The 220024-nt window shown below is 45.3% G+C and overlaps 3 protein-coding genes across 11 annotated transcripts; 2 read left to right on the plus strand and 1 right to left on the minus strand.

The window, feature by feature from the left end:
• The first annotated feature begins 16215 nt into the window (after positions 1 to 16215).
• NUDT3 (nudix hydrolase 3) lies at positions 16216 to 125482 on the plus strand. Of its 2 annotated transcripts, XM_079933576.1 has the most exons (6): positions 16216 to 16602; positions 51683 to 51763; positions 72370 to 72480; positions 112893 to 112937; positions 114060 to 114144; positions 117274 to 125482. In XM_079933576.1, the coding sequence occupies exons 1-6, from the start codon at positions 16504 to 16506 to the stop codon at positions 117450 to 117452; spliced, it is 600 nt and encodes a 199-aa protein (XP_079789702.1). In that variant the 5' UTR covers positions 16216 to 16503; the 3' UTR covers positions 117453 to 125482. The 2 variants fall into 2 exon arrangements, with proteins under 2 accessions (XP_079789702.1, XP_079789701.1); XM_079933575.1 differs by lacking the exon at positions 51683 to 51763.
• Positions 125483 to 146491: 21009 nt separating this feature from the next.
• Positions 146492 to 156212, plus strand: SMIM29 (small integral membrane protein 29). Of its 3 annotated transcripts, XR_013830221.1 has the most exons (6): positions 146492 to 146553; positions 147636 to 147822; positions 148017 to 148042; positions 148313 to 148418; positions 153968 to 154070; positions 155984 to 156212. XR_013830221.1 is itself a non-coding variant. In XM_079934628.1 (5 exons), the coding sequence occupies exons 2-5, from the start codon at positions 147712 to 147714 to the stop codon at positions 148658 to 148660; spliced, it is 309 nt and encodes a 102-aa protein (XP_079790754.1). In that variant the 5' UTR covers positions 146492 to 146553; positions 147636 to 147711; the 3' UTR covers positions 148661 to 149062. The 3 variants fall into 3 exon arrangements, 2 of the variants coding, with proteins under 2 accessions (XP_079790754.1, XP_079790755.1); XM_079934628.1 differs by lacking the exons at positions 153968 to 154070; positions 155984 to 156212 and adding an exon at positions 148595 to 149062; XM_079934629.1 differs by lacking the exons at positions 153968 to 154070; positions 155984 to 156212 and adding an exon at positions 148595 to 149062 and having other exon boundaries at positions 148352 to 148418.
• On the minus strand, positions 149225 to 157877 carry HMGA1 (high mobility group AT-hook 1). Of its 6 annotated transcripts, none has more exons than XM_079934623.1 (5): positions 156853 to 157876; positions 154560 to 154705; positions 152590 to 152673; positions 151887 to 151941; positions 149225 to 150569 (listed from the first exon to the last, which is right to left on the minus strand). In XM_079934623.1, the coding sequence occupies exons 1-5, from the start codon at positions 157349 to 157351 to the stop codon at positions 150316 to 150318; spliced, it is 1038 nt and encodes a 345-aa protein (XP_079790749.1). In that variant the 5' UTR covers positions 157352 to 157876; the 3' UTR covers positions 149225 to 150315. The 6 variants fall into 6 exon arrangements, with proteins under 6 accessions (XP_079790749.1, XP_079790748.1, XP_079790751.1 ...); XM_079934622.1 differs by having other exon boundaries at positions 154527 to 154705; positions 156853 to 157875; XM_079934625.1 differs by having other exon boundaries at positions 150370 to 150572; positions 151891 to 151941; positions 156853 to 157707.
• Positions 157878 to 220024: the final 62147 nt, after the last annotated feature.

Here is a 220024-nt window from a genome sequence, read left to right on the forward strand (position 1 = left end):
ATGGCCTTTTGAAAGGTTGGGCTTTCAGGACAAAGTCTCAGCATGTTATGGAGGGAAGTGGGGGTCTGCTGGCAGGTAGGTGACTAGGCTGGGTGTCGGGGCAGGAGTGTAAGACATCCTCCTGACCTGGTCCTCTGTCCTCCACCTTGCCTCGTGCCACCATGAACTTCCCCATAGCCAGTCCAGTGCCCTCCTAAGAGGTCCCCTGCCTCTAGCTTTGCCTTGATTTCAACTACTGTCCCCACCTCAGCCACAGTTATTTTTCAGAAACAGATGTGAACAAGCTACTCCTCATCTTAAAATCCTTCCAAAGTTCCATGTTGCCTTCTAGAGTCTTCTAGAATCTAGACAAATGCCAGGCTCCATGCATGGCCTAACAGTTTCATCTGCCTACCAAAATAAGGCTCCAAGTTCCAGAATCCAGCTACACTGACGCCCTTTCTCAACTTCAGGTTTTTTTGCATGTGGTGTTACACATGTGGGGAAACTCTCCCACCCCCACCGACTCGGGGCTCTTGTTCATTCTTCAGATTAAATATCTCCTCTGAGAAGCCTTTCCTGACGGAACCCACCTGACTGCAAAGCCTGGCTAGGGGTTCCTCCCGTGCGTGCCCGTGGCGTCTCAGCTCTCGCAGGCTGGGTGGGAACTGTTTGGACACTGGTCCATTTTCTCTCTAACACTGAGCCTCGCTCCAGTGGCCTAGCTCAGAGTCTCATAGGTAGTAGCTCCTTTTTTTTTTTTTTAATATTTATTTATTTATTTATTTTGGCTGTACAGGTCTTAGTTGCGGCACAGGGGATCTTTAGTTGCGGCATGCGAACTCTTAGTTGCACCATGCATGTGGGATCTATTTCCCTGACCAGGGATTGAACCCAGGCCCCCTGCATTGGGAGCGTGGAGTCTTACCCACTGGACCACCAGGGAAGTCCCTAGTCTTCTTTTTTTTAACTTTTTATTATTTTATATTGGAGTATAGTCGATTAACAATGTTGTGACAGTTTCAGGTGTACAACAAAGTGATCCAGTTATACAATTTCCCATTTAGGTTGTTACATAATATTGAGCAGAGTTCCCTGTGCTATACAGTAGGTCCTTGTTGGTTATCCAGTAGCTCCTTTGTAATTGTTCACTGCATGAATGATGTCCTGGAGGGAGTTATCTCTGAGAAGCCTCCCCCTTCTGTAGAAAGAACATTGGTGGGGAAAACAAAAATCTCTGCAGGAGCCTGAATTGGGAATGCAAAACTGACTGTGACACATCCTGACCGTGGAGGTTCTGCCAGAGTTGGGGAGACATACCTAGAAACATACACCAAGTGGTAAGTGGTCCAGTGCCTATGGTTGGAATTTAACTGGTGACTTCTGGGGATGAGGGAAGCAAACATTATCAGGAGGAAGTCCTCCCATAGTGGCCACTATGACCTTCTGAGCTGAATCTTACAGTTTGGACTAAAGTAGCATGAGGCAGGCCCAGGTGATGTCTCACAGAGTAACTGGAGAAGCAACCTGGGGCTCCCTTCCCCAAGTCTAGGAGTTTGTATTATTTTTATTCTTTTACTTACTTTCTTTCAGCTCTGTTGAGGTATAATTGACATGTAATAAAATACATATACAGACATACTTCAGAGATATTGCAGATTCAGTTCCAGACCACTGCAATAAAGTAAATATTGCAATAAAATGAGTCACACGAATTTTTTGGTTTTGCAGTGTATATGAAAGTTATGATATGCTATTAAGTGTGCAATAGCATTGTGTCTAAAAAACAATATACATATCTTAATTTAAAAATGCTTGGGACTTCCCTCGTGGAGCAGTGTTTAAGAATCCTCCTGCCAATGCAGGGCACACAGGTTTGAGCCCTGGTCCGGGAAGATCCCACATGCCGCGGAGCAACTAAGCCCGTGCACCACAACTACTGAGCCTGTGCTCTAGAGCCCGCGAGCCACAACTACCGAGCCCGTGTGCCACAACTCCTGAAGCCCGCATGCCTACAGCCCGTGCTTCATGACAAGAGAAGCCACTGCAATGAGAAGCCCGTGCACCACAACGCAGAGTAGACCCTGCTCGCTGCAACTAGAGAAAGCCCATGCGCAGCAACGAAGACCCAACGCAGCCAAAAAAATTTTTTTTTTAATTTACAAAATTTAAAAAAGCTTTATTGCTAAGAAATGCTAACCATCATCTGAGCCTTTAGTGAGTCATAGTAGTAATATCAAAGATCACTGATCACAGAGCACCATAATAAATAATAATAAGAAAGTTTGAAATGTTGCAAGAATTGACAAAATGTGACAAAGACATGAAGTGAGCAAATGCTGTTTGGAAAAATGGCGCTGATAGATTTGCTTGACGCAGTGTTGCCACAAACCTTCAATTTGTAAAAAACGCAGTATCTGTGAAACGCTGTAAAACGAGATATGCCTGTATTTAGAGTGTACAGTCTGATAAATTTTGACATGTATAAGCCCATGAAATCAAGACAATGATTGGTAATCCCTCACCCCATCCCCAGGCTTTCTGCCTGATCTGCTTTCTGTCAGTATAGGTTAGTTTGCGTTTTCTAGAGTTTTATAAAAATGGAATTATACAGTATGCACCCTTTTATAGACTGGCTTCTTAGCAACATCGTTTTAAGATTCATCAGAGTCATTGCGTGTATCAGGTTCCTTTTTGTTGCTAAGTAGTATTCCATTGTATGGATATAGCACAATTTTCAATCCATTTACCTCTTAGTGAGCATTTGGGTTGCTTCCTGTTTTGGGCTATTGTGACTAATGCTACTATGAACATTCACGTTCATTTGTGTGGACATGTATTTTCACTTCTCTTGGGTATATACTTAGGAATGGAGTTCCTAAGTATATATTACTATATGGGTCATATAGTAATTCTGTAACATTTTGAGGAATGGCCAAACTTTTCCAAAGTGGAAAGTTTTCCAAAGTGATCTTCCTTGCGGCATGCAGACGCTTAGTTGCGGCATGCAGACGTCTCAGTTGTGGCATGTGGACTTCTCAGTTACAGCACACATGTGAGATCTAGTTCCCTGACCAGGTATCGAACCTGGGCCTCCTGCATCGGGAGTACAGAGTCTTACATTTTACATTTTCTGCCAATAGCATGAGTTTCAATTGCTTTCATCTTCATGGGTACTTGGTCTGTTAAGTCTTATTATTTTAGCCAGTCTAATAGGTGTGAGAGTTGGGATTTTATCCTGTAGATTGGTAGTAAGCCAATTAACAATATAAAGGTGAGGACTGATGTAGCCAGGAGTGCTGGATGCTTGGCAAACACTTGAATCCCCACTGCAGGAAATTGTAGACTGAATCTGGGTCTGTGCAGTGACCACACTGGGGCACTGAGTGGTCATGGGTAAACCACTCAGTCAATAGTGACCACAATACACATTCAGCCTGCTAACGGGAATAGGGAGGGGGGGAAGTCCATCATTTGATTGCTCAGTTTTAGAAAGGGAAACTAGGACAGAATGAGGGCATTAAGGGGAGAGAAATGAAAGGAATTGTTTAAAAAGTTACAGCCCATAGAAAGCCTGGAGCCCATTTCTATTAAAAGTGCTTTATTGGAAGCCCGTGATAAATGCATGGCACAAATCCAAAAGAACAGCCACTTGAAAAATAAGCCCTGCATGGTTTACTGACATATCAAAGAGGCCATTGTGAGGAGAAAGGCATCTTTAAAAATAAATATTAAATGGGAGAGGATACCCAAGCTGAGGGAATAAAGAGACCTCAAAATGGGGCAAAACTTGTAAAAGCCACAAATCAAATGACATTTAAAAATTCTGAAAAGTACCAGCAAGAAATGTCAAAGTAAATTGTTCTAGTTTATTTAAGTGCATGAGAAGCAGGAGGTCAGTTTGAGAATATAGGGTCATCAGTTCATTAATGTGCAAAGAGTGTACGAGGGAGGGGAGGGAGGGATGAACAGTCAAATGACTCTGACATCTTGGCCTCCATCGCAGAGATTTTCCCTTCTGTTAAAAAAATATATATTATGGAAAATTTCAAGAATATATAAGGTAAACATAAGAGTGTAATAAACCACCATATATCCACCACCGGGCTTCAACAGTCATCAACATTCTGCCACTCTTGTTACATCAATCCCTATACCCACTGCCCTCTTACCCCTAACTTGATTGTTTTTTTGTTTTTTTTGTTTTTTGCGGTACGCGGGCCTGTCACCGTTGTGGCCTCTCCCGTTGTGGAGCACAGGCCCTGGACGCACAGACTCAGCGGCCATGGCTCACGGGCCCAGCCGCTCCGCGGCATGTGGGATCTTCCCGGACTGGGACACGAACCCGTGTCCCCTGTATCGGCAGGCGGACTCTCAACCACTGTGCCACCAGCAAAGCCCAGTTCTCAGTTTTGATAAACATATAGGCGTGTAACCACTGCCACAGCAAAGCTATGGGACTTTTCCATCACCCTAAAAAAGGTCCCCTATGTTGCCCCTGTGTGGTCAGCACTCTGACAATCAGTGTTCTTAGTCTCCATAATTTTGCCTTTTCCAGAATATCAGAAAACTGGAACCATACAGTATGTCCTTTTTCCCCCCCATTTCTTTACTTATTTATTTTGGCTGTGCCAGGTCTTAGTTGCGACAGGCAATATCTTCCTGCGGCATGCGGGCTCTTAGTTGTGGCATGCGAACTCTTAGTTGCAGCATGCATGCGGGATCTAGTTCCCTGACCAGGGATCGAACCCAGGCCTCCTGCACTGGAAGTGTGGAGTCTTACCCACTGGACCACCAGGGAAGTTCCAGTATGTCCGCTTTTGTGTCTGACTTCTTTTGCTCAGCATATGGTTTTTTGTTTTTAATTAATTAATTAATTAATTTATTATTATTGTTTAGCTGCGTTGGGTCTTCATTGCTGTGCGCAGACTTTCCCTAGTTGCAGCGAGTGGGGGCTCTTCGTTGTAGTGCATGCTTCTTACTGCAGAGGCTGCTCTTGTTGCGGAGCACGGGCTCTAGTTGTGCAGGCTTCAGTAGTTGTAGCTAGCGGGCTCTAAGCACAGGCTCAGTAGTTGTGGCTCACGGACTTAGTTGCTCCGCGGCATGTGGGATCTTCCTGGACCAGGGATCGAACCCGTGTCCCCTGCATTGGCAGGTGGATTCTTAACCACTGCACCACCAGGGAAGTCCCAGCATATGGTTTTGAGATTGATCCATGATGCTGCCTGACTAGTTTTTTCCTTTCTGTTGCTGAGTAGTATTCCACTATGTGGATGTACTACAGTTTGTCTACCCACCTCATTACGAATTACTCAATTTCATTTCTTTTTATGGCTGAGTAATATTCCACTGTATATATGTGGCACATCTTCTTTATCCATTCATCTGTCGATGGACACTTAGGTTGCTTCCATGTCCTGGCTATTGTAAATAGTGCTTCAATGAACATTGTGGTACATGACTCTTTTTGAATTATGGTTTTCTCAGGGTATATGCCCAGTAGTGGGATTGCTGTGTTGTATGGTAGTTCTATTTTTAGTTTTTTAAGGAACCTCCATAGTGGCTGTATCAATTTACATTCCCACCAACAGTGCAAGAGGGTTCCCGTATCTCCACACCCTCTTCAGCATTTATTCCTTGTAGATTTTTTGATGATGGCCATTGTGACCGTTGTGAAATGATACTTCATTGTAGTTTTGATTTGCATTTCTCTAATGATTAGTGATGTTGAGCATCCCTTCATGTGTTTGTTCGCAATCTGTATATCTTCTTTGGAGAAATGTCTATTTAGGTCTTCTGCCCATTTTTGGATTGGGTTTTTTGTTCTTTTGATATTGAGCTGCATGAGCTGCTTGTATATTTTGGAGATTAACCCTTTGTCGGTTGCTTCATTTTCAAATATTTTCTTCCATTCTGAGGGTTGTCTTTTCACCTTGCTTATGGTTTCCTTTGCTGTGCAAAAGCTTTTAAGTTTCATTAGGTCCCATTTGTTTATTTTTGTTTTCATTTCCATTACTCTAGGAGGTGGATCAAAAAGGATCTTGCTGTCAAAGAGTGTTCTGCCTATGTTTTCCTCTAAGAGTTTTATAGTGTCTGGCCTTACATTTAGGTCTTTAATCCATTTTGAGTTTATTTTTGTGTATGGTGTTAGGGAGTGTTCTAATTTCATTCTTTTACATGTAGCTGTCCACTTATTGTAGCACCACTTATTGAAGAGGCTGTCTTTTCTCCATTGTATATCCTTGCCTCCTTTGTCATAGATTAGTTGACCATATGTGCGTGGGTTTATCTCTGGGCTTTCTATCCTGTTCCATTGATCTATATTTCTGTTTTTGTGCCAGTACCATACTGTCTTGATTACTGTAGCTTTGTAGTATAGTCTGAAGTCAGGGAGCCTGATTCCTCCAGCTGCATTTTTTTTTCTCAAGATTGCTTTGGCTATTCGGGGTCTTTTGCATTTCCTTACAAATTGTGTAATTTTTTGTTCTAGTTCTGTGAAAAATGCCATTGGTAGTTTGATAGGGATTGCATTGAATCTGTAGATTGTTTTGGGTAGTATAGTCATTTTCACAATGTTGGTTCTTCCAATCCAAGAACATGGTATATCTCTCCATCTGTTTGTATCGTCTTTCATTTCTTTTATCAGTGTCTTATAATTTTCTGCATACAGTTCTTTTGTCTCCTTAGGTAGGTTTATTCCTAGGTATTTTATTCTTTTTGTTGCAGTGGTAAATGGGAGTGTTTCTTTAATTTCTCTTTCAGATTTTTCATCATTAGTGTATAGGAATGCAAGAGATTTCTGTGCGTTAATTTTGTATCCTGCTACTTTGCCAAATTCATTGATTAGCTCTAGTAGTTTTCTGGTAGCATCTTTAGGTTTCTCTATGTATAGTATCATGTCATCTGCAAACAATGACAGTTTTACTTCTTTTCTGATTTGGATTCCTTTTATTTCTTTTTCTTCTCTGATTCCTGTGGCTAAAACTTCCAAAACTATGTTGAATAATAATGGTGAGAGTGGGCAACCTTGTCTTGTTCCTGATCTTAGTGGAAATGGTTTCAGTTTTTCACCATTGAGAACGATGTTGACTGTGGGTTTGTCATATATGGCCTTTATTATGTTGAGGTTAGTTCCCTCTCTGCCTACTTTCTGGAGGGTTTTTATCATAAATGGGTGTTGGAGTTTGTCAAAAGCTTTTTCTGCATCTATTGAGATTATCATATGGTTTTTATCCTTCAGTTTGTTAATATGGTGTATCACATTGATTGTTTTGCGTATATTGAAGAGTCTGATTTTCTTTATGCAGGCATTCGGGGTTCAACTCACCTTGTAATATACAAATCCTAACTCCACCCTTTTGACAAATGGATACAACCATGTAACTCACTTTTCTGAGAAGGAGAAAAGCAGTCCCTGACATCCAGGAACTGGCCTGACCCTTGCAGCTAGGCCTTGGCATGTTAGAAGTTGGCCTGGCACTCACAGTTGAGGCCATGTCACTCTCCTGTTGGATATAAACAATGTCATCAAACATCAGCATCAGACAAGGTGACTTTGTGACTCAGAGTTAAAAAACTTTATAATCCTGTCTAAGCACAGACCAAAACAAGTTAACTGTACAAAGCACTAAAATATAAAGCATGCCCCTGTCTCAGATGATATGAGGGACTGCTTCTCTACCAGTTATGTCTTTAGTCATGTTCTCCCTTCTTCTAGGAAAGATTTTTTAAGATACCCAATCATAGAGTTACTCTGCTTCCTAACAGCATCCAATCCAGAACAAAGCCCTGTTTCCTTAAAACCTCCCCCAAATCACCTCAGGCATTTTAAAAATCACCTTTCTGAGATGCTCTATGCTTCTCCATGGTATGTGTTTTCCATCATTGTAAGGAGCAAAAATCCCAACTTGTTCAACTACAGGTATATGCTTGGTTTTGACCTGGAGGGCACTGACACCCCTATCCGGATGCAGAATATTTCACTTTCCCATAAAATTCTCTTACGTCTCTTCCCAGTTAATGCACCCCCTATCACAGATGGACTTCTATGTTGTTTGGCTGTTACGAATAAAGCAGCTGTGTACATTTTGTACAGGTCCTTTTGTGGACATGTTTTCATTTTTGCTACGTGTGTTAGTTTCCTATTGCTGCTGTAATAAAGTCACACACATTTAGTGGCCTAAAACAACACAAATTTATTATCTTACTGTTCTAGGGGTCAGAAGTCCCAAATGGGTCCACAGGGCTGTGTTCCTCTTGCTGCTTTGGGGAGAATCTGTTTTCTTGCCTTCTCCAGCTTCTGGAACCTAGCAGCATTCCATGACCCCTTCCATCATCTTTTTTTCTTTTTTAATTTATTTTTGTCTGTGTTGGGTCTTCATTGCTGCACACAGGCTTTCTCTAGTTGTGGTAAGCAGGGCCTACTCTTCGTTGTGGTGCACAGGCTTCTTATTGCGGTGGCTTCTCTTGTTGCAGAGCATGGGCTCTAGGCACATGGGCTTCAGTAGTTGCAGCACATGGGCTCAGTAGTTGTGGCACGCAGGCCCTAGAGTGCTCGGGCTTCAGTAGTTGTGGTGCGCAAGCTCAGTAGCTCCACGGCGTTTGGGATCTTCCCTGACCAGGGATCGAACCCGTGTCCCCTGCATTGGCAGGCAGATTGTTAACCACTGTGCCCCCAGGGAAGTCCCCTTCCAACATCTTAAAGCCAGCATCTTTAAATCTCTCTCCCTCTGACCTCTACTTCTGTCATCACATCTTTTTGTCTGTCTCTGACTCTCCTGTCTCCCTCTTTCCCTTATAAGGACCCGTATGATTACATTGGGCCCACCCAGGTAATGCAGATTAATATCCCCATCTCAAGATCCTTAACTTAATCACATCTGCAAAGTCCCCTTTTCTGTGAAAGGTGATGTATTCATAGATTCTAAGGATTACAACGTGGGCATGACTTTGATTGGGATTGCTTTGAATATACAGATCAATTTGGGGAGAATTAACTTCTTAACGTGCTCAAGTCTTTCAATCCATTAACATGGTATATCTCTCCATTCATTTAGATTTTCTTCAATCTGTCTCAACAGTGTTTTGTAATTTTTAGTGCAAAATCTTTTGTTAAATTTATTCCAGAGTATTCTAATGGTATTTTAAATGGAATTGTTTTTTTTTTAAATTTTATTTTCTAATTGTTTTCTTCTAGGATATTAAAAATCACTGATTTTTAGCCCTTTAAATTAAAATGTAATGAATATACAATAAAAATGCACAGATTTTAGATATTCAGTTCATTGAGTTTTGACAGTTGCATACTCCTATATAATCACTGCCTAAAACAGGAGATAAAACATTTTTATCCCCCTGGGATGTTTTTTCCTGCCCTTTTCCAGCCAATTCCTTCCCCAGCATTCCTACAACCACTGTCAGATTACTATCACCACAGATTTGTTTGGTCTGTATTTAGATTTTATAGAACTGGATTTCTATAGTATACACTTTTCAAAATGACTAGCTTCTTTCACTTATAATGTTTTTGGAATTTATCCATATTGTTGCACATATCAGTAATTTATTTTTTTGTTGAGTAGTATTCCATTGCACAAATATACCATTATTTATCTATTTTCCTTTTGACATTTGGGCAACTTCCAGCTTGGGGTTATTATGAATAAGGCTGTCATAAACATTCTTTTGTTAAGTTTTTGTGAACATTTGTCTTAACTTCTGTTGGGTAAATGCCTAGGAGTGGAATTGCTGGGTCATAGGCTAGATCTGCCTAACTTAATAAGAATTTTCCAAAAGGTTCTTTGGAGTGGTGTTTCATTGTACAACCAGCACACAACCATTGTATCAGAGTTTCATTTGCTCCACAGCATAGTCAACATTTGCTGTTGTAAGTCTTTTTCATTTTATTCATTCTAATGAGTATCTCATTGTAGTTTTAATTTATAGTTACCTAATAATGATCTTAAACATTTTTCTATGTGCTTGTTGGGCATTTTTGTCTTATTTTGTGAAGCATCGTTCAATTATATTTTCCATTTTTTAAAATTGGGGTGTTTTTTGTTTTATTGTTGATTTCTGTAAATATAAAAATACATCTTGGATAACAGTCATTTGTTTTTTATATATGATGTCTTGTTTATTATTTTCTTAATGATGTCCTTTGACAAGCAGAAGTTTTAAATTTTGATGATGTCTATTTTTGGGGGTTTTTTTTTGATGCTAATTTTTAAAAAATATTTATTTATTTATTTACTTTTGGCTGCATCGAGTCTTAGTTGCGGCATGCAGGATCTTCTGTTGCAGCATGTGGGCTCCTCTCCAGTTGTGGTGCAAGGGCTCTGTAGTTGTGGTGTGCAGGCTTAGTTGCCCTGCGGCATGAGGGATCTTACTTCCCTGACCAGGGATTGAACCCTTGCCCCCTGCAGTGGAAGGGCAGAGTCTTAACCACTGGACCACCAGGAAAGTCCCAATTGTTAGGTTTTCTTGAAATGTCTCTACCTCTGATGTTATTGCATTTCTGAAGCAGACAGGAAAAAAATCCTCGTCAGGTGAGAAGGGCTAGAACCACATAGAGGTAAATGTAGTGATGTCAAAGTAGGTGGAGGCATGGGCCAGAACTTGTGACTAGCCCCATGGAAGGGATGAGTAAGCATGTTTGATTCCCTAGCTCTATTAAAAAATTTACCCTCAGGCCTAATGTGGAGCTTGAAATATATTTATTAGAGCTTTACCCTACAGGACTTTTAGAAAATTGAACATTTTTAGTAGAATGACATATTTGTTAGGATTAATTTATTTGATTTAAATCTATTAGCACCCATCATCACCTAAGGAAGGGTAGCCACTTCTCAAGAATTATCTCCTTTCCCGCTGTTAAGTATACTGTCTGGGACATATGGGCAATGAATGAATGAATTACAGGTCAGACAACTTTTTTTGTTGTTGTTGCGGTACTTGAGCCTCTCACTGTTGTGGCCTCTCCCGTTGTGCAGCACAGGCTCCGGACGCGCAGGCTCAGTGGCCATGGCTCATGGGCCCAGCCACTCCGCGGCATGTGGGATCTTCCCAGACCGGGGCACGAACCCATGTCCCCTGCATCGGCAGGCGGACTCTCAACCACTGCACCACCAGGGAAGCCCAGGCAACTTTTATTAAAGTTGTGGTAGGTAGCTTCTCATATGGCCCCCAACGATCCTTGCATCCTGCTATTCGTGTCTTTGTGTAACCCCCTCCCACATTGAGTCAGGCTGACTTAACGTGATCAGTAGAAAACTATGGAACCGATAAAGTGTGACTTTCAAGGCTAGGTCATAGAAGGCATTGCAGTTCAGTCTTGGGATATTGTACTGTTCTTTTTGGGAGGAATCCAGCCACCATGGCATGAGGATGCTCAAGCAGCCCGATGGAGAAGTCCACATAGAAAGGTGGACTTCCAACCAGAAGTAGATCCTCCTACTCCAGTCACGCCTTCAGATGACTGCAGCCCCAGCCAACATCTGACTGCAACCTTATGAGAGACACCACACCAGAACCACTCAGCCAAGCCACTCCAGGATTCTTACCCCATAGAAACCATGAGAAATTAGAAATGATTCATGTTTTAAGCTACTACGTTTTGGGGAGCAAAAGGTAACAAATACAAAAGCAAAGATCAGAAACAGAAGGTGCTCCTGGGGGACTTAATGGGATGGACAAGGTAGTCCTGGGAGGCGGGAGGAGTGAGAGGCATGTTAAGGGAGCAGGGTGGAGTAAGGAATCTGTGAAAACCAGTTTTCTGTTTTATTTGCCATTTCATCCAGGATTGGCTCTAAAAAGTTGCTACAGATGATCTCCAAAATGTGTAATCAGGAGAATGCTGTGTGATCTTCATTCAGAAGACTGATTTTAGGTGTGTCATAGGGGATATTCCTATAGACAGGTGAGTGTCATTCCATACTGGGCAAGTGACTGAGCTCTCTACTAAAGGTCAGGTTCTAGAAGGGCAACAGCTGTTCTTCCATTAACAATTTTGTTTTTTTTTTGAGATGTGTCTGTGTCAGGTCCTGGGATAACTGCTGAGCAAGATAAGCAATGATAGGTGAGACACAGACCCTGCCTTCAAGAAATCTGAAATATGAGATTGGCAAGAAAACAATGACAACAGTATGTGACAAATAATGTAACAAAGCGGGACAAACCTAGACCAGTAGGAAGCATAAAGGCAGTTAGGAGGGCTTTTAACCTGCGTTCTGAAGAATATAAATAAATATAATTTGGTCTCTGGGTGGGAGTAGAGGGACAATGGAATGTGTGAGGGTTTTGGAAGACGAGTCCTCCAGACAGCAAGGAAGCATGTTCAAAAACTTGCAAGGCTGTCTGGAGGTTCAAGAAACCATAGTTAGTTCAAAAAAAAAAAAAAAAAAAGAAACCACAGGTAGTTCAGAATGACTATAGAGTAAGGTCGGCAGGGGCCAGCTCTTGCAGGGTCTTGTATTTCCTGGTAGAATTTGGATTTTATCTTCTTCAGATCACTGAGGAGCAACTGTAGGTGTTTCTTTTTTTGTTTGGTTGGTTTTTTTTGGCCTTGCCACATGGCTTGAGGGATCTTATTTCCCTGAACAGGGATAGAACCCATGTCCCCTGCAGTGGAAGCGTGGAATCCAAACCACTGGACCACCAAGGAATTCCCCAAAATAGACTTTTTTTTCCTTATTTTATTTGTTTATTTTTTGGCCGCACTGCGCGGCTTGCAAATGTAGGTGTTTAATCAAGGCCATGACTTACTCAGATCTTCATTTGGGAAGGATTCCTCTTGCTGCAGTGGGTGAATGGGGCTGAACAGGGCTGGATGGGAGCCACGAAGAACACTGTTTAAGCAAGAGGGAGAGTCCTAATGAAGTAATGGCAGAGGGCAAAGAGGGAAGGGGTTGAGGATGTCCAGAAGGCAGAAGCATTGGAGTTTATTATCAATGGGATGGAAGGTAGGAGTTATATTGACTCCCAGCTTTCTGGCTTAGGCACCTGAAGAGTTACCTTACTCTTTACTATGGTCATAGTGAAACAAGCAACATTTTACATATTAATTTTTTCTTATAGGACTTTCAGAGAAGAATTTAACTGGAATAATGTTAATAAGTACAATTATTTTATGAATTTAAATCTAGTATTTACCCATTATCTTCCAGGAAAGGGTGCAATTCTTTGGTTAATGTTTCCTTTTTTTTTTTAAATTAATTAATTTTATTTTTGGCTGCACTGGGTCTTCGTTGTGGTGCGCGAGCTTCTCATTGCAATGGCTTCTCTTGTTGCAGAGGACGGACTCTAGGTGCACAGGCTTCAGTAGTTGTGGCGTGAGGGCTCAGTAGTTGTGGCACACAGGCTTAGTTGCTCCACGGCATGTGGAACCTTCCTGGACCAGGGCTCGAACCTGTGTCCCCTGCATTGGCAGGAGGATTCTTAACCACTGTGCCACCAGGGAAGTCCTGGTTAATGTTTCCTGAATGAAGAAAAATTAATTATTACTATTAAGGATCTGGGAGCAATCTAGTGAGTTCTTGCAACTAAAGAGGCCCACAAAAGGTGGAGAAGGAATTAGAAACCAACAGAAAACCTCCATCCATCTAGTCAATCAACATTTACTGAGCTCTTATTGTGGACAAAGCCCTGTGCTAGGAGGTGGAGATATCCAGGTAAATGAGACACAGTGCCTGCCTTCAAAGATGTGACAATTTAACTTGCTTATTATCTTTACTCTGGTGTGCTGAAACCTGGAATGCCATTTGCAATTCTGCTCTCTACCTTATGAAAGTGGCAGACGGTATGGTGTAGCTCTCTAGCCACTGGTGTAATTGTACTCATACAACTTTTCTGGGAAGCCTTTGATGAAAAGCAGCAAGAGCCATAAGTGTGTTCCTACCCCCTTATCCGCCTCTGGGAAATTATCTTGAGGAACTATCTGAGTCAGAGACAAGAATTTATGTGCAGGGATGTTTGTTGCTGTTCTAATGAAACAGAGGATACAACCTAAGCTTCTAACAGGAGGGAAATGGTAAAATTGATGGTTCATCCCTATGATGGACTATTGGATAGTAATTAGAAATGGTATTTAAAAAAAAACCCTTAATGACATGGAAAAGACCAGAAAAAAAGCAGGATACAAATCTCTACAGAATGTGCTCAAAGATGTCCATAATTTAGGTTTTTTTTTTAAGTCAAGTGTCATTCCCCTCACATCCCCCCCCATAAGTTAGTTTTTTTTAATTAAAAAAATACTATGGGGACTTCCCTGGTGGTGCAGTGATTAAGAATCTGCCTGCCAATTCAGGGGACATGGGTTTGATCCCTGATCTGGGAAGATCCCACATGCCACGGAGCAACTAAGCCTGTGCGCCACAACTACTGAGCCTGCGCTCTAGATCCCGTGAGCCACAACTACTGAAGCCTGCCCGCCTAGACCCCGTGCTCTGCAACAAGAGAAGCCACCACAATGAGAAGCCTGCACACTGCAACGAAGAGTAGCTCCTGCTTGCCTCAACGAGAGAAAGCCCACGCGCAGTAACAGAAACCCAGTGCAGCCAAAAATAAATAAAATAAAATAAAAATACTATGTTTTTTTCAAATTTTTGACAGTGGGCATGTTACAGTATTTCTACAATCAGAACTTTGGGCTTTATCTTTCTTTTTTTTAAATTAGAGACATATGGCAGAGAAGGCTAGAAAGACAAGCAAAATGACCAAGATTTTTGGAATTCTGTCGCATGAAGATTGACTAAAACTAACTGAAATTCCATATCTTATGTGTCAAGGGCTTAGTGAAATGTCAATAACATTACAGGCATACCTTGAAGATATTGCTGGTTCAGTTCCAGACCATGCAATAAAGCAAATATTGCAATAAAGCAGGTCACAGGAATTTTTGGTTTCCTATGGCATGTGTTTATACTATACTGTAATCTATTAAGTGTGCGATAGCATTATGTCTAAAAAAAATGTATATATCAATTTTAAAATACTTCATTACTAAAAAATGCTAACCATCTTCTGAGCCTTCAGCAAGTTGTGGTAGTAACTTCAAAGATCACTGCTCATAGGATAATGAAAAAGTTTGAAATATTTCAAGAATTACCAAAATGTGACACAGAGACAAGAAGTGAGCAAATACTGTTGGAAAAATTGCAATTGGATAAAAGTTGCTCAGTGCAGGGTTGCCACAGACCTTCAATTTGTAAAAAACAAAGCAAAGCACAATAAATTGAGGTATGCCTTTAGTTACAATGTATCGAGTGAGTACTATGTGCCAGGTGCAAAGTGAGTTTATTATCTCTATTTTACAGGGGTAAATAAATTATGTAAATGAGATTCCAACCTAGGTTTGTTTGGTTTCAAATCCTGATCTTTTCTGACTATGCTAAATATAAGCAAATTCAAAAAAGGATAATAAGCAATTCACAGACAAATCCTGCACTTGATTTTCAGCATGTCCAGGACATCGGCATGGTACTAGGTTTGGTCTGGGCTGCTGAGAACTTTCACAAGTCATACTCCCTTTTCCTTGCTGGAGGGCATCTGGCTGTATATCCTTCCCTGGAGAATCTGTTTGACACCACAATATATCCTCCTCCTTTACTGCCCAAAATGATGATGCCTTATGATTTGCATTGTGTGTACACACACATACTCTCTCACTCTTTTCTGGCCCTCCTGTATACCTAAAGAGGAAGCATTTGCTTTTTTGCACCAATAAAGGAATGCAGGATAAACATCTGTTCTTTCAATGTACTACATGCCCCAGCCCATAAGACGTCCAGAGCTTCTGGATGTCAATGCACACACACACACACACACCCCCGCCCCGTTTCCCTGCAGTGCTTAATCCAGGCATCTCAGGTTGCGCTCTCCGTTGCGTTTAACTGCATCCCACCTTTACCTCTAGACCTTCCCCCTCACCCGCTCCCAAATGGATGGGCAAAGCCAAGGCCCGGGCGCCGTGACCCTGGGCAAATCCTCGCTTCCCCCTCCTCAGCGGAGCTGGGCGGCCCTGTACCCGCATCCCTTTTCCCCCGGCTGTCTTCAAGCGCGCCTCACCGTCCCCACCTCTACGCTATTGGCGTAAAAGCCACCTCCAATCGCGCGGCCCCCTCATTCCATACGCTCGTTTACGCTGCGCGGAATGGGAGGGCGCGATTCCCGAACGCGGCCTGCGCTGCGAGCGCGCGGCCGTCCGGCAGGCCGGCGCGGCTTTACGCCCCTGACGTAGCGCGCCCAAGATGGCGACGCAGTCGTCGTCCGGGGTGGCGGCGGCAGAGGGGGCGGCGGCCGTGGCGGCAACGGCGACGGCAGCCGTGACAGCGGCGACGGCGCGGGGCCTGGGCTGGGGGAAATGAGGCGGCCGCGGCGGGCCAGCGGCGGAGCCGTGTAGCTGAGAAGCGGCACCCCTTCCCTGCTTCCCTTGGCCGAGCCGGGGGCGCGCGCGCGCGCGGCCGTCTGGAGCGGACTCCCCACCCTCGACTCCAGCGACCCGCACCTCACCCCCACCGGGCCCGGAGGATGATGAAGCTCAAGTCGAACCAGACCCGCACCTATGACGGCGACGGCTACAAGAAGCGGGCCGCGTGCCTATGTTTCCGTAGCGAGAGTGAGGAGGAGGTGAGGCGCCGGGCCGGGCGGGCCTGGGGTCCCCGGGGTCGGTGGCCGCCCCGGGCCGAGGCGCGGGGGGCGCGGCCGCTGGAGAGGGTTTGCCCGGGCCCCGGGTTGGGCCGCTCCTCTCGGCCCCAATGAAGTTCCGACGGAATTTCCTGAGGCGAGGAAGAGGAAGAAGGAAAGAGGACGGTGGGCGGAGGGGAAGTGTGTCTGATCGTGGCCATGCGGCACGGGCCGGGCGGGCGGGCGGCTGGGGCACTTCGGAGCGGGCCGCCTGTCACTGGGGAGAGTGGCGGCGGGTAGAAGGCAGTGGGTGGGAAGAGCGTGTGGCTTTCGGTCCAGGCCTGCAGCTTTGGATCCAGAAAGGGCAGCTCCGCACTTGTCAGACCAGCACATGTGTGTAGAGGCCTCCGTGCACGAGGCGCGGGCCGGCCCTTTGTGACAGAGAAAGAGTCCACTTCATTGGCAGGTTGGGGGTTTGCCGAGGGATTATGTGCGTCTGTGAGCCGGAGTGGGGGTGTCTTAGGATTTAGGGCGTTGTGCAAAAGCCAAAGCCAGTTGTTTATTTTACACTGCTCTGGGTAGCCCTTAGGGTGTAGCCTGAGAAGAAAGGACATTTGATTAGATAATCTTTGTGTGTTGAAAATTTTTCATTTTAATTGGGAAGGCCAAAAGCGGTATTTAAGATCTTTGCCCTGACATTCCTCCACTGCCCTATAGGAAGGCCTTTAGGATTAAATTTGCTTGCAGAAGAGAAATGCTTAAAATCAGTTTCTTTTTGCATAGGGTACTTAAAAAAATCTCAGCTCCTCACAGCCGTTTCTGTGGTGATAAAGGGAATTCAGAGAAGGCAAATGTTTTGTAAATCCTCACAGAATAGCTACTTCGGAAATTCATAAGATGCCTGTGGGAACGCGTTTCTCTCGTGTGTATGGTGGTAAAATGGCAGTTAAACTGGAAACAATAAAGGACAGTGAAATTCAATATGCTGTATTCCGGCATTCAGCAGTGGGCTATCGTGGCAGGGCTGCAAGTACAGTACATCGTGTTGAAATGGGGAGAAAACAACTTGACCCGTTAGTTATGAAAAGAAGTTGTGATGAAAGACACAGATGGGTTGCCAGAAGTTGCTGTCCAAAGATATTTAGGAGGAAGTGGGAATTTATTGCCTGAAAAAAAAAAACTTAAAAGCACTGTAATTGTGCTGTTGAGAGATTTTGTGTGTTCCCTTTCAGCAAAACAGTAGGAAACTGCATTTGGAAATGTATACTTGTGTCCTAGAATATATTGTAAAAGTCCTCAAAACAGATGCATTGTAATAGCCTGTTAAGCAGGGCCTTGCTGTAAATTATGTACTTGTTTTGGAATATATGCTTGAGTTAAGTAGAATTATTGGCGATGTTTACTGCTCCAGAGGCTTTGTTCTCTTCATTGTCATATCATATTATGGGAAATCAGATGAGATGACAGGCTGTTAACTAGAGGGAAAACTAATTAGCATAATAGCATGTCTTACTATAACACTATGGTTAAATCTGTGAGCACCCCAATTATAAGTAGAAGGGTGTATAATTTACTTGTATGAATGATGCAAGACTTTGTTAAAAAATCATACTAGAAATTGAGAACACATGAGTATTTTGGGTAAGTTGGAAACCCTTTATAGATCATAAGCAAAGTAATGAAGACTTGATTTTCCATTTTCTGTTAAAGTTTTATGTACTGGTACAAGCAGCATCATTGTTAAAACACTTGACTGATCATGGAGTTTGCTGAATTTCTTTTTGAACATTGGTTAATGAGCAGAAGATTGATGCAGATCTTTCATTCAAATTCAGTAGATGTTACAGCTAAAGCCTAGGAAGAATAAGAAAATAATGAAATGGAACCTATTTTAGATTTGTTCAGTTAAGCAAATATGTATTAAGAGCCTACTGTATAGGCTCTTTTGTGTGTTCCTATACAGAATGCTGTATAGGTGCAGCATTCTGTAATGTGGGATTTAAAGATTTACATCCCTCCCTGCCCCCAAAAGTTGAGTAGTTATCGATTGGAACCCTTAATTGGGAGGGATTTTGGACCACAAAATAATCTCTAGGGTGCCATTCAACTCTCAGATTATATAATTGTGTTGGAAGGGAAGTAATTTGTTAGTTCCCGGAGAACTTTTATGTTCTCAATAGTAGTGCTAGAAACTGGAAGTATTAGCTGCCACACATTGTGGGAATGTGAAATTCAAACTCAATAGGACATTCAACCCAATTTTATTTTTTAATGAGCACTAATGGCTTTAATCAAGATAGAATAGGTTACAGAATACTATTAGCATTAATACAACAATAATGTAAGTATGAATAGGACCCTGATTTATAAATTTAGTTAACCAATGTCAGGAAACGTACTTACAATGTAAAGAAAAAGAGATGGAAAGTATTAGCAGATAACAGACCATGAGTCAAACCTTCTAACATTCCATTTTTCCAGCCCCAGAAAATTTTATTTATAGGCCAGCAGTGATAGCAGCTATAATACTGATCCAGGTTAGGGTGTGTGAACATATCCAGCAAGTTTACTGAGCAAGTTTATTGAGCACTCACCAAGTGTCAGGTTCTGTGATACAGTTAAAAGGAGACAGACAGTGAGGGAGCTTAGAGGCTAGTGGGACAGACTAAACAACATGATGAAAATGAGTTCCCTTTCCTTCAAACCTCTGGCTGCTTTTCCTGTTGATAAGCAAGCATCAACTGCAGGAAAATCCCCCTCCTTAGATGTTTTACTAATTATGGTGACACATTTTGATAAATTAATATCTTTAGGTTGGGGCAATCCTGATAACATTTCTTTTTTTTTGTTGTTAAATAAGTTTATTTATTTATTTATGGCTGTGTTGGGTCTTTGTTGCACGGGCTTTCTCTAGTTGTGGCGAGTGGGGGCTACTCTTCGTTGTGGTACATGGGCTTCTCATTGCGGTGGCTTCTCTTGTTGCGGAGCACGGGCTCTAGGCGCGCACGCTTCAGTAGTTGTGGCTCGCGGGCTCTAGAGCGCAGGCTCAGTAGTTGTGGTGCACGGGCTTAGTTGCTCCGCAGCATGTGGGATCTTCCCGGGCCAGGGCTCGAACCCGTGTCCCCTGCATTGGCAGGTGGGTTCTTAACCACTACGCCACCAGGGAAGTCCAACTAACATTTCTTACAGTGCTTTGAACCTGATGTACTGTGGACAGTCTCTTGCCCAGCCTCTGTTTTAACCACTTGGTGCCCTGAACACTTGCTTTTACTCTGTAAGCTGCTGGGCCTGACAGGCCCCGGAGCATGTGGCCTGCCAGCCAATCATGTGCTTACAAAGACTCAGTTATATTTATCCCTATATCTGTTTATGTTCGTTGTACTTGTTATTGTAGTTATGCAGTGTAATTAAATATGACGTCAGCTGGTGAAATTTGAGTTCAAAAAGAATGGTTTTGTGAGAAGTGTTTCAAATGCTTTGGAATGGTTTTGTGAAAAGTATTTCAAATGTTTTGGAATAATTTCAAGTCACTAAAAAAATTGCTGCTCAATTAATATGGATTAGTATACTGAAAAAGATGGAGAGGGAAGGAGTCTTAAAAGTCTAGAAGGGCTCTGCACATAGATAACTTCATGAATGTTTTCAGGTTTTTCTTTTTTAAAAAATATTTATTTATTTATTTGGTTGCGTTGGGTCTTAGTTGCGGCACGTGGGCTCCTTAGTTGTGGCATGTGAATTCTTAGTCGTGGCATGCATGTGGGATGCAGTTCCTGGACCAGGGATTGAACCTGGGTCCCTTGCATTGGGAGCGCGGAGTCTTAACCACTGTACCACGAGGGAAGTCCCAGGTTTTTTTTTTTCTTCATAGAAACTAAGTTGGGTGATACGACATTCATCTTTGTCATGTTATTCACCTTGGGCCTTCCTAAAGCACTTCCAGTGAAATTTTCCCTCTTCCTCCATTCCTTTCCTTTGGAGCCTCCGTGCTTACAGAAAGTGAGAGATACTAGGGGTGGGATTGCTTGTACTCTGTGTGCCCTCCCTGGACTGGGGGTAGGGGAGGTAACACAGGCATTTTTGACAGTTGGAGTATCTAGCAATGTGCAGTACTCTTAGAAAGTCTGGTGGTACTGACTGTACATTGGATGGCATCACAGTGCCTGGGAAAGTTGAAGTTGCTCCTAAGGGGTCTGTGTTTACTGAGGGAGAAAAGTGAGTACTGATAGGATCATCTCAGTTAGATTTCCCTGTGCATTACAACTGTTTCTAAAAGGAGAGGACAAGTGTCCTTAAAGGTCTTAGTTTTGCTTGTTGAGCTTTTCCATCAGGAGCCCTGCATCTCTTGGCATGGGGCTCCTGGTTCTCATTTTCTCAGATCCTTGAGCTCACTAGGTTGGATGAGAAGATGATTGACATTGAAGATCCTCAGTGAGTGGAGTCTCTAGTGGCCTGAGTGTCAGTAAAAATGCCCAGAGGAGCAGGTGGAAGGACGTCTCTGCTGAGTATACCTTCCCCCGGGCTCTAGAGTGGGGAGTAAGGCTCAGGTGGCAATCCCAGGGGCGAAAACCATGACGAAGGGCTTCTAGTGGATCCCAGGCTGGTTGGGGAGTCATTTTTCAGCATATCTTGGTCGTGTACAGTATTACATTGTTCTAGGATCACCATGTGTGCATGGATCCAGTCATCTGACTGGACACTTCTGATCCTCATTTCTTTAAATCTTTTCTGAGGCTTTGTGTGCGTGCGTGCACACGCGTGCACACACACACACGCCCTTTCCCTTGTGTCTGCCTAATAAATATGGGTTAGTCAGATGTTTTTCCCATTACCTCCTTTTCTACCTACTTCCCAAGATGTGAATTCTGGTCTGAAATTGTACTGCAGTCTTCATTCTTCTTTTCCACTCCTTGCCCCAATCTTTTGCTTTTGGGTGATTCTCATTTCTCAATAAACAGAGTGTTATGTATATACTGGGTGTGAAGCAGTCTATATTCTTTTTCATAAAATAGTACAAAAAGGAAGGGCTCTTGTTCAAGAATGCATTTGTTTATTCATTCCTTCAGCACACTTTTTTTTCTTTTTTGGCTGCACAGCTTCCGGGGTCTTAGTTCCCCAACCAGCGATGGAACTCGTGCTGCCTGCAGTGGAAGCGTGGCGTCCTAACCACTGGACTGCCAGGGAAGTCCCTCCACTGTACTATTTTAGCCTAACCCATTATTGCCTCTTTCCTGGATTATTGCTTTATCTTCCTAACTTGTCTCCCTGCTTCTGCCCTTACCCCTCTAGTCTTCACTACTACAGCTGGTGGAGTGATTCTTCTGACACAGAAGTCAGGTCATGTCACTCCTCTGCTCCAGTGGTGTTCTGTCTCAGTAAATCCAAAGTCTTAACCATGATCTTCAGCACTCTGGATGGTCTGGTCCCCTGCCATAGCTCTGACCTCATCTCTCACCACTCTCCCTCTTACTCATCCCTCTCTTCCAGCCCACTGGCTTCTGTGCTGTTTCTCCCCCATATTATCTGCATGGCTTGCTCCTTCACTTTAGGTCTTTGTTTAATTTTCATCTTATCAGACAGGTCTTTAATGATCACCACATATAAGATAACACCAGTCCACTGTGCATCTCTTATGCTTTTTTTCTTGGCATCACATGTCACCATCAAGACATGCTATGTATTCAGCTATATATTGTCTGTTTCCTTTCAAGTGAATGCAAGCTAGTCCCTGAGGATAGGAATTTTTGTCTCTTTTGTCTGTTTTATTCACTTCCGTGTCCTCAGTGGTTAGAACAGTAGTAGATGCTCAATATTATTTGTTGACTGTGTGAATGAATGAATGAACACATAGTCCCTACTTTGAAGAAGCTTGCAGTCTAGTGGAGGAACTGAAAATAACCAAAATATACCGAATGCTAGTGTCTACCAATAATGTGTTGGTATGTAGGTTTCAGAGAAGTCTCCCAGTTCTTTTCTTATTTCCAGTCTTAGTGACAGGGTGTCTGATAATCTTGAGTATCAGCGCATCGAACGTATGTGTGTATTTGGTTGTAAATACTTTCAGAATCTTATTGGATCATCCCATCATAGGGCATTTAGGATTTCTTTCAGATGCTGAACTTGAGAGTCTGTGCCATCTCACAGGATTTGTGTTGGCTAACTGATATAATGTGCTGATCCCCAGCCCTAGTGGTGCAGTACCCGAGGGAAAAGGATTTTCATTTTGCTCATAGCCTGGAACCCTTTATTAATAAGTAAATAAATGCACCAACAGACTACAATCAAGTAGTGGATACTGTTTTAATGACTTGTTGGTAGTGGTTCATAGTCAACAATGTATGTCAAATCGGTATTCTAAAGTTTAGTTAATATTAACGTAATTAATTTGAAGATGAAGGTTGATAGGGATGCCCATTAAATTTTCCTGTCATTATTGCTTTGTTCTTTATGTAGGTCAGAGTAAGAGAAACACAATGTAAAGTTTATGGGTGCTGAGTCTAAAGCATTTGATTGATGGTGGTTAACGTGAAACAGAACAAAGAAACCATCATAGGCAAAAAAGATAATAAGATGTTATGCGGTTAAAAGAAGAATAAAGAATTGAATTTGGAAATAAGGTTCAAACTTAAAATTTAGTAATAAAACATATGCACCTGAGTTTCTGAGTAAAATCCTCGTAACACCCAAGAAAACTTCTTGAATCCAGTTTGAGAATTTCTGCCTTAAAGTAACATGGGTGCTCGAGTGTTCACAATGTTTTTCCAAGCCTTCTTGAAGCCTTTGCTTCCTCACCCTTTGAATAGGGAAAAGTGTTTATTCTTATATTCATTCATTCATTTACTCATTTGTTCTACAGACTTTTACTGAGTGCCTACTTCCAGGTTTGACACTGTTCTGGGGACACAGTGATGAACAAGGTGGAATGGAAGTCATTGCTTTTGTGAAGCATCTGATATAAATGCCAGGAGACAGTAAATGAGCAAAAATATCAGTGAACTTGATGATTTTAGGCAGTGGCGGGTGCTGAGCAGAAAGTAAGTGTAGGATGTGGCTGAGATTGGTGTGTGTGTGGGGTAATTGGCAAATTTTGATAGGGTGGTCCCTGAAAGGCAAGGTAGATGGAAGAGCAATTACAGAGGCCCCAAGTGGAGAATGAGCTTGGGAAGGAGGAAGAACTGGAAGCCAGCCAGTATAGCTGGAGATGTTAGAGAGGTGGGAGGGAACCAGATCCTGTGGGGCCTTTGTCACCTTTCCAGTTTTCCTGGCTCTCCTTTACCCCGTTCTGCAAAGCCAGCCAGCAAACAAACCAGTAACATCCCGTGAAACCACCTTCCTTCCTTTGAATATGAGGTGTAAAGTGAATAGCATGGTAAAAGAGTTTATGAGAAAAAGCTGTATTTAAGTAATATCCAGGTGGAGATAAAATAAAGTACTGTAATCTTTTCAAGAGATAAGTCTGAAAGGACACGAAGTAGAGACCCTAAAGTTTCTTTACACTCTTTTCAGGGTAGTTTACTCAGAAAGACTATCTTGAATAGGTAATATATATGCACACACTACAAAATTCAGAAGGTACAAAGGATATGGAGTGAAAGGTAAATCTTCCCACTCGTCTTCTGTAGCCACACCGTTTCTCACCCTCAGTTCTTCTTTCAGAGGTTGTGTGTGTGTGTGTGTGTAGTAGGCAGTTGCACACAAGTCAGGTAGTTAGCTTATAAAAGTTAGTACTGCAATGCATTGCTAATAAAAGGTTGGAGGACATTTTTTGTTTAATAGAACAAAGGCTTGCCAGTTTTTCCTAGAAATGTATTTGAACCCAGGCCACTCGAGTATGTATGACTTTTCAACACTTACCTAGTCTTATTGAGGGTTTGGTTACCTTAAGTGCCAGGGATTCTTCTAGAGTGGGGAACTGCTGGGAATGGAGTGGTGTGTGTGTGTGTGTGTGTGTGTGTGTGTGTGTGTGTGTGTGTGTGTGTGTGTGTGTGTGTGTGTGTGTGTGTGTGTGTGTAGGTTCAGTTCTTGCGAGGCTGGGGATGTGTTGGCAGTGGGCTGTGTGTGTTAGGAGAGTGCTGTCACGGGGAAGCTACTTGCCTTCAAGCTCCTGAAAAGCAGCTGAGCAGTCGTCCGAGTCAGACTGGGTTTACTGATTTCTGAACTCTCATCGTTTAGACTACTCAGAGTTGATTAAGCCATAGTACCTTCCTTCTCAAGGTAATGTATGAGCCTAAATATAGGGTGCTGTTCGCTTTAGCCATGTGCCTTTGTCCCCAACTGTGGAATGGGGAGCAAGTAGAATTCTGAATGGAATTGTGGCTTTTCAGCTCTTCTTGAGACAGGCTGTGAGATAACAGAAAATATATATTGATCTCTGTCCCCGGTTCCTGGCATAGAGCTCCTTAAACCCTTGTAATTTCCTAAGTGACAAGAACAGTTAGGAGTGTCTCTTAATCTAATATTAGTCTTTGACCTCTGTTCCTGACACAGGGCTCCTGAAACTCTTGTAATTTCCTGGGTGATAGGAGTGTCTTTTGTTCTGACGAGGCAACTCTGGGTGGGCACCTGGATGGCTCCTGGATGAGGACTGGTCACTGGAAAGACCAAGCCATGATTAGAAGCTTGGAATTTTCAGCCCTACCCCCCATTCTCTTGAGAAGGGAGATAAGCTGAAAATGGAGTTAATGATTGATCATGCCTATGTAATGAAGCCTCTGTGGGGTTCGGTGAACTTCCAGTGGGCAAACACATCCACACTGGGAGGGTGGTGTACCCAAACTCCATGGGAACAGAAGCTCCTGCACTTCAGGGTCCTTCCTGACCTCACCCTATGTATCTCTTCATCTAGCTGTTCATCTGTATCCTTTAATAAACTGGTAAATGTAAGCAAGTGTTCCCTGAGTTCTGTGAGCCGCTCTGGCAAATTAATGGAACCCAAGGAGTGGGGGTGATTGGAACTTTCGAGCTATAGCTGGTTGGTCAGAAGCACCTGGGCTTGTGACTGGCGTCTGAAGGGGGAGAGGGACAGTCCTGTAGGACTGAGCCCTTAATCTGTGGGATCTTCAGGTAGACACTTCCTCTGGGTAGATAGTGACAAAATTGAGTTAAATTTTGGACACCCAGCTGGTGTTGCAGAGACTTGCTTGGTGTGGAAAACCCCACACGTATTTGGTAATCAGAAGTCTTAGAAGTCAAGCATTCTTTTTTTTTTTTTTTTGGCTGTGTTGGGTCTTTGTTGCTGCACGCGGGCTTTCTTTAGTTGCCGCGAGCAGGGGCTACTCTTCACTGTGGTGCACAGGCTTCTCATTGCAGTGGCTTCTCTTGTTGTGGAGCGCGGGCTGAGCAGTTCTGGCTCGTGGGCTCTAGAGCACAGGCTCAGTAGTTGTGGCTCATGGGCTTAATTGCTCCGCGGCATGTGGGATCTTCCTGGACCAGGGCTTGAACCCATGTCCCCTGCATTGGCAGGCGGATTCTTAACCTCTGTGCCACCAAGGAAGTCCCAGAAGTGAAGCATTCTGTGTGAGTAGTAAAGGAGACTCACAGGGAAGAAATACACAGCAGGGAAGAACTAGGTTCTTCCCTACTCAAGAAGGAAGAAAACTGGATTTTTTTCCTTCTCATAGACCATGCCTTAAACTTCTTTTCTCTCTCTTCCTAACACTCCCCACAAAGTGCCAACCCAGAGCTGGGTATGGGAGGACTTGACAGGAAAAGGTCATCACAGTGCAACCTCCTGATTTAATTGGAAGTAAAAACAAATTACTGAATGATACACCTATATTCAAATGTAAGCACCAAAAGTATTTCAGAGCAAACATGAGTGGGTTTTTTCCTTTTTTTTTTGGACATCTTATCGTTTATTTATTTTATTATTTTTTAAAATTTATATTTTTGTTTATTTTTTTTTTTTGGCTGTGTTGGGTCTTCGTGTTGCACGCAGGCTTTCTCTAGTTGCAGAGAGCGGGGACCACTCTTTGTTGCAGTGCACAGGCTGCTCATAGCGGTGGCTTCTCTTGTTGCGGAGCACGGGCTGTAGGCGTGCAGGCTTCAGTAGTTGTGGCTTACTGGCTCTAGAGCGCAGGCTCAGTAGTTGTGGCGCATGGGCTTAGCTGCTCTGCGGCATGTGGGATCTTCCCGGACCAGGGCTCATACCGGTGTCCCCTGCATTGGCAGGCGGATTCTTAACCACTGCGCCACCAGGGAAGCCCTGACATCTTATTTTTAAATTGTGTTCTGCTGCTGCTTTCTTAGTGTAACCAGATTCGTAGAAACAGTCCACTTTTGGTTAGGTATCCGAGGCAGGGTAAGAGCATGGTTTTTGTGTGCTTTGTCCAAATATACTTTAAAAAATTGGTAAGCAGTGTAGGATGCTTTTTAACTCCTTTTAAAGTGGAAAATTAGTAACTCAAGTGTCATAAAGCATTATCTTATGGGGAGGGTGGGAGGAAGGGTGATGCAGGAGGGAGGAGATGTGGGGACATATGTATAACTGATTCACTTTGTTATAAAGCAGAAACTGACACACCATTGTAAAGCAATTATACTCTAATAAAGATGTTAAAAAAAGCATTATCTTATGTTGTGGTAAGTATTTTGTGAGCACTTCCAAAAGGAGATAAAGACAGTGAATTTCTACTCCATATTAAAAAATTATTACAAAAAGAATAAAAATTTAAAGCAAGTAGAAACAAAATGTTATAAAGAGAAGAAGAGTAACATAAACAAAAAAGAAATGATCCCTTAGGTAGACTTTCTTTGTATACAGTTAGTTGATGTCTTTGTTCATAAAAGGGTAAAGTCCTTTTAAAGAACTGCCTGGAGGGCTTCCCTGGTGGTGCAGTGGTTGAGAGTCCGCCTGCCAGTGCAGGGGACACGGGTTCGTGCCCTGGTCCAGGAAGATCCTACATGCCGCGGAGCGGCTGGGCCCGTGAGCCATGGCCGCTGAGCCTGCGCATCCGGAGCCTGTGCTCCGCAACGGGAGAGGCCACAACAGTGAGAGGCCCGTGTACCGCAAAAAAAAAAACAAAAAAAAGAACTGCCTGGAAAATCTTTTTTGAGTCTGTTATTTAACACTTCTCTCATTTGCTTTATGAGAGCAGCTTAGCAATGATGAACAGAAATGGATGTGAACTTAGACATACAGTGCTTCTACTTCTATAAGAAGGAGGAAGGATGGTGATGTTTCTTTGAATATTTAAGAATCCTAGTAAAATATGCTAAAAGAAAAGTTATATGCTTTTATAAAACACTTTTTATAGTGAGTAGTATGAACTAATATATTTTAAGTAATGGGAACTTTTGATTATTTAATTTTTCATTTTCTTCTTTGCAGAAATGACTCATTTACTAGACTTATATTCAGTCATCATTTACTGAGTGTGTGGAGCCCTGACTCAGGGTTTTTATACCTATCACTGCAATGCTTATTTCTTCCCAGTAGGTTTTGTAGTTTGAGTAGACTGCCTTTAATAATTATAAGACGAGGGACTTCCCTGGTGGTCCAGTGGCTAAGACTCCACGCTCCCAATGCAGGGGGCACGGGTTTGATCCTTGGTCAGGAAGTTAGATCCCGAATGCCACAACGAAGATCCCGAGTGCTGCAATTAAGAGCCGGCGCAGCCAATCAATCAATCAATAAATAAAATTAAATAAATAAATAAAATAATAAGACGGAACCTTTATATATATATATTTTTTATTTTTATTTTTTTTGCGGTATGCAGGCCTCTCACTGTTGTGGCCTCTCCCGTTGCGGAGCAACAGGCTCCGGATGCGCAGGCTCAGCGGCCATGGCTCACAGGCCCAGCCGCTCCGCGGCATGTGGGATCTTCCCTGACCACGGCGCAAACCTGTGTCCCCTGCATCGGCAGGCGGACTCTCAACCACTGTGCCACCAGGGAAGCCCAAGACGGAACCTTTAGATTTCATTGGTAAAATGAGTTAGGAGGTCTCTGTATGTAATAACTATATTTCTGTGGTATTGTCATGGTGTTGACACTGTTTAATAAGGAGCAAGCTTAGTATCATCCTTCAGCCAGGCACTCTGAGTGACTTTTTCTTTCAAAAAGGAATTTTTTTGTTTAGTACAAAAGTAATTGTATCTATAAAGAATACTTCAAACTGAGGGGTTTAAGATGTGTAGAATACAGAATCCGAGCTCTTGAGGAGCTTTAAACTTTTGCAAGATGCAGTTTAGATTATAAAATGTAAAATACAAAAGTGATGGAGAGGAATTTGAAGGAGTCTGTGAAGATGAGATGGAATATTAGGGACAATTTTATGGGGTGTGTGGCACCACACCTAAATGTCTTGGTTGGATTTGAGTAGCTGACAAAGAATATTGCAGGTGGGAGACATGGGGCCAGGTAGGCCATGGAAAGTCAGAGGCCTGGATATATAGCCCTTGAAAGCCTGTTTGTCCTAAAGTGTTGTGAGGACCACAGATTGTTGGCTTGTGGCTGTGTTTGGGCTGCAAGATGATTAAAGAATTTTTTTTTTTTTTTTTTTTTTTTTTTGGCAGTACACGGGCCTCTCACTGTTGTGGCCTCTCCCGTTGCGGAGCACAGGCTCCGGACGCGCAGCCTCGGCGGCCATGGCTCACGGGCCCAGCCGCTCCGCGGCATGTGGGATCCTCCTGGACCGGGGCACGAACCCGTGTCCCCTGCATCGGCAGGCATACTCTCAACCACTGCGCCACCAGGGAAGCCCAAGAATTTTAATAAATTAGTAGCCAACATACTAATATTGAAAAATTTCAAATAAGAAATCTGGTCTTTAGGGTTTTCTTGAAAAATCAGAAGATCCAGCAGCACTGGGCTAGCATTCCTATGTGAGGACTATGGCCAGAGCTGAGTGGTGGCTGCTCTTTGGACTCTCCGCCCCCTTCAGTTGGCCAACAGCCCTTATCCCATTCCCTGTGGTCTCTGTGATACCAGGGCCCAGGGTCAGCTGCCATTTATTGTGGTGGCTGAGATGTTCTTGCCTTCTGAAGGTAGAGTTCAGAGGAAGGTCAAATATTTCTCGTACCCTTGTAAATTTCTCTCAAAAGTGGGAAGATGGAAGATAAAAAAGGCTACGTGTTTCAAGAAAAATGGGAGAGTGCTGATTTCTTTGTGGAGGTGAAAATATTCTTCTTACCTCTTTACTTTGGAAACATGATGTGTCTCTGTGAGAATAATCTGATGGACTTCACACACTTATACCCTGCCCAGGCCCCATATGGTGGCATTTGAGTTTTGGTGTCTGTGGTGGTGAAGAGCTTGGGCCCTGGAGTCAGTCAGGGAGGGAGCCCTGGCTCTTACACTCACTAGTCTGTGATCTTGAGCCAATTACTTTACATCTCTACATGTCATTTCCTCCCGTGTAATAATAGTACCTTCCTATTTCATTGTAGTGTGGGAAAATGAAGTGAAATTATTTATTATATAGAACACTTAGTCCAGGGGCTGGCACAAGTTAATATTCAGTGTTAGCTATGTAAATATAAAACCAAGAAAAAGGCAATTTCTACTTCTAACTTGGGGTTGTAGTAAATTGTGATAAGAAAATGGTTTGGGGAGTTTCTGAACCTCAGTTGTTTGTATTTGTTTGTTAATTTAGCTAGTGCTTCTTGAGCTGTAGGCACTGTTCTGTGTTCAGTGAACAAGGCCCCGACCTTCACATTGTTTACAATCTGACAGTGGAGATAGATAAGCCAGCAATCGCAATATAGTGCGGTATTTGGAGTAGAAGATCTTACAGTAAGTTCAGTGATCCTCTGGTTTCATCTTTTGTGGCAATTTTAGTGTTAGAAAAGGTACCAGACAGGGCAGACAGAGTACTTGGTGATGGTGAGCCCTGTTCATAGGAGCATGGCACTGCAAGTGGTCCACCATCTTTCCTTCTTCACTTAGATCATCATTTATGGAGCAGCTACCATTGATAAGGCAGAAAAAAGGGAAAGAGAAGCCTTTCTCTGGATAAAGAAAGCTCTTATCCTCTGCCTGCCTCCCTGCTCTGCCCCCAGTCTGTGCTGGGAGAGAGAGAAGTTAAGAGGGACCAACCCAACCAATATCTGGGGTGGGGGGAAAGATACTTTTCCTCCTCATCCCCACGGACTTGAAAACAAAAAGCTCAGCAGAGAACCCTACCAGTTTTGAACTTTGGAGCCGCTGCTGGAACCAGGAAAATCTTTCAAAATTTAACTTATTTTTATTTCATGATGTTAATACGATGTACCATTAAAAATTAGTACTTTGTTGCATGTCTAAGAAATAATTTTAAATGCATGAAAGAAAACCAATGTGACAACTTATATTTATTTAAAATAATTCCTGTGGATTGCTTTGCTTTTATAATTAAACTTTTTTTTTTTTTTTAAGTAGAAATACAGTGCTGTGGGAGAAAGAAGAAGGGAGATGAATTCTTCTTGGGTTTGAGAAGGTGTGTGGCTTGGAAGGACTTGGCAGAGAACTTGATCAGGAGACTTGGGGGAGAGTATGCTGTGGTCAGACTGAGCAGAAGAGGCCAAGGGCAGTTGAGGCAATGGCATACACTGGAGAGCCTCTGGAGAAGAGTTTGGGGCTATGGTGCAGGGATTTGGAGTGTACTGAATGATTGATTTTTCTGGCAGAAAATCAGAGAGCATAGAATAATGTTTCTGGAGTCGTTCTGTGAATAACTTTGGAAGTGGGTGCGTCTCTGGAGAGAGGGGTAAGTGTTTATTATTTCTAGGGTCTCTGGCCCACTCTTCCTTCCTCAGAGCATTCTCTGCTTTTTGGAGAAAGCCCCTCTTGGAGAAGAAGAAGAGCCCACTTACCACCCCAGAAACCAAATGGGCCGGTGTGCTAGCTCCCTTCTCTGATGGGCCTGTGTGGGTATAGGATTCAGGCTCCACTAGTTGGCTGCTCAGTGCTTGGAGGCTGGGTTCTGAGGAGGCTACTGGAGGGCGAGTGGAGGGCAATGGCTGTATGCTGACCAGATGTCTGTGTTGTAGACCCAGGCTGTGCCTCTTGCTGCCAGCCCTGGAGTGCCCGTGGTATGGGCCCATCTTCCAAACCTGGCCCTATAGTCCCTGCCACTCCAGTTTTCTGAGCCTTTGATGTTTCTTCCACTACATTCCTTTTGGCTACAGACAGCCAGACTTGGTTTCTGTTCTAGCAACCCAAGAACCCTGTCTAATATACCCCCTGGGTCGTTTTTTAAGGTAACCTCCTTACTAATCCAGTGTACCAGACAGATGTCTGTGTCTTGAGTCAGAATTTTCATTTATTTATTTTTCTGGGAGAGCTTTTCCGTTTTATTTATGGAGCAGACTTTAACATCCCCCCTCCCTTTTTTGTGGTAAAAATTTTTTCATGCTAAAGTTTGTAAAATTTAAATGGCCAAAAAATAATCCAGTCAAATTAGAGCAAATGTAACTAACACTGACCTGAACTGATATTTTTATGAAACGCTTACCAGCATCATACCCTCCTACCCTTGATGCTTATGGTTTCTCTTTTTAGAGTTGACCTATAGAATATTTGGGAATGTGTGATTTTTTTTTTTTTTTTTTGCGGTACGCGGGCCTCTCACTGTTGTGGCCTCTCCCGCTGCAGAGCACAGGCTCCAGACACGCAGACTCAGTGGCCATGGCTCATGGGCCCAGCCGCTCCGCGGCATGTGGGATCTTCCCGGACCGGGGCACAAACCCGTGTCCAGTCGGCAGGCAGACTCTCAACCACTGCGCCACCAGGGAAGCCCCATGAGAATGTGTGAATTTTTAATATTTTAAAACTTATGGGTGTCAAGGTTCAGATAAAAAATGAATTTTAAAAATGCAAGCTTATGAAAACTGTAGGATGCTTCTTTTTTATTTTTTAATAAATTTATTTATTTGCAGCTGCGTTGGGTCTTCATTGCTGCGCACGGGCTTTCTCTAGCTGCAGTGAGCTGGGGCTATTCTTTGTTGTGGTATGCGGGCTTCTCATTGCCATGGCTTCTCTTGTGGAGCACGGGCTCTAGGGCGCGTGGGCTTCAGTAGTTGTGGGTCGTGGGCTCTAGAGTGCAGGCTCAGTAGTTGTGGCACACGGGTCCAGTTGCTTTGCAGCATGTGGGATCTTCCCAGACCAGGGCTCAAACCTGTGTCCCCTGCATTGGCAGGAGGATTCTTAACCACTGCGCCACCAGGGAAGCCCTGTAGGATGCTTCTTAAAATGCACATCGTAACCAAGTTCTATATTGGTTAACAAGAATTTATTGAGTCCTTACTTTATACAAAGCACTATTCTAGGTGCAGTGATGATTTTTAAAACTGTGGACATGTTCCCTAGTCTCCAGGAAGATACTTTTCTAAACTGATGAATTAAATTTCCTTTAGCCATTTCAGTACAGTTGAACATGTGGCTACTGTGGGTCTTGTGTGGGGTCAGATAGAAAAATTGAAAAGGCAAGACTTAACAGTACTTGGAGCAAATAGAAAAATATGTAGGAAATTCCCTGGTGGTCTAGTGGTTAGGACTTGGCGCTTTCACTGCTGGGGCCCAGGTTCAATCCCTGGTTGGGGAACTAAGATCCCACAAGCTGCGAGGTACCTCCAAAAAAAAAAAAGAGCTGTGTTTTGGAGGTACATCAGGTTGGAGGCAAAATACTGAAAGAGTCAATCTTGGGCTTTAAGAAATGGATGGAATTTAGATAGATAGGAAGGAGGGGAAAGGGTATGTTAGGAGAAGGGGGCTCACTATGATTGGGGTTGGGAATGAGCTTGTTGCATGCTCGAGACTGAGCTCCTGAGCCTGGGGTGGGGCTAGTGGTGTGGCAGGGTGAAGGGGGAGGTTTATGGTGTAGAACCTTGATTTCAGAGGATGAGGACTTTGGTTTGATCCCACAGTGGGGAACCATAATTGTCCTTCAAAGGGTTGTTGTGGAAAGGCTTGAGATTGGAATGTAGGATAAACGCTGGGCTTTTCACCACAAGGAACTGTTGGGAGAATGCTACTTTGTGCTAGAATTGAGAGCCATAGCAGCAGGGGAATGAAGTGAAGGACTGAAGTAGGAGGAGTTGCAATCAAAGGAATGGACAGATTTAGTGAAGGATGGTATGTTAAAGATGAAGGGGGGTTTGTTTTTGTTTTTAATATTTATTTATTATTGGCTGTGTCAGGTCCTAGCTGCGGCATGCGGGATCCTTCGCTGTGGTGTGCGGGCTCCAGAGCGTACAGGCTCTCTGGTTGTGGCGCACGGTCTTAGTAGTTGAGGCAAGTGGGCTTAGTTGCCCCGTGGCATGTGGGATCCTAGTTCCCCGATCAGGGATCGAACCTGTGTGCCCTGCATTGGAAGGCAGATTCTCAACCACTGGGCCACCAGGGAAATCCCTGAAGGGGGTTTTGGTTAAAGATGACTTTAAAATTTTGATCCTGGGTGACAGGAAAAATGGAAATTTAGAAGAGAGGTTGGTTTTGGAGAGAAGATGAGACTTTGGTTTTTGTCATGTCAAATTGGAAGTAATGCAGTGAACTGATGTTGTGGGATTAGAGGAGTGAGAAGTCAAGACTATGGGTAGAGAGTTGAGTGTCAGGGACTTAGATGGGGAGAATAGAGAGTTAACATAAGAGAAAATGCACAAGGAGAAAAGCTGAGGGCAGGGCCTGAGCTTGGGGCCCCATAGCAGCCAGAGAGGGAGGAGAACATTTCAGAAGGGAATGGTGGACGATAGTGTCAGACCTAGAGCAGTCAAATAGTGTGAACGTGAGATGGAGTAATGGAATGAACGATGGCTCTCGAAAGCTGTTCCAGTAAAATGGTAAGATGGACTCATAGATTTGGGTTGATTAGGACAGGTTTTAGGAAAGAAATGCACTTTCTACTGAGACTGGAGGGTGGATAAAAGAAAAAAACCTAGGGACCTCCCTGGTGGTCCAGTGGCTAAGACTCTGGACTCCCAATGCAGGGGGCCTGGGCTTGATCCCTGGTCAGGGAACTAGATCCCGCGTGCTGCAATTAAGAGTTTGCATGCTGCAAGTAAAGATCCCGCATGCCGCAGCTAAAGATCCTCCACTCAGCAACAAAGATCCCATGTGCCTCAACTAAAAAGACCCAGTGCGGCCAAATAAATAAAGGAAAAGAAAAAGAAAAGAAAAAAGGAAACAAACCTAGAGCCTGAATTATACTGATGCGAATTTGAGAAAACTCCTTCCAGATGACCCCATCCTTCTGAGAAAGAGAAGTGAAGTATATTTACTGGAAGTGGTCTGGTGATAGGAATTTGAGAGGCAAGAAGTCTGGCAGAGTTGCAGTGGTTTGGTTGGGATTGAAATGATAGTTTCTAAGGTTGGGGGTTGAATGGTATGTATCCTTAGAAACAGTTGTGGGCCTACTGTGTATAGAGCACCATGGAGGATAAACTATGAGCAGGAGAGACACTTGTAGAACTCTGGTAACTTATAATCTATTGGGCTCAAAAGAGGATAGAGTTGATGGTGTTTAACTTTTGTATGTTTCCTTATCCCTTTTCACATAGGAGCTGGAGAGGGGAAGGGGAACAGTGGAGATGTTCCAAGGTCTGGGACTGATTTGGGAGTATCGTGTAAGATCAGAAGAGTGGGAGGCTTAGAGTCAGTTTTTTCATCTGTGAAATGGGAATAAGTCGTGCCTAATTCCTATAGTTGCTATGAAACCTGAGTGAAGAAAGATAGATAAAGTGCCTCCCGGTCCATCTTGAGCACTCAGGAATTGTTAGCCATTGTTACTAAGGCCTGAATCACAATGGTCAACAGATAGTTGTAAGTATTGTAAGAAAACCCTTTCCCGAAGGCTTTAGGCTACAGAGGAGTGACTAGTGCTGAATTGGGAAGTTGGAAACAGCGGGAAAGAAGTAAATCTGGGTATTGAAGGGTGAGTAGAATTTTGTTGTCATTACATTAATGCAAATTGTGCAGGCATAAAAAAAGTCAGATCCTGATCATGACAGCCTAACACAGCTGCACAAAGATAGACTTCGGTGTGGACTGTGATCCAAAAATATAGGAACTGGGAAAGAAAGGACTTAATGCATAAATGGAGCTGTGTGGGTTTACTTTGAAAGGGCTTTATATGGAAGGAGGTAGGACCTAAGTTTATAGAATCTTTAAATTTGTAGAAGTAAACTAAGACATGGTCTTTCTAGTCACTTCAGGGAGATAAGGGACCTGAAACCAGAAGGGTGTTCATACCCGTCTACTGTGATATTTCTGGTAAAATAATGTACAGAGGTAGAAAGAATATAAATTTCTTTTGACAGATCCACAAAAGGAGTTAAATGAGTGGAATGGAGAAATTTGAATAAAGATATGTTTCTAAAACTGACTCCCCACACTAGCATTCAAAACAAAACACAACAAAGCAGGTGGAATGAGAGGCTGTGATACAATTATAGGAGCATAATCTGTACCAACTTCAGCAGCATCTGTTGCTCATTGTCACCCTTAGCTGCAGCTGATCATGCATCCAGAGGTAGCATGTGTGTATTGTGGGAAGAAGTTGAATTTATCAGAAACATGGATTTTTTGGGCATATTTTGAATACCAAAGCAAAATATTTTTGAAGGCAGTTTTATTAGTTTTCTTCCATTATAAAGATATTTCACACTCACTGTAGCAAATGTGGGAAAAACACCCCCTCTTTTGAGCCCACTAGATTATAAATTACCAGAGTTCTAATGTGTCTCTCATAGTTTATTCTCCATGGTGCTCTTCACATAGTAGGCCCACAGTTGTTGTGCGGATAAATACCATTCAACCTCCAAATAATTTCTTCTAAAACATAAGGAGGAAATTCTTTTCTTTAATCATTATGGTTTTTTAGTTTTTATAACTTTGTGATTTATTTAAATACAATTTTATAATCTGTTTTTTCCTGTATAATAAACATTTTTTATAATCTGAACTCTGCATACACATTTTAATGTTTATGTACCCATTGAGTGGATGAAAAACTTACTTAAATGTTCCACTCTTGTTGTAAATGACATTGTTAAATCACAAAAGAAGATAATATTTGGCAACTTTAATAATTATTGGCTTATCTTTCTCCAGTCTCATGAAGTACACATTTTTTTGGAATATGGCAACCAACCATCTTAAAGAATTACCACCCTCCGTTTACCACCCTCTTCCCCTAGTGCTCATTAATAAGAAGCAAATGTGAGATTAGTGAAAAGAGTGGTGGTATTTTACAGGTTTTACAAATCTCTTTAATGTCTGAATTAATTGAAGATAGCTGGGTTTTCATTACTGCATTCAGAATCTTTCAATATAAGTATCTGAAGAAAATTGAGTCTCACACAGAGTATGTAGTGAGTTATTTTGCAGAATGTTCCTTAACTTGTGTCTAATGGTGGTTTCTCATGATTAGATTGAGGTCATGCATTTTTGGCAATAATATCACAGAAGTGATGTGCCCTTGTCATTGCATCATATCAAAGGGTACATGATGGGGACTTCCCTGATGGCACAGTGGTTAAGAATCCACCTGCCAATGCGGGGGACATGGGTTCGATCCCTGGTCTGGGAAGATCCCACATGCTGCAGAGCAACTAAGCCAGTGTGCCACAACTACTGAGCCCACAGGCCACAACTACTGAAGCCCGCGCGCCTAGAGCCCATGCTCTGCAACAAGAGAGGCCACTGCAAGGAAAAGCCCGTGCACCGCAGCGAAGAGTAGCCCCCGCTCGCTGCAACTAGAGAAAGTCTGTGCGCAGCAATGAAGACCCAACACAGCCAAAAATAAATAAATAAATAAAAATAAATCAATAAAAGACAAAACCACCATAAAAAAAAAGGGTACATGATGTCAGTGTGTCTTATTACTGGTGATATTAACCTTGATTGCTTGGTTAAGGTGAGGTCTTTCTGGTTTCTGCACTGTAACATGTTTTTTCTTGTGATGAGCACTTTTAAGATTTACTCTCTTAGAAACTTTCAAATATATAATACAATATTGTTAACTGTAGTCACCATCCTGTACATTACATCCCTAGAACTTATTGATATTTCTCTTAAAACTGAAAGTTTGGGGAGTTCCCTGTTGCCTAGTGGTTAGCCACGTAGTTCCCTGGTAGCTTTCACTGCTGTGGTCTGGGTTCAATCCCTGGTCGGTGAACCGAGATCCCACAAGCCATGCAGCGTGGCAAAAAACCCCCCCAAAATCCGAAAGTTTGTACCTTTTGACCATGGGCACACCACCCCACCCCCACCTTTGTCAGCCACCAATCTGTTCTCTGTTTTTATGAGTTCAGTTTTTTTAGATTTCACCTATAATCGAGATCATACAGTATTTGTCTCTCTCTGTCTTATTTCACAAAGCATAATTCCCTGAGGTTCCATCAGTGTTACAAAGAGCAGGGTTTCCTTTTAATGGCTGAATAATATTGCATTGTGTGTGGGGGTGTGTATCACATTTTTTTTTCTCGTTCATCCATTCATGGACTCTTAGTTTGTTTCTATGTCTTGGCCATTGTAAATAATGCTGCATTGAACACGGGTGTGCAGGTATCTCTCAAGATAGTGATTTTGTTTGCGTGGGATATATACCCAGAAATGGGATTGTTGGGTCATATGGTAGTTCTATCTTTAATTTTTTGAGGAACCTCCATACTGTTTTCCATAGTGGTTAAACCAATTTACATTCCCACCAGCAGTGCACAAAGTTCCCTTTTCTCCATATCCAGTACTTGTTATCTCTTGTCTTTTTAATGACAGCCATTCTGACAGGTCTGAACTGATATCTCATTGTGGTTTTGACTTGCATTTCCCTGATAATTAGTGATTAGTGATGTTTTCTTGATGATTAGCACCTTTTCACGTACCTGTTGGCCATTTGGATGTCACCTTGAAAAAAATGTTTATTTAGTTCCTCTTCCTGTTTTTAAAATCAGATCTTTTATTGCTGTTGAGTTGTATGACTTCTTTATATATTTTGGATATTACCCCTTATCAGATATATGATTTTTTAAAAATATTTATTTGGCTGCACTGGGTCTTAGTTGTTGCATGGGGGACCTAGTTCCCTGACCAGGGATTGAACCTGGGCCCGCTGCATTGGGAGCGTGGAGTCTTAACCATTGGACCACCAGGGAAGTCCCCAGATACATGATTTACAAGTATTTTCTCCCATTGAATAGATCACCTTTTCATTTTGTTGATGATTTCTTTTGCTGTGCAGAAGCTTTTTAGTTTGATATAGTCCCATTTGTTTATTTTTGCATTTGTTGCCTTTATTTTTGGTATCTAATCTAAAAAATCATCACTAAGATTGATGCGAAGGAGCTACCCCCTATGTTTTCTTCTAGGAGTTTTATGGTTTCAGATCTTATGTTCAAATCTTTAATCCATTTTGAGTTGATTTTTGTGTATGGGGTAAGATGGTAGCCCAGTTTTATTCTTTTGCATGTGGCTGTCCAGTTTTCTCAACACCATTTATTGAAGAGACTATCCTTACCCCATTGTATATTCTTGGCTCCTTTGTCATTAATTGGCCATAAATGCAGGGGTTTATTTCTGTACTTTGTATTCTTTCCTGTTGATCTGTGTCTGTTTTGATGCCAGTACCATATTCTTTTGATTACTATAGCTTTGTAATATAGTTTGAAATTGGAAGCATGATGCCTCCAGCTTTGTTCTTCTTTCTCAAGATTGCTTTGGCTATTTGGAGTCTTTTGTGGTTTCATACACATTTTAGGATTGTTGTTTTCTATTGCTGTGAAAAGTGCCATTGGAATTTTAATAGGCATTGCATTGAATCTGTAGATTGCTTTGGGTAATATGGACATTTTAACAATATTCTTCTAATCCTTGAGCATGGAATAACTGTCCATTTATTTGGGTCTTCTTCAGTTTCTTTCTTTTTTTTTTTTTTTGGCTGCATTGGTTCTTCATTGCTGCACTCAGGCTTTCTCTAGTTGTGGTGAATGGGGGCTAGTCTTTATTGTGGTGTACAGCCTTCTCATTGCAGTGGCTTCTCTTGTTGCAGAGCATGGGTTCTAGGTGTGTGGGCTTCAGTAGTTGTGGCACACAGACTCAGTAGTTGTGGCTCACAGGCTCTAGAGCGCAGGTTCAGTAGTTGTGCACAGGCTTAGTTGCTCCGTGGCATGTGGGATCTTCCTGGACTAGGGCTTGAACCCATATTCCCTGCATCAGCAGGCGGATTCTTAACCACTGTGCCACCAGAGAAGCCCTTCTTCAGTTTCTTATAGTTTTTATCTCCTTAGTTAAATTATTCCTAGGTATTTTATTCTTTTTGATGCAATCATAAATGGGATTTTTTTCTTAATTTCTCTTTCTGATAGTTCATTGTTAGTGTATAGAAATGCAACTGATTTTTATATATTGATTTTGGACCCTACAACTTTACTGAATTTGTTTAACTTTGGTGGATAGAGTGTTCTGTAAGGTCATGTCATCTGCAAATAGTGACAGTTTTTCTTCTTCCTTTCCGACTTGGATGCTTTTTATTTCTTTTTCTTGCCTAATTGCTCTGGCTAGGATTCCCAGTACTATGTTGAAAATAAGTGGTGAGAGTAGGCATCCTTGTCTTGTTTCTGATCTTAAAATAAAAGCTTTCAGTTTTTTGGCCTTCAGTATGATGTTACCTGTGAGTTTGTCATATGTGTCCTTTATTATGTTGAGGTATGTTTCCTCTATACCCACTAAGTTGAGCTTTTTTTTTTTTTTTTTTTTTGCGGTATGCGGGCCTCTCACTGTTGTGGCCTCTCACGTTGCAGAGCACAGGCTCCGGATGCACAGGCTCAGCAGCCATGGCTCACGGGCCCAGCTGCTCCACGGCACGTGGAATCTTCCCGGACCGGGGCACGAAGCTGTGTCCCCTGCCTCAGCAGGTGGACTCTCAACCACTGCGCCACCAGGGAAGCCCCTCATTGAGCGTTTTTATCATAAATGATGTTGAATTTTGTCAGAAGCTTTTTCTGCATCTATTGAGATGATTATATAAATTTTTATCCTTCATTTTGTTAATGTGATGTATCGCATTCATCGATATGCAGACGTTGAACTATCCTTGCATCCTTGGAATAAATTCTGCTTAATCACTGTGTATAAAATATTATTTTTTAAAAAACTTTGAGGGACTTCCCTGGCAGTCCAGTGGTTAAGACTCTGCCTTCCAGTGTAGGGGGTGCAGGTTCAATCCCTGGTCAGAGAGCTAAGGTCCCACATGCCTTGGGGCCAAAAAACCAAAAAACATAAAACAGTAGCAATATTGTAACAAATTCAATAAAGACTTTTAAAGTGGTCCACATCAAAAAATCTAAAATAAATAAATAGCAGTAAAACAAACAAACAAAACAAAAAAAACTTTGAAATGATTAGCCTCAGAATGGTACCTCAGTAATAATATTAGAAAATGTCATTGCGTAAGACACAATAAGGTAAATAATTAACATCATCAAGCCATCATATTTTTGTTTCTTATTTCAGTTTCATCCAGTTTTCTTGGCATAGACTCCTCTTTCATGAATCAGACAACTCCCTGCTATGGTCAGTTTCATCTTTTTCATCATCTTTTGACGTGGATGGTACAGCTGTGGTTTGAGAAATCATGTCTTCTAACCTTCCTTTTTTAAGGAAACAATTCATTTTTAAATCTAAAAAAGTTATTATAGACACATTTTCTTTTATTTGGGAATAAAATGTTGTTACAGGCATAAAATGTTAAAATAGCAGTTTTAGATAAAATTTTAAAATTTAGAAAAGTTTAAAAAATTTAAAAACATTGCAAAATAAAACAAAATGTACTGCTTGTGTTTTTGTGTAGGCATAAGCAAAGCTTCAGAATTGAAGTTATCGATATGTATATTAGACAATATTCAGTTTATAGGAATAGCATGTGTAAGTGATGATAGCTGGTAAGAGTGCAGAACTGAGATGAAACTGAGTTAATCTCTGAAAAACGTATTTGTACCCTAAACCTGTTATCTTAGAAAATTCCAGATAACACAAGACTATACAAGCACACATTCCATTAGTTGTCAGAGTGATGGCATGTAGCCTCTGGAAAACTCCACTGTATACACCTGAGAGAATAAGAGTGGAAAAGGCAGATAACATCTTAGTATTAATATGAAAATAGTACCGGCCCCTCAGAGGCCTGTGGCCCTTCAGGAGTCTTTGAGAACTGCTGCACTAAGTGACTGTAACTGCAGCCGGATGTGAAACTCTGATGGGAGGAAGGGCATTGTTATTAGTCAAGTGCTTTTTTGCCTGGTACTGTGTTAGGAGCTTTACAAGATATAATCTCATTTAATCAGAGTCTTTGTAAGGACTTTGGCAGTGAAATATGAGGATGTGGATCTGGAGTGAGATGGGGAGTCATTAGAGGGTTTTGAGCAGAAGAAGGATATGATCTGAGTTTTTTTTTTTTTTTTTTTTTTTGTGGTACACGGGCCTCTCACTGTTGTGGCCTCTCCCGTCGCGGAGCACAGGCTTCGGACACGCAGGCTCAGCGGCCATGGCTCACGGGCCCAGCCGCTCCGCGGCATGTGGGATCTTCCCGGACCGGGGCACGAACCCGTGTCCCCTGCATCGGCAGGCGGACTCTCAACCACTGCGCCACCAGGGAAGCCCATGATCTGAGTTTAAAAGGGGTTTCCCTTCTTTCTGTGTTGAGAATAGCCTATGTCAGCAAAGGGGCAATGATGGGAGCAGAGAGACCAGTTAGGGAGCTGCTACTTTAATCAAAGTAAGAGCTAAGGATTGCTTAGATCAGGATGCTGGCAGAGGAGGTGGTATGAGGTCACAATTGGATTATATTTGAAGGTGAGATTTTGTTAATTGGTTGAGTGTGAAATGGGAGTTGGGTCAAGGATGGCCCTAAGGTTTTTGACCAAAGTAACTGGAAGGGTGGAGCTGCCATTTCCTGGGATGGAGAAGACTACTGAAGGAGCAGGTTTGGGATGGGGAGAAATAGCTGTACATAGAAATTGGTGTTCAGGGGAGAAGTATGGGTTAGAGATATAAATTTGGAAGTTGTCAGCCTGTCAGTGGTATTTTAAGTCACAAGCCTGGACAAGATCACAAAGAGAGTGTAGGTATAGAAGAGAAGACAACTTGAGGACCAAGTCCCTCAGCATTGCATGATTTAGAGGCAAGGAGTTAAAGAAAGAGTAGCACGCAAGGGGGCAACAAAACCAGAAGAGTATGTGTCTTGGAAGCCAAGGAAAGATTGATTCAACGCAGAGTGAATGTCACCATGACAAGGCTACTGATGCGTCAAGTGGGATGAAGATTGAGAGTTGACCATTGGAGGTCATTAATTGGTGACCTTGATAAGGGAATGAAATTCTGTTTGTGGTGGGTTCAGGAGAGAATGGGTAAAGGAGAATATACATCGGTTATTGTAGACAATTTTATTGAATAACTTTGCTATAAAGAGGAGCAGTAGATAGACGGGGGATGTAGAGTCGAGAGGGTTTTGTTTTTTCTTAAGGGAGAAATTAAAGCATGTTTTATGATGATGGAAATGATTTGATCTGGGAGAAAGGTAAAATGTTATGGTGCAGAAGAGGGGGGGAGAATTGTTGGAGCAATGTCCTTAAGTAGGGCAGAGAGAAGATCTAATGCACAGGTGGAGGGTTTGATTTTCACCTGGAGCACAGATAGTGCCTCTGTAGTACCAGAAGGAGAGGCAGGGTATGTGGGCGTGGATGTAGGTGGGTAGGTGAATGTAGAGATGGAAACATGTGGGTGTTCTATATTCTCAGCAAAACAAAAACCAAGAGATTGAGGGTGGGGCAATTAAGGGTAATACACAATGTCAAATACAGCTGTGAAAATGGCAAAGAAGCTGCAAAAGGACAGTCTGGGGTAATGTAATATAGCAACAAATTAGCCTACTTGTGAGTTTCACATCTGGTTATCTCAAGTGAATTCTAGGATTAACCATTACAGAACTTCCCATTTTGGTTCAAGGTTCTCACTAAATGAGGTATACTTAAATTTATTTTTTTTTAATTTATTTTATTTTTGGCTGCGTTGGGTCTTCATCGTGGTGCGCAGGCTTCTCATTGCAGTGGCTTCTCTTGTTGCGGAGCACGGGCTCTAGGCGCACAGGCTTCAGTAGTTGTGGCTCGCGGGCTCTAGATTGCAGGCTCAATAGTTGTGGCTCTCAGGCTCTAGAGTGCAGGCTCAGTAGTTGTGGTGCACGGGGCTTAGTTGCTCCGCAGCATGTGGGATCTTTCCGGACCAGGGCTTGAACCCATGTCCCCTGCATTGGCAGGCGGATTCTTATCCACTGTGCTACATGGGAAGCCCTTAAATTTCTTTAAGTTTATTTAAATTTATAACATCTTATCCTCCATGTCAAGGAATATTTTTAAGTGTACTGTCTGATTAGGGTGCAATGTTTTATATGTGCTCCAATGATTAGCTTTCACAAACAGGTTTTACCCTAGAATTATCCTTGTTTTAATGGTCATATTATAACTTACAGGTTTTTTTATAGGTAATGTATAAAAATGTTAGAAAAATTTATTAATAGGAAATCAAAAGGGTAAAAACAGTTGATTAATCAGGTCTGTTTTATATGCTAATAACACTAATGAACACAACCATCAGTTATATAAAATATGTTTATTAACTTTTTAAAAAATATTTAAATATGTATTTGGCTGCGCTGGGTCTTAGTTGCTGCTTGCAGGATCTTCGTTGCTGTGTGCAAGATCTTCGTTGGTGGCACGCGGGATCTTTAGTTGCAGGATGCGGGATCTAGTTCCCTGACCAGGGATGGAACCCGGGCTCCCGGTGCACGGAGTCTTAATCACTGGACCACCAGGGAAGTCCATAAATGTGTTTATTAACTTTGATATAAAACGCAGATCTGTAAAACCAGTGGCCAAATGATTTCTTTTTTTTTTTTTTGGCCATGCCCCGCAGTTTGTGGGATCTCAGTTCCTGACCAGGGATCGAACCCAGGACACGGCAGTGAAAGCGCCGAATACTAACCACTAGACCACCGGGAACTCCCCCAAATGATTCCTAATGAAGGAAGAAATGCAAACAGATTCATAACTCACATTTTTGTCAAGTCATCCATTCCTAGAACTGTTTAAGGACTTCGCCTAATCAATGATTTTTTTATGCATTTGAAAGTATGTTGCTTAATATTTACTCTTTTGAATGAAATCCAAATTTAGGTTCATTATTAAAGTGTATAATCAAAGTCAAAGCCTTTAAACAGTTAACTTTAGGAGAAGCAGCAAAATAAACAAAAACCAGTGCTGCCTCTTCCATGCTTTTGCAGTTCTTTCTTTGCTCTTGATCCTCAGCATGTCATATATTATCACGGTTTTTTTGTGTTTAAAAATGATGTTGTAGACTGGTGTTATTTCATATGTAAGTTTGAAAAGACAATACATAGATGATTACCCCTTTTTTCTTTTTTCTTTCTTTTTTTTTTTTTTTTTTTGCGGTACGCGGACCTCTCACTCCTGTGGCCTCTCCCGTTGCAAGCACAGGCTCCGGATGCGCAGGCTCAGCGGCCATGGCTCACGGGCCGAGCCGCTCCGCGGCATGTGGGATCTTCCCGGACCGGGGCACGAACCCGTGTCCCCTGTATCGGCAGGCTGACTCTCAACCACTGCGCCACCAGGGAAGCCCCCTTTTTTCTTATTTGGAGAGAATTTTACTGTCTGGCTGAGACCAGGATTTATGGATCTCGTCTTGGTTGGTGTCACCTCTTAAAGGTAGCACAGTGACCATGCTAGGAAAGAGCTGGCTATCCCTGCTGAAGTGATCAGGCTGATCAGCTTACTGTTGCAGTTGTTTCCCTGCCTGCCCCAGCTGTTACATTGTTGTAGGTTGAGTTCTAGTGTCCTTATTAACCTGTTTCTTTTGCATTCTGCATTGATGATCTAGGAGCTTCTTGATAATGATAATTGTCTTGGTTGTGCTCAGGAAGATCACAGCCCTTTCTGCAGAATTGGCACTATATTTTGGACTGAGTAATTCTGAAGCTGGCTGGGGTTAAAGCTCAGACTTCACAGAAAGAGAAAAACAAATATTGTATATTAACGCATATATGTGGAATCTGAAAAAATTGGTGTAGACGATCTTATTTACAAAGCAGAAATAGAGACACAGACCTAGACGCAGACGTACTAGGTATAAAATAGATAACTAATGAGAACTACTGTATACCACAGGGAAGTCTACTCAGTGCTCTGTAGTGAACTAAATGAGAGGGAAATCCAAAAAAGAGGGGATATAGGGACTTCTCTGGTGGTGCAGTGGTTAAGAATCCACCTGCCAATGCAGGGGTCATGGGTTCGAGCCCTGGTCCAGGAAGATCCCACATGCCGCGGAGCAACTAAGCCCATGCGCCACAACTACTGACCCTGTGCGCTAGAGCCCGTGAGCCACAACTACTGAAGCCCACGTGCCTAGAGCCTGTGCTCTGCAACAAGAGAAGCCACTGCAATGAGAAGCCCGTGTACTGTAACAAAGAGTAGCCCCTGCTCACCGCAACTAGAGAAAGCCCGCATGCAGCAACAAAGACCCAACGCAGCCAAAAATAAATAAAATAATTTAAAAAAACAAGAGGGGATATATGTATACGTATAGCTGATTCACTTTGCTGTACAGTGTAAACTAACACAATATTGTAAAGCAACTATACTCCAATAAAAAAAAAAAAGCTCAAACTTTACCAGAAGAATCATGTGTACAGGCAAAGCTTTTCCCTGGTTCCCTGGGAGTTCAGAACTGGAAGCTGTCATCTAATTCCACCCATAGGCATTATGCTGACAGACAAAGAAATAGAAGACTGATTAAAAAAAAATGTCTATACACATTTTAAGATATGGCAGGCAAATTGTATTGATACAATGAATTTGACACCAAGTTCTCTACCAAAGAAGTTAGCTCTGTGGAGTGATAGACATGAACAGCCTTCTCAAGGGCTCTGATACTTGAGGCTGGTGTAGACACACTGAATGGCTTACTTAAACATTTGGTCAGTGCCACCATGCATACAATTAATTGGCAGTACAGGATACCTAAGTCTTCTAGTAACTACCAGAGGAAGAGCCACAGAAGAGGGATTACTTAATAAGTGGTCTGGTATATGTAAGCAGGTTACTCAACATCCAGTAAACACCAGAATGGGACTAATGATAGCAGGGGGAGTTAGTTAAATACAAGGGCAAACATCTGACACCAGTGACAATCAGCAAATAAACACTGTAATAGGCTATTAAGTCTTTCCTTAAAGATGGGCTCCATCTGTCTAAAATTGAAATGCAGCCTTACCTGCAGGAAGAGAATGATCTAGTTTTCAGAAGGTTTCTCCTCTAGCACAGGTTTTATAATTAGCAAATGATAAAGCAGTCTTAACTCTCCTTTCTAGATAAAAAGATAATTTCTGTTAAACTTTTTTTATTTACTGAACTTGGCAAAAAAGTTTTTAAAAATGCATGAAGGTCTTTAAGTACCCTTATTCAGCTTTTGAGTAGACAGTCTTATTCTTATAATTTTAGTAATTATTTATTTAGCTGTGCCGTGCAGCATGCAGGATCTTAGTCCCCCGACCAGGGATTGAACCCATGCCCCCTGTAGTGGAAGCGCGGAGTCTTAACCACTGGACCTCCAGGGATGTCCTGGTAATTACTTAATTTATGAAGAATGGTTGCCTCAAAGAAATTCCTTAAGAGGAATTCTAAAATTTGCTTACTTTCCTGCTCTGGTGTTAGAAGCCAATTTTGTGTTCAAAAATAAGATTTAAAAGTATAATGGGACCTCTTTTTTTTTTTTTAAAGAACCTTCTTAATTCAGATTTATCTACCAGTAATAATGCCAGTTAGCAGTTTGAACAACATATTGTGGAGCTTTCTTGATTCACAGATACATATTTACATAGCATTTGAGTGTTCCCTGTCAGCGGGATGGGGGGGGGGTCCTCCCTGTTTAGCCTTACCTGACAAGAGTGATTTGTAGTTAACACGGATTATTTTCATATGAACAAGTACTTGAGGATGTTCACATTTTTTTTTTTGACTCTACTGTTGATTTACTTCATAGGTCATAGATAGACTAAAGTTAAATTTTTACTTGGTTCCTCAATTATAAATTTGGATTAATGATGTCTGAATTAATTCATGAAGCCTGTGCCAGATGCTTCATGTGCTTTTTTGTCTAGAAAATATTTTGATAAATTTAGTCTCCTTGCTGGCCATTTATTTCTTAGGGTCTTAATGGCCCTGTAGTTCTAAGAAATATTGAATTAATGTTCAGGATGTCACTCTCTAGTTACATGAATTGTTACACTGAATGTTAACATGATAAAATAAAATCATTTAAATCAGATTTAGTTTCTAGCTTCTGTTTTATGCCTGTCTCCTAGAAGTTTTGATAAAATGAAAAGATAAGCCCTTTTAATGTCAATTTACCACATGATACAAAGTAAATGGCCCTGTGATGATGCCTGGAATATATTGCAGAAGGAGTGTTAGTGGTAATCACAAGGGAAGCAGAACGGAGCGAAGTCCTGGGGCCTCTGCTGAAGCATCCCTAAGGGATATCTGCTTGCCAGCCATCTGGAGCAGGAACTGAAAGGAAGTTTCTGGGGTCTGTTAGGGAATTTATCTGCAAGTGTCTTCTAGTCCTTTGATGTTGATTTGGGTGAGGGAGGAGGAGAAGCAACTATGAAGAAGAGTGAGACAAGACCAGGGTGTGGATTTGTGTGGTTATTTTTGGTTGGTAATCATGATACTTCCATCACAGGAATGTTGAGTACTCCAATATCTCAAAGGAAAGACTCTCCAAAGGGAATAAATAAGAACGATTTCTCTGTAGCAACTTGAGGGAAACTGAGACCAAAATAACAAATAATTTTTTATAAATTTAGAATGTGTTTTGTTATAAAAATTTGAAAGCAATTCCCTTGGTAGTCTTAGATAGTAATCATTCAACAACCACTTTTAAAGTGCTGGCTCTCTTCCAGGTCCTGTGCTAAATGCTTAGTATTCACTGATAAGCAAAAATACAGACTCCGCTCTTATGAAGTTTACAGTTAACCACATTCAGAAATATTTGCTCACAAACTGAGGTGACATTGTCTAGGAAAAAGGAACATCAATTAATAGCACCATTTGACAAAAGACCTTGATATGGACATAGTGGGCAGGGGTGTCTCAGGGAGGCTGCCCTGATCTCTGAGTAGGAGTTAATGAAAGCGTTCCAGATAGAGGGAACAGCATGTGCAAACACTCTGTAGTAAGAAGGAGCTTAGAGCAGTTGAAGAATGAAATTAGGCCAGTGCTGCAGAGGTGCAGAGTACAAGCATGAAGTGAGGTAGGTGGGGCCAGACCATGGAATCCTTGTCAGCCATGGTCTTTCTTTGTTTTTTTGGTGGTTCATTATTTTTAAACTTTTTATTGTGGAAAATTTCAAACATATACAGAAGAGAGACACTCAGCGTACTTATCATCTAGCTTTCATCAGTACTTGGTCAATCTTGTTTCATCTGATTATAGTTGTGATTTTAAAAGTAATGGAAGGCATTTGAAGGGTTTTAATAAGAGCAGGAGTAGGTGGGAAACTTGATTTTTGTTTTGAAAGATAATTTGGACTGCAGAGAGTGAGTAGACTGGAGCGGGGAGAGTACATATATTGGGAGACGAGTTAGGCAGTCGCTATAGTAATTCTGTCCAGGTAAATGCCTTGAATCAGGTTAGTGGCAGAGGAGCTGAGAGAAGTGGACAGATTTCAGAGATGTAGAGAGGAAGATCCCAGAATTGGTAACAGGTCGGATATGAGAGGTCAAGGAGAGGGAGAAGTTGACTCTGGTGACTCCTAGGTTTCTGACTTGAATCTAGGATGGCTGAAGGATCCTGAACTTGAAGGATGGTTGGTGGTATCACAGTGTGAAGACCAAGCACAGGAAGAAGGAAGGCAGCCAGTTTCACCATCTTACCAACTCCTTAAACTTCAAATTCTGTGCCTTTCTCCAGGTTACGTGACAGCATGGTTTCTCACACTGAGGCCAAAGAACTAAGCTGAATTGGAACTGTGCTCTCTTAACCCTCTTCAGAGCAAAGGATATGGTCATGTTTGGGTTCAGAGAACATCCCGAAGATGTCTTGTAGCATGGGGCCAGGAAGGCAGCAAAGCAAAGTCTGTCCTAATGGACAGGTGCAAGTAGTCAGAAACATTTTCTTTGGACTTTGAGTAACACTTGCCATGTTCTTTGAGGAGTCATCAATTCTTTAAAATAAACCAGAAAAAAATGTAACACTTTCTAAATATTGTTTCAGGGTCTTATTCAACAATTTCCTTCCTTTTTAATCTTTCAGGTAATATACTTATAATAAACTGCCTCTAGGAAATCTTGGCTTTGTCTCCAAGATTATGAGTATTACATGTCTTAGCAGAGGCACTTGTGTTAGTCCTTTTAGGGAGAAGTCAGGATTAGTCTCCTGTCTCTGGAGTCTCTACCAGCTAGCTGCTTGTGCTGCTTACGGTTCCTGAGAAGACCCTCTTGGCCCCTGCTCAGCTCATGGCTAGCTGTAATCGTCTGTAGAAATTTTTTAAAAATCTCTTCACCATCCTGGGGTGGCATGTGATAAACAAATGATTTTAAGTAAAAGATGAATCACTTTAGATCAATTTATTGGTTTTTCTCAGAGAGGTCTTCCCTGGCTCTCTTTAACATAGCTCTCCAAGTCACACACTGTCACATCATGCTCTTTCATCTTCTTCCTAGCACCTATCACTGTCTAATATTACCATATTTCCCCTTTACATGGCTCCCTCCCTTAACACTGAGTCCACGACAGCAGCAGTCTCCTCTGTCTTGCTTACCAGTGTAGCCCAGTGCCTAGACAAGACAAATACACATTCCCAAGAGATAGTTTTTGAATGAATCAGTGAATGTCAATATATATTTCTACCTTTCTCATTCACATAGTTTAAAATAATCACATAAGAGAAGTGATTTGTCAACAGGTAAATTGTTTAGTACTTAATGCATATTAAAACGCACAGTGAGATGTAGCTGTGCATTATGGTTTACAAAACAGGCAAAAGTTGCTAACATGAAGTTTGGAATTTTTACCATTAAATTAAACTACTAGTTTATTTCATTATTTTAGAATAATTTTATTTCTAACTGATGAAAAATGAGAGATTTCAGGATGCTTTTTGCAAGTACAGTATCTTTCAGTATATAACATTGAAGGTGTGAGTAACCTTTAATTCCCACTAGTAAAAAGTCAAGATGGAGATATTACTCATCATTATATTTTTTCTTTTGCTATTAGCTTTTGAAGTATGGGGACATATTCATGTCACATACAGATTTTGATCCGTTGAATGCAACTTACAGATCTCGTAGAAATAATTTTGAAAGAAATTTACATAAATATATTTATGTTCCTTGTAAACTTACATTTTTATACTAGTGTTCCTTCTCTATCCTGTATTCAACTATAATAGATTCAATGATCTATTATAGGTTGTGACATGATAATCATTTGTTTTGATAGTATCTCAAAGGATGGGTAGGATTTACATATTGATTTTTTTGTTGTTTAGATTTAGGTGCTGTCATCAATTTCGAAATTGTTGTTAGTAAAAATACATATTTAAAAATATAAGCATTTTTAAAAAAGCTTCTCCAGAAGGGAAACAACAGGTTAAACTCTTGTTGGAAACATTGAAAATGATGCAGGAGTCTTTTCAGTGCTAGAGAACAAAAGGCTTGAGCTTCTATGTGAGAGCAAAACCTTAGTTCATTTAAATTTAGTTATATTTGCAGTGACTGACAATAAGGACAACTTAAGAGCTATTACAATTTCCTATGCCAGTCTTGTTTTCTGACTTTTTACAATCATCTAAACATGTTTCTTGATGTCCAACAGAGGTAGATAAAAACAGTCTTCGTAATATTGTAATTTGACAGCAGTAGAAAATACCAGCAGAGAAATTTGTGACCTGAAACAAAGTGTGGTCAAGTTTGAGAACTTAACTCAATCTGGTTAGTTAGCAAATGGATTCCTTGTGTAGCTTCCCAAGGATGAAGCTGGGAACAGATATTGGGAGACAACCAGGAGTCTCTGCCACATTTCTCTTCTTCCTGCTTTCCCTAGGCTGCCACACCATCACCCCCACCCACAAATCAAGCATGGAGGGTAGAGGAAGTTCCTTTTGACTGGAGGCAGGGGTGCAGGGTGAGTAAAGGTGAATGGTGGGAGTGACAGTTGTAACTGTCAAGATGGGTTACAAGGTTCCATCCAGCGCAGCGGCAGAATCAGTGCTGGGCTTTGACTACATGATTTTTTCCTTTGTGAGGATGCCTGTGGAGTAGGAATCATTTTTCTGGCATTTCAAGAGACTGATAGCTAGACTAATTTTGAACTGGACATGTGAAAGTTATAAATGTGCAATTACTAAAAATATGTGCTGATCGGAACTCTCACCTAGTGGTGTTTAATACGTCTATTTTGGGCCCACTTCCCACTGCCAAGACTCCCTAATCTCCCACAGCTGCTGAGTTTGCTACCTACCCTTAAATGAGAAGCCTGCTTCCCTCCCTCCTTTTAATGGACTAGGATAAAAATTCAGTTATTTATCAATGCTGCAGGTGAATGAGGAGTTAAGTCTGCCCTTTGTGTTTTTATTTCCCTTGTTTGTCACTTCTGCTAATATATTTTGCATAGCTACCTTCCTCTAGTGGAAGTGACTAAAAGCCAGTACTTGTTAACTTGCAAAGGGACCTAAGTAACCCCTTATCCTTCTTGAGGTGAGTGTGTGAATCTGGAGGACTCCCAAGCTCTGCTGGCTTGGAACCGAAGGAACCTTGGCACGCCTGCTAGTGTATAATACAGCCTCACAGATCATAAACCAGTTATAAACATCTGTTGGCTTTTGGTTACCCAGAAAAGTGGAGAGGAAGATGATATTCTTGCTAGCTTTGAGTGTTGTGATTGTTACTGTATATGCTGAGCATGTTTTGCAAATTTAAACCACTTGCTGTAGAACTGAAGCTGCAACAAGTGTTATTTGCCCTTTATTCAGCTGCAGACGCCCAGGACTCTCACGAGTGTTAGCTAATGGATAGTGCTACAGCCGTCAAATGGAGTCGGGTGTGGAGGAAAGAACATGTTTTTTGTTTGTTTTTTTAATTTTTAATTTTTTTTAATTGGAGTAAAATTGCTTTACAATGTTGTGTTAGTTTCTGCTGTACAATGAAGTGAATCAGCTATATGTATACCTATATCCCCTCCCTCTTGGACCTCCCCCGCTCCGCCGCCATCTAGGTCATAACATAGCACTGAGCTGAGCTCCCTGTGCTATACAGCAGGTTCCCACTAGCTATGTATTTTACACATGGCAGTGTATTTATGTCAAACCTAATCTCCCAATTCGGCCCACCCTCCCCTTCCCCCACCGTGTCCACATGTCTGTTCTCTACGTCTGCGTTTCTATTCCTGCCCCACAAATAGGTTCATCTGTACCATTTTTCTAGATTCCACATATATGAGTTAATAGACGATATTTGCTTTTCTCTTTCTGGCTTACTTCACTCTGTATGACAGACTCTGGGTCCATCCACATCTCTACAAATGACCCAATTTCGTTCCTTTTTATGGCTGAGTAATATTCCATTGTATATATGTATCACATCTTCTTTATCCATTCATCTGTCATTGGACATTTAAGTTGTTTCCATGTCCTGACTATTGTGAATAGTGCTGCAATGAACACTGGGGTACGTGTCCTTTTTTTTTTTTTTTTTTTTGGCCGTATGCGGGCCTCTTACTGCTGTGGCCTCTCCCGTTGCGGAGCACAGGCTCCGGACACACAGGCTCAGCGGCCATGGCTCACGGGCCCAGCCGCTCCGCGGCATGTGGGATCTTCCCGGACCGGGGTACAAACCCATGTCCCCTGCATCAGCAGGCGGACTCTCAACCACTGTGCCACCAGGGAAGCCCACATGTGTCCTTTTGAATTATGGTTTTCTCAGGGTACATGCCCAGTTGTGGCATATACTATGGTCATATGGTAGTTCTATTTTTAGTTTATTAAGGAACCCCCATAGTGGCTGTATCAATTTACATTCCCACTAACAGTGCAGAAGGGTTCCCTTTTCTCCACACCCTCTCCAGCACTTATTGTTTGTAGATTTTTTGATGATGGCCATTCTGCCCTGTATGAGGTGATACCTCATTGTAGTTTTGATTTGCATTTCTCTAATAATTAGTGATGTTGAGCATCTTTTCATGTGCCTCTTGACCATCTGTATATCTTCTTTGGTGAAATGTCTATTTAGTTCTTCCGCCCATTTTTTAATTGAATTGTTTGTTTTTTTGATGTTGAGCTCCATGAGCTGTTTGTATATTTTGGAGTTTTATCCTTTGTCAGTTGCTTCATTTGCAAATATTTTCTCCCATTCTGAGGGCTGTCTTTTCATCCTGTTTATGGTTTTCTTTGCTGTGCAAAAGCTTGTAAGTTTCATTAGGTCCCATTTGTTTATTTTTGGTTTTATTTTCATTACTCTAGGAGGTGGGTCAAAAAAGATCTTGCTGTAGTTTGTGTCAAAGAGTGTTTTTCCTCTAAGAGTTCTATAGTATCTGGTCTTACATTTAGGTCTTTAATCCATCTGGAGTTTATTTTTGTGTATGGTGTTAGATAGTGTTCTGATTTCATTCTTTTACATGTAGCTGTCCAGTTTTCCCAGCACCATTTATTGAAGAGGCTTCCTTTTCTCCATTGTATATTCTTGCCTCCTTTGTCAAAGGTAAGGTGACCATATATTCGTGGGTTTATCTCTGGGCTTTCTATCCTGTTACATTGATCTGTATTTCTGTTTTTGTGCCAGTACCACACCGTCTTGATTACTGTAGTCATGTGTGTACTTCAGGTTTGTACCCTCTTGAAACCACAGTTTCTTCAAGTGTAAAATAGAAATATGTCCACTAACATCATCTCATTCCTAGGGTCATTGTGAGAATTAAGTTAGATTATATTTACATGCATAGCACTTGGGACATTCTAAATTGCTATAAAAATGTTAGTTACAACTGTTACTAATAATCCTGTGAGTTCAGATTGAGCCTTTACTAGTCCTTTAAAGGAATCCAGCAATAACTTTTAAAAATATATTCAATACCTTTAAAAAAAATATTTTAATACTTTTTTTTTTTTTTGGCCACACCGCACAGCATGTGGGGTCTTGGTTCCCCAACCAGGGATCACACCCGTGCCCCCTGCAGTGGAAGCACAGAGTCTTAACCACTGGACCACCAGGGAAGTCCCTAATACTTTTTTTTTTAATAGACTTTATTTTCTAGAGCAATTTTAGGTTCACAGCAAAACTGAGTGGAAAGTACAGAGTATTCATATATGTCCTCTGCCCCCACGCACTTATAACCTTCCCCACTATCAACATCACCCACCAGAGTGATGCGTGTGTTACGATCAGTGATTCCATATTGATATGTCATTATCACCCAAAGTTCATAGTTTATATTAGGATTCACTTTTGGTGTTGTATGTACATCCTGTGGATTTTGACAAATGTGTAATGACATGTGTCCGTCATTAGAGTATCATACAGAATAGTTTCACTGCCCTAAAAATGTTCCATGCTCTGCCTATTCATCTCTCCCTTCCTGTAGTCCCTGGTAGCCACTGATCTTTTTTACCGTCTCCATAGTTTTGCCTTTTCTAAAATGTCATAGTTGGAATCATACAGTATGTAGCTTTTTCAGATTGGCTTCTTTCCTTCAGTAGTATGCATTTAAGGTTCCTCCATGTCTTTTCATGGCTTAATAGTTAGCACTGAATAATATTCCGTTGTCTGGATATTTATCCATTAACCTGCTGAAGGACACCTGGTTGCTTCCAAGTTTTGGTAATCATGAATAAAGCTGCTATAAATGTTTGTGTATAGGTTTTTGTATGGACACAAGTTTTCAACTCCTTTGGGTAAACACAAAGGAGCATGATTGCTGAACCCTTTGGTAAGAGTATGTTTAGTTTTGTAAGAAACCACCAAACTGTCTTCCAAAGTAGCTGTACAATTTACATTCCCACCAGCAGTGAATGAGAATTCCTGTTGCTCTGCATTCTTACCAGCCTTTGGTGTTTTCGTGTTCTGGATTTTGGCCATTCTAATAGGTGTGTAACGGTATCGCCTTTTTTTTTTTTTTTTTTTTTAATTTGCAATTCCCTAATGCCAAATGAGGTTGAGCATCTTTTCATATGTTTATTTACCATCTGTATATCTTCTTTGGTGAGGTGACTGTTCAGGTCTTTTACCTGTTGTTTAATTAGGTTGTTCATTTTCTTATTGTGAGGTTTTTTGGTTTTTGGTGTTTTTTTTGCTGTACGTGGGCCTCTCACTGTTGTGACCTCTCCCGTTGCGGAGCACAGGCTCCCGACGCGCAGGCTCAGCGGCCACGGCTCACGGGCCCAGCCGCTCCGCTGCATGTGGGATCTTCCCCGACCAGGGCATTCGCGCATCCCCTGCATCGGCAGGCGGACTCTCAACCACTGCGCCACCAGGGAAGACCTCTTATTGTGAGTTTTAAGAGTTCTTTGTATATTTTGGATAAGTTCTTTATTGGATATGTCTTTTGCAAGTGTTATCTCCCAGTCTGTGCCTTGTCTTCTCATTCTCCTGATATCCGGTAAATTTTTACTTTCTGGGAGAAAGAGTCTAGTTAGTTGAGGTTTTTCTTGGGGTTAAGCGGGGAATAAGAGTTTACTATTTCCCATTCTTACTGGTCAGGCATTCTACCTTCCTTCAGAAGTTAAGTAATTATTAGGACATTCTTTTTTTTTTTTTTTTTTTTTTTTTGCGGTAGGCGGGCCTCTCACTGTTGTGGCCTCTCCCGTTGCGGAGCACAGGCTCCGGACGCACAGGCTCAGCGGCCATGGCTCATGGGCCCAGCCGCTCTGCGGTATGTGGGATCTTCCCGGACCGGGACACGAACCTGTGTCCCCTGCATCAGCAGGCAGACTCTCAACCACTGCGCCACCAGGGAAGCCCTAGGACATTCTTAAAACTAATTTTACCACCTCACACCCACTTTAAGAAAGTGGAAAATAACAAGTCTTAGGATGTGGAGAAATTGGATACCTGTATGCTGTTGATGTGAAAGTAAAACGGTTCAGTCGCTATGGAAATAGTTTGGTGGTTCTTGAAAGTTAAACAGAATTATGTTTGATCCTGCAATTCCACTCCTGGATATATATGGAAAACAATTGAAAACAGGTATTCAAATATTTGTATACAGTGTTCAACACTATTCATGATAGCCAAAGGTAGAAACAACCAAATGTCCATCAATAAATGAATAGATAAAACAATTGTAATATATGCATAAAATGGACTGTTATTAGCCATAAAAAGGAATGAAGTACTGATACATGCTACATTGTGGATGAACCTCAGAAACACGCTGAGTAAATGAAGCCAGACCCTTTGATCACATGTTGTATGATTCCATTTATATGAAATATGCAAAATAGGCAAATCCATAGGTGCAGAAAACAGATTGATGGTTACCAGGGGCTGGAGGTCTGGGGTCTGGAATGAGGAGTAACTAACTGTTTAATGGTTATGAGGTTTTATTTTGGGGTGACAAGAGTGTTTTGGAGCTAGAGGTGGTGGTTTCACAGCATTGTAAATGTACTAAATTCCACCTAATTATTCACTTTAAAATGGTTAATTTTGTTATATGTACTTCACCTCAATTTTTTTAAAAAGCTATTTTTTTAAAAGCAATTTTTTTAAGACTGTAGTAACTTTTTAAAAGTATTCTCTTAAAAATTTTCCTTTTAGAGTGGTCTGTTTTAAATAGCAGTTTATAATTCATTATAATTTCATGGGTAAAAAGGCTTTGTTTTCTGCATACTTCATTGGGTGGGTGTTGTGAGGCCATTTCATTCTCCAAATGCTTTGAAGTATAATTGAGAGACGAATTTAGCATCAAATTGTTAAAGTTTTAGAGGCACTGCAAAAATATGTTCAGAAATGATGCTTTTCCAGAGTAGGGTAGAGTAATTATTGACTTGGCCTTTTGGTGGTTGAAAAAAAGACTGTCAAGGTTAATTTATTTATTTTTTTATTTTTTATTTTTTTGCGGTATGTGGGCCTCTCACTGTTGTGGCCTCTCCCGTTGCGGAGCCCAGGCTCCGGATGTGCAGGCTCAGCAGCCATGGCTCCCGGGCCCAGCCTCTCCGCGGCATGTGGAATCTTCCTGGACCAGGGCACGAACCCGTGTCCCCTGCATCGGCAGGTGGACTCTCAACCACTGCGCCACCAGGGAAGCCCTAATTTATAATTTTGATATTCTTTACTTTAAGAAAAAGATTTGAGAGAGCTTGCATTAAAAATATATGAAACAGGGACTTCCCCGGCAGTCCAGCGGTTAAGACTCCGCGCTTTCACTGCAGAGGGCGTGGGTTTGATCCCTGGTTGGGGAACTAAGATCCTGCATGCCATGTGGTGTGGCCAAAAAAATTAAAAAAATAATAAATAAAAAATATATGAAACAGATCAGCTAAAAATTAAGAAAGATCTGTGGAAGAGATGTTCCAAGAATGAACAGTTGTCTGCTAAATCTAGTTCTCCCATGCATTAGCTAAAAAGAAAGAAGAAAAGATGATAGGAGTAATGGCTTTTTAATGTCTGATAAAAGAACACATACAAGTTAATATAGAAATAGACTTTTCCTGACATTATATTTTAAGATGCATTATAGAGCAAATTATCATATGTAGGGAATTTGAACATATGATAATGCCTTTAAATGTGGTTTGTACCACAATGAGGTATCACCTCACACCAGTCAGAATGGCCATCATCAAAAAATCTACAAACAATAAATGCTGGAGAGGGTGTGGAGGAAAGGGAACCCTCCTGCACTGTTGGTGGGAATGTAAATTGATACAGCCACTATGGAGAACAGTATGGACGTTCCTTAAAAAACTAAAAATAGAGCTACCATATGACCCAGCAATCCCACTACTGGGCGTATACCCTGAGAAAACCATAATTCAAAAAGAATCATGTACCACAGTGTTCACTGCAGCACTATTTACAATAGCCAGGACATGGAAGCAACCCAAATATCTATCAACAGATGAATGGATAAAGAAGATGTGGTACCTATATACAATGGAATATTACTCGGCCATAAAATGGAATGAAATTGAGTTATTTGTAGTGAGGTGGTTGGACCCAGAGTCTGTCATACCGAGTGAAGTAAGTCAGGAAGAGAAAAACAAATACCATATGCTAACGCATATATATGGAATTATAAAAAGCGGTACTGATGAACCTAGTAGCAGGGCAGGAATAAAGACGCAGATGTAGAGAATGGACTTGAGGGCACGGGGTTGGGGGGCGGTGGGGAGAAGAAGCTGGGACGAAGTGAGAGAGAGCACTGACATATATACACTACCAAACGTAAAATGGATGGCTAGTGGGAAGCTGCTGCATAGCACAGGGAGATCAGCTCCGTGTTTTGTGACAACCTAGAGGGATGGGATAGGGAGGGTGGGAGGGAGGGGATATGGGGATATATGTATACATATAGCTGATTCACTTTGTTATACAGCAGAAACTAACACAACGTTGTAAAGCATTTATACTCCAATAAAGATGTGAAAAAAAAAATGTGGTTCGTAGAAGATTCAGAATTGTTCTTCATTTGGTCATTTATAATGTTTAATGAGCTCTTAAGTTAAATTTACTTTTGAATAGGCAGTACATTTACATGGTTCAAAATTTAAAAGGCACAAGTGGGATACAGTGAAAATTCTCCCTTCCATACTATTCCCCCAGTTACCCAGTTTCTTTCCGCATAAGACAACCTGTGTTATCAGTTTCTTGTGACTCTTACAGTAGTTGTTTAATTATATAAGATTTATTTAGGGCTTTCCTGGTGGCGCAGTGGTTGAGCGTCCGCCTGCCGATGCAGGGGACACGGGTTTGTGCCCCGGTCTGGGAAGATCCCACATGCCGAGGAGCGGCTGGGCCCGTGAGCCATGGCCGCTGAGCCTATGCGACCGGAGCCTGTGCTCCGCAACGGGAGAGGCCACAACAGTGAGAGGCCTGCGCACTGCAAAAAAAAAGATTTATTAATACTCATTTTCTATGGATTTGGAGTAATTAAAACATCTTGGGTCTGTAATAAACCCCCTCTTCCTACATTTACTTCTGTCTATTCTGAGTCTTAGAGCACTGGATTGTCTTCAAGTAAAGAACTCTTAGCCAAGAATTCTCAATCTTAATGCAGTTGCTACCTAGTTTTCTTCTGTGATTTCTAGTGATACTCCCCCATCTTCCTTTTTATGTTGTTGTTCTTATTTTATTTACTTAGTTTTTTATAGATCTTTATTGGAGTATAATTGCTTCACAATACCGTGTTAGTTTCTGTTGTACAACAAAGTGAATCAGCCATATGCATACATATATCCCCATGTCCCCTCCCTTTTGAGCCTCCCGCATCTTCCTAAATAGAGTAAATAAAGTGTAATTTGAGGTAAAATGAAAGTTTGACAGTTAAATTTAGTTCAGTTAGGAACACAAAAATTTGTGAAATATAGTACTTGAAATTACATAAAACTGTTTTCCTTTTTAAAACTATCTTTCTATCTTAACTCTTGTATAGTTAAATGTTTGTTTTGTTCCTGGTGCACATGTATATCTGGCCCAGTTTTTGTTCTTATTTTTTGTAAGAACGGTAAGCAGGAGTTCACACACATGTGGTCAGAATTGCAAAAGAACAGTTGTTTATGACCTGCCTGCCCCTGCTTATTGCTCTTCTGGCCCCACCATAAGGCCTGCCTTTCCTGTACATCTGGTTGTGTCTATCTATATCTGATCAATATAGTTTAGCTGGGCAAACTATAGCCATGAAATAAACCGTCATGGTTTAGAATACACTGGTGTAAAGTAAAAATTTCTTTTTTGCTTTTAAAAATAATTTCTCTTAGTCCTGTGATTGTGCTTATGTATGGAATTAAGATTATTTTAATAGTAACCTGTAAAAATTTGTTATGACTTCTTTTAATAATGAGCAATAGGATAGAGTTATATCAGTAACAAAAAACAGTAAACTTAAGAAACGGGCGAGATCTGTGCAAAGGAAACTTTAAAAATGTTATTGAGAGGACTTGAACATAAAGGTAGTTTATGGATGTCAGGAATGCTCTTCCTGTGGCATTGTTTTAATGACCTGAAGAAACTTGAGCATTCTGAATATTTCATTCACTCCGTTTGGCTTTCAGAAATTTCCTAGGGAATAATGCTTGGCATTCTTCTTGCTCAATTATAAAAGTCCGAAATGCTTGTTCTAAAATATTCAAGCTATACACAAGGTTTTAAAGTGAAATGCCTCCTCCTCCTCAGTGCCACCAATTGCACTGTACAGAGGCAACCACTGTTTCTTGGGTGAATGCTTTCAAATGGACGTTTAAATTGAGATTTTAGAAGTTCCCATAATATACGGAAAGTGTAGGAAACTTAAGTTTTCCTGTAGTATCTCAAACTGTTTTTTCCTTTCCCACCTGCTTCTCTCCTGTATTTCTCTCTCTTGAGAAATGGATATCTCTGTCCACCTACTGACCCCAGTTAGAAGCCATAGCCTCTGCATCCCTTTCACGGCGCCCTAATTTCTGTTTAATTACCAGTTCCTATCATTGCTGTCTCCTAAATATGACTTGAATCCACTTGCTGCTCCCCTTCTCCAGGGACGCGGATTACATCCAGCTCCCTTATCCTCTCTAACTGAACTCTGTCCTACCTCCCACCCATCACTCATTCAGCCTCCAGATTCAAGCTTCTGAAACACAGGTGAGATAGCCTTCTTCCTCCTCAGAAACCAAGGAGGATTCCCAGTTGCCTTCAGTTGCCATAACTCTTTGATGTACTTATATGAACTTTTTATACTGGTCTCAGTTAATTTATCAGCTCCTCTGTTGCCCTCTTCTTCCTTCCCATCATGTACCCTTCACCATATCAAACTACTTGAATTTCTCAGCATTCTCTGGATGTAATATACTGTTTCCTGCATCTGTGGCTTTGTGTTTGCAGTGCCTCTTGCCTGAACACCTCTCCTTTCTGGGCTCAGTAAATTTCTCCTCTAGGCCCAACTCAAATGTTCCCTCTTGAGAGGTATTCTGGGACCCTCTCAGAATCTTCTTTCCTTCATAATAGTCCTTATCAACATGATGTTGTGGCTGCTTGGGCCCTTCATTAGATCAAGGGTTGGCAAACTTTTTCCATAAAGGATTAGATAGTAAATATTTTTGATCTCTGTGAGGACTACTCAGCTTTGCCATTGTAGCTTGAAAGTAGCCGTAGACTGTTGGTAAATGAATGAGCATGGATGTGTTTTAATAAACTTTATCTATGGACACTGAAACTTGAATTTCATATCAGGTCACATGTCACAATATTCTTCTTATGATTTTTTTCAACCTTTTGAAAATGTAAAAACCATTCTTAAGTCATGGGCCATACAGAAACAGGTGGTAGGCTAGATTTGACCCAGGGGCCATAGTTTGCATTAGGGGGTGGGCCGTTCAAGGGTAGGCTTTGTATATTTTTGTACATCACCCCCACCCCAACCCCCCATGCCTCAATTCATTTCTAAGCAAGTAATGACTGAATAGCATTTTTTTGTGGAATAAATGCTTAAGTAAAGAATCACTTGAGATATGTAGTTTCTTTTTTTTCCAATATTTTTTAACTTGAAGTATAGTTGATTTACAGTGTTGTGCCAGTCTCTGCTGTGCAGCAAAGTTACTCAGTTATACACATATATATATTCTTTTTTTATGTAGTTTCTAAACAAATGTGAAGATTAATGGAACTTCACATTGAGAATTACTAGTCATTTTTTATATTTATTAATAAACATTTTCAGAAAAGAAAGTGTTAAAAAGTTGCATAATATAGAGGAGCTCGTAGTGCCTCTCTATGTAGAAGACAGCTCTGGCCAGGAAAGATATAATAAGTAAGCAAATAGTCTCTGTTCACAGAAGAGAATAGTGGAAAGTGCTCCAAATTCTTGATTTGAATCAGAGATTAGATTAAAATACCTTCTCCATCCTTTCCTTGTACCTGGCCCGGAGAAAATCATGTCATGGCTTTTACCCAGTGGTGGCTAAGTTTTCAGAAGGTTTTTCATATGCTGCTAGCTACATCATGGATGTAACAGGCTCTCAGTCGTCTGGCTGTCAGTCAGACCTATAGCCTGTGGTTTGAATCCTGGCTCAGTGCTATCCTTTCTATGTCCTTCACCACATCACCAAATCATCTAAGGCTTGGTTTCCTCATCAGTATAATGGCAAGAATTACATAATGCCTGGTTTGTATGATTGTTTGAAAATTAGGGATAGTATATTAAAAACACATGTAAAACGGCAGCACCTAGCACAAAGTAGGCACTGAATAAATACTACCTGCTGTTGTTTTTGTTTGTTTCCCCCAGTATTAGTCTTTTTTTTGTTGTTGTCTTTTTTTTTTGGTCTTTTTTTTCATTATTTACAAGAGTTGTGGGAGGGAGTTAAGGTTTACAGGAACAACTCAATCATTCCAGTAAGTTATGTTCAGACAGTGTGATCCAGCAACTTTAAGTCTTTGTTTTTATTTTTATATAACCTGCAAATACAGCCAAGTTTACTGGGTTTCTTTTCTTTTTCAAGATTTTTTTTTGATATGGACCATTTTTAAAGTCTTTATTGAATTTATTATAATATTGCTTCTGTTTCATGTTTTGGTTTTTTGGCCGTGAGGCATGTGGGATCTTAGCTCCCCGACCAGGGATTGAACCCTCACCCCCTGCACTGGAAGGTGAAGTCCTAACCACTGGACTGCCAGGGAAGTCCCTTTACTGGGTTTCTTTAGTCGTCTTTTTAGAAATTAAAAAAGTCATTGAATACCAGGTAATATAAAGTGCTGTGTGTGGTTATCTTAACATTTGGACGTTCATTTGGAAAGACAGGGCAGGACACTCAATCACATAGACCTCTAGCAGTTTACGCCATACCCTGGGATATCTGTTCTTAAAATACCTTGTTCCTCCCAAAGTGAAAACTGTGCAGAATATCTGGTCATATCACAGTCTGTGTACTAGGCAGAGAATTTCCTCTTTTGTTAAATAAACAACCTGATTAGCTAGATAAAATGAAGGGATTTTGTAAACTGTTTATGTCTACTTGTTCCTCCTTTTTAGCAGTATTCTGAGCTCCTGTGTAGGGAAAAAAAATAGCTAAAGGGTAAAATGGCTTTAAAATTCTAAGAACTGAAACTGCTATTGGTTGGCCCTGTGATAATTTATTGATTTAATTTGAACAAGTTATTTCACCTCATACTCAGCATTATTCATCTTTTAGACATTTTATAGGGTCCTTGTGTCCAAGAACTTGTGGCAGCTGTTCTTTAAAACATTCTGTAAAAAAATGGTAAATTTGGGGAATTCCCTGGCAGTCCAGTGGTTAGGACTCCACGCTTCCACTGCAAGGGACACGGGTTCGATCCCTGGTTGGAGAGCTAAGATCCCACGAGCCAGAGAACGCAGCCAAAAAAAAAGGTAAATTTATCTGGAATCCAAACAAGTGCAGATAATTATTCACTATTATGGATCTGTTTTTTTAAAGTAATTAATTAATTAATTAATTTTTTGGCTGTGTTGGGTCTTCATTGCTGAGCGTGGGCTTTCTCTAGTTGCGGCAAGCGGGGGCTACTCTTCGTTGCAGTGCGTGAGCTTCTCTTGTTGTGGAGCACGGGCTCTAGGCACGCGGGCTCAGTAGTTGTGGTGCACGGGCTTAGTTGCTCCGCAACATGTAGGATCTTCCCGGACCAGGGCTCGAACCCGTGGCCCCTGCATTGGCAGGAGGATTCTTAACCACTGAGCCACCAGGGAAGTCTTCTTGTTTTTAAGAAGGGACACATAAACGGTTAGAATGGGCTTAACTGTAAAAGCAGTTTGCAGAGCATGTCACAGATCTGATAGGGTGCAGCCCTTGTGCCATCTGGGCTACCAGCAGAGCTATCTGGCAGTAATGGCATTGTTAAGGGGCTGTCGAATGCCAGGGGCATTGTGTTGTTGGAAATGAGATTATGTTAGGTGCGTTACTGCCTGCAATTTTCTGGAAATTAGTAATGTGTCTAAGATATATAGCTTGCTAATCAGGATTTTCCATGTTGTAGATTATCACCATAGATAATTGATTTTTTAAGAAAAATATTTCCAGAACTTTAACTTGGAATACCTAGAATATATCTACCCCTACTATACTGTTGGCAGTTGAGATTGGAAACTTGCTGGACACCACGGGGAGTGGAGGGTAAGTAGGGGGAATGGGGATAACTCCTCCAGCTAGAGCTTTGCAAATGCACATTTTCTCCCTTGTGTTTGTCTCTTCCCCTCTTTTTAGTGCCTGTCCAACATTTATATGATTATCTACTAGAAATATCCGTTAGACATCTTATTGAACTCTCAAATTCATATGTTCGGAGGACAGCTTCCCTGTGGCTCCTTCCTCCCCCCACCCTTCCACATTCTTCTTGGAGGGCAGCTTCACCATTGACCTGGCCTACATCCTGTCAGTCACCTGGTCCTGTGGACTTTTCCCTTCTGTATATCTGGAAATCTGTCCCTTCCTTCCAACTCCCACTTTTGTCCTCGTTCTTTCTCTGAATCAACTGCAGAAATGTATTTCTGCAGGTCTGCCCATATCCATCCCAAGTCAGAGTGACCTTTCTAAAACCCAAATTGGGTTATGTCATTTCTTCTGACAACCTCAGTGACTTACCCATTGCCTTCAGGTTTCGATCCAAACTCTTTATAATTGGACCTCTGCCTTTTTGTTCAACTTCCCTCATTAACCTTGTCTATTTGCTCTCTGCATTCCTTTTTTAAAATAGTTTGTTCCCTCAGTCAATGGTCCATTCTTTCATTTGCTCATCAAACATTTATTGGCCACCTATATGGGTCAGGCACTAAGCTTAAGTATGAGGCAATCAACGGAACCAATCCTTAGACCTTTCACTGATCTTTCACACTCTTAATCAGGATCAACTAGGTTATATTGCCGTGACATTTATCCTGAAATCTCACTGTTTTAACACAACAGAGTTTTATTATTTGTGATGATGCTTATCAGTCATGGGTTTTCAGAGGCTCTGCTCCACACAGGAACTCTCTTCCATTCAAGGGGTTCAGGCTTGTAGCTACACCAGCTGGAACTCACAATGTTCTTGGGCACTGTAACAGAGGAGGAAGGAGACTGGATGGGCTTCTCCCTGTCTCAGCCCAAAAGTGACACGTGTCCCTTCTGCTCATATTTCATTATGCAAAACTAGTCAAATGGTCCCACCTAACAGCAAGGGGAGGCTGGGTACCGTAGGCAAGAGCATGCAATATCTAGTGAGCATTGTGGTCTGTAGCACAGTCACTGAAATATAATTGGTCACCTGACTTATTGTCAATCTCATCCATTGAACTTTATTTATTGGCTGAGTTGGGTCTTCATTGCTGCATGCAGGCTTTCTCTAGTTGCAGCGAGCAGGGGCTATTCTTTGTTGTGGTGCGCGGGCTTCTCATTGCAGTGGCTTCTCTTGGGGAGCACGGGCTCTAGGCACGCGGGCTTCAGTAGTTGCAGCATGCGGGCTCAGTAGTTGTGGCTCGCGGGCTCTAGAGCGCAGCCTCAGTAGTTGTGGTGCTTGGGCTTAGTTGCTCCACGGCATGTGGATCTTCCTGGACCAGGGATCGAACCCACGTCCCCTGCATTGGCAGGCAGATTCTTAACCACTGTGCCACCAGGGAAGTCCCTCATCCGTTGAACTTTAAGTTTCTCAAGAGCTGAGGCTGTATCTGCCTTGCTTTGTATCCTAAGCACAGGGTCATACAGTAGGCTTCTGATGATTTTTTTGTTGAATGAGTGTCCTTGAACTTGGATTCAACTCACGTCACTTCCTTTAAGAAACCTTCCCTTACCATCCCCCCTGCCAACCTGGGTTAGGTGTCTCTTCCCATTGTCATTGTGGTATCCTGTGCATACCTCAGCCATAGCACTCCTCACCCTGTATTAGTACTTTTTTTTTTTTTTCTCCTCTGTCCACTAGATAATCAGTTTCTCTAGGTCAGGGACTATGGCTTTCTTTTAGAAATTCATATTTCTAAAAGAAATATGAATTTTATATTCTTTTGAAAATTCGTATTAAACAATTTTAAAGCAATTTTTTAAAACCTAAAAAATAAAACATTGGGCTTCCCTAGTGGTGGGAAGTGGTGGAATCTGGGAAGATTCCACATGCCACAGAGCAGCTAAGCCTGTGCGCCACAACTACTGAGCCTGCGCTCTAGAGCCCGTGAGCCACAACCACTGAGCCCACTGCCACAACTACTGAAGCCCGTGAGCCTAGAGCCTGTGCTCTGCAACAAGAGAAGCCACCGCAACGAGACGCCCACGCACTGCAACGAAGAGTAGCCCCTGCTCGCTGCAACTAGAGAAAAGCCCGTGCACAGCAACAAAGGCCCAACGCAGCCTAATTAATTAATTAATTAATTAATTAAAAAATTACTGAGAATTCCCTGGCGGTCCAGTGGTTATGACTCAGTGCTTTCACTGCAGTGGCCTGGGTTCAATCCCTGGTCGGGGGACTAAGATCTGGCAAGCTGCGTGGTGCAGGCAAAAAAAAGAAAAAGAAAAAAGAAATAAAATATTACTGTTTTAGCTGAAGCCCTTTATGTAAATCTCCCCACATTTCTTTATTTTTTCACTACACCCTTGTCCCTAATCAATATAATGATTTTTCTGTGTCCATGAGGATATTAAGTTGTCCGAGGAGGACCACCTAATGTCATGAATCCAAGAGTTCATATATGAATGGGTGTGTTCTGTGGGTTCGTTTCTCCATCTCTGCAGGGATATCACCTATCTTGATGAAAAGAGCTTCACAAGAGGTCTGATACACTTGGTTGGCTAGTCCCCCAGTTTGATCTGCCTCAAAATTGCAGAGGTTCTAACCTCTGCATCTCCTGTTCCTGGCTCATTGTAATGCCTAATGAATATTTGTTGAATAAATGACAAAATTTTTTTTCTTAGTGTGTCATTTTCAGAATCTCTTAGGAGCTTTGCCATTTATTTCTTTTTAGATAATTTGTATTTAAAAATCAAGCTTCAGAATAAGAATTTACTGACCAGAACACCACTTACTGTTTTGTAAGGTAGGAGGGAGTAAACCCTCTGGCTAAAATAAAGAATATTTTGTTTTGGTTTTTGCAGTAAATTTTCAATGGGTTGTCAAGGAAACTTACTGAGGAGAAGAACTATTTGCTGGTAATAGTGTTTGCTTTGAAGTATGACTACAAAGTAATGCAGCTCTCTTCCTCCAGCTGCAGTGTTATATGTAGTCTTACCTCATATAGTCATGCTTTGAATGTACAAAGCAATAACACTGGCTAGATTTACTCATTAATATTGCACATTTACTGATATTTAGAAATTAAATTATACTCTGTGGTACAAGTTTGCTTTTCTTTGCTTTAGCTTTGAAATGTCCCTTTAAAGGTCTTTCATTTGGACTATAACCTAATTGGATGGCCCTAGTCAGGCTTTGAAGCAAATGCTTAGGTTTAGAATGGCTGGTAAACACTTTGCCAAGAAGTGGGAAATCTCTAGGAAGAAAGACTACATGTGTTATTTATATAACAAATCAGTGAAGGATTAACCCATTTTTCTACTTTTTCTTCTTGAATCTCCCTTACAGATTAGATAGATATGACTTAAATGCCATTGTCTAGAGAGTCTTTGGAGGACTTTTTAAAAACTTTTTGGCTTGAATTAACAAAGATGGTTATATTTGGGTTTATTTTTCTTTTGATAAGGAATTTTTGAAAATGTAAAATTGGCCACAGTTATCGAGGAGAATGGATATGGCAGTGATCCCCTTTTTCCTTTATGGAAATGATTTAATATAGTAAAACTAAGGGTAACCTGAGAGGCCACTCCTCTGGAGTGTAGACTCTGAAGAAGATAGTGATGACACTGACTACTTTAGCTTTTAAAAAATTACTGTGATCTTAAAACTAGTTTTATTTTATTGAGCTGAAGTTCACATAACATTAACCATTTTAAAGTAAGTCTGTGGCATTTAGCAACCACCACTTATGTCTAGTTTCAAAACACTTTTCATCATTCAAAAATAAAACCTGTATCCATTAAGCAGTTATTCCCTATTCTTCCCTTCCTCCAGTCCCTGGCAACCACCAATCTCCTTTCTGTCTCTATGGATTTACCTATTCTGCATATTTTATATAAGTGGAATTATACAACATGTGACTTTTTGAGTCTGGCTTTCACTTACCGTAATGTTCTCAAGCGTAACATTTATGTTCCTTTTTATGGCTGAAAACTAATCCTTGTATGTATATGCCATGTTTTGTTTATCCATTCATCCATTGTTGGACATTTGAATTATTTCTGCTTTTTAGTTATTGTGAATAATACTTCTAGGAGCATTTGTGTCCAAGTGTTAGAGTACCCGTTTTCAATTCTTTGGGGTATGGCGTATACCTGGGAGTGGAATTGCTAGATCATATGGTAATTTTATGTTTAACTTTTTGAGGAACAGCCTAACTTCCACAGTGCCTAAACTATTTTACATTCCTACCAGCAGTGTATGAAGGTTCCTGTTTCTCTACATTCTTGTCAGTACTTATTATTTAAAAAATTGTAACCATTCTAGTGGGTGTTAAGTGGTATCTCGTGGTGGTTTTACTTTATACTTCTCTAGTGACTAATGGTGTTGATCATCTTTTCATGTGCCTGTTGGCTATTTGTATATCTTGTTTGGAGAAATGCTGTTTGTCCTTTTGTCCTTGAGTTGTATGAGTTCTTTATATATTTTGGATACTGGACCCTTATCAGATGATTTGCAAATATTTTCTCCCATTCTGTAGGTTGTCTTTTCACATCCTTGATAATGCCCTTCGATGCACAGAAGATTTTAATTTTGATGAAGTCTAATTTATCAAAAATTTTTTGGTTTTGTTTCTCAGGCTTTTGTTGTCATGTCTAAGAATTTGGCCTATGTTACCAAATCCAGGGTCATTAAGATTTACCCCTGTTTATTGTTTTAGCTCTTACGTTTAGGTTGTTGGTCCACTATGAGTTAATTTTTGTATATGGCATGAAGTAGGAGTCCAACAAAGACTCTTATTTAAAAGCATAATTTCATGAAACCTCCACATTGTACTTTTTAAAAATTAATTATTTGGCCGCACCCTGTGGCTTGCGGGCTCTTAGTTCCTCAGCCAGGGATTGAACCCAGGCCATTGCAGTGAAAGTGCCGAGTCCTAACCACTGGACCGCCAGGGAATTCCCTCACATGGTACTTTTAATATCCCTTGATTAAATATATATACACACCAACCTAAAACTACTGTGGATTTTATATTATTTTAAGCTATTCCATGTTCTATTAATCAAAGCAGAGTTTATATATATTTTTTAAAAATAGTGCTTGTAAGTTTAAGACATTATTTTCTCAGTCCATGGGCTATATATTGGTGACTGTATATGGATTCATGGATTTCCTTCTTATATCTTTTTTTTTTTTTCGGTACGCGGGCCTCTCACTGTTGTGGCCTCTCCTGTTGCGGAGCACAGGCTCCGGACGCGCAGGCTCAGCGGCCATGGCTCACGGGCACAGCCGCTCCGTGGCGTGTGGGATCCTCCCAGACCGGGGCACGAACCCGTGTCCCCTGCATCGGCAGGCGGACTCTCAACCACTGCGCCACCAGGATGGCCCACCTTCTTATATGTTGTGGTCCCCTCTAAGTCTGCAGATCATAGATTTTGTAGAAGAACATCAGGAGAATCTATCATGGCAAGAAGAAAAGGGATTAAAGATGAAGAAAAAGGTAGAATTTCCAAGGGCTCATAGTTGCAGAGACCTTAAGTGGGAGAGAGAATACTGGAAGGTAGGTAACTGGAAGTTAGTGGTGGGATCTGTGAGTGCCAGAGAGGAAGGAGTGATTTCTTTCAGGCAACAAAGATGACTGCAGAGTAGAAGTTAAGTGCTGGGGAGTGGAGGGGTGGGTGGGGAATACGGTTTGGAATAGGGCCTGAAGCCCAAAAGACATCATCAGAAAGTGATTGTTTAGGGAGCAATTGAGGATTCCTTTAGTTTTGGAAATAATGCCAACCCAATGCTACCTCCGAATTAGGAGTAAAGCTAACTTTATTTAACATCTGTCCTAGGGAGGGTTAAGGAAAAGAAACTAAGGAAATTCTAGATTTTATTTCAACCATGACTCCAGTACTGGTTAAGTTTGAATTAGTAACCTATATTCTGTATCAATATTTTGTGTTTGTTTGGTTTCTTTTCATTTCTTTTTTTAAAATTAATTTTATTGCAGTATAGTTGCTTTACAATGTTGTGTTAATTTCTGCTGTACAGCAAAGTGACTCAGTTATATATATATTCTTTTTCATATTCTTTTTCATTATGGTTTATCACATGATATTGAATATGGTTCTCTGTGCTATACAGTAGGACCTTGTTGTTTATCCATCCTATATATACTAGTTTTCATCTGCTAGTCCCAAACTCCCAATCCTTCCCTCTGCCACTGCTCCCCCCCACCCTGCCCTTGGCAACCACAAGTCTGTTCTCTGTGTCTGTGAGTCTGTTTCTGTTTCATAGATATGTTCAGTTGTGTCATATTTTAGATTCCACATATAGGTGATATCATACAGTATTTGTCTTTCTTTCTGACTTACTTCGCTAAGTATGATAATCTCTAGGTCCATCCATATTGCTGCAAATAGCATTATTTCATTCTTTTTTATGGCTGAGTAGTATTCCATTGTATATATATGTACCACCTCTTCTTTATCCATTCATCTGTTGATGGACATTTAGATTGTTTCCTTGTTTTGGCTATTGCAAATAGTGCTGCTGTGAACATAGGGGTGCATGTATCCTTTTGGTTTTGTCTGGGTATTTGTCCAGGAGTGGGATTGCTGGATCATATGGCAACACTATTTTTAGTTTTTTGAAGAACCTCCATACTGTTTTCCATAGTGGCTGCACCAATTTACATTCCCACCAACAGTTTAAGAGGGTTCCCTTCTCTCCACATCCTCTCCAGCATTATTATTTGTAGACATTTTAATCATGGCCATTAAATGTCATTTCTTGATAAAGTTTCCTAGTAAAGGAATTCCAGGTTTATCTCAGCTGAAAGAATGACGAAAAGAAATCTTTCTAGTCCTCATGTCAGTGAGAGAGTTAGGTTCTCAGCACATACTTAGAGCTTAGGGTGATGTGTAGTATTGGCCTATGGCCATCTAATGGAGCAGGAACTGGGGCACACAGGAGTGAGAACCTTGGAGGGAAAGTTGGGACTGTGGTGCCAACTAGGGCCAAGGCCAGCTCTTCATAGCACTCACAGGCTCATCAGTGACAATCTTTGTTTTTTGTGTTTTTTTGAGTGTCTTTGTCAGCTGTGTGTTCAAAGGGCTTTAGAGAAACGAACAAAGGAGAGGATAGATTGGACAACTGAGTGAGAGTCCGAGGGGGGAACACATAATGGCCACTGGTTCAGATGCCCTTCTGCTTTTACTAGGCAGATTGTCTGCTTTTTCATACAGAAATGAAAGCTACTTTTCAAGAAGTGATTTGGAGAGGTATCAACAAAGAATGGATCTTAGGTATTTTTTTGTGGTGTTTAAACTCTGAATTTGTATGAATGTGTCTTTTTGAGTTTTTAACTACCCATGTGACCTCTGTGACTTTCAGGTGCTACTCGTGAGCAGTAGTCGCCATCCAGACCGATGGATTGTCCCTGGAGGAGGCATGGAGCCCGAGGAGGAGCCAAGTGTGGCAGCAGTCCGTGAAGTCTGTGAGGAGGTGTGCACTGCAAACAAAGGGCATGGCTGTACCTTGTCATCATGAACCTGTCATGTCTGTGTAGTTCATTAATTTATCACCACTCACTGAATGAACAGACTCATGATCACAGAAAGAAAGCACTTAACAGTTACCACATGCCTCCTTGATTAAAGGGGCAGTCAGGTTGTGACATGGTGATGTTTATCAGGCACTCTGTGCAAGGGGAGGGCTCATAGTAGTGACCGTATGTGATTATACCAGACAGGCCTTTGTGATTTCCTATGGATCTCTTCCCACACTGTCTCTGTTACCTGTGGCAGAAGATCAAGAATCAAATAGTTCATCAGCCCATAGAAATAAGAGGAGTAAGCAGTATTGGTATTAATGGCTTATTCTCATTAACCTTTGGGTGAGGAGGAGGCAGCCCTTGTTCTCCTGTGCTCCTTGGGTCCTGGCAATAGAGCAGTGGCTAAAGCAATACTTCTGTTAGCCAGAAGTTGTTAATGGTGCACCTTGAGAGACAATAGTATCTTCTTTTTTATTTGGTCACATGATATTCAACATATATATATTGAGTTCTTGGGCCATGCCCAGTATATCTTACTAGATACTCTAGAATAAACAGTCAGAAGTCAAATCTCTTGGTTCCCTTACTTCAAGGGCTTACAATTTCGTTGGGGAAACTGAGAAACAAATTGCAATTCAAAACCAGGAGGAAGGAACTAGTGTTTCTCCATAGCCTCTTGTGGCAATACCACGCTCTGCTCTGCTTATGCTAATCTCCTTTAGGAGTCCTAACTCAGTGGTGTGAGTTTTACCACCTCCATTTACTTGCCTTGACTACATAGTGCTTTTTAGATCCATTTCCTTGTTCCAGAAGGGACTTAAGACTGATTCTAAGGACATAAAGTAGAGTTTAGAAAAAGTCTAAATTCTGCATTTCTTTTGGGTCAAGCCCTTGCTGAAGTCTTCTTCGACTAATTTTACTTTGGAATACCCAAGGAATTCTTTCCTTGCTCTGAAGTCCTGCAAACTTGTGTTGACTTGTGCCACTCTCATTTTATCATATATCTGTGTATCTATAACTAGATTGTAACCTCTAAGGGCAAAGATTATATTGCCCATTTTAAATCCTCCCTTCTTGTGCCTAGTACACAGCTGGGTGAATAGAAAGTAATTAATACATGCTTCTATGACAGATGGAACATAAAAGTCCTGAAGAAATACCCCAATTGGAAATTATCAGAGTTCTATCTGGAGGATCTCAAAGGTTTGACTGTTCAAATAAGTGTGGTAGGGCCAATTGGTGGACCTAAGCTACATAATTTTGATTTCAATCCAGTTGGCTTCTGTGAGTTCTGAGGCACCTAAGGCAAAAGTGATGTTTGACAGTTATTGCGGCTCTGTGGATTCAGACAGGTTGTTGGAAGACCTGAAATAGACTGATGGTTCTAGAATAGAGAGGAAGGAAAAAATTCAGAGATCTTTGGGCAAAACTTGCTGCCTGGTTTAGAAGTTTTGGGTGAAGTGTGACAGCTTTACCTCTGCAGAGCACATTTGGATTTGGCATCTGTCTCAGGAAAACTTATACCCGTTGTTGTTACTATTGTTTCGTTGAGTGCTACAGTCGAATTGTCCTTGGGTTATATAAGTGCAACTAAGATGTAGAAAACTAGATGATTGCAATAGGAAGTACGTGAGGGAGTTGAAAAGGATATAGGGTTACCCTTTTGTTTCCTGGAAATTACATACCATCCTTCAGTAGGTAAAAGGGGGAATAAAGTGGAGAATAAAGTGGAGTTGGGACATGAGAAGGTGAACAATGCAGCACAAATAATTAAAGTATGCTTTTCATATGGTCAGTATCTTACCTACCTCCTGTCTTAAAGGGAATCCCAAGCTTGAAATTAAATGCTGCCTGCCATTCTCAGCCCTGAAGAATCCTGCCTGCCTTTGAGCAGATTTTTTACTCTCCAGTCAAGAGTCATATCATACCCTGTTCTTTATTCCAGCATTATTGAGAGGATAAAGAATAAGGTACCAAATAAACCAAATATTCGTACAAACACTATAAATTAGAGAAATGTGTCATTATAAAGACAGACATTTCCATGGCTTACATCAAAATAAAATGGAGGGGGTGGCTTTTCTAATTCCACGTCTATCAACGGAGAATAAGACTTGAATCAGAGAGGATGTAGGTAGATGTTTTTTATTACCCTTGAAGGGTAGCTTTTGTAAGCAGAAACCACTGTTCAGGGGTTTATTTAGTTTTCAAAATGTTATGACTTTTTAAAAGCACACATTCAAAAACTTTGTTCTTTCCTAATGCTTGCAGATCTGATTGCTATATTTATAAGCATAGGAGATTTTTAAGGGGCCTTTGGATAATGTCATTTTTAAGGGGCCTTTGGATAATGCTTAGGCCAGTTCATTGAAGACTTTTAGATGTTTCAAATTACATTTATAAATTTAATTAATTTGATTGCTTTTTAAAGAACGTCAGTTGTCTGACTTTAAAAAAATGAAAACCTTATGAGGCTCTTCAGCAAAAAGTCCTGTGAATGTCATGTATTAAACTTATAAATCAGATGAATCTTAAATATTCCCATAGTGTATATAAACTTACTGAGATTTTCAACTTAAAATCACAAGTCAGAAATAAGTTATTCAGTTATACTTTCAAAGTTGAGGTTACCGTCTAATAGGCCAAATTCTTTTAAACATTAGAAAATCATAAAATATGTCTGGTCTCCTTCATCTTTCCTGTTAAATGAGGCCAGGACTCAGGGGTGGCCTGTTAGGAAAGGTCGATCCAGTTCACTGCAGCTCAGTCAAGACTATAACTTCACAAGGCTGACTAGCGGTCATGGAATCCACGTGGGTGGTGATGGGTACTGAGTGAGCCATCTGTAGTATCTGGCATACTAGGCTAACTTTGTGCTTCACCCTGAAGGTCTCTTCCTCCATGCAGTCTTCATGATTCCTCCCTGTAGTCTTCATGATTCCTCCCTGCAGACTTGTTCTCCGTATGTGTTTCCATTGCAGTCTGTACTTCTAGCATCGTATTTATCATGTTTTATTCATATCGCTTGTCTAGTTGTCTTCTGTGCTAGACTTTACACTCTGTGTAGCCAGGTACCATTCTTTCTTGCTCACTGTTGAATCCCCAATGCTTAACTCATAACAAGTGCTGAACAAAGTAAGTGCTGCAGTTTTTGGCGTGACCGCTAGAGCGGCCACATAAATGCAATTGAGGTAGGCCCTTTTGGGTTGTCAGGAGTAGACATAACATCTACAGGCCCCTCAGTTAATTGAGGGAGAAGAATATGGCAGTATCACAGCAGCTGTCCAGCCAGGCTGTGCAGAACTGGAAACTTAGGTCACAGAGCACAGGCAGGCCTTGCTCGCAGTGGGTGGATGGATGTGGGAACGCACTGTAGCTCAAGAGCCTGGTCACCATACCAGAGGCCCAGCGCCTCTCTTCCACTGTGGAGCGCTGCCTTTCTAATGTCTTCTTAGCCTCCCAGCTTCTGCTTACCACTTTTTTTTTTTAATTTATATTATTTATTTATTTTTGGCTGCGTTGGGTCTTCATTGCTGCAAGCGGGGTTTCTCTAGTTGCAGTGAGTGGGGGCTACTCTTCGTGGCGGTGCGCGGGCTTCGCATTGCGGTGGCTTCTCTTGTTGCAGAGCACGGGCTCTAGGTGCGAGGGCCCAGTAGTTGTAGCACGTGGGCTCGGTAGTTGTGGCTCGCGGTCTCTAGAGCGCAGGCTCAGTAGTTGTGGCGCACGGACTTAGTTGCTCCGCGGCATGTGGGGTCTTCCCGGCCAGGGCTCAAACCCATGTCCCCTGCATTGGCAGGCGGATTCTCAACCACTGCGCCACCAGGGAAGTCCCAGCTTACTACTTTTTGTTTGGTGTTTTTCATCCCTTGTGCATCACTAACCTGTCTGTTGACTCACTCTGTCTGTGTATCTCACATTCAGCCTTCCTGAGAGAGGACTTGATCGGTTTTGCCTACTTACAACCTTCAGAGCTGCCAGGCCACATCAGTTTCTAGCCATTTTGAAGATGTCTGCTTTACCTTTGCATCAGTTGCTGATTTCTTATTCCTCTAACTGAGCTCAGAGTGGCAAGGTCATGTGCTATAAAACATGACAGCCTGGGGCTTCCCTGGTGGCTCAGTGGTTGAGAGTCTGCCAGCCCACGCAGGGGACACGGGTTCGTGCCCCAGTCCGGGAAGATCCGACATGCCGCGGAGCGGCTGGGCCCGTGAACCATGACCGCTGAGCCTGTGCGTCCGGAGCCTGTGCTCCGCAACGAGAGAGGCCACAACAGTGAGAGGCCCATGTACCGCAAAAAAAAACACAAAAAAAACCATGACAGCCTGTGCTTAAGTACTGCCTGCAGCAGCTGTACCAATGGTATGTAGTAAAAAGATATTTAATAACACAGGGAAATATTTGTAGCACATTCCTAAGTGATCAAAGCAGGTTATGAAACAATATTTATGATAGAAAACCATTTAGTGGGGAAGAAGTATGTGTGTCTATTTGTACAGAAAGAATAGATAACACTACTTGTACACTTACTATGTGCCAAGCTGTGTTTAAGGGTTTTGCATATGTCGCCTCATTTCCTCACCAGATCCAATAAGGTAGGAACTGTTATTATCTACATTTTACAGGTTGAGATTCAATGAGATCAAGTAATTTGTCCTGGCACACCAGGACAAATTGTGCCCAGCTAAATGTGCTCAAGTGCTCAAGGTAAGATTTGAATCCAGAACATCTAGTCTTAGCACCCACACTCCTAATGCCTTGAAAGAATGCCCATCAGATGTTCACAGTGGTTATCTTTGGGTTAGCTCTTAGATTATCAAGTTTTCTACATTGAACATATATTTGTTACTATAAAAATTTTCTGTATAAACGTGAATGGAATGAGGTTATTAAGTAGTTTATCATGGCATTGTCAGTCCTAGATACCATAAAACTCAACCTGTTCTGAAGCTTTGTTCAACCCAGCTTAAAACTTTTAGCATATTGGCTGAATCTCAGAAACAGATAAATCTGTAGCACTTGAAACATTACCAGTCACATTTAAAGGGCTGAACTTCCGTGGCAGTCCAGTGGTTAAGACTTCACCTTCCAATGCAGGGGGTGCAGTTCTTCCCTAGTCAGGGAGCTAAGATCCCACGTGCCTCTCAGCCAAAAAACCAAAACATAAAACAGAAACAATATTGTAACAAATTCAGTAAAGACTTTAAAAAAGGTCCACATTAAAGAAAAAAAAAACCAAAATCTTTAAAGGGCTGAAATATTCCCTTTTGGAAACTAGCTTCCATTTTTTAGCTGCTTCTAGTTAAAGTCCTATTGTAGTGACCCCTCAAAGGGATGAGGCTTTCTCCCAGGACTGACCATGGGCCTTGGTAACAGTGCATCTCTAGCAAAGGCTAGTATGAGCCAGCCATGTGATGCTCTCTCTGTAATAAAAAAGAAAAGCACTTCTTTGTGAGGTTTTCAGAGCTATTCTTTCTTGCTAATTCAATGGGAAAGGTAAAACTGCTGGCTGACAGGGAAGAAGAGACGCTGGATCTGAAACTGTTCTGTCCTCTGTTCAGCTGTTATGTTTCCATTTCTTTCATCCATTCTGACCTCAGCCAAACCAGGAATGTTATCACAAAGATACAGTACATCTGAAAACAGAAACAGGAAAATATTATGTGCAAACTTCAGCTGCATTCTCTTCAAGGGTGACAAAGATGGGTACCTTCTGCCTTTAGAGAAATGTAGCCAGTGATAACTGAGAGTGTGGCCAAATGCCAGTTCCTTTTATCTGCTGCCTCATGTCTGGACAAGGTCCATATCCATATCCATTTCTAGCATATAAATTATAAAGATTTTGTAGGCAGACTGATAATTAACCTGTGACATAGGCCTAGCTTTAAAAAAAAAAAAAAAAGGAACTTGTTCTCTGACTTCCTCACTTGTGTCCTAATATCACACTTCTCTGCTGCTCCTTTGTCTCCTACCACCTGTTGCTTTGCCACATAAATTCACCATCATGGAAATTTTTTCAAGTCAGTGATGTCGCCTTAAACTTCCCTGTACCTTGCTGCCCTCCCTCAAGTTTTTGGGTTTTTTTGTTTTGTTTTGGCCTCACCGCACAGCTCATGGCTTATATTTCCTCGACCAGGGATCGAACCTGCACTGCCTGCAGTGGAAGCATGGTGTCTTAACCATTGGACCGCCAGGGGAGAATTCCGTTAAGTTTTTGATACACTGTCTTATGTAAACATTTCACAGCATGTTTGACTGAATTCACCTTCATTTAAGATAGTTTTTTGAACATCTAGATGCTTTAATATAGTATCAAGGATCTGGTTGCCTTGAGCCCAGAGCTGCTTCCTGATTATCTCTAGCCTTACTAATCTTATTTATGTCAGCCTATCAAGAATTTATTGTAACCCTTCTTGATCTCATTTGTATTTTCAGATAAGACCAGGGAAAATGCCATAGTGAACTTTATTTTTAAAATCTATATCTTCTTATCCCAATTCCTGTACTATGTGTTCCCTGTCCCTGCAAAAAAAAAAGGTTGTACTCTCTTTTTTATGTAACATAGCAACCAGAAGGCTCCCGTTGGTATCTCAGAACTGTCTCTGACAGGGAAGCAGTGTTTCATGTCTCTTGTTATATGCAAGTAGAACATTTGAAAAGCCTGTGACTACTGGGGAATAATTTGAAATACAGTTTTGTCAGCCTTTTTCTTAGCTCATAGTGTTAGACTCTGTTTGGAGTGGAGAAAAAAGTGAAGGCTCTGGGGCTTCCCTGGTGGCGCAGTGGTTAAGAGTCCGCCTGCCGATGCAGGGGACACAGGTTCGTGCCCCGGTCTGGGAAGATCCCACATGCCGCAGAGCGGCTGGGCCCGTGAGCCATGGCCGTTGAGCCTGCGCGTCCGGAGCCTGTGCTCCGCAATGGGAGAGGCCACAACAGTGAGAGGCCCGCGTACTGCAAAAAAAAAAAAAAAAAAAAAAAAAGTGAAGGCTCTGTGTGACTGTGTTGTATTTTCATCTTTACTTTTTGGCCCAGCCTAAACAGTTATGAATGGAAGATGGGGATAGTGTATCACAGAATTTATTAGGGAAATAAGTTAATTTTTTTTTATTTAGAACTTTAACCACAAAATATATATCATAATATATTAAGAATAATTTCAGTCATTTCAACATGATAAATAAAACAGGGGGAAGTAATGTAGACCAGGGGTCTCCAGCTCATAAGCTTGTAGGGAAGCAGTCAGGCAGTTGACGGTGGGTGTAGCTCTGGTAAAGTGGGGAGAGCCTACCCTAGACCAGAGACGGTCCTCTTCAGGCCCAGCCGGTAGTTTTCATGTGGCAGTTAAGACGCAGTGTGACTCTGCTGTTTTAAGAGAAGCATGAAAGCTGGATTTATTTTTTAATATATATATATATTTATAAATTTATTTTATTTTTGGCTGCATTGGGTCTTCGTTGCTACACGCGGGCTTTCTCTACTTGCGGCGAGCGGGGGCCACTCTTTGTTGCAGTGAGCGGGCTTCTCACTGCGGTGGCTTCTCGTTGCGGAGCACAGGGTCTAGGCCCGTGGGCTTCAGTAGCTGTGGCTCGTGGGCTGTAGAGCGCAGACTCAGTAGTTGTGGCACACGGGCTTAGTTGCTCCGCGGCATGTGGGATCTTCCTGGACCAGGGCTCGAACCCGTGTGCCCTGCATTGGCAGGGGGATTCTTAACCACTGCACCACCAGGGAAGCCCCCAAAACTGGATTCTTATGTGAGATCTCCTGATCTTTCAACATAAGCAACTAATTTTTTAAAATTCATTTTTAAAATGTCAATCAAATAATATACACATAGTAGATTAAAACAACAGCAGTAGTAGTACTAAAAGGCTCATAATGGAAAACAACCAAAAGATGTGTTCTTAATTAGGTGGATGATCTGTTTTGCAGATTTTTACTTTATTTTGAACTGTAAACTGAGAAGCTCCAAGCTCTTGGAAGAAGGTAGTTTTATTTTTTAGTCTCCTAAATGATAAATGAAGGCAAATAAAGGTTTTTAACCTTGGGAATACTGCATTGTTTAATAGAAATGTTAATATGAGAAAATATATCCAGATGTAAATTACTGTAAATCAAGAGAGATCACAAACCAACCCCATTTGTTTGTTGAAAAGCAGGCTTTATTTAGGTAGCATTTTCTGAATTTCTGTTATTTAATTTTTAATTTTAAAAACCACATGAAAATGAATTATTAATAATGATGTACATGTATGTTATATGCACCTATAGATTTATCTTTAAAATTGATTTAGGGGAATTCCCTGGTGGTCCAGTGATTTGAATTCTGTGCTTCCACTGCAGGGGACCCAGGTTCGATACCAGCCAGGGAACTAGAACTCCACAAGCCACGTGCCAAAAAATTAATAATAATAAATTTAAAAAATTTTTTTCAAAAGTAGGCAAAGGATTTTTCTATGGTTGAAATTTTTCAAAATAAAAAGTTCGGAAGAAAATAAGCTTAAACACTTATCATTTGCCACCTACACTCAAAGTCTTCAGGTGGAAACCACGAAATACAACAATGATGGATGCTACTTTCCCCAAGAAAAATTGTGTTTTTATAAGTACTACCATGTCTTTATTTTTACTTGGTAAAAAGATAGATATTTTTAGCTTCTTTGGTCAAAGCATTATAAAATGTAAGAGTCATGTCTCTTAATGCATTATATTTAATTATCTTATCCTGGTAATTTATTCTTTTTTAAGAATTTAATGGGAAATGTGCCTCAGTGGTAAAACATTTCAGGAAAACCTTTGTTCACCTAACATGGGGATATATGTTTGTGTGTGGCAACATGTTTATTCCGTGGTCCTAGAAAAGCATATACACAGAAATATAGCAAAAGAAGTTAAGAGCTTTTCCTTAGAAAAAGTCATTTTGAATATATAAAATGATCAGGGAAAACATACCATGTCTTAGGTGGAAAACCGTTGGTGTGAGGCCGTTTTATGTTAGAGTACAGATTGAATCCCGCGGATCTCTGGCAAAGGCCCTTAAGTAAATCCGTATTGAATCTCCTGTTTCTGGCAGCTGAGAACTTAGAAAGGGCCTTTCCTCTCAGTTACAGTTCAGGGATGAAAGGAGACCTTGGCATAGACACTGCCTCCAGTGAAGGGCTTGGCTGAGGCAGCTGTGATAATCCCTGTGCTCAGTTTTTGCTCTGTGCTCACATGACCGAGAATGTAATTCAACTCTGGCCCCAGAGCAAGGGAGGCCTCTTTCTCCTTTCAGAGGAGGACTCCTCTCTGCTCCTAGGCTGCCTCGAAATGGTAAATGGCTACTCCTAGGTTACTTCCACGATGACTTCTGGAGTCAACCTTAAAATGATTGAGAATTTTTAGTGACTGTCATTTTGGCTTTTGTAAAAATACTTAATGGATACTCTTGGCTTTATGAAAAGTGTTATTCAAAATGTTATTACATATTTGTGTTACTGACCTTGTTTAAATACACAGGTGCTTTTTTTTTAAAGTTTATTATTTATTTATTTTATTTTTGGCTGTGTTGGGTCTTCGTTGCTGCGCACGGCGTTTCCTTAGTTGCGGTGAGAGGGGGCTACCCTTCGTTGCAGTACGTGGGCTTCTCATTACAGTGGCCTCTCTTGTTGCGGAGCACAGGCTCTAGGCGCGTGGGCTTCAGTAGTTGTGGCGTGTGGGCTCAGTTGTTGTGGTGCATGGGCTTAGTTGCTCCGCGGCATGTGGGATCTTCCTGGACCAGGGATTGAACCCGTGTCCCCTGCATTGGCGGGTGGCACTGCACCACCAGGGAAGTCCTACACAGCTGTTTTTGACTAGGAATTTCCATTAGAGCTATTTGTAAAAATTTTAATATTAAGAATAGAAACAATATAATCTGAACAGGACTGTTATTCTGAGGGCTTTTAAGTGCTCACTCTAGCATTTAGTGATGCAATTAGTGTAGCCAGTTTGATTACTTAAGTAATTAAGCTGGTGACTACTTCAGCTCACCATTTTTCTGGTTATAAAAGTAATACATGCTCCTAGCAGAATGAAAAGCCAGACAGTGCAAAGATGATGGTATGTTACCATAGTTCCTTGGCTGATTAGTTTTTCTCCAACTGTTTAATTAAGAAATTTTACAAACACGTAAGTAATATTTTAAAAGAGTGAAACAAACACTGTATATCTTCTTCTAGGTATAATATCTGTTGACTTGTTGTATATTTGCTTTATCTCTCTGTGTTTATATCCATACCCTTTTTTTGGCCATTCCGTTTGAAAATAAGTTGTAGCTATCATGGCACATTACCTCTAAGTTCTGTTCTTTATTTAGCATGCATCTCTTTAGAATAAGGCCAGTCCCCTACATAACTATATACCATTGTCACACCTAAGAAAATTCATAATAATTCCATAACATCATCTAATATTTACTCCGTATTCAAATGTCCCCAACTATCATGAAATGTCTATTATATCTGTTTGTTTCCTCACACATTACAATTGGAGGTATGTCGTTTCAGGCTAAATGATATAGATATATTTATACAATAAATAGAACCATAATCTCAGCCTTTTCACACCCTGCTCACTATGATGCTGACTTTTTAAAAGAGTCCAGGATCATTGTCTGATAGAATGTCTCATATTATGGTTTTGTTTGATTGTTTCTACCAGGTGTCTTTTAACTTATTTCCTTATCCTCTGTACTTCCAGCAACTTAGTCTAGAGCAGTGTTGTCCAGTGGAATATTCTGAAATGATGGAAGTGTTCTATATCTGCGGTGTTCAGTGTGGTAGCCACTAGCCATATATGCCTATTTAAATGAATGAAAATTAAATAAAATTTAAAATTCAGTTCCTTAGTCACACTAGGCATATTTTAAGTTCAGTAGCTACATTTTGAATAGCACACGTCTAGAGGCTTGATTAGATTTAGGGTAAGCATTTTTGACAAGTTGCTGCATAGGTGATGTCAAGTACTTCCTAATACTTAATGTCATGAGGCACATAATGTCAGGTTGCCTTGCCATTCGTGATAAAACGTTTGATCAGGTTATAACTGACAGTCTCTCCATTGTAGAAGTACATTTCTCCTTATGTAGCAAAATTGGTAAGTAATCTGTTGAACAGTTCTTCCAGGCTATATGAATCTCTTGTCTCCCAACAACCCAACATTTTTTTTTAATTTATTTATTTTTGGCTGTGTTGAGTCTTTGTTGCTACACGTGCGGGCTCTCTCTAGTTGCAGAGAGCAGGGGCTACTCTTCATGGCGGTGCACCAGCTTCTCATCTCAGAAGCTTCTCTTGTTGCGGAGCACGGGCTCTAGGCACGCGGGCTTCAGTAGTTGTGGCACGCAGGCTCAGTAGTTGTGGCTTGCGGGCTCTAGAGCGCAGGCTTAGTAGTGGCACACGGGCTTATGTGGCACATGTTGCTCCGCGGCATGTGGGATCTTCCCGGACCAGAGCTTGAACCCGTGTCCCCTGCATTGGCAGGCGGATTCTTAACCACTGAACCACCAGGGAAGCCCCCAGCAGTCTTTCAACTAACAGTTTTAGCATCTACTGCTGAACCTTACCAAATCAGATAAAAGAGCAGACTGAAGAACAGTGACTTTCTAATTCTTTTTTTTTTTTAAGCTGAAATTCTTCTTTAAAAGAAAGCCCTCTTCCTCCTCCCTCCCCACCCCCCTTTTTCCTTATTTTAAATAACCCCACTGGAGTAATGGATTGGTTGGTTAGGACTCCACACTTCCACTGCAGGGACACGCGTTCAGTCCCTGGTCGGGGAACTGAAATCCCATGTGCTGTGTGGCACGGCCAAAAATATATAAATAAATAAAGTCATTGGAGAGAGAGTGATCATATAAGTAAATAAATAAGTAAATAAATAGCCTTGGGGGAACGAAGTTGGACTGGAAGGAAGCCCCTGGGAAATTTTATCTAAATTTTTTTTAGTTTTTTACAACCCCAGAGTCTGGGCAGAAACGTGAAGAGATCAAGCAGTTGAAAAAGTCAGTATTTAAAGTGCTTAATGGCATAGCCATAATCCCCCAAGGAATTCTAAGGGGATATATTTGGGTTCGGAAAGATCAAAATTAGCATTGCTGAAATTTTGTTCTGTGTTGTCTTCTTGGGTGCAAGGAAATGAAAGCAAAGCCATCGCTGGGGGCAGATGACAAAGCTTCAGTTACATTTTTTGTTTTTATTTTTGCTTTTTTTTTAGGCTTGAGACTTGATCTTGTTCTTCAAAGAATTTTTTTTTTTAATTTAAGTTAGAATGATTGATGAAGATAATGTTATTGGGGCAAGGGATGGTTCACATGGAGATCATCAAGACAGTTTACTGTTTCCAGATGACTAGATTAATCCTTAAAGGAGTATGAATAGAAGTAATCCATGAAGAATCGTCAAATGTGCTAATCTCCCTGAGAACTAAAGAGTATTGCAGTTGGATAGATTTATGTGAACTCTTTTATTGGTGATGCTGACACAGTTGTGTATTTAGAAACAGTTATTGCTGCCTCACAAAACCTAAAACAAGAATAATCATGTTATCTCATAGTTTCTGTGAGACATGAATTCAGACAGCATGCAGCAGGGATGGCTTGTCCATGATGTCTGGCGCCTCAGCGGGAAGAATCAAAGACTGGGAACAGAATACTGTTGAGAAAAAAGCTTGAATAACTTTTTCTACTAGGCTTCCAGGACTCAACACTTTTCTGATTTTTCCCCTCCATCTGAGTTGTCTGCTGATTCCTCCCTGAAGGCTGAATGTCCTGAAGTTCAGTTCTTTGTCTTTTCTTTCCTTGTCTCTCATCTGCTCCTTGGTGGTCTCATCCAATCTCAAGGATTTAAATATAGTAGGTGGGTAGTTGGGTTAGTGGGTAGGTAGGTTGGTGGATGGGTGGATGGATGACCCATCCATCCCCAACCACAGCTCTCCTTAACCTGCCTATTTGGTATTTCCATTGGGATGTCCAGTAGGCATCTGAAACTTAAGATGTATAAAACTAAACTTGTGATCCCATTATCTTCTCCCAAGACTGCTGCTCCTCCAGCAGTCTTCTCCATCTCAGTAAATGTCACCTCCATCCTTCCAGTTGCTTAACTCAAAAAACTAAGAGTCATCCCTGATTTCTTTCTTTTCTCACACCTAGTATTTAGTTCATCAGCCAATTCTGTTGGGTCTGCCTTCAAAATACATATATGCAGAATCTAACCACTTCTCACTATCTCTGTCCTTACCACCTTGGTCCAAGCCACTATCACCTCTCACCTCAATTCCTCTGCTCCCCCCTGTACTCTTACCCCTTTAGGTTTATTTTCAGCACAGCAGGCAGAATGATCCTATTTTAAAAACCTGGTCAGATGATGTCACTCGAAGGCCTTCTAAGCCTTAGAGTGGCCTGTGATCTGGCTTCCTCTGGCACCTCATCTCTCACTCCTCTCTCTTGATCACTGTGCTTCACCCACCATGGTAGCACCCTTGCTGCTCCTCCAGCAACAGATTTGCTGTTCCTTCTGCCTGTAATCACCGTGGTATATACAGTCTTAGACATTGAATCTAGAGTAGAGAGCCTCCATCCTGCTGGTTTTTCCAAATGGTTTATATAGTAATTGCCCTTTATTGGTGAAGAAATACCATAGTATTGAAGATGGGAAATAAACAGTTTCAAAAAACAGATATAATGTGTTTGTACTATACCCAGCAGGTCTACACATTTACACCTGTGCCAAATGAAATACCTTTTCCACCTATCTACCTGCCATTCTTGCTCATTTAGAGCTCTTCCATACTAAACAATCCAGATGAGGTGGCAGTTGTTCATTTCATTTGGCTTGATTTTTCTTTCTCTTTACTCCCTTTTGGGGTTGAGGAGTGACTTGAGGACATAAATGGGCTGTCTAGGATGCCATCTGAACAGCCAGTTTTATCAGTTTAGAGATTTGGTAGGGTTCCATGTCAGGCCCTAGAACAGATATGGTTTTGGTTTCAAAGTAAGTCATAAAAACACTAAAAAGGGCTGAGCTTTTGAAGTAGATTTTTAGAGTGGAGAGGGAGGCAGTTAAAGAAGGGAAGAGTATCATTTTCAACCAAGAGCTCCTCCATGACATGGTTTCACTGAGATTTATGAGAGCTGAAAGAAAGACGATCAACTATTTATGCCTGTATGACCAGCAAAGTTCTGGGTGCGAAACTGAATGAGGACCTTGCTGAGAAGATCTGTAGACAGCGGGTGTGCCTGTCTATGTAAGAACTATGATGTTAAGTGGAATTTATTTTTATAGGGTTATGGAAGCACGTTGTTGAAAAGGACATCAAGAGGTTATCTGGTTTAAATCTACACTTTTAGTCAAGCATAGCTAACATTCAAGCCTTCATTTTTTTCTTTTGAATATGTATGTTTGAAATATACTAACTCTTGTACATTATCTTAATGAGTTAACCTTTAATGCCATCCAGCAATGAAACAACCACTACACACCTATTAGAATGGCTAAAATTTTTAAATGCATGCCATTCAACAGCAGATGGAGAGTAAGAAATGCAATTGTAGTTTCTTGCTGCTTTCAAATAAACTGTTCATCCCTGTTGAGTGAATTAAATATATGCAGTTTTAAATGTTTCAGAAATAGCAAGATCACCTTTACAGTGATACTTGGCAACATGAAGTTTTTTGTCATTTCAAACTGAAATTGCCAGTTCTGCCTTTAAAATAAAACCTAGATTATTGTTAAGAAAATTGAGGGGCCTATCAGGTAAAGAACACCAGAATCACTTAAAATTGCTAGACCAGCTTCTCTTAAGCCCCTCCTTTTTAAAATTGATCCTCATGCTATTTTTTCAGATTCTCAGGTAGTCTAGAGGGCAGATTTATGTAATACACCCTCAGTTATTGCAAACTCAAAAAATTTAAGATTTCCGTTTATATAACGGAAGATTTAAGATTCCGTTTTTAAGATTTAAAATTCCGTTTAAGATTCCGTTTATATAAGATAACGTTTATATAATCTTGCCTGCCCTCCAGAAGGTGTCCTAATTTATTCTCTCAGCAGCAGAGATGAGGAGGGCATTGGTATGGTTGGTAGGTACACGGACTGTGGAATCAAAAGACCCCTACGTCCAAATCCTGGTGCTGCCGCGTAACTGCGTGGCATTGGCAAATTATTTATCATCTCTAAGCATCGATTTTCTTTTCTGGAACATAGGAATCATGATAATACCTGCTTCATAGGTAGACATTTAGTAAGAACTCAAATACTAGTTGTTATTATTATTGGAAAAGATGAATGATTTGACCTGAATCACACAGCAAAGCATGACTTGACCACTCAGGTGTATTTGATTCCAAAGCCTGTACACATACCAACCATATTAAAGCCCTCATCTCCCCCATTCCCATTCCCGATACCCTCATCAGGAGGATGCTAGTGAGATTATTGAACTATATGAGCATTTTAGGTTGCTTTGAATATATATTTAGGAAAGAAAATTGATTTATATTTTTGGCATTGGGTTTATTTAAATTGTTTTATTGTTGCATTTTTTAAAATGCTCATATGATTGGCAAAAATGCTGCCACCACCACCTTTTAGAGTTTTCTGTAGCATATTTTGTGAAGTGTCAAAAAGATTGAAGTGCAAAGGGGGATACTTTATTTTTCGATTTTAAAATGATTTTTTGTCCTGTAATTTTTCAAGATTGAAAATTTTTCCAGTATTTTATTATAAAAATTTTCAGACATATTGCCACACAGAAAAAATTTTATTGTAAACGTCCATATAACTCACTACCTAGATTCTATCTACCATTAGCACTTTACTGTACTTGCTTTATCACTTAACTTACATCTGTTATTGAAACCTTAAGAAATAACCAATACACAACAACAAAAAGTCATTTATATTTCCATCACCTAAAGACAACCTTTGTTAACATTTTAGTAATTTCATACATGCTTACACATCTAAAAATATGTGTATTTCTTTTTAAAAATAATACGGGAATTTAGCCATTTCATTAGCTCATTATATTGTGGACATCCTTTTGTGGTAATAGGCTTACATGTGAATGATTATTTTGAAAGACTATATAATAGTCCATGTTTAAATATACCATAGTTTGCTTGATCATTTTTTGTTGAGCATTTAGTTTGATTGTAATTTTTCATTATTCTAGACTTTATCCTAGTACTTCCAATAAAATGTTGAAGAGGAATCATGGGAGGGGACATCCTTGCCTTGTTCTTGATCTCAGTGGGAAAGCTTTTTTAGATTCTCACCATTCATTTTGATGTTAACTGTAGATTTTTTTTTTTAGATGTTCTTTACCAAGTTTTATCAAGCTCTAGTCTTTGTTTACTGAGAGGTTTTTTTAATCATAAATAGGTGAACTTTTTCATGTGGTTTTTCTGCAACTATTCATATGATCATGTGATTTTTCTTCCTTAGCCTGTTGATGTGATGGATTACATTAATTGATTTTTATATGGAACCAGCCTTGCATACATGGGATAAATCCCACTTGCTTGTGGTGTATACTTTTTTTAATATCAGTACATTGTTGGATTCAACTTGCTAACATTTAGTTGAGGATTTTTACATCTGTGTTCATGAGAGACATTACCTATAGTTTTCTTTTCTTGTAATGTCTTTGTCTGGTTTTGGTATTAGGGTAATGATGGCTTCATAGAATGAGTTTGGAAGTATTTTCTCTGCTTCTATCTTCTGGAAGAGATTATAGAGAATTGGTATGATTTCTTCCTTAAATGTTTGGTAGAATTCATCAGTGTACCCATCTGGGCCTGATGCTTTCTGTTTTGGAAGATTATTAATTATTGATTCAATTTCTTTAATAGACATAGGCCTATTTAGGTTGTCTTTTGTGTGAGTTTTGGCAGATTGTATCTTTCAAGGGCTTGGTCTGTTTCATCTAGGTTATTGAATTGTGGATATAGTATTCCTTGGTTTATTTTATTCCTTTATTATCCTTTTGATGTCCATGGGATTTGTAGTGATGTCCTCTCTTTAATTTCTGATATTAGTAATTTGTGTCTTCTTTTTTCCTTGGTTTGCCCTGTTAGAAACTTGGTTGTATTGATCTTTCCAAAGAATCAGCTTTTAGTTTTTTTGTTTTTTCTCTGTTGATCTTCTGTTTTGAAATTCATTGATTTCTACCGAATTTTATTGCTTATTTTCTTTTGCTTTCTTTGGATTTAATTTGCTCTTCATTTTCTAAAGTGGAAGCTTAGATTATTGGTTTTAGATTTTTTTTTTTACCTAATATATGCATTCAGTGCTATAAATTTACCTTTAAGCACTGTTACTTGTTGCCTCCCACAAATTTTGGTAAGCTGTGTGTTTATGTTCATTTAATTCAGAGTGTTTTAAAATTTCCCTGCGATTTCTTCTTTGACCTATGTGTTTTTTAGAATTGTGTCGTTTAATTTCCAAGTATTTTGGATTTTCCAGCTACCTTTCCTGTTAAAGATTTCTCACATAATCCCATTGTGACCTGAAAACATATATTGTATGATTTCCATACTTTTTAATTTGTTAAGGTGTCATTTATGGCCCATAATGCTGTCTATCTTGGTGACTGTGCCATGTGAAATTGAGAAGAATGTGTATTCTGCTGTTATTGGATTAAGTAGTCTATAAATATCAATTATATCTGATTGCCTGTCTGCCTGCTGATCTGTCCATTTCTGGTAGAGGAGTGTTGAAGTCACCCAACAGTACTAGTGGATTCATCTGCTTCTCCTTGCAGTTCTGTCAGTTTTTGCCTCACATATTTTGATGCTCTGTTGTTAGATGCATGTACTTTTAAGGATCATTATGCTCTCTTGCTGGAGAATCGACCCCTTATGTAACACTCTTATGAAGCATTATGTAAATACTCTTTATCCTTGATAATTTTCCTTGCTCTGAAATCTGCTCTCTCTGAAATTAATATACTTATGTTTTCCTTAGATTTGTGTTAGCATGGTATATCTTTCTCCATCCCTTTACTTTTAATCTATATGTGTTTTTATATTTAAAGTGGGTTTCTTGGAGACAACAGATTATTTTTTTGTCCCCCCTGACAATCTGTCTTTTAATTGATATATTTAGGTCATTGATGCTTAAAGTGATTATTGATATACTTGAATTAATAGCTACCATGTTTGATACTGTTTTCTATTTGTTACCCTTATTTTTTGTTTCTGTTTTTGTCTTCCACCCTTTTCTGCCTTTTGTGTGTATTATAAAGTTGAGTACTTTAGAATAAATTATTCCATTTTCTCACCTTTCTTAACATAACAGTTATGCTTCTTTTTTAGTGATTGCCCTAGAGCTTGCAATATACATTTACAACTGATCCAAGTCCACTTTCAAATAACACTATACCACTTTACAGGTTATGCAAGTACCTTATAATACAAAATAGTCCTAATGCTTCCCTCCCCTCCCTTCTGTCGTTGCTGTCATTCATTTCACTTATCCTCATGCATATGTCTGTGCATACATAGTTGAATACAGTGTTGCTGTTATTTTTTTTAATTATTTATTTTTTGACTGTGTCAGGTCTTAGTTGCAACACATGGGATCTTTCGTTGCAGCATTGCCGGCTCTTTGTTGCAATGTGCGGGCTTCTCTCTAGTTGTGTCGCCCGTGGGCTCTGTAACTGTGGCACGCTTGCTCTCTAGTTGTGGCATGCTTGCTCTCTAGTTGTGGCACACAGGCTTAGTTGCCCTGCGGCATGTGGGATCTTAGTTCCCCAACCAGAGATCGAACTGGCGTCCCCTGAATTGCAAGATGGATTCTTAACCACTGGACCACCAGGGAAGTCCCGCTGTTATTATTTTTAACAAACGATTGTCTGTTAGCACAATTAAGAGTAAGAAAAATAAAGATTTTATTTTACTTTCTTATTCCATCTCTAATGCTTTTCCTTTCTTTGTGTACATCTGAGTCTCTAATCTCTGTCGTTTTCCTTCTCGCTAAAGAACATTTAACACTTCTTTCAAGACAGGTCTGTTGGCAACAAGTTCTCTCGACTTTGGTTTGTCTGAGAAAGTCTTTATTTTGTCTTCACTTTAAAGAGTACCTAGGTTGATGGTTTTTTCTTCTCAACATGTTAAAATATTTCACTCCATTCTCTTCTTGTTTGGATGGTTTCTGAGGAGAAGTTGGATATAATTATAAGCTTTGTTCCTCTATAGGTAAGCTGTTTCCCACCCTCCTCTGGCTTCTTTTGAGATTTTTTTTCTTTATGTTTGATTTTCTGCAATTTGAATATAGTATGTCCAGCTAGATATAACTTTTTGTGTATTTATCCTGATTGAGTTTTCTAGATCTGTGGTTTTGTGTCTGACATTGATTTGGGGAAATTCTTAGTCGTTATTGCTTCAGATATTGCTTCTGTTCCTTTGTCTTCTTCTGGTATTGCCATTATACAGTGTTATACTTTTTATAGTTGTCCCACAGTGCTTGGACATTCTGTTCTGTGTGCTTTTTTTCCCCAGTATTTTTTCTCTTTGCATTTCAGTTTTGAAAGTTTCTCTTGACATATCCTCAAGTTCAAGGTTTCTTTTCTCAGCCATGTCTAGTCTGCTAATGAGCCTATCAACGATATTCTTCCTTTCTGTTGACAGTGTGTGTTTGATCTGTAGCATTACTTTTTTATTCGTTCTTAGAATTTCTCTCTGCTTGTGTTAGCCATTATTTCTTACTTTTTCCTTTAGAATCCTTAGCATATTAATCATGGTTCTTTTTCATGGCCTGATAATTTTAGCATCCCTGTCATATCTAAGTCTGCTTCTGATGCTTTTCTGTGTCTTCAAAATGTGTTTTTTCCTTTTAGTAAGAGTAATTTTTTGTTGAAAGCTGAACGTGATGACTGGATGTAAGGAGCTGTGGTAATAGGCCTTTAGTAGTATAGTGGTAAGTTGTGCATTCTGTAGTCCTGTGATGATTAGGTCTCCGTCTTTCAGTGAGCCTGTGTCCTTGGGCTATGAACTTCAGAAGTGCTTCGTAGTAGTTCCAGCTCCTCGCCCTCCCACCCCCACTTAAGATGGGACAGGATGGATGGTGGGGCTATAATTGGGTATTTCCCTTCTCCCAAGTTGGCTAGACTCTGATAAAACCCCAATAGATTAGGCTCTGGTAAAATAGTTTCTCTTGAAGTCAGCCTTTGTTAAGAGCAAAATGTTACGGAGTATTTAAAAATGGCTATTTTTCTCCTCTCCAGAAGCAGGAGGGGATTTTTGTCCAGTATTCACTATGAAAACCTGGTTAGAGCTCCTGGAGGTAAAACACACAAAAAGCATGGTGGCCCCCCTTGAAGATTTTAGGCTTGTCCTTGAACCTCCAGTGATTGATCAGTTACAGTTTAGGTTTTCTTCCACCCCGCCCCTCACTCCCTTCCCTTGGTGGTTTCTGCTCTGGTAAATTGAGATTCTCTGATTTGGCTGTCTCTCCAATTTGAGGGCAGTGGTTTGCCCTTTGGCTTCACTTTTCTGATAAATCTAAGAATAGTTGTTATTTTTTCAGTTTGTTCAGCTTTTTATTTGTTGTTGTGACAGTGTGGGACCTTCTAAGCTCCTTACATGCTGGACCAGAAACTAGAAGTCTCCTTTACATTTAAATAACACATTTGAACAGGTATTTATTTTTCCAACCAGATAAAACAGTCTACTCACACACACACATAACTAGTATCCTTTTATTGCCCAGCTCTCATTTGTTTCAGTTTGTAACTTTAGGTATAGATTATCATTATTAATAAGATATTATTCTTGAAAATACAAAAAGTTATTTGTTACATTGATAACAACCATAACAATAATTATTTAAATTTAAGACCAATAATTTTTATTGCTTTCATTAATCACAGCTTTTTCTTGCTTTGCCTCCAATATATTCTTCTTTCTTGTGTGCTTTTTTTCTCATGCATTATTGGTTGACTAATGACTTATTGGCCAATGATAATGCTCCAGAGCATGCTTTGAGACCTGGTTTCTTGTCTACGTTTGCCCTTGCAATAGATCAAGGAAGCAAACTTGGAATTTCAAAAAATAAAAGTATTGGACTTCCCTGGTGATGCAGTGATTAAGAATCCGCCTGCCAATGCAGGGGACACGGGTCCAAGCCCTGGTCCGGGAAGATCCCACATGCCACGGAGCAACTAAGCTCGTGCGCCACAACAACTGAGCCTGTGCTCTAGAGCCCGCGAGCCATAACTACTGAGCCCATGCTCTGCAACAAGAGGAGCCACCGCAATGAGAAGCCCAAGCACCGCAACAAAGAGTAGCCCCTCCTCAACGCAACCAGAGAAAACCCACACACAGCAACGAAGACCCAACGCAGCCAAAAATAAATAAATAAATTTATTTAAAAATAATAATAGATAAAAGTATTATCTGTTACTGTAACACCGACCAGGTGGTTCAGTTCAATTGTTTACCTTTGGTGGTGAGTTATAATGAGGACTATAGTCAACCAGTTGGTAATTCTTTTTTTTAATAAATTTATTTATTTTATTATTTTTGGCTGTGTTGGGTCTTCGTTGCTGCTCACGGGCTTTCTCTAGTTGAGGAGAACGGGGGCTATTCTTTTTTTGGGGGGGTGCTATTCTTCATTGCAGTGTGCGGGCTTCTCATTGCGGTAACTTCTCTTGTTGCAGAGCAGGGGCTCTGTGCACACGGGCTTCAGTAGTTGCAGCACGCGGGCTCAATAGTTGTGGCTCGCAGGCTCTAGAGCATAAGCTCAGTAGTTGTGGCACACGGGCTTATTTGCTCCGTGGCATGTGGGATCTTCCCAGACCAGGGCTCGAACCTGTGTCCCCTGCATTAGCAGGTGGATTCTGAACCACTGTGCCACCAGGGAAGCCCCAGTTGGTAATTATTTATAAGAAAAATATGAGAGTCATTAAATGTTTGATAAAAAATTTTTTTCTTCACACATGAATGGTTTGCCTAATTATTAGACTCCTTGCATAATCTTTTTCCTCAGGACTCTTGACTTCAGGCATTGGGTGTTATAGAGGAAAAGTCTGGTATCAAAAAAATTTTCACCTATGTAAACACATGAAAACTTTTCTTCTTCTTCTTGGCGCAGAGATGTCACTGGAGTATGCCTCCTATTTGGCAAGCCCTTTTGGTATGGAGATTCATATCTTTTCTTCTTCAATTATTACCCCATCTTCATCAGTTTCATTTTTTTCTGCTGAAACTCCTATGACATTATATTCCCTTATCTTTTTTTAAATTTATTTTTTATTTTTATTTATTTATTTTTGGCTGCATTGGGTCTTCATTGCTGAGCACAAGCTTTCTCTAGTTGTGGCGAGCGGGGGCTACCTTTCTTTGCAATGTGCAGGCTTCTCATTGCAGTAGCTTCTCTTGTTGTGGAGCATGGCCTCTGGGTGTGCGGGCTTCAGTAGTTGTGGCATGTGGGCTCGGTAGTTGTGGTGCGCGGCTTAGTTGCTCTGTGGCACGTGGGATCTTCCCAGACCAGGGATCAAACCCATCTCCCCTGCGCTGGCAGGCGGATTCTTAACCACTGCACCACCAGGGAAGTCCCCCTTATCTTTTGTGATAATTTTGATCTCTGCGTTTTTACTCTGTGTGCTGGGAGAATTCTTCAAATTTTGGCCTTCTGTATCTCTAGTTTTCTGCTGTATCCGGTTAACCGTTGATTGCCTTTTTAGGGTTATTAGTTTGTTAATAATAATGGTGATGTTATTTAAGAACTGTTTTCTGATTTCACATTGCTCTGTATTTGTGACAGCTTGCCTTTTTTTTTTTTTTTTCTAATTGTAACATCTTGAATCTTACTGAATAAGAATTAGTTTTTTCTTGGAATAACCTTGTTTCTTAAATCATCAGATTGGTTCCCTTTTTTTGAACTAGTATCTTTCCATACGTTTAACTTTTCTCTGAGTACTCATTTTTAGAGTGAAGTCTGAGTTTGTTTGGTAGTTAATAACTGAAATAAATGCTTCTGATGATTATGAATCTTCTCCTTAGAAACAGTCTCTTCTTCATGACAATAGCTTCTCCAGCTCATCTGCCTCAGGAGTGACCCATGCTAAACCAGCCTGCCAAGCTCGCTCCTTATAAACTGATTCATCTTACAGGACCCCTGTTCCCCATACCCTACAAGGTTAGAGTTCTGCTGAATGTTTAACCTCTGCTTCATGCATGCAGAGTTTAGTAGGACTGTGTATGTGTGTGTCAGGGGCGTTTACAGGGAGTGTGTCGGGGGCCTGGGCAGAGATTCCTTTACTTTCCTCACAGGTTTCACTTCCTCTTGTTGATGCTTTTCCATTCACTCCACTCTTATCTGCCCAGTAGTTTGCTAAGATTCAGTGTTTCCTTATGTGTTGGTTATTACAGAAGGAAATTAAGACTGAGGGAGTCAAGCATAATAAATACACCTATCCATCTATTAATAGAATGTCTTAAAAGATATTTTTCCCCCTTGAGTTCTAAAATTGTATCAAAATAATATTTGTTCATGGTACATGGCTCAAAAATAAAATAGGGCTGGAAGACTTTGAATGAAAAGAAATATTCCTTCAGTAATTCCCTAAGGAAAAACACCCAGTAGGTAATATCTTATTTCTTGCTTCACACTTTCACTGTCTCACTGTAGGTTTTGCTAAATAGAATTTTTTTATTGAAAATCACTGTTGTGGGCTTCCCTGGTGGCGCAGTGGTTGAGAGTCCGCCTGCCGATGCAGGGGACACGGGTTTGTGCCCCGGTCCGGGAAGATCCCACATGCCGTGGAACGGCTGGGCCCGTGAGCCATGGCCGCTGAGCCTGCACGTCCGGAGCCTGTGCTCCGCAACGGGAGAGGCCACAACAGTGAGAGGCCCACGTACCAAAAAAAAAAAAAAAGAAAGAAAGAAAGAAAATCACTGTTGCTTAAAATTAAGAGTATTATTATCAATATTATGGATATAAGTCTGATACCAGTTTGGTTCTTATTCCTCTGGAGATAACCTATTTTTTCTCTCTCTTTACCCCTGAGGTTTTGAAGTATCTCATTGATTTGTCTGTAATTTCTATTAATTAAATATTAGAACCTCTAGACTGAGCCTTTACTCTTATTCTTTTTTGGTCATATTTTTCATCTCCTTGTTTCTTCTATATGTTTTGGGAAGTTTCGTTGACTTATCTTCTAACTCTTCTAATCAGTGTTTTATTTCAGCAGTCATATTTTTAAGGTCTAAGATATCATTTTTATTCTTGTTTGCTTTTACATACATTTTGTGCTTGTTTAGCATGCCATAGCTTCTCTAATTTCTTTAAAGGATAACTAATATTCCCCAAGTTTTCTTCTGTTTCTTGAATTTTTCTTTTGACCAGAGCCAATTTTCATTAACTTATTTTGATCTTTCTTTTGGCAACTTTCCTTGTATGTCTCGTGACCCATGGTTGTCTCATCACAGTTAGGGTTGAGGCAGTAGCAGTGCTGAGTGGGAGCTCTGTGTAAATGGGTGGGCATATAGAGTGACCTGGAGGGAAGTGGAGCAGTTGTGCCAGGACCTTTCTAAAAGAGTGCCACAATAGGAGGGATTTATTCTGGGGATGTGTATAGACATATAAGCTACAGTAGTTCTTTCCAGTTTTTCTGTTTTTCTGCTTCGATTAGAGCCCTCAGAGTTGTCTGGGTGATAGATGCCTGGGTCCAGACCATTCTCCATGTATGGGCATAGTTGTTTGGTATTTAGACCTTTGGCTTTCAGGACCCCTTCTCATTCTCTGTGTTCCTGCCATATCCTATCCTTGAATCTCTCCAGAGTCTGGAAGCTAAGCTGGCTTCTTTTGCTTTTCTTCATCTTTCAACCCTCATTCATCACTTTGCACATTCTTGGAATTTTTTTTGAAATCTCCTTTCTTCCAGTACCTGCTTTCCAGTCGTATTCCTCTACTTCCATTTTAATGAGGTCTTAGGAGAAAGAAGAGATACTATGCTTAGTCAGTATACCACTACAGGCACACCTCGGAGATGTTGTGGATTTGATTCTGGACCATGCAGTAAAGCAAATAGCACAGTAGAGCGAGTCACACAAATTTTTGGTTTCCCAGTGCATGTAAAAGTTATATTTATACTATACTGTAGTCTGTTAAGTGTACAGTGGCATTGTGCCTAAAACAATGTACACGCCTTAAATATTTTATTGCTAAAAGATGCTAACATCTGAGCCTTCAGCGAGTTGCAGAAGTAACATCAAAGATCACAGATCACCATAACAAATATAATAATAATGAAAAAGCTTGTAATATTTTGAGAATTACCAAAATGTGACACAGAGACACAAAGTGAGCAAATGCTCTTGAAAAATGGTACTGATAGTCTTGCTTGACGCAGGGTTGCCAACAAACCTTCAGTTTGTAAAGAAAACACATCTGCAAAGCACAATAAAACAAGGTGTGCCTGCACGTTAACAAGTTTTAAAATTATTTTTAGGGGGCTTCCCTGGTGGCGCGGTGGTTGAGAGTCCGCCTGCCGATGCAGGGGACACAGGTTCGTGCCCCGGTCCGGGAGGATCCCACATGCAGCAGAGCGGCTGGCCCCGTGAGCCATGGCCACTGGGCCTGCACGTCCGGAGCCTGTGCTCCGCGGCAGTGAGAGACCACGGCAGTGAGAGGCCCGTGTATCGAAAAAAAAAAATTTTTTTTAGAATTATATCTCCTCTTTGCCTTTGCCTAAAAATATTTTTTTAGAATTATATCTCCTCTTTGCCTTTGACTCTGAAGTAATGCTATAAATATTTTTATTTGTTTAAGCTAATCATCTAAGATACTAAATAAGAGTATCTTTCTTTCAATAGATATATCCCCCATCAAAAATAACGCAGGTAGGGCTTCCCTGGTGGCGCAGTGGTTGGGAGTCCGCCTGCCGATGCAGGGGACACGGGTTCGTGCCCTGGTCCGGGGGGGATCCCACGTGCCGCGGAGCGGCTGGGCCCGTGAGCCATGGCTGCAGAGCCTGCGCGTCCGGAGCCTGTGCTCCGTGACATGAGAGGCCCGCGTACTGCAAGAAAAAATAAAAAAATAACGCAGGTAGGTCATGTGTTTATAAATTGAATCATTTTTATTTCTGATTTATCTTAAACACTAGCAGCTTTTTAAAAGAATCACTTTTTAAATCAAGGAATTGATATTTTATTTATTTTAAGCTTATTAGGAGAACCGAATTTAAAGGTTAGCTCTCTTACTGCAAGTAACTACTCCTAAATTATCTTTCAGCTGTTGTTTTTAAACATTGGAATTTAAAGAAGATATCTTTTTACTCAATTTATCTGTCTACATTATCACACATAATTGAATGCTACACATTGATGAATAGTTAATTCAGTGGTCTAATGTGGAGATTAGAATCTGCCCAGTTAGAGACTATAGTACTGTATTTGAGCTGGTTTCTATTGGAAACCTGAGTAGAGACTGAATTACTGGGATAGGAGCCAGTTCCCTTCTGCTAAATGAATTGATTCCAGATGACTCTTCCAAAACAGATGTATTTGCTTTCCCATCCAGCTCCACATTCCAGGAAAGGATTTTTAGTCATCAGGAAGTATATTCCGTTGACTCCAATACAATTCACAGTGGCTTCAGCAAATACTAAGTGCAATCCTTGCCTCTAGAGACTCCTCAGTCTTTAAACTACTAACAGCCACAGGACCTGGACAGGTCTAACTTATCTGGCTAAAGTGCCACTTAACAGCTTCCTCTTAATTCAGTGAACTTACAAACGCAAACTGCCTAGTGCAGAGCTTGCTACACAGGAAGTAAATTCAAGGATTCTCATTCTAACTTATCTCCAAGGGACCCCATGTGGCTCAGTATTAAAGCTAAGTTTCCAGGTTAAATCACAATAAATGTAACTTGATTATATTTAGTTACACTGACTAATTAATAGACACGTACTTAGACTTAAAAAAAAATAAAACTTGCCATATGCTGTTTTCAAACACAGTAATACTGAATGACTAAGAATGAACGGCTGGTAAAAGATATATCAGGCAAATACTAACCATAAGAAAACTGAGATAGTAATTATAATATCAGGCAAAACAGAGTTTAGGTGAAAAACATTAAAGGGACAAGAGGAACATTTAATATTGATAAAAGGAACAATCTGCCAGGACAAGATAGCAGTCACGAACTTGTGTGTACCTGGCAAGCTCTTCATCGGCATAAAGCAAAACTGACAGAGTTATGGGGAAAAGCTGACAAATCTCCAGCCATATTGAAGACTAAAACATCTCATTTAGAAACTGATAGGAAAAGCAGCAAAAAAAGAAAGGATTGAGTAACAATTAATAGGGTTGATCAAATAGCTATATTGAGGAATAATCTTGCATCCAAGAAAGAATATGTAAATTTTTAAGCACACGTGAAAGAATTATAAAAAAGTAACCCTATGTTAAGCCATAAAAGAGGTATTAAAAATCCCAGAGGGCTTCCCTGGTGGCGCAGCGGTTGAGAGTCCGCCTGCCGATGCAGGGGACACGGGTTCGTGCCCCGGTCCGGGAGGATCCCGCATGCCGCGGAGCGGCTGGGCCCGTGAGCCATGGCTGCTGAGCCTGCGCGTCCGGAGCCTGTGCTCCGCAACGGAAGAGGCCACGACAGTGAGAGGCCCGCGTACCAAAAAAAAAAAAAAAAAAAAATCCCAGAGCATCCATAATATAGACTATACATACTGTGATATAGTGCAGTAAAATTAGAAATCAATAATAGAGCCAGCTTGATGGAGAAACATACTTGGAAACAGAAGAAAATGTTCTAAATAATCCTTGAGTTAAAGCACAAATCACAAAAACTAGTAAGCAAATAGAGCTGAACAATTATGAAAGTTCATATCATGAAACTTCATATCATGACCTATGGATGCAGCTCATTCACTTTGAGCCCTAGATGATTTTATTAGAAAGCAAAATAGACATTAAATAAACTAAGCAGTCAATTCAAGAAACTAGCATAAAAACAACAGGATACTCTCAAAGGAAGTAAAAGGATGAAAATAACAAGGAAAAGAGCATGAATTAATGGGGGAAAACAGAAATGATCAGCAAAACCAAAAGTGGGTTATTTTTATTTGTCTAATAAAATACACAAACCTCTCACTGAATCCATAAAGGAAACAAGAGAGAAGGCAACAAATAAGCAATAAAAAAGGAAATAACCACAGATATAATAGAGATTTTTAAATTAAGAGAATGCTATGAAAAGCTGCAAACAAAAAAATTTGAAAACTTCGATAAAAATTTTCTAGGAGAAACTACCCAAATTTACTTAAGAAAAATTAGAAAGCCTATATGTAGATCATTAATCCTTACAGAAATTAAGTGGTAATCGCCAATCTCCCCAGCAAAAAGATTCCAAGATCAGACGAGGTGAATTTTACCAAAACTTCCAAAAATATATATTCTTACCTTAAAGAACTATTCCAGAGAAGGATAACTACACACCTCTTGTAAGGCAAGTATGATCTTGATTCAGCAAGCGGCATACTTTTTCTATAAAGGGCCAGATAATAAATACTTGAGATATAGAAGCCATATGGTCTCTGTCACAAATGTTCAACTCTGCTGTTGTAATGCGAACACCCTCATAGACAATACTTAAATGAATTACTGTGGCTATGTTCCAATAAAACTTCATTTACAAAAACCGATGGAAGGGCAGATTTGGCCTGTGGGCCATAGTTTGCTGACCCCTGATCTTGATACTTAAAAGTAGAAAGAACAGTAAATTCTGAACTATGAACATGGATATGAAAATCCTAAGTAAAATAACAGCAAATAGAATCTAATGCTTTGTCAAAATATCATACAACTGGGTTATCCCAAGGGTACAAGGATAGTTCAGTCTTGGAAAATATGTTTATGTAATTTACTTCAGTAAGAGTTTAAAACAGATAAAATTATCATCTCAGTAAATGAAGAAAAATTATTTATTAAAATTCAGTACCCTTTCATCTTAAAAACTGTCAGCAAACATAAAATAAAAGGAAATTCCTTAACTTGATAGAGTAATAAAACCTACAGCAAACATTATATTTTTGAAATTTTCAAAGCATTCCTATGGCAGACAGGAATAAGACAGTTATGATTGCTATCATGCTGCCATTTGTTATTGAACTGGGGTCCTAGCCACTGCAGTAAGACAAAAATAAAGATTCAAAAGGAAGAAGCAAATTGTCATTATTTGCAGATGGTGTGACCATTAATTATAAAAAACCAAAGAAACACAACAGAAACTAGTAGAACTAGTAAAAGCATTTAAAAAGGTTACAAGATAAAGGATCAGTATGCAGAAACCAGCAATGTTTCTTTAAACAAGTGACAATCAACTAGAAAATATGCAACTTTAAAAAATATACATTATTCACAATAGCAACAAAACTATACTAAAACTGAAATACCTTGCTGTAGACTAACAGAATGCAGAATCTTTACAATAAAAATAATAAAACTTCATTAAAGGAATTTAAAAAGACCTGAATAAATGGAGAGAGTCTATTCTTGAATGAAAAAACTATTGTAAAGATGTGAGTTTTTCTCGAATTAACACCAAAATTCAAAAATAAAAGTAAACATCCCCGAAGGATTTTTCAAGAGATCTGAAAAACTGATTTTTGAAATTCGCATAGAAGAATAAAGGTGCAAAAATGGCTTTGAAATTTTTGAAAAAGAACAGAGGCAGAGACTACTCTTCCAGGTATTAAGATAAAGCTATATTAGTACACAAATTAACAACTATATTAGTAAAACAAAGTAATATCCATGGGACTCTTCTGGCTACTTGGGAATAAATTCCCAAATTTATTTTGCTGGATCATAGAAAACATACGGGAGACCAACTTTATGCCATGGGGACGGGGACATGTTTCTTAAAAAGACATTAAGCACACACACAAAGGAAAAAAGAAGTAAAATCAGCAATGTCTGGTAAAAACATGTTTAGCAAAGGACATTCAAAAGTAACGATAAAAGACAAATGCCAGATTGGGAGAAAATATTTACCACAGAGGATAAGATATAAATAATTTCTGAAGATCATTAAGATGGTCAATGAACACATAAGAAAAATGGATAAAGAGTATGAAATCCCAGACGAAGAAATCTGAATGTTCATTAAACATAGGAAAAGTGCACGATTTCAATTTTAAAATTATGCATTATAATTTTACACTCACTATATTGACCCACAATTTAAAAAAAGCTGATAACAAGCACCAGTGTTAAAGAGGAACAAGAGGTACAAGGTACAAGAACTTGTATACTGCCTCTAAACTGGGAGAATATGTCAGTTAGTTGTTGCTGTAAAACAAACTATCCCAAAATTCATTGGCTTAAAAAGTAAGTATTGGCTTCCCTGGTGGCGCAATGGTTAAGAATCCACCTACCAATGCAGGGGACATGGGTTTGAGCCCTGGTCCGGGAAGATGCCACATGCCACGGAACAACTAAGACCATGTGCCACAACTACTGAGACTGTGCTCTAGAGCCCATGAGCCACAACTACTGAGCCCGTGTGCCACAACTACTGAGCCTTGCTCTAGAGCCCGTGCTCCGCCACAAGAGAAGCCACCGCAGTGAGAAACCCATGCACCACAATGAAGAGTAGCCCCCACCCTCCGCAACTAGAGAAAGCCCACGCACAGCAGCGAAGACCCAATACAGCCAAAAATAAATAAAATAAATTAAATTTTTTTTAAAAAAAGCAAGTATTGCTCACAAGCCCATGGGTCAGCTTCTCGTGTCAGCTGGACTACTCAGTTATCTATAGCCAGCTCTGCGTTGAGTTGGCAGCTGTGCTGATCTTGGCTAGGCTATCTCACTTTGGAGGTCAGCTGGCTGTAGGCTGCTTTGTGATATCCTCAGCTGAGACTGGTCTTTCATCCTTTAGGAGACTAGCTCACATGGCAGTGGCAGAGTTCCAAGAGAAAAAGTGGAAACTGTAAGGCCTCTTGAGGCCAAGACTTGGAACTGGTATACCATCCTTCTGCATTTTGTTGGCCAAAGCAAGTCACAAGGCCAGGGGTGGGAAAATAGATTCTATCTCTTGATAGGAAGAACTGCAAAATTACACTTCAAAGGATATGGGTACAGGGAGTTAGTTCCCTAGTGGTCCAGTGGTTAGGACTCTGCACTTTCACTGCTGAGGGCAGTGAAACTAAACTTAGATCCCACAAGCTGCGCGGCACAGCCGGAAAAAAAAAGGACATGGATACAGGGAGAGAATTGCAGCCATTTCTGCAGCTGATCTACTGCAGAGAGCAACGTGATAATAAGTGGGAAAATTGGAGGTACTTTTACCCTGTGATTCAGAAATTTGACATTTAGTTATAGATCTTGGAGAAACTCCCACACATGGTAAGTAACAAGGATATCTGTAAGAGAAGTTCTTTTTTTGGCAATTTTTTTTTTTTCGTGGTACACGGGCCTCTCACTGCTGTGGCCTCTCCCGTTGCGGAGCACAGGCTCCAGACGCGCAGGCTCAGCGGCCGTGGCTCACGGGCCTAGCCGCTTTGCAGCATATGGGATCTTCCCGGACCGGGGCACAAACCCGTGTCCCCTGCATCGGCAGGCAGACTCTCAACCACTGCACCACCAGGGAAGCCCGGCGATGTTTTTTATAATAGCATGACTAAATGTCTACCAACAAGTGAACAGATTAATAAATTGTGATAAATTCTTAAAATTATTGATCAAGAGTTAGAATGAATTAACTAAAACCACATGTATTAATATAGCTAAAAGTCAGAAACATGATATTGAAGAGGAAAACGTTGCAGACTTTATAATCCTTTTTTTTAATCAAGTAGAGAAACATGCAGGAAATACTATATACCATTACTAGTGGATATATACCTAAGTAGTAGAAGTGTAAAAACATACAGTCGAATGATAAAAACCAAATTTAGGTGAGTAGTAGTTAGTTACTTCTGGCAGGAGGTGGGGAATACACAAGAGGCTTCTGTTGTACTAGTAGTTTTATTTCTTAAGAAAAAAAATGACATAGAATGATACACTACTATTTGACAAAGCTGGTTAGTGACTACCTGACTACCTGAATGTTTATTTTATTATTTTCTTTACTTTTTTGATATTTGAAATGTTTCATTTAAAAAGCAAAACAAAAAACCTTGGGATGGGATTTCAGTGGACTTAAACTGTCTTCTCATCTACTTCCATCTGTCTTCACTGTGATTCTTTCCTTCTATAATTGACAAGTTTGGTGGATACCAGAAAGTTATGTGTATTGAAGACCATATATTTTTGTTCATAGGTTTCCTCATATAGACACTTGCATTAGAGTTGTTCCCCTGAGCTCCTTTTGCACCTGGGCTTACTGCTTTAATAGAGGAAGATTTTACACTACAGCTCCCTGAATGTACAGAATTTTTCTTTTGGGATATGCAGTCTTCCTCAGAGAGCTGCCGTTTAAATCAAGGGAAGTAGCAGGAAGCTTTCAGATACAGGTGCCAGCGTATCTGACTAAAAGTGGCTTTAACATCACTAATTATTTTTCTCACATAAGAGGTCCAGGGGTTGGCCATTACCCTGTTGCTTCAGCAGCTCAGCCGTCAGGACTTTGGTTCACTTCTTATTGATTTTCTAGGCCTTACCCTTATGATCACAAGATGACTGTTGCAGTTCCAAGTTTCAGGTCCCCACCTGACAAGCAAGGAGGTATAGGGTTTCTTTTTGTACAGCTCTTTTATCATGATGGGAAATCTTTTTTAGAAGCCTCCAAGAAACGTCCTCTCAGGAACCACTGACCCAGAATTGGGTCATACACAGCACCCCTAAACCTGTCACTGCAGAGGGCAGCAGAACTCCCTATGCGGTTCCAAGTGTGCCATAGCTCTCACCTGAACAGAATCTGAGTCTTACTGGTAGCAAGGAGGAAGGGAGAATTCTTGTGGACTAGACAGCCATCTGTGTCTGCCACCATATCCACCTGAGAGTGAAAAAATTGGTTTCAGAAGGTGATGGTCCACTTTATGCCCATCCAAACTAAGCAGCAAAGCCAGGGATCTTTGTGGTAGGAGATCATTTTAGGGGCAGGTTCAAAGGCCCATCACATCAGTGCCTCTGCCTAGACCTCAACTACACACCCCGGGAGACTGCTAGAGGGAAAGAGGGGGTACTGGAGTGTCCCTGATCAGTCCAGCCCTTTACAGATAAATATAGGTTTGGCCAAAAAGTTCGGTTTTTTCTGTAAGATGACTGTAGTAGCACTTAGTTATCTTTAACTTCATTCAAAACAATTTTGTTGGGATTTCCCTGGTGGTCCAGTGGTAAAGAATCTGCCTTGCAATGCAGGGGATGCAGGTTCAATCCCTGGTCAGGGACTTAAGATCCCACATGTCACGGGGCAACTAAGCTCGCGTGCCACAACTACTGAGCTCACGTGCCTCAACTAGAGCCTGTGTGCTGCAAACTACAGAGCCTACATGCTCTGGAACCCGTGTGCCACAACTATAGAGCCCACACGCCCTGGAGCCTGTACGCCATAACTAGAGAAGAGAAAACCCGCACACCACAACTAGAGAGAAGCCCACGCACCACAATGAAGATCCTGCATGCCTCAACAAAGATGCCATGTGCCGCAACTAAGACCCAGCACAGCCAAAAATAAATAAATAAAAAATAAATTGTTTAAAAAAAAATTTGTTAAATTGTATTCTGACAGCTGTCATATCAGCGTGCATTTAAAAAAAAACATCGAAATTGGTGAATTTTGTGTAGCCATTTTAATATTGAAGATGGAAGAAAAAAAGCAACATTTCTGGCATATTATGCATTATTATTTCAAGAAAGGTAAAAACACAACTGAAACACAAAAAAAGATTTGTGCAGTGTATGGAGAAGGTGCTGTGACTGATTGAACGTGTCAAAAGTGGTTTGCGAAGTTTCATGCTGGAGATTTCTCGCTGGACGATGCTCCGCAGTCGGGTAGACCAGTTGAAGTTGGTAGTGATCAAATCGAGACATTAACTGAGAACAATCAACGTTATACCATGGGGGAGATAGCCGACATACTCAAAATGCCCAAATCAAGCGTTGAAAATCATTTGCACCAGTTTGGTTATGTTAATTGCTTTGATGTTTGGGTTCCACATAAGCTAACCGAAAAAAACCTTCTTGACCATATTTCCACATGCTTCTCTACCTAAACATAACGAAAACACTCTGTTTTTAAACAAACAAATTTTGATGGGCTTTGAAAAGTGGATACTGTACAATAATGTGGAATGGAAGAGATCTTGGGGCAAGTGAAATGAACCACCAGCAACCACACCAAAAGCCAGTCTTCATCCAAAGAAGGTGATGTGTATATGGTGGGATTGGAAGGGAGTCCTCTATTATAAGCTCCTTCCGGAAAACCAAACGATTAATTTCAACAAGTACTGCTCCCAGTTAGACCAACTGAAAGCGGCACTCAATGAAAAGCATCCGGAATTAGTCAACAGAAAACGCATAATCTTCCATCAGGATAACGCAAGACTGCGTGTTTCTTTGACGACCAGGCAAAAACTGTTACAGCTTGGCTGGGAAGTTCTGATTCATCCACCATATTCACCAGACATTGCACGTTCAGGTTTCTGTTTATTTCGGTCTTTACATAATTCTCTTAATGGAAAAAAATTCAATTCCCTGAAAGACTGTAAAAGGCACGTAGAACAGTTCTTTGCTCAAAAAGATAAAAAGTTTTGGGAAACCCCAATAAAGATGTTAAAAAAAAAAAGTTTTGGGAAGATAGAATTACAAAGTTGCCTGAAAAATGGCAGAAGGTAGTGGAACAACATGGTGAGTACATTATTCAATAAAGTTCTTGGTGAGAATGAAAAATGTGTCTTTTATTTTTACTTAAAAACCGAAGGAACTTTTTGGCCAACCCAATACTTCCAATCTCAGTAAAACACCCCGAAAGGAAAAAAGACATTTGTGTTTTTTCCTTTTTAAAAAGTAGCCAGTTACTCAGGTAATTTTTGTCAACTAGACCTCAAGTATTAGAATTGATACTGTATACTTTGAAGTTCAAGAAAGCACTCATCTGCATATGGTTGAATAATGAAGGGTAGTAGATATTTTATTTGGAATTCTTACTACTAGCTAAGATGGGCTTTTAAATAAAGACTTCTCTGGATTAGGGGCTTTTGACAATACAGACAGAAATTGTAACTGCTTTCATATGATTTTTAGAAAAACAGGTCTATACCAGTAACCTGACGGGACCAAACTTACATATACCCTGAATCAAATCTTATCCCCAAATGTCTGAGCCAAATATCTGTCAGATGTGACCCTGACACCTACCCCATCCTGCGTGCAAGAATCATATGAGAGGTAAAAATATCTCTCTCCAGTTGCTTGTGGCAGCATTTGAGAGAGAGCTAGGATATGAAAGTTGGACTGTGGAAGATTGTGAAAAAGTAAAATGGTTACAGTGAACTCTGTCTCAGAGAAACTTTGCCTATGAGGAATCTTCCTCTTATCGGCACTATGGCTTTAAAGAACTGAAATCCATTTTCTTACAAAAGAGGAGCCTCCTCCTAAGAAAACTGCTAAAGCCCAGTTTTAAAAACTGGTAAATATAGGAATATTTCTTTGCTTTTTACCATAGATAATCATTGGTAGAATCACCTTTGATAGAATTCTCCCAAGTAGATCTTTCAAGATAAAACTTGAAAGAAACATTTAAGAAATAAAACTAGTGTTGAGTTCGTGCCCCGGTCTGGGAAGATCCCACATGCCGCGGAGCGGCTGGGCCTGTGAGCCATGGTTGCTGGGCCTGTGAGCCATGGTTGCTGAGCCTGCGCGTCCGGAGCCCGTGCTCCGCAACGGGAGAGGCCACAACAGTGAGAGGCCCGCGTACTGCAAAACAGAAAAAAACAAAAACAAACAAAAAACACTAGTGTTGATTAGAAGTGATTAATTAGATTAATTAGAAGTGAAAAGGCCAGTGTATTTCAGTGTATGGATGACAGCATTATTTGATTTACTCTAGACTATAAAAATGCATCTATTTCATTAAGAAAAATGTTTTTATACTTTGCCCAACTGCCTCTGACACAGAGTAAATCATAGATACATGTTGGTGTTGAATGCAGAAATTACTATAATTAAAAGTTTTAAGTAAATTGTATTGTCATAATATTAAGTTGATTTGTGCCTTTAAAATTTGGAGGTTATTTCCTTTTCTGCATTTCTGTTTTCTTTTAAGAAAAGTAAATAATTGAACAGTAACTGCTGAAGATAACTTTCTCCACTTTGCAGAAGAGAAATGTGAATGATGTCTTCTGTGAACCTCTATGAATCTTTCCTTGTGCCGCCTCCCCTCTGCCAACCCACCGCGGGCCTCCTTCCCCCAAAGCCTGACGGCTCTATTCCCAGGCCCTGTCAGTGGAGGCCTGTGGCAAGAGCACAGGTGACACATCTCAGGAGCTGATCTGAGCATGTTTGGGCTGCCTAGGATCAGAGTACAGCATTGGCTTTCCAGATGAGGACAGCCTGCCAGCTCGTCCCACTTGTTCAGGCAGCTTCATTGGTTAATTCATGAAGTACAGTCTAGCTAGTGTTAGCTGGCTGTGGAGTGCAATTATTTCTAAAAACATAGAAAAGCAATTTAAATAAGGAAAGGTACACACTTCCATTGAAGTAGACCAAAAGCCACATGGGGAAAAGAATAGATGGGAAAAGAATAGGAAAAGAAATAGGCATGTTGGCAAGAGAAAGGAAAGTAATTCCTTGACAGATAATTAGCAAAAATTAATTTCAAAATAGAGCTCATTTAGGAATCTAGGCCTTTAAATTGGCTTCTGTTGTTTCTATTATTGAATATCTCTAAGGAACTTTTGGAGTACTTATTTTAAATTTTTATTCATTCTGTACAAACTTATTGAGCACCTACTGTCTTTAGAAAGTATATATATATATATATATTTTTTTTTTTTTTTTTTTTTTTTTTTTGCAGTACGCGGGCCTCTCACTGTTGTGGCTTCTCCCCTTGCGGAGCACAGGCTCCGGATGCGCAGGCTCAGCGACCATGGCTCACGGGCCCAGCCGCTCTGCGGCATGTGGGATCTTCGTGGACCGGGGCACGAACCCGTGTCCCCTGCATCGGCAGGCGGACTCTCAACCACTGCACCACCAGGGAAGCCCAGAAAGTATATTTGCCTTGATTTTTAATGTATTGTACAAAATAACATGGCAGTTGTAATAGAAAAGAAGTTACTGCATCCCCCAGGCATTTCCAGGGAAATCTTTCCCTCACTTCTCACCCCCTCTACTCCTAGCAGAGACAGATATAAAAGGCAAAAGCTAAAAAGACTGCCTGACTCAAAGCAAAGTGGATACCTCCGTAGATCAGTAACAGAGCAGAATTGCAGAACAGCAGAGGAAAGTTTCAGCCTCCATGGCCTTGCATGGCTGGTGGTTGGAGCCCTTGGAGTAAGGGGGAGGCCAAGTACCCAATGGAAAGGACACCAGGAGCTGAGACTTTTAGAAAGATATGGGCCAACAAGAGGCACATGAAAAGCTGCTCAACATCAATAATTATTAGAGAAATGCAAATCAAAACTACAATGAGGTATCACCTCACACTGGTTAGAATGGGCGTCATCAGAAAATCTGCAAACCACAAATGCTGGAGAGGGTGTGGAGAAAAGGGAACCCTCTTGCACTGTTGGTGGGAATGTAAATTGATACAGTCACTATGGAGAACAGTATGGAGGTTCCTTGAGAAACTAAAAATAGAATTACCATATGACCCAGCAATCCCACTACTGGGCATATACCCTGAGAAAACCATAATTCAAAAAGACACATGTACCCCAGTGTTCATTACACCACTGTTTACAATAGCCAGGACATGGAAGCAACCTAAATGCCCATCGACAGACAAATAGATAAAGATGTGGTACATATATACCAAAGGAAAAGTACTCAGCCATAAAAAGGAACGAAATTGGGTCATTTGCAGAGACCTGGATGGACGTAGAGACTGTCATACAGAGTGAAGTAAGAGAGAGAAATATCATATATTAATGCATATATGTGGAATCTAGAAAAATGGTACAGCTGAACCCGTTTGCAAGGCAGAAATAGAGACGCAGATATAGAGAACAAATGTATGGACACCAAGGGGGGAAAGCGGGGTGGGGGGGTGATGGTGGGATGAACTGGGAGATTGGGATTGACATATATACACTAATATGTATAAAATAGATAACTAATAAGAATCTGCTGTATAAAAAAAAGATATGGGCCTAGGTAGGGAGAGGATGCAGATGCAGTGCACAGTAAAGGATGGGGCTCTATCTACAGTATTCACTATATGACCTTGAAGCAGGACCCCTAAATTTTCACTTTAAGACCTGGCTCTGGAGAGCCTGGTGAAAGCAGCGTCACAAGTAAGCCCTTCACCAGTTGGAACGTGAATTTACTTCAGGTAAAATGAATTTTATAGCATGACCTGACAAAGAAGTTAAATATTTTCAGAATGTTCAAAACGTAAATAAAGGAATAACTTTCATTTTAAAAGAACAACAACAACAAAAATCATGGAAGGGCTTCCCTGGTGGTGCAGTGGTTAAGAATACACCTGCCAATGCAGGGGACACGGGTTCAAGCCCTGGTCCGGGAAGATCCCATATGTCATGGAGCAGCTAAGCCTGTGTGCCACAACTACTGAGCCTGTGCTCTAGAGCCCGCAAGCCACAACTACTGAGCCCACATGCCACAACTACTGAAGCCCGCACACCTAGAGCCCATGCTCTGCAACGAGAGAAGCCACCACAATGAGAAGCCCGCTCGCTGCAACTAGAGAAAGCCTGCGCGCAGCAACAAAGACCCAACACAGAAATGAATGAATGAATGAATAAATAAATAAATAAATATTTTTTAAATCATGGAAACAGAGCTGTATGTAATGGAAGCAGGTAGATATGTAAAGAACAAGTAAAGATGAAAAAATCAAATAAAAAGTGGACCAGAAATGGATAACTCTAACCAGGATATGGCTGAAAAGAAAATTAGTAAGTTGGAATAGAGTGAAAAAGTCACCTATAATGCCTCAGAAAGACACAGATCTAAAAAAAAATACTAAAGGGCTGATGGGATAAACAGAGTATATACTACAAAGTCCTAATCACTGTGTAAAGTTGCCCCTCTCGCCTAATTCTCTGTCCATCACATGCTCTGTGCATTCCTGTCATAAAACCTATCATTTAGCAGAATTACCAGATCTTTTTTTTTTTTTTAAATTTTTGTCTGTGTTGGGTCTTAGTTGCAGCACACAGGATCTTCGTTGTGGCGCGTGGGCTTCTCTCTAGTTGCAATGTGCAGGCTCTAGAGCGCATGGGCTCTCCAGTTGAGGCATGCAGGCTCAGTTGCCCCTCAGCATGTGGGATCTTAGTTCTGTGACCAGGGATCGAACCTGCATCTCCTGCACTGGAAGGCAGACTCCTAACCACTGGACCACCAGGGAAGTCCCACCAGGTCTATGTTTTTATTGACTTATTCTTTATAAAGCTCCTGCCAGGTGCTGAGCTCTTTTCTAGTCATGCTGGGTACAGACAGCCAAGAACGAGTCAGATAGGGGTCTTGCTCTCATGGACTTTGTGTTCTAGCCTATTCATCACTATACCTCTGGCATCTACACCATTGTCTGGCTCAGATTAGGCATTCAGGGTATATTGGTTCAATCAGTGGGTAAATGAAAGAAGTAATTCATACCTCAAAATATCTTTTGTATGGCTATGGCCTTGATTATCTTTCTCTGTTTGGCCAGTTTTGCATTGGTGAGAGAGACAGGGAAGAGATGAGAGGAATTTCTCTCCCTAGAGCATACCCTGCTGTTATCAGTCTGTGACACAGACAACACTCTGGTATGACCCCCACAGACCTGGAGTCCACCTGAGCTGTGTCCTCTCGTTTTTTTACTTCTGTTTTACAAATTGGTCAAGAAGATTCAGAATGAGGGTTTCCCTGGTGGTGCAGTGCTTAAGAATCCTCCTGCCAATGCAGGGGACACGGGTTCGAGCCCTGGTCTGGGAAAATCTCACATGCCGCGGAGCAGCTAAGCCTGTGCGCCACAACTACTGAGCCTGTGCTATAGAGCCCGCAAGCCACAACTACTGAAGCCTGTGCGCCTAGAGCCCACGCACCTCAAGGAAGAGTAGCCCCCGCTCGCTGCAACTAGAGAAAGCCCGCACACAGCAACGAAGACCCAATGCAGCCAAAAATAATAAATAAATTTATTTTAAAAAAAAAGAAAAAGAAGATTCAGAATGAGACCAGCCAGCAATGTAAGCAATGTCAATGTATGAATCTTTCCTTTTTATTTTTCAGGCTGGAGTGAAAGGGACATTGGGAAGATTAGTCGGAATTTTTGAGGTAAGTCTGTTAAAATCTTTGGTGCAATTGGTATCATATTAATAACCACGTATATCTTCACCATGGGCCATTCAGGCTTCCGTAACAAAATACCAGAAATTGAGTGGCTTATAAACAATAGAAATTGATTTCTCATAGTTCTAGAAGCTAGGAAGTCCAAGATCAAGATGCCAGCAGATTCAGTGTCTGGTGAGGACCCACTTCCTGGTTCATAGACAGCGGTTTCTCTCTGTGTTCTCACATGGCAGAAGAGGGAATGTCTCTGGGGTCTCTTTTATAAGAGCACTAATTCTATTCATGAGGGTCTTCTGTCATAACCCAGTCGCCTCCCACTGTCCCCTACCTGCTAATACTATTACCTTGGTGGTTAGGATTTCAACATATGAATTGGGGGGGGCGGGGGAGGACATAAACATTGTCCATTGCAGTCTTAATCTAGGAAAGATGCCATCTTTGTTTCACCAAGTTTTCACAACAGTGCAGCACCAGCAGAGAATAACATGCGTTCTTTTTAAAATCCCATAATCTCCTCCAATTAACTAGAATTATTTGTTAGAATTGTTTTTCCCGTGTCTACCTCTCTTCCTCTCCTCCCAAGATGTGAGGAGGGATAGATAAGTGTAAAGGAGACAGAGGAGAAGTGGAAGATAAGTAGCTATAGCACAAGAGACAAACAAGGACATAGTCTGGACTAGAGATTTGGAGAAAGTAGGAAATCAGGGAATAAAGATGAGCAGGGTTAGTAGGAGGAGGGGAGATGTGTGAGATAATCAGCTTGCTCACATTGATGGGACCCCTGCCCACCACAGTCTCTTCTCTTTCTGGTGTTCTAGCTAGTTAAATTTACCTGGTGCCTTTTTCTCAAGAGGTCCCAAATCCTTTTCTCAGTATTGAGAAGTTGCGCAGAAAAAAGAGGGTAAAGCCTTGGCTTTGGAAGCCCAGGCAAAGAGCTCACCCTCAGATTCAAGTGTGGCATGTTTTAAATAGGCCAGTTGGTGCTATTCCATATCTGATTGTAGGACGATAAAAAGTGAAAGGAATCCTTGGGTCTAAGCTCTCTGGACGTTTACATAATCTCAGCTCTCTAAGGAAAAACTCTCTCTGTCCCTCTTTGCCCTTCAGAACCAGGAGAGGAAGCACAGAACGTATGTCTATGTGCTCATTGTCACAGAAGTGCTGGAAGACTGGGAAGACTCAGTTAACATTGGTAAGTTATCCCCAGATGGCCTCCAAAGAGCTCCCCACAACCGGCCCTGGCCGTGCCGTAGGTCATTACCCACAACCACAAATGAGAGCCTGATAAAGAAAAGAAATAACAGAAGGATGTCCATTTCTGAACTTGTGAAAGGTACTATTTTGAAATGTTTAAGAGGAAGCCAGAGTTGGGTACATAGTCAACATTTAGAAATGCGGCCCATAAAAATAAGACCTGTTGATTCTAAAACCAAATTGGATCCTCCCAAGCAGGTATTGATCAAGGCCTCCGCAATGCTAGGCCCGCTGCTGGCCATGAACCTTAGGCGGGAGCACGGCTGTGGCTGTTCCTTGCAGTGCTTATTCATACTGTTAGAGAAAACTGTCGGTTTGGTTGTGTGAGCCCCTCCCTCCAGAGCTGTATAGTAGGTGTAGAGTGATGGGAGTAGTTTCCAGTTATATTCATGTTACCCTTCAGGTGCACGTGACTTTCTCCTAAGGAGCCATTTTCTTTGATCTCAGATCACTATTGCATGTATATGTCCTTTTTTTTTGTTTTGGCTGTGTTGGGTCTTTGTTGCTGCACATGGGCTTTCTCTAGTTGAGGCAAGTGGAGGCTACTCTTTGTTGCAGTGTGCGGGCTCCTCATTGCTGTGGCTTCTCTTGTTGCGGAGCACAGGCTCTAGGCGTGTGGGCTCAGTAGTTGTGGTGCGTGGACTTAGTTACTCTGTGGCATGTGGGATCTTCCTGGACCAGGGATCGAACCCATCCATGTACCCCGCATTGGCAGGCGGATTCTTAACCACTGCGCCACCAGGGAAGTCTGTATATATGTCTTTTGACCTAAAAATTGAGGTGATTTTAATGGTTGGCTCATGGTTTAATCTTTTAGCTCTGAAAGAAAGTATATTCTAGAAAAGTATAATATTATTATCTTCTGTTGTAAATTGGCAAACAGATATAATTCATTTACCAAAGCCTCTCCCTTTATTGTTAGTATATGCTTTGCCATCATGCCTCTCACATTGTTGATCTGGGCATTTCATAGCTCTTCAGCTTTTAATGGCTTTGTGTTTGGTAAGAATGCAATAAACTTAAGTATAAATAAATTCAGTGTGGGGGGTATTAAAAATAGACTCCTTGACAGCCGGTGCTGGGGCCTGAAAAAGAAACAGAGGTGAGTGGTGTGGCTGGCCCTGTCCTCAGAGTACTCTGTCTGGTGGGAGTCACACACTTGTGATACTAATTTTTAAGGTACCATTGCTCTATTAATATCCAAACAAGCCTTTCACCTGTACTCCCACTGCTGAGAATTGACTCTAATGAAACAATCTGAATATGGGAATAAGCCTATGAGCCTTCCTTCAGATGAGCCTTTTTCAGATGAAAAATTGGGTCTTAAAATGTACAGGTCAGCAAATGTTAAGTGATCTAAGGTCCATTCATCTGATGGAACGTTAGGCAGTTAAACGCATACTTATGAAAGCTCTACACCATGGGAAAGTGCTTATGAGATCGTGTTGGTGACTGAAAACAGGATACAGAATTGTATATACACTCATTAGAACTACATTAAAATATGAATTTGAAGTGAAAACAAAGATGAGGTACTGGTTTTCACCTAAAGAATTGGCAATGCCAAACAAAAGTTAACAGTGCTGGCAGGAGTGTGGTAAGACTGACATTCCAACACACAAAAGCAGGATTGGGGATCAGTACATCCTTCTGGAAAGCTGTTTGACAGTATCACAAGCCCTATAGTGTTCAAATTTTTTTTAAGTGTAGCATTATTTATAATAACTAAAATTGCAGACTGTTGATGTCCAATGATAGGGAAATGGTTAAGTGAATGACATTATATCCATGCTAGGTATTATGATGTAATGCAGCCATTAAATATCATACTTTTACAACAGAGAAGAATGCTTAAGAAACAATGTGAAGTGGAAAAGAAGCAATAACAACAGTAATAGTAAAGCAAACTCTTACAGCATGTACTCTGTCCCAGGTATTGTTCAAATGCTTTACATATTAGCCCTCACAACAGACTTGTGAGATAGGCATTATTTATTATCTCTATTTTATAGATGAAGAAAGTGGGGCCCAGAGAGGTTCAGTAACTTGCCCAAAGCTGTGCAGCTCATTAGAGCCATTGATGTGATTGGAGCCCAGCATATTAGCTTCAGTGTCCATGTTCCTAACAACAGCACTCCATCAGGGCCTCTGAGGATTCCGAGCACCTTAAAGCATGATCCCAATTATAGTTGCTCAAATAACTGTGTCTTTTTCAAATAAGATGAAAGAAAAGCAAATGCACTAAGGTATTAAGAGTAGTTACTTCTGGTTTATAAGATTACAGGTAATTATCTTATTTATGCTTTCTTCTGTTTTCCCAATTTTAACCAATGATCTTTTGTTATTTTTGTAAGAGAAAAAATAATGGAGGATTTTAAAACATGCATTTGAAAAAAATGTAAATACACTGAAAAGTTAATAATGATTGTGTTGAGATTATATTTTCCTCTTTTTGAGAAAATATTTTCTTTTTTGTAGATATATCACTCTTATACAAAAATTTTAAAATAAATAACTGATTACAAGTCAGCCATCCTGGTAATTCTGGAAGCTGATGCTCATGTCTGTTTCTGCAGGAGATGGGGTTGCTGGCGGGCTTCAGGCACTTATGTACAAGCCGAGGAAGCCAGAGGCCCCGGAGCTCAAGAGGAAACCACTAGCAGTGGTTCTCTTTAGAGGGCAGGTTTCACACAATGACTTTCAGCTCTTCAGTTTCCAGATTTCTTACCTGTTTTCTGCATTAGACATTTGTGTAATATTTGAAGCATATAAAGTGCTTGCATCACCCTTGTAGGAAAAGAAAATAAGGAAAAATAAACTTACATGTTTTTTAAATGTTGATAACCATCGTGGTCATTTTGTAATGTATAGAAATATCAAATCACTATGTTGTACGCCTGGAACTAACATAGTGTTGTAGGTCAGTTATACTTCAATGTGAAAAAGAAAAGAAAAACACTGATAACCATTGCTTCCATGTTTTTTTCTACATTTTCTCAAAAGTTTTAGGGTCAGAAACCTGCTGCTTTCCTTTTGTACTGATTTCTTTTTCTCTCTGCCTCGACAGGAAGGAAGCGGGAATGGTTTAAAATAGAAGATGCCATAAAAGTGCTGCAGTATCACAAACCGGTGCAAGCATCGTATTTTGAAACGTTGAGGCAAGGCTACTCAGCCAACAATGGCACCCCGCTCGTGGCCACCACTTACTCAGTTTCTGCTCAGAGCTCGATGCCAGGCATCAGATGACTGAAGATTTCCTGTAAGAGAAATGGAAATTGGAAACTAGACTGAAGTGCAGGTCTTCCCTCTCACCCTTGCTCTTTCACCTCTCCTCACAGGCCTCCTCTTTCAACTAAGGCATGATGGGCAGCAGAGAAAGGGTTTATTGATAATGTTGCTGTTTGGTGTTAAGTGATGGGGCTTTTTCTTCTCTTTTTATTGAGGGGGTGGGGGGTGGGTGTGTAATTTGTCAGTACTTTTGTGCATGATCTGTCTCTCCCTTTTCACACCCCTACAATTCTCTAAAGAGGCAAACAGCCTTCCCTCTGCCTTGGATTCTGAAGTGTTCCTGTCTGTTTCATCCCAGCCCTGGCCAGATTTTTTTTTTAATTTTTTTTTTTTTTTATTAAAAGATACCAATATGAGATGAAATCTTTCAAGAATTTGTCCTGTAATGTGCTGTTAAGTCTGGTAGGCTGGTCACTTTCACTGCAAGATACATTTATCTACACATTATATACTGGGCATATAATATGTAAATAAATGACTTTTAGAAGAGGGATTTAACTGTTTAATTTTTCAAAGTTTTGTTTTTTAAATTCAGGGTGTTTCTGAAGTGGAGAGCCTCACAATTAATTTACTTTTTGTTTCTGATGCTAGTGGCTAGGTAAAGTTCCCTGTCCTCTCTCTTTTCCCAGTCATCGACTGTAGTTATGTAGGGTATGGGAAGAGTTTAGCTACCTTCATAGTGCTCCCAGGACTCATGGCCTTCTCTTCTCAAAGCTGTGTTTCCATGCCAAGAAAGAAACAGGAAGAAACCTATTTTCTTTTTTATTACCAAGCCAGGAGCAAATGGCCTCAGCTCAGATCTGGAGAAACAATGCTAGAAATTGAATTCCTCCCTACATGTTGACAATAGGGATTTGAACTGGATTCTTGGGATTACTATCTAAAAAACTGGAGCGTCGAGCACTGTTTCTATCCTGCTGGTTTGGAGTTTTTTCCATAATGCTACTTATCGCCGACAAAGGCCTCTCTCCCTGTGCATCCATGCCTTACACCGTGCTGAACTGGATATTGTCCTTGTGCTCTGAAGCATCCAACTATACTTGGCAAGTGCAGCTGTACAGTCCTGTCCCTGTTCTGGGTAACCATGTTACGTTCCTGAAAAGTACACAGGAGGAAAATTCAGATGTTTGCTTGTCTTTGTAATGTTATAGCACTTATAATTGCACCATGGAGCATGCTCAGAAATATTAAATATGTCTCCCACTGGGATGTGAAAGGTCCGTCGTCCGCTGAGAAGTGGTATGGGAGAATGCTTAATCAGTTATTAGAACAGCAACATAATGCATTGGCTCCCTGCAAACTGTCTTGTTGGGTTTTGATACAGGTTTGATGCTGGCTTCATTTGCCAATTGTGTTGTTTAGTCGAGAAGTAGGCAGAAAAGGGTCTTGAGACCGGGGCTGGGGGTGGGGGGCACTGATCAATCCCTGGCTTGGGACAGGAGTTTGTTGCTATACTCTTGGTGGCATCTCCTTTGTCAAAACATAGCCAAGATGTGAAATTAAAATCGTAGTTCTCTTTATTTAAAAATTCTAATAAATACTCAAACTTTGAAAAGCTTTTGCTCTTCCCTCCCACTAAAAGAAATATAGTATCTGGTAGGCCTGTGTCATTTAATGTTCAGTGTTTTAGGGGACATCAGTTGATGAACTTAAATTTTTGCTATCTATTCTCGGTTTGCATCTTCTCTCCCAGTCTTAAAACACGGAGCCAAAAAGCAGTGCCGGCAGTTTCCTTAGGAGACCGCTCTACCTCTGGGAAAGGAATCCTGTCCCTAAGTAAGGGTCCCAGTGGATAGAAAGCACCATGGGATTTGAATCTAAATGCCAACTCACTGTTCATGTGTCCTACTTAAAAACGAACACACTGCTGCTTATTACCTGATTTAGAGCATTCTGAGGTTCTGTGCAAATAAATAAAGGGGACAATAAAATAAGTTCAGCTCAGCACTAAATGGAGTCCCCAAAACAATCTTCAAAATAAATTCTACCTTTATGATACAGATTGAAAGAGCTTTGCAGGAAAACGATTAGTACTCTTGAAACAGGAACTGCATTTGTTAATAGTATTTGTGCAGTTTTTAGTGACCTGAAGATGTTTTCACTGGGTTGGTATAATAATACACTACCCTACAAAGTCCTGTTTGGATGGTTGTTGGCGTCTTTGGGTCAGGAAAGTGAACTGTGCCAAGAAGTATTTGTCAGTGACATGAATGGATCCCATTAATGCAGTTAACTGGCGAGGTTGTGCTGATGCTTCCTTAACTGACAAAAGGAGGCTTTGTCCAACACCAGAATTGTTGAAATTGATGCGGTTATCTGTTGCACTGGGATTCTGGTGAGCAGGGGTCGGTGTTTTTCCCTCCCTGGCATCATAAACACCATGGCTATCTCCTGACGTGTAGTCACAGCCCTTTTGTGATACATTACTTAGACACATGGTTGCAGTAACCTTTCTATCTCCCCCAAAGAAAGCAAGGAAAAACAGAGGAAAGCTCAAAGTTTACCCTGCTTGCAGAATATTTAGACAACACTGATTTGCCATTAATTCTGCAAGTACTCGCCTTATTCAGGCTTGGCAGAAACAGGTTCCTGTGTTCAGGGCAGATATCGAGTCTCTCTCACAGTGAACGGGCACATCTTAGATTCTGATTATTACCAGAGTGCCCATCAGAGTCCACCATACTCAGGATGGAGAAAGATAGCAATGGCTTTTTTTAAATTAAAATTTGTTTTTGGTTTATAAATTGCAGCCCTTGGGGAAACAACAGTGAGATCATGCCGTTTTTTTGGACCAGGACTGTGTGTGAGTGAGTGAGTGAGTGTGTGTGTGTGTGTTTGTGTGTGTGTGTGTGTGTGAGAGAGAGAGAGAGAGAGAAAGAGGACTACCAGGAGTCGGCCACGTTAGGTTTTCTGGTCGCCTCTCAGAACAGTGCAGCCCATGAAAGAGGAGTCTTGATTTTTCTCATGGTAAACAAAACAGGAACTGACCGTTTTATTTTTACAAGTGTCTGCTGCCCCATCTGCCCTGTGAGGAGAGGGTTTCCTCACTGCTGAGTCTGAGCTGAGGCCATCTGGAGGGATCAGAGAGTGTGGGAGTATCACCCTGCTAAGGCTGAGCGAGGCCTAGAAGGTGGCTTCGCCACAGGATTTCCGCCCTCTGCATTGCGTTGCCAGTGCTGTGGAAAGTGAGGCACTGGAGGCCTTGCTTCCCGCAGCCTCTGGGGAGCAGAGTGGGTCACTGCCCTCTGAGAGCGTTTGCAGTTTTTTGTACGCTGTTGCTACATAGTCAAGTTCCTTCATGGCAGAGAAATATTTTCTGTTTCAGTGTTAGGAGTCAGCCCATGTAAAGTCTCTTAGACTTGCTTAGAAGAAAAAAAAAGTCACCTTTTGTTTTGAGAATTCTAGGAGGAAGAAGTTCCCCATAGAACCATGCTTCCTCCTTCTCCTTCCCCTTTCTCTTCTCCACGTACAGTGCTTATTGGGGGCTTCTTCTAAACCTCTTCAACAGAGGGGAGTGATCGGTCTTCTGATGGACATGGATGTGCGTTTCATACCTTGTACTTAACATATTTGTCATTTCCATCTAGTGCTGTGTTAATATCTTTGTTGATCTCCCCACCTGATCTTTTTTTTTAAACAGCTTAGCCTGAGCCATATTTTTGTTCATTTACAAAAAGGATTTAATAACCACAATGTGATTTTTGCCACAACTGTATAATTTTTAGTATTTCTGAAGTGTTCTCTAAGCCCATCCTAGTTGAGAGTGGATTTAGCATTAGAAGAAATACCTGGAGAAATCTCCACAGTGGGATGAATTTTTGCTTAAAGAGAAATGAGGGTTGATAATATAACTCTATATCCTGGTCCCACCTGCATTTCACATCTACATCTTTACAAAAAATAGGAGACATGCAGGATAGTCAACTCAAGCATTTCTAGGGAGAGGAGATTGTTTAATGGTGATTAAATAATGCAGATGGCTCTTTGAGTTCTTATTCTTGAAGACTCTAAAAGAAGTCAGACCTGAGGCTGTGCAGTTTATACTGCCCAGTTGGGGTGGCAGTCGTTTCTTCTGAGCACTGCTGGGATGGAACCTATTTCCCCAAGGCTCTGCAGCTGTCAACCTTAGTGGCGTCAGCCTTGCTCCATCAGGGCACCCCCCCCCCTCACTTGGGGTAGGTGGGAAAGCACCCGAGTCAGCCTCTGCACTCTGGGCTGAGCTTGCAACAGAGACCACACCATCCAGAAGAGCTGTGTATTCCACGTCACCTGACATGTCACCTAAAGCAGTAAGACATTTGAGATTTTCAAGTAAATTGTGAATTGCTAAATACTGCAATCTATAGAATATACTACATCAGGTTGACTTGAGGTCATCACAGGCCCTGGGAACCTCCTTTTAGGCAGACTCTCCTTTGGAAGCCAGGAGCCTTCCACTCCTGTCTCTGAAAAGGCGGCTTCACACTTCGACAATGTTTTTGCATTAGCTTGATAACCTTTCAGGGATGGGTGAAGCCTAATCAGGACATTTAAAAAATGATATCTCTCACCTTCAGAGTAATCCAATAGTTTGTCCTCCTAATCCCCTTAAAAATTAATAAATAAAAAGAGAAATAAAGAATCCCATTTGGTGTTGATTATAACAGACTCCTTGAGCTGAGGCTGGCAGTCACGTGATTTGATTTTGTGTGTCTGCTACGTGAAGCTTTTGAAGTGAAAAGGGCATGTCTCTCCCCTAAATCTTTGTTGATAGTAATGATCTGTGAGCCTGAGCTTGTCCTAGAAAATGAGACTGTCCACCTGGCAAGGGGAGCGCAAAGAAAAGCCTCCTTAACTCAGAATTGAGCACAGCAGGAGGGCCTCTGCGGAAGAAGGAAGTGCTTTTGGCTGAAAAAGCAAGATTAATATCTAGAAGGTGGCGAGTCATTGCTTCTGTTCCTCCAGCAATTAGGTTGTTGAATTAAATAGGTTTCCTTCAGTTTACATTCTGAGTTCTTAACCCCAAACAGGGGCCACTAGAACAGCAAAAAAAGGCATTTAACCCCCTGGAGATAGGCTTTAAAAGATACAAAAGCAGCAGCCTTGTCATTTTCCAGGTTCATCACCATTTTGATGTGCTACCCGCCCTTCCACCCCCACTGCAGCCAGGCCAGATGTGAAGATTCTATAAATATTTGAGTTGGGGAACATAAATTCTGGTTCTGGAACAATTACCTACTAAATTGCTCACCATCTGTGGACGTTATCCATGGGATGCGCCTTTCAGGGAACCTTTCACCAATACAGTAAAATCACTCTTCTGGGCTTGAGGCCCTAATCAGGCATTAAGATCAAAATCTTAAGTCTTTGGAACTTCTCAGGAAGAAAGCAAGATACCCATTCCCGATGCTGGGCCTTGAGACTGGACTCCCTGTCTGTACAGTGGGGTGGAGTGGCTCACCTTCAGGAAGTCATTTCTCCAGTAATACTGGAAGTAATACTGATACGAGCCTGGCTTTCTGAACACTTTTGTGCTGAATTGAAAATGTTAACCTAAAGCAATAGATCCATGTAGCCTCTTCTACCTCATTACTGTCCCATTGGAAAAAAACAGCATTTCAGTGTTAAGGCTTGGTCTTAACATAATAGATATGACTTATGCCAGGGAAGGTAGAGGCTGATTATGGAGACACCCACAACCGGAATAGATAGGCCTGCTCCACGTAAGGCCTCCACGGGGGCAGGTTGAAGTTAGGTCTTGGAGAGCTTCCAAAGCACTGGGGGGAGGGGAGGACTTCAAGGGCCTTCGCCCAGCCAGCAACTGGCCTGTGCTCCTCCTGAGGACATGAAGGATTCCAGGGAGCTGCAGGCACCTAAGCCACGGTGCGCAGACACAAACCTGCCCTTTTGCCTCCTCCCACGTGACTGAGAGCATTTTTTGCTCAGAATCCAAAGGGATTCTGTCCTCCAAAATCCAGTTTGCTTCAGGTGTTTTGTTCTGCCTCTGAGAACCTCACCCTTGCACTCACCCATTCATGGCCATAGAAGTGCTGCTCAGGGCACAGATTCACGAGGGAGTCCAGGGCCCAGCAGTTGCACAGTGTTGCATTTTGTAGTTAGAAAAACAGTTGGTCCACTCTATTATAAAAGAGACACAGTGTGGGGTGCAGTTTTATAAATGTCAGGTCCGTTTTTATTGTCTCATGGTCTGAAAACATTCAAACTGATTTATAATTGAAGAAAAAGTTGGTGGTTAAAATGAATAAAATGTCAGTTAGTGCATCTATCTTAAAGATAACTACCAGTGTACACCACGTGTTTAAGGAAGTAGGAGCATTTGAGGATGTCGTAAAAGTAAAGCAGGTATCTCTGGCCTACCCAAGTGTTTCAGAGGGAGGATGTGGAAGCCTGTTAGTAGCATCTTTATATTTGATTTTGTATAAAGAGGCCAGTCTTTATTTCAAGGACCTTTTTCCCACCTACTCAATCACCTTGGTAGGGGATGGGCTCTAAGGAAGAAGCAGTGAGACCCCAGCTCTATTTGCTGAGCTACAGGGTATGATCTCCAAACAGCATGAGGCGTATTTGAGGGGTTTCCCAACTCTGCTCACCTCCACTCCACTCATCTACCATCAGCACCAGAAGGGTTAAACTCCCTGGGACCATTCCAGTTCTGAAACAGATGAACTAGAGGTGCTTCTGAACCCTGTCTTCTCAAGTGTATCGCACAGGTGCAGTCTCCCTTTGGCCAAGTTCAACAGGTGTTTCCAGGGAACCCTTTGGATGGAGATAAAGTAGCCAAGATGTATTGAGTTTAACTTTTTCTGAAGGACAAAGTCTTTGTCCCTTTCCCTTCATGTTTTAGCTGAGGCCTAAATGACAAAGTCTCCAGAACTGAGACAGAGCCAGGGGCCCATGTACCCAGGGACCAGTCCCCTGGGGATCACACAGACTCAAACCAGACTATTCAGATTCCACCAGAACTCCACTGCTGTCCCCTTCCATCAGGACCACCCAGAAAAGCAAACAACTTAGCCTTTCCACCCCTAGGTCACCTGGTTCCTTGGTGACCATTCTGCAGAGTGAGAATGGATCACCTGTTTAGGCAGTGTGCTGTATATTTCTAGAAAGGGTAAAAAGTGGAGTGGCCAATGGGCTGAGTACTCATCCTTGGAGAGGGTAGCAGAATAACCCCAGATGAGCTCAACAAAACCCCAGGGAATCCAAGGAAAGGCGCTTGTGTGGGAGGAGGGGTTGGTTATGGTCCCTTAGCCTCTTGCGACCTTTCACAACTGGGGTTTGGAATAACGTCGCCCTTACCCCTATCCAAATGTGCTCCAGGACGCAGGAGCTCCTGACCCAGGGGTGCATGGTCTTGTTTTCCATTTTTTCGTTTGCAAAACAACCTTGCTTGGTATTGTATGGAAAAGCGAGTTTTCCTCCCTGCCCACTTGGAGCCGCCTGCCCAGGCCTGGCTTCTTCCCCAGTCTCTCAGTGCTCTTAGGAGCTGAGGGGAGCAGAATGGGTCCAGAGGAGGTGGAAGGAAACTGAGTTTTCCTGCACCCTTTCTCTAGGAGGCTGTTCTTAGGCTTCCTTCATACCTCTCTTTCCCGTGGGGGCAGGCGGGTTGTGGGGGAGGGCTGAAAAGAAAGTTCAGGTTTGGGTCTGAGACAGGTGCACAGCAGATGCAAGTCCCCCTTTTCCCCCTTTAATAGCCAGCCAGCCGTGTGTAACTGTCCCCTTACTAAAGCATCCCCTCATGTGTGCCGGCAGCAGAGGACAGCAAAGCCCTCCCCCATAGTCTAGCTGGAGCTCTGGTACTATCCCTAAAATCCCACCACCCCTATATCTGACTCCTTTTTGTAAAAACAAATGCTTAAACCTGTGAGTGTGCTGTTCCTTTCTGTGTGTTAATCAGTTTCTTTCCACTTGAACTGTGTGGGAGGGAAGGGCATTGGAACTGTAGGTTGTAATATTGTGCCAACCAATAAAAACCAGTATTTCACACACATCCCTGCTTAGTCTCTGGTTTCTTTCTAAAAGTTTTCTTCGAGTCCTTCTCATCAGTCTTCTTTTGATTTTACCACCACCCTCTGCTGGACTCTTGAGAGTTGCCCCAGAGGTCAGAGGTGGCCGCATGGAAGATTTGCTGTTCAGGGAGTTCAAGTAAGGAATGAAGTGAAGCCCAGGAAGGTAGTGAGAGTCAGTGCCAGGGACCCCCCGGCAGACACCCAGTGCTTCACTAGGAGCCCAGAGGGGCATGAGGGGACAGAGGTGAGCCACATCCAGGACAACAAGGGAGCACAGCAAGGGGTGCTCTCCTGTGTGGAAGCAGAAGTTGGGCCTGGTGGAGTCAGGATGGGCTGGAGCGGCGTTTTGAAGATGCATGCTGGTAGGACTTGCAGGCAGAGAACAGGCAGGGCACCGCCAGGGGGAGAGCAACATGAAGTTAGCTGTGCCCCTCCGGCTGAAGACAGATGACAAGCATTATGGGCTGAAAAATAAAGCATGATGAGGCCAATTTAGGGAAAGCCGCAAAAGCCAGGCCAAGGAGTTTGGCTGCGTACGTGTGAAGTGCTCTTGAGCAGGGCAGTCGTGTAGAATCAGCCATGTTTGAAGAGGAGGCAGGAGAGGTTGGAAAGGAGCCACCTGGAAACTTATGATGCCAGGCCTTACAGACTCAAGGAGTGGACCTGGGGATGGAGAGAGGGCTGGAGAAGCAAGAATAAAGAGTGTATCACAATCAGATAAACGCGTTCATCCACTGAGGGCCCCTGGCCTCTCTGGGACTCTGGTGGCATCACCACTTCGTTCAGCCCCAGGGCAAATTCCCAGTCAACTGGTCAGAGCACCCTTTCCTCCTAAAATTCTGATTCTGCAGGCCTCCTTTATCCCATGATGATCACCGTCCCTTCCTCTATCAAAGGATTCTTTTGCCAGATTTAGTGTGTGTGATGAGGCTGTGAGCTTATGAACGCCGATGCAAGTGCTACATGCAGGAAACCACCAAATGGCCACCTCTAATTGGGATCTGGGGTTCCGGAAACTCTCCGCTCGCCCACATCAGATCATGATGGGCCATTCTAAAGGTGACCCATCCCCATCACATTCGCTACATGTTGATTGTTCTTCATTCTCAGGGTAAATGCAAACTTTGGGATTACCTTGCTGCAGCCCAGTCTCCTAATAGTCTGCAGGACTTGTGGCAGGAGGGAGGGCGAGTGGGAGAGAAATCTCAAAAGGCCCCAAAACTTTGAGCATGAGTGACCAGAGGAAATCAGCCCAAAGAACACGAATGCCACCCTGACATTGCTGAAACCAGCACTGGGGACAGTGCTGCGACACGCATTGCACTTCCTACGCCCTTTGTTATTCTGAGGTTGCAGCTTTGACCAACTCAAGCCAGACTGAGTTGGCAGAATTCCTGCCCAAACCCCAGTCAGGCTGGCTCCCATCCTCTCTGGAGACCTGATAACCATGCTGAAGAAACCCTGTTGTTATAAACCATGGACTTGTTTGCTTTGTGGTTTCAAACACATTTGAGGTGTGAAAGGTTTCTTTTATCTCCTTGGTCTTGTGACACCCAGCTAACATCTCAGCATCTGCGATGCAGCCATGAGGCTCCATGTTCTATGGCCTGAATTCCAGCAATGTGCTCAAGCCAGGACATGCAGTCCTCACAGAGGCACCTGCTGGGGTGCCTGGAGGTGGGGTGAGGGGCCGATGGAGAGAGCTTGGGCAGGGGGACCATGGAAGGGTAGGATGAGTAAGGGATTCGGAAAAGGGAGGGAGGATAGGGCAGGCTGCCTGCTATAATAGAAGGTGTGAGCTTTGGAATTAGACCAGGGTTCAGGTCTCCGCTGAGCCGTTGACAAGCTCTGTGATCTTGGGCAAGTTACCGTCTGTGTTCCTTCCTATTCGCTGGGGGAGAAGTCTACTTTGTGGGGTCGTCGTGAGCGTTAAGTAAGTGAAGGAGTGTATGTGATGCCAGAGTTGGTGTGTGATCATTAAATAGTGGCTGTGAGTGAACACCTGTTTGGAAAATGCCAAGGACTGTGCTGAGTTCACTAAATAAGACAAGTCACAACAGACACAATCACAATGCAAAGTGACAAATGCAATAAAAAGAAGGCAGAGAGAGTGACTGACTCCATCCCAGTGGAGCCACCGTCTGAGAGGATTCATGAAGGGTAAAGGAATTCTCGACCAAGGGGACAGCATGTGCAAGGGTGCTGTGCTCGGTTAACAGCGAGTTTGCGGGGGCTGGAACATGATAGCCGTGATGGGGAGGGAGGAGGGAGAGCCAGGAGGTGCCACGGGAAAGGTCAGCTGGGGTCAGGTGGCTTGGCTGGCTGTTTGAACTTTACTCCGCATGACTGGGAAGCCAACAAAGGTTTTAAAACAGCAGTGACTACATCGGGTTGGGCATTTGTGGACGATGATACTACTCTCTCCTGAGTGCTCCTGGGTTGTTGTTCCAGGCCTTTATACCAGGTGGTGTGTTCTCTGCTTTACAATTTCATCTTTGCCATCCTTGTGACACATAGGACCTTTGGTCATCACCTTCGTGATGGTAAAGGAAATGGCAGCCTAGGGAAGCAAACTACTTTTTAAAAGAATTGGAGAAACCAATTCTAAAAATCACAAGGTAGAGTGCCAAGGATGTCTAAGACAGTTTTGAAAAACTACAAGGAAAAACACAGGACTACAGGGAAGTCCTGTGTTCTATCAGTATCAAGACTTTAAAGATAAAGTAACTGAAGCAATGTGGTAAATGGGAATAGCTAGATAGAGAAGTGAATTAGGAAACTGAATAGAACAGGGGACCGAGAAACAGACCTATGCGTATGTGGGAATACGGTAAGAGCCAGAGGAGACATACACCCGAGGGAGGAAAGGATTGGTCCTTCAGTAAATGGTGTTGGAACAATTGGCTAGACAAATGAAAAAAAATAAATTTAGATCCCTACCTCACACCATACAATGAAAATAAACTTGCAAATGTGTAAAATGAGTCATAAAGCTTTTAGAAGAAAATACAGAGGTTAAGTAATACATCCAAGGTCACACAGATAATAAATGGAAGAACTGTAGTCAAACCCAGGGGGTCTGACTCCAGAACCTGCCTTCTCACCCACTTAGTAGTACTCTCTCCTGGTCACTTCAGAGTGCAAGATGGACCAGAGCAAGCAGAAACTGAAATCAGGGAGGTGGTGAATGAATTTGCATCTGGTCCCCAAACACCTGACATGAAAGGTTGCTGAGGAGGCAGAGGGAGAGACTTCCTCATGTCCTCATGTAATCACCATCACTCAGACAACAGGCTGGGCACTGCTGAGGGGCCAGCACGCTGCCAGGTGTCTGTGAGGGAGATCATCAGGAACTCCACGAATAGGTATTGAGAGTGTATGGGTAGCCATGACACTTAAGTAGGTGTGAAGAAGTTAAAAATAAGGGAACAGTGGTGAATCATTATGTGGTTAGGCCTGGAAGGATTTTAGGGATCATCTAATCCTCTCATTTTACAGATTGGGAGATAGGCACAGTGAGAAGGGACTTTTCACCAGTATTCGAGTTTGGAACCCTGAGCAAAGAATACATATCTCTGGCCATGCTGTAAATAGGCAGCTCTTCTGGCTCTGTGGACATGAAAGTATATCTTTTAATGGTTATCCCATTCTTGGCCACCAAACTCTATCTAAGCCGGTGCCAAGTCTAAACCCACGTCCATCACTTCATCACTCACTCACCATTATTTACTTGGTATTTCTTGTCCCCATCTCCTCCCCCTGCAGCCCCCCAATCCTGAATTCACCCCTCCTATGCAAGAGCTGAGCCTGCCCAGAGAAAACCATGTCCTGTGGGGTCACTACGGGTTTATGCGTCCCCTCTAGTGGGCCTCCAGTGCCGCCCATCAATGGCTACTGACTGGCACACTGACAAATCCAAAGGCCACTTATCTTCTCCCTGACTTCACTGACCCCTCCCTGCCACCTGCCCCCACCACCACCACAGTGTCCTGGCTACACTTCTGGTTCTCCTCCTACCCATAGCTTTCAGAGTAAAGTTCTAATACCCTAGAGTAGTACCCAATATCTTTTGTGATTTGGCCCCTGCCCACCTCTGCAGACTCATTTCTTGCCACCCACCTTGCCCTTCTTTTTCCCTGGCCTCATAGAACATTTTGCAGTTCTTCAAAGGTACCATGTACCATTGCACTGCTTCACAATTCACATGTGCTGTGCTATTCTTTGAGAAAGATGTCCAAGATTCTCTCCCCTAGGAGGAGCTTAGTGACTCCTGTGCATGCCCCCATTCTGAAGGCCGGGAAATATCTCTGTTCTTTGCATCCAGCTGAGTGGTTCAGAGCAGGTACCTAGGAAATGCAGGTTGGAAGAAGCAAAGAGCCATGGCATTTGGGGATGTCCACAGCACAAAGAATGTCTGCCTAGTGTCACTCTGTTCTCTCAACAACACACACACACACACACACACACACACACACACACACACACACACACACACACACACACACACACACACACACACACACACACACACACACACACACACACACACACCTTCACTTTCCCCGCCCCCCCCACACACACACCCTTCACTTTCCCCCAGACCTGGAAGCAAATGTAGAACTGCCCTCAGGGATGGGGAGAGAGAAGTTTGGAACAGGTGGAGGTGGGGGTAGTTAAGGGTGATATTCAACCAGCGTGGTGCCCACCAGCAAATCAGAACAAACACCCTATTGAAGCCTGTCCTCTGAGACCCCTTCCCCAGCTTCCTCTTCTTGCCTTGAACTTGGGAGTTAGAGGGAAAGCGGGGAGGAAACCCCCAGTTCCTGCTACTCCGCTTACCTCTCAGCCCAGGATCCTGTGAACTTTCCCAGGTGGAGGGCAGGAGCTAAATGGAAGGCTGGTCACTTTCAGCACAGCCTGTGTCTGAAACAGGCAAGGAAAGCCAAGTTAGGATTCTGACTGGAGAAGGGAGGGGTGGTTATGGGGATTTGCAGTTTGGGGGGTGGAGTCGAGGGAAATTTGTTTTATTTGGAGGGAACTTGATCTGAGGAAATTGAGTGGACCGATTATAACAGCTAATATTTGACTGTGCTTTCCAGTTTACCAAGTACTTTCCCATCAGTTCAGACAATTCCTTGAACACTTACTGCCTGTACAAGACTAAGGGCTAAGGGCCAGGACACTGACCTTCACATCTACCCTGAGAGGCAGGTACTTTGATCCCCAGCTCACTGTCGATGGAGCTGGAGCCTGGAGGAGACTGAAGGACAAGGGAAAGTAGATTGGGTGTGGGTAAGATTTAGAAGGTGAAGGAAAGCTGCGGGGAAGCAAATACCTTGAAGTCAGGCCTCTGGTGCTGTCAGGGGCTGGCCAGTAGGGACCCCGAAGTGGAGGGAGCCCCAAACCTCCACTCCTCAGGCTGCCAGTGATGTCACAATGGCAGGTGCGGGAACTGTGGGGTCCCTCTCCACCTCAACCCCACTGATCTTTATCCCGGAATGGGGTGAGGGCCGGCTCCACTAGGCAGCGTCTCAGAAGCTCGTTTTCCACTCCTTCCGGGGCAGCCCTCTGCTCCGCCCTCCAGAAAGAGGCCAATGGGCTTCTGGAAGGTGGAGAAGAACAGCGGAAGTAAAGGTATGGAGGTGGGAAAATGGGATGCATGCAGAAAACCAGGTAACTGCACAAAAATAGATGAGCCAATGTAAGAAAGAGCCAGGAAGAAAATACCCTCTGAAAGTGGGATTATGAGTCATTTAATTTTCTTCTTTGTGACTTTGTATATTTTCCAACTCTTGGTAGTAATTTGTTTTTGCAATCAAAAACAATCAGATTGTTTTGTAATCCCTTACGTTTATGGAGCATGTTATTATTTACCTAATGCTTAAGCCCATAAATTTTTTTTTGGCCACGCCATGCACAGCTTGCAGGATCTTAGTTCCCCGACCAGGGATTGAACCCAGCCCTTGGTAGTGAAAGTGCGGAGTCCTAACCACTGGATCTCCAGAGAATCCCCCATAAATGTAATTTCTTTCAATCAACAATAATCTTATTTATGAGGTGGGCATTATTAGTTACGTTTTGGAGTCAGGGACTCAGGTTCCAAGGTGTTGAGTGACTTAGTTGAAGCCACAAGGATAGCCAGTAGTGCGGGCAGGGCACTTTGGGCCAGCCTGGCAAGGTTGAGCCTGGGCAATGTGATGGTGGCCAACAAGATTCTGCTACAGTCTTGGTTCCTTTTTCTTTGTATGTCTCCCCCTTCCCAATCCCTGGGCATTGGCCTATTGACTCATCTGTCATTAACTCCATTAACTCATTTATAAAATAAATATGCATTGATCCATATTTATTGAGTCATTCTTTACTCATCATATTTTTAAAAACTGTATTGAGGGGCTTCCCTGGTGGTGCAGTGGTTAAGCATCTGCCTGCCAATGCAGGGGACACGGGTTTGAGCCCTGGTTCAGGAAGATCCCACATGCTGCAGAGCAACTAAGCCCGTGCGCCACAAATACTGAGCCTGTGCTCTAGAGTCCGTGAGCCACAACTACTGAGCCCATGTGCCACGGTTTCTGAAGCCCGCGTGCCTAGAGCCTGTGCTCTGCAACAAGAGAAGCCACTGCAACGAGAAGCCTGCACACTGCAACGAAGAGTAGCCCCCCACTCACCGCAACTAGAGAAAGCCCACATGCAGCAATGAAGACCCAATTCAGCCAAAAATAAATAAAAATAAATTAATTTTTAAAAACTGTATTGAGCTACAATTAACATAAGCTGCACACATTTAGAGTGTACGATTTAATACATCTTGACATATGTGTTCAAATGAAACTATCATAACCAAGGTAATAGACCTATCCCTCACCCCCAAAAGTTCCTTCGTGCCTCTTTGTGACCCCTCTCACCTGACCCTCACACATCCTTCTTCAAGTAAACACTAATCTGCTTTCTGTCACTATAGTTTAGTCTGCATTTTCTAGAGTTTCATATAATAGAATCATACATTAGAATTTGTATATATTGCAAGGTATGGATTCAAGGTGATAATTTTTGCATCTAGATAACCAGTTGTTCCAGTACCATTTCCTAAAAAGTCTATCCTATTCTTAGTTTGTTGTGTTTTTGGTTTTGGTTTTGGTTTTTTGTTTTCTTTTGTTTTGGCCACGCCGTGTGGCATGTGGGATCTTAGTCCCCCAACCAGGGATCGAAACCATGTTCCCTGCACTGGGAGCACGGATTCTTTTTTTTTTTTTTTAATCATGAAAATGTCATTTAATGCAAGTTTCTATCAATATATACCTCCCATGCTTGATTTCCTAATAGTGTATTTTTTTTTAATAAATTTATTTAGGCTGTGTTGGGTCTCCATTTCTGTGTGAGGGCTTTCTCTAGTTGCGGCGAGTGGGGGCCACTCTTCATCGCGGTGCGCGGGCCTCTCATTGTCGCGGCCTCTCCTGTTGCGGAGCACAAGCTGCAGACGCACAGGCCCAGTAGCTGTGGCTCACGGGCCCAGTTGCTCCCCGGCATGTAGGATCTTCCCAGACCAGGGCTCGAACCCGTGTCCCCTGCATTGGCAGATTCTGAACCATTGCGCCACCAGGGAAGCCCTATAGTGTATTTTTGTTTGTTTTATGAATGTTTGAAGATGTCTTTATCTTCATTCTTTTTTTAATCATGAAAATATCATTTAATTCAAGTTTCTATCAATATGTACCTGCCATGCTTGATTTCCTAATAGTGTATTTTTGTTTGTTTTTTGAATGTTTGAAGATGTCTTTATTTTATCTTTTTTTTTTACATCTTTATTGGAGTATAATTGCTTTACAATGGTGTGTTAGTTTCTGCTTTATAACAAAGTGAATCAGCTAGACATATACATATGTTCCCATATCTCTTTCCCCCTGTGTCTCCCTCCCTCCCCCACTCCCTATACCACCCCTCTAGGTGGTCACAAAGCACCGAGCTGGTCTCCCTGTGCTATGTGACTGCTTCCCACTAGCTATCGGTTCTACATTTGGTAGTGTATATATGTCCATGCCACTCTCTCACTTTGTCCCAGCTTACCCTTCCCACTCCCTGTGTCCTCAAGTCCATTCTCTAGGTCTACGTCTTTATTCCTGTCCTGCCCCTAGGTTCTTCAGAACCTTTTTTTTTTTTTTTACATTCCATATATATGTGTTAGCATATGGTATTTGTTTTTCTCTTTCTGACTTACTTCACTCTTCACTCTAGGTCCATCCACCTCACTACAAATAACTCAATTTCATTTCTTTTTATGGCTTAGTAATATTGCATTGTATGTATGTGCCACATCTTCTTTATCCATTCATCTGTCGATGGACACTTAGGTTGCGTCCATCTCCTGGCTATTGTAAATAGAGCTGCAATGAACATTGTGGTACATTACCTTTTTGAATTATGGTTTACTCAGGGTATATGCCCAGTAGTGGGATTGCTGGGTCGTATGGTAGTTCTATTTTTAGTTTTATAAGGAACCTCCATACTGTTTTCCATAGTGGCTGTATCAATTTACATTCCCACCAACAGTGCAAGAGGGTTCCCCTTTCTCCACACCCTCTCCAGAATTTATTGTTTGTAGATTTTTTGATGATGGCCATTCTGACTGGTGGGAGGTGATACCTCATTGTAGTTTTGATTTGCATTTCTCTAATGATTAGTGATGTTGAGCATTCCTTCATGTGTTTGTTGGCAATCTGTATATCTTCTTTAGAGAAATGTCTATTTGGGTCTTCTGCCCATTTTTGGATTGAGTTGTTTGTTTTTTTGATATTGAGCTGCTTGTAAATTTTGGAGATTAATCCTTTGTCTGTTGCTTCATTTGCAAATATTTTCTCCCATTCTGGGGGTTGTCTTTTCATATTGTTTATGTTTTCCTTTGCTGCGCAAAAGATTTTAAGTTTCATTAGGTCCCATTTGTTTATTTTTGTTTTTAGGAGGTGGGTCAGAAAGGATCTTGTTGTGATTTATGTCATAGAGTGTTCTGCCTATGTTTTCCTCTAAGAGGTTTATAGTGTCTGGCCTTACTTTTAGGTCTTTAATCCATTTTGAGTTTATTTTTGTGTATGGTGTTAGGGAGTGTTCTAATTTCATTCTTTTACATGTAGCTGTCCAGTTTTCCCAGCACCACTTATTGAAGGGGCTGTCTTTTCTCCACTGTATATTCTTGCCTCCTTTATCAAAAATAAGGTGACCATATGTGCATGGGTTTATCTGGGCTTTCTATCCTGTTCCATTGATCTATATTTCTGTTTTTGTGCCAGTACCATACTGTCTTGATTACTGTAGCTTTGTGGTCTAGTCTGAATTCCGGGAGCCTGATTCCTCCAGCTCCGTTTTTCTTTCTCAAGGTTGCTTTGGCTCTTCGGGGTCTTTTGTGTTTCCATACAAATTGTGAAATTCTTTGTTCTAGTTCTATGAAAAATGCCATTGGTAGTTTGATAGAGATTGCACTGAATCTGTAGATTGCTTTGGGTAATATAGTCATTTTCACAATGTTGATTCTTCCAATCCAAAAACATGGTATATCTTTCCATCTGTTTGTATCATCTTTCATTTCTTTCATCAGTGTCTTATAGTTTTCTGCATACAGGTCTTTTGTCTCCTTAGGTAGGTTTATTCCTAGGTATTTTATTCTTTTTGTTGCAATGGTAAATGGGAGTGTTTCCTTAATTTCTCTTTCAGATTTTTCATCATTAGTGTATAGGAATGCAAGAGATTTCTGTGCATTAATTTTGTATCCTGCTACTTTACCAAATTCATTGATTAGCTCTAGTAGTTTTCTGGTAGCATCTTTAGGATTCTTTATGTATAGTATCATGTCATCTGCAAACAGTGACAGCTTTACTTCTTCTTTTCCCATTTGGATTCCTTTTATTTCTTTTTCTTCTCTGATTGCTGTGGCTAAAACTTCCAAAACTATGTTGAATAATAGTGGTGAGAGTGGACAATCTTGTCTTGTTCCTGATTTTAGAGGTAACGGTTTCAGTTTTTCACCATTGAGAACGATGTTGACTGAGGGTTTGTCATATATGGCCTTTATCATGTTGAGGTAAGTTCCCTCTATGCCTACTTTCTGGAGGGTTTTTATCATAAATCGCTGTTGAATTTTGTCAAAAGCTTTTTCTGCATCTATTGAGATGATGATGTGGTTTTTCTCCTTCAATTTGTTAATATGGTCTATCACATTGATTGATTTGCGTATATTGAAGAATCCTTGCATTCCTGGGATAAACCCCACTTGATCATGGTGTATGATTCTTTTAATGTGCTGTTGGATTCTGTTTGTTAGTATTTTGTTGAGGATTTTTGCATCTATGTTCATTAGTGATATTAGCCTGTAGTTTTCTTTCTTTGTGACATCTTTGTCTGGTTTCGGTATCAGGGTGATGGTGGCCTCGTAGAATGAGTTTGGTAGTGTTCTTCCCTCTGCTATATTTTGGAAGAGTTTGAGAAGGATGGGTGTTAGCTCTTCTCTAAATGTTTGATAGAATTCACCTGTGAAGCCATCTGGTCCTGGGCTTTTGTTTGTTGGAAGATTTTTAATCACAGTCTCAATTTCAGTGCTTGTGCTTGGTCTGTTTATATTTTCTATTTCTTCCTTGTTCAGTCTTGGCAGGTTGTGCATTTCTAAGAATTTGTCCATTTCTTCTAGGTTGTCCATTTTATTGGCATATAGTTTCTTGTAGTAATCTCTCATGATCCTTTGTATTTCTGTAGTATCAGTTGTTACTTCTCTTTTTTCATTTATAATTATATAGATTTGAGTCTTCTCCCTTTTTTTCTTGATGAGTCTGGCTAATTGTTTATCAATTTTGTTTATCTTCTCAAAGAACCAGCTTTTAGTTTTATTGATCTTTTGTTTATCTTCTCAAAGAACCAGCTTTTAGTTTTATTGATCTTTTATTGATCTTTGCTATTTTTTTCCTTCATTTATTTCTGATCTTATCTTTATGATTTCTTTCCTTCTGCTAACTTTGGGGGTTTTTTTGTTCTTCTTTCTCTAATTGCTTTAGGTGTAAGGTTAGGTTATTTATTTAAGATGTTTCTTGTTTCTTGAGGTAGGATTGTATTGCTGTAAATTCCCCTCTTAGAACTGCTTTTGCTGCATCCCATAGGTTTTGGGTCATCGTGTTTTCATTGTCATTTGTTTCTAGGTATTTTTTGATTTCCTCTTTGATTTCTTCAGTGATCTCTTGGTTATTTAGTAGTGTATTGTTTAGCCTCCATGTGTTTGTATTTTTTTACAGATTTTTTTCCTGTAATTGATATCTAGTCTGATGGCATTGTGGTCGGAAAAGATACTTGATATGATTTCAATTTTCTTAAATTTACCAAGGCTTGATTTGTGACCCAATATATGATCTATCCTGGAGAATGTTCCATGAGCACTTGAGAAGAAAGTGTATTCTGTTGTTTTTGGATGAATGTCCTGTAAATATCAATTAAGTCCATCTTGTTTAATGTATCATTTAAAGCTTGTGTTTCCTTATTTATTTTCATTTTGGATGATCTGTCCATTGGTGAACGTGGGGTGTTAAAGTCCCCTACTATGATTGTGTTACTGTCAATTTCCCCTTTTCTTGCTGTTAGCATTTGCCTTATGTATTGAGGTGCTCCTATGTTGGGTGCATAAATATTTACAATTGTTATATCTTCTTCTTGGATTGATCCCTTGATCATTATGTAGTGTCCTTCTTTGTCTCTTGTAATAATCTTTATTTTAAAGTCTATCTTGTCTGATATGAGAATTGCTACTCCAGCTTTCTTTTGATTTACATTTGCATGGAATATCTTTTTCCATCCCCTCACTTTTAGTCTGTATGTGTCCCTAGGTCTGAAGTGGGTCTCTTGTAGACAGCATATATATGGGTCTTGTTTTTGTATCCATTCAGCCAGTCTGTGTCTTTTGTTTGGAGCATTTAATCCATTTACATTTAAGGTAGTTATCGATATGTATGTTCCTATTACCATTTTCTTAATTGTTTTGGGTTTGTTATTTTAGGTCTCTTCCTTCTCTTGTGTTTCCTGCCTAGAGAAGTTCCTTTAGCATTTGTTGTAAAGTTGATTTGGTGGTGCTGAATTCACTTAGATTTTGCTTGTCTGTAAAGTTTTGAATTTCTCTGTCGAATCTGAATGAGATCCTTGCTGGGTAGAGTAATCTTGGTTGTAGGTTTTTCCCTTTCATCACTTTAAATATGTCCTGCCACACCCTTCTGGCTGCAGAATTTGTGCTGAAAGATCAGCTGTTAGCCTTATAGGGATTCCCTTGTATGTTATTTGTTGTTTTTCCCTTGCTGCTTTTAATATTTTTTCTTTGTATTTAAGTTTTGATAGTTTGATTAATATGTGTCTTGGTGTGTTTCTCCTTGGATTTATCCTGTATGGGACTCTCTGTGCTTCCTGTACTTGATTATTTCCTTTCCCATATTAGGAAAGTTTTCAACTGTAATCTCGTCAAATATTTTCTCAGCCCCTTTCTTTTTCTCTTCTTCTTCTGGGACCCCTATAATTTGAATGTTGGTGTGTTTAATGTTGTCCCAGAGGTCTCTGAGACTGTCCTCAATTCTTTTCATTCTTTTTTATTTGTTCTGCTCTTTGGTAGTTATTTCTACTGTTTTCTCTTCCAGGTCACTTATCTGTTCTTCTGCCTCAGTTATTCTGCTATTGATTCCTTCTAGAGAATTTTAAATTTCATTTATTGTGTTGTTCATCATTGTTTGTTTGCTCTTTAATTCTTCTAGGTACTTGTTAAACATTTCTTGTATTTTCTCCATTCCATTTCTAAGATTTTGGATCATCTTTACTATCATTACTCTGAATTCTTTTTCAGGTAGACTGCCTATTTCCTCTTCATTTGTTTGGTCTGGTGGGTTTTTACCTTGCTTCTTCAACTGCTGTGTGTTTCTCTGTCTCCTCATTTGGCTTAACTTACTGTGTTTGGGGTCTCCTTTTTGCAGGATTCAGGTTCGTAGTTCCCGTTATTTTTGGTTTCTGCCCCTAGTGGCTAACGTTTGTTCAGTAGGTTGTGTAGGCTTCCTGGTGGAGTGGACTGTTGCGTGTTCTGGTGGATGAGGCTGGATCTTGTCTTTCTGGTGGGCAGGACCACGTCCAGTAGTGTGTTTTGGGGTGTCTGTGACCTTATTATGATTTTAGACAGCCTCTCTGCTAATGTGTGGGGTTCTGTTCCTGTCTTGCTAGTTTTTTGGCATAGGGTCTCCAGCAGTGTAGCTTGCTGGTCGTTGAGTGGAGTTGGGTTTTAGTGATGAGATGGAGATCTCTGGGAGAGATTTTGCCATTTGATATTACATGGAGCCATGAGGTCTCTGGGGGACCAATGTCCTGAACTCTGGGAGCACGGATTCTTAACCACTGTGCCACCAGGGAAGCCCTCAGCTGTGTTTTTATCATGAAAGGATGTTGAATTTTTATCAGATGCTTTTCTGCATCTATTGAGTTATGTGGTTGTTTTCCTTTGTCCTGTTAGGGCTGTATGACATTGATTTTCCTATAGTTGAAACACCCCTTCTATTCCTAGGGTAAATCCCATTTGGTCATTGTGTATAATCCTTTTTCATGTGCTATTGGATTTGGTCTGCTAGTATATTATTGAAGATTTTTGTCTATGTTTATAAGGAATATTGATCTATACTTTTCTTATGGAATCTTTCTCTGGCTTTGGTATCAGGATAAAGTTGGCCTCAAGGAATGTGTTAGAAAGTGTTCCCCTCCTCTAATTTTTGGTAGAGTTGATGTTAGGATTGATGAATTGGATTGATGTTAATTCTTCTTTAAATGTTTGGTAGAATTGGCCAGTGAAGACATCTAGTCCTGACTCTTCTTTCTTGGGAGGTTATTGATTCCTGATGTAATCTTCTTGCTTATTACAGGTCTGTTGAGAACTTCTATTTCCTCTTGAATAAGTTTTAATAATTTGCATGTCTTTAGGAATTTGTTGATTCATCCAGATTATCTTGTTTGCATATAATAGTTCATAGTGTTCTCTTATAATCCTTTTAATTTCTGTTTTCATTTCCGGTTTTAGTTATTTTCATCTTCCATTTTTTTAGTCAGTCTAACTAAAGTTTTGCTATCTTTTCAAAGAACCAACTTTTGATTTTGTTGATTCTATTGTTCCCCCCCCCATTTAATTTATTTGTGCTCTATATTATTTCCTTCCTTCCTTTAGTTTGCCCTACTTTTTCTAGTTCCTTAGGGTTTTTTTTTTTTAAGCGACTGAACTATTTTATTTTTCTTTATTTTTTTGGCTGCATCGGGTCTTAGTTGCAGCATGCATGATCTTTGTTGAGGCATGTGGGATCTTTTTGTTGTGGCATGCAGGCTTCTCTCTAATTGTGGCATGTGGGATCTCTCTCTAGTTGCAGCGTGCAGGCTCCAGGGTGCATGGGCTCTGTAGTTTACCACATGTGGGCCCTCTCACTGAGGCACACGAGGTCAGTAGTTGTGGCACACAGGCTTAGTTTCCCAGTGGCATGTGGGATCTTACTTCCCTGATCAGGGATCAAACCCATGTCCCCTGCACTGGAAGGTGGATTATTTACCACTGGACCACCAGGGAAGTCCCTCTAATTCCTTAAGGTTTAAAGTTTGGTTGTTTATCTGAGATCTTCTATTAATGTAGGCATTTACAACTGTAAATTTCCCACTGAGTACTGCTTTTACTATATCCCATAAGTTTTTGGTATGTCTCAAAGTATTTTCTATTTCCCTAGTGGTCTTCTTTAATCCACTGTTTTTTTAAGAGTGTGTTGTTTACTTTCTGCATATTTGCTAATTTTCCAGTTTTCCTTCTGCTACTGATTTCTAGATTAATTCCATTGTGGTCAGGGAAGATGCTTTGTATGATTTTAATCCTTTTTAATTTATTGAGAGTTCTTTTATTACCTTACATTTATATTAATAAGAGATATTGATCTGTAGTTTCCTTTTGTGTGTTTGTCTGGCTTTGGTATGAGGGCAATGCTGAGTTAGAATGAGTTAGGAAGTGTTCCTTTTCTTTCAATTTTTTGGAAGAATTTGAGAAGCATTGGTATTAATTCTCCTTTAGATTTTTGGTAGAATTAATCAGTGAAGCCATCTGGTCCTGGTCTTTTCTTTGTTAGGAGGTTTTAAAATGTATTAAAATTTGTTTTGTGGCCTAATATATGATCTGTCCTGGAGAATACTCCACGTGTACTTGAGAACAATGTATATTCTTTAGGACGAGTGTTCTTTATGTCTTTTAGGTCTAGTTGGTTTATAGTGTTTTTCAAGTACTCTATTTCCTTATTGATCTTCTGTATAGGATATTCTTTCCATTATTGAAAGTAAGGTATTGAAGTCTCCAACTATTAGTGTAGAACTGTCAATTTCTCCCTTCAGTTTTGTCAATATTTGCTTCATATATCTTGGGACTGTGTTGTTTGGTGCATATATAATTGTCATAACTTCTTCATGATTTTCCCTTTTTATCAATATAAAATGTCCTCCTTTGTCTCTTGTAAGAGTTTTTGACTTAAAATCTATTTTGTCCAATATTAATATAGCCACCCTAGTCTCTTTTGGTTATTCTTTACATAGAATATCTTTTTCATCCTTTCACTTTCAACTTATTTGTGTCTTTGGGTCTAAAGTGAGTCTCTTGCCAGCAGCATATACTTGGATTGGATCTCTCTCTCTCTCTCTCTTTTTTTTTTTTAACATTTTAAACTGTTTCTAAGTGTACAGTTCAGTGGCATTAAATACACTGTTATGCAAGCATTACTACCATCCATCTCCAAAAAGTTTTTCATCTTCTCAAGCTGAAACCCCGTACCCATTAAACAATAGCTCTTTATTCCCTCCCACCCAGCCCCCCCGCCCCAGCCCCTGGCAACTACCATTCTACTTTTTATCTATATGAATTTGACTACTCTAGGTACCTCATATAAGTGAAATCATACCTTATTTGTTCTTTCGTGGCTGGTTTCTTTCACTTAGCATAATGTCTTCAAGGTTCATCTATGTTGTAGGTGTGTCAATATCCCATTGTACATATGTACCATATTTTGTTTATCCACTTACCTGTCGATGGGCACTTGGGTTGCTTCCACATTTTGACTATTGTGGAGAATGATGCTATGTACTTGAGTATACAGATATCTGTCTGAATCCCTGCTTTCCATTCTTTGCAGTATATACCCAAAAGTGTAATTGCTGGATCATATGGTAATTCTATTTTCAATTTTTTGAGGAACCACCATACTGTTTTCTGTAGTGGCTGCACCATTTTATTCACACCAGCAGTACACAAGAGTTCTTTTTTCTCTACATCCTCACCAACAATTGTTATTTTCTGTTTTGTTTTGTTTTAAATAATAGCCATCCTAATGGATATGAAGTGGTATCTCATTGTAGTATGATTTGCATTTCCCTAATAAGTAGTGATGTTGAGCATCTTTTCATGTACTTATTTGGCCATTTGCATGTCTTCTCTGGAGAAATTTTTTTTCAAATCCTGTTAGATCATTTTAAAATCCATTCTGCCTTTTTTTGTGATAGAATATACATAAAATTTACCATTTTAATCATTTTGAAATATACAAATCAGTGGCATTAAATACATTCATAATATTGTGCACCTATCACCAATCTCTGTCTTTTAATTGGTGAGTTTAATCCATTTACATTTAAAGTGATTACTGATATTGAAGGACTTACTTCTGCTATAGTACTGTTTTCTGTGTGTGATATCTTTTTCGTTCCTTAATCCTTCCAGTACTGACTTCTTTTGTGTTTGATTTTTCTCCTAGTATGTACCATTTTGATTTCCTCTTCATTTCCTTTTCTATATATTTCCTACTTGTTTTTGTAGTGGTTACCATGGAGATTACAATTAACATCCTAAGATTAACAGTTGATTTATCATCAGAAACCCCAAAGGCTAGAAACCAGTAGAATGATATATTTAAAGAACTGACAGGAAAACACAAACAAAAACCTGTCAACCAGTAATTCTATATCCAGAAAAATTGTCCTTCACAATTAAGGAGAAGTTCAGACATTCCCCGATTAACAAAAACTAACAGCATTTGTTTAGTAGACCTGCCCTACAAGAAATGCTACAGGGAGTCATTCAGACTGAAACAAAAAGGCACTAGATAAAAGTTCACTGATAAAGGTAAATATAAAAGCCAGTATTATTGTATTCTGGGTATGTAACTCTTTTCTGATTCTTACATGGTTTAAAAGACAGATGCATAAAACAATAATTATAAATCTATGTTAATACGCATGCAATATATAAAGATGTATTTGTAACAATACCAACTTCAAGGGGGACATAGAATTGAATAGGAGGAATTAATGTATGCTATTGAAGCTTAAATTGAAGCTATAAATTTAACCTAGATTCCTATACATTTATCTATTTCTTAGGTGAGCTTTGGTAATTCATGTCTTTCCATCTATTCTTCATTTCAACTAAGTTATTGAATTTATTGGCAAAAAGTTGTTCCTAATATTCCCTTATTATTCTTTTATTATCTGTAGAAACTGTTGTGATCTTACCTCTTTCATTCCTAATATTGGTGATTTGTATTTTCTCTCTTTTTTCCTGATCAGTCTGGCTACAGGTTTATCAATTTTGTTGATCTTCTCAAGAAGCAGCTTATGGTTTCATTGATTTTCTGTTTTCTATTACATGGATTTCAGCATTGATCTTTGTTATTTTCTTCTGTACACTTTGGTTTCAGGTGGACGCTGAGGTCGTTGACATATCTTTCTTTTTTTAAATAGATATTTAGTGCTATAGATTTCTCTAACAGAGATGTCCCACAAATTCTGATACACTGCATTTGCATTTTCATTCAGTTCAAAATAATTCCTAATTGATCCAGAGGTGTGTTATTCATTTTCCAAATAGCTGGGAATTTTCCAAGGATCTTTTTGTTATTGATTTCTAATATAATTCCACTGTGATCAGAACACACACTTCGTTATGACTTGAATCCTTTTTAATTTATTGAGACTTGTTTTATGGCCCATAATATGATCTGTCTTGATAAATCTTCTGTGTACACTTAAGAATATGTATTCTGCTAGTGTTAGGTGGAGGATTCTATAAAGGTCAAGTTGGTTGATAGTGTTGTTCTAGTTTACTACATCCTGGCTGATTATTTGCTTGTTTCATCTATTATTCAGAGGGTAGTACTGAAATCTCTGACTAAAACTGTGATTGTTTTTTCTTGGAGCTCTATCCATTTTTGTGTCATATATTTTGAAGCTTGCTTATTGGGCACATGAACATTTAGAATTGTTATGTTCTCAATTAATCAACCCCTTTGTCATTACAAACTGAACTTTTTTTCATCTCTGGTAATATTCTCTGCTCTGAAATCAACTTTGCCTGATTTTATTATAGCCTTCCCAGCTTTCTTTTGACAAGCATAAACATGGTGTATCTTTTCCCATCTTTTTGCTTTTACCCTATTGGAGTCTTTATATTCAGAGTACATTTCTTATGGGCAACATGTAATTGTGTCTTACTATTTTATCCATTCTGATAGTCTCTGCCTTTTAATTGGGTTATTTTATTATTATTATTACTATTATTTTGGCCATGCTGTGCAGCATGCGGGATCTTAGTTCCCCGACCAGGGATCAAACCCGTGTCCCCTGCAATGAAAGGATGGAGTCTTAATCACCGGACTGCCAGGGAAGTCCCTTAATTGGGTTGTTTAGACCATTTACTTTTAATGTGATTATTGATATATTTAGGTTTCAGTTTATCCTCTTATTTGTTTTCTGGTTGTCTCATCTCTTCTTTGTTACCCTTTTTCTCCCTTATTTTGGATTACTTGAGAGTTTTTAATTCTATTTTATCTCTTTTGTTGACTTACCTAAAATAACTCTGTTATTTTAAGGTTTACATTATGTGGATTTAACTTATAACAGTTCATCTCATCACAGGAACAACCCAGGCCTCAAATGCAGTCCCAGAGTAGCTGCCAGAACACAGCTGTCCAAGGAAGAGGGGCCCGCCCATCATCCCATTCTGCCTTACCCTTGGTGATCACACCAAGGGCCTTGGGAAGTCATTACACCACTCAGGGCCTCAGCTTACTCACTGTAAACTGAGGTCGTCCCAGCTGCCCTGCCTACCTTGGAATGGTGTTCTGTCCTAGGAGTAAAGACCCTGTGCCTTTCCACACACCGGCCTAGCTAATGCAATCACTAGGCCTGCTCCAAGGACCACTAGACCCTCTAGATATGTGGTTGGAAGTCCTGAGGATGGGAACAACAGTTGGGTGTGTGGTCAGCCAAGGGGGCCTGGGTCTAAAACATACTACTTGATCCCTACTTCCTTGTGGAAGGTGAGGGAGGCCCTGCCTGGGGAGGTGCCTCCTTCCTCTGCCCTCAGGTCTAATAGAAGACTCTTATGGGTGGTCTCCCTACTCTCCAGACTCAAAGGCAGAGAATACCAGGACATCTGCCTGGAGCCTTCAGACCCAAGCTTTTCTCTCATTCCTTTCCCTTTATCTGATTCCCCAGTCAGATGGTGGTGTCTGGAGGCAAGAGGCAAGTTCCCACCTGCCCTCTGGTTCCTAATTGGGTCATCTCTGCACCAGACCTGCTCTCATCTAACCACCTCTGGAAGGACTTGAGGAAACTGAGGCCTGACCAGACAAAGTAGCTCAACCACATCCATGCCATTGGCTGTCTCTGGCAAGAATAGGGCGACCCAGGAAATTCCCTGGCGGTCCAGTGGTTAGGACTCCAGGTCCAGTGGCAGGGGGCACGGGTTCGATCCCTGGTGGGGGAACTAAGATCCTGCATGCTGGGGCGGCACAGCCAAAAAAAAAAAAAAAAAAAAAAGAATAGGGTGACTCACAGCACCCCTGTATCTCCAGTAGCACTTGAGGACCCAGGAGGGCCTCAACCTAGTTCGGCTGCCACAACCTTTATGTTCTTGGGTGTTTTCTATCGCCTGCCAATCTGGAGTTTTCCCAATTGTGTGTGATTCTGGTGACGGAAAGGTAGGTGTGGTACGAAACTATACACACACAATTCGAGGTAACTAGATTCACATGCAGTTGTAAGAAATAACAGAGATCCCTTGTACACTTTGCTTAGCTTCCCCCAATGCTAACTTTTGCAAAACTATAGTATAACATCACAACCAGGATACTGACATTGGTAAAACCCACTAATCTTATTCAAATTTCCCCAATAAGTGTGTGACATTTTTAATTATCAGACGACCGAAGCTTCAACTCAAGCTTACTTGGCAAGTTACCTATGACCCAGAGGAACTTCACCTCGCTGCTCAGTCTGTGCCCTGGAAAACCGGAAAGAGGCTAACAGGGAATTTAAAATTCTGGGCATGCTACGTGCTAGGCTCTACCCATGTCATGGTTTAATCCTTACAGCAGCCTGTTTTACCAATATTAAGAGTGAGGCGCAGAGAAGGTGGCTAGGTGGGTGGACCTGAGGTCCAAGGCTGGGCAGGGGCTACCCCAGGCCTGCCTACACACTCTGAGCACTGCACAGAGGGCCAGTCTGCGCCGCTAGGAGGTCTAGAGGGCCCAACAAAGCCCTTGCGGGGCTTTGGAGGCCTTGTGGGGCCTGGGCTAAACGTTAGAGCGTGACTGGGCTCCAACCAGAAGTGCGAGTAAAGCGGACGCCAGGCCTCTCCCTGGAATGTGAGCTCCCAAGCGCGGCCGCATAGCAGGGGTCCGCCCCGGGGTACGCCGGGAAGCCGCGCGCGCCCCTCCCCTCTCCGCCCCTCCCCGCTGCGCAGCCCTCGGCTGCCCCCTGCCGTCACAGGGTGGACCCCGCAGCCCAGGCCGTCTCGGCTCGGCGCCGCCAGCACCCCCGGCCTCCGGATTGGCCCCTCCCGAAGCCTCCGGGCCTTCTGCCTGCCGCCATCGGATTGGCTGCACCCTGATACTGTGGCCCCGCCCATTTCCCCGGGTCCTTTGATCACGCGCCTGACGGCTCTTCCGGGGCCCGGGAGCCAACCGAGGGCGTTCCTTTCCGGGCTGCATCGGCGGGAGGTAAGGCTTGGCCGGGTTGGATGGGCTGCAAAGCGCGGGTACAGGTCCACGCCTCGGGGTGTTGGGATGCCAGGAGGCCCGGGCCCCTCTGTGCTCCCCCTAAGTTCCCTTCCCCTGGCCTGAGCCTCCCAGCGCCGTGGGAACTACCTCCCGCTCTCCGTTGCTGGTCCGCATCCTAGGAACGGCCTGTCACCCTCCCTACCTCGGCATGTCCCCTCTACTATGGGACGGGCATGCGACTGGGTAAGCCCGGAGCCTCCACGGGTAGCGGGACGGGTAGTTCATACCTTGCCCTCCGATAGAAGCCCAGGAGAACCGGGGTCAAGGACCTGGGTGTATCTGCGTGCAGCCACCCGTGGACAGTCTCCTTGCATCTGTCATGGGAGCTGACCCTCTCCACTTCCTTCTGTCATTCCAGGCCAGGAGGGGAGGGACCCGGGCGGAGCCCCGAGTGGGGACCAGGGGGCGGTGACATCACCTCGCAGATGCAGTCCAGCCCTGCCCACTTGTGTCCACCCTGGCACATGAGACCGATGGGGGAGACGGTGCCCAGGCTATGCCTGGCGTGACTCCAGGGACAAAGAGGGCATAGGACCTATATAGACCGAAGTGTGGGCACTGGACCCGGGCCGAGATGGTCTCCTTCAGATGCTCCCACCTCACCCCTAGGCTGCAATGCAGGACCCTCATGTTTTAACCTAATATCCCCATTTTGCTCCACTGGATAGCTGCTGGCAGTCCAGTACCCCGGGAGGCTGGGGCAGGAGCTGGGAACCTACATCTAACCTCTCCTCAGGAATTGATATCTGCAAATGTTTGGCCAGCACCTGAGCTGAGCACCGCCCCCGCCCCCCCCCCCGATGTGGGGATAGGAGCTGGGCAGGACTCAGGCCCTGGTCTGGGCCTCCCTTTGGTGCCGTTTACACCCAGGACTTGCTGAGAGTCCCTGGAGGGTTAAACCCAGCACATTGACCTGGAAGATCCCTCTTCCCAGTGCCTGACCTAAGTTTTCATATATTACTAGCTCTTGGGGAGGAATCCGGAGCCTGAGTGGAATTGACAACCTCCTTCCTCCTCCCCAGGGAGCCCAGTGGAGGCGCCCTCCCGAGGCAGTACTACTGCCCATGCTGACTACCCAGCCCTCTGGCTGCCGATGTCATGAGTAACACCACAGTGCCCAATGCCCCACAGGCCAGCAGCGACTCCATGGTGGGCTATGTGTTGGGGCCCTTCTTCCTCATCACCCTGGTCGGGGTGGTGGTGGCCGTGGTAAGGAACCCCCCACATACATACATACCTACCCACACCTTTGCGAAGGCAGGGCTGGGTGGGCCTGGTCCAGCCTGCACACAGCATCTCAGCTGTCCTGCTGTTACGGGAGAGGAGGGTGTGGAGGTAAACCCCTGTCACTTGTGGGCCATCCTGGGCTCAGCGGCCTCCACAGTGCTGTGTCTCTGTTACAGGTAATGTATGTCCAGAAGAAAAAGCGGTGAGTGTCCCTGCCCCCCCGCACCCCCTCCCCCGAATTGTGCTTAAAGTTCTTCCCACAGGATCTGAGATCCCTGCATACATGTAAGATGCTCCTCAGCCATTCAGACACAAACCTGCAATTCCCTGCACTCCCGTTAGGCTTTCCTGCCCAGACATGTCTCGTTAGAGCCCTAGTGTGCCCCTGCCAGGGGGAGTAGAGACAGGGCAGTCAGGTGTCTGAAGAAGGGGAGTGGGTGCCCTGGGCTGAGCCCCCTCCCATGCTCCCCAGGGTGGACCGGCTTCGCCATCACCTGCTCCCTGTGTACAGCTACGACCCTGCTGAGGAGCTGCACGAGGCTGAGCAGGAGCTCCTCTCTGACGTGGGAGACCCCAAGGTGAGCACTCTGGGGACAGCGAGAATCAGCAGAGGTGGGCCTGCTCTATTGATACCCCTGAAGACAGAGCCTGGTTCTGCTCTCAGCCTTCCCCATGTGGGCCGTGGCTAGTGGGGTGCCTCCTCCCAAGTTGTGCTGCGGACTGTGCCCTGTGGTGCGGGTCTCCTCCCCTACAGGTGGTCCATGGCTGGCAGAGTGGCTACCAGCACAAGCGGATGCCCTTGCTGGATGTCAAGACATGACTTGAGCCCCCTGCCCTGCTCTTCAGAACCATGGGGTCCTGGAACGTCCAGGGCCCTGCAGCCTGCTGCTTCCCCCAGCTCCCCCTCCCGGGTACTGGGTCTCCATTCCTCCTCCCATCTGTCTCCAGTCCTAAGCCCTGCATAGCAGTCAGCCCCCACTGTCACCTCACTCCCTGCTAGGCCTTCAGTCCTTTGTGGGCTGAGCCTACCAGCCACTCCCAGGAGCTAATGGGAATTTTTCCTTCTGGGGTGGAAGGGTGGCTGGGAGACAGGGTGGAGCTTTGCCCTTCCACAGGCACCACCTTTCTCTAGCCCTCCCTGACTTGGCTTTGGAGCTGTTCCCATGGTGACAGGGCCTAATGTATAATATTCGGTATATATATTTTGTAAATAAAACGTTTTGTGGCTAGGGGTGTAGTTGACTTCTTCAAGAGGGGCTTAAGTTACCTTCCCTGGAGCTGACGCCAATGCTTTTTCTTCTTCCTCCCCCACCCACTAGAGCCTTGGTTTCCACCCTTCCCTATTCCAGGCACCCATCACAGAAAGACTCAGTCCAGAAAAGGATATTTTTTTATTCAAGTAACTGCAAATAGGAAACCAGAGGGGGGGCCCCAGGCTGGGACAAATAATGGCTACCTCCTCCCTGACAGAACAGGGGGAGAAGGTGGCCCCTACACCCGACGGTCAACACAGGCCCCCCTCCTTACTCTGCTGCAGCATCCTAGGGGCAGGGCCCCACCTTCCCTGGGACTGGGGTAGTCGGTAACCCAGCCTGCTTTGCCCCAGGCCCCTTCCCCTAAGAGCATCTTGGAGGAGGGGAATGTGGGCAGAACAGGAGGCAATGAGGATGAACATTTGGCGCTGGTAGCAGCAGCAATGACGGATGTCTAAGAATGAAACATTGAACAAAAAACAACACAACTGTCCAGAGGTAGTTTGTGAACAGAGGAAAGATGGAACCAGAACCTTGGGGGTTGGGGAGGAGCAGAAGGATGGGAGTGGGCAAGGCTAGCTCCTTGTTATTAGTGCCCCGAGTGAGGGAAGGAAGGGGAAACCGAGGTCTAGAGTGGAAGCAGACAGGGACAGGGAGTGGCTCTAGCCCGCCTTAAGTGGCTGCCACCGGGAGCCCAGGCCTCCTGGGCCTCACCTGGATAAAGGTGACTTTGCATTTTCATCACTGCACTGGATTCCAGGGTGAGGGCAAGGTAGATTGGAGCCTGCTTAGAGGGGGGAGGGGGCTTAAACCCCTCCTGCCTGCCTTCCTGTGCCCCCAAGGGGGCGGCCCAACCTACTGCAGGGACTAGGCAAGGTGGGAAGGAAGCAAAGGGCGTGCGAGCCACCCCTGGTGAGACACAGCTTGGTTGGGGGCATCTGGGGCCCATCACCCCTCTCCAGTGGCCACGCCTGCTGCCGCTAGTACAGTGGGAGTGGGGCATGTCAGAATGAGATGGGGCTTGGGCCCCTTTTTAAGGCCAGGGGAGCCCTCCCAGGCCCCTTAATGGGAAGCCAGAGGGAAGAGTCGGGGATTAGAAGGGACCCCGAAACCAAGAGCCCAGCCAGCAAGGTCCCCACGCTGAGGGAGTGGGGATGCAGCAGCACGGGAGCAGCTCGGTGGGAAGTCAGGTGCGTGGGTCAGGGGTCGCTGGGACCCGAAATCAAAGGAAACTGCTCCCGACTCGGGCCCCCGGGGGCCCTGTGGCGGCGGCTGGTGTGCTGTGTAGTGTGGTGGTGAGGGCGCAGGTGGGTGGCGGTGACACGAGAGCCTGGGGGAAGGGGTGGGGGCAGTGGGAGCGGAGCGGAGCTGTCCAGTCCCAGAAGGAAACTGCTCCTCGGTGAGGGAGCTGGCGGCGCGGCACGGTCACTGCTCCTCCTCTGAGGACTCCTGCGAGATGCCCTCCTCTTCCTCCTTCTCCTGCAGGGTGGGCAGGGCCATCAGCAGGAATGCCAGGCCTGTCCCCCTCCCTCCTCCACCGCCCAGGGGCCAAGCTCGCCCCCAACCCCTCCCCGCACTCCCTGGCTCTCCAGAAGGGGGATGAGTCAGGGCTGAGTGTGTGGGTGACTCAGCAACCTCCACGGCCCAGTTTCATTCATAAAAAAGGAAGAATTTAAAGGGAGGGAAAAAAAACCACACACATGCTGCGCTCACACAGAGCCAGGCCCCCTGGCCCCCAGGCCCATGGCAGGGGTACCTGGCAGAGCTCGGGGCACCACTGAGCTCGAGGAAGCGAGGACGTGATTGGTTCTCGGGCAGGGGAGGAGAGGAGGCAGCCAGGGAGAGGAAATGAGGAGGGAAGGGGTGGCTGGAGGCTGCATGAGCCCCCCTGGTGGGTGCAGGGGAACCGAGTGGCCTTGGCCTGCAGGGGCAGCTGCTGGGCTGCGGAGCAGTGGCCACAGGCTGACCCCAGGCCAGGGCGGGGAGGAAGGGGAAGTGTGTGCCGCCGGGGCTCACTCACTGGGCGGGAATGTCGGGACACCACACGGGGCCCCCGTGCCAGGCACAAACTCCAAAACAACTTGTTTCCTGTTACTCACTCCTGGGGCCCGGCCAGCACCCAGAGCTCCCCTCACCCGGTGGTGGCTCGAGGAATGAACGCCTCAGGGAAGACAGGTTGGGGACAGTAAAGGGCTGGGAGGGCCCTCACTGCAGTGGACCCCCTGGCAGCATCTCCCGGCTCAACCCGCCTACTTCCATTACCAGCTATCGGGGCCTAGAGATGGACGGCGCCTCCCTGAGGAGGTAGCTCCCTGCGGCATCGCACCTCAACCCCCACCCAACGTGACCCCCTCGCCCGCCCGCCTGCCAAGGCCTGAGCTCCCTTGCTGCTCCTTAAACCTCTTCGTTCTCGTTTCTATAATGGCAGCGGAGGAGAAACACTAGTAGTTGACCTCCAAGTTCACCCAAGAAGTTCTGAGTCTGTTCTAAAAGCAGAGGAAGGAGAGACAGGGACCACCCCCAGTAGGGCAGCGCAGGGTGTCTGGTCTGGTTTGTACCTGGGACCCCTCAGGTCTCGTGGACACAGCCCTTTAAAAGCCCTGGGCTGGGTGCCAGGAACCCTAAGCCCTGGACAAGTCCCTTCCCCTCTCCGGGCCTGGGTAAAACATGAAGTCTCACCATTCCTGGCCCTGCGGGTCAGGGAGAGCCATGTTCCTATGCGGGATTAGGATGGGGGCATCTCCCGCTCTTAACAGCCTCCCCAGAAAAGCCAAGCTGCCGCCACCTGTTCACCTACCAGTTTTTTGGGTCTGCCCCTTGGTTTCCTCCCTGGAGTTGTGGTGGTTTTCTAGATGGTCAGAGAAAAGATCCACTAAGTCAAAGATGTTCCTGACAGTGCCCTGGATGGTGAGGGAGAGCAGGGAGGGGCAGAACTACCTTCCTCTGCTCGGGGCAGCCCAGGACTCTCAGCCCAGCAGGCCCACCCGAGTCCAGCTGGTGATGACTGGCCAGCCACACTGCCCCCCCACCCCAACATACACACACGCCCCCCACTCCCTCCTCCACCCATGACTCAGAGGATATGAGTCGTGTCTTAGAAAAAATAAAATAAAAAACAAAACAACTTCTCTGAAAGGCTGATGCCACTGTAGATCTGGCCTTCCCTGCTTCTCCCCACTCCCTCAGGAGCCCGGGGGGCCTCCGGGAGAAAAGGTGACATTCTCAGCCCAGGAGCTGCCCCTTCGCTCCTCCTAACTCGCCTCTCTCCAGACCAGGAAAGCTGCGGGACATCTGACTCGATTTCCCCAGTGTCCTGGGCAGGACCAAGGCCCCAGAAGTGAGACCTCAGTCATTGCCCCACTCTCTTCAATTAGCAAAGACACATCGTCCCCCATATGCCAGAGAAAAAGAGGGTGCCAAGAATAAGGACAAGCCGGCCCTTTCCCAGACCTCCTATGGCTGCTGTCGTGGGGAGAGGGCCCTCCTCAAGCCTCACCCGGGTCTTGGCAGCGCCCTTGTTTTTGCTCCCCTTCGGTCGGCCCCGAGGTCTCTTAGGCGTTGGCACTTCGCTGGGCTCCTTCTGCAAAGACAGACAGGGCAGTCAGGGACACAGAAGCCACCTGTCCCCCCCTTTTCAGGACAGAGCCCTCTGCCCCAGCCCAGCAGAATTAAGTCTGCAAGCCATCCTCCAACTCTGGAATCCACAGGAATCATGGAATCATGGCAGGCAGCCCTTGGGATTCAGGGTCTCCGTCTGAATATCTTTTGCAAAGTCTCTCCCCTTGCTTCCCTATGACAGCTAAATGACAAGAGGCCAGAAGGCCTCTGGGAAGGGTGTCACAGAGGCAGAAAGACACTCTTAGGCAGCTCTGTCCTCATGCCAGCTCGGCCACTGACTAGCTCTAAGGTCTCGGGCAAGACACTTAATGCTCGAGCCTCAGTTTCCCTCATCTGTAAATGGTGACAAGACTTACCTTGTAGAGTGTCACGAAAACTAAATGAAAAATGTACAAGTGTCCAGCACTGGGCTGTGATCATTGCCCACCCCCTCAGATGATGCAGAAGAGGGGAAAGGATCCCCCTTCCCCCTAGAGGGAACCTACAGCCTCTACCTGCAAACCAGACTCCCTTCAGGCTGCCTCCTAGGGAGAAGGAGTTATGTCCAGATCTCGGAACCCCAGAGATCCCTGCCCACTGGTGCCGCTGAAATTTTAATAAGCCCGAGACAGAATAAAAAACTGCTACATAATGCATAGAAGCTGGGCAGCAAAGGCACGTCAGCTATGGTTTCCCAAGGCGGCTGCCTAGGGGCTCTTCATGGTCCAGTAACCCAACACCCCTTCTCTGACCCCCCCACTGACCACAAGCTAACAGGCGGCAGGGGTGGGCCTAGGGAATGAGACTAAGAGGATGAGCTCCCCACACACAAACTGTGGGCTCTGAAAGAGGCAGTTGAATTCCACCACCCGTCAGACTCCTCACGGGTCCTGAGGGTCAGTACAGGCCTCTCCACCTACAGATGGGGGGCGGCACCCGGGGCCCGGTGGACACAAGCTGCCTGATGTGTAAAGAGCAAGGATCGACCTCAACCGCTTTCCTCTCCTCTGCCCCACGAAAGGGAAGTAATGGGGCTTCGCCAACAGCTGCCCCTTACATGGGGATAGATGCCCCTCTGTGAGAGAAACCCAAGATCTCCGCCATGTAACAGGTGGTCCCCACAGCCCGACTGGCCAAGCTCCCTGGGGTGCCCACAGTGCCAAGCTGGCCTTTTAATCCCACGGGACCTTTGTGAGGGGCAGAACCAGGGCTCTCAGTCACTCTGCCACCAACTCCCCAACATTTTAAGCTTCTTGGGCTTCCACTTCCTTTCACAGAGCTGGGGCAAAGCCCAATCCAGGGCCACTCAAGGAGGCCCGTGAACAGGTGCTGGCCCAGAAACTGTGACTGTCCTGGGATGAGGAACTACAGAAACGTACAGTAAGTATTTAGAAACCTTCACAGTAAATTTCACAGTAAATTAACAAAGTACTATCACATGCAGTGAATATAATAACAAAAAACGCTGGGCTTCCGTATGTAAACGTTCACGTTTCTACAATTCATCTTTACTGTTTCATAATGCACTGGTCCACGATGGACTGGAAATAAAGGGTGGGTGGTTTATCACAGTGTATAAGCACTGACTGGCCTGCGTGACTACAGGGTCACTTCTGGCTCGGACTTTCGGGCTCGGGCTCAGGGCTCCCTCGGGCTGCACTTCTCTCCCAGACTCTCAGGCACCAGGGATGCATGTGTGGGGTGCACGGGTGTGTGGGGAGAACACACATGTACAGGAATGACGCTGCGCCCTGCCAGTCCTGCTTTCACCTGCCAAGACGCCTGGCACCTCCCTAGCCCAAAGAGGTAAACTGAGGCAAAGGTTTGGACACCCACCTGACTCCCTACCAGCGCCGTCCCGGGACTCACCGGAGGCTGCTTGCGCGGCCTGCCCCGCCCTCGCTTCTCAGTGCCGTCCTTTTCCTGCTTGGAGGCCAAGGGCTGGCTGGACTTCGAGCTCGACTCGCTCATCTTCCCTTGTCGGCAGAGCAGGTGGAGGAGCGACGGCTGGGATGCTAGGAGGCGGGAAAAGTTGTTTTAAACAAAACCTCTTGCTTTAGCCGCCTCCTACCCCCTCACCACTCCCACCCTCCAAATGCCCGGCAGGAAACTGCCTGCTCCCAGGGGTCCCCGCGATTCCCACCTGGGCCGATGGGGGCATCTGCCCAGCCCAGCTTGCAGCCACAGGGCGGGGCTGGGCCGTTGGGCCTAATCAGCTCCTTATCTCCTCTTCAGAACGGCTCTTTGTCGTCCTGCCAGCCCCACAGGGCCCGGGGCCCAAGGGCCCAGCCAGCCCAGTCCTGCCTGTGGGTAAGGCCGCCCTGGCAACGGTGTGGGTGAGATGGGGGTCCTCACACTGCCAAGGCCCCCTCCCTCCACCAAACTGCCCCTTCCCTTCAAGAGAAAACCAAGCCTGGGTAGCTCGCAGGGAACAAGGGCGGAAAGGTAAGCAGAGAATGAGCCCTGGGCATCTGGCAGCCATAGACATCAATCCCTGGCCCACCTGCCAGAGCCCCACCAGTTCCTTCCGCTGCTGTCTCCCTGGGTAAGAGCCTTGGGGGTTCAAAGATGGGGACGATTTGGGAAGAAGGGTGAAGGGGGTTAAAACCGCAGTGGGTGAGGTGGGAGGAGGAAAAGAAACCCAAAGCTGAAAGGTGAGTCTCCTCTTCCCCCTTGCCCGCCCCCACCCACCTGGAGTCAGATGAGATCTTTCTCTTTGATGCCTCCTTACATGAGGGGCAGGGACTTGTCCAACTGAGAGGGGCCCACGTAACAGATGCTAGCTGACGCCCTGAAGCCCCAACAGGGCTGAGCCTAAAAGCTCCTTGGTCCTTTTCTAACATCTCCCCTCTCCTTAGAGGCCTGTTTGGGCTTCATCAGCCCTACTAATATAGAATTTACCTGAAACCCCCCTCTGCAAGGAGCATTTGGGAGTCTGTTCCAGAGGCTGAGAAAGGACAGTGAGGGCCCTCGCACCCCCATCCCTGTCCTGCCCGTTATTATCCCCCAGTTACAGATAGAGACGTGTCCTGGGAGGCCTATGGTTCCACACCTCCCTGATAACCAATCCCTGGCTGCCCTTGGCAAAGGGTGGGCCCCAGTGGCTCCACTTCTGAAAGCCCCTCAATTTACAAAATGTGGGTAATGATAAAGCACCTGCCTCACCTACCTCTCCAGACTGCGGCAAGGATGAAACCAGGTAAAAGTTAAAAACGCTTCAACAACAGAAAGCTTCATTCCAGATCAAAATGAGAACTAGAACGTTTGAAAATGACTTTCTTTCCCCTTTTCAGATTCAGACAATTTCCAATTTTAACCCAATGAGAGGAAAGACTGTTTTTGCAAACTTGTGATTGTTAGAGGGCCTGAGGCCCCCGATCCTCAAGTACTGAAATGCTCCAGACGGCGGGACTTTGGTAATTATTCCATTTTATAATATTTCAGACTTGAAGACCCTTTTAAACAAGGTGGTTGGTGATTTATCCTGCTCCATCATTAGTGGCGTGGCCTGCTCTGTAATTGCAGGCAGTGATTAGAATCTTATATTACACCACAGGTCCCCCTTCAAAACTAAACATCACAATTAATCAGCTAAATGAGTGCTGACCTCACATGAGGTTTGCTGGAGGCCCCCTCGGAGAGGTGGTTCCAGTTGGGCAAAGCCAGCCCCTAATCCCATAAAGCCTGGGCCAGCCTGCCTGGGGATCCTGGTGGGTGTCCCTGGTGTTTCCCCCCACCTCTTGCTGCTGGGGACCCTTTAATCCGCTCACCCCAACCCCAGATCCAGGACTCCAGAGAAGGCAAGGCCTGAGGCCCTCTCTGGTGAGACTAACAAATGCTTGTCTCTTCCACCTGTTTCTGAACATCAGAGAGGCCTGGCTTGGCGAAGCCACGTTTAGGGTCCAACTTCAATCCTTCAGTTGGTAATAAGCCCTTTCAGGCCTCAAGCCTGTCTCCTCCACACACTGTGCACGCAGTGTGAGCTCCACAAATGCTGAGGCAATCTGCAGGAATGACTCGAGGAAATCATCCTGGAACCACCTTGTTTTCCCCAAAATAGTAGCCCAGAGAGGGCTGATGAGTTGCCCAAGGTCACAGAGCAAGTTGGCGAGCAGGATGGAGTGGGTTGCTGGCGACCCTTCTAGTCCGCCACTTTCCTTACCCGTCTGGGGGCTGGTAAAATCCCTGTCGTCCCTGCTGCAGACCCGGGGCCCAGGGTGACTCTGCAAGTGTCTGCGCCCGGCGGTTGCAGGTCGGCCGGCGGGACTGGGGGCTAGAGCGCGGGGGGAGGGGCGCAGGCCGCTTTCGCAGGCGCGGGAAACCGGTGCACCCCGACCGCATGCACCGCCACGAGGGTGCACCCGGCCCCACTTCCTGCCAGAGGGGGCACCCAAGCCCGCCTTGGGGCAGGAAACCTGGCGCGCGCGGGGGAGAGGAAGAAAGGCCACCTCCCTCCGCGCCCTCCCCGCAAAATAAAGCCCCAGAAAAAAAAATTGAAACGGGGAGTCAAAGGAACTAGTTCCAACAGAGCCCAGCAAAGCAGAGAAACCAGTTTGTGGGGGCGGAAGGCAAGCCGGGCCCTGGGGGCTGAAGAGGCGCGGGCCGGGCCAGAGGTGGGGTCGGGGTGAAGCCCCAAACCCAGGCCGGCGATTCGGCCTCATCTGCGGAGGGGCGCCAGGAGAAAGGCCGAGCTGGAGTAAGGCCGAATTGCGGGGTTCCTGCCCATCGCCCTCACTTCTAGAACTTCCCCAGGCTGCAGGGGCCACCCGGCCCCCCACTCTCCCCTGTCGCCGCAGCCCGTTCCTCTCCCCGCCCCCCACAACCCAGGCCCGGGCTCGGGCTCGGGCGGGAGCGGCGGCCGCGCGAGGTGCACCGGGCTCCGCCGGGTGCACAACTCGCGCTCGCCGCAGCAGCGCGCCCCCTCCCCCACCGCGCGCTTTTCCCGGGTCCCCGCCCCCCGCAGGGCGCCCGCGGCGCGGGGGAAGGGGTGCCGGTGCCCTCCCCACGCCGCCGGGCCCCGCCGCCCGCCCCCGCGCCGCGCGGCCCTCCCCCGCCGGCGGCTCGCGCAGCCCCGGCCTGGGAATAAAGCCGGAGGCGCGCGCTGCAGCCCCGGGCTGCTTGCAGGAGGGGCGGCGTGCAGCGGGGGCGCGGGCGCCCCCCTCCGCCGCCGCCGCCGCGGGCCCCGGGGACGACTCACCGCGAGCTCGGCCGCCGGCCTGCGGTGCGCGCTCCGGGCTGCCGGGAGCGACGGTGCTGGGCGCTGAGGACCGGCCTGGCTCCGCCGCCGCCGCCGCTGGTAGCAAATGCGGATCTGAAACCGGGAGAGAGAGCAGAGGCGCTCAGAGACCGCCGCCGCCGCGTGCTCGCCGCCCAGGCCCCCGCGGGGTATTTATATGTCACATCCAGGCGGGGGGACAAAAATATTCCCCCTCCCCCGAAGGATGGCGAGGGGCAGGAAGCTAGGCACGGCCCGTGCGCGGCCTCAATAAATAAATAATTTAATTAAATGATAGATATAAAAAAAAGGAGCCACCGGAGGGGCCGCGAACTCACGCCTTCTTGGAGCCGCGCCAGGGCCAGAAATAGCCCGGGCTCGGAGTCCCAATTAGAGAAGCGCAGCCCCGGCTCAGGGGAGCTTAAAAAGAGCGACCCAGGGGCAGGGGGGACGGGCCCGCCCGCGCCAGCCGTGTCACTGAGGGGGCGGGGCCATGCAAATGAGCCCGGGGATTTAAAAGGGCGGCCGCCCGCCAGCCGCTGCCGCCGCGCGGGTGGGTGTTGAGTGTGGGGAGGGGCGAGCGGTGTCGGGCTTCTGGGGGCGGGCGCGCGCGGGAGGCCTGGGCTGAGAACCCGAGGCCACGGCCCACTTCCCACAGTCCCGGCCGGGAGACGTGGGGAGGTGTTTAGAGGGGTCACCAAGGAGTCCTTCGGGGGGGAGAGGGCATCCTTACTGCATGGAATGGGGGTCCCCGGGAGAGTCACCTCTTGGGGCCTTCCGGGTGTGTGGGCTTGGCGCCCGCGGGGCGCGTGGATGTGGGCGGGTGTTGGTGCTTGCGGGGGTCCGTGCGGGCGGCAGGGGTGGAGAGAAACGCGCCGGTTGGAGAATTTCGCGGCCTACCCGCCGCTCCCTTCACCTAGGTACGCGGCCCCTAGATTTTCCCTCGGCGGACAGGTGTCAGCATGTGCATTTCGGTCCCAACCCGCGTGTGGCTGACTGGTGAAATGCAGGTCTTGTGAAATTCAAACGTGAAACTTGTGAAATCCAGGGTTTAAATTTATTAATGGGCCCGAGTGAACCATAATCAAGGTGCAGCCTTCAAGCGAGGCAAACGATTGGCTCCTTTGCAGGTAAACCTGAGGGAGGGGTCATTCCTTGAGGTGACCCGGATGGTGTTTTGGAGACCAGTGATCCCTCGTGGTACCCTGGCCCCTTCCGCTGTGCCTTTTTTTAAAAATAAGAACGCGTTAGCCGGTGGTCGTCTGGAAGCACTTTGAGGGCAGGAACTGGATCTACGCACGCCGTACCCGCCACGCCCGGCGCAACAAAGACTTGTACAAACGAGAAGGAAGCCAAAGTGGGAAGATGGCGGGGAGGGCGGTGGGAGAAGAAAGGGCGCTGTCAGGCGCGCCCTGCAGGCCGGGCCTGCACCTCCCCGCCCCTGGTCCCAGAGGCGGCCTTCCACACCTCCCGTGGTGCAGGGAATTGCAGTGCGGCCCAGTGACACACGGCTGTGACTCATGTTTTTCCTTGCTCCCCTTCTTCCCCCCTGGCCGTTGGAGGCCCCGGCCCAGCCCCCTCTTCAGGGGGCGAGCCGGCGGTGGAGGGGGACGCCAGGAAAACCCTGAGCCCAGCGTGGAGGCGGGGTGGGGAACCAGAGGGGCCGGGCCTCCTAGTTTCAGGAATGTTTCAGGAATGTTTCCGGTGGGGGTGGGGAGCGGGGCTGGGCGGGCGCTCGGGCTGGGGGCAGCACGTGCTCGGCCGGGTGGGGGCGGGGACGCCAGGGCGGGAAGGCGCTGGGGGCCAATCCTGTGGGTTCAAAGAGGAGGGCGCGGGCCTAGGGCCGGCCGGGGCTAAGAGTGGGCCGACCAGCGCGCCGGTTCCCCGCCGCGCGCCCAGGTGGAACGTAGTTTCTGAGAAGTCCCCAGGCTGCCCCGGAAGGGGAGAGGAAGTCACCGAAGGGCGGCCTGAAGGGAGAGGAGGGTGGAGGGGGAACGCGAGGGCGAGGCTGGGGGAGGGGCGGCCTGCCCCTTTGTCTGGAGCGGGGGTTGGGGCGGGGTGGAAGGCGCGCTACTCCCTCCGTCTTTGTGCCCTTCCTGCAGAGCGCGCGCGTAGTAGGCCGCGAGTAGGTTTGGCTGGAGGGCCTTGAGTTGCTAGCTCGAGAACCTCTGCAGCGTTGAGTGGAAGAGCGACCCTTAGGCCCTTACCCTACCTGCCTGGGTCACAAGCCCCTGCCAGCAACCCGGGCGCCCACGCCTGGGCCAGGGAGAGCCCACCCAGAGCCTCGCGCCCCTACCCACAGCCTTCCTCAAGGCCGCCCAGGCTTCCAGGCCCGGGCTCTGGGGCTGGCGGCCTTTCTAGGCCCCTCCCTTGGGCGCAGCTAAGCTCGGAGCAGCTCTCCCTGGCCTTGTGAGGCCAGTGGTAGCCCTTGAGAGGGAGGGGAGGTGGGGAAGAGAGAGGGCCTTCCGTCGCGAATGGGCTGTGGGAAACTTGGCCAACTTTTTGGCCCACTTCTAACGAGCCGACTTGATCTTATTTTCCTACTCTTATTTTCCCCTCGTCCTGATTTCTTCACCAACTTGTTTGTTACCTTGTATTATGTCTGTGTATTTTTGTAAGCCACCTCAAACCCTCTGGAAGGAGGCAGGCATAAATTTGTAGGCAAACATATCAATAGTAGCTTGCTTCTCACCCACACCCTTGAAATCCAAATAACTCTACCCACTGACCCCCACCTCCATTCTTTCTGGATTGTAAATGCCCCGAATTGACTTCCTTTTTTTCCTCTTTCAATAAGTATTTATTAAGCAGAAGGGTGAATGACAGGGATAAAGATGAATAAGACATAGTCCTTGCCCCAGCGAATTTCATGTCTAGAGGAATCAACCAGGAACACACCAGAGAAAGCTGAGTAACAATTGCAGAGATGCCATGAGGAGAAAACATTCAATCATTCATTCATTCTTTATTGTAGGCCTACTGTGTACCAAAAACTAGTTCAAACTCTTAGGGTAAAACAGTGAACAAACTACGAAATGAAATAGAGTTTCACTGAAAGAATGAAACAAACAAAAAGAGTTCCCTGCACTCTTGAAACTTGAATTAGGGGGTTATGTGCTTTAAGAGAGACTTGGGTGCTACAGGAGGAGAGAGGATGGGAACTGGCAGGGACGGGCTGGTGTCAGGGAAGTCTGGAGGAGATGGGCTTGGGCAGGCTTTAATGCGATTTGGGTAGGAAGGGGCTGGGTGGATGGCCTCGGGGTGACAGTCTGGGAGACGAGCAGTTCTAGGCCTGGGGCATCAACCGCTTTAGTCAAGGCCTGAGGAAGGAGTCCAGGGAATCAGCCATATCAGGACCAGTCTTCCCCGCAGGACGCATTTTCTTACGTCAGAGTTGGATTATACAGTTTTCACAAGGACAACCCAGTGAACTTCAGTGAACCCATCAGGAATGTCCAGGGAATGGGGAATTCGGGTCAACTTTATTTTTCAGGACAGCTGAAGGTTAAGCTCATTTTCACTTGGGCTGTTGAAATCCTTCCCAGTGAATGTTAGTTCTTTCCCTGCCTTACTAAGTGGAGTAGCAGGGCCTAGCGATCTCTCAGTTGTGGCTTGGAAATGTGGAGGTTTTGGTAGGTTGGGGTGTCCCTTAGCATTCTGTGGGGATTCGTGTCTCGATTCATCTCTGCAGTCAATATATTTGCTTATCAGTTTACCTCTTGCTTTTGAGTCAACTGTAGCTCTTAGGAGAGTAGAGGAAAAGACCGGAGTGATCATTCCATTTAGTGACTGAGTTAGTCAAGGTTTTCCAGAAGGCATGGGGATGAGAAGTGATGATGTTCTGTGTGTCCAGCCCAACATGGAAGGTAGATGGGAAGAGGTGGGCAGAGGAGGAACAGGAATTATTTAACCTATTGTCCAAACCAGGAAACCTTTTAAAGTAAACCTGTTACTGATGAAAACTATACATACAGAAAATGCACAAATCCTTTGTTCAGTTCAATGCATTTTCATAAAGTGAGCACCCTTGTGTCCCCAACATGCAGATCAAGAGACAGAACATCTCCAGCCTCCCCTTATGTCACCACCGTCCCAACTTCTAATAGCATCCTCTAGTTTCACCTTTCAGGTACATTGTATGGATGGAATCACAGGTTAGGTACTCTTCTGGGTCAGTTTCCTTTATTCAGCGTTTTGCCTGCAATTCATTCATGTCATTGCATGTGGCTGCAGGACGTTCATTCTCATTGCTGCATAGTTACGTGGTGTGAATGTACCACAGTTTAGATATCCATTCTGTTGAAGGACATTTCGATACTTTCTGGTTTGGGGCTGTTACAAATAGTGCTATTGTGAATGTTCTAGTGTCTGTGTTGGTAAGTAGATGTACAAATTTCTGTTGCGTACATGCCTAGGAGAGGAATTCCTGGATCATAGGATATGTATTCCCAGCTATTAGAGACAATCAGAGCACTTAAGAGCAAAAGGAGGTACTATTAATAGTTGTGAATAGACTAGGAACGTGAACCTGACCTGGCCCATTGCAACTGGGGTTGACCAGGACCATATCAACAGGATTGGCCTGGGTAAGCCTGATATAGGGTCACCCTAGTGCACAGTGACCACTCTCCTGGAGAGTCACCCAGCTACTAGTACATCTGGTCATCTGGCAGGATCCATCCTCCGGGCCCTGCTGACCACAGGCTCTGCTGCCAGGAAGCCTGGCAGGGCCAGAGAGGGAGGAGGGCCTTTTCTGCTTCCAACTTTCGAGGGAAAAACTCTCCAATGAAAAGGACAGCCCAGGAGACGGCCACCACTCTGCCCTCCTGCCCTGAGCCAGCAGCCCACCCTGCATGACCCCAGGATACCATGAACTTCATCAGCTACCTACTTCAGGGCTGGAACCTAGGGAAGCCCGGCTCCCCGCCAATCTCGGGGAAAAAACCTGAGGAAAAGGGGAAGTTGAGGAGCACATACTAAATGCTTATGTTCTCTCAGATCCCTCAACCCCCTACCAGGGCAGTAATGCTATTGCCCCCATTCTACAGGTGTTAAAACTGAGACTCAGGGAGGTTAAATAGCTTGGGATTCTGCCACTTTTTCCTCCACTGCTTTTTCTCCCAGACTGGGTAGGCTTGCTTCCTTCTCCCAGCCTGGCAAAGATAGGGGATGTGGCCTTGAACAAGGTAGCTACATTCCCTGTCCTCAGGGGGCTTACCTTGAGTGACCTGGGGAGACAGACCAGTACATGGCTTCATCAGTGTGGTACCATCTGTGATGGGTGCCTGGGGAGCACAGGGCAGGGGCCTAGGGTGTGGTGGAGCATCCCAGGAGGCCTTGGAACCAGGCGAGGGAGAGAGCAGGGCATCTGACATACAGTGGGCTTGGGGCTGTGACAGATATGGTGGGCTGGCATTTGGCATCTTCCCCACTCCTTTGAAGCTACAGTTTGAGATGTGAATTAGGTTTCCCTTTGAAAGAGTGAAATTTGGAGGGAGGAAGCAAGGGGGCTGTTTTTCGCAGAACATCTGTCATCCAGTCACCAGCATTGTGAGGGTCTATTGGCAGGAATGGTGGCAGAGGGGCCTCCTGCCCCTGGATCACAGCTCAGCCATGCAGGTGGGGCTTCCTGATTTCCTGCCCCCTGGATCAGGATAGAGGCAGGCAATTCAGTTTGTGTTGTTCCATGAGGCTCAGCCCAGAGTTGGCTCCTCCAGTTCTTCCAGTGGTTTTGTAAGCACCTAATTCCCAGCATTAAATATTAAATCTCTTTCTACCTAAAACGTAAGGCATGTCCCTCCTATGCTAGGAATCCTCCCGGGGCTCCCATCTAAAACAGAGTGAAAACAATTTCCTCACAAAGGCCCTGCAATCTGCATCCCCTCCATCCCTCTCATCTCCTACCTGTTGTTCTGTTTCAGCCACACAAGCCTCCTCGATGTTCCCCAGACCTGCCAGGCATGAGCTCACCTCAGGACCTTTGCATTTGTCATTCCCTCTGCCTGACATGCTCTTCCCCTAGACAACCTCAGGGCCTGCCCTCTCACTGCCTCAGGTCTCTCTGTTCAATATTACTTGTCCATGCTATTTAAAACTGCACATCTCCCCCTACAGTCTCTCACCCACTTTACCATGTTCTTCTTTTTTTTTTCCCCCTGTAACACTTACCAGTTTCTAACATGCTATATAATTAAATTTTCTATTGAACTTTTGAACAATAAAAGTGATATATATTGCATTTTGTGCTGGTTCTCCCCACTGCAAGGCTAGCGCCATGAAGCCAGGAAATGTTATCTTTTGTGTTCACTGGGTATCCCCAGGACCTAGCACAGTATTCAAGCTCACAAAATGTGTTGAATGAAGAATGATTAGCCAAAGTTATCAGCAGAGGCCAAGCCACAGGGCAACAGTTTAGGGATCTGTCCCCAAACTTCAAGGCAAAGAAAAGAGCAAGGAACCCAGCAGTTCACCATGGTAGGGACAGAGTGGCCCAAACTGAGTGGGACAGGGCTTCTGCACCTTACAGAGACACCTGGTTTTTGTCTGAGTCCATCATTATCATGTGATCTGGGCCCAGACTCACTTCCAGCGGTCATTACCTTCGGATTTTATAGTTTGCCACCAATCGTGGGAAACTTTTTTTCTCCTTGGTCTCAGGTTCAGTCAGCAGGAGCTGGCAGCCACCTGACAACCGTCTTGGTCCTTTGGCTGGGGCAGGCTGGCTGGGTTGCTTGTTGGTGTCTGGGCAGTGGTGGCAGCTCAGCGGACTGTGCTTTGGGAGAGTGTAAGGTTTACACTTTGCATGGAACAAAATAGTTTCCCTTTTGTCTAAGGTTCTTTCTGACAATGTCCAGTGGAACAGGCTCTATGGGTAAAATGCCCCCAAACATGTCACATCCTCCCACTCAGGAATGGCTGAAAATACACTTTTTTTTGGGGCCGTGCTGCAGGGATCTTAGTTCCCCAGCCAGGGCTGGAACCCAGGCCCCCAGCATTGGGAGCTCGGAATCCTGGGCTGCCAAGGAATTCCCAGAAAATACACACTTTAATCTTGTGCAGCCTGTGGAAGTCCTGTGCACGTGAGCCGGTGGAAGGAAGTGTTAGAGCAGCGACGGCAGGCCTGTGACCCTGTTCTCTGTGGGCTGGGCTGTGTTCTGGAGTCCTTGAGGCCCTGCGCTGGGTTTGTCTTCCCCGGCCGCATGCCTGCTGGGGTTGTATGTCCACGTCCGCCCGTTAACCAGCTGTGGGACTTGGGAACTCATGTCCTTTGGCTTTAGCCACCTGCTCCTACCCACGTCACACTTTGGGAACAGGCCCTAAGGTTTCAGGAGATTCTCATATGGTCTTTGACTTCTGTTTCTCTTGTCTCTATTCCTTGCCTGCTTTGCAAGGGGGGATATGTCCTGGGCCAGGGAAGGGGAACACTGACCCCTGGGGCCTTCAAAAGTGACTGTTCTGCATAACTGGCTGCGGGGAGGCTCCCTCCTGCCCAAGGTCGGGGGTTGGATGAGTCCTGCCTGGTTCCTTCAGCCTCTGCAGGGGGAGGCTGCTCTGAATGGGAGATGTGCCCCGGGTCACACAGTGCTTTGTCCCCTCCAGGCCACTCTGAACCCTCACCCCGAACTTTTCTTAGGGTTGAGAGTCTGGCTCTGGGGGTCTCCATACTGGGAACGCACAGGAGGGGCTGCTGCCTGTCTGATCCAGAAGCACATGGGGCGCCGAGGAGGACTCACAGCCCCACGGGCCACGGGCCAGAGTCGACAGGGAAAGGAAAGCAGGGTGGAGGTCGAAGGGCGGGTGCCTGGGCTGAGGAGGAGGTGGGCTGGGGGTGGGGGGAGGAGCCCACACAAGGCCAGGGATTCGCCGGAATCCTCCAGGGCTTTGTTTGGTTCTTCTGCACACCGCGAGCCTCTCACCAGGCCTAAGGGGGCCTTGGCGCTCAGCAGAAGTTTGCTGAATGGATGGATGAATGAGAGCGAAAGGGGCTGGGGGAGGGGCGGAGGAAGTGGGTAGCTGGGGGAGGGGAGAGGGTGGGGGAGGGGAGGTAGCCACTGGCTGGAGAGCGGAGGAGGAGGGAGGCGGGCAGAGCTGGGCGAGCCTGCTGGTCTAGAATCCGGCCTGGAGGAGATGGCGGCGGGGAGGGGCCCAGCGGCTGCCCTCCCCACCAACGTGGCTTAAAACCTCGTTAGTCCCTGCACCCGGCCTCCAGGCCTCTCACCAACCTCACGAATCCTGGGGGTCATCAGTCCTCTGAGGCCGAGTCCTCACTGTGAATTGAGTAGCCAGCTTCTTTGTTTTCTTACTTTCTTTATTACTTTCCAGCCACTAGGGGGTCGGTGGCCCTTCCCTCTGGGACTAGAATATCTGAGTGGCCCCGTGTGGTGGGCATCTTCAGTCTGTTGGCAAAACCAGGCTTGGACCCTCCCCCCGACTCCCCTCTCCCCACCGTCGCCTTATCTCTGAGGTCTGGATGGCGGGAAATACAGCTACTGGGATCTGGGCAGCTTAGGAGAGTCTGGGGTAGGTCTCTAGGGGTAGAGAGTGAGCCTGTGAGCAGAGAAAACCCAAAAGCTTGCCCTGCAGGCAGCTGCCAGGGACTCCTGCCGGAAGCAGTGGAGCTCGATGTGGGCAGTGCCAGGCAGGAGCTGCTGACAGCCAGGTTTCTGGGTCACCATCCAGGGTGCCCTGCCAGTTCCCAGGCTTTGGGGGTGGAGTGGGGTGAGGGCGGTAGGCATCCCAAGCCCAGACCCTGCTGCCTCCTTTGTCTGGGCTCTTCTAGGCCCTGCTCCCATCCCCCTCTTCCAGCCTTGCTGGGGCCTCAGGAGCACCACAGTCCCCCAGGAACGGGCTGATTGTTGATCTTCAAACTTCCCCTGGGCTTGTGGGTCTGCTGCCCTGGAGGTGGGGTATAAAGGTGATCCAGAACCCCTCCCGCTCTCCCTCCTCCACCCCTGCTCCCTGGGCTCTGTCCACAGTTCCTATGCATCCCTTTTTCTGGCAGTTTTGCTCTTCGTGGCAGGGGTATTTGGGGGCAGGATGGCTTTCGTGGGCAGAAATCCTTCTAGTTTCTAAAGAAGGAAGTCATCTTCCCAGTATGGTAAGGTTGGCACCTGGTGCCCCACCCATCTGGGCACTGCCCTGGTTCAGCTTAAGGTGGTGGCTTGGTTCCCTAGAAGTCTACAATACTTTTCTCCCAAGAACTCAAGTACCCATCACACAGTCAGTGAAATTGAGGTTGAAGTATCTTGCTGTGGCAAGGGGTAGAAATGGATAAAAGATGGAGGGTCTGGGCAGCGGGGTTGAGGGCTAGGCTGTCTTTGGTGGCCATTAGGTGTTGGAAGTGGAGGGGATGTGACTGAGATTGGGAGGCTCTGTGCTGGCCACAGCTGCAGACAGCTGGAGGGGGTGGGGACAAAACTAATCTGATGAGTGTGCGTTACTCCAGTCCACACAGGAGGAATCATGGCCCCATTTCATAGGTGAGGAAATCGGGGCTCATCTATGAGGTCAGGAGACTTGCCAAAGCCAGTGGCGGAGCCAGGATTCAGAATATCTGCTGTCTCACTTTTCTGAATCCTGCCCCACCCCACCGGGCTCTCCCCACCCCCTACCCTGCTCTACTTTTTTTTTTAATTCCATAGCCTTTATCTGACATCTAGACTCTGCCTCCCACCTTGCCACTTGGCACAGGTGGTGACCGAGCACTTGAAATGTGGCTAGTCCGAATTTAGATGTGATGGAAATACTATAAAGTCCTCACTGGCTTTCAAAGCCTAAGGGTTTTTTTTTTTAATGTAGAAATACTCAGTTATATTCTGTATATGATAACATTTGGGTGTATTGGATTAATTATTAAAATTAATTTCATGTGTTTCTTTTTACCACTGTAATATCTCACAAAGCATGTGTGCCTCCCATTCTGTTTCTGTTGGACAGTGCTGGTCTAGATTATTTGCTTATGTACTATTTACTGTCTCCTCACCCCACCCCCAGAATGTCAGCTCTTGGAGGGCAGGAGTCGACATTGTTTGCTCACTGTCCTGTTTTGTTCACGGTTGTATTTCAGGTTTTCAGAGCCTGGCACTGGTTTTTATTATAGGTGTTAAGTAAATATTTGTTTAATTGAATGGAGGGGATCCGATTCCAGGTCAGTCTCAGAGGGTTAGGAGGGGAGCCTGAGGGAGGGTATCTTTCATGCCTATAGGACCCCAGGTTGCCTGTCTCCTTCTGCCACCCCACGGAGATCCACAAGGTGATCTGGTCGACCCCCAAGGGGTCCTTCTTGACACCCTGCCCCCCACTGCCTCTGGCTGCAGGTGAGCGATGCTGGAAGCTGGGAGAGGGACTGCCCTGTGGACGGAACAGACCGTAAGGGCCACTGGGACCCTAGTTGCTGGCCCCGGCCTGCCCCCCCCACCGCCCCCGGCAGGCAGTGGAGTCCCTGCGCGCCCACCCTCCGGAGCCCCGGGCCGGTCCCTCCCCGTGGTGGGCTGGGGGTGTGTGTGTTGTCGTCTGCGGGGAGAGCGTGGGGGTGTGTCCGGCTCGGGCTCACACAAGGTCACTGTGTCAGAGGCGCGTTCCGAACACTTTCTCTTTCCTTGCGATTCGATTGCGGCTCCGAAAGCCCCTTCCGTAGGGACTTCCCTCCGCGCCTGACTCACGCTGCCTCATGCGTGTGACTCAGGCCGGGCGCCGCGCCAGCCCCGCTCTCCCCGCCCGCCGCAGGGGCGGAGGGACGGCCAGCGACAGGGGGCGGGGCGTGCGGGGACGGGTGCCCGGGCGGAGAGCGGGGGAGACCGACGGTCTGGCAGAGATGGGGGACTGAGGGGCACAGGGGTACCGTCTAGAAGGGAGTGACACAGGAACTGAGGGGATGGATGAAAGTCAGCGGTAGGAGAGGCTGACCGAGGGAGACTGACCAAATGGGAGGAGAGAGAGAGAAAGTGGAGAAGGACACAGAGACAGGAAAGAGAGAACCGAAAGCCTCCGCGGAGGCCCTGGCAGACCGAAGGTGGGAGGATGGACGAGTGACAAGTGAGAGGAAGGGAGGAGAGAGGAGGGAGACAGGAGCGCGTGCGGGCTGCCGCCCCCGAGTCCTGCTAACACCTGGGGGCCGCCGGCCTGTCCTGGGAGGCTGGGCCGAGGGACCATCGCCTCGGAGCCTTGCGCTTCTCTTGCAGCTCCGCCTTCCCAGCTCTGTGACAGCTGGCACCTGACTTCCTGTCTCTGCGCCTCCATCTTCTCATCCGCGAAGTGGGAGGCGGTGGTGGAGCATAATCCTGTCCGCCGCCCCCACCGCGCCACCCCGTGCTTGTTATTCTCCTTCATCCACCCTCTTACCCTCCCCATCCACCTCTGCTCTGACCTGCTCTTTGCCTGGGAGGCTGACGCTTGGCTGCGTCCCTGGGCCCGCCTCTCGGCTGGCTTTCTGTTGGTCAGTACCCACTGGCAGGAGATCCGAGAGAAGGAGAGAAGCTGGGGTACTCCTTCCTCTGCCCTGGCCCTGCTTTGGCCCCTGGTCTGGCTGCAGCTGTGTCTCTCCATGACCGAAGCTCCAGGAACATTAACATCTGCCCCTTACCCTTTCAGCCTTGGGAGTCACGACTTCCTGACATTGTTGGTCGCAGTGCCACATCACCCCTCTCTGATCCCCTTCACCTGCCAGCACTCCTGTAAAGAGCCCCTCCGCTAAAGCCTCTTGAAGCCCCTGGGTTGGGTCCCCTTTCCTGCCGGGGCCCCGACTGCTGCACTGCAGGGCTAGCACTCAATGAAGCAGCACAGCACTTGGCACCCAGTAAATCATAGCCCTTACCATTATCCTGCACAACATTAAAAAAGCACTCGGGGGCTTCCCTGGTGGCGCAGTGGTTGAGAGTCCGCCTGCCGATGCAGGGGACATGGGTTCGTGCCCCGGTCCGGGAAGATCCCACATGCCGCGGAGCGGCTGGGCCCGTGAGCCTTGGCCGCTGGGCCTGCGCGTCCGGAGCCTGTGCTCCGCAACGGGAGAGGCCACAGCAGTGAGAGGCCCGCGTACCGCTAAAAAAAAAAAAAAAAAAAAAGCACTCGGATACCTATTAGCTCTTTAAATCATCACAGTGAGTCTGTGAAACAAGGGTGGGCTAATTAGCTTCGGCGGCTCATGCAGTTGAGAAGCAACACAATAGAATACGAGTAGTGACAGTGGACTGTTTCCTATGGGTGATAGGCCAGGTTAGGAAGGGGGCAGAATAACAATAACAATAGTAGTAGCTAAGATGTAGTAATACTTCCCAAGTGCCAGACACAGTTCTGATATATTATTATTAACTCATTTAATCCTTGCAACAACCCTATGAGGTAGCTGCTCTCCTTACTGCCATTTTACAGTTGTGGTAACTGAGGCACAGAGAGGTTAAGTAACTTTCCAAAGGCCACACAGCAGAGCTGGGCCGGAACACAGTCAGTCTGGATCTAGATCCACCACTCTAAACCTCTCCTAGGTAACCCCTTGGGGAGGGGTAGGCAGGGTGAGCACACCTGCATTCCAGGCTCAGTAGACAGCATGGGCAGAGCATTGGAGGGGAAAGAGCTTTTGCTGCGGGTTTCAGAAATAACCAGCCCGTGCTGTTAGCACCTGGGGGAGAAGGAAGCAGCCTAATTTGACAATGAAAGGAAGTGAATTGGAGCTGATCTTGGGGAATCCACCTGTCAGCCAGGGGCATGGACTTTTTTCTGAAGGTAATAGGGCACCACGGAAGGTTTTGAGCAGATGTGGAACAGGCTGGCATTTTAGAAAGGACTACTTTAAAATGCAAGAGAGATACTGTTTTTTCCCTATCAAATGGCAAAGAGCTTTAAAGTGATAATTCCCGATGCTGTCAACGTTTCAGAGCACTAAGTGCTCTCACATGTACCTGGTGAGAAGGAGTTGGTTTCACCTTTCTGGAAAGCAGCTGAGCCCTGTGTCGTGCTTGAGGAGGGTTCAGCCCTTTGACCTGCCAATCCCATTTCTAGGAATCTTGCCCCTGACATAATTAGAAAAGGGGTCAGGGATTTATGTCCCAGAATCTGAAATTCATTCCATCATTGATAATAATAGTAATTATAATGAAAGGAAACAATATAAATGTCCAACAGGAGGGAATTGTTAAAATAAATTAAGAGTGAAGTATCACAGAATGTTTTATAGCAATTAATATAATTTTTTCAAAGAAAGTAAGTGCATCAGAAATGCTATAGATTTCTAGAACTCTTAGAAGTAATAACTGAGTTCATAGTGGCTGTAGGGTACAAGATTAACACACAAAAATCAATCGTATTTCTATATGATAGCAACGAACAACTGGAAACAGATGAAAAAGACAGTACTATTTATAATCACTTCCAAAAAAAAAAGAAACGACAACAAAAAGAAATACTTGGGTATAAATCTAACAAAACATATGCAGGATGTCTATGCTGAAAACTATAAAATGTTAATGAAAGAAATCACAGAAGATCTAAATACACGGAGAAACATATGTTCATGGATTGGAAGAGTCAACATAGTAAAGGCGTCATTTTTCCCCAGACTGATCGAATTTGTTTCCTAGAGCTGCTGTACCAAGGTACCACAAACTGGGTGACTTAAAACAACGAAGATTTGTCTCACAGCTCTGGAGGCTAGAGGTCTGAAATCAAGGTGTCAGCAGGATCATGCTGTCTCTGAAGCCTCCAGGGGAGGATCCGTCCCTGCTTCTTTGAGCTTCTGGTGGTTTACCCACAATCCTTGGTGTCCCTCAGCTGGTAGCTGCAGCACTTAAACATCTGCCTCTGTTGTTATATTGTATTCACCCTGTGTGTCTGTCTCTTCTCTTATAGGGATCTTGGGTTAAGGACCCACCCTACTCCACTATGACCTCATCTTAACTAAGTACATCTACAATGGCCCTATTTCCAAATAAAGTCACATTCTGAGGTGATGTATTGGACCCAGGTTAGGACTTCAACATATCTTTTTGGGGGACACAATTCATAAAACTGATCTATAGATTTAACACAATTCCAATCAGATGCCAGCAGGAATTCTTGTAGATACAGACGAACTGATGCTAAAGTTTATATGGAAAGGCCAAGAAACGAGAATAGCTAAAAACAATTTTGAAAAAGAAGAAGAAAGTTGGAGGAATGACATGATCTGATTTTAGGACTTACAACAAGGCTTGCAGTATTAATCAAGAGTGTGAAAAAAAAAAAAAGAGTGTGGTGTTGTCAGAGGAATGGACACATAGATCAATGAAACAATAGAGAGCCTAGAAATAGACCCACATAAATATAGCCAATTGATTTTGACAAAGGTGCAGAGCAATTCAATGGAGAAAGGATAGTCTTTCCAACAGATGGTGCTGGAACTACTGGATATCTATATGCAAGAGAAGGGAACCTTGTCCTAAACCTCACACATTATACTAAAATTAAGTCAAAATGAGTTATAGATCTAAATGTAAAATCTAAAACTATGAAACGTCTAGAAGAAAACATAGGAGAAAATCTTCATGACTTGTGGTTAGTCAAAGAGTTCCTAAAACATGACACTAAGACCGAGATCCAGGGCTTCCCTGGTGGCGCAGTGGTTAAGAATTCGCCTGCCAATGTAGGGGACACGGATTCGAGCCCTGGCCCAGGAAGATCCCACATGCCGCGGAGCAACTAAGCCCGTGTGCCACAACTACCGAAGCCTACGCGCCGTGCTCCGCAATAAGAGAAGCCACTGCAATGAGAAGCCCGCGCACCGCAACGAAGACCCAACGCAGCCAAAAATTAAAATAAATTTATAAAAAAAAAAACAAACCCGAGATCCATGAAAGAAAATAACTGATAAATTGGACTTTATCAATTTAACAAAAGAATCTCTGAAAGATATTGTTAGAAGAACTAAAAGACAAAAAAATTTAAAAATAAAAAAACTAAAAGACGAGTTATGGGCTGAGACACAATATTTACAAATCATATATTTGACGAAAGACTTGTATCCAGAATTCATTAAAAAGTCTTAAAACTGAGCAGTAAGAAAACGACCAACCATATTTTTTAATTGGAGTATAATTGCTTTACAATGTTGTGTTAATTTCTGCTGTACAATGAAGTGAAGTGAATCAGCTATATGTATACATATATCCCCTCCCTCGTGGACCTCCCACCTCACCCTCATCCCACCCATCTACGTCATCATAGAGGACCGAGCTGAGCTCCCTGTGCTATACAGCAGGTTCCCACTAGCTATGTATTTTACACATGGCAGTGTATTTATGTCAAACCTAATCTCCCAACTCATCCCACCCTCCCCTTCTCCCGCTGTGTCCACACGTCCGTTCTCTACGCCTGCGTCTCTATTCCTGACCTGCAAATAGGTTCATCTGTACCATTTTTCTAGATTCCACATATATGCGTTAATATATGATACTTGTTTTTCTCTTTCTGACTTATTTCATTCTTTATGACGGACTCTAGGTCCATCCACATCTCTACAAATGACCCAGTTTCGTTCCTTTTTATGGCTAATATTCCATTATATATATGTACCACATCTTCTTTATCCATTCATCTGTTGATGGACATTTAGGTTGTTTCCATGTCCTGGCTATTGTAAATAATGCTGCAATGGACATTGTGGTACATGTGACTTTTTTTAAATAGAACTTTACTGGAGTATAATTGCTTCACGATACTGTGTTGGTTTCTGTTGTGCGGCAAAGTGAATCAGTCATATGCATACATATATCCCCATATCCCCTCCTTCTTGAGCCTCCTTCCCACCCTTCCTATCCCACCTCTCTAGGTCATCGCAAAGCAGGAGCTAATCTCCCTGTGCTATGCTGCTGCTTCCCACTAGCTAACTATTTTACAGTCGGTAGTGTATATATGTCGATGCTACTCTCACTTCGCCCCAGCTCCCCCCTCCCACCCCCGCCGTGTCCTCAAGTCCATTCTCTATGTCTACGTCTTTATTCCTGCCCTGTCACTGGGTTCATCAGTACCATTTTTTTTAGATTCCATATATGTGTGTTAGCATATGGTATTTGTTTTTCTCTTTCTGACTTACTTCACTCAGTATGACAGACTCTAAGTCCATCCACCTCACTACAAATAACTCAATTTCGTGTCTTTTTATGGCTGAGTAATATTCCATTGTATATATGTGCCACATCTTCTTTATCCATTCATCTGTCGATGGACACAGGTTGCATCCATGTCCTGGCTATTGTAAATAGTGCTGCAATGAACATTGGGGTGCATGTGTCTTTTTGAATTATGGTTTTCTCAGGGTATATGCCCAGTAGTGGGATTGCTGGGTCATATGGTAATTCTATTTTTAGTTTTTTAACTCCTCCATACTGTTCTCCACAGTGGCTGTATCAATTTACATTCCCACCAACAGTGCAAGAGGGTTCCCTTTTCTCCACACCCTCTCCAGCATTTATTGTTTGTAGATTTTTTGTTGATGGCCATTCTGACCGGTGTGTGGTGATACCTCATTGTAGTTTTGATTTGCATTTCTCTAATAATTAGTGATGTTGAGCATCTTTTCATGTACCTCTCGGCCATCTGTATGTCTTCTTTGGAGAAATGTCTATTTAGGTCTTCCGCCCATTTTTGTTTTGTTTTGTTTTTTAATTAATTAATTTTATTTATTTATTTATGGCTGTGTTGGGTCTTCGTCGCTGTGCGCTGGCTTTCTCTAGTTGCAGCAAGCGGGGGCTACTCTTTGTTGCAGTGTGTGAGTTTCTCATTGCAGTGGCTTCTCTTGTTGTGGAGCACGGGCTCTAGGTGCGTGGACTTCAGTAGTTGTGGCACGTGGGCTCAGTAGTTGTGGCTCGCGGGATGAGCGCAGCCTCAGTAGTTGTGGCACACGGGCTTAGTTGCTCCGTGGCATGTGGGATCTTCCTGGACCAGGTCTCGAACCCATGTCCCCTGCATTGGCAGGTGAGTTCTTAACCACTGTGCCACCAGGGAAGTCCTCCGCCCATTTTCGGATTGGATTGTTTGTTTTTTTGATACTGAGCTACATGACCTGTTTGTATATTTTGGAGATTAATCCTTTGTCCATTGCTTCATTTGAAAATATTTTCTCCCATTCTGAGGGCTATCTTTTCGTCTTGTTTATGGTTTCCTTTATTGTGCAAAAGCTTTTAAGTTTAATTAGGTCCCATTTGTTTATTTTTGTTTTTATTTTCCTTAGTCTACGAGGTGGGTCAAAAAAGATCTTGCTGTGATTTATGTCAAAGAGTGTTTTTCCTATGTTTTCCTCTAAGTGTCCAGTCTTACATTTAGGTCTTTAATCCATTTTGAGTTTAGTTTTATGTATGGTGTTAGGTAATGTTCTAATTTCATTCTTTTACATGTAGCTGTCCAGTTTTCCCAGCACCAAGTATTGAAAAGGCTGTCTTCTCTCCATTGTATATTCTTGCCTCCTTTGTCATTAGGTGACCATAGGTGCGTGGGTTTATCTCTGGGCTTTCTATCCTGTACCATTGATCTATATTTCTGTTTTTGTGCCATACCATACTGTGTTGATTACTGTAGCTTTGTAGTATAGTCTTTTAAAAATATCTTTATTGGAGTATAATTGCTTCACAATGTTGTGTCAGTTTCTGCTGTACAACAAAGTGAATCAGCTATATGTATACATACATCCCCATATCCCCTCCTTCTTGAGCCTCCCTCCCACCCTCCCTATCCCACCCCTCTAGGTCGTCACAAAGTATCAAGCTGATCTCCCTGTGCTATGCAGCAGCTTCCCTGTAGTATAGTCTGAAGTCAGGGAACCTGATACCTCCAGCTCTGTTTTTCTTTCTCAAGATTGCTTTGGCTATTTGAGGTATGACCAACCAAATTTAAACAGACAAAAGAGTTGAACAGACACTTCACCCGAGGGTAAATACAGGTGGCAAATAAGCCCATGCAAAGATACTGAATGTCATTAGCCTTTGGGTAAGTGCAAATGAAAACAATGACCCAGCATTCCCACTCCTAGATATTTACCCTAGAGAAACAAAAACTTACATTCACACAAACACCTATACAAGAATGTTGATAGCAGCTCTATTCACAATCACCAAAAACTGGAAGCAACCCAAATTGGAAGATTGGATACATGAACTGTGGTTCACTTAGGGAACTCAGGAGTAAGAAGGAACAAACTCTTGATACAAATAACAACGTGGGTGAAAGAAGCCAGTTTCAAAGGACACATGTCCTTTGAGACTGTACGGTCCAATTTACGTGACATTCTAGAAAAGACAAAAAATGGTGATGAGAACAGATCAGTGGTTCTCAGGGCTAGGGCTTGGGGAAGGTGTGCCTACCTGGGGATGGCAAGAGGGAGTATATTGGGGATGATGGCACTGTTTGGAATACTGATCATGGTGGTTACATGAGTCTGTACGTGTAAAATTAATAGAAATGCACACCAAAAGAGGTATCTGTTACTGCATGATAATTTGAAAAACCAACTATATACACTTGGGTAACTATGTGATAAAGCAAGCATAGTACACTGTTCATGGGAGAATCTAGTGGTGGATATGGGTGATCACTGAACAATTCTTTTAGATTTGCTGTCTGTGTGAAAATTTTCATAATACAATCTTGGAAAAAAACTATATTCAGAATGATCCTAAGTTTGTTTTTATTATTTATTTATTTACAAATTTATTTATTTATTAATTTTTGGCTGCGTTGGGTCTTCGTTGCTGCACGTGGGCTTTCTCTAGTTGTGGCAAGCGGGGGCTACTCTTTGTTGCGGTGTGCAGGCTTCTCATTGCAGTGGCTTCTCTTGTGGCAGAGCACGGTCTCTAGGTGCGCGGGCTCCAGTAGCTGTGGCTTGTGAGCTCTAGAGCGCAGGCTCAGTAGTTGTGGCACATGGGCTTAGTTGCTCTGCAGCATGTGGGATCTTCCTGGACCAGGGATCGAACCCGTGTCCCCTGTATTGGCAGGCGGATTCTTAACCACTGCGCCACCAGGGAAGCCCCGTAAGTTAGTTTTTAAAGTCTGTCTATCTCTCTCTCTCTCTCTCTCTCTCTCTCTCTCTCTCTCTCTCTCTCTCTCTCTATCTATTGGTCTATCTCACATATACAAATATAGGAAGAAGATATCATATCAAAATATTAACAATGGGGATCTCTCTGAAGGGTAAAATTGTGAGTGATTAAAATTATCTTTTTATATAGTTCTGTATTTTTGTATAATGAGCACATATTTATTTTATTTAGGGAGAGTATAGGCTGTATTTTATTTATTTGAAATGTCTTTTTTTTCAGTTACGTGCGCAATCCTGGCTTATTGTAAGGTTCGAATGGTACAGAAACCTTATTGTAAGGTTCAAATGGTACCCCACAGGGAAAGTCCCTCGTACTCACTCCCAGCACTGCTAACATTCTGCATATATCCTAAAGGCTAAGTCTTAAATTCAAGTTCATTTTTTTCAGATTATGTCATCTTTAACAACATTAAGCAAGTCAAACAATATTCTATCTTTGTTTCCCATTACTATCACCTAACAATGAAAGTTTTATATTTACAAGGAAAATGGCCTTTATTCTATAGGTTTGAGGCATAGAACCTGAAAAGACGGTGTAATAATTTTTCTTGATTCCAAGAATTGAAACAGGAAAGAGTCTGCTTCCTTGGGTCACTCTTCTTTGTTATTTTAAAAGATATAACCATATGTATTTGTTTTCAATTTCTTTTGTATCTTAGGTCAAAACTGGAATGCTCTTTTGTTCTATGTTTGTGTGCTTCATTGCACCAATAATAAAATAATACCTGCTGAGGAAACTGAGATCAGAGCCAAGAGGGACTGAGGCTCAGGGTCACTTCTGGCACAGCCACCAAGTCCCCGTGACCCCTCTCTGGGCCTCAGTTTTCTATGCTATATTATTTTTATAATGAAGAACAAACAAACAAAAGTAATAATAAAACCCTGTTACTAGGCAGCAGCATGGAGGGTGCTGCAAAGAGTGCTGATTGTCCTGCATGCCTGATCTCCCCTTCTTCCTGAGGACTAAACTTCTATATTTTTAGCAGAGCACATGGTGACCCTCAAAATAGACTGTTTCCTTGCCTTCCTTGTTAGATGTGGTCAATGGAAAATGAGCAAAAAATTTTTAAAGGGAAGGGATGTTTTCTTTTTCTCCAATTACTCCTTTCTAATGACTAGGATGTGGATATGATGGCTGGAGAACAAGCAGCTATTTTAGACCATGAGGAAACTTTGAGAATGAAAGCCATACACCACAGAGCAATCAGATAGAAAAAGGTGGGTTCCTGGCACTGCGGTGCACCATGCTAACTCTCCACTACCTGCCTCTGGACTTCTTGAATGTGACAGAGAAATACACCTCTGTCTAGTAGAATCCATTGGTATCTTTTTATATTGAATTATAAATGACATACAATATTATATTAGTTTCTGGTGTACAACATAGTGATTCAACATTTTTATATATTGCGAAATGAACACCACGATAAGTCTAATTACCATCTGTCATCATACAGAGTTATTACAATATTATTGACTATATTCCCTATGTTGTACATTACATCTCAGCCATTTATTTATTTTATAGCTGGAATTTTGTACCTTTTAATCCCCTTCACCTATTTCACCTGTGCCCCCAATTTACCTCCCCTAATCCATTGGTATTTTGGGATTTTGTTATTTGCAGCCATATACACAAAAGGCAGGAGAATCAGTGAGGAGACTGTTTTAGTAATTGAAGGGAGAGACAATGAGGGCCTGAACCGTGGTGGGAAGTAGATTTAAGAGACATTCATCTAGGACGTGCCAAGTTCCCACGTCTGAGGGAGGGACCATTTAAAGGGGGCTGTGGGTTGCATTGAGCTGGAGTTGAGCAGAGAGGTCTGAGCTGGAGGAAGCATGTGGTCAGAGAGGTAAAGATGCCCAAGTCACACAGCCAGGAGGATCCTGAATGCAGTGTGTATTAGTCACCTATTGATGAGTAAGAAGTCACTCCAAAACTTAGCAAGGGGGAGTCAGGGGTCTGGGAGCTGCCTAGCTGGGTGGTTCTAGCTTGAGGTCTGTCATGAGATTGCAGTTAAGACGCTGGCCAGGGCTGCAGTCACCTGAAGGCTTGATGGGGCTGGAGGAGCCATTTCCAAGGCAGCTCATTCACCCGGCTGCTGACCTGTGCTGAGGGCCCACCCTGTGCCCACCCTGTGCTGAAAATTTTACCCAAGTAAAGATGACACCACTTCTGGGGGCTGAGGAGAGAGACAGTGTAGCACAATGGTGGTCTCTGATAAGTTCCGACAAGGATGGTCAGGATAATTAAGAGACATGCTGTCTACAAGGTATGTGGCCACAGCAAGTGCTCACTAAATGTTAGCTCCTGGTGGGTCTAGGGCCAGAGAGACTGCGATTCACGTCCCAGCTTCGCCACCTAGTAGTTGTGGTGCCTCAGAGTCCTCAGTCCTCAAATGGGATGCTGATATCCTATAAAGTGTTGTCATGAGGACTGAAGAAGGAAATACATGTGAAATACTGAAGCTAGTGCCCGACGTCATAATTGCCCAAATAAAGCTTTATGTTGGTTACTATCCCAGCTCAGAATTCTCCAGGGGCTTGCCCATGCTGCAGCACCAAAGCGACTCAAAGCCTCCTCCATGGAGCCTTGCCAGCTGAATTTCACCCCCGCCCCCAGGACCTGGCCTCTGTCTTCCTGTGCCCCTGTTGCCACCCCCCATGCCACCGCCATGCCCAGCCCTCTGTTCATCTCTTCCCCAAGCCTTTCCTGGCGGGAGCTCCCAGATGGGCCTCACCTGCCCCTGTGCTTTTCAGGGCATGCCCCCACCCCCTTGTTCCCTGTGCCTGGCACGGTGCTGGGCACAGCCTGTGGTGGGGGGACGATCCACATTGCAACAGTTGCTGTGAGGGGCGTGGCTGACTCAGCTGAGATGGAGGCATCCAGGGGGCCGGCTGACGGGGAGCAGGAAGGAGCAGGGGGTGGGAGTGGGGAGGGGGTTCTCTGGAAAGGCCGTGGAGGAAGTAAGCCAGAGGTGAGAGGCAAATAGTAGCCCCGCAGCCGTGGGTGGCAGCTGTGGCTTTTTCATCTGCACACTCTAGGTGCTCAAGAGTTGCTTTTAGGGACTTCCCCGGAGGTCCAGTGGTTAAGACTCCGCGCTTCCCCTGCAGGGAGCATGGGTTTGATCCCCGGTTGGGGAACTGAGATCCCACATGCTGCACCGCGTGGCCTAAAATTAAAAAAAAAAAAAAAAAAAAAAGAGAGTTGCTTTTATAGTTAATTGGAAGGAGGGTCATCTCAGGATTTGAAGGGTGATAAAATCCCTGCCTTTCCCCCAAATACCCTCCATCAGTTTGTTCAAGGTACATGAAAGTTCCCCATTAGAATCGTGTTTGGCTTGAAAGCCAGTGTCCCAGAGGCTCCCGTTGAAATCTGCACCCAGCGTGTTCCATGGGCGGGTTAATGGAGCAGCCCATTAGTCCTGATGACCTGATCTGACAGACCATCTGTCACCCACAGCCTTGAGCTACACTGAAACCACCAAATGTGTCACCCAGCTTTGCTCCTCCTCAGGGTCCCCCCAGCCCCCTGGTGGTCCGGACTCCCTCTGAGTAACCCCAGCCCCCAAGGTTGTACAGACTCCTTCATCAAAACTTAGCCCTCCGAGGGCCGGGCCCTGCTGGGCTTCCCTTGGTGAGGAATGTGAGGCAGAATAAGTTCCCACAGGAAGCTTGAGGGGAGATGGCCCCTGCCTCCATCCCTCTCCTCGAGGTACTACCCTAGTAGAAATAAAGGGTCTCTCCCTCGAGCCTTCTCCCATGGAATGCAGGAGCAGCTGTGCTGGGGCAGAGTGAGATGGCATCACAGAGCCGTAGAGCTTGGGACATGAAGGGACCCCAGTGAGCCAACTGGTTCAGTCCTCTGCGGTCAGGCAGGCAAGGTACCAATTCTCCATGGTTTTAGATACAGAAAACCCCTAACTGAGCTATTTTACCCCATCAGCTGGATCAGGCCAGCTCTGTCTCTCATGCAGAAGCACTTCCCACCTGGGCTTTTTTGCACTGGCCGGTCTTACAACACTTCTAAGAGGGAGACAGGTGTATCGTACAGGAGCAAGATTCAGGGTGCCTCAACTTGACACCTCATTCAAATGGCTTCAACAATGAAGATATTTTTGCTGTCTTGTAACAAGGTGATCAAAGGTGAAGTGGTGCCAGTGCTGGTTAATTGAGTGGCTCAACAGCATCATCCAGGGCAGAGGTTGTCTTCAACCTTCATCTCTCTGCCACTGCCAAGGGGTCAGCCATGTTTTTCCTCATGGTCACAAGATGGCTGCCTGTCACCAAGCATCATGCTTAGACATGACAAATGTACAGTCAAAGAAGAGAACTTTCCTGGAAGCTGCCAACAATTCATCTTCATGTCTCAGCAGCCATAATTACACCATTGCTCATTCAAAACCCAATATAAGTGCAATGTTGGGAGGCAATTCTCCATGGGCCTCTCGTGTGTTTGCACATCTCTCAAAGAGGTTTGTGTAGTGAATAGCCTTAAAAAATAGTGTTTTCGGACTTCCCTGGTGGCACAGTGGTTCAGAATCTGCCTGCCAATGCAGGGGACATGAGTTTGATCCCTGGTCCGGGAAGATCCCATGTGCCCCGGAGCAACTAAGCTCGTGCGCTGCAACTACTGAAGCCCGCGCCCTGCAATGAGAGAAGCCACTGCAATGAGAAGCCCGTGCACCGCAACGGAGTAGCTCACGCTCGATGCAACTAGAGAAAGCCCGTGCGCAGCAACAAAGACCAAAGGCAGCCAAAAATAAATAAATAAATAAATTTTAAAAATAGTATTTTCCTCCAGATCAAAGGGCAGATTTGTTGAATTCCTATTTTAAAAGATTCAGGTTCCCTGAGCTCTGGATTCCTCTTCTGTTAACACAGCTCATGTAGTCACATGACCACACCTCACTGCAAAGGGGGCTGGGAAATGTAGTCTTTAGCCAGACAAACATGTGCTCTGTTGAAATTTCCATTTCTACGGAAGAAGGGAGAATAAATATTGGGGCAGCTGGCAGGCTCTGCTATAGCTACTCCAATAAAACTGGGGTTCTTTCAGGGAGGAAAGGTGTCGGAGAAGCGATAATGCCTGCACACTGCGGTTGGTGCCTTGGCCTCATTTTATAGATGAGGAATTGCATTCCCGAGAGGGAGGTGTCAGCTCCAGGTCTGCTGACTCCTGACCTCAGGGGTTCCCATCATTTTCCTGCCTCTGCATCAGTGCAGGTCAGGTTAGGCTGGGAGGCCTCCTCTTTCTCCTCAATTACTCAATTTCCCTGGCTTCCATGAGTCCTCTCCCTCCGCTGTTAATCTGATCTCTGGTCTCTCTTTCTGCCTCTTTCTCCACCTTCTCTTCCCAGCCTATCAATGCTGAGTTCCCAGGCTTAGCCTTCGTATTTGTACCTGTGTGTGTCCATCTGGCCTGTGGCATTAAATAGCATCTTCTCACCAAGACACCCTCACTCCTGTCTGCCTTTCAGACCGTTCTTTGTGCTTTGGACTTGTATATCCAACTGCCCACCAACACCCCCATTTGGGTGTCTTACAAGCACCTCCAACATCACAATCCAAAACTGAACTCATGACATCACCCACAAACTTGCTTCTCTTGCATTCTGGCCAATCTCAGTAACTGTCCCGCCAGCCAGCCGTCTTGGCCTCTTTGCTACCTTCCTCTACTTCTTCCACATCCACTCCGCCTCCATAACCTGTGCCTGGATCATTGTAGGAGCCTCTTCCTGCCTCCCTCAAGCCACCTCAGCTCGCTCCAGCCATTCCTTACCATCTTAAAATGGAGGTATGCTCATACCATTCTTGTTCTCAAAAACTTTAATGGCTCACCATTGCTTTTAGGATAAAGACCAAAATTCTTTTCTAGTGAGGCAGAGGTTCTTGCCCCTCACCCATTATCCATTCTTTTCTTCTTTAGAAAGACAACCCCCTATTTGTAGCTGGGCACTTAAATCCTAGCCAATTGGATGAAGGCTGGTGTTGTGTTCTTATGTGGAGATGGGGTGGGGCTTCCTTTGCCCTGCCTCTTTCCTGCTGACAAGAATGCAGACATGATGGCTGACACTCAGGCAGCCATGTTGGGCCATGAGGAGGAAGCACCTGCTGAGTCTGGTGGAGCAACAAGACAGATGGGCCTTGTCCCTGACACTGATGCACACATCTGCTTACCTTTGGGCTTTTCGTGTGGGAAACAGAAATAAACTGTGATCTAGTTTAAGTCACTACTTCTGGGTTTTCTCACAGTCCAACCAAATCCCACCCCAGTCACATGGCTCCTGCTGCCTCTGGAGTCTCAGCTTGTGGTCCTTCCCTTTGTTCATTCCACTCTACCCACAATACTGCTGTTGAGTTTCTCTTACACACCAAAGTCTGCCCTGACTCAGGGCCTTTGCACATGTTCTCCTCTCTGCCTGGAGCACCTTTTCCTGGCCTTCCCTTACTGCAGTGACATACCTAGAGTATTCAGTACCCAGAGCAAATAGTTAATTAAAAAAAAATACCCCTTCTCTATACATTGCTTTCAATAATAATCATGAATCACTATAGTAATTGTGGCCAATAAAACATGCAGTGAAAAATTTCTTTTATTGAGTTTCATATATATAATCATCATGGTGAGAAATAAAGTGAAACAAATATTATAGTAAAAAAAGAAATAAAGGGGTGGGGCCAGGTCTTGGCTTCCAGAAGAGTTCATGCCAAAGAATATTCCCCAGTACCTCCGCCACCTGTGTCCTTGTCCCCACAGCAAGCCACGGCTGCCCCCCTCCTCCTCAGGAGACCCTCCAAGACCAGCAGGTACTACTGAACGAGTGTGCTTGATCCAGGGAACAGCTGAAGCACTGAATGCCGTTCATGGATTCACTGCAGAAAAAATTCGAGAAATGCCCCCAAATGTGGCCAAGACAGAACCAGTCAGCATTCTACAACCCCAGACCACTGTTAACCCGACTGCATCAAACAAACATTGCTATCTTCCCCAACTACCACCAAGTCCTCTCCGTCGGATCCCATGACCACCTCCAGAGCTAATCAGGTACAGTATCATCCCATCATCTACGCCATACTTTTCATGGTTGATTGTCTGCAGACTGGAGAAAAAATACTGGTGGGTTAAGGACGTATTGGTTCATTCATTCACATATGTGCACCATCATCAGATTCCAAGTAACCTGAGAAAGATATCAATTATTCCTGAAAATTTATATGCATTTTTAGCTTCAGATAACAAAAATATATTCAGATGGTAGCCTACTAGAATTTTGGATTTTCACCTTAAAATTATGAACTTACGGAGTTCTGAGGGTTATTGATTGAGTTGGTGTTTATAATCTCCCTTATTGTTTCTCCCTAGAATTCTTGGTGTATAAGTTAAGAATATCATATATGTAAAAACTAAATGTATAAATATGACTTATTGAGCAAAGGTATATCTTTACATGTGAATGCATTTTTTCTTTGTTTTTTATTTCAGATACGTCTTACTGTGTAACACTTTTAAACTTTTGATGAAAAGCATGTCTAGCAATCTAAAAGTAACTGGAAATTGGTATTTGTGATCATTTTAATGCTGTTTAACAACTCAGGAAATGGTACTTTCTTAGAATTTAATAATAGCCTTTTCTTTGCTGGAGTGGCAAACTTCGCAATCAGAAATATATCTTAGTTTGATCTGATGGTTGTTTTTGTGCTGCATCTTTGTAGGACATTCTGCAAAAATGCAGTTATTTTGGGCACATTTAAGGAAATCATCTAAAATATTCTTTGTAATTCACAGCCTTCCTGTACTTTAACTGACAAATGTTGAAAAATATATTTATTAAAGTGATTAGACACACGAAAAAGAAATAAAAAAGTAATACCTATATCGATGGCAGTAATGAATAACATTACGCTTTCCGCTTACCAACCTTCTGCAAATCTGTCAATGACTTTGTCAAAATTATCTTTGCCTATTCGTGTTTGAGAAATAGCTTATGCAGATTTGTCAATTTATCTTTGATCATAATTGACCAATGAATATTTCTATTAGTTTTTATTTGGAAATGTTTTTTTCTCCCATGAAGCAATAGATACACGAATAGTCAGGGAAAGACCTAAATATAAGGATAACTTTGGCAGAAATTCAGAGAAAATCCATTTTACAATAAATGGGAACCGCAGTCCTGTCCACATCTGTTTCTTCAGGATTGATTCTAGCAGCTTTCAAATATCTTCTCAGTTGAAAAATTTTAAACAAATGAAAACTCCAAATGATCACATAGGACTAGGCTACCAATGTTTATTTCAAACCCACTGTTTAAAAGAAGGACAGTACAACGGGGATTCCAGACACAACTTTCCCCTGAAGTGAACATGAACAATTCTGCGTCCACATGACCACGGGTAGCTGGGTCCCCGTGTGTCGGGCGTGGCGCTGAATGACCGGGAATACTCCCAAGTAACTTCCAAATGGAATACAATGCTCCTTAAAGGATAAGTTATAAAAACGTGCTAATTTGAAACTTACATATATATTATGAAAAGTCATCAGTAACTGAAACAATGGTTGAGGTCTTAAACTTCAGAAGAATTTTGAGGGGAGGGCATTGTTTAGAATTGCTGGTATGCAGTGATAATAAAAAGCAGACCGACTTTTAGTGGTTTCTTACTGTTTTACAGTTTGTTACTGAAGACACCCCCTCTTGCCTGCATCAGGGCTCACGCTCCCACCGCCCCACCCTCAGCATGCCCTCCTTGCTACTGACTCTGTACATGTCCCTCTGAGGCTCTTACCTCAATTACGAGTATATCTGTGTCATGATCTTTATCATCTGTCCCCCACTAGACGGTCTGCTCCATGGGAGGTCACTGCTCTGCTCACACTTGGGCCCCAGCTCCCGACAGAGTACCCGGCACCTACTAGACCCATAGTACGTATCTGTTGAATAAATGTAGGTGAAGAACCTGGCACACAGTAGGTACTCAATAATAGGTAGCTGCCATTGCTATTATCTGCAGCGCGTCTATAGTCTGAAACGTAATAACCATTTGAATGCCTCCACATTCAAATTGGCAAAATGCTGCCTGAATTTTGTAGCATGAATTTTATCTTCCCCAACAGTCATTCCTTGAGATCAGCAGTCACATCTCGTTCATCTCTGGGGTCCCTTGAACCCCAACAGGGGACCTGGCACTAAACAGGGGTCAATAAATATCCCATAATCAGAGTTTACTGAGCATCCACTACCCCCCGGGAATTTTCTTTCATGTATGTGGTTTCTCCAGGGTGGGTATGAGCACGCTCACTTTACAGATGAGGAAAGTGAGACCCAGAAAGGCTGGATGACTTGCCCAAGATCACAGAGTCAATCAGTGCGGAAGCAGCTTTCATCCACGTCTGCAGGGGCTCCAAAGCCCCTGATCTTTCCAGGACTCCATGCTGCTTCCCGGATGTGGGGTGTGAGGGAGGTGACTCCAGTTAGGGTGGGACTGCGTGGGGATGGGGAGCCTGTCCTTGGCACCCAGCTTCCTCAGGCTGGAGGAGTTTGGGCTTCACGTTAGGCACGGGCCAGGTGCCTAGGCTGGTCAAGCACAGTGGCCAGCACCTGGGTGCTTCCATGGCGTTGAGGCGCCCAGGTGTGAATGGGGAGGCCTGGGGTGGGGGTGGGGTGGCGGACACGAGTTCCAACGCAGGCAAGCTCCCAGCACCCTCCCACCACCAAGAACTGTTTAGCCTGCAAGGCACGGAATCCCTCCAGGCTGTGATCCCTCGCTGGTGATGGGAGCATCCCCATGGAGATTAGAGATACTGACTAAGGCTGGCCCAGGGCTGGGCACAGGGAGAGCTGGGCACAGGAAGTGCTCTGCCGATGGCAATGTCTTCTATCTCTCCTTCGTGTTCTCTTCCAGGCCCCTCCCTTTTACAATCCAGGGGGAGCAAGGTTAACCGCAGTGGGCCTTGCAGGGAGGGGGTGCTGCGCACCTGATGGGGCAGCTCCAGGACCCTGCTAAGGCTGCTGCGGTCCAGCCTCCAGGTCGCTCTGGATCGAAGCGGTCCCTAGGCTCCTTCCACGAGGATGTCCCGGCGGCCGCACAGCTTCCGCCACTGCTCTCCGGCCAGTTGGCCACCAGCCTGCTCCCCTCTGAACGACTGAGCGGGGACTAGGCTACGGCAGTGTGTGACGAGAGAGAGGAACACGAACGTGGCCCGAACGGGTCTGGGTTTGGGCGTCTCGGGCGGTTTCCTGGCGCCACCTCGTGATCGTGTTCGGCGTTGCCGCGCCGGGTCCGAAAGGGGCTGCGGGGAGGGGGCGCAGGGGCTGGGGTCGAGCCAGTTTGGGCTCTTGGGCTGTGTCACTGCGACGAACCCCAAGCCTTGCTCCTGTCTTTTGAGGGAAAACCAAGGCTTGAGGGCCCCTGAGGCCTGTGGCAGCGGGAAAGCTGGGGAAAGAAGCGCTGAGAGGTGTCCAGTCCAGGGAGGCCGAGATGGGGGTGAGGACCCTTCCTGGGGCTCAGGAGGAGAAAATCACCCCAGGCTTTACATTATGGCTCTCTTTACCACGGGCTGAATCCCACGGCCGTTCCAGATGTTCATCTGTGGCCAGACGTGGCAATGGCATCGTCCTCTCACTCCTGATTATTGAGGGCATATGGCGAGAGCTGGGACCGCAGCCCAGGCCCTGACTGTCTGGGACCTGGAAGCCCGAGTGTGACCGTGCAACAGAGAGGAGCTTCCTGGGCCAGCCCTGCTCACCCTGGGGCCTCCGGCTCCCAGGCAGCTGAGGTGTCAGCAATGCAGTGTCTGTCCATTGCCCTGCCCCACCTCCAGGCCAGGCAGCGGGACAGCAGTGCGGGGGACTCTGGGCCCCTTGGGATTCCCCGGGAGGCCCCAGGACCCTCACCATCAATGTCCACGGCTGCTCTGGTCCCTGTTGGAGGGAGAGGGCAGTCTGGGAACGACCCTCAGGAGGGTCACACAGCCAAGATATGGCAGAAGTACTGCTCGAACCTAGATCTTCTGGCTCTAAACCCCATGGTCTCTGCTGGACCCTGTGTGATGAGAGGGGTGACCATGTGGGATGTGAATCCAGTAAGAGTATGTGGGGAGCAGGTGAGGAGGTAGGTTTTCCAGCAGGAAACCAGGGACAAATGATCTCCAGGGATCCAGGCAGCGCCAGCAAGCCCTATGGTCAGGTAGGGGGTGCTGAGTCCTTGGGACATTGCTGTCAGGGGAGGGGTGTGTCAGGGAGTTGGGAGTCCAGGCAGGGATGCAAACGGTCTCCTCTCAGTGCCATTCCCCCTGCCCTCCCTGGCATCACTATACAATCATAGCACTCTTTTTTTTGCTTTTAATTACAAATTTTAAACTATTTGAAGTACACAGAAAAGTGCAAAAAATGATATAACAATTACCTATAACCCTCCAACAAGTTTATACTGTTTTAAATATTTTGATTTATTTTCTTTTCAGAACACACACACACACACACACACACACACACACACACACAAATATTTTTTACCCTCGGCCTCTCTCTTTCTTCCTTCCCTGAAGTATTTTTTCACTCCCAAACACATTTAAAAACTTTTATTAAATAGCTACATAGCCATAAACAATATGTGGTATTGTCTTGTGTTTTAAATTCTACATAAATGGTATCATAATATTACATATCATTTTGAAAATTGCTTTATCTCAACATCGTGCTTTTGAGATCTATCAGGGCTGATCTATGCAAATCTAATTCACTCATTGTAACCTCTGCGTGTCTTTTATCCGATGCCGACCACAATTTATGTACCCTCCTGCTAAGAATAGTATTTCATGATTATGATCAACGGGCACAGAGAACCTTCCTGAACACGTCTCCTTGTACACGCACAGAAGAGTTTCTCTGCAGCTGTCAGCTGGAAGTGGAAATTCTGGGTCATAATGTTTACACATCTTCAGCTGTACTAAGTATCGTCAAATCGTTCTCCAAAGTGGTAGCACCAATTCACACTCCCACGAACAAACTATACAACTCGAGTTTCTTTACGGGCTCTGATGAGGCCTATTAATTTTTGTCAATCTGTTGGGTGTGAAATGGTTTTCCATTCTTGTTTGAATTTGCATTTCCCGACTTACTAGTGAGACTAAACAGCTTCTCATGGCTGTGGGTAGCTTCTCTTCTTTCAAAGGTCAATTCAGATCTTTTGTCTATTTTTCTTTTAGGTTATTTATCTTTTTCTTACTGGTATAAAGGAGTTCTGGATATCTTTTGTTAGTGACACTGATTGCAAACATTGTCACACAGCCCTTTTGCCATCTGATCCTGGACAGGGACCGAGGACCAGTGCTGGGATGGATTAGTGATGTCTGCCAGAGGTATGGGAAAGGAAGCCAGAAGGGCTTTGGGTTAAGACTACGGTACAGAGGCCCAGTTACGAGACTAGGGCCAGTGAGGAGACTCCATTACAGGCACAAGGCCCAGTAGTGAGGCCATGGCAGGTCTGGGCAAGTCAGGTCAGCAGGTGAGGCCCTGGCCCACAAATCAGACCCTCTTAAAATTGTTCTGAGAGACCTCTGAGAAGCCCATGGGGGTTTTGGCCCGGCTAGAATTTCTCTAGTTGAATTGTAGAATATGTGTATCCTTAGTGAGAGACACTGCAGGAGAGAGTCATTACAGACTGTGTGCTCGGCACCCACCTTGGCCCTTGCACATGGCCCCATGGGACCCATGGGACCAGAGGAAACATGCAAACATGAAACTTGTGCCACTCGCTGTGCTTTGAGTACTAGAGTCCTTTGTCTCTGACCCAGGGCGCTCGCATCCTCTGCCAGCATCTGTGAAACGGTGACCAGTTAATTTGTTAGTTTGCAAGTAGGGCAAAACCTCGGATTCTTCTCAGCCTTTCCCGGGGTCCTTATTCATACTATCTGTAGCGGCCCTTTGACATGCCTTGTGGCTGCTCCAGCATTAAAAATTTCTTTTTTAAAATTGTGGGAAAAAATCCGTGGTTTCTATGATAGGGTTCGTTTGAGGTTCTTTACGTGGTCACCATTTGCTTTGCTCGCTATTTCTTCATGCATTTCAGACTCTCCTGTGATCATTTTCCTTCCTTCTGAAGTCCGTCTTCTAGGACTGATAGCGGTATGCGCTCCCAGCTATGTTTTGTTTGGAACTTTTAAACAATTATAAACTATAACACATGTATAGAAAACGCATAAGACAAAAATGGATGGAATGATTATAAAATGGACACTAGACCCTCAGCGTGTTCCTTTTCCAATCGTGTTTCAGGAACTGTCCTTTTATGTTAATCACATCCTTGCTTTTCTTTTTAGTTCTACCTATATCTCTATCAAACTCTTTATTTCCTTGCCTCTCGGTACCATTTGCCAGGTAGTTTGAATATAGCTTGAGCTCACTAATTCTCTCTTCAGCTCTGTCTAATATGCCTTCAATAAGGTTTTTAATTTCAACCATTATATTTTTATTTCTTGAATTCTATTTTATTTATTTATTTAATTAATTTTTAATTTTTTTTTTTTTTTGGCCGCAGCTTGTGGGATCTTAGTTCCCCGACCAGTGGTTGAATCTGTGCCCTTGGCAGTGAAAGCGTGGACTCCTAGTCACTGGACCGCCAGGGAATTCCCTTGAATTCTATTTTAAAATCTGTCTGTTCATTCCTAATTGTCTTTTGTTGAGTGGTTTATTTATAACTGCACCTTTTATTTCTTTAAGTATTTTATAAATATATGTTCTATATTTTGTATATGAAAACCTCCCGTCTTCAGTCCTTTGGGATTTAAACCTGCAGTTCATTTCTTCTGCTGACTCACAGACATAGGAACTGCCTCCCATGTGCCGGTGATCTTTAATTGTGAGTTCATTGTTTGTTTAAAATTGGTAGGAGTTTTGTGGGCCTTAGGTGGGCATCGGGGAAGCAGTCCTACAGACAGCATTTGCTTTTCCACTTCTACTAGTACCAGAAGCACCACCGATCTGGGGTTACTTCATCTCACCTTGAATGAGGGACCCGAAGACTGCCCTTTCCCCATCTGGGCTGGCTTGAGCTTCAGTTTCTCAGCAATGGAGGGAAATTTATTAAGCTGCCTGTTGCCCCAGCCCTGCCAGCCCCTGGTCCCTTGTCCAGGTTGGGGTATCCTTGGAGACATCCCTTATCTCTTGTCAGATCAGCCACATGTCAAATAAATATGTTTTTCAGAGTTGGGCTGTTCTCCTCAGCCATGTAATTCCTGCAGCAGAAGACCATTTACGTTCTCCAATAATTTCCTTTCTACTTAAACCATCCCGCATGGGTTCAGTTGCTTGCACTAAAGACCAAATATGAGGGTGGGGGTACCTGTGGGAAGGGGGGCCCGGCGTCTCATTCCCTGGCTACACATCTGCTTCCTCAGTGGCCAGGCTGATCTTCTCCCATGACCACGGGAGCAGGGGAAAGAGGAGTGGAAAGAGGGCGGGTGGGGCAGTGCCAGGATGCCTGAGTCTCCCTTGGCCCAGCGGACCCCAAGGGAGGGTTAGGGCCATTCTGCTCTTCTTCCCCGGGCAGGGCTGGCCACTGGGCAAGGGACCCTCAGCAACAGCAAAGGTGGGGTGGAGCCTGGGGTGGTGGGAGGGGCGGAGCCAGCACTGCCAGCACAAGACATCAGGCGCACAGCAGGGAGACTTGACACTCCCAAGGAAGTGATGACGGCAGGGGACTTTGAACCCCGGCTCCTCACCTCTCCCCTCCTCCTGCAGGCCCCTTGGCAGGGACTGTGACCGGAAGAAGGGAGTGACCACTGCAAGGTGAATTTCAGTTGCCGCTGGATGGGACTGGGTTTGTTTGCGTCTGAAAATCACCAGAAAGGCACCGGATGTGCCAAGATGGTGGGACGGGATGGAAGGAGAGGCTGAAGGCTGGATTTGGGGGCGAAAATCAAAGTGTTTTGTGGTAGAGCTCCCCTGAGCTGAGCCGCCTCCGGGCCCAGTGACCAACGCAGCCTCCCTGAGGGCACCCATTCTGTGCCCCAGCGGCCGGCTCAGCGGGAGCCCTTGCTGGGGGGCAGCACAAGGATCCAGGGGTGAGGGGCCCTGGAGCAAGTGGCCCTGCTCTTGCTGGGCACAGCGTGGCCACTGCTGACGTCTGGAGGGGACTCTCCTGGGCCGGCAACCCCACCCAGGAAGCCCCATCCCAGGGGCTGCTAGACTGAATCCCCCGGACATGGGGCCAGATGCCCCCTCCCTCCCTCCCTCCCTCCTTCTCTAGGGCTCAGGCTCAGGCCAGGCTCCGCCGACAGCAAAGGGTCCTGGAGACCCAGAGGAACGAAGCCCCTGGACCTGGAGCGCAGGCTGAGGCCCCGGCCAGGGCAGAGAGACAAGACGGGGCTCCCCTGGTGGCCCCGAGCCTGGGCCTGGCTGCGGGCCCGGGTCAGGAAGCAGCGGTGTGGGCCGCCTCAGGCCCCAGGGCCCCAGAGAGAGCAAGGCTGGAAGGACCAGGATGACCCCTGTGCCTGGGACCAGCTGAGGACAGCTGGCCAGAGTGAAGGGGATCCCAGAGGGCCCCTGCCAAAGCCTGGTCTCTACAGTTTACGGCCTCTTTGGTCGGTGAGTTTCCCTTACCATTGCGTTTGTAAGGAAGGGCTTTTAGTTTAAGCCTCCAGCTTGCCGAGTGAATGAAGGTGGGCCCAGGTGTGTCCACCTGGTGGAAAATGCTTCCAAAGACAAACTTTCGGATCCTCAGTTTCCTCCCCTGTAAATGGGGTAATAATATTTACCTGAAGGGGTTGTTGTGAGGGACCGTGAACTTGTGAAAGGGTCTAGCACAGGGCCTGGACCACAGCAGGTGCTCAGGCAATGGTCAGTTATTATTCGACCTCCCATCACACCTGCCCCAGTTGCCAGCACCTTAATGAAGGAATGGGTGGAAAGGAGAAATGACCTAAAGGGCTGTCAGAGCGCCCTCTGCTGGCCAAGAGTGGTCAGAGGCCAAGTTGGAAAGTATTCCAAGGCCAGAAGAGGGGCTGCACCCACCTGGGGAGAAACTGATGACAGTCCTCCAGGGCCCAGCGTGGGGGCCAGTGGAGGACAGAGCTGTCCCGTCTACTGTCCTGAGATCCCTCATGGGGAGGAGGGAGCAGCTTCCAGTCCTGTAGATGCATGTGTACATCTGCAACAGCAGGGACAGCCAGCCCCCAAACCTGACACTTGCACTGTGAGCGTCTCCTGACTGCCAACACTCGCTGAGGTGTGGCTGGGGGAAGGGGGCTCTGCGCAGGCCTGGAGCTCCCGGTCGCCTGGTCTCAGGCCTGTGGCTTCCCCTCTCAGCTTGTTTCCTGCCCTGTGGACCAGATGCCGCCCATCCCACTCAGTCCTTTGGAATTACTGTGGTTTACCTTCAGCCTCCCACTCCACCCTTGGCAGCCCCGTGAGAGAGGGGTTTCCACTGCTACCTGACAGCTGCTTTTCAGAGAGCTTAAGTGACTGGGCTGAAGCCAACTTTGTGGTTGAGTCTGGGACCCCAGGTCCCAGCTCCAAGTCCTGCGTTCTTTGCGGGATGGTGGACGGTGGTGGAGACCCTCCTCTCTGCCCACCTTCCACCACCCACCCTGGACTTCAACCCTGCTGAGTCACTCCTCCCAGCTGGTTGGTTTGGCTTTGCCCTCTTTGCTTTGCAAAGGTGAGGACCTGGGCTGGAAGGAGCAGAGACCCCTTCAGCTGGCACAAAGGAGAACTGTGGTGAGCAGCAGGGAGGCACACGGCCAGGCTGCAGCAAGGGAGCTCCTTTCTTCCTCCTTTTTCTCTATGGATGGGGGATTTTCCTCCCCGCTTAGGCCACGGGCCGGTTCATAATATTCAATCCAGGCACATTATGATCTCTTTTTTTCTCTTGTCCAAGATCCTGGGGGGAAACACACACACACACGTCAGGCTGAATGTGCACCCACTGCTGTGTGGGGCAGGGGCCAGGCGAGACAGCCCCAAAGTGCCCACCACCATGAGATTCTCTGAGATCTGGAAGAGTCCATCCTTGGTGTCTGCCTGACGGCAGCTCCCCCAACCCACACCCCCAGCTTCCTTGATTTACTCGGGTCTGAGCCTGGTTCCTTTCCTCTAAGTCCCCAAGGTATCTTGAGTTACCCTGCTCAGAATCCCCCTTCTCTAGAAATTCCCCCCATAACATGTATAGCAGCCACATTCTTATATGATCTCAAATCCTTGGCCATGGTGATGGGATCCAGGGGAGGCACCTGACTGAGACTGGACCAAGCATATTACTATAACACTGGCCAAAGCCAGCTGGATCCAGGACAAAAGAATAAAGCCCTTCCCTGTGGATTGCTTATAACTGGGACCCAAGGAGTAGTGGTCAATCCTTTTCTCATGTGGAAAGCAGCACGAATTCAAATTCAGAAACTCTTGAGGCCATGTGGAGAGAACATTTGTGTTTTCTTCCTTCATCCCCAAGTGATAGCCTCCTGATTTTCTTTTGGGAAGTGTCTTCTTGCCTGTGGTCTGATAGGACTGGCAGACAAAGGTGTAGGCCCAGCAACTGGGCTGGACCAATGGGATTCTCTCCTGGGGGTTTGGAGCTTGTGCAGAAATTCACAGGGAGGTGAGGTGGGTGGAGCTCAGCAAGTCCCCAAAAGGAGGATCCCTGAAGCCCCTGCTTCCTGTCCTCCCTGAGACTTGGTTAGTCACTGTTTGTTTTTTTTTCCAATTCTGTAAGCCAGGAGCTTCCAGTAAATTCTGCTTCTCTTTCTGTTCTTCAATGCCCACACCCCACCACATGCACATTGGAAATTTTCAGAAGTGGCAAAGTTGGAAGAATAGTGCAGTGAAAGTCTTCTTCCCTTCACTTAGGTTCACCACCTGGTAAGATTTTGCCACATTTGTTCACACATACACAATCAACTTTTTTTTCTTTCTGAATCATTTGCAACAGTTCATCCCTAAATCCTTTTGCAAAGTCCCCTGAGAATGAGGACATCCTCTTCCATAACCACAATACCATGATCACATCTTCCAGTTTTCTATTGTTGCACAATCACCTCAAAACCTAGAGGCTAAAAACAACAACAATTATTTTATTATCCCTCTTGGGTTTTGTTTTGTTTTTTTAAAATAAATAAATTTATTTATTTATTTATTCATGGCTGCGTTAGGTCTTCGTTGCTGTGCATGGCCTTTCTCTAGTTGTGGCGAGCCGGGGCTGCTCTTTGTTGCAGTGCGTGGGCTTCTCATTATGGTGGCTTCTCTTGCTGTGGAGCATGGGCTCTAGGCGCACGGGCTTCAGTAGTTGTGGCTCGTGGGCTCTAGAGCGCAGGCTCAGTAGTTGTGGTGTACGGGCTTAGTTGCTCTGCAGCATGTGGGATCTTCCCGCACTAGGGCTTGAACCCGTGTCCCCTGCATTGGCAGGCGGCTTCTCAACAACTGCGCTACCAGGGAAGTCTTCTCTCTTGGTTTTGTGGTCGACTGGGCTCAGCTGGGGGGCTGTCTCTCAGGACCTCTCTTGTGGTTGTAGTCAGATGGGGGCTGGGGCTGGAGCCGTCTAATGTTCCTCATCCCCATGGCTGGTGGTTGAGACTGTCTGCTAGCTGGGACTCAGCTGGGACTGTTGGCCAGAACACCTCTGTGGGGATTCTCTGTGTTGCCTGGACGGCCTCACAGCGTGGTAGCTGGGTTCCCAGTGTCAGGGTCCCAGGGGGCAGGAAATGGAAGCTACCAGGTTCTTCAGGCCCCCACCAAACACTGGCAGAGCATCACTTCCACCTTATTATATTAGTCAAGGAGTCACAGAGCCCAGATTTAGGGACAGGACAGAGTCCCATCCCTTGATTGGAGGAGTGTCCAAGAATTGGGGGGCTATATTTTAAAACTAACACACAACCCCCATGAATTCAATGTCAACACAATAATTTTACCTAAAACACAGTCTGTACTTAAGGTTGTCCCAATGATGTCCTTTTTTTTTTTTTTTTTGGCGGTACGTGGGCCTCTCACTGCTGTGGCCTCTCCCATTGTGGAGCACAGGCTCCGGACGCGCAGGCTCAGCGGCCATGGCTCACGGGCCCAGCCGCTCCGCGGCATGTGGGATCTTCCCGGACCGGGGCACGAACCCGTGTCCCCTGCATCTGCAGGCGGACTCTCAACCACTGCGCCACCAGGGAAGCCCCCAATGTTGTCCTTTATACCTATTTAAACAAATCCAGGATTCAGTCCAGGTTATGCCCTGCATTTATTTGTCATGATTCTTTAGTATTCTAGAACCCTCCACATGTATTTTGTCTTTCAGGACATTGCTATCTTTGAAGAATCCAGTTGTCTTGCAGAATACGCTACAATCCATGTTTGTCTGGTGGTGTCCTCAGGATTTGATTCAACATTTTTTGGCAAGAATACTACCGAGATGGCATTGCATACTTCCTGCAGCACATCTGGGGCACATCATGTCATTAAATCAAAAGACATATGAACCCGCCCCCCACAAAACATGTCATTCATTGATTTATTAAAAACTTCACTTTGCTCTACCTATAGGACAGGGTGCTCTAGAACTAAGAAACCTAATAAGTCACTCAAACCTCTCATCCTGTCTGAAAATGCCTGTTATTGCTAATCAAGGGAAACAGAAGATAATTCAACATGAACAGAAAGAAACAGACAACGTCCATTCAAAGAAAAAAAAATAGACAATGAGAATCAAAACATTTCAGCTGATGAAAATTCTCCTCCAGAAAACCACCACCAGGCAGTCTAACATAACACTTCAACCTGTGCTAAATATCCTTAAACAAGCTTTTGCAGATATGAAGAAAACACTGTAAATCAGAAATTTTAAGACATCATACAAAAATGGACCCCAAAATGAGAAGCAGGAAATGAGAGTTAGCAAAAATCAGGAAAGCAATAGAAGAAAAAGTCAAAATCATCTCACAAGTGAAGATTAAATTGCAAGGTACGGGACTTCCCTGGTGGTCCTGTAGTTAAGACTCTGTGCTCCCAGTGCAGGGGTCCCAGGTTTGGTCAGGGAACTAGATCCTGAGTGCCACAACTAAAGATCCCACGTGCCACAACTAAGACCCAGGGCAGCCAAATAATAAAATAAATAAATAAATATTAAAAAAATTGCAAGGTACTCAACTGAAAATATCATAAGAGGCATTCACATCATAAAAGGAATGAAAAAATCCAAGAGAACAAAAATAAAATCAATCACAAAGTCAGAAGTGTCAGAGAAAAAGAGATGGTTAAATATAAGCAAAGATGGTCCAACATACACATAACGAGTGCTCAGAGACAGAAAAACAAAACAATAGAAGAGAACTAAGATCACACAAAAGTGTAACTTCCCACAGAAAAAAGAAACTTTCTGGAAATAAATGACATGAACATAATAAAAGGGCCTATTGGGTTTTCCCTGGTGGCCCAGTGGCTAAGACTATGTGCTTCCAATGCAGGGGGCATGGGTTCAATCCCTGGTCGGGGAACTAGGATCCCACATGCTGCACGGTGTGGCCAAAAAATTTTAAAAATATATATAAAAGGGCCTATCAAGTACTTAGAAAAAATGACCTGGAATGGTCAACTCTGGGACAAATGTTAGTAAACCTAGAAAAAGAAGAAACGTGTCCTGGTCATGCTGAAGGTGGGGGGCCTGGCAGTGTTATTTACTCTCCCTGTTGTTTTCAATGGCTTTGGGAGGATGTGTGGAGAGATTTGGATTTCAGCAGCTGCCATTATCTAAGGGAACCTGGAACCCAGCTCAGGTCCTCTTGGTGAACTGGCAGAGACCACTGGGAAGTTACATGTGAGTTGTCAAGTCAGTTCCTGTTACTTTGTTTTATTTTTGCTTAAGTTGGCCAGAATCATCTTGTTGCTCGCAACCAAAGGTTCTGAGCTGTAATATCGTGTTTCCTGCTGACTGGATGGAGCTGGGTTGCAGAGAGAAGCAGATGTGAGCTAGAGAGGTGAAGGAGTTTTGGAGCCCGTGGGAGCCCTCGTTTCAACCCATTCAGAATTCTGTGTATTTACTGAAATTTTTGCTGAAGTACTACACACTTTCACAGAATGGACACACCCATGTCATTAGCATCCAGATGAAGGATGGAACACACAAACCCCGAGAGGCCCCTCACATACCTTTGGGTCACTGCCCCCCCTCAAGGGTAACCAAAATTGATTTCTCTCGCTACAGGTTACTGTGACCTGTTTTTATACTTTGTGTGAATGGAATCACACAGAATCACCCAACATGTATACTCAGGTCTGGCTTCCTTTGCTCAATAGGATGTCTGTGAGTTTCACCCACGTTGCTGTAGAGATTTAGGATCCATTTTGGAGGTGGAACAGGTAGGACTTGGAGAGTCATCATTTGCCCAGTGCCCTTGGGCAAAGCACATCACCTCTCTGAACTCAGTCCTCTCATCTGTAAAATGGGACGGATGCTCATTCCTGGCTGTTAGTGCTGCAGTTTCCTCACTGAGCTCCTTCAAAGGGCCTGGAATAGAGCAGAGGCCGCGGGAGCCCTCTCCTTCCTCTTGTCTAAAAGAGTGTAGCTGTGCAGTTGGTGGGAATGTAAGTTGGTGCAGCCACTGTGGAAAACAGTATGGAGGTTCCTCAGAAAACTAAAAATAGAACTACCATACGACCCAGCAATCCCACTCCTGGGCATATATCTGGACAAAACTATAATTCAAAAAATACATGCACCCCTATGTTCATAGAAGCACTATTCATGATATACAAGACATGGAAGCAACCTAAATGTCCATCGACAGAGGAATGGATAAAGAAGATGTGGTACATATATGCAATGGAATACTGTTCAGCCATAAGCAGGAAGGAAATAATGCCATTTGCAGCAACATGGGTGCAACTAGAGATTATCACACTAAGTAAGTCAGAAAGAGAAACAAATACCATGTGATATCACTTATATGTGGAATCTAAAATATGACACAAATGAACTTATCCATGAAACAGAAACAGACTCACGGACATAGAGAACAGACTGGTGGTTGCCAAGGGGGAGAGGGTTGGGGGAGGGACGGAGTGGGAGGTTGGGGTTAGCAGATGTAAGCTTTTATATATAGAATGCATGAACAACAAGGTCCTACTGTAGAGCACAGAGAACTATATTCAATATCCTATGAGAAACCATAATGGAAAAGAATATATATAAAAGAAGAATGTAGTGACTTCCCTGGTGGTCCAGTGGTTAAGAATCCGCCTTCCAATGCAGGGGACATGGGTTCGATGCCTGGTCAGAGAACTAAGATCCCACATGCCTTGGGCAAGGAAGAGCCAGCCATAATGAAGACCCAGCGCATGCCCCCCCCCCAAAAAAAGAATGTATATATGTATATATGTATAACTAAATCACTTCGCTGTACAGCAGTAATTAGCACAACATTGTAAATCAACTATACTTCAATTAAAAAAAAAAGAGTGTAGCTGTGGCTGCTAGCACTTGGGCTTGGTCGTCCCCAGTGTGTGAAACAGGGGCACCTCTCTCCACCCACACCCCTCCCCACACTGCACTTCCCAATTTGGAAACAGCTCTTTCCCTGGCGTGCTCTTCTCTCAGTGCTCTCCTCAGTCCCCAGTCCTTGGCCCATGGGAGGACGTGGCTGTGCTCTCAGTAAACATATTAGGCCAATAATGATGCCTGTTAGGGATGACTTCTTGCAGTTGAGGAAGCCTTAGCTTGCGCACGCCAGCGCAGGGGGCTGAATCCCAGCGCTCTTTCCGCTCTCTGAGCCTCTGTGGAGAGCAGACTGTCTATATACCTCTCAGGGCTGTGATGAGAGTGACAGGAGCAACCTCGTGACAGAGCCAGCCAAACTTGCGCCTGTAATGCCCGCACCGCGGGAGTGAGACGCCGTGCACGTTGCATCGCTGGGATGATTACACATGGGCCCTCCAACACTTTGTGATTTCATTGGTCTGAGGTGCGGACGGACATCGGAGCTCCCCCAGGTGACTCTAATGTGCAATAGAGTTGGCAACCGGGGCCAGGCACACAGCGAGAGCACAGTAAATGTTGACCTGGGCGGAGAGAGGCCGGAGCCGGCTGGGAAGGTTGGAGGGTGCAGCTTCCTGCGGCTGGCGCGCCCCCTTGCTCCCCTTACGCGTCTCCTATTTGCGCCTCCAGCTCCCTTACTCTGCCTTCCTCTCACCCAGGAATCCAGGACATCCCTCACCTGCCGCCTCCTGTCCGGGGTCAGCCCACTTCCTTCTGGATTTGGGGGTAGTGCCCCCTCCATCCCTGCTGTCAGCGCAGGTGAGCCCAGCCACGCACGAATCGAGTCGGAGGGGGCGGTAGCCCAGCCTGGAAACAGCCCTGAAATAGACACCCCTGCCGCCTCCGCTGCCTCCTCCCAGGATCTACTCCAGTGAAAAACAACCCTTTCTATCTGAATGTCTCTCCAGGCCTCGAAGTGGGGAGGCACCGAGTCCTGCTGGCCGCGTAGACCCGGGCGTGGGTCCAGCTATGATGCGCGCACGGACCCTCCCCGGGCGGGCCAGCGCGTGCAGTGAGGGCGCCCGACCACCGGGCGGCGCTGCTGGTCCGCGATGGGAGCCTCGCGGCGGCTGGGGCTCCGAGCCGGGCGGGTTGGGAAGGGAGAAGGCCAGCGCTGTGGCTCTCCAGTAGGGAGGCTCCTCACGCCCCTTCTCGGTCTGGGGCGTCCCGAAAGGTGATCTCCCCGCATATTTGGGGTGGAGCAGGGCCGAATGGGCTCTTCATCCTGAGGAGGCCGGGGCAGGGGGCTTGTCCAGGCCAGTGATGCAGCCTTCTGCAGGAGCTGGCAGGTAGAGAAATGGGGCCACCGTCCCCACTCTCTTGAGTCTTCTTTTTGTCTCACGTTTCCCACATGCTTCCTGAGTTCTGAACTTTGGTGGCAGTCGTGGGGAGGAGGTCAGGACTATCTATACATCTCTTAGTCTGTATGTCCATCGACCTGTCTACCCAGGTGACATTTGTTCCCCACAGGCTCTAAACCAGCTGGACTGAAGAAATGGGAGGTGGGTAGAAGATCACCCCTCCCAGTCTGGGGAAGGCAAACCAGTGAACGGGATGCCCTGGAATTCCGGATCCAGGTGATAGTTAAGCTGGGCCTTGAAGGTCAGGGAGAGGGTTTCTGGGTGAGAAGGGCAGGTGATTCAGCCACAGAGGTGAGAGGGAGGATGGAGGGCCCAGGGTCACAGGCTGGAGGGAGCCAGGAGCTGCATGCACGATCTCACCCAACCATCCATAGGGACAACGCTGCGGGATCCCCTCCTGATCCATGAGGAAACTGACAGAGGTCAAGGGACTGGCTGTGGCCCCCCCCCCCCCCCCCCCCGGTGGTGAGTGTTCAGCTGGGGCTGATGCAGGTGTATGAGGCTCAGGTGGAGAAAGCACCGGCCTTTAACCACAGAGCACCTTAACCGGGCATACAGGGCCAGGGTCAGCCTGCGTCAGCTCGCAGTCCTGAGCACTCTGACCCTGGCCTCCCAGGAGCACAGGGGCTCTTTCATGCTCCTGGCTTCTACTCTGTGCTCCTGAGATTTCTCCTGCTCTGCTCTCCTCCCCACTCACATCTTGCTTTTGGGAGGGGGTCTGTCTGCCATCAACCATGACCTCTGCAGTGTGTGGGAAAACCCTTGCCCCTGGTAAGGGGATTCAATTCAGGCTCTACCAGCAGGTAGGGACACCGGGTGGGGCAGAGTCCATGCTGTAGGAGCCCCACTCCTCCTGTGACCACCAGGGGCTGGGGCCAGAGAAGCCATGGGCCAAGGGGCTAGGGGCTCAGAGCTGGGGCTGTGCAGAATTGGGGCCAGGGTCAGAAGTCAGACTGAGCTCTGCAGTGAAACTGCTGTGCAGCCCTGGCCCGGTGGCTCCCCATCTCTGGGCCTCGGTTGCTCCCTGAAGGGGTGGGGCAGATCCCTGAGGTGGGGAGGGCAGAGGGGAGGCCCAGGCGTGGGGACGTAGGGGTGGAGTGGGGTGTGGGGGACAGATGGGGTGGGATGGGAAGCCCTGGTTCTCTGGGTTGGGTGTGGCCGCCTGTTAGCACACCTGGCTGAGAGGCCCTATCTCCCCACCCAGCCACTGTCCCATCTTGCTTCTGCCTGTCCCCCGCGTATCTCCAGCTGTGGGGCCTCACACCCCACTCCAGCTGGTTGGAGTTCTATTAATATTTCAGTTTGATGAATTAAAGATTCTTTCTCCCCTCCTCCTTCTGATGTCCCAGGTGGGAATTAAAAGCACATCCGATCTGGTCAAACGCCATTAAAATGCAGCCCACGAGGGTAGGAGCTGGCGGGTGTGGGCTTTTCTTTCCCAGCACTGCTTTCTCCTCTTTGGGGGTGTCTGGGTGATGGCTGGTCTTTGTGGGTATGGGAGGCAAGAGAGAGCCGAGGTGGAGGAGCAGGAGGGCTGTTTGCCTAAATGCTGCTGCTTTAGAGGAAGCCGCACCCCCTGTGTGTGGGGCTCGGGTTCCGGATAAATGAGGATGTGGGGATGGGGCAGGGCAGGGCCCCTGCAACCCCTGCCCCGTGACCTGACCAGGACACCCCCATGAGATGTTTTCTGGGTCAGCCCAGCTGTCCCGGCTCTCCCCGGGGGGCTGCTGCAGGCACCTAGCAGTGAGGATGAAAGCCTTGGAGTCAGCATGGGCGGGATCGATGCTCCTTGAGGCTCCACTAGCAAGAGGTCCTGCGGGGTCCTTCCCAGCTTTCTATCCTGCCAGCTGTCTGGTTCCACCTTAGCAGGGAGCAAATGCTGGGACTTCCTTCCATGCTGTCCAGGAGGTTCCTGAGGAGGGCCAAGGCTGGAGTGTGGTGGGGAATGATGGAGGGCCTGCCGGGGATTCCCAGCCTGGTTGTCAGCCAGCCAGCCAGGCTGTGTGGCCTTTGCCCCAACCCAAGGGCCTGGGGCCCGTTTGGAGGACAAGCTAAGGCTCCAGTCATAGGGATCCTTAGACCTGAAAAGCGCTTCTCAGCCCCATCCTTTCCCTTCAACCCTGAAGAGCCCCCAGTGGCAGCAGCATAATGGTCCACATTTGCTGGTGGAGGGAGCTGAGGCTCAATGTAGGCGGGGCTCATGGGACACAGGGTGGGGGGCATGCTGTGGACAGTGTGTGAGGCCGGGGTGCTCCGTGGCGTGTGTGACGATCGGGGAGGTGTGTGGTGGGCATGAAGGAAAGGACGGGTAGGACCTGGAGAAGGCACTGCAGGTGGGGCACGGGGAAGCAAAGACATCCCCTTTCCAGGTCACCCCCCCACCCCTGTCCCCTTGCCTGGCCTCCTGCAGGCCTCCTCTCTGGGCCAGCTGGACTGCATCCCCTCCTGCCCCGTCACCTGGCTGCTCTCCTGACGCCCAGAGCCCTGCCATCAGCGGAAGGAGCAGGCCTGCCATGAGGCCCAGGGTGGGGCAGGAGGGCTTTAAAAAGTTAATTGTATTTTGATCTCGGCTGTGACATCCATTCTAATGCTATTGGGCTCACAGCTGACAGCCCCCGACATATGGAGGGAGAGGGATAATAAGTAGTTTTAAATTGCAGCATGGCAAAGAGGCTGGAAAACCCAGAGTCTTAAGAAAAAAGAGGGAGAAAGAGGAGAAGAGAGAGGAGGAGAGAGTGGAATCAAGGAGGAGGAAGTATCCTTCTCTGGGAGGGGTGGGGTCGGTCATCATTCGTTTAACAAGCCAGCCTTTATTGGGCGCCTGCTGCATGCTTGGCACAGGCTCAGCCCGGGGAGGCTCAGATGCCCAGTCAGGCTATGGAACCCCCCTCCCTCCTCCTCCTTCCCCCTCCCCGTCCCCCCCCCCACAGCACTCAGCTCTTCCAAATCCTACTCCTCTTTCAGGGTCTAAGTGATAGCCCCCCTGAGGGCCCTGACCTCCCAGCCTCAGCTGCCCCTCCCTCCCTGACCACCCAAGAGCCTGGGGCTGTGCCACAGCCTCCCCTGCTTTTCCTTCCTCATATCCCCTCCCTCTAGCAATCTGGTGCCCCCTGTCCCCTAAATCCTTACCTACCTGGTCTGGCTCCTGCATCCGGTCCCCAGCACTTGGGTTTAGCAGAGCTGTGTTCAGAATCTGCTCTCTCTGCTCCGTCCAGCTTCTCTCCTCTTCCCACATGTCAGGGCGGGTTGGGAGGGTGTAGATACAGCTGTGCTGTGGACCCTGGAAAGACTTTGGTCCAAATGGGATGATTACAGGTCGTTTTGGAATTTAGAAAGATAATATGGCACAAATATGATATATTTTGCAACAGCGCCAGGGGGCCTGGGGCAGCATCCCCAAAACAATACGCTGGCTCAGGTTCCTGTGGTGAAACAGAGTATCTCCCACCGAGGGAGCAAGACAGTTACAATGACTCGCTTTCACATCAGGTTTTGCAGCCAAATGACTTTGCCTAAAATTTATGGACAAACTGGTTTTCAGAGGCTGTTGGATTTTGGAATTGTGGAAAGGGGATGATGGCTTTAGCCAACTAATTAGTCCAAGTCAAAGGTCTGAGAAAGTTCCAGGGGTTGTGGGAGGATTCCTGAGGTTGGACCCACACCAGCCTCAAAGGAGGGAGTCACTCCCTGGCCTGTCCCCGAGCCTGGCCTGGGGGCAATTTCTGAGTACCTGTGTCCTTGAGACTCAATATCTCTGTGGGGCAAAGGAGAGGGGCTGGGGTGGCCCTGGGAGGCTAAGTAGGGGTGACTTACCCCAGGGTGCTTAACCCTGGGCCTCACCTCTCACCCCAGCTCTCCTCAACTCCTCTGAGCCTGCAGGGTGACTTAGGACTCTCTGCAGAGCCTGGGGCCATGCCTTGTCTTGTAGTCAGTTCTTCATGCTGGAAATGTCCTGCCAGGGGACAATTATTGTTTAAACAAATTCCCCTATCAGAGAATTTCCATTTCATGGCCTGGTTCAGGGGAAACCAAAACTGAAACCCATCAGACCCCTAGGCTGAGGCGATGACTGGTTTCACTCCACATGGGGACCATTTCTCAGGTGCTCCAGGCCTGCCAGGCTCCCCCCAGGCCCCTGCACCTTCAAGCTCACTTTGATCTAGTTCAACAAATTCTAAACTTCAGGATTTTCAAAGACCATTGCCCTCTCCTATTAGGAATCTTCTGAAATGGAGAAGTCCTAGAGCAGCTTGGTGAGTTTGAGTTGCCAACCCAGTGGGTGGGAAAAGGCAGGCAAGTTGTTTTCCCTTGCCAGGGAGGCCAGAATGAGAGCAGGAAGAAAGAATCTGCTGCAGCAGGAGGGAGTTAGGTCAGACCTCAGGAAGAACTTCCAGGTCATAATGATATAAAGTACGGGTGCAGGACTTTCTATGATTCTTTCCTCTAGGACTACCTGCCTCTTTCTCTCCCCCCGAAGCCATCTGTCCATCAGTGCTGAGATGGTGTCTCCTTTTCTCTGGGGAGGCCCATGTGTGCAGGACTGGTGGATTAGAATATCCCCCCCTGAGGACCCCACCAGTGTCAATCAGGTCAACTTCCTTAAAGATTTCAGAATAAGACCCAACACCAAATCCCAGCATCCTTAGAAAGAACTCGGCCCAGCCCCTCATGTCACTGATGGGGAAACCAATGCTCAGAGAGGCTGGGCAACTCCCCCAGGTCACACAGCCTTAGCACTGAGGCCCTGGCCTCCTGCTTTCAGCCCTGTGCCCCCCTCCCAGTCAGAAAACAGCTCTGAGGAGTGGGAATGGGACTGCTTGATGAAGAGCAGTTTGGAATTTGGGCCCTCGCAGCTGGCCCACGCTGGGGCCCTGCTATGTGATTCCTTGAGGTCACCTGTGGTCACTCTTCTCCCACAGAGGCAGCTCTGTAGTTCCTTTGTCTCCAGGGCAGGGGACAACAACTGATGTTTCTGGAGGTGTGTGTGAGTGTGTCTGTGTGTATGTCTGTGTCTGAGGATCTCTGTGTGGGTGCGTCTCTGTGTATGTGTGTACATATGTGTCTCTGTGAATGTGTATCTGAATGTGTCTCTACGTCTGTGGCGGGGGTGTGTCTGTGTGTGTGAGTCTGTGTGTCCCTGTGTGTCTGTTACCATGATAAGTCAAGTCAGCCATGAGTCAGCATGAGGGAGAAGATCTGTCCCAGCTGGACCAGGCTGGGGGTCACAGGTGAGGGCTGGGTGGCTGACCACTCTGCGGCTGGAGGCCTGGAGGCCTGGGAGGGCCCAGGACGGCTGCCCAGAAGACCTAGGCCTCAGGCTGAGACCTTCAAACTGGACGAGTCCACAAACTCAGCCATCTGCCAGCCAACAGTGTTTCTTTTTTTAACCCCTGAAAAATATAGCCTACCCAGGCTTCTGCGACACAGCTGGTGGGGGGTGGGATAATTATGGCCAGAGTGCAGGCAATGCTGAGGGCCAGGGGGTGGGGAGAGCGGCTGGGCTCCTTTTGGCTCTCGATAAACCATGGCCCCTTTATGTTCAGTTCCATTCATTCATTCATTCAACAAAAGGCTATTCAACAAAAGGATATTGAGGACTATATTCTGTGTTAAAAACTGCAGTGGCTCCCACTTCTGGGCACCTAAACACAAGACTGGGTGCCCTGCATCCATTATTTCATTCCCTCTTCATGATGGCCTTGCCAGTAGGGCCCAGACTCTGGCCCTTATGGACCCTTGGTAGGAATCAGACAAAGGACCCCCATCTTTTAGGCAGACCCATCCTCAAGACAGGATGTGTCCCATGTCAAGCCCAAGGCAGGCTGAACTTGAACCTCCCAGCACCCCTAACTGGGTGGCACAGCAACCCGGCCGCCCTGCTCTGAGGTCAGCATCATGGTCCTTTTTGTACAGGTGGGAAACTGAGGGACCCTGGGCAGGAGGACCCCGGTATGCTCGGGGTTTGGTTGGAACCTGGGCAGGCTGTTCCCAAGGCCACGGCCTCTCCAGGAGTGACTTGAGTTTCCTGTAAGCCCAGAGCAGTGCACACGCGGTTGGGCAGAGCCGGCAGACAGCGGGAGCTTTGGGGGCCTTAGCTCATTCATGCCTCTCTAAAATGCGTCTGGCCGAGGTGCGCACGGCCATGGGTGCACACTTCAAGGGCAGGGTGCTCTCTTCAAGGGCAGGGTGCTGTGCTGCCCTCTGTGTATTCCTGGGACTAGGAATGCAGCAGGATCTCGGTCAGTGCTGCTTGCATTAACGACAACAACAAAAAAGGATGAATGAATGCATGAATGAATGCATGATCACCGCCCTCCCACCAGAGACTTCAGTCTGACTGGGTAAATGAGACATGTATTTGGGGCTCTCACATGAGACAGTTACAAAGAGAGTTCATGTTTTGCCAACATGTGTTCATTCACCAAACAGTGATTGAGCTTTCACTAGGGCCAGGCATGGTGCCAGGCCCTGGATGAACCATGGTGAACAAGATATGGTTCTGGCCTGGCAGTGTCTGGAATTCTGGAGGAGGGAGTGCCTGAGTGGGTCTTTGGGAAGGTGCTGGGGCATTGGATGAGGAGCAGGGAGGGAGAAAGGGCAGAGTAGGGGAGGGTCAGGCCCTGCTATTCCCAGGCCCTCCCAGACATTCCCCTGATCTAGAAGAAGAAATTATCTGTGGAAATGAGGGGTTGGGCTGTGGGGGGCATGAATCCCCCCAGGCCTGGGCACAGTGGAGCCCAGATGGCACTCTGCAGGTCAGCCAGGATGACTGAGGTACTGACGTGGAGGAGGGAGGCCGCTGGTCAGCCACTCTCCCCCCCCCAGCTCTCTGGCACTGTGCTGAGCACCCTCCCTGGGACAAGGACAGTCACTTGTCACAGCTCTAACTGAAGACACTTCTGCAGTCTGGGATGGGATGCTCTTGCAATCCTAAGAGGGCTGCAAGTCTCCCTCCCTCTCTTCCTCTCTAAGGCCAGCCCTCTCCTGGGATTTTTCACAGCCCCCCTGGGGAGGAGGAGAGCTGGGGCTCCAGCTTCTCCCTGGCTAAGGGATTTTCCCCCAGGCTCGCTCCTGTCTGCCAGCCAGGCCACCTGTTAAACTTTGCAGACCAGTGCTGGAGGGAGACCAGTGGGCTGTGGCCATGGAGTGGGAGTTCCCCAAGCCTGGTGGAGTTCTGGGGTGGAAGGGACTTCAGTGGGAAGGGGCTCCTGAAGGCTGTGTGACCAGGGGCAAATGGAATCCCCTCCCCCTCCCGTCCTGTGTCATATGCTCAAACCAGGAGCAGTGGGCTGTGCAAATGAACATGCCACATGGGGGCACACGCCACGTGCGTGGTGCAGATGTGTGATAAGCTGGCCTAAGGTGGGGGTCTTAGTGATGCTCAGGGAAGATGGGGGTGGGGGTGGGGAGGAGTGTGACCCCTTGGCATCACTGTATTTGCTGTACTTCTCAGGGAGTGTGTCGGGATGCTATGTTCCTTGACCCTCGACCTTTGGGGTCAGGAGGGGTCCCTGCCAAGTCCTCTGAGTCGAGGAGCAGACATCCGCCCCGGGGGAGGGGGGAAAAGGGGGCTTCCAGGAGAGGACGCCGGTGGGGCGTGATGACAGGGGGAGCAGAAGGCGGGGCTGTTGCGGAGGGGTGGCGGGAAGCTGGGCAAGCCCCAGCCTTCCGGCGGTGGAGGTGTGGGGTCGGTGGTGGGCTCCCAGGTGCTCTCTTTTTAAAAGGCCGGCGGAAGCCGCGCGCTCGGCCGCACCTGCAGAGCAAACTTGGCGGGCAGGGCTTGCGCCTTCCCGAGTGTGGCGGCAGCAGAGTGGGCGTCGGGCTGAGCGGCTGCGGTCCCCTCGCCCCCTCGTGCTCCCGGCGCCCGCCCCCTCCCGCAGCCTCCCCTCTCGGCGTCTTCCTCGCTTGCTCGCTCGCTCGCTCTCCAGCGCGCTCTCAAGCTCGCTCTCTTTTTTTCCTGCTGCCGTGCGGCTGCCGCGGCGCCCCCGGGCGCCCGCATCTCAGCCGGCTGAGCTCGCTGCTCGGCTCACGTTCCACTCCCTTCCTAGCCCGGAGCCCTCGGCCAGACCCCGCACCCCGGAGCCGCCTCCTCTCTCCCTCCGGCTCGGACGTCGGGCTCCGCGGCGGACGGAGCAGGGCTGCCCGCCGCTCCCTAGCTCGCTGGCTCGCTCTCGCCGGAGCAGCAGCACACCGCTGCGCGATTGGAGGCGGCTCGGGCCGGGCGGCCGCCTGCTCCTCCCCGCTGCGTCCCGGACTCCGGGCGGCTCCGCGCCGGGCTCGGACCGCAGCGTTCGAGCCGCCCGCCGCGGCCCGGGCTCCGGCCACCGCGAAAAGCCAGCCTCCGGCCGCCGCCTCCCTGCGCCCCCGGCGCGGGCGGGTGCGCCACCGAGTCCTCGCCGGCGCGCGGTGAGTTGTGGCCCGCGGGGAACGGGCAGAGGGGACCGTGCCCTCCGGCCTCTGGGGCGCGAGCTGCGGCGGGGACTCCAGGGCTCGGGGAGGTGGCCTCCGACGAGCTCCCGGGCTCGGGGCTGCCCAGAGGGCCGGCGGACCGGAGCTTTCGGGGCTGGAGGGCGCGGGACCCGGGCTAGAGGGTCTCCCCTCGGGGCTGGGGCCGGCTGGTCCCACCGCCCCGAGACAGGCAGTAGGGCAGTGGCTCTTTCGCGGGCCTGGGGGAAAGTGTCTCTGTGCCTGGGGTTGTTTCGGGTTCCCCCGACTGGGGGGTCGAGCCCGCGCTCAGGTGGGGGCGGCGGCATCAGAGCGCCCCCTCTGCGGAGAGACAGGGCGGGCGGGGGCGCGGGCCGTTCTTTGCCCCGGTTCCCCACGGTCTCCCGGCGGGAGAGCAGCGTCAGCCTCGCGCGCCTCTGCTCCTTGACCCACACCAGCCCCGCATCCCGCTCCCGTGGCCGCCCCAGCGTCGCCTTCGTCTCCGACCGACCCCGGCGCCGGAGGCTTGCTCTCGGCGGAGGCGGGATGGGACGGCACCCCAGGGTCTGGGGTCTCCCCGCGGCCCCGGGACTTCACGGTCAGGTGCTTCTCGGATATTCGGGACCGACCCTCTCCGGGACCCTGATGAACCTTTGCGTCTACGCGGCCGCGGGGCGGGCAGCCGGGCCGTGTCCGTGTCCGTGTGTGTGTGTGTGTGTGTGTGTGTGTGTGTGTGTTTTGGGGGGTCCCTCCGGGGTCGGCTTTCCCCGGCGCTCAGGAGCTGAAAGCGCCCCCTCCCCGCGCGGGGGCGGGGCTGGGAGGGGGAGGCCCCGACTGCGAGAGGCGCCCCCGCACCGGGGCGGTCTGACGCTGTTTGTGCTGAAACGGGGCGGCAGTGGCGGCGGCAGGGAGTCCTGAGGCCCGAACCTAAGAGCGACCCCTCCCACAGGCCGCGAGTGACACCCCCGCCTTCAGACTTTCGGTCCTGTTTGGAGGAGGCTCCTTGTCTCTTTCCCTACTCCGGTCACCCTCCCTGCCCCTGGTGCGGGAGAAGCTGCTTTGCGGGACTGAGCTGGTCTTGCTTAATGGGGTGCCCCAAGCCGCGTGTCTGTTGGAGCCGTGGTTAGTCTGTCTGCCCCTCTGTCAGTCTGGCAGAAAGCCAAATGACGGTGGAGGGAGGATTGTGTGTGTGTGTGTGTCTGCCTCATAGTCCCTCCTCTCCTCCGTTCTGGGGTGAGGTTGGGGGCTGAGGGCTGGCAGGGCGGCCAGCTCTGTAAGAGTCTCCATACTGGGCACCCCGTTCCCACAGCCTCCCACCCCTGGGCCCGCTCATGGTGGAAGTGAAGAATGTTCTAGTTGCCGTTGCCTCTTCCCCAGGATGTGTCCTGGGTCTGCCTTGCTTCCTCCCTGGCTCCACATTGGAGGCTGGGCCCCAGGCTCTGGGTGGGCACCTCTGCGCCTCAGAGGCCTCAGGGCATGAGGTGGTGGGAGAACTTCCATGAAGAGGTGAGGACTTGCAGGGGCTTTTCTGATGACCTCTCCTGACGTGGCAGAGAGAATTCCCACGGAGCAGTCTGGAGGCCCCTGGGTGTGGTCATCCACCGGACAGGGCAGGGGGCTTATCTCCTCTCCTGGGCAGGCCCTGGGACTAGTGGCAAGGGCCCCCGAAGAGGCTACAGCGGGGAGTAGGGGTCAGAGCCCTTGCCCCTCTCCCTGATCCCCAAGAGGACCACTTCCCGGAGGGCCTTCCCAGCCCCTAGTGTTCTGTCCTGGGGATGGGGTGGGGAACCTTTGGGGATGGTGCCTCTGAGCCTCTGCTTAGCCCCGGATGGGCATGCCTGTCCACTTGTGAAGTTGGTGACCACTGTCTTCATCTCCCCCCAACTTTCGTCATTCTAGCCCTCAACTTTCCCTTAAATGTCAACATCTTCACACCTGTCAGGGACAAAAACATCAAAAAGCTCTTCCCTCCTGAGGTCTCGCTCGCTTCTAGGGCTACCCATCCCAGGGGCATTTGCTGTGAAGAGAGATTCAGAGACGAAGAAGGCAATGCTTAACCCAAAGGAAAGCTCTACCGGTGGTGGATTTTCAGGAGAGAGATGTATGGGATGTTGGGGGCGGGGCATGCAGCACATCCCATAAAATAGGTCCTGAGCTGGCAGAAGGGGAGGAGGGAGCAGGCCAGGAGTTTAGCTGCCTTTTTGGCTTCAGTGGTCCAGCACAGGCCGCTCCTCCCACCTCCCTCCTCTCTCCTCCCCCAACTTTCCTCTGTGTGGCTTCATTCTGTTGGAGGCTTGACATCTCCAGGAGGGAGCGCCTTGCACAGCGGCAGGCAGGCAGCTGAGGTAGGTGAGAGAGTCAGCGAGCAAGCCTCTGGACGAGCAGTGTGCTGGCCAGACGGGTCGGGGGCGGGCCCAGACCAGAGGGGCTCTGCAGCCCCCACCTGCTTCCTGAGGGGTCCCCTGCCCAGCTTCCAGGATGCTTGGCCACACCCGAACCTGTTCCACTGCAGGGGGACAGCTGGCAGGAAACGATGGCCCCAGGACCATGGGCTTCTGAGCTTCATAATTACAGCCACTAGATACATCCTCTCCCCCAGACAAGTGTGGGGCCGGCAGCCCCTAATTACCACTGACCCCAAGACATCTGCCCACCCCTGCTGTCCTCCTCTGCTCAGTCTAGCACCCCATTTTCCAATGGGCAGGCCCCACTGGCAGCCTGGGTAGCTGGGCCCGCCAGCTGCTGGATGGGATGTTATCTCACTTCTGCAGAGTGAGGCCGCCTTTGCCACCTGGAGAAGGCGCGGGGGAGCTGGCATCTGGGCTCTGGCCCTGCTCACTGGGGCTGGCAGAGCTGCTGGCTGCTCAGGCCAACCTGAGGGAGGAGGCTGAGGGGCTTCCCCTGGTGGGCAGCAGGCCCGAGTGGAGGGCACCAGCTTTCTGGTCCTCCCCCCCCACCCCCAGCCTGGTGCCGGCTCCTGGAAAGAGCAGGGAGGGCTTGTTTCCGTGTCCACTCTGCCCTAGTTAGCAGGGGAGTATCAAAAATTAATCTCAAGATCTCACTGCCTTTGCCCCTTGCCGGAGTGCAGGCTGCCTTTTCTCTGGCTCCTGGGAGCTCTGTTTCTTTCCTGGCTGTGCAGCTTCTGGCCTCCCTCTGTCCTCTGCTCTGCTTCTCTTCCACTGTCTCCCTGCTGCCTCTCAGCCCAACCCCAGGCATGTAGCTTTGCCTTCCCAGCGGGCTTCTGCTCCCTGCCAGTCCTGGAGTCAAGCTCTGGGGGCTTCTGCCTCAGTACCGCCCCCCCTTCTGCTCCCCCAACCTCTCTTTCCCTGCCTGAGCTTTGCTCCTGAAAGGGAGGCTTATAATGGGAACTCGCTCAGGAAAGATGAAGCCTGCCCTGCAGCCCTGCCCCCCAGCCCCCCAGCCCACAGGGCAGAGAGAGTCTCTAGCCGCCTGTCCAAGTTTCTCTTGGCTCCTTGGAAAAACGAGCACCACAAGGATAGCAAAAATCACCCTTAAATGAAAGCTGATGACTCCCGTCGAAATGTTTTATAATTAACCTCACCGTTTAGCAATCTCGTGGCAGCAGTGAGGCATAAATATATGTGTACACACGTATATTAAATAAATTGGGGAATGCGGTGCATAATGCCATTATCTGGACCCCATTCAATTAAGGTAGATATTATCTGCAGTAATTGGGAAATGCCAGCCCATAATGACAGCCGTGCCATTTCGGCTCGAGCCATGCTGATGAGCAAGCTGTAGTGTCTCCCGCAGCCTCCCTCTTCTCCTGGAGAAAGCCCTGGCTGCCCAGGGGCTGTGATGACGCCCTGGGGAGCTCAGCTGCCTGGCGGTCCCAGGCTGGGCCACCTGCATCGGGACCAGGAGGTTTGAGTCCTCCCTGGGTCCCCCACACTCAACCCTCGCAGCCATCCCTCTGTCCCTCAGGGGGACAGACTAGTCTCTGGACCCGTGTTCTGGCTGGGCTGTGACTTCTAGTAACACTTCATCGCTACAGGGTTATTTTTAGATTTGAATATAGAAATAAAGATTGGGGACTTGACCTGGATTCTTAAGTTTTTGGCCGGTGATCGCTTCTCAGATGTCACGGCCCCTTCTTTGTGCCTGGCCTCAGGGTGCCTTAGGGTGGGAAGTCTCCCCCACAGCTGTGGTTCTGTTCGTGGCTGTGCAAGGCAGTAGGGTTTGGACATGGACTCCCTAAGCCAGTGGGCCCCAGGTTTCCAGGGCAGTGCCGGGGTTCAGTGGGGGGGACAGGAAGAAGGAGGAGAGAGGAAGAAACAGCATTAGCAGGAAGCCCACATTAGCAACAGCTGCAAACAAAGGCACTTGCCCGCTTGGATGTTGTGCTGGAAAACTGGATGGTCCTGGCAAGTGGGGGTGGGGTGAGTTGGGGCCAGAAGGAGAGGCCTGGGGGTCTGCATGGGGGCTGCTGGTTGGAGGAGACCTTGAGCAAGCGTGAGCTTGGTGGCTGGCCCCCTGGCTCTGGGAGAAGGGGAAGGTCAAGGCTGGGCATTTTCTGAGCTGAATTGGTGGGACCCAGTGCCAATGAGATGTGCTTTCTTTGCCTTGCAACTGATGGGAGCTGCTGTGGCCTTAGCAGGTGGCTGCCTTTGAGCCTCTGGTTTCTCTAGTCCCGAGTCCCTGTCTGCTGTGCTCACAGTGGGCCCTCCTTTCTCCATCCACACCATGGCCCACAAGGTCCTGCTTGATCTTATGCTTGGAGCCCGCTCTGACCTCCTCTCCTGCCTCTCTCCCTTCCCACTGCCCTCCAGTCATGCTGACCTCCTTGCTGTTCCTTGAACAATGAATGCTAATCATATGCCCACCCCAGGGCCTTTGCACTTGCCGTTCTCTCTACCTGGGATGTTTTTCTCCCAGACACATGGCTCGTGCCTTTACTGTTTTTAATCTCTGCTCTAATGCCACCTCCTCTGAGAAGCCTTCCCTGACTGTCTTTTTCTGAAAAAGCTCCTCTGGGTCATTGCCTTTCTCCTTACCTGCCTTGTGTGTCTTCATAGCCCCTTGATCCCCTGAAGTGCCACCCATCTGTGTGTAGATGTATTTATTGTCTCTCCTGCGCCACTCCCCCACTGGGATGTTGGCTTCCCAGGGCAGGTGTTTGTGTCTGTTTTCACTTCCAGCGTTTCCCCAGTGCTCAGAACGGAGTCTGGCACACGGCAGGAGCTCAGCACGTATTCGGATGGCACATTGAATAACTGAATGGTCATGGATTATATTCCATGCCTGCCCACACAAGAGGGTTGTAAGAATTCAGGGCAAGGTCTGAGCCCCACTCCGGGAACCTGGAATGCTGCTGCAGACCCCCACTCCCTGCCCTGGGCTCCACACTGGTGAGGGTGGTGCTGTGCTGGCTCTGGGCAGGGACCTGGCTTTGTCTGGTTGTTGACTGAGAATTTCCTGCATTCTGAGCCTTGGGCTGGGCACTGGGACACCGAGATGAGGGCGGTGCTGTGCACCCAGGCCCTTAACGTGCTCCGAGGCTTATCAGTGCCCAATAACAACACACAGAGAGAGGCCTTATGGCACTGACTGTGGAGGAAGGAGGTAACAGGAACTAGAATCATCAGGGCAGGCTTCCTGGAAGAAGAAGTATCTCAGTTGCTCACTTGAAGGGTAAGCCTCACAGGGAGGAGGCTGGAGGGAATCCAAGGGTCAGGGAAGCATGGGCAACTGGTTTGTTTCCCCCTTCTTAGTTTCCGTTGGCATGAAGCTCAGGAATTATGTCCTCCATCCCTTCCTTCGTTCCTTCCACACGCATTTCTCAGTACCCACCGCATGCCCAGCACAGAGCCAGTCACTTCTGAACCAGGTCCTTGTTTTGGAACAGGGAGAGGATGGGTTTTGAAGTGAGGTCTGGGGTTTCTGAACTTGAGAGGTTCCTGATCAGGCCAGGGAGCTGGAACAGCTCAGGGAATTGAAGGGAAGGGGGCATGGGGTCCAGACCCCCACTCTTCCCTCCTTCTTGCTCTTAGAACATGGCTCGGGCTGGGTCAGTGCCTGGAGCAGGGCTACTCTTCCTATTATTCTAGAACTAGATTACCTGGGAGAGAAGGGTGGAAAGACCCCAGGGATCATTGTCACTTCCACAGACCCCAGTGGGGGATGCCAGGCACCGTGCAAGCTGGGATGCAGAGATATCAAGATGAGGATGACGTGATCCCCTCAGGTTGTGGTCCAGGTGGGGAGAGGGTTGTGCTGCTGGGGTTTGAGGGAGATAATTGGTTACCCCCTTTCCTTAGGGACCCAAATCATACAGGTGGAGGTTTGTTGCTGGTGCAGCTGGGGTGGAGCGGGCTTCTGATGACCTGCTTCCTGGGTTAGGCTTTGTCCATTTGAAAGGAGACTGTCTAGCAAACCTCACTTCTGCCCAGCCAGCGCAAGTCCCCGGGGTCAGGAGAGAGGGGGGCCTTAGAGGTGACCTGCAGTCCCAAGGGGGTGAGGGTGGTGTAGGAAAGGAGGGAAGAGGCCTCAGGTTCTCCCTCACTGTCCCCTTTGGGGAGTGGAGCTGCCAGCCCCTCCTTCCGTGGAAATGTGAGATGTGGGCGATGAGGCGTCTGAACAGCTCAGAGGGTTCAAACCCCACTCCACTCCTCCATTCACAGTCCCTGAGTTCTCCCAGCACCTGGGCTGGGCTGGGCCCAGCAGAGGTCAAGGTGAAGAGAGCTGAAGTAGGTGCTGGAGGAAACTGGGGCAGGCAGAGGGGAAGGGCCACCATAGGTCCGGAGGCCTGGCTCAGGAATGTGAGGAGGGTGTGCTGGGGACCCCGGGCAGGCGGGGAGTCCTTTCTGGACCTGGCTTTCCTCGTTCCACCCGCTCAGCCCTAGGGGCTGGCCTGCTGGCCTGCAGAGGAGTCAGGAGGCTGAGCGTCCCCTCGGAGGGCTGGAGGGGGGACTGAGCCGCTCTGGTTGTGGCCCCCACCCCTGGAAGCAAAGTGCAGGGTCCCTCCCTCCGACTCTGCCCTTTATTTCGTGTTTGGGAGAATTCTATTTCTTTAGCTTTTGGAGAAGAAAAAGCAGCTCAGTGAAAACTAAATTGGAGCTTATTAAGTCACAGTAGCTCTCTTCTGGTTGTTGTTTTGTGGTTTGTGGTTCTTTATGGCCCAGGCCCTGGCTGGAGAGGGAAGGGTTGAGGTCAGGCAGGAGAAAAGCTTGGAATCCTGCTTGTTAAGACTTGGAAGGGGTCACTGAGGTAGGTTTGGCCAGTTCCTCGGGCGTCTGAGAGACCCTCAGGTGGTGGGGCTGGCTGGGCTAAGGGAGGGGTGAACTACAGCTCTCCCCCCAGCCTCCCCTCCCCCATCCCCTTTCACTGAGGAGAATGTTCTGGAAAATGCCATTGGCCAGTGAACTATTGCTCTACCCTGTGCTCCTCATCCCTTCCTGCCTAGTTCTGTCCTCCCTGGAGAAAGGATCTAGGAGGGACAGCAGGGGGAAGTGAGTAAGGGGTTCTCCCTGGAGAAAGGATCTAGCAGGGACAGCAGAGGGAAGTGAGTAAGGGGCTGAGGAGGGAGGTGGGAAAGGGAGACTGAGGACGGGAGAGGAGACCCATCTGGGGGTGGGTGGCCATCGTGGTGATTTCACCTCGGGCGGGACCCCCCCAACTGTCCCAGTTTGAGCTTTCCTGGCTGTTTTGGACCTGGGGGAGTGGTCTGAGGGCTCCCAGCACCCCCCCAGCTCCCCCCTCCCCTGCAGGTGGAGGTGCCCCGTGGGGGAGGGAGGATCAGCCGGGCTCCCCCTGTCCGCCCCACCCCCAGCCTCTGCTCTCCTGGCTCCTTTCACTCCCAGGTATTTTTACTTTTCCCTGGTGCCTGTTATGCTGATCAAAGGAAGGAGGGGAGGTTGAAAGAGGCGGTGGTTTGCCCAGCTCTTGGAGAAGCTCGGAAAAGGCAGGCCTGGTAGGTCTGAGGGCTGGGGGGGACTCGCTGCAGGCAGGCTGGGACCCAGTCCAATGGAGAGAGGCCTTGCTGGTGTCTGAGCAGCTTGGGGCAGGGCCCGGGGCCTTGCGGTCGTGATTCTCATCTTGCAAGTATTTGCCTTTCTCCTCACTGAGGCCTCCTTCCCCTGTGTGGCCTCTGTCCTTGCCCTGCCTATGGTGTGTGTGTGTCTGTGTGTGTCTGTGTGCGGGCACTGATCAGCCCAGAGGTGCTCAGGCTTCAAGAGAAGCCAGTGTTGAGCCCTCACGAAGGATCTGGAAGCCTTTGCAGGGCCTGACTGTCAGAAGCTGCTGTGCATTGGTTTCCCAGCCTGAGTCTGCCCTGTTGCAGCCTCGGCTCACCACCTTGTCCTGATGCCAGAAATCCCTCCATTTGAAATTCAAGAAAACCAAGCCTGACTTCCTAGGATGTGGGAACTGGGCAGGGCCTGAGAGACCCTCGGGGCCAGCGTGGTGGGGTGGTCAGGGCCCGGGCGGCCTGCCCAAGCTCCGTGTCCCTGGGCTGTGTCACTGTTTGACGTTTGGTGCCTCAGCTTCGTCATCTGTGTGATGGGGATAAAAATCCCACCTGGCTCATAGGGATGTGAGTGTCACCTGAGAAGCACCTGCGTGGTGGCTGGCACACAGCGCTATGTTGTCCTTCGCTGTTATTTCTCCATGGGGCACAATTGGCGTTTGGACAAGACAGTGTTTCATTGTGCGGGCTGTCTTGCCCATGCCATCTCTGACCCTGCCTGGATGCAAGCTAGTAGGTGACTCTCATCATTGTGACAACTGAAATGCTCCCACAGGGACAGGATGGCCTCCAGACTGGGTCTTATTCCAGCCCATCCATTTTACAGATGTTGAAACTGAGGACTCCCTAGGGGACAGGTGTGGCCTCCAGCAGGGCAGCAGCAGGACTGCAGGGTGGTCTGAGGCTTCTGCTGTTTCTCTTCTGAATCCCCTAGAACTGGCCTCAGCAGCTAGTATCCCCCATCCCCTCACTCTCCATGGCCCCCTGGGAGAGAGATCTGATAACTCACTCACACAAAGGGGTGAGTGCTTATGAGGGGTCCACACAGGTGTAGCTGCCCCGCTCTTGTATTTTAACAGCTCTTAAGCCTTCCCCAAAGCACTACACCAGCCCTAGGTCACTGAGTCCTGGCTTCCCGCCAGCTTCCCCAGGCTCTCTCAGTGTGACTGGGGCTGGCTTTGAGCCCTCACCCGCCTTGACTTGCTGTTTGACTTCGGCAGAGTTATGTGGTCCCTCTGGGCTACTGGTTCACCTGCAGAGGGGGCTGAGGAGAATTAAGAGCCATACTCTTTGCCTCTGAGGAGCTAAACGGAGGAGGGAGCATTCTGATGCGGGGGTAAGATGTGAGGTGAGGGTTTAGAAGAAACCCGGGAGCTGAGGTTGGGTCCTGGGGTGTGCCCCCTCTCCTCCTCTACCCCTTGTGCAGACCTGGAGCAGTCAGGGCCTCTGTGGGGTGGGGGATGGGTGGTTCTGAGACCACCACTTGGTCTTGATAGAGGGACCATATTTCCAGGGACACCTCCCAACCCAAACACAAGCTCTTCTTCCAAATGGCTAGGGAAACTGAGGCACAGAACGGGTGAGTGGCTGCTGGTCTTCATTTGACAAACCCATGGGGAAGGGGGCCTTGGGGTCGCCCCCTAGCCAAGCCCTGGCTCAGCTTTCCGCCTTTCTCCCTGGGGCCTCCTGAGTCGAGGGCAGGGAGGTTGCTGGTGGTAAGGGAAGGCTGGGCCCACACAAGGAAGTCCTGGGGAAATTAGCCCAAATTAGCCATGAGAATGAGGAAGAGCTGGTACTCCCTCCTCCACCCTTGCAGATAAATATTTAATCACAACAACAATAATAACGACCGTCATCATAACGTGCACTAGCTCAGGCCAGAACCCAAGCCCCACTCGCAGAGGGAGGAAGTGGGGAAGAGAGAAGGAGCAAAGGAAACTAAGAGAGAAAGACCCTTAGAGAGGGGGAGGGGAGGGGAGGGGAGGGGAGGGAGGCCCAGCAAGAGAAAATGAGCCTCAGTTGGGTTGACCGCCCGCCCGCCCCCCTCCCCCACCACCCCCCAGCCGGGGCAGAGCAGCTGGGGTGGAAATGGGAGGGTCCACCTAGCCCTCCCCAGTTCAGCAGGAGAACCCCAAAGCCCCGGCAGCCCCAGCTTCTCCCTGGCCTTCAGGCTGAGCAGCTCTCAGCCAGACTTCTTCTCCTGGGCCTCGTTGGCTTTCCTTGTCTCTGAGTCCTCAAGGAGCCCAAGTGTGTCTGGTTCCAGAGCTGGGAGCCAGAAAGCTGGGTTCCAGGCAGCGTTCTGCTGCTTGCCCGCTGTGTGACTCGGGTCAGGTGCTCTCCTGCTCTGGGCCTTGGTTTCCTCGTCTCTGAAATGAGCTGTGCCCTGTGGGACCGGTTTCTGCCTGCTCCTTCCTGTGGGTGAGTGTTGAGAGGGGCCTCTCCTCTGCCCAAGCCTCCCAGGCTGTTGCCTGGGGAGAGAGCTCTCTGAGGCCTCGGGTCTGATGGTAGTGGGCACAGGCCTTAAGAAATCTTCAGACACCACCCAATTTCTGCCTCAAATTCTCCCATTTGGACCAAAGTTGAGCAGCAGCTGGGAGGAAACCAAGCTCAGGAGATTTGTGGAGTCTTTGGCTATAACCTCCAGCATCTCCTGCTCTCAGGCTCCTGATGAGAGATCCGAATTGCTAACGTCTTCTTTGGGCTTCTCCTTGATTCTCTCTCTCTCTCTCTCTTTAAGGTTGGTAAGAGGAGAGCATTGGAGCTGTTTTCCCCTTGATGCCAAGA

This window comes from Stenella coeruleoalba, assembly GCF_951394435.1.
Source record: "Stenella coeruleoalba genome assembly, chromosome: 10".
NCBI classification, from domain to species: domain Eukaryota; kingdom Metazoa; phylum Chordata; class Mammalia; order Artiodactyla; family Delphinidae; genus Stenella; species Stenella coeruleoalba.

Coding starts and splice junctions, on each gene's coding strand:
- SMIM29 (XM_079934628.1), top strand. CDS start 147,712: ATGAGTAACACCACAGTGCCCAATGCCCCACAGGCCAGCAGCGACTCC. Junction 147,823..148,016: donor TCGGGGTGGTGGTGGCCGTG/GTAAGGAACCCC, acceptor TCTCTGTTACAG/GTAATGTATGTCCAGAAGAA. Junction 148,043..148,312: donor TATGTCCAGAAGAAAAAGCG/GTGAGTGTCCCT, acceptor CATGCTCCCCAG/GGTGGACCGGCTTCGCCATC.
- HMGA1 (XM_079934622.1), bottom strand. CDS start 157,351: ATGAGGCCGAATCGCCGGCCTGGGTTTGGGGCTTCACCCCGACCCCAC. Junction 154,706..156,852: donor TTTTACCAGCCCCCAGACGG/GTAAGGAAAGTG, acceptor CCCGCCTCCTAG/CATCCCAGCCGTCGCTCCTC. Junction 150,570..151,886: donor CAGACCCAAAAAACTGGTAG/GTGAACAGGTGG, acceptor ACCCTGCAGGAG/AAGGAGGAAGAGGAGGGCAT.
- NUDT3 (XM_079933576.1), top strand. CDS start 16,504: ATGATGAAGCTCAAGTCGAACCAGACCCGCACCTATGACGGCGACGGC. Junction 16,603..51,682: donor GTAGCGAGAGTGAGGAGGAG/GTGAGGCGCCGG, acceptor TGCTTTCCCTAG/GCTGCCACACCATCACCCCC. Junction 51,764..72,369: donor ACTGGAGGCAGGGGTGCAGG/GTGAGTAAAGGT, acceptor TGTGACTTTCAG/GTGCTACTCGTGAGCAGTAG.